Source organism: Bactrocera oleae, chromosome 5 (assembly GCF_042242935.1).
Source record: "Bactrocera oleae isolate idBacOlea1 chromosome 5, idBacOlea1, whole genome shotgun sequence".
In the NCBI taxonomy this organism is placed as follows: domain Eukaryota; kingdom Metazoa; phylum Arthropoda; class Insecta; order Diptera; family Tephritidae; genus Bactrocera; species Bactrocera oleae.
The window spans coordinates 58,868,649-59,148,720 of NC_091539.1; the positions used below are offsets into that span (position 1 = coordinate 58,868,649).

General features: G+C 33.0%; 5 protein-coding genes and 1 long non-coding RNA gene across 10 annotated transcripts; 2 read left to right on the forward strand and 4 right to left on the reverse strand.

Annotated features, from left to right (window-relative positions):
* Nucleotides 1-27,506: 27,506 nt before the first annotated feature.
* Nucleotides 27,507-31,090, reverse strand: LOC106625384 (allatostatin A receptor 1). Of its 2 annotated transcripts, none has more exons than XM_070109677.1 (7): nucleotides 30,483-31,090; nucleotides 29,804-30,089; nucleotides 29,429-29,579; nucleotides 29,103-29,221; nucleotides 28,112-28,187; nucleotides 27,824-27,979; nucleotides 27,507-27,744 (listed from the first exon to the last, which is right to left on the reverse strand). In XM_070109677.1, exons 1-7 carry the CDS (start codon nucleotides 30,763-30,765, stop codon nucleotides 27,628-27,630), a joined length of 1,188 nt encoding a protein of 395 aa, XP_069965778.1. In that variant the 5' UTR covers nucleotides 30,766-31,090; the 3' UTR covers nucleotides 27,507-27,627. The 2 variants fall into 2 exon arrangements, with proteins under 2 accessions (XP_069965778.1, XP_069965779.1); XM_070109678.1 differs by having other exon boundaries at nucleotides 27,507-27,729; nucleotides 30,483-31,089.
* Nucleotides 31,091-68,458: 37,368 nt separating this feature from the next.
* Crag (DENN domain-containing protein Crag) lies at nucleotides 68,459-78,753 on the forward strand. Of its 3 annotated transcripts, XR_004979273.2 has the most exons (17): nucleotides 68,459-68,782; nucleotides 69,313-69,617; nucleotides 69,677-70,223; nucleotides 70,286-70,436; nucleotides 70,536-70,637; nucleotides 70,695-70,864; nucleotides 70,924-71,137; nucleotides 71,217-71,372; nucleotides 71,525-71,927; nucleotides 71,989-73,291; nucleotides 73,357-73,653; nucleotides 74,234-74,314; nucleotides 76,349-76,718; nucleotides 77,243-77,659; nucleotides 77,727-77,905; nucleotides 77,976-78,522; nucleotides 78,595-78,753. XR_004979273.2 is itself a non-coding variant. In XM_014246279.3 (16 exons), exons 2-16 carry the CDS (start codon nucleotides 69,317-69,319, stop codon nucleotides 78,292-78,294), a joined length of 5,010 nt encoding a protein of 1,669 aa, XP_014101754.2. In that variant the 5' UTR covers nucleotides 68,459-68,782; nucleotides 69,313-69,316; the 3' UTR covers nucleotides 78,295-78,753. The 3 variants fall into 3 exon arrangements, 2 of the variants coding, with proteins under 2 accessions (XP_014101754.2, XP_036231974.2); XM_014246279.3 differs by having other exon boundaries at nucleotides 77,976-78,753; XM_036376081.2 differs by lacking the exon at nucleotides 74,234-74,314 and having other exon boundaries at nucleotides 77,976-78,753.
* A 3,453-nt stretch (nucleotides 78,754-82,206) lies between these two features.
* oc (ocelliless) lies at nucleotides 82,207-233,547 on the forward strand. The gene is given in 5 exon segments (XM_014246040.3): nucleotides 82,207-82,846; nucleotides 119,275-119,337; nucleotides 204,893-205,131; nucleotides 211,737-211,891; nucleotides 228,758-233,547. Coding segments are annotated over 4 exon segments (2,283 nt in total). The 5' UTR covers nucleotides 82,207-82,846; nucleotides 119,275-119,296; the 3' UTR covers nucleotides 230,606-233,547.
* On the reverse strand, nucleotides 83,732-94,163 carry LOC106626268 (putative ATP-dependent RNA helicase TDRD12). Its single transcript, XM_014246083.3, has 10 exons — nucleotides 92,655-94,163; nucleotides 92,454-92,597; nucleotides 92,010-92,222; nucleotides 91,762-91,947; nucleotides 91,203-91,268; nucleotides 90,760-91,127; nucleotides 88,619-90,056; nucleotides 88,037-88,540; nucleotides 87,025-87,972; nucleotides 83,732-85,563 (listed from the first exon to the last, which is right to left on the reverse strand). The coding sequence occupies exons 1-10, from the start codon at nucleotides 93,966-93,968 to the stop codon at nucleotides 83,851-83,853; spliced, it is 6,894 nt and encodes a 2,297-aa protein (XP_014101558.2). The 5' UTR covers nucleotides 93,969-94,163; the 3' UTR covers nucleotides 83,732-83,850.
* On the reverse strand, nucleotides 99,759-108,762 carry LOC106625812 (uncharacterized). 2 transcript variants are annotated; one of them, XM_014245638.3, is made up of 3 exons: nucleotides 107,884-108,760; nucleotides 101,213-101,407; nucleotides 99,759-100,722 (listed from the first exon to the last, which is right to left on the reverse strand). In XM_014245638.3, the coding sequence occupies exons 1-3, from the start codon at nucleotides 108,595-108,597 to the stop codon at nucleotides 100,393-100,395; spliced, it is 1,239 nt and encodes a 412-aa protein (XP_014101113.1). In that variant the 5' UTR covers nucleotides 108,598-108,760; the 3' UTR covers nucleotides 99,759-100,392. The 2 variants fall into 2 exon arrangements, with proteins under 2 accessions (XP_014101113.1, XP_069966143.1); XM_070110042.1 differs by having other exon boundaries at nucleotides 100,477-100,722; nucleotides 101,209-101,407; nucleotides 107,884-108,762.
* A 3,751-nt stretch (nucleotides 233,548-237,298) lies between the features above and the next one.
* On the reverse strand, nucleotides 237,299-237,970 carry LOC138857353 (uncharacterized). Its single transcript, XR_011396426.1, has 2 exons — nucleotides 237,811-237,970; nucleotides 237,299-237,743 (listed from the first exon to the last, which is right to left on the reverse strand). It is a non-coding gene; the product is annotated as an uncharacterized lncRNA (long non-coding RNA).
* Nucleotides 237,971-280,072: the final 42,102 nt, after the last annotated feature.

Here is a 280,072-nt window from a genome sequence, read left to right on the forward strand (position 1 = left end):
TAGATTAGAAAAACATGAGAAGATCCGAATATGGATAGTTCAACTTACCTTCTTTTCTTTAAAAATAATTCGACATAGTATTTCACAACTCTGTCTCTTCATTAGAACTTTTTTAAGACATCGACGTAAAGCAATGTGTTTGAATAACTGTTGAGTTAAATTATATGAGGGAATAAAGCGAGCATTATTAAACGAATTTTGAGACCCGAATTATAAGTTCTATACCACAATTCAATAAAATATACTTTTTTTGCACCCATTTAAACAAAGATAAAAATGTATGCCTCAATTTGTCTTCTAGTTCATTTCAAATATATCGAATGCATGTAAGTGCATTAACTGAACTACAAAACTGCTAATATTCGCGCCATTGTTTTCTATAAAGTCACATTGTTGTCAGGACTATCTCGCAGTACTATTTTTTTGGCTGTCCTTTTTCTTCTACTGTAACATTTTTTTGGCTCAGTTTGCTCCTACTGTAACATTTTTTAGCCGCCTACTACCTATCAAATACATACTGTAGAATAACAAAGGAATTAGTTTTGGTTATTCCTTGCCAAATATCAATTTTCGTACCGCTTACTATTTAAAAACGTGCTTCACTTCATACAAAACCATTTGCTATATGATTTGCATATATATCTATGTGAGTGCGCACACGCCTACATGGTTTCGGTTGCTACAGAGTGACATACTTTTATTTGCTCTGTTGCCTGCATAGTGAACATACTTAATGCTCGAACTAGGCAAGGATTTTTGTTCAAAATGTAAGCAGTGTTTGGATGTGACTAGAATACTTACTGTATAACTATAAAGAAAAATTTATAGCAAATATAATGTGAAATTTGTGGGACTGTAAAATGGTTACAAGAACAAAAATTATTTTCTTTAAGCATGTGATACATAGAAATTGATGGAGAGTGAATAAAAGAGCTTTGGATGACAGCCTTTCGATGATAGTCTCAAATATGCGTCCTGGTGCTATCCAAGTTATAATCTGACAGCAACAAATAGGAAATATTTGCTTAGTATTAATTAATAAAATTAAATTCAAAAGTCATTATCATAAAAGTGAGTCCTCAGCTAGCCTCGTTTAATTGCTTAGCGTTAAAACATGCACTTCTTCTACATTACTTGACTCTCTATCGCTTTAGTAAAAGTTCGATTCACATGTGCTAAAACTGCCAAGCAATTTTTGTTACCGAAATTTAAATTCTGCACCGAGTGAAAAGTACTCTAATTTTGAAGTTAAAAACATTAAAATGAGACTTATACAATTTGTATAGCGAAAATATGAGTACCATAGAATTTTTATTAACCATACTTTTTCTTACCTCGAATGTGTACATACATATGTATATCATGATTGTTTGTTTTGGAAAAAGATATGAAGATCAATTGCTTTTCTGCAGCACACCAAACGTTAACTATACACTATTATAGAAAGTAGACATAGCCGCCCATAAGCTTAGACCAAACTTTATCGCTCTTTGATGCATTGGCCTGCCTTAAAAAAACGAACGATGACAATAAGAGAATATCATCATTTTATATTTGTGTGTACTAAATTCAACTAAATAAACACAAAGTTACATGAATTCTTACACCGTGTAAATTTATTGTAGCGTAAAGTCTGTTATATTCTCCTTACTATATCCCTCTACTTTATTATTATTTGTATATTGTGACACCACCACAGCTGTCGAAATGGTGTGGCGGCTTTCGCTATAAATCGTTTTAATACTTTGCTTTTTCACATTAAACAGACAGCTTGAAGGGAGAACTTACTTGTGTAAATATAACCCCACTGTTTCATATTCGTACGTATGTATGTATAGTTTATTCAATATCTTGAAGAGTTTATAGCGTCCAACCATACATTTAAATCAATTTAAAAACCATTTGTCACAACTTTTATTGTGTAAAATGCTACACAGGACTTAACAAGGGTTGCTGGATGCTTAGCAAATACATTTACATAGACATCTTTTACAATTTATTGTTACAGTCGTTAAGCAAAGCTTTAGTGTACATACATTTATTTAAAAAAAAATTATTTTTTATTTTCAGTTAGCAGTTAAATTTGTAGTATATCAGTGAAATGTAACCAATGGCAAAATTTATAGCTTTTTAGAAAATCAATTTTCGTTTTAGAAAAACTGCAAAATATACATTTCTGAAATAGGAAAACGAAACCAAAATTATTATTCTACATATGTTTGTAAAAAATGTGTATGTCTGTTACCAAGAAGGGCTTGGAAAAAGTATTAAGTATTTCAATTTAAATTTTCCCAATTCAACAAATTTAAATACATTCTTTTTCGCTTTTTCTCCAACAAATTTTTATGATGGTTATACCCAAAATTTTTGTTGTTACAATAAAAATTAAAACGCATTTCGACCATATAAAGAAGTGAACAGAAACTAAAAAGAATTAAATTGACCTGAAAATCCAATAGTTCAAAAAGAACGCGCAAAATCACAATTGCATTAAATTGGAAATAAAAACAAAAGGTAGGACATACATCAAACGAACATATCGAAGACTGAAAATAACCGTTTTCTGGCAAAATGGAAGAGAGTTTTAAATATACTTGTATGAATCACGATTGCAAACGAAAATGAAATAACTGTCAAAGCAACGAAAATTGCATGAAAAGCCACAAGTTGAAAGCAAAAAATAAACCAAGCACTTCAAAATAAAAGCGAGTAGCAACTTAATTTTCTATATTTCCTTAATCTTCGAGTATTTTTTCTTATTAAAAATAGAAAAATATAAAGTGTAACGGTCGCTTAGATACATAATCCAAATTGAAAAGGTTTCATTGTTTTTGCTCGCCTAACATAACATTTTATTTATCATTTTACATTTACCGACTAATACACGTTTTTAAGCCATGTCTCGCCAAGATGATAACTAAATAAAACTAGTGATAACTGACTGGACGGGTGCACAAAATGAAAAAAAAAAAAATGTGAGTAAAATAAAAAGAAACTTCATTAATCTGATTAGAGGTAATATTTATTAAGCTAGATTACAAACACTTCTCAATTGCTACTTCAATTTATCTAAAATAGATGAAAGAGAGTCTCCTTTTATTTTTATTACAGACTCATTTCAGTTAATAAAGTTATATCAATTTTTCTTTCCATAGAGCACTTACTTCGGCTTCAAAATTGCAAAGATACTGCATTTGATCTTGCCGTACCATTTAATTTAATTTAACAAAGTCATTGTTTCCATTGTGCTTAATTTGCTATGGTGTTCTTACTTTTGCTTTTGTTGTATACATCCATTTCACACATTTTTGCTCGTCAACTGCTTTATTACTTATCCGGTTTTCCTCTTATGCCGAAAGCTCATATTTCACTTTTGCTATAATATAAAAGTATGCTGCTATGTACTTTTCTGTGTACATTAATTTATTCGCATTTCTCTTTGCTTTGCGGTGCTCTACGAGTATACTTGTATCTTTGTCAGCTCCTTCGCTTTGGTGAATGAAATAGTGTTACGTATACGCCCAGTGTCCGCGGCGCTTGCCGTTTATTGTTAGTTGTGGTACGAGGCGAAGAGTGGACAGTAGTTAAATGAATTGGTATGAAAGCAAAAGCCAATGAAAATGAACATAAACTTAGAAGCAAAGTGAAACGTGAACAGAACAGCAGGTGGTGAAACCGAGCTAGAACCATAAAATCTGTTTATGAAGTACTAAAGAGCTTGCAAAAAAACCAAAACATTAATTTTGATAACAAGCAATATTATACGGAGTATATATGTTTTGTTCTGAAAATATGCAGAGCTCTAAAAGGTATTTTTTTTTCAACAAAACAAACTCGCTTTGAAATTGGCAGAAGCTAACTTCAATTTATCTGAAATGTATGAAGAACTCGAGTAGGATCTTGATTCATAGTGTGACGTGACAGAAAATTTTTTTGGATATAATTGATTTTGTAGTAAACTTATGTTTTTCTATTCGGAAAAGACCAAAACTGATCTATGCCTGGCTCAGTAGCCTACCAGACTAACTTTTGCTAACCTATGTTCTTCTATCATTAAAAAATGCGTTCTATACTCATATGGGCAACAGAAACGAAAAAATTTTATTTTTGATACAATCTTTAATCTAGATTTAGTTTTTTCTGCTAAAATTATTATGAAAATTTATAATCATTAACAAATATTCTCCCATTTCCAGATTACAAGAACTCTGACTCATTAAGCAGAAATTTAACAGGAGGCACTATTAGTCACAAATAAGGAAAATAAGTAAACTGAAAGCCACAGAGAAATAAGCAGAGCCGTTGAGTACCAGCTCAAGGACTTCAGAAGCGGGAGTAGAAAGCTGTCAACTTGCGTCCTCGTCTTTTCTGCTAGTATGACATTTACACCAAGAGATTCGTTCAGCCTGAAACTTCAAGGTATACTCGCGACAGCAATAGTGAAAAAGAAATTATGTACCAAATTTAACTCAAAAAGCTCCTCATATTTCCTTTTGTAATTGTTTTGAAATAACTGAAAATATATAAATAAAGTAAAACAAATTATCAAAGTAAAAGAATATTTTTTCATTTAATTGTTCTTGATCGGCACGTGAGTAAAACAATTTATTTCGCAAGCGAATTTCATTAAGTAGCTTTTTAGATTTCTCAAATTTTACGATACCTCCACCCACAACCCTGTTCATTTAACTCTAAGAAAATCAAAATCGGTTTAGATTTGCATAAATTAGTAAAAAAAAATAACTACTGGTTACTCTACCCAAGTTTTCTCGATTTTTTGTTAAACTCACAAAACTCAGTTTCCAACAGGCCACCATAAATGCCACTAGGTTACTGCTATGAAAATAAACAATTTTCTGTTGCATACCCTCAAGGCGCACACAGAACTCCTTAATAAGTTGGTATAGCAGTTCAGATTATTTATTGGGTATAACTTTAGAAACACTCAATAAATTTTTACGATTTTGAAGAGATAAGTGCCACGAAATGATACTGATGCGCTGCGCTTACTTTAGACTAATATGTCAACTTGGTAGTTTTGGTTAAAGTAAATAGTTCAAGTAAGAGAAATTTAAACTGATATAAGAAAATTTATAACACTACTTAGCAAGAGCGAGCATACGCCGAGAGTATTTCGACAGAAAAGTAAAACGAATGTCCTTTAATCTTTCTTTAAAATAATTAATATATATTAATGCATTAGTTTTTTCGCCAGCAAGTTAAGATATCATATTTTCCTTTATAATATTTCCTTCATTTGCAGTTTGTTAATTATTATTTGTGTCTTAGTTTATTACTGCACAGTTGCTTTTTCATACGGTGGCTGCAAGTACAAAATCGGCTGTCAATTATAGAAGCTATACTTGTCAACAGCGCCGCAGTTTTAACTTCCGGCATACCTGAAGCTATCGATAAAGCAGCCTGCAGTTGCGCCTTTGAGATATGCAACATTAAGAATTTTGATTGCAGCTACCAACTGAGCAATTTGCGCGCCAGGTAGAAATCGTCAATTTGCACTACAGCAAAACAATATAAGGAGCCACCGCTTGACTGGGGTGACCAGATTATAATTTTTACATATATGAAATGCAAAATAGGACGTTGTGGTTTTTTAGTGAAATTTCAGTGCAGAAAATCTTTAGGTGTGAATTTACATAAAATTGTATTTAAAGTATGCATAAAACGAATTATACTAAATTTCTATTCAAAAGACAGAGTGTATTTTTTCTCACCAGCAATAATGATGAATACTTCAGAAATAAGCTAAGTTCTATTGCAGTAGTAAGACGATTAAAAATAAAAAGCAAACAAACACGTGTATAATCAAAATATTGCCAAGGAAATTCCCCAAAAGCGTGTGTCTGTTTATAAAAGTTAGTGTAATGTAGTGTATTTGTTCTAGCTAAATTATGCCAGATTATAGGTGCCCAACGGTTACCTTACACACGTGTATTTAAACAAATTAAAATATTCCAAATCAGAATAAAACTTGAGCAACAAATAGCAGCTGGTGCGAAAATATGCGAAAAGAAATTTATATTCACGAGTGACAAGCAAATAAATAAAAACTGCTGTTGCCAAAATATTGCGTATACGCAGCGTGTGTCAGACACCATTGAAAACGTGTTAGACTGCGAATGTGAATTCAATCATGTTTTATGAGCGAATGCTACAGTTTGGAAGTGTGAATTGAATAACTTTTAGCTTAAATTACATAATATTGCATTTATATGACTGAGACATGATTGTCATAAATCGCTAAATTTTATTTCCATTTTGCAATGTTGACATGACCGAGAAATTCACTGAGGGTGGCATAAAAAAGAAGTCTACATAAATGTATGAAAATTAAATCGCTTTTAAATGTATATGTTAGTATGTATGTATACATGTATATGTTTCTTTGAACTTAAAAATAAATTTTGTGTGAATTTTGTTGTTAAAAATATCAAAGTCCAGTCACTTAAAATTTTTATTATATTATATAATGTTAGTATAGTTTCATAGTAATACAACAGCTGCTAAGTTCATTATTTATGCATGTTATGTGCCAGAATATATACAATGTGAACTATATAATTTTAATTTCTTCAAATGTAAAAGAAATCCAATTTTTTTTATCTTGAGAAACACAGCCTTAAACTTAGAAAGCATGATTAATGTTTTAAAATCCTTAAAATGATTTTATTTTAAACATCGCTCTATATGAAACATATGCCTACCAGCAAGATGAAGTAATCTTACACATTTACACAGCTATATCAGACACACTTTAATAAAAGGTTGCTATGCCCCAAAGCGCCACTTAATTAAGTTACAATTTCAACTTGCGTCATGAAAAGCGGCGCACAATATTAATTTCAGCTAAAGACAAGCGAATGCAACTCCTTGGAAGACTTCGGTGTAGTGCACCAGGTGATGTTTGACTGCAAACAGGCTGATTTTTATACCCTGAGCAGGGTATATAAAGTTTGCCACGAAGTTTATGTCACACAGAATAAAGTGTCGGGAACTATATAAAAAATATATATAAATGATCATCGTGATCGGCGGAGTCGATTTAGCCATCCCTCAGCTTTGAAGATATCGTTCTGAAATTTTGCGCACTTTCTTTTCTTCTCAAAAGTTGCTTATTTGTCGGAAACTCCGATAGCGGACCATATCATATAGCTACATATACTGAACGATCTGAATCAGGTCTTTGTATGGAAAACTTTTGTATTCTTCACTTCAACACTACAATCTCCGAACATATAGCTAGTATATAGCTCTCATATAAATAGATCAATCAAAATCAAAATAAAGATATTTCTATAAGATTTTATGCTATAATAAATGTATCTATGCCAAAGTTAACGTTTTTTTTTTTGTTTCGTTTGCTATCACAACACAAAAGCCATACGACGTAGTAGCAAGAAATGATTATGTACGTACATATATGCTTATGGAGTATAGGGTATAAGTTGAACTTTTACCGCGTACAGCTGTTTCTTAGAAAGTGGCATGAAATCCATATGGTTATACTAAGTAAGATATTTGTGCTCCTGTATGTGTTAGCGAGTATCATGAAGTGGTTGTATGAAGAGCTACTGCCTCAAATTCGCGAAATTTTATCGTCACTTCACTCGATTAAGTATTCCTCATTGAACAAATTCATGAAACATTTTGGGAGAAATTTAAACCGAACCTCACTTTGTTATTTGTTGGTTAGTATTACGATGAAGGCTTTGAAATTTCTAGCGATTTCTGCTAAACTTTTTTTGTGTTTTAATTTAGCGTGTACTTCATGACATAACCCAAAAAATTTCACCGTGTTGCGGTGCTACCAGCAGTTGCACGCTTGCTGTTGTTGCGGTTAAGGTACAAATTTCACCTAAAATGCAATAAAAGCAAATACTGCAACCATACAAAACAATGTACGAAAATATTGGCAGCTGAAGCCTTGATAAGTGACTAACAGGAATTACTCGGCTAGTTGGCTGAGTTGTGGCAATCACATGTCCTTGCAACCCATTAAAGTGGTGAGGTTATATTTCATTCAAAATACTATGTGTAAATATAGTCTAAACGTATATGTATATCTTAATTCTACGTTGGACAGAAGTTATATTTCAGTTGAAATCGTTTTCTGCAGACTTTTCGAATATGCTCAATAAACTTAAGTATTTAATAAATATTCATATTACTCGCGTTTTTAAACTGACACAAATGCAATAAGACTTATTTAACTTCAGATAAGAGTAATCTTAACAGAACTCTACTAAGTTCACACAATGATAATAAAAATATATATTTAATGTTTATACGCCTTACTTTACTTTATAAAGTCTTCCTTTATTTCATTATGCGAATCTCTCCTACTTACATAGTGACGTAATGAATCTGTGGTAAATTGATTAATAATTAAGCATCTTTGCATAAGCGGATATTTTCTCGGTAGCTCATTAAAAGTTCAAAGCGTAGGTACACATTGTTCTATAAAGTTCAATATCTTTTAAACTATGCTTACAGCTAAAAACTATAATTAAAGCGTTGTAAGTTGAGAGCCAAGTAAAACATGGAAAAATAAGTGACGTGGGCACTAATTTACTAACAAGCAGCGCTTCGATTTGAGTAAGTTGCAGTGTGTCGGCAATCTGTAGCAGAATTACAAAATTTTCTGTGTTGATATTTTTAGTATTACACAAACAGATATATAGATACAGTATAGCTGTTGTTCTACACATTGCGTATACGACGTGGTGCACTGGAAATAGCCACCAGTTTATTAATGTTTAAATGAGGAACAATCACGAGGGAAATTATTTATTATTACTTACGAAAGTAACAGATATTGTGTATATGATAATTTTTGCTAAATACAAAATGAAATCAGCAATATTTGCAGTACGTTTTAAGTTGAATAAACACCTACACAAAATTATGATCATAAGCTCGCGTGTTTTTATACCATATATGTTCTTATATATTATATGTAGAAACAAAAAATTGCAACAGTATATAGAAACATGTGTTAAGTTATTGTTTATAGCTTGTGATATATCAACGGCTCGTTTGTGATTGTTATTCTACTTTCGTCGTCATTTGTTTTTTTCTGTCTAGCCGGCGCATAAATTTCATTGTCAGATTTTTGACAGCTCAAATCATATTTATTACCGGTTGGTTGCCACAGAAAATGTTGTTATTACACATAAATTCAGTGGGTATTATAAGTTTTAAGACAACCCAAATTTTCGTTTCATTAGACTTTGCATATAAGATATAACCTTTTTTTTACATCCTTGGAAGTTAAACAAAGATTGCAAGCTTCGGCAAACCCGAGTACATTAAGTTGTCTATTTCAGATTTTAAATATGCGATAGTTTCCCTTTTTACAACAGAAGTTTCTCAATCTAGCACTGCTTAAAAAAAAAACCTCTTTGAATTCAATTGCTTTAAACGATAACAAAAATATATAATATATAACAAATCCATAGTCTTCTTGACGTCTTATTTGCACTGTAAAAATCACTAAAACAGTAAAAGCATCTGTTGGCGTAAACGCTTCCCAGGGGTTGTATTGAGAACAATAAATATAAAATGCTGCGACTTATCACATTATTATCGCCGCCTTTGCTTGCTTTTCTTGAACATTTGTCGACATTTGCCATACACTGTGACTATATGCATTACATTGTGTGCTACAGTATGCAGTGTATGAATATTCGTTTTCGTATCTATATTATGTAATGTATTCACATTTAAGGCATACAGTTCGTAAAATGGAGTGACAGAATAAGCGATATTATCAGCACAAGGCCAATAAAATTTTACTACTCATGCAAGTTGAAGCATAAGCCTTTATATATATACATATGTGTATGTGCATGCATATACTTATGTGTATGCTGTACTTAAATTGCTTTAAGAGGATTGGTTATGTAAACACGGTAAAACTGCTATTTATACACTTAATTAAAACGGTATGTGAGTTAATTTTTAACGTTTCTTTAACGGTTGTACCTGCTGGCTTCAATAAAACAAATCCTCAATAATTGGAAACTACAAAAATGTTATTTAAACTTTTCGACGACCAGAATTCACATACCTATACTATGTTATGAAATTTAAAATGCGAAGGATAAAATTTTTATTTGAGAAAAAATATTTATAAATCGTTTAAATGGCGCTGCTGAATTGCTTATTTACAGTTATAGCTAACAATAGGTGTGCACACAATCGGATAATTTGTTATGCAATTTAAGTAATTATACATATTTCTTGCATTTAAGGTTTGCTAAAATTTTTTAACCATGTCTTTTAGGCATTATATTAGCACTTTTTGGGATCAAATGATGTGGGCATCATAAAGGTATACAAATTTGCTACACATGATATCTAGTATATTTAAAATACTTTGGCATATCATATTAGCAATTCCTAACTAGAAATAATACTAAATTTTTTTACTAAGTATCACCATAAATATTCGCTAAGCCGAAGTAGAATTTACCGTAATATTTTATAATTAATTATAGTTAATTGGGCGAACAGGGCGATACTATACTCAGGGTAGCAGTAATGTGTGGGAGTAAGGAAGATTTAACATTTTTATCCGTGACCGCAACCGCTGACTTTCCTAATGCCATAAATAATCGCATAGTTAACCTTAATAAATGAAAGCAAGTGGAAAAAGCAAGTAGCAGTATAAAATAGTCCACATTTTCTTTATCCTGATGATAATCCAAAATAACTAAAGCATTATGAAAGTAATGAAAATAATTTCAAAATTAGTGATTGTTGTAGTAAATATAAAGAGGTAAGCATATAATACACATATATATATTTTATATATCTACATATGCTATATTTTATAGGCATAATTTCTATGCATAATAATAATGTTTCACTGCTATATGCACATAATAAATATTAAACAGTACTCCACTCGAAAAGTCTACCGAGAAATGCTACTCGTCATGCTTCCATTTTGTGACTTTATATTAATGTTTTGCTGAACACGGTTAAATTTTATGCAATTTAGGTTTCCCAGTCACGGCACAGCGCTCCTTCGTCAACTAATGCTCATCTCCCATTTATCAAGTTGCTAATTTAATTATGTGATGTCTGCTAATAAGCTCAATATTGTGGTTAGTTAATGCTATGCGCTTGTGCTATTAATCTCTATGACAACACTTGTTAAAAAATATAGCATTTGCAATTTCTTAAGAGGGTATTCTAGTCTAGAAACATATATATTAGGTATTTTTTAAAGTTTCATTAAAAAAAAGGCAATCAAATATGTTTACTAACGATTTTTTTATGAGCTATTTATTAGCGTTACACGAGTAAAGTAATATATTATTAAAAAAAGATTCAAAATTCGAAAAACTGGCAGCGAAAAAAATTAAGGGGTCTCACAAAATTGGCATATGAGCATACTCACGATTTCAACACTCCTAGTCATCTGAAATGAAAAAAAAAGATTATCAATCTGCAATGATGTCGCAATTGTATGAACCAGCGACATGTAAATTTCTTTTTACAAAATGGCGACTGTTTGAAAAAAAATTTTTTTTTTAAACTTTGTTTATTTTCTCATATTTTTAAAAAATAGTAAAAACTTAAAAAAAATTTAAAAATTTGGAGATAAGGCTAGTTCATACTGGAAAGAGGTTCATATAGAAGAATCTCTGAAGCTTTCAACTAAATCGGTCCGGTAGAATTCGAAAAAGTCTGATCTGAGAAAAGAGTAAAGTACTTTTTTCGATTAGACCTAGCTCGAACTGGTTATCGAAGGCCGAATCCAAAATGTCTATGTCTCCAAAAATAATTTAAATTTCCAAAAATCCTCTCATAGACATATTCTTAAATAGTGAAACTTTGGACATATGAAAAAAAGATTTTTTTTTTAATTCTACACTAGAATATCCCCTTAATTAATTTTCAATAGAAACAATTTATTTAAACTAAATGTAGCAGTTATTCACAATATATTGAATATGAACATATTAAATTGAAATGCATATAATTTTGTAAACTCTCATTGGAAAGTAATGAACAGATCGTTAATTCAGCATTATAACTGTAAAGCACGCGCGCAATCATCACTTTTATACAAATTCTTCTTATTTCGCAATTTGCGTTTATTGCACAGCATGTGCTCTGTTTTATAAGACTTAATTTTTTCCCTAGTCTATAAAATGCAAATCAAATGAAATCATTTGCCACAATTTGTCTGTGCGTGTGATTAGTATGTATGCGTGTATATGCATGCACAAGAATATGTTGAATATAATTTTTCACTTCTACTGATTCTTCTTTTATCAGGAGACTAATTCTTACCTGTCCCCTAAGACTTTTGCACATTTGTAAGTTTGTGGCATTTTAGTGGTGTCTGGCTGCCGCAGCGTATACGCAACATTCGTAATCGGATTGACTTCTTGCGGCAGGCAAATGTTGTTCATTGTGTTTCGAGAAAAGCTTCTCTTTTGCAAACATGCCTTTTTAATATTTTTCTCTAATGAAATTATAATTTAAAATAATTTCGTTTTATTTGTTGTTTTATCAAGTGAACGCCTTGTAATTCCGATATTTTCATAAAAATTGTGACATACATCTAAAATGTAAATTTTCTCTTTTCAAAGATTTTCTTTACTAGACAAAAAGTCCAAACACATTCACCTACACTTCTAGACATGTACGAGTATGTGCTTTTAAATGCCTGAAGTGAGTTGTGACAAGCTATTTGCTGCTTTTTCACCAAATCTAAATCTTTGACTGATGGTGTGAAGAAAGTCTGACAGCTCGACGAAAAAGTGCAAAACGCAGTGAGAGTGATAACTGAGTTAGTGGCAAAATGTTAACGTTTTTTGTTATTGTTTTGTTGACGGTTTTGTTTTGTGGTATTTGTAATGTTTACATAAGTCACGTAATCAAATAGAAAATTGCTTCTTTGTAATACTTTTTATTGTTTTGAGAAATGCTGTCAGTAAACTGCTGGTGTGTTGTATAAGAAAGAGTTTGGTAATGAATAGTTATAGAAAGAATTTTAAAATTTTAGTTCTAGATAAGATAGTAAATACTTAAAAACAGAGTTAGCACTTTATATAATAACTTTTACTGACTAACTGACTATTACTTTTTCATAATAAATATTCTTAATATTTTCAAAAAGTAACCAATTTCTTTTTCGCCAAATTTAATACTTTACTAAAGCCAATTTTATTTTGTAAATGTATTAAGCATCTTATACCTCTGAAGGAATCGGTTAATTATATTTCATAATTATGTGCAAATTGGATTTGTATTAAGTTATTCTCCAAGTAAGAGGTTTGGACGTATTTTCTTGCAAACTTACTGTTTGCAAATTGCCTAAGGTATTGCGGTGACACAAAATGCTAAGATTATAACTAATATCAACTTTGTATGAAATTTTCCTTTGGGACTTGTTTCCGGTGCCGCAAAATAATAGTTCTTTAGCAACATTACATAATACAATTTGTAAATAGAAAAGCGTATCACAGCTTTGTATATTATTGTTAGCCAGAGTGATCCACTGTGTATTTGTATTAAGTTCATTTTTGGTAATAATTAAATTAAGACTGAAGAAACTATTTACTATTATTACTGAAAATGAGTTATTTACATTTAAATAAAATTTCGACTGCTTTTTAATTACATTTAATTCACTTATTTGCACAAAAGTGTTATGCACGGCGTATGAGCAATTTTTTTCACTGCGGGCGTTGCTGAAAAAATACATTTTTTTTTCTATTATTTTGTATAAACGCTATTAGGACTACAATTTAACGAAATAAAAAGTACGTCAAATTCATTTAAACTTTCATCTGCCTATTTTTAATGCAAGCTTGTATTAAATTAATTGCGAAATAAGAAACTAAAGATGTCAATATTGTATTTCCATTAATTTGAAAATCAAATTAAAGTTTTTTTACATAAAAACCTTTTGCATACATTTTTTACATTATGGTATTTTATAACAAATGCATATATTTTAAATAACTCAAAATCAAGAATTTTGTATAGATATCATAAACACTGGAATTTTATTACTGAATTACATATGAGGTATGTTAAGCGGGAATTTTCGTCTTTTGAAAAAAATACTTATTCATTTCTTTATATTACTTTTTTTGTCTTCAAAATAGTACCTCTTCAATATTATGCATTTATGCCACGGCTTCTTTCAATCGTCGAAACACTTCTCAAACTTAATTTTCGGACAAGCCTCGTACTTGTATATGTATGTATGTAGAATTTCTTTTAACTCTGGTTGAAGCTTAGTGCCAATTATATATAATATATTCATACTTGTATTTCATGCAACCAATAATAAATGCAGAGCAGCTTTTGTTAAACATACCTACACCACAACCAAATATATCGCTGGTTATTGATATGCCTAAGCGTGTTGGCGCATGGCAACATTTGTTATTTATTTTTACTTTTATGCTGCCTCTGTATATTATAACCTTTTGTGACATTTGACGCTTTTTCTGAATTTTGCTCATTTCTGTTTGTTATTTTCGCACACGTAGCAAATGTTAATTTTTGTTTTTATTGTGTGCCGGTTACTGCCTGCAAACATTTGCTCCATTGTGTATTTTCTGACAGCTTTTGTGTGTCTATAACCAAACAATGGCAAAACTCCTTACATTAACATCAGCAGAAATATAATTAAATTGGAATTATTCCATGCTTAATATTATTTTGATTGGCGTCGAGTTCACTTAGATCCGTGCAAATATTTGATTTATAATATTCACAAACGAAATTGGTCGCACAATATCAGATTTCTAACACCCAACAATATTCAATAGAATGTGAAATGTATTGGGGAATAGAGAAGAGAATAACCTATGGCTACTTAACCACAAGGCACAATTACACACATCACATCAAAATTAGGATCACTGGGCTCTATTGAAATATACGATTTCTCTGACTGGTTTTTTAAATTAACTTGAAATTTATCTGCATACCATTAAATATAATAGGCATTCTTGTATCTTTAAACAATGACTAGAGTTAAATGGGTTTATTTTTTTCACTTTAATATATAATTTGCTGATGACTTCATTTCTCTACTTACTTATGTTAATTCCGGAAACTGTCTTTGATATATGTCATTTGCATTACATGAAACAAAACAACCACAACTTTCAAAAAATACATGTAAAATGAAACCGTTGAATCAAAGCTTTTAGCTAAGCTTAAAATTATTCATATGAATTGAATTTAAATTATTGTATTTATTCATATGAAAACATCTCAATTAACTAACTTTGCTAAACTTTGACGAAAATAAATTGTATACAAATAAAGAATTGAATTTTCACTTTAATTGAAAACAATTGCATTATTTATAGAGTCAAAATGTCACAATTCTTACTGGAAACTCAACATGTGCTTTATTTTCCAATTTTAAAAACAATATTCTATTTGCATAATTCCAAAAAAATCAAATCAACTTCGAAGAACTTAAATTCAATCAAAACAATCACATAAAAAGTATAAATTTTAGCAATAAAACGCAATTTCTGGTAGTCAAACACACATTTTTATATGGGTTTCACGGCTCCAAAAAAAATTTTTTTTATTGTCTTATTTAATTCTATAACGTCTCTACAATATTGTCCCAAATTCTCGAGTTAATCCATGTAATAGTTTTGGCGATACAGCTTTGAAAATTTGGGTGCTCGAGGTCAGCTATATATTCACTTAAAACGCGTTTTTCTTGAAACTGTGTTTTCAAAGTCGGTTGTCAAGTTTCTCGCGCACTACTCAAGCGATCTTAATGAAATTTTACACAGGTCTTCAAGATATCCTTTACAAGGTCTTGAATTCAATTGCAACAACATATTGACCGAGTTTTGAATATTTTCTTTTGAAAATTTCACAACATCTTTATCACATAAGCATCTTCGGAATAATAAAAAGTATATAACAAAAAAAAAATTATTGAAAGTAGTGCGGTTTTTGCTCGAGGAAACCTATGTAACCCCTTAAGGCACATAAATAATAAAAATAGCATAGTAAAACTTTTATTTCAAATACTTTTAGAGTTATGTCTGCATTTTAAATGAAAACGCTCAGTACAATCAGCTCCACCAGCTTGTCTTTTAACGCCTTTTTGTCAAAACTAACTTCTTTAAATTTTTTTGAGTGTTTTTTTGGAGACGGAGCACTAACAAATTTTTCGAATCTCATGAATATAATTATAGATACAGACTAGTTGTTTGCGCTATGAGTCTTTTGAACTGATGAAAAATCGCATTTTGCCAGGCAAAACTACCAAAATTTTGGGTAAAATTTAACTTTTTTTAAAAAACATTCATTTTGTTAATATTTAATTTTTTTTCGATCACAAATCATTGTATAAACAATATCTCCTAAAAACAAATATTTTGTTTTTAGATTTCATCCAGGAAGAAGCAGTAGAGGAAGGTTTTTTTACCGCTGTCGCAACTCAAAAAATATTAAAAACTTTCCTCAAACATTTTAATGTGTATTTTTTAAATATATTATATAACTAAAAATATATTATATATTATATAAATATTTGATGTATAATTTTTAAGCAACTGATACAGCATTTTTTTAATTCCCAGAATTCACTGTCTTTTATGCTACCACAATGGGTACGCACTCTTGATGACAAATGACTGACATGTTGACAAAATATAAGACAAGTGAAGTTAAAAATATATATTTAATTGATAACAATTAAAAGATTATAAAAAGTATTATAAAGCCATATTAAACGAATGCTTAATTCTCAGGCGAACATACTACTGCAAAAAAACTATAAGTTTGGTTAAAAATAAATCAAGATCTCACTCCACCACACACTGAAATTTCCTACTCCTTTTAAAAGAAGCACTGCGAACTGATGAGTTACCTCTTTGAGAATTTATGAAATTCATATTTGCCTTCATACAAGTATAAAGTCTTAAAGGCGAGGAAGGCACTCTGGTATACACAATAGCATAAGAGAACCTGCTTATAAAAAGCTAACGTAATGTGCAGCCAGGAAGCTAGCAAACAAGGATATTAAGACCATTTAACATGCACTTTGCCACCGAAAACGACTTGCACTTGTGCGAGTTGATCTTCTAGAGTTTTACGCTGCAGGCAACAAAATAAGTAAATTCAGAACTAAGGCAAAGGAGAAAATGGATAGCTTACCTGCATCTTTTGTAAAAAATGTTATGTATAAGTGTACTCTTATGCGAACACTTGTGGACTCATAAGCAAATGACGCTTCCGCCTTCTTTATGCAGTAACTTGAAGCAGACGGTATAAGGTAGCGCTGTCTATATCATATGTGTTATAGTAAAGAGCATGCAACTGACTATATATTATGAAAGCCAGCGCTGTTAAAATTTACATGAGTATATTTACAAAAGCGCACACGTGTTTCAATTCATATGCATGGATACTTGCAGCTGAGTTTGAACACGTGTTTATGCACACTTATCAGTTTCAGTATGAGACATAATATGATGGCAGCTTCGTCATTTATGTGTTAACGCAAACAAACGCAAACACTTATAGTATGTGCTTTACACATGGTAAAGACAATACATATATTGGTTGCATTCCCTCATTTCTACAAAATATCTTATTTATAGCCTGAATAGGTTATATTAAGTTTGCCACGAAGTTTGTAACACCCAGAGTGGAAACGTCTGACACTTGATAAAGCATATACTATATATAAATTATCAGCGTGACGAGCTGAGTTGATTTAGCAATGTCCGTGTGTCTGCCTAACTGTATAAACACGAACTAGTCGCTCCGGTTTTAAGATATCGATCTGAAATTTTGCACACGTTATTTTCTTCCCATGAAGCTGCTAATTTGTCGGAGTCGCCGATATTGGATCACTATAGCATATAGCTGCCTTACAAATTGAATGATCGAAATCAACTGTTCGTATAAAAAACTTTTTCATTTTACGAGATATCTTAATGAAATTTATCATAAGTTATTATCTAAGGTAATAGTGCAATATTCGAAGAAATTCTCCTGATCAGATCACTATAGCATATATCTGCCATACAAACTGAACGATCAGAAGAAAGAAAATTATTTTTGGAAAATAGTTAGTGTTGTTTTCTTGATAGTTCATAAAATATTATCATTTAATTTTTTATTTTATTTTTTTAATTAATAAAAAAGATCGTGTAAAGTAACTTACTTCTACGACTATAGAAAACAGTTTATGGTTATAGGTAAAAGAGCTCCACAAAAATCCAGACACTGAGAAATAACATCTCAACTATCACTTGGTAGGCGATAGCAAATTTTATTGATTAAAAACTACTTCTCATTTTCAGCGTATTACAAATCTATTTCAAAACTTTTATATTTTTAGCGCTTATTTTAATTTTATTTGAATCCTTTTACACAGAGTCAAGCTCTATTTAAATTGTTCAAAACTTTAGTAATATATACAGCTACTCCAACAACCGCATTGACCGCAACCAAGTTTCATAATATCCGATATGAATATCCACACCCACGGCTTATGCTCACGTTCACCGCAAGTCAGCAAGCTTCCCTGCTGTGATACTTCAATTTGCATTGAAAGTGGCGCAAACTTCGTACAAAAAACAATAAATCTTTTTTAGATTTTTGCCACTTAACCATTAATCAGTTTATCACCATGCATTTGCGAATAATAAAAGTGGGTTAGAAACCATATGTTCGCTTGTAGAGCAAATTGAAGGCACTATTAAAGAATCGGCAACTGTAAACGTTCAACAGTGTTAAATTACTCATTACTCATACGCCATTGGGTATCGATTACAAGGCTTTACGGAGATAAGAATTTTGTAGCTTTGTAGTTGTGGTGTTGTACATTTTTTTTAAATTATAAAATGTAGATTCAGAATTTACTGTAAAATTATTCTCATTGTAATGCAACCCACTCTTAAGGCAACCAAATCTTATTGAAAACTGCCATTATTATCAGATACTTACACTGACTAAGAACATATTTCACAAAACTAATAATTCAGTTAAATTTAAAAATCTGAAAGCTATCATTACATTTCTTTGATCAATCCATTACCATATTTTAAATTTTCCACTTCATTAATGTAATCAAGAGTATCATAGCGCTTACGTGTTTAAGCATCCAAAAAATGTTTAAATTAAATTAAATTTGTTGTATTATTTTTAATAAGTAAATAATTTAAACACATAATCGCAAATAGGTATATTTATAAGAGGCACATTTAGTGCAGAATTTTGAAGAAAAAAACTGTTTTTTAGTCTATACGTAGTCTACACACACCAAAATTTTAAATAAAAAGTGCAAATAGTATATAATTAACAGCTTTCTAAAGTGTCAATCAATTCAATCGGTTTTTCCTAAAACTACTTTTTTTCAAATTAGCTACAACTGTAACTTAAAGGCAAATCATTCGATTGTTTTGATTTTGATCTGTTAATTTTGTATATGTTGCTCTGTGCAATAACACACCCACTTTGTATAAAAAATATTAGGGTATAGGTAAATATTTTATAAAAATATTATTTGATATTATTTTTTCCAAAGTCTGCAATTTTCTTAAATTTCGTTTTTTTTAACAATAGTAGGTTATTGTACGTATTGTCTGTTAACTCGCTAAAAATTATTATTTTTTAAAATACTTTTTATGCATTCATCAATTGTAAAAATATATAATACAGCCAAGATTTTAATAAGATTTAAAAAATCATTTCGTTAGTCGGTCACACTAGGCGCACTCCTGCATAAAAGATATGAAATTATACCCAGCAATTTGGTGCGAATACCAACATAAAGAACAGAATAACAGTTTTATACGTCCATATGTGTAATGACATTAGGGTATCGGTTATTTCCCAAGTCATTTTCCATTTAAGCTAACCTGTGTATTTTTGTGTTCAAACAGTACACCATGTCGTATGAGCAACACTGAATATACAAATCACTTTTATATATGTTCTGTACATTTGAAATTAATTTATTTATAAAACAACATTAAACCTGTTTATGTAGAGCGTTAATTTTGTTTCGAATATACTGTCTTTCAAGCTGTATGTTTATTTGCTTAATTAAAAAAACCAAAAAATGTCCTGTTATATGGTGTACTCGTACATGGCAAAAGTATAATGATTTTGACAAAGTTTAAATTGCAAATAAAGAGCTTGTTTTTAAGGTGTATAACTTTTCAAGGGCAAAAACTCAAACTTTAGAGGGCAATAATAAAAAAAATCAGCTTAGGCAATAACCGCACCCTAATGTACGTACATATAAGCAACAATCTTCATGCAACGCACGTAAACACTTCAATTCTCAACTGCACTAAAAATATAATCTTAGTAACGCAACGCTGCATGGAGACCGATTGCACTTCGTAGTCAACATCCTGCAATCCAAATGAAAGCAAAGATAAGCTATGACAAAGTTAAGAACGTATATAGCATGTTTGCCAAATTGACTTTTAACTCTGTTTGCTGTGATTCGCAGTCTGCTTTTATGATCATATTGAAGCAAAGAACTGCTAACAGATTTAATCATTCACTAAGAAAAGGCGAAGAACTTTTGTTTTTTAAGGCAAGTTTTATATTAAGAAAAATTATTTTAACGGCCTTATGTTATATAATATATTATAATATAAAATTAATATATTTATTACTTACTTATTACTATATTCTCTCTGAGATATTTAACTTACATTTTATAGGAACTCTTATTATCACTTAAAAAGTACGTCGCTCCTCTGAGTGTATATTATAAATGTGAAATGCTCGTATGCTTGCAGCATTGGTGGTCTATTTTCAATTTATTACATTGCTCTGTTTCGATCCCCCTTGCTAATTCCAAATAAATGGAAACATAAAATTTTTGGCGCAAACTTTAGTTTCTTCCATTTCTGTACTAGCTTTGGCTTTCAAATCTATTACGTTGATTATTTCTATACTGACTCACTAGCGACCAATTAAAGTGGCATTACCGGCTACGAAAGTAAAGGTGCAAAAGCACATATGTACATAGATATGTACGAACGAGAGTCTATAAATCTTTTCTCGATAATATCTTCAATTTTGGGTTTTGTTTGTCCAGCTGCTTAATTTGTGTAAGGTACTTTGTTAAAGTTCAAAGTTAACTTGCTCTGAACGGCAAATATATTGCTTTACTCATACATATATATAATATATTTTTTGGTCACTATTACAGAACGCACCATCAACTGCTACTCCCAGTGTGGAATTTTTAATACTATTAAAATTTTTTCACATTTGTTGTTACTTAATTTTTGCTTAGCATATCACACTTACGCAATATTGAGTTGTTTCAAATTAAACTACTAGTTACTGTAATTCCGTAAAGTGTTGCCTTCCAAGCAATGTGAATTTGCACAGGATTCTCAGCCCAAGTGTAAGCCAACACTAATTGGTTTTAACACAGGTGTAAAAATTTGTTTTATGCCTGCAGCAATATTGTAGAAATTCGTAGTAAATTTTATTACTTGATTAATTTTTAGAATTAGTTACATGAAGGACAGCAACTCAACTGCAAAAATCGACTGTAAAATTCTAGAAATATATGTAAGCATATATTATCACACATATTTCAATGCAAGTATTCACACACTAACGTATACGATGTCTACCTTATTTCCTCACAAATTACCACAATACTCTTTAGTTACGTATACGCAGTGGCATACCAAAAATATTTGCAAATTATCAAGTATCAATTTTTTAATAATTGCATTAAGCCTAAGACAATCTTAAATACATCTGTGTTTATTTTTTGGTCTTGCGCCGTCTTAAATATAAGCTGCAGATTCCAAAAGCATAAGGTATCTCAATAACCTATTCTTCCCAACTAATGCAAATATAAGTAATTCTCATATGTATGTCGCGGCAGTAAGAGAAACGATATATGGTATATCTGACCATTTAATAGGAATTCACTATCTACACAACTATAACTCCACTCACTACTATGTTTTTTCAGATCGATAGGAGTACTGCCACCGTGGGCTCTATTAGCGCTAGATGCGTCATTTTGATGCACTGTCGTAGTACTTTATAAGCTCGCTATCCCGTTTTACCGCGCTTAAAGCCTTACTGCAATGGTTGGCTACGCTGGAGTTAATCTGCGACGTCGACTGGGCCAGCAATGCCGCCTGGCTATTCGTGTATTTCGTTCCTTTATTTATCATACCGTAGTTATTCAATAGAACCCCACAGATCTATACCTGGTACTTCTGCTTGGAGGATGTTGCTTATTATAAACTGTATATGCATTTAATTTCAGAACAAACATTTTTCACTTCCCAGAGTACAATATACAACTTTCTGTATAGCCGTGATAAAGGAAAATATATATGAAAACAATAATGTATAAGTTTAAAGTGAAATATTAGCCCGCAAGATCAATAAAAGTCAGCAATTTATGTCAATTTCGAAGTGCGAATATATTAAAAGCTTCAGCTGCAATCAACCACACAGCTTGTGGTAAATGCTTAACCAGAATGAGTGGTTTTGTATATGCAGAGCTTTTTTAATGGCCTTACAGCTCCTGTTTACTCCACTTGCATTTGTACTGTATGCAAATAAAAGTAATAAAATTGAGTTAATACGAAAAGTTGATAAGATGAAATTTCATACCACAAGGAGAGGTGTTTGTGAGCTATTTGAATTGTTTTCGGCTTTTCTGTAATTTTTACTTGAAATATTCAAAACAGTTATATAATCACGACTCTGCACTTATGCCACTTCGTATGTGAAGCGTTTTCGCTCCATTCCATCGAAACAAAATCGAAAGTATCTACGGAGAACGTCAAATAAAACAAACGACAAAAATTGAATTATTGAGTGGTGATAAATTACGGCAGCTTACGTACATGCGTATGCTCTCAACTGCAGGAGCTTCAAACCGCCAACGGAAGTACTTCATACGCACATATAAGTATGCAAGTATAAGTGTGCCAACATAGGTACACATATGCTAGCACAGTCATTTCATTGTGAAAGTGAACGATGACTCAGAATTTTGCTTTCTCATTTTTCTTTTTCATTTATCTCCTTTTTGTTGACGGTTGTTGTCAATGTTATGATTGATAGCCGTGAAAAATGTTGACAACGCAGCGAGACCCTCTTTGCCAAAAACGTTGCAGATAAAATCTTGGCGTCTTAAATTATTAGCGGCATGTCAATTGTTGTTTTCATTTACGTTGTTCGCTATTTGGTTTTTGCTATTCACAGCTTGCTATGACAATAAAATATTTCATGACTTATCCAAGTCACGTGAACAAAACGAAATTGGCGTTTTTATGTCATTTTGCTGATAAATTTTCTGCGTGTTCGTGTGCACTGACTATTGAATATTAAACAAATACATTTTAATATACAATTTATTGTATTTTTTTTTTTTTGAGACAATTGCTTTTCTGGTACATCTATATGTTTACAAAGAAACATGCATGTGCTTGCATTTCATTCAAATATATGAATACATTTTGATACTTATTATGTATGCTAAAAAAATCAATTAAATATCTTAAATGTGTAAAGAAGACAAATCAAAGCGTAACAAAAATCAAAGAATATTTGAACAATGAAATATTTAAACATTTATGTATTTACCTTACATGTTTCTTTTTAAATGTGCTTCGCTAAACCAAATAATATATAGTATTTTTTAATTTTCACATCATTTCGTACGACCAACGATTGCCGTTGTCTCAAAAATTTTATTTTTTAAAAAATCTATTAGCTATCTGATCAGATTTTGATTATTAAACAATACACTATCTATCACTTCCTCCTCTACACTATGCCTCACTTAAAAAAGTGTGCATTAGCCTGTTTGAAAAAGTAGGGAGATACTTAAACACAAAATATTTGTCACATCAGAGTGAGTCTCATCCATAATAAAAAAAAAATTAGAAAAAAGAAATTAAGATAAGAGTAATTGTATAGTTTAGATGCATTAATTACTATTTTGAGCAAAATCTGTTAAAGGATGTTTTTTTAAGATATGTGACTTTCAACCAGAAGTAAAATGCTTAAAATTTAGAGTTATGGCCCAGAACTATAAGGATTTCCTATTATGTCTGAACAAGCGTCTTCACTTCTCACGACAAAAAATAGTCCAGTAGTGTTAAATCGCGACGATCACAACCTTAGAGGTCACACCACATGGAAGATAATGTGCTCCCAAAAAGTTTCCATCAATAAATAGATTATTTCATTGGCTGTAAGGCATTCAGCCAAAGATCGTTTACATCAATTCGTGCACGAGTTGGATTTTGTAAACTCGCAAACCAAAATCTTTCCGCAAAATCTTCCATAAAGCTCCATTTGTTGACCGCGATGGCAGTTGAACTAAATCGAGTCTTTTTAGATACTCTGCTCGTGGTGCGAAACCGATCTATGATTGCTCAAAGTACCAACTCTGCTGGGCGATTATTTCGACCAAATATATGTCGCAGCGCACGATGCATCGGACGAACCGAACCATTTTTTCGATAATAAATTTGCAAGATTTGGAAACGTTGTTCCGGAGTATCAAACCAAACTTATTTTAAACCAAGTAACAGCTGTCAAAAATACCAACTCCGAAAAATGTGTTGGCTCACCCGTATTAGTGTGACAGCGCCAAAAACGGTCGATTTATCAGAATTTGAAAAAAATAATGTATCAATTGTATTAAATTAAGGGTATACACAGTAAAATTTTTGAAAAAATACAAATTAAATATTTATCGCGTTACACGCAATCTTTGACGGCGCTAAAACAAAGGTCCTCCACTGCTGCAACGTTTCCGGCCTTCTCCGTGGGTGAAACCTAACAAAAACGTTCGACTAGTAGTTATTGGTGCTACAGCGACCTACGGTCAGAAAAAACTATCATAAATTTACAAAAAAGCGGTATTTCAAAATAAAAGAAAAAGTTCATTTTAACCAAATTTTTGATAGTTTTTGGTCTGCCAAAAATCGATTTTTGATCGGATCAATAAGATCACTGCAACAAATTTGAAAAATTTAGTATCAAGAAAAACGCGTTTAAAGATAAATTAATCATAAATTAACTGTTGGCGGCTACACTTTAAAAGGCTGTAAGTCAAAAATACTTCAAATATTCATTTAAAATTTGATGATGTTATTTCTAAAGGTATAAACTATCGATATATGCAAGAATAAATTTTTTTTGTATTTAACGTATATATATTACTTATCGTATATTTTATTATTAAATCGCTATTTTAAGGAAAACCTGACTTTTTTCTTTTCAGATATGCATAACAAATCGGCTTGGCATTACATTTCACCGCCTAATGATGTACTTTGAATATAAAACCAATAAACTACAACCATGCCCACTATTATTTAAGAGTATATACAATTTTCTTTTAATATTAATATTACCGTACTCTACCGTATTAGTTGCCACGACAACGAAAGATATGATAAAACGGTACTCATAAACTCGTGCTCATGGACTGGAGAACGAGTAGAAGTAGAAAAAACAAAACAAGAAAGAAACACAAAAAAAATTTTTAAACTTTCCGCAAGAAAGTTAGTGACAGTGAAAAGTTTCTGAGTTTTTAATGCAACCAGTTGATAGAAAATTGTGAATATTTCTTACAAAAACTTTTGCTCGCTTTTATATTATATGAATACAAGTAAAGAGTTGTTTTAATATGCCACAATAAAATGGTTTATACATATACATATACAGTGCGTTCAAATATTAACGTTTTCTTTTTACAAAGTGTAAGTAGCGTTTATTGGGAAAAAATTTTTAATTATAGAGAATATATTATGAAGTTATAGCTGATATTTATTCAATATTGCTGCAAATACCGCGTTGTCTATTAAAGACTAACATCTAAATAGAGCTAGAGTATAGACTGACATCTTTGATTTCAACTTGAAACTACATTCTCCGCATATCCAGGTACATATTATATATTCGGGTAGCTGATTGAAAACTTTTATTGACGTTTAAAGTATTCCTGATATTTTTCCTTCAATTAAAGCCCAAAATGTCTCTATTGGATTGGCGTGTGGAGACTGTGATGGCCAATCTAAAGTAACTCTATGGTTATATTGCTTCCATTGTGTACAGAGTCTGCTCCTATGTTTCGGATTGTATCTTCTTAAGGTACCCAATCATGATTATTTTTGACATAAAGCATTTCAGCTGACTTCAGTTAACCCTTTCTATACAATTTTGTCATTCTAACGGCATTCAGGTATTCTGTGAAACAGCTCAAAACACCAAATCAATGAGCAGAGAAGCACCTGTAAACATGCAACTCTTCTTTAAATTACTGTTTGTCTTTTGTCTTAGCCAAACACATGTCAAGGGGTTGAACAATAGAAAAGTTGACTCACCTGTCAATATAACATTGCTTCCATCACGGTTGATGTTTTCCTTTGCCAAATACAATCTCTTTTCAATATGTGTCTTTGAAAGTAAAGGTTGGTTAAGTACAGTACTGCTGCGGTTGATGTCAGAGCTCTGAAGTTTGCCCGTATTGTATTTAGATATATATCTAATTCCTTTTAAAACAAAAAAGTCTCTTAAACCGAGCAGTGGTTTCATCTCAAAAAGGAGAACTATAACTTTGTCTTCACTTTTACATGTCACATGATTTCTCCCTCTTCCTGGCTTGTCATCTACGATTCACCATAATGCCACCCCTTCCCAAATGCACATATATAAAAGGGTGGAGCGAAAAAAAAAATGTATTTGCTTAGCCTGAGGGTAAAATCTGTAGATTAAAAAAAAAAAAATTTTTGGACAAAAAAAAAATATTTTGACAAAAAAAAAACAAAAAAAAAAATTTTTTTTTAACATCTAAAGGATCAGTTTAAAAGTAAATTTCGAGTTAAAATTTTTTTGGACCAGAAAAAATTATTTTTGGTTTAAACTCTTTACATTTATATAAAAAATACCGAATGTGACGGTTTTTGACTCAAAATTTATTTTAACGCTTAGGAAAAGCATGTAGTCGTTTAAGACTTTTCGTTAAAACTCCATTAATGAGCACAAAAAATTTTTTTAAGTTGATAACTGATAATTGACTAGAGAAATGACTCTTCACAGCTTCTAGAACACCTATCAAAAGTTTTTTAGGAAATAAAAATTTTAACTAGAAAATTTACTTTAAAACTGAGCCTCTAGATGTAAAAAAAAAAAATGTGTCCAAAATTTTGCCCAAAAATTTTCCTTTTTTTATAATCTACAGATTTTACCCACAGGCTAAGCAAAAAAAAATTTTTTCCGCTCCACCCTAATATATAAGTACATATTTTCAAAAAGATAAACTTTACGTGGCACAACATGTGCATTGTTCTTCCTTGTTTAGCGATATACTAACATAAAGTAATTTTTTTGTCCTCTTCATAAATGTTTTCTTATTTAAACTCTAAAATAAGCCACAGCAACACAGTACGAGTATATTGCTTAACTGAGCATATATTCTTCAAAGCATAACCAAACAAAACACCCACAATGCCAGCAAATTAAATCGTAATGTAATTTAATTATAATTATGTTGCTCAAATATTTTACATTTTTAATGATGTAATATGGTAGAAGAAACGACGTATGTATTTATGTGGCTTACAGCATTTCAGCATTTGATGTGACATTGCCGGTGGTGCGTGTTGTTTTTGTGGCTTGATGTGACATAGGGAAGAGCGGTTGATTGCCACAGCCTACGACCTGGAATCCAGAGAACTTGTGCATTAAAATTTTTTTAATTTTTTCATAATTAGCAATTACCTTTGTATTATATTAAAATGAATAAGTAGCTTACCTTCCTAAAGGCCTTCCGGAAGTTATCAGAGAGGAAGGCATACAAAATCGGGTTGATGCAGGAGTTCGTGTATGCCAAAACATGTGAGATAATTTGCACAATGACTGAAGCATGTGTGCCGGGATACCAAGTCAGAGCTTTCATGACGAGTATTAGCTAGGGAGGGGTAGAGCGTATGCAAAGAGATTAAAATATTTTCTTTTTTGTTTCAAGGTTTAAAATTTATAGTCAATTAAAATATTTTCAAGGCTAATATTATATTTTTTTTTATTTCGAACTTTAACTTACATGTATTGGCAGCCAACATATAGCGAAAGCCAATACCACTACAACGACCATTCTGGTAACGCGTCGTTTACCTTTCCTGTTAAAAGAAGATGTTAAATGAGTAAGTACTAAATAATATCGAATATTTAAAAAAGCTTTATTGTACAATATCTTCAATAACTTTTTTATACCCTGAACAAAGTATAATATAAAGTTTGCCACCAGGTTTCTAACACCCAGGAGGAAACGTCGGAGGCCCTATAAAATATATATATAAATCATCTGCGTGACGAACTGAGTCGAATGAGCCATGACCGTCTGTCCGTCCAACTGTTTGTATATACGCAAATTAGTCCCTCAGTTTTTGAGATATCGTTCTGAAAATTTTCACACGTCTTTTTTTCCCCAAGTATCTGCTCATTTGCCGGAACCGCTGATATGCGATCGCTATAGCATATAGCTGCCATACAAATGAACAATCGAAATCAAGTGCTTGTATGGAAAACTTTTCCACCTGACGAGATATCTTCAAGAAATTTGGCATGGATTACTGTCTGCAGCAATGATGCAATATCAAAAAAAATTGTTCAGAACGGATCACTATAGCATATAGCAAATAATACATTAAAAAAATATTTTATTTAAAATTTTATAAATTTTTTATTTATTTTGTAATCCCAAATACGGGATTACGAAACAAAACAAAAATTTTAATACCGCAGACCGGATTAAAAAAAAATTTAATAATTAATTTAAAAAAATTGTTTAATCCCAACTACCGGATTAAAAAATGAAAAAGAAAAATTTTAATCTTAAGCAAATTTCTTACTTGATTTAAAAAATCAATTTGTTTAGAATTAAAATTTTTTCGATGTATCCCAAACAGTCAAGGAGATAACAAAAGCTTATGGCTAATGTTAACCCTAGTACAGTAGCCTTTTAGTAAAATGGTTTTTATGCAAAATACAATCGATTAAGGTATTGTCATTTTGTAGTCAAAAGAATATTTTACCTGGACTCTTCTGATGGCTTACAACCTGGTGCGGCTCTCCAAAGACGGGCTAACATGCCCATATATAAGAAGGATATCAAAGTCAGCGGTGCCACATAAGAAGATATGAAGAAAGAGATCTAAAAATGAGAACAGTAACCAAAAGAATAAATGCGCATTCTGGAAATTTTGTAATACCGACAAACGGCTGGATTTCAATACTTATGAGTTTAGAACTTGGAGAATTAAATTTGCATATAGTATAATTAAACAATGGCCTAATATAGATATACTAAACAAAAATGTCATTGCAGTACAACTCACCAATTCTTGTGAGACATGATTACCTGGAATCCAATTAAACTCCAACCCTCCTCTTCGGTGGAGAAAACGCAAGCTGTGTAACTACGTCCTTTGAAGTAATACAGACGGACCGAATGAGCCAAAGCTACAGGTGTGGCTGAAGAGAGGATGAGTATCCAAGCACAGAAGATGGCGCTGGAGTTACGAGATGCCAACGTGATTGTGCATTTGGAAGTGAAGTACCAGGGTTGCCATTTGTATGTTAATTGCGTGAATGATAAGAAATTTTATGGAAAAGAAATTGAAAAAAAGAAATTTTTTTTTGAAAAAAAAAATTTTTTGGAATATTTTTTATATTTTTTAAAAATTTAAACAACATTGTATTTTATTTTTTATGGTATATAAATCTTTGTACTTACAGCATCGCATTGCGTTCGGTACGCAAAGACATACTCGTCACCGGATGCACGACAGCCAGAAAGCGATCGAATGACATCAACACCAGCGTATAGACGCTGCAATGGCAGGTGACCACAATCATATACTGAACAAACTTGCACCACAGATTTCCAAATGGCCAGGTGGGCAGCACATAATCCGCAGCAGTAAAGGGTACACAAAAGACGACAAACAGAATATCGGAGACGGCGAGATTGATGATGAGTAAGTTGGTGGTGGAGCGCATTTGTTGATTAGCGACAACAACTATACGAAGTCAAAGAGATAGTAGACAGTTTAAGCTATATAAAAATTTGTCGAAATGAGAATTGTTATAAAAGCAAAGGAGAACATTGAAGCCGTAACTAAAACCACATCCGTTCTAAGTAATGTCACAGCAAGAAAAAAAAATGTTTTTTGAAAGAAAACTGCGCATTTCCGTTTGTAGGAAAAATGTCAGCAAAACAAAGACATGGCGGCCAGAAAATTCATTTCCGCTCAAGAAAATAATAGAATATAGAAGCATGGTGAGATAGAGTATTATTAATAGCTTAAACTTTTTTATATTTTTGTGAAGTTTAGTTACGACGTGAAAAGTTTGTCTGGCGACTTTTACTATGGAAACAATATAAAAATTCAAAATTTCAATTCAGTACTCACCGAATATGACTAAAACATTGCCCAACAAGCCTGCAACACCGATAACGCCGAAAAAGGCTGGCACAATGGCGGATACAACACGCTCGAGTGGGTCAAATTCGAAATCCAACAAATTGTCCGGCGGAAGAGTGAAATTTGCATCGGCACCGGCACCAGACATTGCAATCAAACTCGCGGTCGTACCAATAACACTCAAACCTTCTAAGCTGCAGTCTGAACCACTATCGTTGCTACCGTTGTCGGTTAGCGCTTCGGATAAGCAAAGCGTCGGCAGTACATCCATAGATGATTGTGCCGCTGGGTTCGTTCTTATTTTGAATGAAAAGCTATGATTTTGTTGTGTATTATTGTTGTAAGTTGTATTTCTTTTTCGAAAGCCTTGACTATGCGCTTACTAATGGTTTTTTGAAACTCAGATATTTACAAGTTTACGTCGAGGCTGCTTGAGGCAAATTCTTTTGTTCTTTTATTTCCTTTCCAGGTAACTATTTGATGTAAACAAAGTTCTCATTGCTAATTTTAGGTTAAATCAGTTCGGTGTTATTTTTGTTTACAATAGATATACAAAGACAAATAAAAAGACTTCGGCTAATACTAGAGCTTTTCTTTGAAACCTACAGCCACATAATATTTTCTACTTAGCACTTGTTGATAAAATGACCCACGGACTAAATTCCAAGACTGTATTTATGATACTTACGCCCAATAAAAGGCGAAACTTATATTTTGAAAAAGAGCACACTCTTCAGTCAAACTGAAAATTATCAATCAATGTTACCATCGAGGCCGATTATAACCATCTTTCATCTTATTGTTTAAAATTTTTGTATTAAACTAGACTTTTTGCTCGAAAAAAGGTTTTCTTGAATGTCGTCAAAGTTCCTTACAGCGGGCATTTTCTGCAGATTTCAGTGCAGAAAAGTGTTGCTGCGAACCAGATCCGAAAAAAGCAATTTGAAGCCCAATTCATACAAGTTTGTTATCGCTTTCATTGATTTGTGATATGATGAAACGGTGGAATGTGAACATGCGTCGCGCCCGCTTTCCACAGAGCTTTCGCATGCTAATCTGAATATTACCAACTAACTATTAATTGCTATAAAATGCTACTTATAATTAGCTCTGAATTATTTTTACATTCTCATATATAGAAGTATGTAGATACATATATACCAAATAATTCTGTATGTGAGGCACATATTTAATGTCTTATTTGAATTAAACTTCATGAAATGCCGAAATAGGATTAAATGTTGCCCAATACAAATAATTATTTTTGCATTCTAAATTATAATCCATACCATTTTATATTTGTAAGCGTTGCTTGCATTACAGAATTTGTAATTATTATAAAAGCTGTCATTTTCGCTATAAATATTTATTCCTGTAAATTTTAGTATGGATTGGCTAAGTGACATACTGCAGCATTTGTAGTAAATCGAAAATATATACTTTTTAACAATGATTGCAGTCATTTTTATATTTTTAACTTCATAAAATACAATAACTACTTCAAAAAGTCAAAATTAAAAATTATTCGAGACGAGATATAGTTTTTTAATCTTTCACAAATTTTAAAGAAAAACTTTCCCAAACTATGATCGCGAGTACCCGAACACTCAAACTGAAGTATGTGACAGTTTGAAATTGAGCTCAAACACCACACAGTTACAATAGCCTTCAAGTTAACTACAGAGCTATTCAAAGTGTTGGCGAACACTTGATAAGTGCAGGATCAATTGTCGGTGATAATACGAGTTAGATCTGCGCACTCAGTAACTGATAAGGCTTTTGAGACCTTGAACAAACCTCGATACTGATTCAAGATGCGGATATATCTGTCGATGGTAAAATGACACTAAGTCATCCTAAAAAATTGAGAATGTTCTCTAAAATAGCTGAATAAATTTAAAGAGGTCTATCTTGATGCATAGGAAAATTTGTACTACAAAAATTATTATATGAGTAGCATCGCCTTCGCTAAAATAATAAATTCACTTTTTTCCTCAAAAAAAGGGCTCTCCCAGTCTAGCATTTCAAAGCACGAATGCGGATTGCAAATACAACTATTATTATTCATTTATGCCAGACGCAGAAAGCTTTTTCAGCTTTATTACTATGCTCTAACACTAAGTGAGGTGAAACAAAAAACAAATACAACAAACTCAATCAGACTTTTCGACGACCAAAATAGATGGAAAACAAAAGCAACTGAACTATGTAATTCTAAAATGCAATGCGGTCTCTTCATACGAATTTGAATTAAAAATTTACATGTAAATTGAATGAGATTCGTACTTTTTCGGGCAATCTATGGGTTTTCCTATAAATAATTCAGTGTTTACAAAATCACAACAGGTCTCTGTCACCTAAGGTCTCTAATGCTTCTGTAGAATTGCATAGTCAAACGAAAATTTCGTTAGTTGAGTTAAACGTAATTTTAAATTTTCTATAGTTATTATATTTGTTTTTATACACAAACATAGTCATTTGGTATGAAGTGCTTTGTTTTGCTTACAAGAAATATGTAAAAAGGGTTAAATTTAACATTTCAGGCTAATAGAGGTTTATAGTTATATTTACCAGCCACAATATTTTCAAAATAATTTTTCGACATAAATTTTAGTTAGATTTTATTTTTATACTGTTTCTATGGAGTGTAATAGCTTCTTTTAACACCTCAAACCAATTGATATATTGTAGATATAGAGTTATATTTATAGGTATATGAATATTCGTCTGTGCAAGTGATAACTCCAGATATCTGGATTAAACTTGATACACGCTTGGTACTATAAAGACGATAAGTATTGTAGATGGACGGACGACTTTCACTTCCACAAAATGCCATTTATCGAAATCATATAAAATACTATAACTAAGCCGCAAATGGCAATACAAAATTAGACATGGGCATCTGTGGTATAAAAGTGTTTAAAAAGCGGGCATGGCTCCTAGAGGGTGTTCAATGTACATACCTTTCCTAGTAGGTATACCTGAGCAAAATCAAAACTTAATGCAATTAGGCCAAGCCTTTCTCTGACCCCAATATACTCTTTATAGTGATTTCCGAAATCCTAGCAGACATTAAACCATTTATATCAGACACTATCTGTGATATATATTTTAATCTCTTAAAAATTTTATTCCGTTGTAATAAAGTCTGAAAGAGAGAATTTGGAGTCCTTTTTCCCAACACGCAGATTGAATTACATCAGTAAAATCTTTTTATGGTTCTAAGCTGGGCTAACCCTTTAGAAGTAGTGGCTGTTACTGGTATACAATTACAACTGCCAGTTCTTAGCATTTTTATTTCGTTTAAAGTAGTTTCAGTTGAAGTAGTTTATATGGTGTCACTTTTTTATACTCTGAACAGAGTACCACATATTATATTAAGTTTGGCACAAGCTTTTAACACCCAGAAGAAAATGAAATATAAATGATCAGCATAAAAAGCTGAGTCGATTTAGTCAAGTCCGTATGTCCGTCTTTCTACAATATAAATATGCGAATTTGTCCCCTAGTTTTTGAGATATCGATTGAAATTTTTCCCATATCCTTTTCTACCGAAGAAGCTGCCAATTGATCGAAATCGCTGATATCGGTTCACTATACGTTATAGCATGCATTATTTTCCAAGACAATGCTACAATCTTCGAACATATTATTAAGATCGGATCACTAGAGCATATATCTGCCATTAAAACTCTATTGTCGATATCAAAATAAAGATCATTTTTCAGTATTAAGTTACCTTAAATCAACTTGAAGGTTTTTATTAACAAACAACTAATGAAACGTTTTCCATTGAATGCAAGCCGTTGGCCGAATACGTTTTTAGATTACGCTATACATATTCGTTTTACTTGTTTTATCATTTACTTATTTTCATGTTGTCTATTTGTACTTTATTATTGTTTTTTAATATATATTTTTGTCACTTTATTTTATTATATAATGAATACACTTTTTTGTTTTTTAAATTTTTATTTTAAACCTGTGCCATCATTGTATTTTAGGGTTTGAAATAAAGAATTGAATTGTTAAATATTTAACTATTTATTGTCATGTTCTAGTTTCAATATAGATTCAATAAGATTTATTTTATTCAAAACATTTTTACCGCGAGCAATACAAGGCTGAACCACTCACTGTAACAATCATACGCGAATTGAGAAGCCACAAGTGTTTGGAAGTATAAAATACCTGCATCAATGGACATGATTGTGCACCTAAGTATAGTGCATTTCCAATAATACAAATAGCTATCCCCTGACGTTAAACAGGATGTTTTACCGACTCATCTACGTACGCTCTAAACAGTTACAGTGGGGCTTCATTAAGCAAGACAAGTGTGGCGAGTAAGTACTTATAAAAGTATTAAATTTTCCTTACTTTGCTCAACAATTGATATAAATGGGAAAATAGTTATGAGAAAACATTAACGAAGTGCTTAAAATATTTGTTTACATAAAAAAGTAAAGATTTCACATAGTAGGGATGGTTGCAGCGGTCCTACTGTACTTAAAAACAATCGATACTCACTGCATTAACGGAACGAGTGCTGTGACACTCATCAACAATGCGGAAATTAAAATGGAAACTTGGAACATTTCATAGTAAGAGCAAGGAAAACAATTTTTTTAGGAAACTAGTTTTTAATTACAAGATATATGTACAGAACGTTTCAATAGGAAACTTCGTGAACCCGGGAGAAATTAGAAGCAAAGCTGAACGTAAGCGAAAAAGAGAGCACTATTTTTCTATTTAATTTGAGCTCATCCCAAACTTTGTTTTGAACTTTTTTCAAAAAAGCTTTCTTAAAATAAACTTTCAACATTATATTATTCTAAAAGCTATAAACTATAAATTATTTCATCGTCTAAATTATTTTTACTCTCTTTTTGTTATAATATTGATGTATCTTGATTGATGACAATTAAAATTGTTAATAATGCACTTATGCAATGACGCAAGTATGCAATCAATAATAAAGAAATTCTTGAAACAAAAATATAAAAATAAATAGTAAACATGTCAGTCTGAGTGAAAAGAAAGCATATTCAATTTGCCGGCTGTTGTGGTTAATAGAATATACATACGAGGACGGTCAGACAAGTACCCAAAAACGAACATTTTTGAAATTTATTGCTCAACAATTATCTCCTTTAAGATCGATACAAGTTTAAACTTTTTAAAACTGCCTGGACGTCTAAAGAATACATTTTTCTGGAGATGTGTAAAGTACAAATGATTCTTTCAGTTTTTATGAAACAAAAATAATTCACCTAAATCTGGAGAATACAATGGTTAGACCAGCGAATTCTAAAATCCACGCACATGCTAACATCCACATGTAGTAGCATTCTAGTAGAATATACTTGTACTAACTGACAGTCGATATCGCTGTTGGTAGTGGCGACATCGGGCTGTGGTACTAAGTACTTATCGGACCGTGTATCTGCATAGTATGCATATTAGTATGCGATTTCACCGTGCCAAAGAGACAGGTAGTGCTAGTGCACATAATATTGTAATTGAATTACCTATGGAAATACTCCACTACTTCAGCTCGAAATATACATATTACACAAACACATGAAGCATATAGTAATATATAGATAGTTGCAATTCATATTACAATGCCTTTTACTGAGTCGCCAAAGAAATGTTGTTTGCCCATTCCTTTCATAGGGAGTCCTATACGAAATATCGGTACAGATTGCCTTCTTTTTCAATAGACAGCTTAGTTAATAGGGAAGATAACACATAAGATATGTTAGGTTAGGTCGAAAAACTGATACTCGAACCAAAGGGAAGACAGGATTCCCCTTCGACAGCTGTGAACGCTGGGTGTTTGTAATTCCCAAAACTCCTTGACAAGGATCACCAGTCCCTTATAGATCAACGAAGCGTTTTGAGTCCACTCCAAAAATTTATGTGTCTACCAAGATGCTTCAACCTTGATCTTGCAAAAGCTGGATAGTTGAGAAGAAAATAGCTAGAAGCTTCCACCTCAGACAAGATATGAAGCCTGACATTTGAGCCTATTGAACAGCCAGAAGCCTACCATTGCGGCGAGATGAAACTAGCTAAGAGCAAATATTCAGAAAACCTTTTGTGTTCCACTCTAAACTAGAAAGATCTCCTAGCTCCACAAGTTTTTTTCTATGCCTACAAGAGGGACATAAATCCAATTATAGAGCGCAAGACGACAGCGTAGTATCGACTCGTTTGCAGTCTGAGAAAATTGGAGTAAGGGTGCCTTCTCTAACCAGCTCAGCCATTCCAATGTAACCAGGCAGCCAAACAAATCAGATAACAAAGTAGCTTGATACTACTGATTAAAACGTCAAACACTAATTGACTAATTTTTAAGGCACCGCCAGTACTGTCTCTGCCAAATAAGTGAATACACACCTCTATGAACGAACCTGTACTGCGAGGCAGTACATCTTTTGCTACTTTAATGGCAACCACCTCCGCTTGAAAGGCATTGCAGTGGTCTGGTAGCCTGAAGTTATAGTTAATGAAAAACTTACTCATAATAATATATAAATTTCGACAACCGCTTTTAACTATCTCAACACAAAAGCATGCATAGCTATATTCTTATGAAAAATTAGAACAAAATACAAATAAATTTATGGTATTTAACATCTTACAGCAGGCGTGGGTTAATAGACGACAGGTGTAATGCACTATTACTCATATTTGCGAAATTTCATCAACCAGCCTGTGGTCAAACACGTGTGCTGCTATAATATTATATACCTACATATGAATTGTTATTATGTCTAACAAATTGATCATATATTCCAAACATGTTATGTTATATTAATAAACATTTATATGTTAATGAACTCGATGTCACCGAATACTTTACGATTTATTTATGTATATCGACATGGATTTGTCTGCGCTTTCTTTTGTGGTTATTTGTCTAGTCTAACCACGAAATGTTGGAAAATGAAGTCGGCATTTATTATTATTAAAAGTTAAGGTGATTGCAATCTGACACTTGCATATTTAAGATTAAATTATTACATAACAGAAGTGTCATATGGAGAAATAAAAATAAAAAAGCAAAAGAATTTTGATATCTATATTCAGTGAGTGGTTTTGAAGCAATTCTGCTATTAATAAGTTCTAATAATAATAAATAATAATAAATTTGTAAATTTTTAACTATCTCGCTATTTTTTGAATTGTTTTATCACAATCCTTTTAATAGTAGCTATCTTAATAATTGCGCTTTGTAAATAAAAAAGAAATGTTTTTGAATTTTTTCCGAATTAAAGCGTTCGAAAGCTTCTTATATCCAATCCACTCTTAGTTGCCACAAAACCTCATATATGGTATATCAATTAAACAATGTATTCTCTTGAGTTAACATGGCAGTTCAGTGAATATTTTATCCAAAATTTAGGTATGAGGGTACCTGTGTATATGAATAATTTTTAGCATTTTTATTAGAACTGCCTAAAATTGATATTTATTAAACTAAAAACAAGTGGTTATTGACAAAGACATTAAAATATTAGTGATTAAAACTTACTTAGGAATTTAATTAAGGGGTTCTATTCACTTGCCAGTTCGAAAAAATGCGGTTTTTGTAATTGTTTTGTTTGAAGAGTCATTTTTATTTATAGAATAAAATAAAACAGTAATATACTTTAATATTCGGAAAATTATTTTGAAAAGTTTTGGATTGCCTTAACCTCGTAGCCAATCTCCAGGAGGACCTCCGAAAACAGGTGTCTGGCGTTAAGGAATTTTTGTCGGCTTAAAATTATCTCAAATCTAAAAACCAAAAAGCTGTATTGTTAATATATTGTAGTTGAATACAACGTATGACTGAAGGACTAGTCAAAATTTTTTACTTTTGACAAAATGGCGGCATCTCATAAAAAGTATACGTGTTTTTTAAATGTACACTTAAGAAGAGCTTAAAATATCGAAATTGTTAAAAAGTCGTATACCTTCGATCATTACCTCACAAATACAATATATCTAAGAAGATCGTGTGAAAATTTCAAGCCGATCTGTTCGCCGTATCGGAGAAGTTTTCTTCGCCAACTCTAGAAACAACGTTTCGAGAAAAATGCGTTTACAGTTTCGGAAGCCGATTACACTAAATTAAAAATTCATGCAAATACGCTCATACTTCCAAAAATGTAAAGTAATTATTCGGAGAATAACTTCAAATATATCTACATTCGATATATATGCAAACCAAAAATTTTCTTGCATTACCTTGCAAATATTCTCTGAAAATTTCAAGTTGATCCGATAATTACTTTTTACCTCGAAATCTGCTCAGTAGATTTTAATGATATTTATACAACTTTTAGAATATATAATGAACTCGGGCCTGATCGACTTTTTTCAAATATAATATTTCGATTTTTTAAGACCAACTGTTGATTTTTTCCCAAAAAACTAAATGAAAATTTCCTGAGCCGCCATTTTGTTAATTTTTGAAAAAAAAAGCTTCGATCAGGCCCAGGATTATCTATTTTTTATGAAATTTTCGTGATTTCAATTCTAATTTTTTCGTGCCTCTGACTACACCTAACTTCTTAAAACTTAGTTGAGCATAATACTTTTGCAAAATATTTCATTTATTATTTCATCAACTTTTATTATTTAATAGTGTGACTAAATATAGACAAAGTTCTGCAATTCGGACTTTTAAAAAAACAGTTTTTTTCGGTTTTGGAAATAAATTAGTATTTTCCAAAATCTGACAAATTTTTCAAATCAAATGCGAGGCCCAACTTATATTCATATTCATTTAAGTTTAAATTGCATATTTTTGTAAAATAACTAGTAATAACAAATATGTCCATATACATCAATCTCGACACCATAACTACTTAAACAGTTTGCTGTCACTGGGAACAACCAGGTTAATAGGCCATATATCGGTCCTTCAATCGTAATCAAGCTACAAAAATGTCAATTATAACCGAACCTCTGTCATCGTAATACCTAAACAGACTGCACAGCTGCTACTAAAATTTGCAATCCAATTTCATTAGAAACCATAAAATTTTCTGAAAAGGGACCTCAATAAATAACAACAAATTTTGTTGTATCTATCAGTGTGAGCTTCTGAGAATATGAGTAGGCGTGTAAATATTTTGCGCAACTGTACTTGTGGGCGCTTTGACCTACTTTCTGCGAGGCATTATATTCCGTGTGCAATACCACACTCGTCACCGGATTTACAGCGCTTAAATAGTGATCAAAGAGCAGTGCAATGAATGACAAGAGATTTGAAAATCCAAACAGCAATCACTACTATGATGTCGGCGTTTCAGTTAGTAGTGCCATATTTGTTGGTGGATTATGAGTATAAAGCAGTTGCCATTTCAAAATCGCAATGAGGGTGAGGTAATTATGTTCAGAATTGACTTTTGTGGCTTTACTTGGAAATTGCGTTTTATGGAGGTGATGCTTCAATGTACGAGCATAGTAGTTTTTAGTGTTAAAGTTATGAAAAGCATGTAGGGCTGTGTAATTGGTGTGAAATAGGTTCCACTAAACTATACTGAGTTGTGTGTGTTATGTCTAAAATTGTAATACATTTTACATATTCATTTTAATTTATGCTTTTATCAACAGCTAAATTGATGTACTTAAACCTTTTGTTCTACTCTTAGTGAAGAGTAATCTACAATATTTCAACAAAATCTATATTATCAAATATAACATTCTGCAAAAATATTCGTTTATCCATAAAACTTTATTTTTCAGATTATCAAATAATGAACCCTATTGGTGCAACAGAGCGTATGAGTGACATTTATTATATTATATAATGTATATCAGTATGCTGCAGCTGAACTGTTTAATATTGTAGCAAAATATTAAAATTAGCATTATCTATCATTTATAGAAAAGGAAAAAGGATAATGTACACAATGTAGGATGTAAAGGGTGTGGTCGATGCCTTAACACTTTTTATTATATTGTTTTTGTTTTGTTTGTTCGCATGGTACTCGCTACCTTCTTGCTTGCGTAGCCGATAATTGATAATAATTATGAATATTAATATTGAGCCTTTTTAAGCTGAAATTTACTTGGCAGTTTTTGCTTTTAATCCAACACATTTTTACACTCATATTAATGCCACTTTTGTGTGTACTTACTTTAAATACTCGACCTTTTTGCCGTTTCCATAAATTACTTCTGCCTGTTCGCAAAGGATGGACATCCCCGAATAATGAAAAATATTTTTTAATCTGTAGAAAAGATAAAATTAGGAAATGTATGTAATTTTTAATTGACTAAGCGGGATGTGGAACCAAAAAGCATTCCGCCAATTTACTTCATAAATGTTTTCTGCCGCTACAACAACAACAAAAATAGTAAACGCAAAATTGAAAGCGTTAATTCTAATTATTTTCTAATAATTAAGTTTAATATATGCAAGGCTTAAATAACCTGGTTTACTTAAAGATGTAAAATGAGTACATATTGCAAAATGTGACCTTTGAATGCTATAAGGTTCTCTTGTCTCAATTTGTAAGTAACAGTCCAGCTGTAAATTAAGTCAGATTAGACTTACCTTCTAAGTGAGGAACTTGAGCTGCTAAGGCAGGTCCTTTGTGAAGCAAAGAAACTTTCAACAGCTAATTTATTTGCCAAATGAAAAATTACCTCTCTACCATTAGCTAATAATCAAAACTTCAAATATTGCAATTATAATTCTATGTACCGTTATTTACATTTCTCGTTCTATACTCCAACATTAAATATACTACATACTCGTATGTAGATTTGTGCACTCTCTGCTCTCTTCCTAACACTTCTGAATCAGTCATGCTTTCTATCCAGCCCTACTTCATTTACTACAACAATATACCCATACATATGTAAATATGTTTATGAATATAACTCACGTCCCATGCAAACTGCGCTCGTTGAGTATTTATTTTGTATGTGTGGGAATCTTCGTACGGCCGTCCGACGGGTACACAGAACACTCACTAATTTAATTAAAACATCCTTCGCATTGCGCATTCCACATCAAGTAAGCATGGCTATAATGGAAATTTGTTGCATTCTAATTTAGGCTGGAATGCATTATTACAATGCTATGCAAATTTAGATATAGAGTATAGATCGTATAAAATCTCGTATGTTGGTTGTGTTTAGCAGCAGCCGCATAGGTAATTTATACATACTAGGGCCGCCAGTGGACGAAATTCGACCAATAGAAAATACAATAGTATTTAAATTTGAACAAAATCAAACAAAAGTTGTAAAAAATAATTTACAAATTATTGTTTTTATTGATATTGTCGATTCAACCAACAACATAAAATTGGTCTTGAAACAAATTTTTCAAAACCAAAACAGAACTAATGCTTTCAAAGACTATTTTAACTTCAATGTGTTTTTTTCCACTTACAATATTTCACATTTTATATGCGTTAAAAATGTAATTGTAACAGAATTCAGTGTTGTTACACGCAAAGTCCAAACACAATTAAAAGTGGAAAAAAATTGCAACCACAAATCCGCTGTAAACGATACACAATTATCCGATATAGGTATTTGCAACTTATATAGAACAGCGACGAACTGTACTTCTGTATACGACTGTGTTAATTGTGACGCGGAAAGGAGAAATAACATCGGCCAGTGAAAACGCGCCACCGCGCTTTTAGTTGTTGTAGTCGCTAAGTTTGCACCAACGTATTTTTACCTGTAATCACGTTGACGTACATGCGAAAAAATAACGTTGTGCACTTTTGTACGTCTTCTTCGTTCCAAAGATATAAATTTTTTCCATATATGTCTTTGACAACACAGTCAAAAAGGGAACACAAACTTTTAGCGTAATTATATGTTAGATAAGATTTATCTTTTAATGTGATTTTGGTACGATTTAGAATTAAACGTGTTTATGCTAGAAGGAGGAATTATTGGTAAAAAAGCTTTTTCATAAATTTTAACAAAAACTTAGTAAATAATAGCTAATGAGACAAAAACAAAGACATCATAAGTAATGTTTGTGCATAGAATAAAATGCTGGAGCCACTAGCTTAGTAAATTTATCAAGAGCAGAGCTTAGAACAATAACTATAATGTGTTTTTGATGCAACTAATTTAAGTTTTCCACGTCAAGAACAGACAGCGCTATATAATCACTTACTTGGCTTAATGTTTCTATAACAAATTAGACAAACTGATAGGCTATTAAGGAGTTTTATCCACTTGCAAATCATGAAAAAACCTCGTTTTTTGTGAATAATTTCCGAGCAGGAATTTAACATTCTTTAATAATTTTCAATTCAATTTGAAAAATTTTAGATTCCTATTATTTCTTAGCCAATCTCCAAGAAGACTTTTGATAAAAGGTGTCTGGTATTCAGGAAGATTTTTTTGCTTAAAATTATCTCAAAACCAAAACGTAACAAAATTTATTATTGTATAAGAATATATAAATACAGGTAATGGCTGTCATTAAGTTAAAAACATTCTTACAAATACGCTGCTAAATTATTTGTCGGATCCAAAATTTTTGTATAATGTTTTCAAATACAGGTTTATTCGATATATAAGCAAAAAATGCAAGTTGGCAGGTTTTCCTCAACAGCTCCATTGTAAATGAGTTTACTAGAATCAGCTAGAGAATATTGATATGGTTGATCTGAAATATTATTTCAAGATACTCACTGATGCATTTTCGTAGTCTTATGCTTCACTTATCTTTGAGAAATATAGCATTTACATTTACATTAGTTAGTATCACTATTATTCTCACATATGTATATTACCCCACTTACACATATTTCTTATTCTTCCAATATTAGAGTATTAAAATCCCTTAACTATCAAATGAGCACACTAGCTTCAACAGAAACAGAAGATGTTCTACGAAAATCGGCAACCAAGCATGTAGAGCATGTACTAAACAATTTACATCTTGAATAAAGACAACAAATTTCCTCCGATACCTTTTAAGCTTATATAATACAATGCACTTACAGTAGCCTGCTAAAAGCCTAGGTGTATCGAAAGACAGCCACTCTACCTACAATAGCAAATAATTGTTCGTTGCTCAACTATATTTCTATAATAAACCTCACTAATACTAGAGAGCATACTGTTAAAGTATAAATACTTTTACTATGTATATACTGCTAAAATACTTGAATGTATGTGAACTACGCGCATTACGGTGTGCCATTTTCCTCATCAGTGAGAGATTTTTCTCAAATAATTTGCAGCTGTCTTCAATTCACCAAGCGTTGAAGAGCAGTAAATCGAATAGACTACACAAAGTTGTTCAAACACAGTGGCAGCACTTGCGTTGCAATCCTAAGCTGGCATGTTTTCTGACCCAAGTGCAATTGTGTTGCACTTTACTCTTTGGTAGAGAAGTTTTTCTTTCTGTAACTACACGCATTTAAGTAAATTATTGTTGGTAACACTGATAGTACACTCTTGAATCAATTCAACTCAAAATAAGGGAAAAGACGAATCGAACTGACCTTCTGTTACTTAAGCGGATGAGCTTTCATCAAAATTACTCTACAAAGCTACCGCATTCTTATTATAAAGGTTATCTGAACATTATATACCGAAGGTAAAACGATAACACGCTAATTTTGCCTTCATAATCTTTAGAAAAGAAGATTTCAAAATAAATGTGCTCCCTAATGTTATGTTTTTTTTTAAACTACTTACTTAAATCGCAAACGCCTAAACCAATACTATTCTTCCGACTTATCTAAATCAAGTTTCTTCTCAAAGTCAGTGATCACGTAATGCCTAGCAACTTTTGTAGAACAAGTTAATTAAACACTTATCTGATTTATTAGGTCAGTATATGTGCGTATGTAATTGATTTAAGTGAGTCGCAATAGCAACAACAATACTCGAATACAAAGTCAAAATAATAGAAGAAGCACAGCAATATAATCACAAAACCATTGAGGTAGTAACTTAATGACGCTGGGGAAAATGTAATTCAATGGGAAAGAAAAGCCATTATTTTTGAATGTCTAAACTTTTTGGGAAATGTCTTAATGATAGTGAAAGGAAAAGCAATTGTGTAATATCTTTGGAATCCACAAAGACTGCTTATTTTAAATCAAGAATAAGAAAGATTAGCAGATAGTAATCGAAATTGGAAAGCAAAGTTCCATTTGCATTGAATTTACCCATCTTTGTAGCAAGTGCACGCTTCATACCCAAAATAATAATCGAAATGTGTTGAGTCGATCCATAAGAGATGTTGAGGTCCTCTGCTATTTCTCTTATACCAACACGACGATTTTCAAGCATTGGTTCTTTAACTTTTCGATATTATCGTCAGTAACAGAGGTGGATGAACGACTTGCTTGCGGCTGGGTTTTTGACGATGTCACGTTCTTCACTGCATGTTTTGTGCCACTTAAATTCTTATGTTCGTGTTAAAGTCGGGAGTCTACTTCTGCAACATTGCCAACGATTCCGTAGCCGTGATTCAATTGGAATCACAAAATTTCAAGCAAACTAGTTATTCCACTTTTTTTCTTTGTAAAAGTCGCCAGACAAACTTTTCGCGTCGTAAACAAACAGCTGTCAAGCACATACTTTTTCAGAAGTTGAGTGTTTTGAAAACGAACATACCATACAATTATACATAATTCGATACAAAAACCTGGAGAGGTCTACATGGAGGATAATGGAAAAAAAATAACAACAACTTGGGAAAAAGAAATTAAGTACGATTTATAGTAGAGCTCAAGAAGCTAAATGGGCAAACTCGTTATATCTGTGAAAGCAATTTATCTCCATTACTAAGAATAACTTTGAAATACCAAATATTTTAATTCCACCGAGCTGGTAAAAAAAATCTAAGTTTTTCTAAAAAAGCGATTTCTGTTAACTGTTTCCTAGAAGTTACCAGATAAGAACCGAAAACGGGTATTGTGATTAAATTAAAATTTCAGAGCAACGGGTCGCTCTGACAACATTAGCAAAGTATGGATCAAAGCATTCTGTTGCACAAGAGCTGCCACAGCCATCTGAATTTAGAGCGTATAACATGTAATTTGAACTTTTTAACTTAAGCAACAACAGCGCATACATTCACATACACATGCATATATGAATGCATATGTATGTATGTATAAGAGAGCATGTAATTTTATATGCATGTGTATATCCAGAAAAAAGTGTACAAAACAACTTGCATGCGTGTAAACATGTGCTCACTTGTATTTGTTCTTTGTTCGTGGAATTGCGCATCGCGTATGTAAACAACATAAAATAGCAGCTTCATGACCCCGTTGTTGGCAAATAATAGCAAAAATGCTGCACATTCACTCACTGTGCCGTTAGATACACTGGCGCCAACAAAGCTTACAACCCCGCAAAGCTCAAGTGTACGTGCGGAGGTCGTGACTTTATTTGTTGTAGTTCAGTGGCCTTTTGGCACGTGATAATGACCATTAAATGGTTTTTCTCCACTCTCTCTCTCTCTCTTTCTTTGTTCTTCTATTCATATTTTGCAGACAATATTTTGCTGCCAGTGTTTAAATAAGCGAAAAATGTTGACTAAGATCAAGTTGATGGGTAAGTGGTAAGTTGTCTTCTTACTATAATTTCAATGTGTGGGATTTAAAGCTTGTTATAATAGTTAGTCACATTACAATAATTTAGAACAGTAGTATGAGTTAGGTTTAAGTTCGATGAAAATGTATTGTTAATTTTCCAAATGGAAAATAGTCGAAGGTAAGGATCTTCTAGATAGGATCCTTCAACGTGCTTTCTATTAAGGAACGCGAATGATGATTTAAGGTATTTTTGTATTCTTGAAAATACACTTGAATATACATTTTTTCGCAGCATCAATAAATGATTTCCGCTTTAAAACAAATTTGCCGCCTTTGATTGTAAAGACCTTACCGCAATGGGGAATGGCCTCATTGCCATCTAGTTAATATTATATGTAAATGGAATTCTGCGGTCGAGCGAAATTTAAATGGCGCGTATAAAATGTTTTGCATTGCAAATGAAGAGGCAAACGGCAATTCAGGGTAGAAAAAATAAAATAGATAGGAAGTAAAAAAAAAATACATCTGTGGTATTAAGAAAGTGTGAAGTATTTACAATATCACAGTCTAGGCGGAAAATTTGAAATTCAATTCTGGTTGGCCTGGGCCTATTACGACACCATGTATTGCTGCTATTTTATCCAAGAGCAACAAAAAATTCAATCAAAGTCCACCAATTTTTAACAGTATAATTTTCTTACGCTGCCTTCTCAGCCGAAATGATTTTGTGTGTATATGTGTAAATATTAGCAGGAGGAGCGACCGCGGATTTCTCTTTTTTAATTTATAAATATTTGTATGCATAGATAAGTAAATTGGAATAAATTGATTTCAGGTGGAAGGAAATATGTAAACAAAAGTGGTGGAGAAGCCATTTAGCTTATTCTAAAAATTGTTTTCTGAACTGAAAGGTTTTTGAAGATATGTTTTTATATGTGCTTGATTTAATATTCGAAAGACTCAATTGTAGCGTATTTATGCTTTTGACACTTTTCCAATTTGAATTAAGTTTTTATTATGGCACGAAAAATAGTTTATATTTACAACACTTTTTAGCTTTAATTTAGTTAAAAGTTTGTATGTTTTGATAGTGAATGAAAGATATTTGGTTTTAACAATCCCAATACTATCTTATGCATTTTCTTGTTTGAAGAGATATGCATATTAAGGATTTTATTTGACAGCTTCTTAAAAGGCTTAAGTACTCTAGTGCAATACCAGCATTGAGATCGTATGCCAATATGTGCACAAAATAGTGTAAAACTTTTAGAAGATTTATTCTCAGTATAAAATTCCGTTTTGTTTATTTAAGTTGAAATTTATAAATAGTAGCTATACACATATGTCACAAAATTCTGCTGCATGCAACACTATAGGCTGTCCATAAAATCTCTAGTGTGTAAAATTTTTTTTTAAATATTTATCTATTCAATTGCTTGCTAAATAATTTTTAGTACGTACATGGGCAACTATTTTTTCAAAATGTATCGACATTTATTTTGTGCCTAGCACTTTGGTAGGCCTTGGTATGGTGTAATGCTATTATATATTTTATTATAATAATATTATATATTAATACAACTACAAACATTATATGCGGATGATTTTTTTAGTAAAATGTTAAAATTTTTATAGCAATAAGTAAAACCAATTTATTTTAGTTGAATCGGAAATGCATTGAGCTGGAGGCCATATGACAAAATCAGGCCATCAGTACGAACTGGTATAAAATGTAAGCCTCATTTGTTATTCAAGTATAATAAAAACCATGGTTTTCGATGGCAACCTAGTAATATGCCCAATTTGCGTTTTCTTAACATTTCTATGTAAAAGATGAAGACTAACAGATCACTCCCTGAGTTTAGTAAAATCTTGCCAGCAATTTACTTCGAATCACGCGAATAGCTACCCGAACCCGAGCTACAAGTAGTTCGTTCACATCTGAAAAATGTATTTAATTAGAATCTTGTTTTACTTTATCTAATAGCTAACAAATCACTTCATTTGCATACCACTTGAGGTAGGATGACGTCATATAGACGATGAGATGTGAACATCGAACTTTTAGTATTATTTTGGGTTCAATTGGGTGAGTGAGCCACACTACACTTTATTTCATGACATTGACTCCCATTCCATGGCCCAATGACGCCTACAACAATTATTATGTTGCAGCCTAGCCAATAACAGTTAGATATAAGATGTCCGGACATATTTTGTAGATATATATATGTTCTGCAAATTCATAGCACATTATTTTGTTTTATAATCAATAGTATTCGCAGCGCACGCTATGTAGCTTTAGCTCATTTTTGCACACCTTGAATTACATTATTGGCGTTTTAGTAGGAATACCAAATTTTTTTGAAAACATAATATAGCTTATGTTCACCGGGAAGAATGTGATTTCCCAATGGTGAAATAATTTTCCAAATCCCTCAAGCTGTTCGAAGTCTATTCAATTCAAACAATCAAAAGCGTTCCGCTTTATATTATGAGTGTAGATCTAGGTAGATATAGGTATAAGCACGAAACCATTAAAATATAGGGTCGATTTAAGAGGTGAGCGTAAGGTGTTCACATTTTTTATTTTGTAATTTTCTTTTGACTTTTGAATTGAATGCATAATATTTCAAGAATACTGCGTCAAAATTTCAAATCGATTGGAAAAATTACGCAGTTACGAGTATTTTTATGCCTATCATATAACGTCCGTACATAGTTCACGAGGTAACGCCGAAAAGTTATTTTCAATTTTGATAATAATTTTTATTTTACAATAACAAATTAGTCGATTTTTTCGCTAAAAATATGTTCTTTCAAAATGTTCTAAAAATTAAATATTACAATATTATTTCAAAAATCTCTCTTGGCTTTATCTGAGGTAACAGTAATCTTAAGAATGAACCTTGTCTTCCGAGACAGTCGCGGATAATTGCTGCCATTACCGTATTTTTTATTATTTCTTGGTAGGAATATTAAATAACATTCTTCGAATGTCATGCTTTGAAGGGTTACATGGGTTTCACGGCTTCAAAAAAATAAAATTTTTATTGCCTTGTTGAATTCTATAACATCTATAGAATATTGTACTAATTCTCGAGTTGATACCAGTAATAGTTTTGGGTTTTGGAGGTACAGCTATGAAAAGTTGCACGCTCAAGGTCAGCTACATACATATATGTTTATAGTGTCTTAAAACTTTAAGCGCGCTTTTCTCGAAACTGTGTTTTCAAAGTTGGTTGTCAAGATTAATCGCGAACTACTCAACCGAACTTAATGAAATTTTACACAGGTCTTCAAGATATCCTCTACAAGGTCTTGCCGTGGAGTTTTATTTTTTCTTTTTGTTCAATTACAACTATTTAGTTTAGTTTAGTTTTGCTCAACAAAACCCATGTAACCCCTTAATGTACAATACCATTGGTTTTAATAAAGAGATTTTAACTATGTCAGAACAACAAATTCACAAAAATATTCGTGTTTTTTGTATAAATTAATTCTACCCCGCGCTTAAGACATTGATTAAGCTTACATATATTAATATATAAACTTACTGCCATCATTTAGTATATTTTCAAACAAAGTATACACATATGTACGAGTATATATAAAAATATGCTTATGTGTGACAGCTTACATTATGCATTGGTGTTGTGACAGCTGCTTGTTCCTCGTTTCACTACATGTCCTATCAATTCAATCAGCTTTCACATGACTGACGTTGTCAGCTTGCCTGATTGCGCTTAATTTCTTCATGCTTTTACTTAACCTTTTAAAAGGTAATATGTATAACGGTGGTTGTGACATAATTCCCAACGCTGCAACAGCTTAAAACAGAATGCAAAATATGTATATTATTAATGCACGGAGACGTATACGGTATATACAAGTATGTACATAATAAAGTAAAGGAAGTTGCAGTAATGCTGCTTTCCCGCTCGTTTTGCTGAAATATTCTTGCAAGTGTCGTAGGTGACACCAATATTGAAATTTTCATTATGCGCTTTCGCGAGCTTTAATGCAATTAAAATACATCAAAAGATGACATCAGTTGATGCAAGATGCACAAATGTGTGTATAAGAGTAGTTAATGGCGAAGTCAAAAGGCCAACTGCAGCGAAGCCTTAAGCTTATTTAAAATTTAAGTTTCATTTTTGAGATATTGAGCTGAAAGTTTGCAAAAGTTCTTTTCTGCCCAAGAAGATGGTAATTTGTCGGAACCGCCAATATCGGACCACTATAGCATATAGCTGCCATGCAAACTGAACGATCTGAATCAAGTACTTGTATGGGCAACTTTTTTATTTAACGTAATATATTCTCGAAATTTGGCATGAGTTATTTTCTAAGGCAACAATGTAATCTGCGAAAAAATTGTTCAGATCAGATCACTATAGCATATAGCTGCCATACAAACTCAACGATCGGAGTCAAGTTCTTGTAAGGAGCCTTTGTATTTGTGAAGGGTATCATAGCTTCTATTAACGTTAGCTAACCGAAGTTAACGTTTTTTCTTGTTTAAACACCATTTTGAGGTTACAATGGCACACGAGTGATTGAAGATGAATTTGTTCTAAAACCACAATTGAGCAACCGCAAACTCGGATTTTCCAGACAAATATACAAACTAAACAAAATTGGTGATGTAGGTAGAGAGAAGCAGCGGGATTTGATTATGCATATTTGGTGAAATAATAGTCGTAATTGTCTATAACTAAATGAACAATGTTATTGTGTAGACTTTCATTTACAATTTTTAGTTAGACCATAGTCACCAGTATATGCGTTATGATCAATGTTAAATACGTATTTAAATGGTTAATTAATAATATTTCTAATATTACTTCAACAAAAGTCATATAATCTACTCGACCTAGCAGTATTATCAAGGCCGGGCCGAGTTGATTTTCGCTCTTTACATGTTTATATACTTTTTCACACTTCAAACACTCTCCAACTTTGTTCAAAAGTGTGCTTGACATGTACTCACTGCAACACATACACATTCTTTTATAAAACTTTATGCTTTATGTAGCGCAGCTATTCATTCATTTGCGGTAGAGTGAAGACGTGAGCACAAACGATTTTTGACTCTCCATTTTTTGCATCTGCAATTGACTGCAAAAGTTAAGAAAAGTTTCGAAATGGTGACAGGTATGAAGTTTACGAAATTTCCATACTTTTATACATAGAGAATAAAACACTTCGAAATATATTATGTTGTGTTATGACGCTGAAAAATAATCAACGTTTATTTTCATAAATATTGCAAGGACTAAAATAGCATAACTTAATTTGTATAACAAAACAACTGCTATAATTTATGCAAATCCTATTTCGTCTATGACGTTTAGATATTGATATGTTTGTTTGGTTTAAAAAACGCTGAGGCTAACGCACATATATTAGTAGACCAGCGATAGGATGATAAAAACTTAATCTCAAATTTTTTCTTGTGTCATATACATATATTTAATATTAAATTTTTTCAGTGTGTGTTTTTGAATGTAGGCCGGAATATATTTAGAGACATCTATAATCCCTTTTTAAATAAAATTTTTTTAATTTCTCTTAGACAGAGCAGTGGATTCTTCTCAAAAAAGATAACAATAGCTTTTTCCTCACTTTTAGATATCACATGATTGCTCCCTCTTCTTGGCGTGTTATCTACGTTTCCAGATTCTCAATAATGGTAAGACCACTTTTACACAAACTACACTTCGCATTAAAATATTTTACAGTTTTTTTAATAGTCCATTTGGAATCTTTAGGATGCTTCGTTAGAAAATCGGCTTCAAAATGATTCCGATACTGACCACTCATTTTTCTGATATTACGGCACAACGTCGCACATTAAGAAAATCGAAAAAAACTAACCGAATTGTATACGTCAGTGATCGCAATTGAGCATATCTTAATTTTACAAAAAAAAAACCATAAAAATAATTTTCTTCCAATTAATCACGCAAAGGAAAAACGCTATTTTTTGAAAGCATTGCATATCTGATTATTTTCATTTTCTCTTACCAGTATTAATCTTAATTTCTTTTTGAAAACTGACTGGTTACAATCAGAATACTGTGGTGTATATTTTAGAGCGCCTAATATTTTTAATATTCCTACTGGGTATGTAAATGAAATAAAATCAACTTAACGTCCTACTCATTGCCGCAGTACAGTATGAATGAAGTGAAAATCTCGGTTGCTTGTAAAAAGGATACTTTCAAAGATCTCATATGAGAATACAATCCCGATGGGTATTTGTAGATTCGTGCTTATGTATATCGCTACTAACACAGAAAAAAATAAAGACAGTAGATAGGTAAGTACAAAACTCAAGGCTATTATAGCGTTAGTACGAAGAAACATTTATCATTTATTTGATAAACAGGTTGCCTTTTTGCGCACATTGGGTATCATTGCTTTCATAACTTATTCAATCAGTTTCAGATTTCAAATAAGATTATTGTAAGTGAGTGAAAAAATTCTATGGGTTTATTCAAATATACAAATTGACAGATTTTAAAATTGTAGTAAGTGCTATTGAATGAGACGGCACAATGTCTTTTTGAATAAAATATTTTTAAACTTAAAAAGAAATGTGTGCTTCTTGTCGATGTTTGCTGATAGCTAAGAAACCCAATACTCCTATTAAAACTTAATATTATATTATAAATCAGTGTTTAAATATACTATAGTTACAATTTTATATGAGAATATTTGGATATTCTTCTTCCGTATAATAATGGATAATTGATTTTTGTACTATATTATTTTACAAAGCGCATAACGTATACGCAGTGCTGACTAATTTATCACACGGCGTTGACACTAAATAGTAAAATATAAAAATTAAAAACTCATAAGCAAACTAGCAGAAATAGAGAGAGCAATTAATTTCAAGTCAAATTCGTATGCTTCTTCTTCTTGACTGCCACATTTCATAGTTCGAACTTTTGCCTTTGAAATTAATTATGTTGTTCGTATAGATATTATATATCAGTCAGAAAAGCGCCGGCTACCACTCACTTAATTTTATGTAATCAATCTTATTCAAATTGTGGTCGTCTTGAAAGTTCTTTTTTTCTCTATTTTTCAGTTACTGTTTTGAAAAATATTCATCAAAGTGAAAAATTAAATTAATTTCCACGAGGAAATGAAGTAAAAGAATGGATGCTTATGAAAGTTGACTGGCAAAAACCCACTACTATGACCACCAAAGTAAATCTGAAATGCACTTTATTATAAAAAGTTTGAAAACATGTAGAAAACCGTATTTGAAATTCAATTAAGCCGGTAATTGCATGAGAAAATATGCAGGAGTTTTTGGATTTTTCTTTGGTTTGGTTATACTTTGCTGTACTTTTAATGCTTTTTTAATATGCAGCAGAATCTTGTGCATAAAAATAAGGAAAAAAATAGAAAAATAATTAACTGCGTTGTGTGCCATGACTTTATATAAAAGGGTTCTGCAATTTTCTAAGGCATAAAAGGATATCGAATATCTATGTTATTCATTTTTCGTTATATATTAGCGGATTTGATGATTGGACAATTTCATTAATTTGAAAGTTTAAATAAAAAGTGAAAAAGATGATTAAAATATTATATGGAATCATTTACTAGAAATTTACACTAGCGGTCTTCGTATAGTGAGCGTATAACCAACAAAGATTTTCTTTCTAAAAATTTTATATAATTATGAATATTCTGTATATGAATTACCCTCAAATGGCTGGAAAACTTGGTAGAAATATATTTCTTCATTCATTCTTTCGGTCAAGAACAATGCTCAGCAGATGAATGTCAGAAATTAAGTTATATAAACAAATAAGGACGGGCTAATTTCGGGTGTAATATTTTATACTCTCGCAAGAATTAAAGCCGGAGAAATAACTTTATATTAAAAGGTTATTGGTCTTAATCTCACGCAGTTTTGTTATTATATTTTATATTGTTAGCGATAATTATATTTAAATCATCTTCTAATGAGATATATGTGATATATGAGTAAACTCATCCGAATAGGTTAGTTTAATATGACACAAAATTAAAAAATGGCCCATATATTATATACGGAGTATAGTTTTAAATCCTTATATCGGATATATGGGGACTCGGAGTAACATTGACCCGATTTTATCCACTTTAGATGTGAGGACACACTGTTAGTAGATAGAGGTGTTATTTTAATTTCCTTGAGATATCTCACATATTGGACGGTACATGCGGTATAAAGTCAATCGGAAGTTCGAAAACCTTTGATACTTGTATAGGTATATTGGGGCTCTCTCTGAATTACAATTATAATTTTTGACACAATAATCGACATTTTTGGTAAAAAGTCAACAATAGCCACTGGAGTACACATCTTCAGTACATGGGGGCTTGAACAGTTATGGTCTGACTTAAACAATTTTGGAAATGGCATACCCTAAAACACTATACCGATATACTATTCATTTATATACAGAAAATTGAATGAGTCAAATGGAATTTAAAGTTTTTCTTTATAAGAAGTAGGCGTGGTTGTGGTTCTATTTCGCAAAATTTTTACAACGTAATATAGAAATGTGAATATAATGTTAAGTACCGAATTTGGTTGAGATTGGTGGAGCTGGTCTTCAGATATGGCATTTAATCTGCAGATGGACACTGACACGCCCAATCTCCAATTTTGATACCGGTTTCTATTACTTTAGCTTTTTTAACTTAATGCCTCTGACACAGTTTATTGTTGAGTAATCGCACTTTTAATAGTATTCAACATAACCGTTATATGCGGAGTGGACAGGGTTATAATCTGATTTCTCCCGTTTTCACACTGCTGGAGGAGATACCAACAAGAATTGTCCTGAGCAGTTTTGATTGATTCTACTTAAGTGGCTTAAAACTATTAGCGGGTGGCACCACGCACATTTTTTAAAAACTTTTAAGACCACAGATGCTCCCCCTTAATGCTATTCGTTGTACCAAAAATTTTGATAATTACCAAGCAAAAAAAATTGTTCTGAGAAGTCTCATCATATAATTTCAGAAAAGGATGTAAAATTTAAAACTACTCAAGTAGGTCAATAACCTTAACAGTTGGTGTTAAATCTGTGGTTAAAGTGAATACCAAACAAACTTCACAGGCGACTGATAAATTACACGCACAGACTTAGTTCTCAGTACAACAAAGCTGACAGTTTTCGGCGAAGTAATATTCAATATGCACCACTTGTTCCAGACACCAGGACGAACCACCACTACAACAATAACAACAGCAACAAACCACACTCATGACTTTTATGAGCAACTAACACAGCAGGCAAAAGGTATAAAATCTCTTGCTTCTACAAAGATGACGGAGTGTAGAAAGCGTTAAGCAGCCACTTTGTTGTATTACAACGGAATATTAATGGGCATACCACAGCTTGAGGTAAACAAATTTGTTGGCTTCGCTAAACGATGTGTGCCAACAGAAGCTATTTGCTTCTGGGTGCAAAACGTCTTTTGTAATGACATTTAGAGCGAGGAAATAGAAGGAAAATGTGTGGGAAATAGCATAACACAATTTTGTTTTATGAGATACAGTATACAATGAAGCTTATGAAACCTTTTTAAACTTAAATAAATTCTAATTCTTTTACTAGAAATTTGTCATAATTTTAAAATATTTAAAATATTAAAGTTAGAAATACAGACGTATACAAAAACAAATATAATTTCAAAAATTTAAAGTTACTAATTTTGCCAATATTTTTTTGAGAAATTTAAGATTGATATTATTTAAAATTGTTACAAAAAATATATTTAGGTATATATATTATATTTAAATCAATAAAAATTACTTTTGTAATATAATCAATTGCTAACAAAATTGAAAATATATGGCATATCAACCAAAATTTTTTTAATAAACTCGTTTATTCATATTCACACGCTTTAAAAGCACAAAAAAAAAACGAACACGCATATAACTTCAGTTAGCCTGCACGAAACAAAATGCACCAAATTTCCTGCATCAAATAGGTGTTTAAGCCACCATGTAGACTGGCACATGTGCGCTCGAGTTGGCATGTTTGTTGGCCATATTTCATTTTTTTAAATTAAAAAACGTGGCCAATTTCTAACACACTAGAAGGAAAATAAACATATTGTGAGGTTCTCGTTGTAAACTATTAATTCGTTTGACATGCCGTATACGTAACCTTGTATATTATGCATGATAGTCATGCATGAGGCTTAAATAATCTAATGTATTTTAATTTATACGTTTAAACTGCCAAATGAATGCACGCCAATATGAAATTAGAAGCTTATAGCACATATTATTGCATAATTATATATACATCCAGTAGGTTATTAGTTAACACATTACGGGGAAAATAGCGTTATAAGGTGCAAAAATTAGGACTACTGAAAAATATGTTTTTTAAGAAATTTTTTAATTAAAAATCTAAAGTGAGTGGGATTTTATAAGCCATTAAAAAGTGTAGCTTTCTCTTAGCCCCGATTCAGAGATTTTTTCAAGCGCGGTCTTCTCAAAACGGCTTTTTTCGAATAGTTTTCATTCAATCCTTTGGAAAATTGAGAATAAATTTCTTCATAATATTTGTTTTATATGAACTTGAAATCGGAATATTGTCACTATATATTTCTGCTAGTTGCTGCCCTGTTCAGCATATAAAAATGATAAAAAATCATAATTTTTTGTTTTAGTCTCTGTATGAAATTACATTTTCTATACCCTGAACAGTTAAGTTTGCCACGATGTATGTAGCACACAAAAGGAAACGTCGGAAACCTTATAAAGTAACGTGTGATGAGCTAAGTCAATTTAGCCATTTCCGTCGGCCTGTCCGTCTCTATGTATATACGGGAGCGAGTCTCTCAGTTTTTGAGCTATTGGTCTGAAATTTTGCACACTTCCTTTTTTCCCCGAGAAGCTCATTTGTCAAAACCGGCGATATCGGACCTCTATAGAATATTGCTACCATAAAACCGACCGATTCAAATGAAGATAAATATATTTTTATACCTTTCTATATATAATATATATATTTATATATAACTGCCATACAAACTGAACCATCAAACTGAAGTTCTTGTATGGAATTTTTTTTTATTTGACGATATATCTTCACGAAATTTGGCTTAGTTTTTTGGCCAAGGTAAGACTACAATCTTCTTATATTTTGTTCAGATCGATAGTACTTTTATACCTTTAAAAATAACATACTAAAATAACCAATCGATATCTCTAATCGTTTATGAATTACAGCCATTTCAAAGGTAGCCGCTCAGTTCAATCCGGTTTATTTTTAAACGCATTTTGTTCCAACCAAATATTTTCGAACTTGCAGTGATAACTCGTGGACAAATGATCCGATTAAAGTTGGGGTAAAATTCAACTTTTATTTAAGTTTCCGCAATTTTGTACGGAGAATATCTTCCAGTTTAACAAGCATAAGGTTTAGGTTTCATTCACGGAGAAGGCCGGAATCACTTCAGCAGTGGAGGATCGTTTTGGCTTAGCGCCGTCGGAGATTTCGTATAACTCAAAAAAGATTTAATTTTTTTGTCAAAAATTTCACTGTGGTTTATGGAAATATGAATAAATATACCCTGAAAATTTCAAAACAAAAGATACAGTAGTTTTTGTTTTTAATTCCAAAAATTGACGTTTTTTTAGGCTGTCACACAAGTTTGCCTCTTAATGTTTTTTTCTTGTTTTGATACCATTTGGATTCATATAGATGAGAGGTGCATAATAAAAGTTAATTGCAACTTCATTTATAATGGAAAATCTTGAATCTGCGTGTAACCTATTTATTTGATATTTTTCAATGAAATTCAACGAATTTTTTTTGTATATTTCTAAATAAAATATAATAAATATATAAATAAATAAATTAATTAAATTATATGCGTATTTATTTTTTTTATATTTTAAAAAGATTTATGAAAACATTGAAAAAATCTAAACATAAGCCTATTGCTCTCCTTAAAATGCACAATCTTTTGCTAATCATGTCAAATTATAAATTAGTTTATTTAGGTGTTAGTATGAGATAAACAATATTTCTTCTGTATTGTATTAAAAGCAATCTGTATTAGCAAATAGTTTTTGTTGTTGTTGGTTTTTTCATTTAAAAAATAAAATATTTTTTATCTTTTTTTTTATAATCTTTTCTATTTTATCGTTTATATTAGTTCAGCTATGGTATTTTCCAAAATTATGATCATTTATCACCTCATCCTATCGCAAAGAAAAGCTAATCAAATCATTTTTAAATTTTTATGGAATTTATATAAATAATCAATACTCTAAACTTACTTCCATCAATACATCACTATAAACCCTGCTTATTAATTTTCCTTGTTTTCCCTCTTAATCAACGTCAATATACCATAGAAATATACTTGTATATCAAAGATACCTTTTCGCTAACTTAACAAACAAAATTTACAGAGGATTAAGGCGGTTAAACTTTAAACACCGTTACTGTAAAAGCATACCGTTACATAATTATGTTTGTAATCTAATAGTTGACGACATTCGCCAAGTGACAATAGCCACGCACGCAGTGCAAGATGAGCTAAATTAATTGTAACCTGAGACAACCGGTGAGGAAATCACAAATTATACGCCACCGCAGAAGTCTCATTGCGGCAAAGACCGTTGAACCAGCTGTATAGCCCATCTAGTTGCTTTGACGACCAAAGTTAAGAAACTATCAGGTACACGTACTGTGCGCGTATACAACGGTACTCACACCTGTGTGTCGTTCTTGCTGTCATTATGTTTGCCTACCATTTGCTGGTGTGATTTAAACTTTAACGATGCGCTGCTGTTATGTTCTTGATTGTTGGCATTTTGTCAGCGAACTTTGGAATTTTTCGGCGCTCAAAACTTTGGTGGCTCGTAACTTTAGCCTTTCAATTTGACGGCAGCTCATTTTTGGAATAGGTATGATATTTTTTGGGTTTAACGAGAATGCCTTTGCTGACATTTTCTTCAAATTTGCTGTTTGCTTTTTCCTTTGTAAATATTAGCTGTTTGCGAAAGTGGTGATATTCTCTAATTACTCGCAATTTTTACTATGAGACTTTGTGAAATTGAAGAGCAGCAAATTACTGGAATAATTTTGCACTTTACTTATAATTTTTTTAGTATTGTAGAATAGTAAAAATGTGAGCATACAAGATTTTGTGGAACCTTGCATTTATCCTCAAGGTTAATGACATTCAGTAGTTTGACTGTTTCATAATTTTATCTGGTATAAATGGAAGGATCCTTTAACATTTCATCGATAAAAATGTTTTTCTTTGTTTTTTTTTTCCATATGTCAATTACATAACATCTAAATTAAAATAACAGCGCTGGAAAACCGTCATGTTGGCATCAGAGTGACAGCAGAGGATCACAACATCTCTTATGGCTCGACTCAACACATTTCGGTTAAAGTTTTGGATATGAAGTGTGTCAATGCTAAACTCGAACCAAAAGACGACGCGGAGTAGAGATCGCAAAAGATATGCTTGACAAAGTAGCTGAAGACCCTACATTCATCAAACCCATCATTACTGTTGACACAACGTGGATTTATGAATATAACGTTAAACCTATCCAACAATCTAGCGCATGGCGCCCCAAAAAAGAGCCGAAATCGAAAAAACGAAATTTTGCTGAAGCTACTGAAGGCCATCTCAGCCGAGGCTTGTATAAAGAAAATTTGATTATTTAAAGGCGATAACAAAAATTTGTTTAAAATACGTGAACATTTTGTTTATTTTTTGTCAGTCCGTGTCAAACTTGATCAGATGGTACTTTTATTATTAGTTCCTCATCTTCCGCATAAGAAGTAATGTTCACATTGAGAACATTCTTTATGCAATTTAACCTTATTTCTTCATCCTATTGTAACTCGGTCTGGCTTTAAAAGCTTCTTTCATTCATCCAGCTGTAGGCATATTAAGCGGTCCTCCCCAAATATCTCAAGCTTCGCACAGTTCATTTTAACCTTACTTTTTTCGTACGAAATTGGTATTATTATGTACATAAATTCTCATATGAGCCTAAGTAAATGTTAGCATTCAAAAGTTGGCAGCCTAAGGTTATATTTGTTTTTTCATTAACACTGGTTTCTGTGGTGCTGAGTAATTAATTTTCTTGAAAATGGGATTAAATACACTTAAGTACGGGGATTGTCGAGAGAAGTTGGCCTTCTCATAAGCTTCTTTTATAAAAAATTAATTTTGTTTTTGTTGAAAATTGATATAAAGTTATATGAAAACTTTTGAGATACAGTGCTCAGTAAAGTGCGGTGCAACATGTTTTCTTTAAAAATTTACTGTCTATTCTTAAAACATGTATACATATAACCTTAAAATTTTAAAGCAATTTTTTTTTTAAATTTCCAAAAATCGCCTTTTTAGGCTGTCACAGTAGCGTTGCCGGTTAACAGTTAATTATGTAAACTTATTTGACTTTCAGCTTTGAAATCCAAAATTTTTTTTAAACAAAATCTTTTTTTTTAGTTTTAACAATTTTAATTTAGTATAGTTTTTACATGTGCAAATACCGCAATCAATTTTCAATAGCGCAAATTGACAATGTGTTTCATTGATCATTAGAATTCATTGCAAAAAGACCGAAGCCCAAAACTGTCAACACAATACAAAACACTCAACCTAAACTAAATAAAAGATTGCAAATATTTTCGAATGCACCAAAAAATTTATTTGTTGACATCGGCGTCTGGAGATTTCGTTTAAGAGCAGCTTTTTGGGTCACATAAAAGCGCAAATGAATTGAACTTAAATCCCACTTTTTTAATCATTTACTGGCGTCTTTAGCTTTCTTTTGATTTGTTTCTACCAAAAACCTTTTCAATTTTCTCCATTTGTGCTTCTTGCAGTTGCTTTCTCGCCCGCTTTACAAACTTTACCTACGCTTGTTCATTTCAGCAAAAGCTTAATTTTTAATTTTGTCGCCTTTGGCTGGCCAACTTTGTGGTTATCACTTCTTTTCTTTCATTCATTTTATGCAACTCACGACCACAAAATTAATGAGTCGAAATAAGTAAGATTGCCTATAAAAAGTATTGTTGAAAAATTGGTCAGAAGGTGGAAGACTTGTTGGCGACGCAAGGCATTTAAGCATACAAAGTAGGATTTTGTGTGAATTACAATGATGTTGTAGAAAAATTGGTTTTCAGCTGCTCTGAGTTAATATAAATTATTTGCAGTTTTAATGATGATAGGTCGATAAAAATATTTTTTTTCTTTTGATAGTCTTAATTTTGATAGTCAAAATATTTCTTTACCCTATTCTCAACAGCCATAAAAATATTCTATGCATTTTTAATGCTACTAAAATTTCGTTGTTCAAATATATATTTATTTATTCCGTACATCTAAATTTTTACAATAATCTTGCTGCGTTCATAACCACAGTTGCTGTATTTTCGCGTGCTAGCAGTCTAATATTATTTCTTATTTATTATTATCCTGCACACATATTTTATGGCACTGCGTATATACAACGCTTAGTTTATATTTCTACTCTCATTCGCTTTTTACTTATTTTTTCAGCGTTTTATTACAATGATCCTTTGTGTTTAAGTTTTATGATATTCGCTTAACTTACTTGTAATGTTGCGTATACGCCTGGTCGCCTTACGTTGACTATAACATCTAGCAAGGCATGTATAGTGAAAAGAACTAACAAAAGGTGCAGAAACAATGCAAAGTGTGTGTAAACAAGGGAAAGTAGCTTCACAAAAGGGCAGGTAATAAGAATTGCTAGTCGTAAAAGTAAAGCAGTGTGAAGCAGAGACATTTTCACCCAAGAAAAATTTCGACTTTAAGTGCAAAAATAATAAGGTAAATCATTGTTACGATCGGTGAGTATATCTAAAAAAAATTTAAAGAAGAGAATTCGCTTATTTCTATCATAGCTTTAAAACATACGATAATTTTGCTCAACTCATGCGCGTCTTTCATTCAAGGCAAAGAATTTTAATGCTAAGTAAAGCAAACGCTAATAACAAAGCTTAGCATATATATACAATAATTTAAAAAATATATTTGTTATTATTATACCTTGAATAGGGTAAGACTGATAAAGTTTATAAGATCAATTTGACCAGCTAAGTCGATTTAGCCATGTCAGTTTGTCTGCCCGTCTTTAGTCACACATTATTTTGAGATATCGTTCTGAAATTTTGCAGATAATCTTTTTTCTTCAAGATGCTGCTCATTTGTCGAAACCGCCAATATCGGACTACCCAAGCATATAGCTGCCATATAAACTTAACGATCGGATTTAAGTGCTTGTATTGAAAACTTTTTCATTTGACGAGATATCTTCAAGAAATTTGGCATGGATTACTATCCAAGACAACGCTACAATCTCCAGATATATTGATTAGATCGAATCACTAAAGCACTACGAGCCTAAAAAATTACTACTACTAAAATTCACACTGAAAGATCAAAATCAAGTATTGTAGGAAAAACTTTTTTATTTGACTAACGGTACACTATAGCATATAGCGGTCATACGATTAAAAATTAAAATAAATATCTTCATCAAAAATTCTTGCTAGCAAAACGTTTTCCTTTGCGTACAAAACGTTGGCCGGTTACGTTTTCAGAATTAGCTATGCATACAGTTGATATAAGAAATTAACTTGTGAAGGGTATTTTAGCTTCAGTGTAGCCGAAGTTTATTTTTTTTTTATTTGTGTCTTTTGTTTTAATACATCGCTTATCAGGTCAAAGTCAAGCTAAATTTAGCAGAAATATAAGATAAAAATTTTAACAGAAAGACTCTTGTTCCAAGCTCTTTTTTTATTGGCTTTTCACATTTCTCAAAAAATGTTTAAAGTCAGTCTTTGAATTTTCTTATGGCAACCTATAATATATTAACTTTTTAACTTCAAAAAAATAAAAAATTCCTTTATAAAACTCAAGCACCACTTTAAGCTATGGCACTCTGACTGGAGGCAATAAAAATTGTATTAAATACCTTTCACACGTCACTTAAGTATGTTATTAAGTATTATATATGTATGTATGTGTGTGTGTGCAGCACCTCCCATCCTTTTATCGCGGTGCAAACGCTATTAGATAAATTTGGAGCACGTCAAATTAGATTTATTGCCAAGTGAACGCGCATATACACATATTAACGCAGAAATGCACATGAGCACACCCACACATGTGTATGTAAGTGTGTGTGTTGCCTAGTAACTCAAGCAGCATGCAGTCACACCCCGACGCTCAAGTTGTCGCCAATTGTTGAGCTAATATGAACCGGGTTAGCTCAGTCATCTGGCTTTGAAGCTCTTTTGAGCGTAACCTAAGCGTGAAAGAATGTATGTATGTGTGTGTGAGTGTGTGTGTGTGCGTGTGTATGTAGGCTTCTGTTGATTTCTTCCACATTTGTTGTTTATCAGTTTATTGCCAGCAGGTCTTTCTGTCTTTGTGTTCTTCTATCCCACCGCTATCCCTCCCTCCTTCACCATATCTTCTATAACGGTAGTAAATATTTTCTATACTTTTATTATTATTCTCTTTTTGTCTTTAGCTATCTTATTGTTCTTTTTATTTTTGTTATTGTTTTAGAAGCTTCTGTTGCTTTGGCTACTAAAAGATAATAATATGCAAATCTGTATATTACTTCAAGGACGCGTTGCCAGCAACAAAGCCAACTTTCGCAAAGTTTGATTTCCATTTTATATATTGTATAAATCATTATTTGAATAGAACGAGTTTTTGTTTTGTTTTTTTGAAATTTTTTCTTTCTTTTCGCCATGCAATATCTGCGTATACACACACATCTTGTTTGTATCTCTTAAATTTGCTAAGTGCTTGTTTTCCTATTGTTTATGCTGTTGCGTTGTTGTTGTTGTTCTTTTAGCACACAACCGGCTGCTTTGGTTGCCCTCTGGGTATTGGTCGGATGATGAATGATGCGGTTCCGGTTGCGATAGATTTGCTCCCAGCTGCGGGAAAACAACAGTCATAATGGAACAAAAGATTTGCCAACAACATCGTTAGTGCAAATACATATATCGTATATATTCTGAGATGCATACTTCTATATGTATGTACAAGTAGATATGTATTATTCCTCTAAAGTATTTATCTACTATTTTCTTATCTTTTTATTTCCTCGTGTCTTTGAAAGAAAATCAATAATACAGGTTGGTTGTGAAGTGTCTGCTTTCACCAAGAAATAGCACCACAAGCTGCAAATTTTTTTTTTCAAGTTGGTACATCTGTCGTGAGAACACATGCAAAGTTACAAGTCATTCTGTCAATTAATTCCTTGTTTAGAAGTCATTTGAAGTTGTCGTTTTTTAATATGAAAAAAATTAAATATCGCGCAGTGATTAAATTCTTTGTTTTGAAACGTTTAAAAGCAAAGGAAGTTTATGAAAAATTGTTAGAAGTGTATAACTAGTCCTCACCTTCAAAACGCACCGTTGAATTTTGGGCTGGTGAGTTTAAACGTGGTCGTACTAGGCTTGAAGATGAACCACGCGAAGGACGACCAAAAACAGCGACCACAACAGAAATCATTACGCAAGTTCATAATATTGTTAGTGAAGATCTCAGTTTGACTAAGCGTGAAATTGCTAATGCCATAGGCATCTCAGATGAACGAGTACTTCATAATTTACATGGAGAATTACATATGAAAAAGCTGTTTGTAAAGTTAGTTGGAATAAGTGTATTAAAGTTAAGGGAGATTATATTGAATAAAGAAATATTATATATATATATATGTATATTTTATAGGGTCTCCAATCTTTGCTTTTGGGTGTTACAAACTTCTTGGCAAACTTAATATACCCTATTCAGAGTATAAAAATATATATAATCTAATTGCTTAGATAATTTTTGAAGGAATAAGATTTTTGATAATACCATAATTTGGATTTTTTAAACCACTCTGAAGTGTAAATTTTTTCACAAAAAAAACACTATTTTTGTATTAAAAATCTATTTAATTATTACATCTATTGTAATATTTTTTTTTTCTTTGCACTTTTTTTCGATATTTTTTTTTTTTGTTTTGTTCCTCAACGCCAGACACCTTTTAGCGGAAGTCTGCCTGGAGATCGGCTACGGTATCAAAGAAATCCAAAATTGTTTCTAAATTAATCGCAGATTGTTAAAGTACATTAATTTCTGTAAATGTATATTATTTCAATTATTTATTAAATAAAATGCCTTAATTGCTCTTTAAAAAAAAATCCACAAAAAATGCGTTTTTTCTGACTTGCAAGTGGGTATAACCCTTAAGAAACGGCTATAGAAAAGATGCATAAGTTGCGGAAGTCATAAACAATTGAGAAGAATACTTTCAAACCACCTCATCAGCATTCTCAAATCCCTACTTTTGCATTAATAAAGTCTATTTTCTTCCAAGAAACTCGCTTCACTATGAAACTTAGTTTTATTCAAAGCAAACAAAAACCAAAGACCAAACTCAATTTTGTTGTTGTGAGGGCATAAACAAATTTTTCAAATATTTTTTAGGAATACTGTTTAGTCTCACAGATCTTGCTACGTTCCGATTATGTAGACCGAATTGTCGTGAGAATGGCATGAGTAGTTACCAGATAAGAAACCAGTAGTTACCAGATAAAAATATGGTTACAATTTATTTTTCAGCTAAAAAGCTTTAATTTAACAAAACATCAACTAATTAAATGGAATATACAATTTCATAATCCAGCTTAACCTAAATTCAATCCAATCTCATTGAATCTAACCTAACCTTAAAATAAAACAATATACTTACATGTAATTCATGAATTTTGCTACATAAATGTCTTTAAAAACTGCCATCCTACCTTAAAAGCTTTAATATTAAATATTTTAAATACTCTTTCATTAAAACTCAGATCGCTTGCAGTCAAAACAAAGGCAAAAATCCACCACGTGTGTTTTCGTTTTCAGACGCATATGTTGGTAGAAGTCATAATTGTTTTCTCCCCTTTTTGTGGGTGTTTCCTGAAACTGACAAGCAGCCTTCGCCTACAATTTATTGTTTGCCTTTCATTATCCATGCTCAAGTGTAGCATAGCTCTAGGCGCAGCTCTTTACTTACTGCTACGTCCATCAAACTAGCTGCCGCTATAGCAAAAATAAAAATATTGCAACACTAATGTATTGCACACACATTGTCCATTAACGTAAATAATTTAGAGCCTTTCTGTCTCGCCAACTGTTTTAGAACCTTAGCCATTTGCCTTGGGCTAATAGAGCATAATTTTCGCCGGCAACACCAAAGAAAGGGTTGGATCATGTGTTATGTGCGAATTTATTATACCAAAATATGTATATAGGTATGTGCACAGTAATACCGTAGGCAGTTGGGTCCATCAATTTGTCGACCTTTTTCGGCAATTTTATGAGACAACTTAAAAAGTTTTCATTTTATTGCTTAAGAATCCTTTTAATTTTTGCACTTACCACTTAGTGCATTTATTTGGTTTCCTCTTTCAATATTTATGCGACCCAAAGGTATCCTTTTCCGATAACTCTACTTTCAAATACTTGTTGTTGCAATAAAGTAAAGGATTATCGCCATTTTAATGCTTTTCATTATGCTATACTTTCGCTTGCCTTTAAACTTTGCACCAAGATTAAATGTAAACTCGTATGGCGGTGGTTACGTCTCATACATACATACATACAAGTACATATCGAAATGAAATCCAATGCCAGACCTGCGCTCAAAGGACGCGAAATGCAACTAAAGGGAATCGCACGAAAGTTGTTTTGATAACAGCTCTTACTTTTCGTATTTTGGGACAGCTGTGTGTGGGTGTTGTAATGGTTGCTTCGTAAACGCCACGAGCCGAATTTCCTTTATACTCAACAATTGAGCAATTTCATTCCGCTCATACAATATTTCTACTCACTGAGTGTTTTTTACAGTTAGTAAAGGTCCTAGACTCACACTCTTCTCAAGATTGACCCTTCTTCTCAACTACTTACTCATTTGTTTTTATTTTTGTACCTTTGTGTGACCACCAAACACTTTTTGCTGAAATTTGCATCTGCTCTTTATTTCTTTATCTTTTTTGAGCCACTGTCAGGAGAGCGTGTTGTGGTTATCTTAAGAAAACACGTGCGCTTGACTTCACACCATATTTCTACATGAATTTGTATTTCACAGAGGAAATTTAAAAACTATACAATGATACCCTGCACACTAGCATTTCTCATAGCATAAAAGGGTATAAAAAGGTATTTATCTTGATTTTTATCGATCAGTTGGTATGGCAGCTATATGCTATAGTCGTCCGATATCGGCGGTTCCGACAAATGAGTAGCTCCATGGAGAGAAAAGGACTTGTGTAAAATTTCCGATCGATATTTCCAAAACTAAAGGGCTAGTTCACGTACATGAAGACCGTCAGACGGACATTCCTGCTGGGTGTTAAAAACTTCATGGCAAATTTAATATATGTATTATGTTCAGGATATAAAAAGCCATAAACCGGAAGAAAAAAATTCAATTTTGTCAAATTTTTGATAAAATTTGTCTGGTAGACTTAGACGATAAAGGAATAAACTTATTGAACCTCAACCATCATAAGAAAAACGAATTGTTTATTTTCGTAGTTACTGTAGGAAAATCCTTCCCCTTCTTTCGTCCATGACATCACAAATTTATATAGTTTTCTGTTAAACGCACAGCAATAAAAGTAACGGGACTGAACTGTTGCAATTATATTTCTCAAAAAACGGAAATCGTTTAAGGATAGTTACACTCGCGAAAATATCCATCAGCTCTCAAAGAGAGAGATATCGCCAATATTAGAAAAGAAGAAGAATTTGAGAATTAAATAGTTAGGCCAGTCTTGACAAAAATTCAATATATTTTGCATATAATACAATATAAACATTCAATTGGTGGATCGAACCCAGAAGCAGCCATTTTTTATCAAAATATCATTAAATTTTTTTCCCCTTTTTAATATACTGAAATATATATTTATTGTATGCTTAAAAAGAAAAATTCGATTTCGTTTTCCATACTTCCACAATAAGTTATGAATGTAAGATCTTTTTTAGCAGACCACTACCACTTAGAAAAAATCTGTTAGAATTCTATAAGTTCCATTGCATTTAGAACAGTTTAGGCCAGTTTCTTGTTGTACCAACACTGGTATAAACACAGCTGCTCGTTTGTTTTGTTTTTAGTTGCAGAGTTGCAACAATTAGCATAACTATTTTATATTTTATTGTGTCAATGAACTGCCATTTCGATGATGTGTTCTTTTATTATTGAATGCGTACACTTTTTATAACAAAAAGTTTCTAGTAAATTTATTCCTTAAAACGTCAAACATTTTATTTGACATAATCGAATTTCCACAGCTGGCAGCTCTCAACTCACTTGGCAGTCACCGAACCAATGGATTTTGCAAAGAAAAATAAATTCCTATAGTGAAGCATTTCTGAATTTTATTCTTCGCTAGAATACTTATATATTCATTATTTAATCATTTATTTATCATTGGTGATTAATTGTAACAGTATTTAACAGAGCAATGATGATGTAAAAGGCAAAGACATTTTTTACGCAGTGCTGTGAAAAATTTTCAATTAGAAGCACACGACGAAGAAAGGAGTACAAGGCAAAAGTAGAAGGCAGCAGGCTGGTTAATGAGCAAATTGAATCATAAATTGCAAAAGCTAGCAAAATCAATTAAAGTGAGTTGTGTTTTTAAACAATACATAAACAAATTGTTTGTTAATAAAAGTAAATTGAGCCACAAAGTAAAATTCGCATTGCCAACGAGTAGTCTACGATGAGATTAATAGCAATTTGACCCCGACAGTAAGTGTAGAAATACTAGAAGAGGAAGTGGCGGAGTGGTGATTCATATGACAGTGCAAAGCTGCAAAGGCGAACTTGTTTGAACCAGCTCCTTGTATAAAACTAGTAATAAGGAAGGCGTTAACAAATATATATTGTTCAATGTAATCGAAGGATTTCTTTAAGTGGGTAGAACAGGTTGTTGTGCTGAAAAATTGCATGTGAATGCATTTTGTGTGAACTATTGTGAACGGCATAGCCATATCTGATTGGATTGTGGTTGCTGTGTGTTCGTTAGTGACCAAAACAAAGGCGATGAAAACGTCAAATGAAAACAAAGTGCAAATGTTATAGATATAGAATCGTTATATTGTTACTTAGTCCCATATCAGTTTTGTTATTCTTATTAATTTTTTTTCTACAGCGCAATGGAAGAGAAACGGATTGCTGACTATTTCGTAGTCGCTGGCATGCCAGAACAACCACAATTGCTGCAAGAGAATATATTTAGCGAATCTGGTCATTTACGTGCGGCCAATACAATCGAACCTATAACAGATATTGGTGTATATTTTCCGTTACTCGATGAAGAAGTACCCGACGGTTATGAGGTGTTGGAAACAACACCCTCTGGACTGCCTGCGAATCTCAATCATGGCTCTATGCGTTCAACTGAGTGTTATATTTACTATAAACGTGGTAAAGATCGACCGCCTCTGGTGGATATAGGTAAATATAACATTTTTCAACTAATTTACCTCTTTCTAATATTACAAAAATATTAATAGGTGTGCTGTACGAGGGACATGAACGCATAATGCCTGACGCCGAAATCGTCGCTGAAACACCGGGTGGACGCATAGCCAATGTGAATAATTCTTCATCAAAAATTTATCTCACCTATCGACGTGCACGACCCGACATGCCATGCAACGAGCTAGTCGTCACAGATTTATGTGTGATCGTGCATAGTAAAGGTGAACGGCCACCGCATGCATTCTGTCTCATATATAAAACACTCAATAGAGGTTATATGGGCAGTGATGTGTATTTATGTTACAAAAAATCGATGTACCGTCCGAAATTAATCAGTTACCAGCCAGAAATTTTACTACGTTATCCGACTGTCGATCATAATGACTTTCCATTAAATCTCTGCCCAAGTGTGCCGTTATTTTGTCTGCCAATGGGTGCATCGCTAGAGGCTTGGCCGCATGTACAGGAAGGAGAAAAGCGTAAACCCACAAGTGCTGTGTTTAGTACCTTTGTGCTGACAGTTAATGATGGCACATATAAGGTGTATGGTTCTGCATTGACATTTTATGAGGATTTCGAGTAAGTGCCAATACTGTGTGCTAACTTTGACAATAAGAAATATATAAAATTATTATTTTTAGGGAATCCGCATTAAATGAGAAACAGCGTGAACTATTGGGCTGGGATGAAGTGTTTGCGAGGCAGCATTCATTGCATATAATCAAATCTATTTGCCTTTTATCACACTATCCATTTGGTGACACTTTTGACAGATGGCTGCGTTACTTACATGTAAGTAAATATAAATTAGGGTTTTAGGATAATAATTTATATATGAATAAAATTTTAATATTTTAATTAAATTTTAATAATTTAATTTAAAATTTATAGCGCTTGGCGGTGCACGGTGTAGATTTACCAATATCAATTGAACGTTACGTAACGCAATTGTTGGATGAAGTACAATTCCCAGCGCCCAGCATACATTTGCAAGTAAGTGTGTATGAATATTTACTCTAACATTAAACCACATTTTTTATATAACAACAGCTTTCCAGCGAGCCGAAAGATCGCATATTGCTCACGCAACCGGAAGACTCGCCCTTGCCACGCAGCGGTGCTGGCTTTCACATGTTGCTACAGAATTTGGGTACTGACAATTGCTTGCATGTTATGCTGTTGGCGTTGACGGAGCAAAAAATCTTAATACACTCTTTGCGGTATGCTTCTAAAGTATTATTTTTTTTTTAAATATATTAAAATTATATATTTATTTTAGACCCGCCACATTAACTGCCGTTGGTGAGGCCATTGTTTCGCTGCTATTTCCCTTCAAATGGCAGTGTCCGTACATACCATTGTGCCCACTTGGCTTGGCGGAGGTCTTACATGCACCATTACCTTATTTGATCGGTGTCGATTCACGTTTTTTCGATTTATATGAGCCGCCACAAGATGTGACTTGTATCGATTTGGATACAAACACGATCAGCGTAAGTTGAACTATATGTGTGCCACGTACATAGATATATTCATTTCTTATCTACCCCATATATTTGTTTTGGCTTACAGTTGTGTGAATCACAAAAGCATTTGACGATAAAATTATTGCCTAAACGTGCTGCGCGTATTTTGCGACAAACACTCAACGAATTGGAAGTTCTAAAAGCCACACACATCGAATCAACAAATAGCCTTGATAGGGATCTAAGAAAACGAAAGCGTGAGGTATCTTATCTGTCGCATTTAAAATAAATACTGCCAAGCTTTTTTTTTTTTGATATATATATATTTGTAACTGATAACATTAAATGCAACCATTTTAGAAAAGGAATAGTCGATATTAATATTAATTATTTTGTCGCCCTTTTTATATCCAGCATGATCTCGAACAACGAATACAGGAGGCCTTTCTACTCTTTATGGCATCGATTTTGCGCGGCTATCGTGACTACTTAACGCCCATATCGAAGGCGCCCTCTGTCGGCGCCACTGATCCAAGTGCCTTATTTCAGTTGAAGGCGTTCTTGCGATCGCGCGATAAGGCGCATCAGAAATTCTTTGAACTACTCATGAAAACACAAATGTTTATACGTTTCATTGAGGAACGTTCTTTCGTCTCCGATGGCGATCATGGTCTTACATTTTTCGACGAATGTGCCGAAAAAGTGGGCGCATACGATGACACACCATCCGATTTGCGCTTGGTTGACTGGGAGTCGGGGCAGAATAGCGAGCGCACGAAGTACATATTCCCACCCGATAGCGTGGGACCCAAACAAGGTTAGAGCTACTAATTTATGCGCAAAAATACGTTTCTAAAATTAATTTCGCTTACAAACAGATACTTCCGGTGCGGTTTACAACTATGCCAACTTCACACTGAACCCCAGCCTTTTGAAATCATCGAAAAAGACTGCGCTAAATCACTTTCTACAACAGCAGCTGAATGGCTCGCTGGCGCCCGGTTCACCAATAGCGCGCCGCACAAAGCACGAGATTAAACTCTCGCAAAAAATGGCGCGTCGCTGTCAGATGCACCCGGAGGCATGGTCGAAATATTTGCTAGCCACATGCTACTCGATTTACTTTCTCATACTGCCGTCCATGGTGAATGAGACGCGTCAGGCGAATAAGGAGCATGATACATTGCGCGCCGCCTACGATATGTTAGTGCGCGCATCCAAACTGAAAATCACCTGTGATGAGTTCTGCTACCGCATCATGATGCAATTGTGCGGCATACACAATCTACCCGTACTAGCTGTGCGCCTGCACTATTTAATGAAGCGCTCGGGCGTGCAACCGAACGCGCTTACCTACGGCTTCTACAATCGCTGCGTGCTCGAATCGGATTGGCCCAGCGACAGCACGACGCTCAGCCAGTTGCGTTGGAATCGTATTAAAAACGTAGTGCTTGGCGCAGCGCATTTTCGACGCGCCGGCAAGCGGCACGCCGCCAAGAAACCACTATCAGCGTCATGCGAAAATAATCTAAGCACGCTAGAAACGGTGGATGGCACCTCGCGTACCAGCTTAGATTCATCGACATCGTCGCATATGGAGCGCGGCGCTGGCGACGCGCATGCATACAGCGCGACACTGCTCGACTTCTCGGCATTCGACAAGCTACGCGGCAAACTGGGCAGTATTGTGCGCCAATCAGCCATGGCAATGGGCGCGCAAGACCCAGCAGGCGATGTGATCAGCTCAACTGCCGGTCTGTTGATATCGGGTGAGAGTAAAGCGAGTGGTGAAAAATTGGCCAGCGATAAGAGCGCGGCGGCGACGAGCACATCCGCGCCACACACACCGAGCAGTCCACACAGTCCCGGCTGTGATTTGGGCGTTGTGGGCGCTGGCGGCAAGCTGCAATTGACTAAAACCGAGAGTTTCGGTGGCGATGCGCAGCTACTCGACAAATTGCAGCGCAAGCAATCGCTGCCGAGCGAAGCAAGCGGGCCGCGCTATAAGATAATGAATATAGGTGATGGCGAAGACTATGTAGCGGACGATACAACGGCACTGAAAGATAATGAAATAGAGCATGAAATCGCGAGTTCGCAAGAGGAGCTCGACTTTGTGGCGCGCAGCGCAGACATGAGTGCAGAGCACGAGCAAATCGACAACTTGCAGAGTCCAACGAAGTAAGCGCGCGTAAACTGATATATTATCAAACAATATTTTTATTTAATTACTTTTCGTTCTACAGAATATCGCCGCGTACGCCGGTCACGCAAAACGATCCGCTCGGCGCCTTGAATGAAGAACTGCAAGATCAGACCACGCCCACAAACACCAAAGAGCCAGCTGGTGAACAAGCCAACGCTGGCGCAAATAACAGCTCTATGTATACCGATAAGCCGATCTTATTCAAGGGTCAACGCAGCGCGACCTTTGACGAATCGACGCATTTGAGCAAAAGCATGCAGCGTTCGGAGACAATGCCCGGCTCAAGTGTCGCATCGAGCTTAGCCAATTTCGGTTCATCCATTAAATTCAATATCGGGTAACTATTATTTGCACAACACAAACATACCTACAATACATACAAACTTGAGTAGCTTGATTTCCAAGTAGCCAAGCGCTAATTAGCTGAGCCTTAGCAATTTAGCAATATGCTAGTATATCAATGAAATATTATGGAAAATTTGTTTGCCGTGCCAAAACTGTTGACACAATGAAAATACATACAGAGAAATCAGTATAAATTCATTTAATTTTTTTTTTTGTTTTTTGAGTACAAAAAAAAATCGTCGCTATCGCAAACTTAATGCATGCAACTATAATTTTTTTTTTTTTTTGAAATTGTTATTAATTTTTTTTTTTTGTTTTTTTAAATTGTTATTAATTTTTTTTTTTTTTTTTTGAAATTGTTATTAATTTTTTTTTTATCTTTTCAAAAAAAAATTGGTTTTAAAATTTTTTTTGCAAGTTTTTCTTTTGTAAGCTGTTAGCGCGCGCTCTCTGATTTGATTACCTCTATGTTTTAAAAGTATACTTTTTTTGCTATATTGTTTTTTCTTTATTATTTAATTGTCACTTCCCCCAATTTTTTAATGAAACAAATTTGTACCATGTTTTCGTAGACGTTATTCACCTGCACGATTCTCATTTAAGAAAGACAGTTTCAAGCCCAACATTATTATAGAAAATATTTCGAATATAAGGTAAGTGCCACCGTCTCAAAGTCACAGTTATGTGTGTACATACATACATATGTACATATATACTGTGCGGTGTGTGGGCGTCCAGTTGTTTCTGTTCCAATATTATCTTATGTTTTGTTCTTTTGTTTCGTTCGGTTACGGCGCCACACACTACCCTACTTTAGCTGCTTTGTTATGAAAAATTCCACTCTTTTTATAATTTTCTACACAAACATACATACATACATACAAATGTATTTTCGGTGATGGTTTTTTCTCTAAGTTTGGCTTCTTTTCGACCCAATACAAAAGTGCAAAAGTTCTATTTTGATTTCAAATTAGACGCCATAGTTTTAGTTGTGTTTGTTGTTTAACTAATTATTTGTGAAAAAAGGTGATGGTTACTTTTAAATTATGAAATATTTTTGTTTGTTTATTCATAAAAATACGCTTCTTTTGATTGTGGCAGCTTTAAGATAAGCGACAAGTCGACATTTTTGATACAAAAAGATTTGTTTTAAAACTTTTTCAATATTCTTGATTTTTTTTTTCAAAATGTTTATTTTTTAAATTTTTTCTTTTAATTTTTTTTTTCAATTTTTACATTTTTTAACCTTTTTTTTATTTCAAAATTTTTTTTCTTCTTTGTTAATTTTTATATTTTCAAAATTCTTATTTTTTTACAAATTTGATTTCCTTCATATTTTTTTTTATATTTTTTTTTTTTTTTTTTAATATTTACTTTTTTAAAATATTTATTATATCAAAATTTTTTTTTTTAAGATTTTTGTTTTTCTTATTAAGTTTTAAACTTTTATTTCTTTTCCAAATGTTTATTATTTTTCAAAGTTTCAAAATTTTTATATTTTCAAAGTTTCAAAATTTTTATATGTTCAAACTATTAATTTTTTTTACTTCCAAAATTTTTAATTTTTTTTTTTTCAAAATATTTCAAAACTTTTTACTTACTTATTATTTCAAAACCTTTTCATACCCAATATTATTTTTTAAATGTTTATATATTGTATTTTCAGAATGTTTTTTTTTCAATTTTTTCTTTTAATTTTTTTTCAAAATATCTATTTTTTTATTTATTTTTAAAATTCTTATTTTGTTTCCAAATTTTAATACCTTAAATTTTTTTTTTTAATTTGTTTTTATATTTTTTTTTCAAATTTTTTTTATTTAATGTTTGATATTTCAAATTTTTTTTAGTTGTTTTTTCAAATATTTTTTTAATTTTTATTTTTTCAAAATATTTATTATTTAAAAACTTTTTCCTACAATATTATTTATTCATAAATTTTGTTTATCTTATGAAATTCAAAATTTTTATATATTTTCAAAATATATATTAGTTTTCAAAATTTAAAATTTTTTATATCTTCAAAATTTTTTATATTTTTTTACTTTCAAAATTTTTAATGTTTATTAATATTTTTTTTATTCGAAATTTTTATTTTTAAAATATTTTTTTTTTCCCCAAATTCTTATTTTTTTGAAAATACTTTCTAAATTTTTCTATTTTTATTATATTTATATTTTATCAAAACGTTCATATCTTCAAACTTTTAATCTGTTTAGTTATTTTTCATAATTTAAATTTTTTCAAAGTGTTTTTTTTATGTATATGCCTCTTACGAACAAACCTTTTGTAAATTGTTACTTAACGAAAAAAATAAAAAAAAATTGTCTAATATCACATTTAAATACATTTTGTATACATATAATACTATTGCACTAAAAATACGAAACAAAATTTCAAAAAACATATTTTAAAAGTTCCCCACAAGCTTTATAAATTATTTTTATTTATAGTTTTTGAGTTATTTGATTTAATTATTATATATTTTCTAATTACATTTAGTTGATTGCTTTTTTAACCAACAAATGACCTTTGACCCAATACACACAATGCCTTGCACTAATTTACTAAAACAAATTCACACCTTTTAACAAAATTTGCTTAGAAATTTACATTTCTGCTTTAAAGTAGTTTTTTTACGCATGTAAGCGAATATATTTAATATTTTACCGCTTGCTAAATTCTTTCAGTCCAAGTTTAACCAGTAAAAAATCGAATGAGATCATTCAAGGTAGTCTGAGTAGCATAAAGTACGCAGCCAATTCGTTAACACGAAAATTCGATGAGATTAAAGGGGCGTTCTCGACCCAAACAACGCCGGTGAAAACGCCAGGCAGCATTGGACACACCGAGGGCGCGACCGATGAGGACATGATCGCACATGAGGATGGTACATTGAAGATGCGACGCGTCTCCAGTGACTTGGACCCATGGGGTAGGCTGAGTGAGTCGCGCAAGTCGAGCTACAATAATTTGGTGCCGTTGGGTGAAAACTCTTCAGCGTTGAATTTGAGCGCATTTCCAGTGCTGCCAGAAAATTTATATACACCTGTGGCGGATGTAAGTTGAGAATTTAAAATTTATTATACTAATACATTTTTTATTATTTGTTTTTTCTTTGATTACATTTATTTATAATTTTTTTTTTTGATTTAAAGTTTTTTTTTTTAATTTTAGTTTTGCTTTGAAGTTTTGTTTATTTTCATTTTTTATTATTTGTTTTTTCTTTGATTACATTTATTTATAATTTTTTTAACTTATTTTTGATTTAAAGTTTTTTTAAAATTTTTTTTTTTGATTTAAAGTTTTTTTTTTTTAATTTTAGTTTTGATTTGAAGTTTTTTTTTAATTTTTTTTTTAATTTTTTTTTATTTACAAGTTTTGTTTATTTTTTTTTATTTAAATAAAACTTGTAAATTTTTATTTTAAAAAAATTTGTTAATATTTTTTTAATTTTTTTTTGTTTTTTTTTTATTTTATTTTTTAAAGTTAATTATGTTTTACATTTCGTTTTGTGTTTATTTAATTTATCTTAATCAAAATTTAAAATTCTTCCTCCATCTATAATATTGCTCAAATCTCAGGTAGTGGAGCGTCCCGAGTGTGATGTACTCATTCAAATCACTTCGTGTTCGCAATGCCACAACTGTTCGGTATTACTCTACGATGAGGAGATTATGTCCGGTTGGTCAGCCGAGGATTCCAACTTGAATACAACCTGCCATGCATGTAATAAATTAACCGTGCCATTCCTGAGCGTGCAAATTGTGGTTGACGACTCCTTGAAGGCGCTTAAACAATCAGACAGCTTAACAATTCCATATCTTAATCCGCTAGTGTTGCGTAAAGAGCTCGAAAATATACTTACACAGGAGGGTGATATTGCGCTGGTGAAGCCAAGCTTCGTGGAAGAGCATCCAATCATATATTGGAATCTATTGTGGATCATGGAACGTATCGAGAGTAAAACGCACTTGCCGGAGCTTTGTCTGCCCGTAGCGGTGAGTGTTTTATAATTGTTGCTGTTTATTGTTTTCACAAATTTACTTTTTCTTTCTTCATATTCAGTCTGATGAAGAGTGCGATCCGCTCAGCAAAGTGAAGACTGTCAGCATTCAATGCCTGTGGGACAATTTAAGACTACACAGCGAAGCCGGTCCGCCCATGTATATACTGCATAAACAAAATCAGCCAGCCAGTCCGCTACTGAAAGCGCTACTCACCGATCAGGCGCATTTGAATAAGAAGTAACTCGCTCTTTATTCATTTTTATACTCACATTTATTTATTGATATTGATTTTTTCTTTTCACTTTAGTGTCATTCAACAAATAATTTCAGCCATACGCTGCAATGATCTTTTAACGCCCGTCAAGCGCTTGGCTAACGAACGCCACAAGTTGCAGAATAACGGTGTCAATCGTACACACTCCATCTATCGTGATATACTCTTTTTGGCGCTCACCGCCATCGGGCGCTCCAATGTCGACTTGGCCACATTCCATCGCGAATACGCTTCGATCTTCGACAAGTTAACCGAAAAGGAATGTAAAATGTTCTACCGCAATCAAGATCTGCCACCATCGGCGGCAACTATCTTTTGTCGCGCCTACTTTAAACCGTTATTGCTTCCTTGACGTGAAATCAATTATATACAGCACGATTTCCACAACAACAACAACAACGCGAAGACAGCAAATACAAATGCACACGAAGATGACATGACGGAAGCGCTAAGTGTTGTTGCAGTGGATTACTAAAACGGTAAACTTTACAACCTGCATACCGAGAGCAAGCGCGCAAGTGCTGTTGTGTAATATGAAAATGTAAATTGAATTATGATATGATAATAACGTGGAAAGCAAGTAAGATATACGATGATGCTGTGGTTTTGAACGGAAATGGCAATGTTGAGACGGTACTTATTAACATTTCAGGCTTGTGTTTAATAAATGTGTGAGTTTTTGGGGACGTATGTGTGTGTGTATGAATGCCGAGAAATCACGATTACACTTCGAAAGTTTAAAAAATAGTTTATTGAATGAAATTATGCCACATAAATACATATTTATAACGGAGCTTTTCTGTCCACCTTATGGCCTTGAAATTAGTTATGTTTAACGTTTTATTTTATGCAGCGCTGGCTTTTTTTATGTTACACATAAAGCTGAATGTTAGAAAAGACAATATTGATATAGAAATTGTATAAAATGAATTAAGAAAACTTTTTTTCATTTCACTAAAAATCAAAACAATATAAAATATTGTTTTTTTAAGATTTCTGTTTATTAACAAAGGTTTATTATCATTAACTAATTTTATTTTATTCACAAAAAATTGTTAAGAATACTTTTATTAAAAAAATGTATTGTTAACAGTTCATTTTTTATTAAACATATTTTGTTTTTATTAACCCTTTTCTTTTCTTATAAAAAAATTGTTTTTTTATCATTTCTTTCATTAAATTTTTGCTATTAAATTAGTTTTTTTATTAATTTTTATTAAATTTTTTTTCTATTAATTCTTTTCTATGTTTTTTTAATTAAACTTTTTTTTTGCTATTAAATTCTTTTTTTTCTATTAAACTTTTTTTAATTTAATTTTTATTTTTTTTTTTATATTTTTAATTTTTTTTTTTAATTTTTAATTTTTTTTAATTTTTTTTATTTTTTTTATTTTTTTTTTATTTTGTTTTATATTTTTTTTTTTTTTTATAAAATTTTGTTTTTAACAATTTTTTTATTTAAAATATAACGCAGCAATCTTTAGTTTGCTGTCTCGAAACCTCTAAATTAGAATATTACAAATTTATTTCCAGTAATTTTTTTTTAACGCAATGGCATACACATAGTTAACTTAACATAGCTTTTTTCTTTATCTTCTTTAATTCGTTCCAAATATTTTAAATGGTGAAATATTTTTATATAAATACAGAATTTATTTTTTAAATTACTACTTAGTTTGTTAACTAAATTTTGCTACTTAAAAAATTTAATTTTACCACTTAAATATATACACTGTTATTCTTGGTATGGAATTTAATAGAAATTTCGAATTTCTTCAGTTCTTTTTTTTACTCTTTTTTTTTACAAAAAATGTTGATGCTTTAATACATTTTTTATTGCTCAATGCTCGAAATTTTAATATTTCCCAACGCTCATCTTTACTAAATTTAATTTAGCATGATTACTCCATAATTTACGCATTCTTTTAATGATAATAATAAATATTATATAAGCGAACGAGTTTCGTTTTCAATAATTAGGTGAAGTGTGTGAAAACGTGTTTGAATGAGTGTTAATAATAGTAAATGAAATAAAAATGAAATGAATAGTAAATGAATCGAAAAACAAACAAAAAATTAATAAAAAAAAAAGATAAAAGCTGGTATTGGTACGATTTCCGGTAATGGTACTTAAAAAGCATGAAAAAAACGAAAAAAGAAATTCCTTTACGTAACTTAGCTTTAAAGCGCACTCTGTACTTCGTCATTTCCTACACAACTAGCGATAATACTGCAGATTGACTGCCCTAATCAGCACTTACCACTGATGGCTATAACAACAATAAGTCGACGTCAGCAGCATCCACGCAACCACGCATCATTTTAGGCTAGTTTTTAGAGACAATACACTTTCGTGCTCATTTTGGTATTTTGTACTTTTTCGTAAACCTACTCGTAAATATGTAGCATGTATGTATGTAGGTATAATTATGTAAACTAAGTGTAATTTTTGTTTCTGAAATGCACTGATATCACTCTCAGTCACTCGCTAAATACCCGTAATCCGTTCATTCGTAATTTGCCTTATTATGGGACGCACCAAACACTAATCAGCAGCCGAAACGAACGCACTCACACAGAACTTACTACTTAATTTAGCAACTTCAACTTGTGAGCGCTGAGTAGCCTAAAATTTAATAATACATAAATAAATGTGTGAAATCAATCAACCAAATGAACAATATTAATAATAACAAACTAAAATTCAGTTATTGTTACTTATTGTAAGCATAATTATGTATTTTAATATCATATACAGACAAAGATAACGGCGAACTTACTTGCATACATATATATAATCAACTACGTTTGGTCGGTTAAAAACTATACCTATGTATACTATACAAAATAAATTTAATTATGATAGACATATATATGTATCTCCAAGTTAGCGTTTATGAGCAGAAAACAAAACAAAACAAAAAATCAAGAAGTTCATACTTATATTACAACATTAACAGAAAGAATATCCTTTAGAAATGTTTTACAACTAAATATGTTTACATAAAATAAATAAAAATTATCACTATACAAAAATTTAAAAGGATTCTTATTATTAAATAGTAAGTAAAATGGTTTCTCTACTACACAAACACTTTCTAACTCGTTAAATCGTGGTGTGGATTCAAAACACAAGTCTGATTTTTTAATAATTGCACCCTGAACACAGTGTATTAAGCTTGCCACGAAATTTGTGACACACAGAAGTAAATGTCGGAAGCCCTATAATATATATGTGCATACATATATAATCAGCATAACGAGCTGAGTCCATTTAAATATATGCGTCTGTCTGTATATACGCGAACTATTTCATCAGTTTTTGGAGATATCGATCTGAAAATTTGCGCTTATTCTTTGCGATGGAACGATTAAACTTAAGTCCACGTATAGAAAACTTGTTTTTTTGGACAAGGCATCCACGAAATTTGCCAATAATTATTGTTCAAGGTAACGCTTCAATTTCCGAATATATTGCTCAGATCGAACTAAGTCAAGTTCTTGTAATAAACGCTTGAATCTGTGAAGGGTATTATCGCTTTAGTTAACGTTTTTTTTTGTTTATTTATAGTGATGTATACAATATTTGAAATTACATCGTACCAGTGAAAATTCAATCATATAATCTTTTATGCAGGAATGCAAACTTTAAGACATACATATATACATACTCGTAAATAAATGTCAGCTATGCTAACCGTGGTTTAAGCGCCCAGCAACTGCACAAACCTCAATTTGTTCATAATTTATTTCTAAGTGTTTTATTAATTTTAAACTAAATAATAAACATCAGCACAAGGTTGCATTTTAATGTCGTAAAGCCTAAAGCACAATTCAGATTTCTTTTAATGTTCAAATGCGATTTAAAAAGCTTTTTTAAACTTTACTTGGTGCCAAGCGTAAGTCACGCCGTTTGGCATTTGTGACTCGATTTGAATTCAAACCTTTTACGCACAAAAAGGAAATTTGGCACAGGGTGTTACCGGATAAAACAAAATACATATCCGCCTTGTGAAGCTTTACAAACATAAGTACTTTTATTTCATGTTTAATGCTTTTATAACAAAACAATTAGCAATATAATGAAATTAATATTTACCAATTCCAAATTAAAACTACTTATAAATCACAACCATCATTAAATTATCAAATTAAACGAATGAATAACCAAAACAAAGAAAACATCGAAATACTTGGAAATGCAGCAATTGGAAAGTTAAAATAACGGAAGTTAACATCTGACATTTTGTTTCCATTATTTCGCTAAAAAATTCAACAGTTGGCCGGCCAAAACGATAAATTACGAATGCTAAAATTTGATTGCGCTGTGCCTAAATATTTTTGGGGGGCAGTGATGGGTTTAAACTTTTGGCATCAATAATAATAAAAAAAATTATTGCAAAGCCATAACTGTACAAAAAATGCTATACTAATAAGTGTAAATGGTTACTTAATAGTTTACTTTAAACACTTGTATTAATACATAAGTAAAGTGTTGGAATCCTTTTTTTTTCTTCGCGAAAAAAATGAAGGACTTCTATAAAATGCATAACTAAAATGCCAATCGCAAAACTAAGTACTTCAAGAATAGGGAAATATATTTAAAACTTAATATATGTATGTGCATATATTTATTGTTTATTAATGGTATTTGTACTGCTTTTTTGTTTGGTGGATAATTTAAGAAAAATATCTTACCAAAAGACATTACCAAAAAACGACGACTGCAAAATAAAATGTTACACCTAGTTAGCGCTTCGCAAAAAAGCCGGTTGCTATAAAAGTGTTTTGTGATTATTTTTTTTTATGAATGACAAAAGTGTGATTGTGATTTGTGTGTATGGAATAAGTTCGCAAAACGTGAACGCAAGCGCATCTTAAATCTAAAAACCACCCGCTCATTGGTAAGTTCAAGAAATTCAAAAATTTCTCTGTTGTTAACTGAACTATTTATCTAATTCTACCAACTACAAGTAGTCTAAAACATTTTCCTAAAAACTTAAAGAAAAACATCGGAGACAATATAAAGTATATATAATATATAAATGATCAGTGTGTTGTGCTGAGTCAATTTAGCCAAGTCCGTCTGTCAATTAATCCCTCAGTTTTTCAGATGCCGATGTGAATTTTAACACACGTCCTTTCTCCCCAAGAAGCTGTTTCTTTGTCAGAACGGCCGATATAGAACCGCTATAAGATATATGCAGCTGCCGTACAAACTGATCGACCAAACTCAAGTCCTTGCATGGAAAAAAAATTTTTTGTCACGAAATTTGGCACAGATCATTGCTCAAAACAACGGCACAAACTCCGAACAAATTTTTCAGAACGGACAATTATAGCATCTACCTGTCATACAAACTGAGCGATCAAATTCAAGATACAAGCTATTTTTGTACCCTTTATGCTATAAAAATGCACATGTGGCAATATTCTACGTTATTCTTATAAAAGAAAACTTAAAAAGCTTTGGCTGCTATTAGCATACAATCTAGTATAAATAATTGAAACGTACGAAAGTAATTGATATAAAAATAATCGCTTTCAAAGCATTTATTTGTAGTAGTATTACAGTTTTTGGTAATTCAAAAGCACTTAAATTCTATATACTAAGATTCTGTATGGCATATAAACGTTTATTTGCTTTAAAACTTAGCAGCAATATTTATTATAAACTATTTATAATATTCGATTGTTTATATGTGTTTTAAAATTAAATGTTTTCGAAAATTCAAATAAAAAATTTAATATTCTTGAGTGAGTAATAATGAAATTATAAATAATGCATGTTAAATGTTCAAAATTTAGGAAGATGCACTGTGTGCCATTTGAGTGCGATTAACGTCACTCCTAAGCCAACAAACAAACAAGCCAATTTATATGGCTTGAAATTCACAGACACCCGCTCTCAAAACAGCTCCACAGTCGGATCGCATAAGTCCTCACTATTAACTATCGGCGTATATGTTTGAAATAAATTGCGTTCATCATCAGATTCGTCATCGCTGCTATAACCGTCATTGTGATTTAATGCTGCTGTCTTTTGTAATATCATTTCCAATTGCTGTTGTGGCAGCAACTTCTCCACTTCTGCCAAATCGATCGCATTCAAGTTATACGTGAGCCAAGTATAACGCAACGTTTGTTGCAACAAACGTGGCCATTTCATAAAAACACCCTTAACCAAGCGCACAAGCACATTTAGACCGCGTATTTCATGCGAAACTAGCGAAGGCTCAACCAAACCAAGCAAATTTAACACTAACGCATGTGGCACATCTTGTATATTAGCTGAGAATATCAATGTATCTGATGTAACTTCGAGATAATAGTCAACAACATCGGGCGCATGTATGACAAGGTAAATGAAACAGTCTGTATCGTACCAGGAGAGCTGCGGACGTTTGTGATTCGCCTTTAAAGCTGGTGGTGGCGTTAAAGAGTTTGTAGACGAAGATGTGGTGTCCAAAGCGGTCGATGTGGAGTTGAGTGTAGCACTACAGTTGTCGCTAATGCTTGATGTTTTGTTGGACGATAGTGGTGGTTCTTCTTCATTGCCGCTTGAATTCGGTGTGAATTTTGATTTTAATGGTTTATAAGCCAGCGGTTTGTTAGTGCGCTCTGGCAACTTTTCAATACTTTCCGTCGCCGCTTGTATAGGCGGTTCAATTGCTAGTAGCGGTGATTTAGTGCTCGTATCAGCAAACTCACACAACTCTAACTCAAAGGAACGTTGTATGCATTGTAGCAGCTCATCGAAATTACATAAATCTTTAGGCGCTTTAGGCGCTGCTATACGCTTTTGAAAAACCTCTTTGGCTGACTCATTCGCAGTGGCAACGCCATTTTCTATTAATTTATTATTGAACAATTCAATGGTTTGCAAATTGTCTTCCGTTTCATTCTCATACAATAGTATTTCATAGGAATTTATATTGAAATCGGCGATAGTTGAGGTTAATGCACAACCGCTCGCTTTCACAGCATATGCAAAGAGATAATCTTTGGTGATTTTATAGCATTTTGCAAACTTATTGAAATTTATGCCAGCTAACCGGCAGTGTATGGCTTGATAAGGCGTGAATTCCAGAATTTCTTTTGTGGTGGGATATAGGAAATCCTTGTACAACTCATCCGATTTAGCCATTACGAAGCATGCATAATCACAAAGAAAGAAGCGGTAAATTGTGCTAGGTGCGGCATTAGCTGGCGCCTTATTGCTGAAGATGCCATACAATTTGGCGCGTAAATAACGGTTATCATGATGTATTATACAATTCTGCATTGGTTTGAACCACGAGGCGGGGAATGGCATTGCCGGCTTGCGTTTCAATTTGGCAATGTGTTTATTAATTAGCAATAGTAGTTCATCAAATTTATCCAATTGTTCGCTGTCGATGTGTTGCAAGTAAATATCGCTCCAATTACCATTTTCGTCCTCACTGCCGATTTCCACTTTTACCATTTGCTCTAAAGGCAATTCCAGCCACGCTTCCTTGCCGTTTATAGAGGTTAGGATATCTGTTGAAATAAGTTTGTCATTCGCTGTTGTCGGCAGTGTTGTTATTGTGGAGGCTTCGTCTTCTTCGATCTTAATAGTTGTTTGTAGTGGTAAGTAAATCTGGAAAATGTAGCGTATTAGTGCCTTAGTCGAGTGTGCTTCAAATGTATGGTGTTATGGTTAAAGGCTTCACAGTCGAAAGTCGAATCGAATGGGCAGTATTTTGTTGAAAGTTATAGCAAAAATCTTTACGTGCAAAAATATTTATGAATAATGTTGTTGAAGAAACAGTTTGCTAAATTAATTTATGCATTACTTTACACTTTTAATTTATATTTAATAACTTTCAGTTATTTGATATAATTATTTTTATGTCACACTAACACGTTAATATAATATAATATTTATTATGTATTACCCGAGTTGCGTTTCTTTTATTTAAAAAATTGTAGATTATAATTTGAAAATTTAATTATTTAATGCTTCGTAGTTAAAAATTAAATTCTCGTTTTTTTGTTGCTCCAATTTAAAAAAAAAAATATTTTTATTAATTTTTTATTCTGATTTTCGACTCAAACATTAAATTTCATTCTTTTTTTGTTTTTGGTTACATCAATTTTTGTATAAAAAAATATTTGAGTAATTTTTAATTCTGTTATTGGAATTAAAAATAAATTTTAAAAAGTTTTTTGTTTTTTTTTTTTTTTGTTTTGATAGTTTAATTAAAAACAGAAAATTTAATTTAATTTATAATATTTTGATAATTGATAAAATATTTTTAATACAAAAATTGGTACAACAATAAAATGGAAATTTAATTTTTGGATTGTTTTTTTAATACAAAAATTGGATTAACAAATAAAATTAAAAATATTTTTCATATCGAAAGCTAGAATGAAAACGATTAAGAAGAAAGATTTACTGAAAAACTCTTAGTTATAGTGAAGAAATTAAATGTAAATAAGACAAAAGAAAGTGCTAAACTATGTTGATATTTTATTCAAAATAAGCTTTCCTTTTCAAAATGCTAGAACAAAAACTACGCAAACGCGAAAAAATGTTATTTGTAAAACAATTTATTTTTTTTATTATTCTAAATTATAAGCTTGGGGTTAAAATCGATTTAATTATTTTTTATGGCATTAATTGCAATTCTGCTTTCTAAAATGGAATTTAATTATTTTTTATTTGCAATTCTGCATGAGATTAAGATTTTTTTCAAACTGGTTTTTATGATAAAAATTTAAATTTTTTTTTACTTTTAATCCGATTTTTGGAAATAAAATATATTTTTAATTTTTCATACCGATATTTGGGATTAGAAATTTTAAAATAAATTTTAATTAAGATTTTGCGTTAAATATAAAATAATTTATATTAATTTAAAAGCATTATTTGCAACCCTGTATACTACATATCTATGCTAAATATGTTGTTATTTCGACTGTGTTTCTACATTGTTGCTATATTGTGTTGTTCTTAGAAAATAATATGTTAAGTACATCACATGTGATTTAGTAAACTCCTACGTTGCCGATGCCGCAGCACACGTTTGCTAAATTTCAATTGTTGCACACTAACCTCTTTAGCGTTATTAGCATTATCATTCAACTGCGCATCCCAATCTTCCACATCATCATGCACATTCTCGTCACCGATTTGTATTAGCGAATTTGATTCCGCCACTTCTTGCGTTTTTGCTGCTTGCCTCTGCACTTGTTGCAACTTCTCACTTTCGGCGGTGTCGTCGTTCGAGGAGAATTTCATAAGATTACTTGTATCATTCTCACTGAAGCTTTTGAATTCACTCTCAGAGTCACTGAGCGTGTCTGCTTCGTCGCTATAAGCAAGCAATCCCAACTCCTCAGCTATTTCGCGTATACCCTGTCTTTTGCTATCACCCACATCGGCTATATTTTTCTCCATCAATGAGCGTTTCAAGTTCACACGATACACATATTGTCCCACTTGTTCCAGTTGTTCCATCACAATGACATTGTTCACCCAAATTGTATCGATTAGCGTGAAGTTAATGCTCACATGCACGCATTCATTCTTTTTTATATCGCTCATTATCCATTTCTGTACAGTTTTAGTGGCCTTCGTGTCCCAGGTGCGTTCGTTGTCGAACGGCACAACTCCCGTTAGGCGTATATTTATGGCTTGTGCAGGAAAATCTTTGAATTTATCAGCACACACGTAGAGTTCATCCGATTTAACGCTCGATATAATGCTGCCCTCATCGATTAGTTTGAGCGTAAGCTTTATCGCTTTAATAACAGCGGTATTAGATACGTCAGGCAGCTCAAGTATACGCGCGCGTTGATATGTGTCAGCGTATTTGTAGACACACAAATCGCCGATGTGTAGCGGCCAAAGCAGATTCCAATTTTTCTGTTTCAAATAATGCAAATTTAATTGCATGCTGAAATTGCAGACCTCCGGCGAGCGTCGAACATCCTGCCAATTATTAGAGTTGGCTGTACGTTGTTGTAGTAGACGTGCAGCATAGTGCGTGGGTGAAAAGACCTGAAAAAAAATTTATTTATTTTTTTTTGAATATATCATCGCGCATCATAATATCGAGATATACCTTTAATATGAGTATGCGCATATCGCCGTTGGTCGGTATTCTATCCTTTTTAGCGACCGCATCGAAACGTGTGAGGTTATGTCGAAATTCACAACGCGCTTCATCGCATTCGCCGAACTCCAGAACAAATGGACACATGCGTGCGCCATGTAGTATGCGCGCCTCTTCGCGCTCGACCAAAACGCGCTTGGACACGGCCAAAATGTCGGCGTGTATAAATTTCAATTGATCATGCTTCTTCATAAAATCCATTAAACGCGGCAATTGTATGCTATTCTCCTCATCAAGCAGTATTAGTGAGCGCGCTGTAGGGCGATCCACGCCAGTGGGAATTTCGAAATTCTTACTCACATAGTTATCATAAGTTTGCGCTAAAGCAGAGAAACGTGCTGTAAACTTAGTCCAAGATGTGGGCATTGAATAGTGTATGACATGTGAGACATTCTGTATTTGCAGCTCGGGAAATGAGGAATCGGCGCACACTAGTATGCGTGATGACATAACCTAAAAAAAAATTTAAAAAAAAAAATTATTTCATAAAAATTTTTTCTCTTCAAAACATTTTAAAGTTACATTTAATACCTTCTTCTTGCGCCACTCCTCGATTATTGTGCGCACATCGGCTGAAGCATGATTGTCATAGGCAATGCAGACATGCGCCGAAGTGGTGAGGCCATCCACGACCTCATAGACATCGTCATCGCTGTTGCACAGCACCAGTATGCGTTCGTTTTCGAGCGAATTCTGTTCGATGAATTCCAGAATTGTGGTTATCTTGCGCTCGCTGGGACAGAGCTTGATGGATATCATAACTCTGCCATACACGGCGGCTTCAAGGAAATCCCCAATCAAAAGCAACGGTTGATTGGATTTACGCATAAGCGCCACAAGCAGGGAATCCCAATCGCGTGATGTCACCACTAATTGCCAAGCCATTGCAGAGTCCTTACCCCGTTTGGATAGTTTAAATAAGGTCTTCAATACCAATTCGATATCGTTCTGCGAACGCGAGAGCATTAAATCCAAATCATCGATGACCAAATGCTTTAAACGCTCCATATCAATTAAAGGTTCCTTCTCATTATCACGCAACAAACGCAGCAAACTAGCCGGCGTTGCCACCAATATGCCACAACTATTGAGCAATTGTATTTTAGCATCATTCGCATTTCGTACACCATACGAAGCAACCGTGGTCACTGCCGGACGTACGCCTAACAGTAAACGCTTACAATAATTATGCACAGTTTCGACGTGTGCCGAAGTCGGTAGCAGTATAATGGCGACTGGACCATAAGTCTCGGCAATGCGACAACTTTGTATGCGATAAGCAACGAGACTGCAAATAGCCGGCAAATAACTCCATGTTTTGCCCGACTTGTGTGGATTTACGACAAACATTGAATTACCACGTAGCAGGTGTGGCCAGGCGTAAGCTTGTATGCGATACAATTTTGTCACGCGCATATTTTCCATTTCGTCGTGTATTTCCTTTAGAAAGAATGCCTCTGAAATTCTTGTGAGCGCCGTTAGCGGTACATTCGAATGCGCCAATACCAAGTGATCAATAAATTTGGTTTTCAACTTGTGTTCACCCTCCACAGCACGCAGCTCTTTAACTTCTGGCAAGTGTATACGAAAGATTTCGGGTTTTGTTGTATTCAATTCGTTGGTTAATTTGTCTTCGATTTGTTTCAAATGTTCCTGTTGTGCTGCTAACTTTTTCAGCAGCCGATTTCTGATGAGTGAACGTTTATTAGATGTAGAATTATGTTCCAAATCCATATCGTCATTATCGGTTGTAGTGGTGCCGTTTGTACCATCATCAGCCGAATATAGCTCCGTGTTGTCCGAATCATCCTTGCAAGCGCTAGCATTGACATTGTCCAGGTCTAGTATCTCGCTATTACCGCCTGCTTTTTCATTATAGGCAGAACGTAGTATTTCATCGATTTTATTCATTTGTGTAGCGGGCGATTTTAACGAACGATAGCGTCCATACTTTTTTGGTGCAGGTGAGCTTAAAATGACAGTGATTTGTTAAAAAAAAATAAGAAAAAATGTTAACTTCGGTAGCACCGAAGCTATAATACACTTCACAAATACAAAAAATTGCATACAAGAATTTGATCGGTCAGTTTGTATGGCAGCTATATGCTAATGTGGTCCGATTTGAGCAATTTGTTCGAAGATAGTAGCATGGCCTTGAACAATATTACACGCAAAATTTCAGAAAGATATCTTATCAAATAAAAAAAAATTTCCATACAAGGACTTAACTTTAATCAGTCAGTTGTATGGCGGCTATATGCAATAGTAATTCGATCTAAACAATTTCTTCGAAAATTGTAGCGTTGCTTTGAACAATAATCTCTGCCAAATTTCGTGCAGATAACTCGGCAAATAAAAAAGTGGTCCATACAAAAACTTGATTATGATCGTTCGGTTTATATGGCAGCTATATGCTATAGTAGTCCGATATCAGCGGCTTCGGCAAATGAGCTGCATCTTAGGGAAACAAGGACGTGTGGAAAATTTCAGATCGTTATCTCGAAAACTATAGGCAGAATACACTCAGATTGGCTAAATCGACGCCGGTTGTCAGCCTGATCATTAATATATATATTTTATAGGGTCTCTAACCTTTCCTTCTGTGTATTACAAATTTAATATATCCTGTTGAGGGTATAGATATTGAAATTAAAATGATTTTTGCCACTTACCTGCTGCTACTGTAAGGTGACAGCTCCTCTGGCGTGGTAGACTCTTTGCTTTTGGCCTCCGAAGTTATGCTAAAATCTATGGGGTCTTCGCTTAACTCTGGCACTGTGGTATCTAATATATTATCCTGTTTTGTTGTGCTTGCTGCAGTTTCAACTGCTTTGGATCCAGCGCTATCAGGTAACTTGTATTCTCTAGTCATTTTCATTTCCATTGCCACCACATTCGCGTCGTGTGGCACGTGATCAAAACGCGTAGTCGCCTTGCGATGCCAATGATTTTTCTCGTCTTTATAGTGATTTAAATTGGTTATATCAAAACCGGCCGGTATCATGCGTAAACCATGGAAGGTGTTGCTTTCTTTTAAGGTCTTTAGCATGTGCATAGAAATAAAAATATTATTTAAGCTATACAGAAATATATTTTCGAAACATTTTATACGCACCTCAGTAGTCGGACGTGAACGGTTATTGGTTAATGCGAAATATGAGTCTGGCTTTACATCCTGAATCTGAAATAGATCGTTTCATTTCTTTTACCCTAGTGTTTTGTTAAGTTATAGGCTACTCCAGTATAAAATCAGTTACAGCCGATATTAAATTTTAAGAAATCCATAATCATTTACACATTTATATTTATGTTTATTTGAAATAAATCATATAAAAATTTTTTTTTTTACATGCGTGTTGTTAAATTATATGTTGTATTTCCAATATTATTTTGTTAACAGCTAAGAGTTATTAATAAAAATAAAAAAAATATTTTAAGGATAATGTATTCTACATATATAGGTGCAGCTCACAAAAAACGTGCTTATTAAAATTTACTGCTACCAAACGCTTTTAATTTACCTCTTTACTGTGTAAAAATGCGCGTTTAATAACTTGTTTTTGTTGCTTTGGCTCGCTATGCTGCACAAAATGCATTATTTATACATATATACTAATTTTTTAAAGTCATACAAGTTAGCTTTAGCTTGACTGTTGAACATTTTCGAGCATTACCTTTTTGCGCAAGTTTAACAAACGACCAATATGAGCGCTGGACTTAGCGGGAGCAGTGGGCGCTGCGCTCTTTTCAACCAACTTCTTTAATGGTGCCTGGTCTTGACTTTTGGAAGTAGGTTCTTCTGCAGAGCTTTCTTGTTTCGGATTTTCATTATTTTCCGCTTTAAGCTTTTCTAAACGTTGCTGTAAAAATGTATATATTTATGTATTACTGCATTATTTTGCTAAAAACAATGTTGTAATACCTTGCGTAGATATTCCATACGTTTGGATGAGACGCTTGTTGTTTGTGGTGTTAGTTCATTGGTAGATGTGCTGTCAGTGGTGCTTTCTTCCTGCTTCATTGATGCCCGTTGGCGATTGAGTAGATGTCGTTTTGCACGAGTATTGGTTACATTTGTTGAAACCACGCTGGCATTAATACTGCTGCTTTCGCTATTCTCTGTAATAGTTTCTCGCTTAAAAATAAAGGAAAATAAAATAATATTAAAAAAAAAAATCACAAAACGCAATGTTCTATCTGCTCATAAGAACCAGAGTTGCGAGTTTTTTAATTCAAACATTTTTAATTAAAAGTCTCCTATTGGGGTTTACAATGTACAAAATTTTTTAATCAAATGTTCGATGAAATTTTTTTTTTCAATGCATTATTTGCAACCCTGATAACAACTAAATTATTTTTCACATACCGTATGCTTTTTAATATCAGATTCCGCCGTAGTGCTTGCGTTGGATATTAACTCTATAAGGTTATTCTTGTTAATTTCTGGTTTTAAAGTTAACTCTTGCAGCTTGTCGGTTATAATTGATTCATCAGTTTGTTTGTTGTTTATCTGTGCAGAAATTATTTTGTATTCAACAATTTAGTTTTTATAACTAAAATATTTTACCTGTTTGCGTTTTTCCAACAACTTTTGCTTTCTAGAAACTCCGCTTCTTGTGGATGCTAACGATTCTACACCACTGAGCAATTTTTCTTTATCATGCGGTACATTTTCTTTGAATGCTTCCTTTTCGGCATCAGCGCACACGTCAAAATCAGTACTTTTTGGTTTTGGTGGTAGTTGCTGTTTACCATACTTTTCCTCTAGTGATTTCGACAATGCACCAGCTAAGCCCAGTTGCTGTTCAGTTATTTCACAATTACCTATAGAATTGTCGGATTCGTTGTCACTCGGTAATTTTTCAAATTCAATACATTTTTTGTTTTTTTTAGTAAGTTCAACAGTCTCAACATTGTTTAAAGTGCCTACTTCATAATCTTTATTTGATACTGAATCGTCGAATTTGACGCTGTCCAGTAATATGTCGTCTTCGAAATCTGCGATTTCTTGAAGAATAGCTATCTCATTTCTTGCACACCAATCTTCTACTTTTTTCTTTGCATAATCATCCAATTCGGTGCTAACTAATTGTTGCATCTTTTTATTATCACGTCCTAGACCTTCACACAAAAAGCCTTTATTTGCACTAAATTTACTGTTACCACTATTTGTCATCCATGGCAAAATTTTGGTGGCTTTCAAATTAACACACGCCTCACGAAAATTCGGACCAACATCTAGCGCCAGACTTATGCCAATTAAATAATCACGCACATTACATTTATAGCCCACATGCGTGGTTACTATTAGATCACCCCAAAAATGTACGTCGTGCCGAAATTTCTCAACAAATACAACCGATTCTGATTCGTTCAATAGTTTGTCCACCAATTCACATGCACGTTGACTCCAATTCTCTTTGGCATTTGTTACCGCAGAATTCATGCGAAAATCAAAATCCTTCTCGGCTGGTGTTAAATATGCCAATCCTCCACGTTGTATATGTGCCACTGGACGTGATAATTTATCGGGCAAACGAAATATTTGTTCAGACTTTGTTTGAAATGGAAATCCGTAATCAATGGCCCACATAATATATTCACCACCTTGCGTATTTTTACTGAAATTTGCAATATGTTCAACACGTGCTCTTATCATTTTATGCCAAGATAGGAATTTTACAGCCACCAGCATGTCAACTGCCGGCTTATGTATCGCTTGCGTCCATGGTTGATGTGTTTGATAATATTGTTCAAGCTGCTCTTCCAGCTCCTTAATTTCGTGATAAGCTGGATTTGGCACACTAATTGAATGAAACCAAAACAGTTGCGGATTAATGAAGTGCGTCACAGAAACATGTTTATCCTTTTCCGAAGACATCTTTTATGTCACACAAAGTACTCTATACTTTTATAAACTTCATCAGAGAACTAAATATTTTCAGTAAACGATAGCAATACACCTGGTTGTAAAAACGTATCCTTCAAATACCGTTAAGATAAAAACAAAGAGAAGATTTATTGCATTGCTTCCGAAAAGTACAATAACGCAGGCTAGGTATGCCGCTCACAAATCGATTATTTGAAAATTTTCGATAATTATCGATACTTAGTACATTTAGTATGCGTTGACACTTCAAAAGTATTGGTTTAGAAAAAGTTAGAACTGGATATATAATTAATTATAAAATATTTTTAAAAAATGCTCATTTAAAAATACAATAAACGAATGAATGTAGAGAAAAATATTTTGAATTCCCAAATAACTGTATAATTACAAATACTCAATGTAATGTTTGCCTACCACGATAATATTCGTAAAATTTACCGCCACAGACACCCGAGTTACAAATATCTGTGAATTACAATATATAGTGAATGAGTTTAATATTGGGCTCAGGTGTTGAATGATTGATGATCCGCAAGAGCAAATGGCTTAAAGAACTAAACATATTGAATTGAATACATAAAGAGAAATATGGAATAAGAATGTGATAAGATCAGCTGTTTTGCATTAGAATGACTCAACACCATTTCTTTCCGTTTTGTCACTCTCACTATTTCAACGTCTGAAACTACTCTCAATACAGTGCTTCAATTGAACGCTGAATCTGGATAAATTGCTTAATGAGTGTTGGCAACACTATTTCCAAATCCAAAAATAAAAACTAGACCTTCACATTTCACATTACTGATGATGTCTAAACTAACACATTCCATACAAATGGAAATAATAATATTCCCCGCGATTGTTCGTAATTGGTGGTGTAAAATCTCAGATGTTTAAAGGCGTCATAAATGCAATACATGTACGAGTATGTATGTACACAAATATGTCGAGTATGTGTTTATGGCAATGTGCTCTTGATCTATTTTATTTGTTTCAGTTTTACATTTTTCGAGCAAGAAATTAAAAAATAAACAATTTTGCACTATAGTATGTACATATGTATTTATATATATTTTCACATTTTAACTTGGAATTCGCATTAAAACTACAAATACATACATATATAATAGAGGCAAAACATATATGTATGTACATATGTTTTTACAGATATCACAAACAAGTCTTAAACCTAATAATATTTTTTATATTGAGAGGGTGCCAATCGAATTAAATCGATTTTTTTTTGTTGTAAGGCCTAATCTTCAAAAAGCACGTGTATAATTTTCACTACAGAGGGAGGTCTTTGCAATAAAGAATCGGTTCGAGATTATTTTGAGGATAATTTAATAACAATTTTTTTTTGCACTTGATTGGGTAAAAATATAGATAAAAATGAGTTTTGTTGGATTTCCAATAGCAGCTATATGCTATAGTGGTACAATCTGAACAATATGTTGGTAAATTGTAGAGTTGCCTTGGAAAATAATCTATGTCAAATTTCGTAAAGATAATTAATCAAATAAAAAAATATTCAAATGAGTAACTTCCGTTCCCACGACAGTCGGGTCTAAGTAACCGGAACAGACACCGTGAAACATTTATCGTCATTGCAGCATTTTAAAGACAAAATCCCTAAAAAAAAATTTCCCATTTGAAGAAAAATAAAGAACTGCAACTCAAATCAATGAAAACGATACAAAATTACCTCAAATTGTTTTAGTATTCACCGAATCATCCGGATCTGTTCGTCAAGGACTTTTTTCTGTTCTCGAACGACCATAGATTGTTCGTCGGATAGAAATTTACCCGTAATGAAGTAAAAACCCCGAGATACAAGTCGTAATATGCGCCATCATCTATAACGTACCCGGTGAAATACCTCGAATATTATTACTTTTTAGTAATTTTTTTGAATTTTTTACATTATAACAAAATAAAATGTATTTTTTAATATAATATAATTTTTTTTAGAATATTTTTTTTTTTTACTCTGTAACTTTTCTTGTGTGTAATAAAATTAAATGTATATTTTAATATAATTAAATTTTTGTGGAATAGTTTTTTTTACTCTATTTCTTTTTTTTTTTTCTAAATATGAAAACAATTTTGACGAAAATGAGTTCTCTTATATTGCTTTGTGAGGGAAAATCCATGACTTGTTTATTTAACGGACAGCCGGGCGTATGAGTAACATTAATTTCATATTTATGTCTGCATATTTATTTCATGAATAAAGGCCTATTTTTAAAGCGTACTGACCTCTAATATATTTTATTTACACAGATACATATGTACATATCTATTTAGTTGTGCTGACTTGCATTGTGAATGAAATATGCTAACTGCTGCGTTGCGATATGATATAATGAATGAATGAAATTTTGAATGAAAATTCTTCAATGTAATGTGTATTATGTTTACAAGAGCAATCGCCAATTTTACTTATGAGAATATCATATTGCCAAATATATTACTTAGACTATACTCATATGAATGTATGTACGTGCATATTATATGCAAATATTATTAAATATTTAAAATTAATCGCGCGTTATTGGACATTAAAGTAAATTTTAAGCAGTGTGCATAAACGGTATTTAATCATATGTACTTCTGTGCTATTTTCCGAATTATGAGATTACGGGACTCCGAAAAATTTCGGGATTATTTAGTAAAAACAGCATGAATGTCTATAATTGAAAATTAAAAAATATTTGAAGCATAGTGCATAAAAAATTTTCAAAACTGTGCTGATTTTCAAACTGTGGTACTTTAAAGATAGAAAACAGAATCCTGAAAAATTTATGAAACTTCAGTAATTTTAATGCAGTGTGCATAAAAGCTATACAAAACGGCTTTGCCTTCCGAATTTTGAGATTTCAGGATTTGAACAAGGGATCCCTATATATTTCGGGATAAATAGTTTTAAATTACAAAATTTTTTAGATTTTTGGATTGTTAGTAAAATTAATATGATTGCTATTAAATAGTAATAAAATATAAAAAAATTGTAGATTTCGGTATTTGAAAACGGGGTCCCGAAAATTTCTGAACTGCTAATTAACTCTATATCAATGCTATTAAATAGTAATAAAATACAATTTTTAGATTTCGGTTTTTGAAAACGGAGTCCCGAAGAATTTCGGTATCTTTAGTAAAATCGATATGAATGCTGTTAAATATTATTAAAATCCAAAATATAATTTTTTCGAAATACTTATGTATTATCCATGGTCAGGATGCTGGTATTTGCTCACAATTTTTCATTGGCGCAATATTAGATTAACAAAAAATATTTATTTATATTACATTATTTAATGCATTGAGAAATAATAAAATTTTTATATATTGTAATTATCGCTACTTTCAGCCTTCTATCCATATAACGATGGTTATATCTGCATTTTTATCGTTTGCTTTCATGTTTATATTCACATTGTTGTTGCTGTTTTTTTTTGTTGTATTAAAGTATTTTTATAAGGCGCGGAAAACATAGTGCCTACAATGTTGAAAGAAAAATCTGCGTGACTTGCATAAGGAAATATTTACATTTGTATATGGTATACATATATACATATGTATGTATTTACATACATAAAAACATTCTAATTGTATATTGTTTTAAGCAGAGCAACGGAACCGTTTAATGGGTGCTTCCATTTTTTAGTTTTGCAGGCGCAAATAGAATCCTAAAATATAAATCTTTGTTTAAAAAAGGATGCACATACATATGTACATATGTATATACTAGGGTGGATAAAAGAACGATACTTTTTTGGCATAGCATCAATTTCCTACCTATGAAACGAGATATTTTTTCAAGTAGTTGGGAAAGAGTTATGAATTTTTCTGTCTGATAATGAGAATAGAATAGAAAGGTGTAAGGCGGGTGACATTCCCGTTGCAATTAAGAGCTCATACTTGGAGAGATATGGTAGAGGTGTTTAAGAAGCTAGTTTTCAAAGTACCCCAATATATATATGGTATATGTATGTATATGTATACGTATTATACACATTTATAAATTAAATTAAGTTAATTTAAAAATGTTGCTGTATGCGCACTTGTTGATATAACATGTTTTCATTGTAGATAAACAAAAATTGGACGAAAATAAGAAATAATTTTTTTCGGCTCCTAAAACCAATTTCAAGTATAAATGCTGCCATGTGATCAAAATTACCCCGGACTGTCACAAAAAACTATATTTTCACATAATAAAACTTATTAAAAAAATTTCACTTTTATCGCCTTTTACAGGCTTCTGAGCTAATACATGCATGCATCCAGGCCCTAAGTGCCTTCAGCGAAGTTTTTTTTTCGGCTCATTTTTGAAGCTCGATTCGTTCGATTGTTGGACAGTTTCGCCGTTATATTTTTAAACCCACGTCTCGCCATTAGTTATGGTGCGTTAGATGAATGTAGGGTCCTCAGTCACGATGTCAAGCTTCTCTTTTGCATTGCAGTCTAGCATTGACACACTTCATATCCAATACTTTAACCAAAATGCTTAAGTCGATCTATATGAGTTGTTGAGATATTATCTCTCTGATACCAACACTACGATTTTCAAGCCCTGCCCTTTCCAATTTAACCATCATTATCAGAGATAGATGGCGAACTCGCATGAGACAAGTTTTTGATGACTTCACGACTTTCACTGAATGCTTTGTACCACTAAAATACTTGTGTTTGTGATAAAGTAGACTCCCTAAAACACTTCTGCAATATTTTCAACGATTCCATAGCCGTCGTTCAATATTTTTTCATGGTAAAAATCGTAAACTTCATACGAACGTGAAACAAAGTTTGTAGCGATCTAAGCGAAATTTGTTTTAACGATTCGATGGACCAGTCCGGGTCAATTTCGATCAGATGCCTCTTTGTCAAATAAATGGTTACCATGTGATGGATTAACTTCAATACGATGCCTACCTAAACCATAACAAAATAAGAGATCAACTTTTATTTTTGAAAAGAAATATGAAAATTCAGGTTAATATCAGTTTACACTGGTAAAACAAAATTTTAAATTTTTTTGTCACATGAAAACTGATATTATATTATGAATGTACTAGGGCCACTAAATAATAATATGTGAATGAAAATGAAAAAATTGACACGTCAGATTTTCTTGTGATAATGATAATGATAGAGCTGATAATTATCAACTCTTAATTGCCTTTATTTGTGCTTTTTTAGTGTATCGCCTTTGTGATTTCGTATTAGATAAGTTTCGAAAAATGTTCCTTGTTGTTTTTATTGAAACGGCAGAAAATATTCGCCAAATAATTGTGAAAAATACAAATTAGCAAACATTAGCTGGATAATGATCTGGGTCCGTTCTGGTTACATAGACCCGATCGGGATACAATTTCAAATACTTGTGTGACACTATTTCTTCCTTAAGCATGGTGAAAAGAAATAATAATATTTTCGTTTTCAGCTCTGATTCTCGTCAAATACAGGCCTGCCTCAAAGTCTATTCGAGAAACTGTTTCAGATCTACTCTCGTATATTTGTCATGATCGACCGAGAAGCGAAGAATATTAGAATTTTTTTTTTATTGTAATATCTCAGATTCGGGTTCAAAACCAGAACTTCTGGGGATGTAGGATTCTGATATTTATATCATGTTTAGCAGATCATCTTCTGCTATTTTTAATGTACGTTTTGATATTATTCCTTGCATATATATAAACGTCTAGATGTTATTCCTGCCAATGTTTTAATACTTGCATGTTTTGAAAATTTCTTCAAAAAAAACTATAAAAAAACATATTTTGTGTAAAAAATCGTAATTTTATTTAAATAGTACTTTTTATTTAATATAGAGTTTGTAAACATTATAGTCTTAAATAGAACTACTAAATTATCATTACAACTAAAAAAAAAAAATTATTTATATTTATAAACTACATGTGAGCGTAGAAAAATAGCATAGAAGTATAGTGATTAAAAATTTTACACATGTGTGTGTGCTTGTAAGCAAAAGACAGTCATGAGAAGAGTCATAAAAAGGACGGATTACGATAAAGTTCAAAGTAATGCAGATGTTTACTTAGAAGTGAGCACACTGTGCATGTTTAGATATTTATATGTTTAATTTTTTTTTTTTAATTCTTATTTATATACAATTTTTTTGGTGTTTATCAAAATAAAAAAGGCATATTTATGGAGCAATTTATGAAAGCGATACATATGTATATACTACGACGGCGAATCGAAACGTAAACACATTACTTTTGAAACATATCGAAAATGCTTTAAATACCCTCATTTCCGGTCGTGCAAACCTTTCGCATGTTTCCTGTTTATCTTAAGTTTCTTTCTTTTGCCTTGTGTATTTGTGTGTTTGTGTTCGCATATGCGCTTATGTGTGCTGTAATTGTAGTGCCGTTATGTTTTACGTACACTACGGCGCTGAGCCGGTGCGTATCGGCGGGTGCGGCAACACCAATGCATCCATACGCTCCAGCCGTTTCTTCTTCGACTCTACAACAATTTGTGATGGCGCCGCTGCAGTGACGGCGATGGTTAGCAGATTTGCCGAGGGCTGCAAGGCCGGCGTACGCGTACCGAATAGTTTCTCTCGAAAACTGGGACGATGACCCAAACGATTTAGTTTGGCAGTTTTCTCTTTTTCCTTACGTTTTGTCTCCTCCAACTTTTTCTTTCTCAGCAATCTCGCCTTTTCGGCCAATTCGATTTTGTTGCGTTCCATCACTTCTTCCACATGTTTGTCCTTAAATGAGACGAGAGTAATATTATTATTTTTTTATTAAAATAAAAATTAAAAATTTAATTTCAAATTAAACAAAACTTGCTAGATCATAAATTTGCAGAATATTGTTATATTTTAGTAATTTAGAAAAATAAAATTTAATAATATTTTAAATTAATGGGATTTGAAATTCTTTGAATCACAATTATTATACTCTGAACAGGAAATATTAAATTTGGCCTGAAGCCTGAAGAAACGTCGGGAACCGCATATCCTATATAAATGATTTTTATATGTAGACATTTTGGTCTTCAAGAATAAATAAAACGCATATAGTTTAATTTAAGAGCCAAGAATTTTGCTTTGACTGGCTTGAATAAATTCCAGCCGAGTTGTCTAATTTTCGACCACTTTTTGTTTGTGTAGTCCTACAATAATGACATGCCTAGAGACAGTCACCTGAATTTATCCTATCCATACTCAATAATATTATATTATAGTACTTACTTACATACAATACTTGACGCTGCTTATCGCGTTTAGCGAGCAACACCACCCAACCGCCATAAGACACCATAATTATCACCGGCACCAGAATGCCCGCCAGGCCATTGGCTTTCTTTAGCCACATATTATAGAGTCCCACAAATATAACTAGAAATGCTACAATGGCTGCAATGAGACGTCCATTCGCTTTTCGCTCTTCCTGAAATAAAAATACAGATTTTTGAAGTACTCTTTACTATTTTTAAGTTTAAATTTTGTTTTTTTTTTGTATATTAGAAACAGAAATATTATTGATAAGTTAGAAGGATTAAAAAGAGAGTTTTTGAGTCTCTCAAAAATTAAATTTTAAATTTGGTGAGTTTCAAGTAGGCATATGAAGAGGATATCGACAGCTGGCACCGAACAAACTTTGCTCCTATAAGAGTTGACATTTTTGATAACAGTTTGGTCTTTTGATTACTGTGCCTGGATTAGCCTACTCTCTGCTCGCTAAATTTTATATTTTCTCTCTTCTCAAAGAACTTATATGAGAAAAAGCATCAAAGGTATCCAGTCGAATTTTTTTCAAAATAATATGTGTACCAATACCTCGTTATAGCGGTATTACTTTTCAATTAACATATGTTTACCCAATCTATTTGATTTATACCAGTTGCTCGTTCGATTCGACACTCCCCATTGTTTGATTTTTTGAGCTAAACCTATTATATACATACATACGTATAAACTGTTATATATCCATTCTACAAACAATGCACACGAATTTGAGACCAGGAAGTTAAAAAAACCATAGGCGAAATGAAAACCCATTAAATTGTAATTAATTTCAGTTGTTATATGCCACATGCGGTCATTGATTTTCTTTTTAGTTGTTGTATGCGCATAAACAAATATAAAGTATAATTTTAAAATCATCGAAAACCTACTAAATGGTGACTAACCAGCCACATCAATTGCACACGTGTCTCAATGAGTAGGACGAGTAGGTGTACAACATTTTTATAAGATTACGATGGGATGTACAAATTATTTAGTCTATATAGTGTTTGGAAATGTGTGCTTGGTGATTGAAAAGTTAGCAATAGGCCTTAGTTCTTCTAGCTACTGCGCGTGGCTTCCGTGTACCATTAATGAATCATATACTTGTATATCTATGCTTCATACACTCGCGGTTGCAAACGTTTTACTTTACTTGCAATATTTTATCGTTGTTGTTTTAATGATTAAATAAAAAAATTAAAATTTATAAATACTTTTAAAAATTACTTAGGCCTGATGACTCAGAAATTATTAAATGGACTTGTGTAGATTAGCTCGTATGCTAGAAGTAAATATAAAGTATGTTATCTGTTATTGTTTGAAAAAGAATCCGTCTCTATTTCGTATTTTCATAGTTTAGAGATAGATTGTGCTTCATTGTAGATTTCGAATTTATGATTAGTTTGTGAAAGATTAAGTTTCATGTACTCGAAGGAAAAAAGGTTTTTGTCTAATAAGCTATATTTCCAAAAACCAGCCGCTACTTTTTGCAAAACTCCGAACTTGTAGTGTTGAAAACTGGATTTAATCAAAAAGTCTCTGAATATAAATAATATTTAAGTCAAAATTTACATTACGGTACATGTAGAGTACTTTAAAAGTTTTCAAACTTAAATTGGAATAGGGTCCCCGCTTATATTATATTTTTAATTTATTTTCAATAAATTTTAATTTTAATAGGTAAAAATCCATAAAATTTAGCAAAGAAATATGAGCATATAATGTTGTTGCTACCTATTTTTAAATATAATATAAAGAACTAGTTATTAATACAATATATGTGGAGGGTATTTTTCTTATCAATATAGCTAAATATATATAATATATATATTATTTTTTAGCTACACCATTATAATATAAACTAAATACAACTTTAGTTTTCTCTGGTCGCCTCATCGCTGTTTAGAAATTTTATATTTAGTCTAACAAACATTGGATCTATTTTTCATTCAAGTTTCCATAGAATTTTCAAACTACAAATATCCCAGAGATTGTAGATGGCCCAGAGAACTACTGGATGTCCCTTAGTGAAATATACCACTCTAAATTTTAACAATTCTCTTGTAATTATGTTTCCCGAAATTTTTTGTTTATGTTGACTCGTTTGATTGACGCATTTTGATAAACTCTGCTGAGTTGATATTTTTAAGTGCTACAATTGATTACTACAACGTCCAAACATGGCCCAAACAGTATGGTTGACTTTCAGTTTAGAATAAAATGAAATTATCTCTTAATTCTTTTGTGAAGACTCTGTATAGTTTTTGGTCGGATACCAAAAAAACGAGAGAGATCTTGTAATCCTCTACTACCGCAGAGGTGTTTTCTAATATATTACAAGTATATATACAATATAATATAGGAATTATGTATTGAGATCAGAACTGCGAATTTTTTAAGTAAAAAATTTGTGATTAAAAATTAAATATTTTTTTTTATCACGATGTTGGGATTAAAAATTAAATTCAAGTTTTTTAATCCAAGATGAAGAAGAATGAACTCGAGAAAATATTAATTCTAAACCAAATTCTTTTTTTAAATCTTAACTATATGCTTAAGATTGAAAATTTTTTTATTTTTTATTTTTTATTTTTCAATGAGGGATTTGGGATTAATAATTAAAAATAAATTTTGAATCCGATTTTTGGGATACAATTTTTTTTTATTAATTTTTCAATCCAGTATGCGGAATCAAAATTTTTTTTATATATTTTTTAATCCCGTTTTAGGGCTACAAAAAAAAATTAATTCAAATGTTAATTAAATTAATTTTTAATGCATTATTTGCAACCCTAATTGAGATATGGTGAATTTATGTGTGCTGGGCTTTCTAGCTCTTTATATGCCTTCTCTTCAATATCAGCTTTATTTATACATATATATCCTGCTGTTATAATTTGTCTAATAGAAAGCAAATCAAAAATTAAAAGAACATTCTAAGCAAATATGACATTTTTTAAAAACGATTGCGATCATAACTTTTAAGCTAATTTTTTATTGTATTTATATTTTTAAATTAATCAATTTTTAATTTACAGCTGGAATTTTTCAAAATAGTTAAATAAAAAGTAATAGAATTCATAATTATTTTAGAATTTTTGTTTTAGAGAAAATTATTATTGTATTTTACAACTATAAGAACGGAATTCCTAAAATATCTCATATCGACTTCTGATGTGTGTATAAAAGTCAATACGATAATTTCTATAGAATCTTTCGAGCAGCGCGTGCGAGTTTTGTATTATAAAATGTTGCTTTATTGCGAAATTTTCCCACCAAATTATTTCATGTGATAGTTCAAGGAATCGCGTTGCATATAGCATATACTATATGCATGTTCATCTACATATGCATATATGTACTTGTATGTGTGCATATATAGAGAAAAAGCAATTAAAAATCGATTTACAAACGAAAGCCGCAAGGAAACGTAGATAGTATTGAGCACTTGTTTGATTGAAGGTCATATTTAAATCGTCTCCAGCAACAATGTCAAAAGCACATCTAAAACAATATTGCATATATATATAGAAGGAATTTTAAATATGAAAATATGCATACATATATACATATATACACATACATGTACGACACATATACAAAATGATACTTAAATCTTTCCGAGGCGTTTTTAAGCAGAATTTTGGAAATTGCACTAATTTAATTATCTGCACACGGAGCTAAATACATAAAACGGTGAAATGATGAAAGCCTCGAAAGCTATTTCGCTTCAGCGCAATAAAGTTACATATATTAAGATGTACTTTTGTCGATTTTCATGGTTCATCGTTTCGCTTTCATTATCATAAAACAATGATTTATTTGTTAAATCGCCTTCTTTATAATATACCGTTGTTGATGCGCTCATTCGAGATTTATGTCTTACAAAAATACAATTCTATTCGGTATATTCCAGTTGCCGACAACAGATGTGTTTGTATGTTGTTGTTGGAAAAAACATCACCGAAAACAAAACAATTGTGTTTTCAATAACTGACAGCCTGCATATCTTAATCTCAGCAATTTTGACTGGTCCATCAATTTGAAATCCTCCAGACATGTGAGTGCTATTTATTTACTGTACGAAATGATACAGTATGTGTGCAAAGTGTAGCGCACATGCATATATAATATCTATATATATATGCCATAAATAAGTATTAAGTATAATATTTAGTCGTTTTCATACATACGTAGTATTCAGTATATCGAATATAGTATTTCTTGTACCGAATGAGTTGACGTAGTGCTTTGAATATTAAATTTAGCACAATGTTTTAATAGTTGAAAAAAAACAACACTTTTAATTACATGTGTTTACATAGAAAGATATGTAATATATTTATACTCGTGCATCCGCACATTCTTATACCGGATGAGCACTGATTTCCATAATTAACACCTTTGATCTATAAATTGTGGAATCTGCGTGGCTGCTATCGAAAAAAACTTTATTAGGCGTTATTAAAGCGTTTTTGTAGTGAATGATCAATACAAAAAAAAAAAAAAAATAAGCATTGAAAAATAGACTGGAAGTCCTAAGTCCAAACAGGTGGTATACGACGAAAAAGATGCGCTTCTTTTTTAGGAAACAAGCTTTACAAATAAACTTCCGTGAGCTGTCGGGTCTATGTATAGTTTTTTTTTTGCTTAGCCTTAGAGTAAAATCTGTAGATTAGACAAAAAAAAAATTTTTTAACATCTAGAGTAAATTTTCGAGTAAAAATTATTATTTTGTAAAAAAGTTTTGTTAAGTGTTCTAGGAGCTGTGGAGAGTCCTCTTTCTGGCCAATTAAAAGTTACCAACTTAAAAAAAATGTTTGTGGCCATTATTGGAGTTTTAAAAAAAGTCTTAAACGACAGCATGCTTTCCTTAAGCGTTAAAATAAATTTTGAATCAAAAACCGTCGCATTTGGTAATTTTTATATAAATGTAAAGAGTTTAAACTAAAAATAATTTTTTTGTGTTCAAAAAAAATGTTAACTCGAAATTTACTTTAAAAGTGTTAGATGTTAAAAAAAAAAATTGTTTTTTTCCAAAAATTTAAATTTTTTATACTCTACAAATTTTACCCTCAGGTTAAGCAAAAAAAAATTTTTTTTTTCGCTCCACCCTAATGTATAGGAAACAGACGAGATATTATATTCAGCCAAGGGCTGTCAACTCGGCAGTATTTCCCATAACTAGTTATAAATATTTCATGAGGCAACAACAACAATAACCGCGTTTCCCAAAAACACTGTTGTTTCGAAGTTTTATAAAAAAGTTCGCCAATAATACTTGTAGTTTGTAGGGAGGGAGCTATTTATATTATCAAAGAGTGAAGCCTATAATATTACTAATATTTAAAAAGGTAAGGTAAAGCGATCTCAACGCTGTTAGTTATTCTCAATTAATTTAGCGGATATCTCTAAGTGCTCTAGCTGCCGGACCAATGTTGTATAATTCAAGCAGTGGTTATTGCCTAACCTCTAAATGATCTTAAGAAATACTCGTAATTTTTAATAGATGGTTTCCCAGCTACCAGTCCAGGAAAAATCAATCGATAATTTTACAACAATTTGTTTAAGGCTTCAACACTAAGCGTATTTATTTAGCTGAAGATATAACTTATAAGGCCTAATCGGGCAGGAATACACAAGAATGATAGAAAAAAGATTGCGCCATTGAACTAGCGGTGGCGTCATAGACTATAGAATAAAAAAAGGCAATGTAAAAAAGCTGTCACACAGCTGTGAACAAACACGTAAGCACTTCTATATACGTCAACAATGTAAATTTGGTTTTGTAATGCCTGGTCACATCTGTCAAAGCAAAAAAAAAAGTTTCAGTAAAACTTGGTGTAGTCTTTATCTCTATCATTCTTGAAGAATATGCATTAAAACTTTAAAAATATTATCCCTCAGAATTATTATATAAGTCAATGTTTGTTAATCTCACTCAACAAAAAGGAACATACTCGAGACCAACAGTATTTCAGCATATGTTTCATGATCCTACTTCGGCACCATTATTAAGTCAGTTTGATAAGAGTTTAATTTCTATACAATTTTCATTGGTGCTGGAGATTTGATTGAGATCTGGGCAGACTAGTTGGTTACATCCTTAACAAAGGTTTCTTGTACAGGTTAAATGTTTGCAACCCTCCTGTAGTCCCCGCTAAACCTTTTAGCAGAGAAATATAGTTTGTGACAAATTGAGAATAAACTTCAGTATTTATACGAGACTTTTTTAAAATACTTGTACTAGATAAGCTAGTCATTAGGTATCTTCCCATACCATAACTTCGAACCAAAACGAATTTGCTCCAGTCGGATGTTAGTCAGTTGATATTTAAGAACTACACACCCTATTGGCCAAAGTAGATACTAGCATACTTTACTCAATGTAGGGTGCACGAAATTACATCGCCTTCTCTACGAACTATGGTCGACTTTCGATTATTTTTACAAAGTTAAGCTGAGCTTTTTATTTTTATGGAAACCTCTTATACAGAAAATGCTTTAAAACTGAGAAAGTTAATGCAATGCACTTTCTAATGACTTTTATACTTCACCGTTCTACGACAAATACACCAATAATATCTCAAATATATACATATATCCTAACACTCTTAAATCTTATTAAAAACTTACTCGATTCTTATTTTCGAGTAACTCCTTTAAATTCTCCTCGATGATCTCCTCATCGGTCATCGATTCCAGACTTTTCTTCACATGCGTGCTGCTGCCGCTTGAAACATCTGTAATTGAGATCGCTTCACTCTTCAAAGTCGCCTTGGAGTCTGACTTATGCAACGGTCTACCCAAACTGTTACTTTTTAATGTGCTGTTCGATGCGTGACGCGGCAAAGTGGCGGAAAGCGATTTCAAATCATTTTTTGATTCACCGCTGCGTAATGTCGATTTCGAATCGGTTTTAATTAAAACTCGGTGATCGCTTCTCAGTGAGGTCTTCGATTCCGCCTTCGAAAGCGTTGAATGTGTGGGTGCTGTGAGTTTTGTATCTGATTTTCTTCTTGGTTTTGTGTCGTTTTTAATTTGTATAATGAAATCATTATTTGTGTCGTTAACGGTTAGGATTTTTGAAATATGTTTGGAATCAGTTTTGTGAAGATTTTCATTGAAATGTTTTACACCATTTTTTGGCATAGTTTTGGGTAGAGTTCTGCTATGTGATTGATGTGTTGGCACTATAACTGTGTGTATGTTATTTTTAAAACGAACGCGTTCATTTTTGAAGTTGTCACGTTTTTCAAAAAGTATATCGTGTTTTGCATTATTATATGGTTTTGCGGAGTTACAGTTATTTTGTTCATTTTTCACTTCTAACTTTATGTGATCAGACATTGTTTTTTTTTTTTTTGTAATAAAAAGTAAAAATTTGTAAATAATATTTTTTTGGAATTTCTTAAAAAAATATTTAATTACAAACTAAAAAATATATTTGAGTTAAAAATTTTAAAATCAATTCACAATCCGTTTTCTATAAAATTTGTATTGTATGCACCGCTTACTGAATTGCTACTGAAAACTTTTAAGATTTCAAGAAGCGAAAAGTGCCGATCTCGCGATAATTTGCACACTTTCTCGGCAATCGTCGGCAATTTTTTCTATTTTTCGCTCTTCTTCAACACTTTGCGAATTTCGTGCACAGACAAGTGCTCACTATTGCCATTCGCACAGAAAAAAATCATGTAAACAAAATTGGAAAAAACAAAAAAAAAATTGTAAATCTGAAAAAAAAGTTTGAAAATATTAAGTAAACATTGCAAGCGCTCCCAAGCATATCACATTCGGCCAAATTAAACGAAGTCCATGAAGTTCGATTGTTTGTTTATCTTATATTAAATTAACCATAGAGGGATCGGCTGCGATCGTCGTCGAACAGTACACTTACATGTAGCGTGGTGCGCGAGCATTGTCCAAGTAAGTGTTTACTTGGCTTGTTGTTGCTACTAATTGGCATTCAACGGCCATTCGCGAAGCAGCGGGTGTCGTTTATGCTCCTAAGTGCTCGTTGCTTACTGCCAGATGCATTTGTATGTCGGAAAGTATGCGTGTATTTATTTACAAATAACCATGAAACATGCTTGACAGCGTGTGCACAAGTGCGTATACGCAACCAAAACAGTTGTAATAGAAAAAGTTCAAATAAGCGGATAGACTACGTTACGATTACCTTTTTCGTATCATTACTATTTATTATTAGGCTGTTTAATGAATAAAATATTGTCTACAGCTGATCATATACATATACAGGTGTTGAAGTAAAAATATATATATGCATACAGTGGCGGTCAGTAAATTGTTTCAGTGTAATTGTATGATATTTTATTATGAGGTGAGACCAACGGCTGTTAAAAAGGCTTAATTTTTACAATTTATGCTGGGAGTAAGGAAAAATTAATCGCGTTTCTTTTTTTCATGATTAATTAAACATATATTTGAGTGCCGAAAATATTATTATTCTATATATTTTTTATAAAAAATGTTTCGCGAAAATCCGTTTAAAGTTATATAGCGGATTATACAGAGAAACTTTGCAATTATATTAGATAACATGGTTCAATTAATGATTTAAGCCCTCTTAAGTGTATTTTATTCCAAAAAATAATAGACTTTTTGAAAATTGTACACTGACTTAGTCCTTTAAAGCAAATTTATTTAATAAAATTCTGTACCAATTTATAAAAATTATTTTTATGGATTATCAAACTTTTTTAAAATGATATATATTTACTGATTTTAAAATTTATTTGAAAATTTTTGTATATATAAATTATATCGATTTCTTCCATATTATGTATTAATTTTCTTTATACTCATAGTATACTAATAGTTTTTTTTTTTTTTGAATTATGAAGTTGTTAATAAAACAATTGACCTTAAAAAGAAAAACATGCTCAACAATTTTATTTTAAATACATATTCAACTGTTTGAAATTTTGAAACCCATACATATAGTTATAAAATCGTGATTTAACTGAAGTATAATTCAAAAGTTAAACCTATCCATTTTAAAATTCATATATTTGGATTGTTCACTTCGTTAAAGGCATACAGAAGAGTCATTGACCTCGGGTTGTTGACTCTGCTAAAGGTAAGCAAAAACGGGATTTACTTTGGGTTGTTGACATTACTAAATGGAAACAAAAAGGTCATTGACCATGGGATCGTATGTAAACAAAAGAGTCATGCCTCAGATCTTTGACTTTGCTAAGTGTTAACTAAAGGGTCATTGACCTCATTAAACGTGGGTTGTTGATTTCATTAAATGTAAACAAAAGTTTCTTGAGCTCGAAAAAGGTTATTGATTGAAGGAACGGTTGTTGATTTTGTTAAAAGTAAACAAAACCTCCTTGACTTCGGACCTTCTTGACTACGCTAAAACGTGTAAATTTTCATCAAAAACCGGTCTACACATTTGCAAGATGCTAATATGCTCGTTATGGTCTAAGGGCTTTAGTGACTATGGGATACTCAATAGCATAAATATCGGTGAATTTATAAGATATGTTACTGAAATTAAAGTTCCAGTTTACTAAAAATGTAGAATTCTCATTCATGTATTTAACTTACATGCCTTAGCTCGGCAGCGGTATTTTTAAACCAATAACCTTATACTTATAATATATTTTAACCAAAAAAACTCAGACCGATAAAAATACCTAAAATATGTATTAACCAGAGACAACAACGGTCGAAGAAAGATCTAACACTATTTTTAACCTATAAACATTAAACTCGTAATTTACTCTTAAAAAAATAATTTCTCTCAACAATTGTACCACCTTATTAGAATCATCCATATATATAAATATACATATATACATGCTCGTATATATATGTAATTATATGCAGTAATTTAATGTATTTTAATTGCTGCCTTACTTAATGTTTACAAATGAATATTTGCTTGAAATGTTGAAAGGTGTTTTGGTGGAAGATTCCGTTATATTGGCACACCAAAGTCTGCAACACGCCTTTGTTTTCATATTTGTGTGTAATTTACGATGTAAACAAAAAAGGGCCATAAAATAGGCAAACATGAAATACGATTTTTGCAAATTTTCCTCTTATTGCCGTTATTCGCACGAAAATCAAAACAAAATTTAAATGCGTAAGTTATATCCATTCACATATGTATGTATGTATATGTATGGCATATGTGTATATACATACATACATTTTGGTATATACATTTGGATTTGTATACAGATGCTATTGCATATTTAACTAACGTTTGTTTATAGCAATATCAAATGTATGTGCATGTGTATGTGTTCGCAGAGAAATGTAAATATTTAATTAATTTTTGGTACTAAATTGAATCTGAATCTGAAAAATTAAAACATGCTTTTGCACACTTTACGGAAGTTCTACTCGCCAGAATTAGTATTTAGCTTCTAATTAATAAAAAAATGCACATTTACAAGGACCAAAACTAATGTGCGATATCTTCGACTATAACAGTATCCGATACTGACGTTTAAGTTTATAAATATATCTTAAAAATGTCCTTACTACATTTAAGGACTAACATAATGCTTCTATATATATACTTTTGATTTAAAGTTATAACTTTTTTTGATAAATATATGAAAATGAACAAAGAACACACGATAATACTATAATAGAATTCTGAATGTGATATCAAAAATATTTATAATTTTTTGAGGCCTTTTTAAAAAAAATATGAGTATTGTTTTACAAGCGTAAATCTGAATCTTTGATATCTTCGACTAAATTATGGTGAATACAAGGCCTCAAATTTTTGAGCATATTTTAAAAATTCTTTGCCTACACCTTAGAACGACTCTACTGTTTGTATAGACAAAAGGAGCTGCGTAATCTTTGCATTTAATAAAAGTTAAGGTCAGACAAATATCACTTTTTAACGATTCTGCTCGAGAAATATAATTTTTACGAAAAAGAAGAGTTTAAACACCTTCATTAAGGAGCTATCAAATGATATCAACTCTGTCACTGCATTATTCATCAGGCGTTGCAACTGTTAACGAGGTTAGAAACATTAATTTCATATTGCCTTTACGTTATTTTATGGTAAAATTAAATATATTTTAATTTCTTAATCACAAAAGAATTTCAACCGCTACAATTTTTGGTTAATAGAGGAAATGTAGGCGTGATTTTTCTTTATTAAAATTTGATTAAAAATTTATTTTTGGAAACATTTTCTTATTCCTTATAAACTAAATTCACACAAATAAAAGCGAATCGCCATTTTCAGCTTATTTAACCGTAATATACACGTATACACGCTTTTATATAGTCAATTTAAAAGTAACTCCCCAATAAGTGCGTTCAGTGTCTTGCATCGACTTCCGTTTTGTGTGGAATCTAAGATTATGTTCCATACGAAATTTCGTTCCACTCTCGCAATGCTATAAGCAATTTACAGATGTCGCTGGAGGGAGCAGCAAGTTATTCATATGCACGTAAAGATAGATAATATGAGCCTAAAAGTATGCTATGTCAGATTGCTAATTGATTTAGAAATAAACTTTCCAATATTAAATAATAACTATATTATAAATAAAATTTAATAATTTCAGTTATTTGTAAATAAAATCATTAAACATATATTTATTATTTATACATGTATGGCATTTAGCCTAACAGTTAGATGGAAAACATTATAGTGAGTATTTAGAGTGATGTAGGCGAAGATGATCAAGTCGGAAGAGGGGAAGAAGTTGAAGGCGTGTCTACGGTGTCAAATTTGACAAATTTATGCGTCAAATGCCGTCTTTTTGGCGATGTAAACCTGTTTAGAACGAGTTTAGTTATCCGGTTCAACAATAACGAATATTTACATATATTAAAAAAAATTACAATCAGCACAATATGTCCATTTAAGTCCACCAGGTAACAAAAATTATTAAGTTCAGAAAAATAAGGTCAGAAAATTTATGGACCGATGTCATCAATTCATGGCATCATACCAGAGAACATTCAATTTGCACCTTCTCATTGCTACAAATGCTCTGGTTTGACACTCTCGTCTAATTGTAATGATATCCCGCACTCTGGCTGAAATGCTTGATATAAAGGTTACTAGAGGGATATAAATCATTATATAGGGTATAAGGAGAGAAAGTTTAAGCCTTTCGGATATCATAAATATTCACTGATATATTGTAAGCATGTGCATATGTATATAACACAAAGTCAGGCAGAAGGAAGGGTATGGCCAAATTCGATTTATTAGGACTAAATAAGGTAGATCTGAATATTTTTGTATTAAGCTAGTCATACATTAAGAGCACTATCTGTACCAAGTTTGGTTTTAATATCCTCAATTATATTTCAGCTATTTTTTTTTTAAGTAAGATGATGATACAAAAGAGTTCTATATTTTTATTTGTATATATTTATTTATATTCTTTTCTCAAAGGCATTTCATTTAAAGAATAAATAAAAAATTTATATTTACAGAATTGAATTAAGAATTTATTTTATATGTAATTAAGTTTATTAAGGAAAAATTTTGGATTCCGTTGATTCCGTATCCAATCTCCAAGGAAATCTCCGAAAAAAAGTGTCTGTCTGGCGATGAGCTAGATTTTTCTGCTTAAAATTATCACAAATCCAAAAACTAAAACAATTTATTATTACTATAGATGAACGCAGATAATGAACGAAGGATTAGTAAAAATATTGATTTGTGACGAAATGGCGTCTTATCGAAAAAACGTCGTGTTTTTCTGTAAAAAAATATGCAATCTAGAGTGGCTTAAAAATCGAAATTATTAACAAAAATTTTATTACTTCGATTATTATATTTCAAATATATCTAAAAAGATCGCGTGAAAATTTCAAGTCAAGATCCATTTCGTCGAGAAATTGTCTTCAACGGCTGCGTTTCGAGAAAAACGTGTTTACAGTTTCGGGAGCCGACTATTCTAAATTAGAATACTCTAACAGATACGCTCATATTTACGAAACCATTTGACAAATCAGCTTAAAATTTTTGGGGAATATTTTCGGACGGAAAGAAAACAGTACATATATGAAAGGAAAATTTATTTACGGGCGATTTGAGATCAGGAAGAGCAAGGGGAGGGGCGTGGTTGAACTTTTAAGGGTTAAAAACGGTTTATCGCGTGTTTCGGCAAAACTACGCGTCCTATAGAAAATAGTTATATGGCACAGTTGTAGGTAATGAAGAGATCCACAACTTTTGTATTAACACCTGTGTACATATATATGTATATCATATTACCTCAAAATTTATGTAAAAAATGCAAATAATTAAGTTTTTTGGTTCTTTATTTTTATTTCGTACCAAAACTTTTTTTCACGAAATAAAACATTTTGCCTAATTTATATAAGAAAAACATTTCATTTTCTCATGGAAATTTCATTATCTTAAACATTAGGTTACTAAATAGCCAAATAAAGCATATGTTTTAGTAATGGTTTGAGCAAAAGCTACTTTCTTAATTGTTTTTGTTTGGTTAACACCTCTTTCAATTTCTATTATTATTTCAATATGTACAATACAATTCAAATAAATACCTTTGTACTTACTCGTTTGTATACAAACATTCAAAATAAGGACATGCAGGCGAATTATGGATAATAACTGAATTTATAAATACCAAGCTATGTAACTACACATAATTTAGTTATTTGTGTGTAGATGCGTTACAGTCTCAATATACCATAAATTTATTAATCGAACCGCACAGAAGTAAATAACATTTACGAGATTTGCAAATGCAGGCAGTGATACATATTTATTTGTAATATTTGCATATATAAGTATATATATATATATATATATATTGTTTACATAACTGCATATATGTATATACATATGCATATACAAGTAAACGCCACTGTATATAAATAAATTCTAACTGAAAAGGTGTTAGTGATTATGACCGTCAAAATTAATAGCTAGTATATACAAACATGTGTTTACAATATTTCCAACAAAAAATATTCCAAATAAAATTACACTGAAAATTTGGAAATAAATGAGGGGCAATGCAGTGGCCAATTTTCACTGGAAATTCCGACTATATAACACAGCATCCACGTATTTGGGGGTGGATTTCATTACAAAAAAAAAAACACTTTTGGCAGCTAACAAATATATAATCAATATGTATATGTACATACACATGCTGGTAAATGCATACAAACGCAAATTTACCTCCAACGGGGTCAATGGATGCTCACAGCGTAGACACCATATTGTCATGCTCATTGAATATGTTCCACAGCGCTTATTGGATAAGCAGCGCAGCGGTGCGAAAGAGCAGACAGAACAACTGCGACGCTTGGCCAGGCAGCAGCAAACACGCCCACACTAATGCGCACTCACTCTCACTGATGGGGGCGGCATTGCATATACGAAGGCAGCAAAAGCAGGTATACGAGAAAGGTTTATAAGTGCTTATACATAAATGATGCCACACCGCATGTATGTATGTACATATATGTATATATAGTTATATATTTATGATGTAGCTACAAACATATGTAGCTCTATATCACATACGCATCTATGCATATATTTCTATGTTTGTATGTATGAATATGTATATGCAATCAGGTAACTATAAACGTAAGATAGAATATATGCACATATGTACATGCATATTGAAATATATCTACGTCTTGAAAGTTACTGAACCAACTGGGACTGGGATTAATGATGAGTCAATTAACTCTACATTCTTGGAAGCCATAGTTACTGTCTTCCGAACTCTTTCTCCTCATTTGCCCGCAGCGTTCGCAGCTCATCTGCTTTAACTGTTTATTTGCTGCTTTTATTTTGCTTTTTAATTAAATTGAAAAAAAAAAATAGACGTTGCACTAATAGAAATTGTCAGCGTCATGTAGAAACGAAGCACGCCCGAACAGGTGTTTGACAGCGCTGCTCGGCGGCGGTGGCTCCCACTGTTGACCTGAAGAAGATCTGTCAGTTGACAAATAGCTACGAACTTTGAATTTTTCAAATGAAACTTGACAACTCCACCTTTTTGACAGAGCACTTGGTCGGTACAACCTTGGCAGCTACATATACATATATAATATATATTTTTAAATATATATGTACATACATACATATATGTATAATATAGATTTAATGTTTGAAACTTTGCGTTTGTAAAGCGTGACCAAAAAGTGCACACACAAACACATGTTCTCCGATACACATACACATATACATTTATGCATCTATGTATGTTCACATAACCATTTGATTTGCTAATTCTACCAGTTTTTTTTAAAGTAATTTTAATTACAATATTTACGTCTGCCCGCTTAGTTGAAAGCAGAAGAGTTCAGCATTGAGTTTGAGTGACGCGTTGACGTTTGAAGGTGAGCTGTAATATGCGTCTACATAATACATACCTATACTGGCATATATACATTGATATGCTGATATGTGAACTTCGTTCGGTTGTGTGCATGTTCGTGCGTGTGTGTGTGTGTTGATAAATTCATATCTGAACATTTATCACTCAATACAAATAAGTTTGTTTTCAATTTCATGTGGTTTTCATAATGGACGCCTCAGTGACTTCAAACAATTAATGAGTAAGGTTTCAAGCTAAATTTTTCACAAAACTTGTCAAACATTTAATTAACTATTTTTATTTTAAATTGTTTATTAAATTCATGTTCTAAGCTTGATCAACAAAATTTATAAAAATATAATTATAATTTTTTTTTTAATGGCGCTTGTCCTCGACTTACCGTGCTACGCTTCAAAGGTTTGCAACAAACTTTACATAAAATCATGAAGCCTTCTAAGAAATCTTAAAACTATAAGTTTCTTAAATTTAATTAATAAGCTCGACTCAACATTTAACTAATATTTGTTTATGGAATGATGTAGTTTTGACTCAACGCAAAAAAAATTAAATATATAAAAAAAATTTTGCTTATAATAAAAGCTGTAAAATTAAATTAAACAGCTAGCGACAGCAGCAAAATAATTGTTGTTCGGTTTATGCCAATATCCCACAAAATTAAAAAGCTTTTGCAATTTTTCATTCACTCGAATTTAAGATGGACCTCTCTGAGCAGCTATATACAATACTTAACGAGGCTTCAGATAGTGCGTAAAACTTTCTTAATCTGATGTTGAAAAATTCTAATATACTGTTGACAGATAATGCTTCTTAAGCGTGTACAACTTCCGGCGTGTGCCGGTAACCATTGATGAACAATCGGGCTGTTAGTTCCATTAAAAATTTGATAAGAGTGCCATGGAATCTAATGGATCTAAAGTAAATTGTGGACAAAAAGCAATAGCATCACTAGCAGGCTTCTATAACATATATATATAATTATAATTTTGAAATGTTCACCAATCTGGAATGAGAGACAACTGAGAAGGAAAATTTTTTTTTTTACGAAGTACATACGAGTGTTCAAAGAAATACAGAAATTTAAACATTTCGCGGGTTTTGAGACTCCAATTGTCAAAATTTTTTTTATTTTTATTATGTTGATATATGTATGTACATGTGCTCTACCTTTTTTAGTAGAGCATATGTGTATGTACTAATAAAAGACTTCTTCAATGTATTTTAAAATAAGTCTCTACATTTTTTTTTCAAATTAGAAAATCAATCAGTTTTATAAAAACAGTGTTTAGCACACTTAAAATTATGATGAACCCAATTCTCAGCATTTCAAAGTCCGTTTATTGAACCAAAATGGATTGTAGATAAAAACTTAACGACTCAAAATGAAAAAAGATTCGAGTTCTTTTCACTTTTTTTTTCAACAAACATCAACTGTAATTTCTATGCATCTTAATAGTCGTCTTATAAAATATAAGTTTAACAACACCAAGGTCAGAATCGAACTTTTAGAATATATCGGGTTTGCAATAGGGGTAGATGATTTAAGTATCGTTTCGGCCATTTTTAATACATATGTCATGGTCTGTATTTTTTTGTTCATTGTGTTCAATAATGTTTACAGCTTCATCATGGAAAGACATACGTAAGAACAACATTTATTATTCAATTTTATTATCAAAATAATAGTTCGCCAATTGCAATTTTTCAAATAAAATCATCCTTTCAAATGCGGCTCACTTTAATCTGAGTGGTTCGGTAAATAAACAAAACTGTCGATTCCGGAAAAAAACTCCACAAATTATTCATGAACAACCATTTCATTTACCAAAATTGACAGTTTGGTCTGGTGGAATCATCGGTCCGTACTTCTTTCGAAATAGTATAGAGCGATGATAACCAACTTTTTATGGCTGCAACTGAAAAAAGTGGATCTTGACAACATCTGGTTCCAACAAGACGGGGCTATGTGCCACACAGCACGTGCAACGACCGAACTATTGCGAGAAAAGTTTGGAGATTCGATAATTTTCAGAAATTATGACATTGAATGGCATCCAAGAAGTTGTGATTTAACACCATTAGACTACTTCTGATGGGGTAATTTGAAGTCGTTGGTCTTTAGCAATAAACCAGACTCTCTTAAAGCTTTAGAAGTCAATGTCGAACGTGCTATTCATGACATACGACTTGATTTAGTGGAAAAAGTACTCGAAAATTCTATTCATCGAATTCGCTCCGGCAAAAGATGTCATGAAGGTTATTTAAATGATGTTATATTTATTATCATTCATTTTCATTCTTATTATTATTCATATTCATTAAATAAAAAATATTTGAATTTTCTAATATAACTTTTTTTTTTAAATCATAACACTCTTATTGGCAAACCCGTTATCTGACAACTTTTTTTCAATAATACCACATCATTTGGTATGATTTTTTATACACTTTAGTCTTGTGAGATTTTATAAAAACACTAGTTAATATTATATAATATGTCAATAATATGATCGTGCTGATTGCTTGAGTTGCATAAAATGAAATCAACTAAAGCTAGCAGTTTATTTCAATAAGAAATTCTTTCTAACAAAATTAAAACACAAACTAAATAATTTTTATAAGTAAATCTAGTACTCAGTTTAAAATATCGTTCTAATATCTCTTTCAGGTTTATTGAGAACTAATACGAAATGTCATGGATTGAGGAGAGAAAAGAACGGAATTCGTTGTTGTGAGTACGAAATTGATAATAAATTTTATTACATATTTACTTTTCAATCCAACATTATTGCGACTAGCAAAATTTTGCTATTTCATACTAATACTCGTATAGCTAAAACAGTCTTATATATATATATCATACAGAGGTATAAAAATGTAGTTCAAACTTATATTCCAAATTAGAACTTAAATTTGGGCTTTGATAAGTCACTTCGGGCATTTAGTCAAAAAAATTGCTGATGTATCCATGCCTTCTTTCTGAACGAATTCTCCAAAAAAATCGGTATGATACTGAGGTTTTTGTGAATTTTCTGTTTTTAATCAGGAAATTCTAGTGAAGTAACTATGATAGATATGGAAGTTTTAATAAGAAGAAGAAGAATATATTACTAATATATTGGTATACCTTCTGATCAAACTTGACCCGGACTGGTCCAAATATTATTGTATATAAATATAATAAATATTTTATTTCTAGATTGCTACAACGTTATTTTTTATGTTTGTATAAAGTTTGATCTCCTTATATTAATTAGTGTGTGTTTGGCAGCTGTTTGTTTACGACACGAAAAAATTCTCTTGATTTTTTGTGTTTCCGATAGAGTCACAGCTATGGAATCGTTGAAAATGTTGCAGAATTGTTTTGAGGACTCCACTTATGCATGAACACAAGTATTTGAGTAGCACAAAGCATGCAGTGAAGGTCGTGAAGTCATCGACACCTTGCCTCATCTACCTTTTAATGGCGATAACATCGAAAAAGTTAAAGAAATAGTGCTTCAAAAACGTCGCATAGGCATCAGAGAGACAGCAGAGTATTTCAACATCTATTATGAATCTACCATTTTGGTTATTGTTTTGGGTATGAAGCGTGTCAATGCTAGACTCGTATCCAATGTTGTGAATGTTTTGCAAAAATGACGCTAGTTGGAGGACACAAAAGGGATGCTTGACAAGACGTTTATGAATATAACGTAGAAATTGTAAAACAATCTAGCGCATGGCGCTCCAAAAATAAGACGAAACCAAAAAAACCAAAATTCGCTGAAGGCATAAACGCCTAGCTGAGGCTTATAACAAGTAGATGAAAACTTGCATAAAGCGTTGCAACGCTTGTATTGGCTCAGATGCCTATTTTGCAGGCGATAACAAAAGTTTTATTTTTCTCAATCCGGTTCACATTTGATCAGATGGTATATTTTTATACCGATTTATCTACACGAATTTTTAGTTGATAAAGCGATAAATACAGTTTTCTGCTGGCTAGCTACATAGATCTATTTATACATATATGTATATTTTTATTCGCTTACGCACACATATGCAAGTTCACTTCATAAGTGTATGGTTGTCGAAAATCACTTTAAGGATTTCCACTTGATTGCAGATGAACAAGAAATCACAACAAATTGACAGGCAACAACGAATTACAAAAACAAACAGAGCATAAAAAAAATGTTTGTATGTTTTTATGTATGTATTTACATACTTGTTTTCCTACCTACAAATAAATAAATATTGTAAATGCAAAATAAGAATAAGCTGTTGAAAAACAAAAGACAGCAATGTTTTTCAATTGCATGCCAAATTATGTCCAGAGTGGACAAACGGCAAAGAGGATGCACGCAGGCGAGCGTATGTGAACATATACACACACACGCACATGCATATAGAACATATGTACATATGCGATGATGGGCAGCACAATTGTCTGCGAAAGGTAATGTCCTGTTGGCAAGTAATTAAGACCGCATGTATTCAACATTTCGATATACATGTGTGTATGTGTGTTTGCTCTGAATGGCAAGCCATCGAACAATGAAAATAAGAGAAAAATCGCAAAAATGAAAATTCGCCAATGCCCAGCACAAATAAGTGGCCTTATTGGCATTCAAGTGAAATTTACCATGGCAAACAATGCGCTGCAAATAAATTTCATAAAACAACAAAACGCGCACACACACACATGCATGGAATTTTGAGCAAACGGAAAATGCTGAAATTGAAAAATTATGGATAACACTCAAATGGTTTGCTGATTTAAGAAAATGGAATACGAAAAATATATAGAACAAAAATTTAAGAAAAATTAAAAAAAAAACAAAAACAAGAAGAAACGTTAAATTAGAGTGTATCGGGGCTGCATTTCTTACATCATAAAAGGTTATACATTTTTTTCTTGATTTTGAACGGTCGGTTTGTAGGACAGCTATATGCTATGAAGGTTCGATATCGGCGATTCCAACAAATGAGCCGCTTCTTGGGGAGCAAGGGGCGTGTGCGAAATTTCAGAACGATATCTCTAAAACTGAGGGATTAGTTCGCGTTTCCTTCTGGGTATCACCAACTACGTGGCAAGCTTAGGTAATAAGTATACCCTGTTCAGGGTATAATTAAAAAACTAGGTAATACATACAAACATATTAATATGTATATATGCACTCTTGTGCATTTCTTTCGATCACTAAAATCAAAAACACTATGCATCACAATGCCGCCGCCAAACAGAAGCGAATTTCCAAACGTTAGACAATGAGACGCGACGTCGGCCGAGGGATCGGCTGGCAATAGCATTTGGATACGTGATGGTGCTGGCGATAGTGATGGCGGCAAACACTCCCAAAATGAGTCTAATTGAAAGCGATGATCTGGAAATGTCGAAATAGGGTGCAGTGCAGCGGTGCTGCTCCAAATGTGAAAAGGTTCCACGCTACCACGAGCAATCACATATACATAAATGAATATACACATACATACATATATGTATATGTGTGTTTACGTGGCGGTTTCTGTTGTGAAATGCTGTGTGCAACAAATTATCGGCATTTGGTTTTTGATAATTCAAGCTGAAGAAAATTTCAAATTTCTACCTTTAAATTTGTATGCTTGCCACCACTGCTTTGCTATAGCTATGCATGCAGTATGTGTGTGCGTATGTGTGTTTTAAGTATATGGCTTTGATTGTGCTCGGCTGCCGCTGCTCCGTTGGAAATTAGAAATCAAGCTGATGGAGGCAATTTCATTTATTACATAACTTTATTATATTTGTGCTCCTTTTGATGTCAGTTAAGCAATCGAAAATCACTTTTCATTTTTCACCGCCTTAAACGGTAGTAGGAGGAAATTTCTAATTAATCGATTTATCCTTAATGAATGGCTTTCCAATAGGGTTGCTACAAGGGTGCGTAAATATGTTTCAGTATATATTTATGGAACTATTTGTTAGTAATATTTTAAGAAATTATCTGGAAGGACTCTATTAGAAGTGTTGGAAAATAATATTTGGTAAATTCAGAATTTTAAACTTAAAATTAAAAATGATTTAAAGTCTCCACTTTTTCTGTTATCATCGCTAAATTAGCGTTTTTAGCTTCAGCATGCGATTTTTAACCAAAAACGTAAAAATAAATCAATAAAAAATGTAATAAAATAATATAAAATACTTAACAATATTATAATTTATTTATATTCAAATATATATACTTTTTAGTTTTGTTAATATTTTATTGAAAATTTTATCAATGAATTAGTATGTTGTATTATTTTAAAAAAGTAGTTATTTACACAAAATATAAAAAGTTTCTTTTTAGAAATTTTTAATTTTTGAACAAGTTTAGATTGCGCTTGCCTCAGAACGAAGTTTTTTTTCTGTAGCATTTAGCCAAGTAAAACGTTTTCTGAAAGGGGTATTCTGATTTAAAAATTTAAAAAAATCTATTTCGCATATTATTGTAGTATTACTCTTTAAGAATATGATTCTAAAAAGATTTTTTGAAATTTCAATTATTTTGGAGTTACAGTTCATTTTGTGATGCGCCAACAAAGTCAACTGGCAGCTCAGTACGAGCTTTAAACTCGTTTTTCTCTTAACTACTTCCTTAACTACTTTTTTGACAATCTCAAGTTCTACTGAATCGATTTACTTGAAAATCCTACGAGAGGTTTTTTTTTTGTTTTTTTTTTTTAATTTCGAACGCAAAATTTTTTTTTCCAAAATTCTTTTATAGTTCTATAACTACCTTCCTTCCTCTTTAAGGATCATTCAATAAAAAATTTCTATTTCGGGTTACTGGAAGTCCTGATATCCTGCACACCAGGACACGCCAGTTTTTCATCAGTCCCCACTTTGCTAGCATTGAGTTAAAAATTTTTTTTTTTATATTATAATTGATCCTTAATCTTTTCATATCAATAAACAACATATAAAAAAATGTATGGTAAATATTTTTCTTGTTTTTTGTTAACGAGCCCGAAAAAGAGCCTAAAATTCAGACTTCTAGACCAGAATACCCCCTTAAGATCCTCAGATACGAAAGAATACTCTCATTTCAATGGCGTCCCCAAAAATTGCTTACAATAAAGACACTTCTTAACTATAAACATAAACAATTTTCGTAGAAAGCTAAAGGTAAAGAATTTATTGCTTGAATGAGTGAATATTGTCTGTATATATTGCAGGTAACTTGAACTTCTTGGAGGCACGCTATGACTGTATTTGTCTGCATTTTTAGCGATCACGTCAGTGTGCCCAAATATTTTGGAAGTATTGGCTCTATATATTATATATATTTCTATGTCATAACTTGTATATTATTCCATTGTTTCAATATTACGTAAACAGCAATACTTTTTTTCACTCAAATATGTTCAACTTTTCGCGGGTAAAATTGTTTTTGCGGTGAGCGAACGTGCCAAAAGTGGTTTGCGCGATTTAAAAGTGATGATATTGTTTTGAAAAACGAAAAACGTCCTAGTCGTATAAAAAATTCGTAGATGAAGAACTAAAAGCATTATTCGCTGAATATTGTTGCCAAACACAAGAAGGGCTCGCAAAATCTTTGGGAGTCACTGAAGCAGTAATTTCAAAACTTTTAAAAAGCAGGCAGCTACATTCAAAAGTAAAGACATTGCGTGCCATATAAATTGAAGCCAAGAGACGTTTGAAAGACGATTTTGTATCTCATAAATGCTGTTTGAACGCTACAAAAAGAAATCGTTTTGCACCGGATTCTGACTGATAAAGAAAAATGGAATCATTACGACAAACCGAATTGCAAAAAATCATATGTGAAACCTGTCCAACACAGTCAAATCAACGGCAAAGCCGAATATCCATGACGCCAAAGTATTGCTCTGTACTTGGTGGGATTAGAAGGGCCTGCTGTATTATGAGCTTCTACAACTGGTTGAAACCAGTAAAGTGATATGCTACCAACAACAGCTCATCAAATTGAAGCGAGCTATTGCCGAAAAATGCCCGAAATTTGCAACTAAACGCCTGGCAATAATTTTTCATCTTGATAATGGTTAATCTCATGTTGCAAAAGCGGTTCAAAACTATTTGGAAAACAACGGCTGGAAAGTTTAGCCTCAACCGCATTATAGCGCAGACTTTGCCCTTTGAAAAAAAAATCGCACAAATATAACGAATATAGTTATGTACCCAATAGTATACCTATAATGCATAAAGGGTTGTGCTTGGCATAATGTGTGAGTAGCGCACCGCAGCTTTAATTCTTTCCGATTTTGGCGATCAATGTTGGAAAAATGTTTTTTTCTGTTTACGTGAATATTCCCCACAATTTTAGTTTTCAATTTCACCAAAGAAGAATGAATTTAAATTTATATTAAATAAGTCTTCCACCTAGCATTTATAAAATTCATTTCAAAATATTATAGTTTAGTGGGCCAAAGTCGCAATAGTAATTACTAATCGGAAAAATCGGCAAGGCTGACAATTTGGTAGTGCAGCTTAATATGCGAATATCAGGTTTATGTAAATTAAAAGTATATTTAATATAAAAGTCTAAGCCTAAAGCTGCACGATGGCTGTTCTCTAGATACAGTGTAGAAAATTTAATCTGCACTCTGTAGAGTAGGTTAGATTTTAATTCCATAATTATAAAGGTGTATATACTATATAATATACTTTAAAGCCAAAAAATAGCTTTTTGTAAATCTGTGAAGAAAGTCCTTACTTTGAAAACTCCTAATGCCATATTCTTGTATAATAAAAAATTGTAGCTGTTTGTTTGACATTTTAGCATTTACTGCGACCACTTACATAAGACAAAAACTTAAACAAACAATAGGAGCTATTGGTCAAATAGAGATAATCAGCTTTCAAATCATCAATAAAATGTAAACTAATATTCTATTATTTTCGAGTTTAAGTCGGCGTTTCGTTGATACAAGTTGTGTCATAGTGAAATTTTTTGCATTAGATCACAAGCTGTGCACTAGTGTTGCCAACTATGCTGGTGAGATAATTAATTTTTTCGTAAAATTCAGCGGATGCTTAGATATTTTATATGACAGATGCAGTGACAGAAAGAAATGTTAACTGAGGTATATATAGTCTTGAACCAAAAACTTCCAAGTTTATAGTTTTATTTTTACAGGCAAGAATGTCGTTATTAATGTAGATGACTTTTAGTGTAAAAGTTTAGCAGACATTTGTAGTCCTTGATGAAAGTATGGCAATCTCAAATTTCTTTGCTTAGTAAGCTTGGCCGAATCAACGTGCTTTACAAAAATCTATGTTATAGTCACTCGGCAGATCATTTTAAATCTCCGAATGTATTACCGAAATAAAAAAGCTTATATTGCCCGACTTCAGTTCCTTTGTATAACGGTAAACGACATCGTTTTTTATTGCATGAAGAGTGTAATTCAGCTTTGGGGAGTTTGTAAGAGCTGTTGTTAGAGCTTTCTTCAAAAAAGTGAATCTCTTCGACACCTCTATTGTTTTAGTACTTTTCGTGCTATTAAATTTTAACTAGAAAAAATTATGCTGATTGTGAACCATAAATACTTTTTTTAAATTTTTCATGGTGAAAAAAATAAGTATCAGAAGCTCACTTATGTTTCAAAAAAGTTTATTTAATATTTTTTATTATTTTTTATTAATTTTTTTATTATTTAAATAAATTAAATTAGCCTTTGCCAGCAAATATATATAAACCCATCATTACAGCATGCTCTCAGCGCTCACGCGTACACCGGAAGCTATCATTACAACAACAAAATACAGTAATAATAGCAGAACCTTTGTTTAGTGTGCGTATGTCCTCTTCTTGCATTCATTTATTGTATTTGTTTGCTTTGTTTGGAATATATTTTTCTACAGTAAGTTTCCGAATTGCGGCCATAAAACTATATTAGCTTCAGTGCAATAAAAAATGTATATTAAAGACGGCTAACGATTGCCGTCTACTGCATAGCATTGCCTAATAAATGATGCATTAAAGAGAAATTGAATTTATTCACAGCCGCCGCGAAGGTGAGCTGAGAGGAAAAATGGGAAAAATTGGGAAAAAAAGACACAGGCACAAAAATTAATTTATATAAAAGTCCCGCGACATTGTTTACTGGCTGTCGGCTGGTCAGTCGAAAAGCGGTGGGGCATACGGTAAAATTACATGCTAATTCATTTTTCTAGTTTTTAAAAGATTACAATTATGTAACGCATGCGCAGCGGTAAGCGAAAAATTGATACAAACAAAATTTTCAAAATGAAAAAAAAACGTTAACTTCGGCTACACTGAAGTTAAAATACCCTTCACAGGTGAATTTCTTATAGCATACAAGGATTCAAAAGTCTTTATCTAAATTTTGATCGGTACGGTTGTATGGCAGCTATATGCTATAGTGGTCCGATATCGACGTTTCCAACAAATGAGCGGCTTCTTGCGAATAAAAGTACGAGTGAAAAATTTCACACTGATATCTCGAAAACTATGGGACAAGTTAGCGTATATACAAACAGACGAACGTAGCTAAATCGATTTAGCCCGTCACGTGATTCTCTATATATGTATATCTTTTATAGAGTCTCCGACGTTGCCTTCTGGATGTTACAAACTTCGTGGCAAACTTTATATCACCTGTGCAGGGTATAAAAATATGAAAAACAAATGGAAATTGATATGGAAATTGAAATAAAAATGGTAATAGAAAACGCATGAAGCTGAGAAAAGTGCCGAGCAGTTATGTAGATATTCACATATATAGATAGATACGTTGGACAAACCTAAATTCATTTAGAAAATAATTTATTGACGCTGTCAAATGTAACAATAAGACGCTGCAACTGGTGTTCAACGCACAACAACAACAACAACTACGCTTTGCAACAACAACAGCAGCAAGTGAACTCAAGACCTGCCAGAGGTCACTCACATCTCTCATATCAAACGTTAGACGGCAATGCATGCATGCGCATGCGCAGTGCACGGCGGGGAGTATCTACGTGTATTATGCGCACTACTTCGGAGGCGATCCCCACTTTGCGGGTTCTAGCGCTACACTTTCATTCATATTCTAGCACAACATTCATTCAATAATGTTTCCCTATACACAGTTTTTTTTTGTTTTTCTTTTTTGATTACAATTTGAACTTATTGTCTCGTTGCTGCATGCAATCAGGTGCAATTACGCAGCCGTCAAGGTATTTTCCACCAAGTTGGGAAACGATTTTTCTTTGATGGCAAACAATGAGTATGGAATTTCATTTGTTTAGGAGCGGGTTCTTTGCTTTCTACGACGGCTAATATTGTTGTTGTTTTTGTTGTTGTTGTTATTATTATTTGTTGTTGCTTTTATTATTATTGCTGCTGCAGTTAGTGTTTTTGTTGCTGTTGTTATTGTTGTTGTCTTTCTTATTGTTGTTGTTGTTTTTGCTATTTCGTGTTGCTAGCTGTCTCGGCTAGTATGCGCTGGTCAGCATTTTCGTAGCCACTAAGTCTGCTGCTGCACTTGCGCACACATGCATACACATACATGAGCATGCAACAATAACAACAGCAACATTATAAATTATAATGCCAATTGATTTCAGTTTAAGCATCGTTTTTTTGACAGTTAGTTGTATGCGCAAGAAAGCTGGCTGGTGAGCGTTTTCGACCACACAGTCACTTCCTTTATGGAGGAAGCAAGCGGGAGCTAGCAGCAGCAGTTACACTTAAATAACACATTTTACTTTCCGTTAGCCGAAATGTTCTCTCTGCCACGCTTTGTGTGACCTAACGCGCGTCCAGCGTTTGTCAACGTCCGTCCGGCCGTTCTGCTTTCCTTTGTTCAACACCAACAACTACTCTCTAAGCAGCGCTTCCGTGTACTGTGTCTTTTTGTTTTCATGCCTTCTTCTCCCCACAATTTGCTCGCCCATGCGGTTTGATGTGAAATTGCGTATTTGTAAGGGCCCTAAATCACCTTCGCTTGTTTCCAACAACTACTTTGCTACAGATAATGAGTAACAAATGAGCGTATGCGCGCATCCTGGCGACAGCAGCGAAAAAACAAAAAACTGTCCCCGCCGCACAGCGGATGTGTGTGCCAATTTTTATTTATTTTTCTTCACTTCGTTCTTTATCTATTTTTTACTTAATCTTCAACGCTTTGATTTGGTAGCTTCCTGTATTGGTGGTCCGTCGGATCTATAAATCTTCGCCTTATTAATTAAGTAATTTTATAAGCTTCACACACACACACACACAAATACTCGTTAAATTTACAATACGAACTCGTGTCTGTTCGTTTTTTGATTTAGACTCGGATTAGTGACAGACAAATACATATGTATGTATTCAATTACTAAGTCAGCTGCAATTTTTATATTTATTCAACACTCATTTGATGCAAAGTCTGATTTACACCTGGCACGAGCTGTTTAATGCCGAGGGTCGACTGGTATTATTTTCTTTAACAAAAAGAAATAAATAATAATAATGAGTTGAGAGTTAAAAAATATCATTATTATATATATATATGTGTGTGTCCATACATATATACTCATACAATAAATAATTAAATAAGTCGATACTGCAGTTATGGAGTTTAATTAAGTGTCAGAACTCACATGATTCTCCAGCAGTTTTACTTGACCGTATTTGTAGAATCAAAGAATACTTTATATGTCAGCTAACAAGACACGGAATGTTGATGATTATATATTTTCGATGATGATATTATTATTTTAATTTTATTATTATCAAATCACTCAATACTAAGCTAAAAATTATTTTCTAGTTTTATTACGGACTCACATGATCAATTCTCTAATCTAAAGTTAGCTGACCACTCGTCCCGGTTTGGCCAGGATAGTCCGCATTCTGAGTTAGGCGTCCCGGCCGTTCCGGGATTAGAAATTAATAAAAAAGAATGAATTAAATAAAATTGTGTTGCTCTCTCACCTTTTATATGTCGCGATTTTCAGTGAATTATTATATGGAAAAAATCGTTGTCGAGTCAACTAAGTCTAAACCAAAGGAGGATGAGCGGTCTTTACATCAAGTATGTGAGACTGAGAGGGAATTAAGTAGGGCCAATTTTGAAGGTTTTTGAAAATTTAATTGGAGTTAAATGAATTCAGCTATTTTTCTATATAAATAGATATTTTTTAATTAATGTAATATAAGGTCTAGTAAAGGAAAATCCATTATTTTCGCATTGAATTGAAGGTTTTATCTAGCATAGTTAGAATGCCCCGATTTGGTTCATTTTATATGTAATATGTCTGGTTCGGACTATAAGGTAGATTCATAACAGACTCTCAACAAACCTCTCGGAGCTTCTGGCGTGCCAACATTGATGTCTGTGTCCTAGCTTTGCGCTGATGAAACACAATTATTCTCTTACTAGCCAAAGCAGACCGCTTTTGGGCAATTGATCTCTTTAGAAGCTCCAATTGTTGATAGTATAGGTCCGCACTAAGCGTTTGGTAGTAGGGAGCAGCTCATAGTAAATAATTCTCTGGCAGTCGCACCAAACGCATAGCAAAACTTACTTGACCGGCTATAATAACTTGATTACGGCTTGTGCCGGCTCAGCGCGATTGCGTCATGACTATTTTCGCTTGACGTTGTCGTAAGTGACCCAATTTACATCAACAGCAACTATGCGCTTCAGAAATGGATCGATTTTTATTACGATTCGCAGTTGGAATTTCGATCCATAAGATTTTAGTCTTCGTGTGGCACCCATACTTCTTTTTCTACCCAGTCTCGTTTAAATGGTTTCATACGGTTTATTGTGCAATGTTTAGCTACTGAACAATCCAAATAATATCTAAATGATAATCGACTCGACGATTTCCGTTATTTTATCGATACTGCAATTCTTTGACAAAAGCTCGCTATACTCAAATCTAATCCCTTAATTTTATGTAATTTTAGTTATTCACTTATATTTCTAGGCTCAGAAGAACAGCAATAAAAAAATATTGTTAAAGACATTTACGAGCTTTCTACAAATTTTATGAGCATCGGAATTTGCATAAAAACAGAAGCTACTAATTTTCATCTGAATTAAGAAATAAATACATATATACATGCATACATACTCATACTCATATATATACATATGCATATATACATAGTAGATATATTTATAGTCATAATGGCGACCGCTATAAACTCTACAATAACGAAGAGTAAAAAGCGAAAACAAAAAATGCTGATTACTGATGTAGAAAAATATAGGGTGATCCTTTTGGAGGTGTCCTACTTTTAAAAGAAAAAAAAGCACAGAAAATTTAAAATTCATGGGACACGCGTGAGCATAGACTTGCAACTATACAAAGTCTAACGCTGATATCACATGATCTTGGTGGCCAATCGTCCGGCTCAAAACGTGAAATTATCTGCTCACCGAAGTGTTCTCTCAATAAAACCATTGATTGATGCGATGTGCGGGTAGTGGCGCCGTCTTGTTGAAACAAAATGTTGCCGAGATCACGAGCTTCAATTTCAGGCAGCAAATAGTCGGTTATCATGGCGTGATAACGCTCGTCAATGACGGTTACGTTCTGACCGACAAACCACACCAAACCGTTCTTTTTTTTGGATGAAATGGCAGCTCTTGAATCTCTTCAGGTTGCTCTTCGTACAAATGCAGCAATTTTGCTTGTTTACTCAGACATACCTTGACATTGAGCCAAAAATGGGCCTCATCGCTGAACCAAAATTTGGCTCGAAAACGTCGGATCTTCTTGGAACTATTCAAGAGCCCATAGAGCTAAGCGATGTCGCTTGGGAAGGTTGAGCGGCTTCAGTTCTTGCACAAGCTTTATTTTGTATGCTTTTAATCTAAGATCTCGACGTAAAATGCGCCAAGTCGTTCCATTCGTCACGGCCGTAAACTAAGTATACTTTTTTATATCTCTTATGCCACGAATATTGTAACAATCAGAAGGAAACCTTGGAGACCCTTTGAAGTATATATGTACATATCTAAATGATTAACGTGTTGAACTGATTTATCCGTTTCCTTTGTATGTACACAAACTAGTCCCTCAGTTTCTCAGATATCGAACCGAAATTTTGTATACATCCGTTTCTCCTTTATCGGTACCGCTGATATCGCTCATACTATAGCTCCCATACAGAATCTTCACGAAGCTTAGCACATATAATATTATTATCCAAGGACATGCTACAATGTTTGAAGAAACTGTTTAGATGGGATCACTATAGCATATACATAACTGTCATACGAACTGATCAAACAAAATCTCTCGTGAAGGGTATTATTGCTTCGGTGCCGACGAAGTTAAACTTTTTTCACATTTTTTATAAAATTAAGTGCAACTGCGGCAACGAATTCGATCAAAAAACGTAGAAGGTGGTAATGGAAAATGTCATTGTTATCACTCGCTTCTGTGCGGCTGACATGTTTGTCTGTATGTATGTACTACATGCATTTGTGGCACCGCAGCAATCAAAGTAACTGCTTTCCGATGTACAAACAAGCGCTACTGTATGCTTGCTGTCCATCTATCTGTCACTTTATTGATGCGCAACGATTTTATATCATTCACCGAACGCACTTACAATGCAATCAACGTAAACAACAACAACAACAAGACTAACAAAGTTACAGTGGCAAAGTAAATGTGGCACCACAAAAAAAATTCAAAAACATGAAAAAATCACTCTTGACCATTTATAAAATAAAAAATAAAAAAAAAACATTTTTATTTGTTGTTGTTGTTGTTTACTCCTTTGTAGCCACTGAGCGTAGACTGACAACACAAACTACAGTTCTTAACGCATTATGCCACCGACAACCGGCCGAAGCTGCAATGCAGCACACCGTCACCGCCTCGCCTCGCCTCGCCACACCAAAGCCACAGGCCGTTGAAGACACCAACAACACTGCCACAGCGCGTTGCACAGAAGCGCATTAAGCCACATTTCAATGTTCGTCGATAATTTATTATGCGAGAAATCTGTGCTCGTGACTTATTTGCTTTTTAATATTGTTATTATATGCACACACATGCACACGCACTTACACACACACACACATACAAATTTGTATGAAAATTTTTGGCTTCGAACTACCTAACGCAACAATAATTCTTAGTTAGTACACAAATACCAGTCATCCAAAGTGATACCATCGCCACCACCACCGCTCTCGCGCACTGAAAGTGCTCATCACTACACCGCCTCGCCGCTTCACCCCTTCACAACCCATTGCGCCCTTCGCTGATGTCAAACAAACAAGAGGTAACAGATGTTAAACTGCTGCTGCAGCAGGCGGTCGTTGTAGCGCAGCCAGCGGTCGCGGCATGCACGCTGTTTTGCTCACCGCTGCTGGTTAACTGCCTCCACCGCGCGCTGCCAAAGCTAACCGCGCCAACAGCGCTCGCCACAAATCGAATGGCAACGAATTAATACCGAGATTTCTTGGACTTGCCTCGCTATGTAGTGTTGCACACATATTTGTACAAACAGGTCAGCCAACAAGCACGGCAATCAGCCTGTCCGTCCGTCAATGAGTCAGTGTTGATGTGGGTCCATGCTGTGTTGCTCAAATTAAAGTCGGCCAACCACACCTTTTCTACTTCTGTTTGTTGTGCGACAGACACTTTAAGCGACTTCTGCTGCTGCCGCCACATTGCCAAGTGTTGTTTGTTGTTGTTACTGTTGTTGGTTTCTTCATTTTTTCGATCATATTTAATGGTCGCAATATAATTTGAATATATACACAGCGCATATAGCGCTGCAACGCTAGTTAGTCCATAGCAAAACTATTTATGCTGGGCTCTCTTTTGGCAATCAGCGCTTTTGGAGCCAAAAGTGAAACTTATTAGAGCGTAGATCAATTTTTACAATATTTTTGTAATAAAAAAAAGCATGGTAGTTCGACTTGAGAGCCCTCAATTATTGTTGCAGTTATTGTAGTGGTAGAAAATATTCTTCATATAACTTTGCGGAATGCTGCGGGTTTGACAATCACTGGCTGCATAAAATCCGAGTTTGTTTGAGAGACGAGTTTGTCGTGCATCTTCTAGTACTGGCAAATTTGGAACTCCATCTAATAGTTGGAGTGTTCTTTATTTGTGGGTATTTTTGCAAATAAATTGTAAAAAAAACACGATAACAGAGAAGAAGAAGAGAAGTTTACAGGTCGTTCCCCAAGCGAAATGAAAAAATACTATATTCGTACAAAAAAATGAGCGATTATTAGCCATTGCATAAACAGGTTTGCCGACTGTCTCTTACTCTCAATAACGCCTAGTTAGACTATACCCGACCGCTGCCTCGCTTTCATACATACATATAAATCATTACATGCCTAGAAATGACATGGGATCAATCGTTCAAGTAGCCTCGATTTGCAGAAAATCAAAAATAATATTGGGAATATCGTTTTCTACTTCGACAAGAATTTCAATTCATCTCTCTTCTGGTAGGTTTTACTACCTTGGCAAGTTTATAAAATAAAGCTCAGGGTTTTCAGGTTTCTGCTGCAGATAAAATAGCTTCAAAGGGATATATTACTAGAGTATTGTTATTATAATATTAAAATTTTAAATAAATCACACTAAAATGAACTATCATGACTACTAGCTGTCAAGACTAGGTAAATCCAAATGTGATCCCCATAGATACTATAACAATATTTTTCCCGATTATTCCTATGAACCGAATAATCGAATTGCAAAATATGTAAAGAATATTTTAATTATTGAAACACAAATATGGAGATGTGAAGAATTTTCTGTTATGGGTTTAGAAAGTGCTGAGAAATTACAATACTCACCAGCTACACTTTAAAAACTTTTTAATCTTTGTATTTATTGGTGTTTTTTTTCTATGTTTATTTTCCCCAACTTTTGTTCTACTTTTGGTAATAAATAATAATCGTGCGGTGTATAGCCAGAACTGTAAGTGAATGGCTGATTCTGAAGGTGGGAACCAACCTAGTCATTTAACGTATGCGCCTTAGACTCTGCGTCATCAAACTTTTCTTGTAAAAAAATACGTGGTTATTAAAGCAATCCGTTCAGTCGACCAAATCACCGTGCGAAAAACTATCTCACTGTTAGTGAGGAACTCGGGAAACATCGTTAAAGACCACGCTCATAAAGGGTGCGGAAAAAATAGACAAGTTGGCACAATTAGGCGCTCTGATGAGCATGCAGTCCCCGTAAACTATTCAAAACCTAACAGTACAGACAGAAATATTTTGAAATTATTATACATATATTCATTTATGCGTATATCTTTATACCTAGAATAAGATGTATATAGGTGTGTACATTATGCAAAGGGAAGTAAGTCGATTTGTATAACTGAGCTATAAAGCTAGTAAGGCTATTGAAGGATTTCAACAAAATACGGTAGATATCATATTTATAAATATATATGTATGTATACTTTTAAATTATGATAATTTCAAAATTTTTTTCTTCCCTTTTTTTTTTAAAAAGCTTATGTAACTTTACTTAACAAACTGTTATTATATTACTATTATTATCATGGATTAGTAAAACGCCTTTTCAACTACATCTAAAGTCATTTTTTATATGTATGTAAATTCACGCTACTCATATTTCCATTTCCAGCTGAAATGTTGAAATTTGTTGAAAAACCAATAACAATAACAACACGCGACAGTTATGCACCGCATTAGCGTTTGCACGGCAATCTATTGGGCAATGAATTTTTCACATTTAATTGCTGAGTAACAAATATAAACTATGCGAACATTTGTTGTTGTTGTTTACTGCCATTGGTTGGCTGCATGTTTAGTGCTAATTTTGCGGCATCGCCTGCCAACCACACCCCCTGTCAACATAAAAAAGCATGCATCATGGCTAACGAACAGACACGTAGTGAGGTGTGGAAGACACACGCACACATGCATATGTATGTATAAAGCAAACACATACACGCATATGATAGATACGCATGCATACATATTACCATATATATACACAACTACATACATGTATTAATATTGCACGCTTGTGGTCGGTGGTCTCCGACACCGAGGTCCGACTAAGGGCTTCATTTCATTACTATCACTTGCTGAAATTTATGCGCATTCCTGCCGAGACACACAAACACACACGCGGTCGCAAGCAGAAATCGTTGCTGTGTCCCGCGCGCCGCCACCCGCTCCTATCAATAATCGGCAAGCAGATGGTGAAGGATGCGCCGCGCTGCGTCGTAAAGCTACAGTGGCCAGTTTGGGCATTAATAAAAAGTCAAAAAGTCGATACACCACAGTGTGCATATATATGTATGTGTGTGTGTGTGTTGGTGCTGCGGTATGTGTATTTAATATTGTTAATTTTTTGCCGCTGCTCCTTGTTGATTGTTGGCTGCTGGTATTCCTTTCATTGTTATTGTTATTGTTGCCGCATTGCCGCTCATGTCGGTGGTGGCCGTTGCCGCAAGGGTTATATTTGCTGGCAAGCAAAAAAGCAAATGCCTGCCGCCTGCCAGTCATAGCACTAAAAAGGCACCGCCACACCGTTGGAGCTCTTAACAAATTTGTTAAGCAACACGCCCGCCTCTACTTAAATGCGCAGCGCGGCAAGGCCCTAATTACGAGCGTGCGCGTGTATATCACAAATCAATGTGTATTATTGTTGCTGCTTTTATTGTTCTTGTAATACATGATATTATTGCATTTGCGCGCAACATATGAGTTGTGTATTATGGTCGCTGCTTTGACGCTGATGGTGACACAGTGGCAATGCGCCTTTGGCATACGATGCGCATGCGCAGTCCATCGTCCATAGCTTGCATCCACAGCAGTCAAATCGCCGCCGCGCTGCTTCACACAATCAGCTCCACCAGTGCGCCGTTGTGTATGCGCGTCGGCGCAGCTGTGAAATTCATAAAATATTCGCAGTCATGTTCGTGCCTTTCGCTGTCGTTCGTTGTACGTGTGTTTATGACTTCGATCTGTTTTGTTACGCTTCTGGTTTTTTCATGCCACATTCCCATTATACTACGCATTCCCATTTGCTTTTATTCATCTTTGTTGCTTTTTCTGGTTTGCTCTTTTTTTTAGACTGAATGTGTGGACACACTGAACCCACGATCGTTTGCACGTTGGCCCCATTGGCTTGATCAGACTGCCTGACTAGCTGCTAGTCATTATTTGTTAAACACGCTTTTATACTCTCTTTACAGTCATTTCGGGATCTTTTTATATCGATCGTTTTCGGTTGCATCGATCGCTCTGAAAGCGACAAAACGATCACCCGATACGAGTGGAACACAATTCACAACATTTTTATTATTATTGCATTGAAAGACATAAAATGATGAACAATCGCATGGCATTCGTACAGAAGTACGCTTTCGGTTCATCTTTTATTCGTTTCCCAAAAAATCGCAAAATAAACAAAAAAAAAGTGAATTAAGTATAAAACGAAATGTTTTGCAAATTCGCCGAATCGTTATGGTAGCACTGGCTTAATGATGCAATTTGTTGCAAGCCATATTTGGTAAGCGTGGAATTTGGGGAATGTTGGGTTCATGTCAATGTGAGCATTTTTGGGATTAACATCAATATTAGCTTGTGGTTGCGATATCATACAAAATATGGTATATTTCTAATCGATTTTCATTTTTAACTGTATATGAACTCAAGGTTTCTAGGAATAAATCACACGCCGACAAAGCAAGTAGCGCAGCAATTAATTTTATGTTTGCCTAAATATTACACAATTTTAATAGTGGAACTGGAAGTTTCCGGTTTACGTCGAGTTCGCAAAAAATTTAAAAAAATTAAATGTTCTTGAAGTACTATAACCTTAATGTTATGTAGCAGCTCTGAATGGTAGTTCAATTCTTGTTTTTGTACTATGTCAAATTATTCGGAAATAAGAAAAAACGTTAACTTCGGCTGCACCAAAGCTAAAATACCCTTCACAGGTGATGTGTTTATAACACAAAAGGGTTGAAAAATATCTTTATTCTGATTTTAATCGGTTAATTTAGAAGGCAGCTACATATAAGCTACAGTGGTTCGATCTAAACAATATGTTCGGAAACTATAGCAAAGTTTTGAATAATAACTTCTGCCAAATTACTTGACGATACTTCGTCAAATGCAAACGTTTTCCATACAAGAAGTTTTTATCGATCGTTAGTCTGTTTGGCAGCTACATAAATGGACGTGTTCAAAATTTTAGACCGAAAGCTCAATAACTGAGAGATTAGCTCCCCTATATAAAGACGCTCAGACAGACGGTTATGGCTAAATCGTCTCAGCTCGTTACGTTGATCATTTATACCATATATATATATATATATATATATATATACTTTGTAGAGTCTACGACGTTTTTTTCTGGGTTTTCAAACATCGTGGCAAACTTAATTGGTCTGTTCAGGTTATAAAACAAACTCTACCACCATGATAACGTACAAGCATACACTTCCGCCATTACCACGGCCAAACAGGTCAAATTAAGCTACGCACCGCTGCAGCATCTACTGATGGATCAAGATTTAGCTTCGTGCCACTCGCCGGAAAAATCATCATAAAGTCGAAACATACTCTAATTTCATTTCGTAAATTTTCGTTTTTTATTTATGCTAAGAACCCCATGCCAGCATATCTTTGGATGGATTCAGAGTATCAGCTGAAAAAATTGTCTTAATACAAGTATGTATAGGCAGGATTCTTTTTTTTCAAGAAAATCGAAATCTGAGCATGAAATGAGCTTCATTTCACCCATTCAATTAAGTATACTACATCGAATTGATTTTTTAGAAATATAAAATTCTTGACGTAAAGATGTGAACTTTTGCTTCAAAGCTCAAACGAGCCGATTTCGGTGCGATGGGCATTAAAGATATACTTCAGTGATTAAAATTTCTTTAATTTTATTTTCAGTGCGATAAAAAATTCTTCGATGTCACCCAAATTTGAAAGCTTCCTCACATCCAGCAATGCATGGCAGAATACATGGTTGTATTTTTAGGGTTAACTTCTCCAACTAATTTAAACAATACTGATAAGAGTTAAAGAGTTGACAGCTGTTAACTAGATATAAATCCGGATCCGTTCCGGTGAACCAATGCTTTATAATAAACTTCTTTTCAAGTAAATGGCATAACTGGTCTCCAGGGCAAGCTTTCGCGCTTGATTCTAAGAACAATTTTCCAAGTGATAATTCAATTCATATTGAAATGTTGAGCCTTTGTGTTTTATAGAATGTGCATAGTAAGGTAAAGGAGTTTTTTTTTCTTATACCCTAGGTTCCAGCCAGGATGCTTGTAGCACCCAAAAGGAAACGTTGGAAACCCTATAAAGTATATATATATATATCTATAAATGATAAGTGTGACGAGATTAGTCGATTTAGCCATATCCCTCTGTATATGTATACTTAAACAAGTCCCTCAGCTTATGAGATATTATTCTGAAATTTGGCACATGTTCTTTTTTCCCGAAAAAAATGCTCTGTTGTTGGAATCGACGCTATCGGACAACTATAGTATATAGCTGTCTTACAAACTGCTCGAACAAACTCAAGTCCCTGTAGAGAAAACTTTTTTATTTGTTCATATATCTTCAAGAAGTTTGGCGTAGATAATTATTCTAGGTATTCCTACAAACTCCGAGTAAATTGTTCAGATCGGACAAAAATAGCATATAGCTAACAAACAAACTGATAGACCAAAACTAAGTCCCTGTAGAGAAAACTTTTTTATTTGACAAGTGATCATCACAAGATTTTATACAGATTATTCACCGAGGCTGCGCCACAACCTCCGAGCATATTGCTCAGATCGGACTGCTATGGCATATAGCTGTCATACAAACATACCGATCAAAATCATATAAAGATCTTTCTACTTTTATATGCTATAAAAAAATCACCTATGAAGGGTATTATTGCTTCGATGCAGCCGAAGTTAACGTTTTCACTTGTTTTTAATTTGCAATAATTTTACTTTTCAAGTATGAAAACGGCGATTGTGGTAGGTTAGTCACGTCTGTCTAAATCTCAGACTGTGTGCATGGAAACTAAAAAAGAATACCCAATAAGAAGCTCTTTTTATTGATAAATTAACCTTGCTACCCACGATACTTAATCCAACCTAACTTTTACTTTTTGTAGAAAAAAAGATTTACAGTGATTTATTTAAAAAAAGATCTGAGTATATAGTTTTCGCAAAGCAAATATTGCAGACTTCTACACAAATTGCTCATTTTTCCTTGCTTCGTGCAAATTGTGGGAAAGTTGACGAAGCCCTCAACTATCACGTTATTGGCTTAGGAAATCAAAACAACAAATAACCGCTAGCTATAGCTATCGCATAGCATACGAAAGCAGCGCGTCTTTGAAAATCCGGTGAGAAACTCTGATTAAATACATTTAGAAACACTTTAACGCTAGACTGAATAAGGTAAATAGCAGTCAGTGCTCAGCGCTCCCGATGATTTGCGCAGTTGCAACGCCAATATAAACAATTAACATTTTTAATAGGAAAATTGAAATGTGTTTGAAATGTGAGGGTTATTCTTTTCTTGTACGCTCGAGTAGTGCAGGACTCTAATACGTCTTATAATCATATGTGTACACCTTCCTGGAACAAACAAACCGACCCATTGTTGTGTAACCTTTTGATTGACACAGTGTTTAGCCATAAAAGATGAAAAGTGAAGAGGAAGCGCAAAAGTAGATTGCTTCTGTTTTCTCAGTGGTTCGTCAAAATATGAAAATATTGTATATTTCTGTTTAATAAGCTACCAAGAAATTGGTTTTTTATAGCAAACACTACACACATACGCACAAATGTACATAGAAGTAAGTAGAGAGTGTTTGTGTATGTGTGCCGTTTATTGATACCGTTTTGCGTCTTCGGTTGAGTTTTGAAGTATTGACGTGCGCATCTTGACAGCAAATAGATTTTTAGGCCACACCGTGTTCAATGATGGCAAATAAATGTAGCGTTGGCTTTCCCATAAAAAAATATTAGCAGCGCATACACACATAAATGCATACATACATACATACATACAAACGTTTGCCAGTATATGTGTGTGAGTGTGAGCCAACTGCTCTTCACCAATATGTCTGTTGATGTGTTTTCATTCTTTTGGTCTTGATTATTGCTAGGATAATCCTTCTTTTCAAATACTCGCACACAGATACACACATACTCAAGAAACGCTGTAGCAATAAACAAGCACAACGAGTGTTGGCCAAGCCAAAAGGCAGACTGTAGGACAGGGAAAGGACAGGAATTTGTAGAACGCATAGTCCAACCGGCTGCAGGAACTAGTGAGGAACTCACAAACGATCGCAGACTTAAGCTGTCGCACACACACACACACACTTGGAAATGTTGTAGAAATTATCGCTAGAACTGTTGGAAATATGTCTGAGAACACTGTGCGACGATTGAAAGTATACACTTAAATTTACTGATGAACATTATATAAGCCTAAAAAGATTTGAGATGTGAATGGAAAAAAAAATTTTTTTTTTGTAAAGAAGAAAGCTACAAAGCATAATACCTCTGATAGGATAAATAAAATTATCCCTCAAAGAAATTGAAAATAATCTAAAATCGAATTTTAATAATTTTGGAATTTTTTTTTTGCAAGAACAGCTATGAGATGATACTGTGGTCGTCATTCTAGCAAATAACCGAAGCTTAAATTCAAAATAAATAATGTCCATAGCTTCTAAAATAACAAGTCTATCAACTTTTTACTACAATGAAGAACCCTTAAACCGATGAAACCGTTTGTCCTACCTCAACTAGGACTTTTTGAAGGAAAGCTTCTGTGGCCTATTAAGTAAAAAAGTATCGATGTGAAGAAGCTGAAGAAAATCTGAAAGAGGCAGTAGCTAACATCGCGAATAACTATTAAAATAGATAACGACATTATCAGGGGATCTTGAGAAATATATAAAGCCTTAAAATAATCAATGCTTTTATTCCACAATACAAAAGGGTGATAATGAGTCATCGATGAACTAAGTCATTATTGAATATAAGACGACATGAATTTTTAAAATCAGTTATGTTCTCCTAGAATGACATTGATCACCATAGGTTGTAATAACAGATCAAATTTGACCCGGACTGACAAGAAAATAGAACGTATTTCACGTATTGTATACAAATCTTTACTATCGCTTTCAAAATAGACTTCTGAGTCAAGTATGTCAGCCGGCTCGAAATCGCTAGATTGTTGGAGAGTTTCGACCTCATATTCGTAAACCCACGTCTCGTCGCCAGTAATGATGCTTTGTACTATTCAAGTATTTAGCTTTTTGATAAAGAATACTCACCAAAATACTTCTGCAACATTTTCATTGATTCCGATCGATTCGGTTTGCGCGCGCAGTTCAATTGAACCAGTCCGGGACATATTTTACCATAAAGTATATGACGCTGTCAGAGTGAGTTTAAAGCGCCGTCAAGCCCTAAAAATACGTTTTTGCTCTTAGTAGTTAAAAAGGAAGACAACAAAAAACTATGGCTAGGTATGTATTGTAAGTATTGCTGTACTTCGTTGCGGCTAAAGACAGCAATTAACACGAAGAAGAATCCATACTTCTACAATTTGCCAACAAGACCACTTTCCAAATGTTTTGTGGTTGTAAGCGTAAACTTTCACACGACGCGAAGTGTACGCATGCGCACAATACACATACGAGTATGTAGGATATGTATGTATGTATGCATTTCTGTTGTTTAAATAAGTACAACATTGCTGCGTCGGCGGGTAACGGAGCTATGGAAGATGTCTACTTAGAAAATTTTTTAAAACTTTGATGGCAATACAATGTCCTGTTGAAAGGATCATTGGCATATTGAGACAAATGCATTGATTTGTTATTTCCATTGTGTCACAAACACGCATATGCGTATATGTAAGTATGTACATATGTATGTATATATGTATGCTTGTATGTACTCGAAGTATTCGGTTTTATTTAGCTATTTCGAATTGTTAAGTCTTACTGTTGTTTGTTGTTGCAGCAGTGTTTAACAACAATGCGCAAAGCATACCAAACGGTAGCAACACTTCAACAACAAATATGAAAAATGGAAATTTGTAGTAAAATGGAAAAGTGCAAAAACAATGCAACTAAAATAAAAGTGGGAATCGTCGAACATCGAGCTAATAGAAACTAGTAAAAACAACAACAACACAAGAACATTGCGGATTTGAGTGAAATTGTATTTTTTCAATGTATAGTTTTATGCGCCAACCAACGAATCTGTGTATGTATGTATGTATGTGCATTCTACAAGCTGCATGCCTTCGCTTGTTTATGGCGATTCAATTGAATGTAGTGCAATGGCATGGAATCGTATTACTATCAACAAACTACAACAACAACAACAACAGCAATACATGTGTCAAAAATTACAACAACAACAACAGCAATAGAAATACGTTGAAATTGTTTTGCAATCTTAACCTTTTCATTGCATTCAGTCTTCACTACCCCTCACACACTTTCACTTATTTATATCTACGCCTATTCGTTACTTTTTTATGTTGCCATTCTCCGCTACTCCATTGACCTTTTCTACTTCCATATTTCAATTCATTGCAATCTGCAGCCGCCTGCATGCTTTTGTTATTTTGGCAAATTAGGCTACGTCAATTGCCAATTGATGATCGTCGGCTTCGGCAATGTGAAAGATCAACGGCAGCAACAACAATAACAATAAAGTATTAGTGTTGCAATTAAGTGAGGCATTTGATAGGCATCGAAATTGAGCTCAATCGACTTTTACGCCCCAAATGCAAATATAATTAGGCATTTCATTCAAATTTCTTACTCCCTCTTCGCACCTTTTCGGCAATTTGAGTGTCTTAAGCGGGGTATGCGTTAGCTTATTGTGCGATTTTCGCCTTAGTTGGTGGATTGGCGCTAATCATTTAATGATAAAGTGTAAATGAAAAGCGCAAGTGACTTATGGCTTGTGGATTCTTATCGCGGCGACAGTGAATTAGTAGTTAAGGTAAATCTAGTTGAATAATGAGACTTAAATTTTCGGTTAGAAGATTACTGAGTGACATTTGCTAGAGGTCTGGGAGCTGGAAATATTTGTTGGCGGTTAGATCCAGAGAATATTATAGAACCTGGAAGAAATTCGATGGGTATGGAGGTGCCACACCCTATTATGGCTAAAATGCTTGTTTACTTAATGCAATCAAAATTTCTTAAAGCATAAAACATATTAATGGTATAAAGTATCATTATAATGACAATCATTATATTATATATATTATATCTACATTAGAGTGGCGCAAAAAAAACGAATAATTTTTTTTTTAAGTCTTACGTGAAAATATAATAGTTTATCATGTTTTAAGAGCCTTGTCCAAAAACCAGCTCGAAAAAAAATGTTTAAGAGGTCGCTCAAAATAGTTTAAGATTTCAAAAATCACCAAAAACCGAAATCTTTTTTAATCAATTTTTTTTTCTCGTTACAGTATAATTTTATAGACCAAAAAATAATAAATAATATTAATATGAATATTAAAAGGTCGCTCGAAAAAATCTAAAGTAATGCACTGATAAATTGAATAAAATTTATTATTACCAGAAAATTATGCTGACTCAGTATCATTCAAATAACTCACATATTCACCGTTATACATATATAGTGTAAAGTCAATAAGAAGTTTGTAAATTATTATATTAGGTAGTGGAGTATTGCACCACCCACCAGACTACATTGTTATCACAAAAAATACGCCCTCGCAATTTATTGAAAATATATCATAAATTTACCGATATTTAGTTTATATGTACATATATTATATTATACTCGATATCTCGGGCTTAAAAACGTGTTGTCTGATTTCGATCACTTATATTATAGTTAAGAGTTGGCATGATTGTAGCCCAGTCTCACACAAACAGTTACATAAGAATATTAAGTAGTCTTACATGCCGAATTTGATTAATATTGGTTTAGTAGTTGTTAAGAAAATTCATGTTAAAGTGATATCGCACGTCCTTTTCACGCTAAATCACGAAGAGAAATATTTCCAATTTTCATTTAAAAAAAAATAAAAATTTATTATATTATATTATACTGGAAGACCGCGGCCACGCCTGGCTGTGGCTAATGTATACCTATTTAAATTATATTGAGAAAGCTGTTTAATTTAGTAAAATTTATTATCATAAATAATTTCGGCATTTTTGCTATTTATATAACTCGATTACCGAGTTAGTTATGATTTAAGTATTTTATGCGTCTAGGAAAATACGGCCAATCAATGAATTTTGTCTGTGTACAATAGTGTTGAAATTGTCTGGCAGTTTATGGCATTTCGTATTTGGTTGCAGTTAGTAAATGCTCAAAAATGCTCAAAAATGTCATAAATATTAAAAAAAATTTTTAATTTTCCGATTGCCACCTAACTTTACAGAATCGCTTGCTGGGCCATCTTGAAGATCGTGCGAAAATTTCATTGAAATCGGTTGGGAGATTTGGAGTTTATAATATATTGGAATACTTATATATATTATTAAATATTTTATTATATCAATATTACTATACTTAGGAAGCGTTTCACTTATGTTCATAAATCCACTAAGACCTCATAAGTCAACATCAAGTTTTAGGTGGCGAGTTGCGTCAATGCGTATAGCATAAAAACCTTCTCCTTAAAAAATACATATACATTCCAATTTTCATAATGATCGGTCAAATAGTTTCTGAATCTATCGATTTCATATTATACACATCCTTCTTTATATATATAGATTATGTACTTGTGCCAGCGCTTTTTCCAATCGTCGAAACACTTCTCAAACACGATTTTTGGTATAGCTTTTAGCTTTTTCAGCGATTTTTATCTATCTTGTAAAACGACGGCTCTTTCAGGTTTTCTTTAACTTTGGATTTAGGAAAAGTCACACGTAGCCATGTCTGGTGAATATGGAAGCTGGTGCATCGTTGCGATATTGTTTTCGACCAAGAATTCATGAACAAGCAACGATTATTTTAATATAACACAATGTCTATCACGAACTAAACTTCTATACTCTGTGGCAACATGTTGCAAGAGTATAAAAATAAATTTTATTATTACTCCTAGTATATTACAAAATATAAATATTATAAATGTTGTATTTAAATTGATGTTTATCTGGAACTCGCACCCAGCGAGTAATCGATCGTTTTAATTGCAATAAATGTTTACGAGTGCTACTAAAAGTTCACATGGAGAATATTTATGCAGAAACAAGCATATGTGAGCGCCTGCCAACATAGATTCATTTACGCTTCGTTTGCTGCGAAAAGAAAGTATGTGCGTCAATCAACCGTTCAACCGCACGGCCAAACGACCGACCAATTACGCCGACAATTCACCAAAGCTCACATAAAATATAAATGTATGCTATATGTGTGCATATATGTGCATAAGTAAGTGTGTATAGAGGTCGTTATCTCTGGTCCAAACAGGTCATTCGACAGTGAATTGGTATTACGTGAGCAAATGCAGAAAATCCGCAAATCACCAACAAACAAACAGACATTACAACGGCGTAAATTGCACGAGTATCAATTACAGTGGCTCATAAATGTTTATTTAAGTAACTTAATAGTTAGTTATATATTATTATTAATGGTAAAATTAGTAAATTTCAAAATCTAGAAATTAAAAGATACAAGTATACAAGTATATAATTTGCCCAATGGAAAAACGTCACATTTAGTGACGACATGATTCCTTGTAGAACCTACATATATATGTTCGTACTAAATTCGATCACAAGCTGATATAAAACATAATTCATGAAAAAATTCTGCTATTGATCATACATAATATTTCTATATCTCTCCAGTGCTATTAGCTTGATTTAACAAAAATAGTTTTTGTGGATTCCTAATCACTTAAAAAGCCTTATAAAGAACCCCACCCTAGTTGGTAATACATACAAACTGTATTAGGCCTTGATTGAAGCTCAATTCTAATTACACTTTTCGGGATAATTTCAGCAGGACTAAATTGCAAAGAAGTTGAACATCACATACTCTTGAAAACTTGTGGAATTTAGTGGGTGTGATATAAAACTGGGAAATTAATTTACTACAATAGATATATGACAGTTGGGGAGATATATGAAGCGCTGTCATACATTTCGGTTACAAAAATAGATAGCGTTTAGAGTAAGGTGGCAGCCCAATTTTATGAGGATATATACTACCTACTTTAACTGATTTATATGGCATGAAATGACGTAGGCATAAAATAATAATATTCTGTTGTAGGTGGCTAGAAGAAAGACAATATGTACACGTCATAATTCTGTATAAGGTATTTCGCTCATTATAGGAACAGAGTTGTCACATTCTAAGTGTAATATATAATATAAAACCACCCTAGTTACATGAAGTTTGTAACGCTCAGAAGGAAACGTCGGAGACCCTATAAAGTCCGTCTCTATATACAGAAACTGAGGTGCTAGGAATTTGCGATATCGATTTGAAATTTAGCATACGATCTTTTCTCTCCCAAAAAGCTGCTCTTTTGTCGGAATCACCGATACTGAAACACTATGAGATATAGCTGTCATACAAACTACACGATCAATATAAAGTTTTTGCACAGAAAATTTTTTTTATTTGACAAGTTATCTTCACGAAATCTAGTGCAGTTGCAGTTAATATTTTCTTCTTCTTATTTTTAAATAGAAAAAACACCGTTCACCACTTTCATGATCATCACTGTGATTCACTGTATCCTCACTGCTATTTAGTCATGTGTTAGATGGCTTTTAATTAACTTGTTTTCTGGCCACTTAACGTCGTTACTGCCTACTTGTTGGAGTAGTATTTAGTAAGTACTCAAAGTTGTTTGCACATTTGTCTATTTGCGCATGCGTACACACACACATATACATTTGCACATATTTGTGAAAAAACCAGAAAAGGCAAACAATGACGAGTTTATACAATGGTCGAAAAAATTGTTGATGCGAAAAAAAAAATCAACTGCTTTTTGAAGGAGAATAGCAAAATAATAACGCTAACGCCAAGACCAGTAGCCACTTAGGCTACCATAGGCGCAGCAGCAGTGTTAGTAGTGTCCACCATGCCACCATATAAACAAACCGTAACCATAACCTCTTCTACGCCATAACAAACAACCAGTCAACAACAAGTTAGCTGCTGATTGACTGCTTTTTTTTATATTTTTTTATTTCTACTTGTTTTTTTTTGTTTCCACATTGAGGAAGTGGGCTTGCATAAGTTGGTTGGTATGAAGGAGTATGTGTATAAGTATAGGTATGTTTGTGTTTTGCAGGCGCCTTGCCTAATTGGAAAACTCTAGTGGCTACTTTATAAATTTTTTTATGTATTTATGTATGTATATATGTATATGTATGTATATATGTATATGTATGTATGTAATTGTGCTCATATTCTCACCTATTGGCTTGAGCAATCTTCATAAATATTTTTATAAAACTTAAAACAATCAAAATGAATTAATTATTAGAAATAATAAACTTTACTATAATATCGACTGTCAAATAAACTTGTCAAAATTAGTGAAGCCCACAAAAAATAAGCAATTCATTATTTTCGTTTTTGTTCTACTACTTTTTTATACTTTTTGAATATATTTTAAAATTTTTGTTTATTGTTTTTTATTTAATTTTTTTGCTTTTTGGAATTTTTAGTTATTTTTTAACAAAAAAATTTATTAGTGGAATTTCGAGTCTTCAAGTCAGGGTCGCACAGGCTTATAAATAACCAAACATATTTCTGTATTAATTTTACATATGTATATGCTTGCATATGTATCCACAATATAAATAATATGTTTCTTTAGACATACATATATACACACACCTAAAAATGTTTTTTAAGCCGACTAGTCTCGCTTTATCAAACAGCTACTGATTTGTTTTAAACACATGCCTGTATCTATTAATAATTTGTCTATTCAGTCTTCTTTCGCCGCGGGTGCCCGCCACACTACCGCCCTTTACTATTTAAATACACATGCACACACACACACACACCTATATATAGATGCACATAAGACGCGCCAAACAGTAGCTGTTTCTGTCGCTATAGCTGTTATAAAACCAATGAAAAATTAGAAAAAACCCTTTTGTATTAATTTCGAAACAAAAAGCGCATCACATTTATTAGTTAAACTATTTGAATTCAAATTGTTATTGCTCTTCTTACTGATTGGAACATATGCATGCATATATTTACGAGTATATGAAAGCTTTAATCTTCATACATAAATCACATGTGTTTTGCGGTGTATCAAATCTATTTAGTTCCAAGTCAATCACAGCAGGTGAATAAGGCCGAAGAGAAAATGTTGGCGAATATGCAAATGCAACTCATCTCTCGTGGTCGTGCGTTGGAGAAAAAGACAAATAATTTTAAATTTTGTGCTGGAACCCGTAAATACTTGTACATAGCAATAAACTCATATTGTCCTACACGTGTAGATTGTATTATAGCAAAACGTTTATAAATAGATATGTATAGAAAATTTTAAAATCGCTAGAAGCTGAATTTCACTCCGACGGTTTCATACTGATATAGACAGGACAGGTGGTAATCACTTGAAACCAGGTAAGGACTATACGTTGTTTGCATAAGAACCTTCAAACCAAGCTCCTGGAGCCTTTGGTGAGCCTGTGTGGGGCTCGGGCGTTGCCCTGATAGAACACAATTTTTCTCTGGCTTCTTGGCCAAAGCTGATCGCTTCTGGTCGATTGATGCCTTCAGAAGCTTCAATTGTTGACAGTAAAGGTTCGAACTAAGAGTTTGGCAGTAGAAGAGCAGCTCATAGTAAATGATTCCCCTCGAGTTCCACCAAATAAAGTAAACTCTTCCTAAACGTCAATCCTGGTTTGGCCACCATTTGCGATTCGACCACGCCCGTTTTCGCTTGACGCTATCATAAATAACCTAGCTTTCATCACCAGTAACCATTCGCTTCAGAAATGTATCGATTTTGTTTCGATTCAACAGCGATTTGCTTTTGGAAATTCGGTATATGAGGTAATCCGGTCGGTCTTATAATTTGCAATTTATATTGACAGTTATTATATATGCGTTATAAAGTCAATCCTTCTAATACATGGCAGGGGAAAATATGGGTCGATTGCGACCATCTAACATTTAAAATGGCGGTGTTTATGAAATGCCACTGGTACGGTAGAAATAATCTAAATGTAAGATTACATATATGTATTATTCTCTTCAAGTAATTTTAATTTTTTTGGTATTGTGCGTTTGGATTTTTTGCAGAGAATTTTTGTTGAGATAGCCACTGTAGTTTCTTAGACAAATTGATTTATTGAAGTGTGCGACTATTAAAATTTTAAGTACAATTCAATTCATTAAGTACTTTCAAAATGAGCGGGAGTATAGAAATAAAGACTTGAGATAATTTTAAGAATTAATGGTTCCATCCGGCATTATAGGAAAACAATTTTATTGATTTCTTATGGAGGAATTGTAACACAATAACCAGAATTTGAAAAATATGTATTATATATAATTATGATCGTTATTTCACATCGCCTTTGAATTTTACTACGTCACACACCTGCTGTGAAATTTAAATAATTTCGATTTTTTTCATGCTTCGATAACTTATACCTTTACAAATAACATACTGCAATTTTAAATCGAGATCTCGCCTAGTTCTTAAGTTACAGTCTTCTAAAGTGTAGCCGCTCAGTTCAGTCAGCTCTATCAGTAGAACCACATTTCTCAGATTTGCTTGGGAGATTACTCGGAGCAAAATGATCCGATCACTATCAAAAATTTTCTGAATGTTGTGTATATAATTCTCTATATAATGGCCTGCCAGTTTTTGAGCTGAACAAAAATCGAATTTTGGCAGTACAAAACGTCCAAAGTTATGAGTAAAACTCAACTTTTTTTTTCATTTGGCAAATTTTTTATTTAAGTTTTTTTGACCGTAAGTTATTGTACGAACGATATATTCTAGTTAATAATTTAGTTTAGATTTTATTTACGGAGAAGGTCGGAATCACTGCAGCAGCGGAGAATCCATTTATAGTGCTGTCGGAGGTTGCGTATGACACGAAAAATATTTAACCTTTTTTTCATAAAAAATTTGACTGTGTATTCTAAAAAAATATGTAAAATATGTGTATGTATATGTATATGTAAAAATCGCCTTTTTTAAACTATCACACTAGGTGTACCCCTTAAACAAATCTAAATACTTTTGTAAAGGATTACTCAATAATTAAATTGGCTATGAGCTACAGACACAACAGACTGCAACTTGCAAATATTTACTTCCCTTGACTTCTACATAAATAATAAAACTGCTGCACACACAACTTTTAAAAATCTGGCAATAACCCAAATGTACGTAAGAATCTTTGTATTTGAAATCCCATATGATATTTTATGTCTCACCGTTTAACCATTTAGAAAGCAATTAGAAAGCTCTTTCTAACTTTACCAGACATCTTAGAAAGGAAGAGCTGTGAAAAAACTGTTAGCCACTAATTATATACAGGGCAATAAAAAGTGTTCGACATCCATAAAAATTGTTGACAAACGTTTGACCACTAAAACAGCTACCGTATTGCAAACGAACCTAAACATTTTTTATTTGTTTATATATATATATATATAGTGTACGTATGTAGATATCATTTACATATCGAAACACAACTTAATTGTAAATCAATTCAAACCAAAATGTTTATTTGACGCTTTTTTGTGTTTATTACACGGTGCAATATCACGGAAAATACAAACGAATAAAATTAACAATAGAAACTATATGCATATGTATGGGTTATAGCTGTAAATATACGCATATGCATATATGTAAAGTATTTTAGTAGCAACTATGCTAGAATATTTAATTTTATAAGCGAGCCTCGTTGGTAATTGAGAGGAGTTGGAGTCATTAGATAAATATGTGCACACACATATATACATACATACATATATTGCAGCTGTGTAATGCACAGATTTTATTAACAAACTTTGGACAACCATCAGGTGCATAGACATGCATGCATATAACTGTGTCCACAAATATGCTCACTGGTGTTTGCCACGCATCTTCCTTGCCTGGCTTGTACTCGCCCATACATACATACATATATTCACATGTAGCTACATACATAATTCAATGTGCATTATTATGGAGCGTAATTAATTTTACTATGGTAGCCGGCTCAGGCCAATAAAATCGCCTACCGTTCGCTAACGCACACAAACAAACACACTCACATACATAGCCACACAAAATGCTCATATGCATTTAATAAATGGTTAAACGCTTCGAGCAGCCGCTGTCGAGAATAAAAAAATTTAAATGACAAAACAACGACAACATCAACAGTAGCTACTGGAACAACCAACAGTCCACCGGCTGCAGAGGAAGCAGCAATAACAACAATAACAAAAACGAAAAAGAGCATATTGAACAAACAAACACACATTTGTCGGTATTTATACCTGCATAGATGTATGCATACCAAAAAATATGAAAATTTTAAATAATGAGACGACATTTCGAACGCATAAAATCGTCATAATAATTTTTGATATATGAAGCAGCACAGCAATTCGAGCGAGCGCTAAATTTCAAACGAATTCTTTATAAGATAACCGCTGACGTACGCGGCTGGACAAAGGTTTACGCTGGGACGTAGGCTAAAGATTTTCTAGAGGGTTACTGTGGTGATTTTTCTTAGTTCATAGCATGAATATACAGGAAGACGAGGTAAAATGTTTAGGTTTGTTTCACTCAAAACTTTTAGATAGAAAAATTATAAAAATTTATATGTAAATATATATTTTGGACTCTAATTAGCTCTATGAATCCTTCAAAGTTCTCTAAAGCCTACATTTTGGCGCGAAGCTCTAAAAACGTATATAATAGAAGGGACCTATTATTTATAAAACCCTCAAACTTTTTTGTAGAATATATGGCTGCAATTAGACCTATGTAGTTTATTAAAAAAATTATTTGAAAAAATTATATAGTTTTGGAAGACTTGTAATACTTTTTAAGGGTTATTGAAATCTTACCTCAAAGCAGGCTAATTACGGTGTAATCTAATTCTGCGTAATCAATGATAAATTATCTATAAAAAAACAAGTAAATAAATAACGTTGCCTACATTTTAGCGCGAAGCTATAAAAATGAATATAATATGAAGAATCTAATATCTAAAAATTCTCAAATTATCTGGCAGCATATTTGGCGGTGACTGTAGTAAGAAAGTTCTAATATCTATAATATTCTCAAACTTTTTTGTAGCATACATATGTGGTGCAACTAAGCCGAGTATTGAATAAGAATATACTTTTGGATCACTTAAAATACTTTTTGAGGTTTTTTAAGTTCTCAATCAATTCCACCAGCTTTCGTTAGACTCTAATTCTGAGTAATCAAGTATATATATTCTATAGAAGATTTAATTTTCTAACTACTATCTACTCAGTTCCAATGAGATGACTTTTTCTTTATAATTTCTACAGAGATTAGCGGACTTACTTGCAGCAAGAAACATTAACGATTTTTTCTCATCGAATATTATTATGGATCTTAACAGAAGCCCTAGCTAGATTATTTATAGCTTTGTAGCATAGTTTGTTTTAGTTATGATTTTCAACATTTCAAACATAACTACCTTAAAGAGAACTAATATTTTCAAATAGAAACGAGGCTAAAGTGACGTCAGGAGGTTGACAATTGAAAAAATGCTCCGGAAAGACTCAATTGAAATCATATAACCCTCTCTGGGGTGAATTATGAACCTTAAACACTCAAGTTTTGCGTAGGAATCGTCTCAATTAATCAACTTGTAAAAATGAGCGCTAACATGACGTCAGCAAAACAGCTGATATTGTAATAGTCACTGAATACACAAGTTCAACAAAAATTGTTTGAGGATATTATAATTGGCTTTGACCAAATCTAGAATCAAACCTTGAGAAGCTCACAAAAGCCTTACACTATTTAAATATCTACCCTCATCCCCTATTAAATTTCCTGGCTATGCCCGTGTTCTCTTAGTCCAGGAAGGTGGACGCTGTATGTAGCTAAAACTGAAAATTTACTTTTGTACTTTTGTTAGTTAGTCAACCTACGAGACTCGTTGCCGCCGCCTCCTACTTCTTCGACTCCGCAGCAAATAATCAGCCAACACACACACGCACACACACAAACAACGAAACTTTCGAGTCGAAAAATATTGAAAGCGTCAGCAAAAGGGAATAGCTGCACACTTTACATAGGTATGGCCAATATGTAAATATATATCTACATGACTAAACAAATGTAAATTTGTATCTGTGTGTGTGTGTGTGTATGTGCGCTTCGATTGCTGGTAGCTGACCACAGATGTTACTTCTGGCTTAGTTGTTGTTACTTTTTTTTTATACTTTTTCCACACTTTATGCAGATTTGTTGGTCGACTGGACGCTTAGTGGATCTGTTGGCTGTCCGAATCCGCTGCTGCCGCACAAACTCCGCAACGCCGAGCGCATCTTCGCCAGCGCAGAAGACTGCAAGTGATTTTCCGCTTCGGCTTGTTCTTGTTTATAAAGAGCAAAAGTAAAAGAATGAAAAAAAAAAATAATAATAATAAGCAACAGCAATGCTAACAATAAGCATAAGCAACAACAACAACAACACAAAAACGAGACAAAGTAAAGCTCTTCGCACATAACGTGGAACATAGTTGTACATCTGTGAGGCTTTTACATACATACATATGCATGCATGCATGTTGCTTGTTTTTATTGTTGTTGTGCAGCATACAGCGATGCATACAATAAAAAAATTAATCGTAACAATGTTATTAGTCGTACAACAGGGGATTAGGCTACTGGCGATTTTCGTTTTGGGCGACTTTATGGGCTCCATCGGTTGGCAATATATACCTTGCTTCCAATATACTTGTATGCATATAGACACACATATGTATATGTAGTTATGTACATACATGCCACCGGTAGCTTCACAATCGACATCTGGTCGCGTTGTCCGTTGCGCTGCGGCATATTGTAAATCAAGCATCGAAAGCTAGTCTTCAATTTCGAACTTGAAGCGCAAAGAACAGCAAGCACCAAGACCGTCCATTTGAAGACCAAAAAGCAGACGTTGCAGCAACAATAAGAACAAGTGACAAGGGCGGTGTATTCTAGGGCGTTTTAGTGTTAGCTTGGCTACGCTTAGACTGTCATGGATATACACAAGACAACACATACACACACATAAATACGTATGCATGTAATATGTAGCTTTTCGAATCACATTACAGCACAGCAGTTTTGACCACAAAATTTCTTTAAGTCGAATTTTATACGTATGTGTTTTCTTTTTTTTTTTTTTTTTTTTGTCTAGTTTCTTCGTGGTTCGGTGCGCTGTTGGTCACCCGTCATAAGTTAGCGTGACGAAAGTCAACTTTGTAGACATAAATACCTAAGTACATACATTAGTAATGACTGTCTGATTTAGTTACAAATTTTGCAATTTTTTTTTTTTAACTTTTTGCATTATTAATTTGGTTCAACTGAGCTGGTCTCAATAGCAATTAGGAGTGCGGAATGTTGTCTAGCGCTTAATAAGGTATACTAAAAAAAGCTTGAGCATGCTTACTCTGATGTTGAGTGATATCTCTTTAATTTAGCTGTAAATTGTATTAAGAAGTAAATAGAAGAAAGAGTTCAATTATATCAAAGCATCAATGAAAATTATCTATATTTTTTAACCACATCTAAATCATAGTCGTTAAGATCGTCTCTAAAAGTGTATATTTCTGCGTAGAAACAAGAACCTTGAAAAATACTAGTAGAATTCCATACACTTCTTACAGACCTTACATACTACAGTCTTCAAAATCTAAGATGAATTTGTTTATAAAATGTATATTCTTTAATTATTCTTTCAAATCATGCCCTTCAAAGTAAACCGCGCTCGATAAAACGCACTTTTGCCAACAGTCGGAAGGGTCTTTTTCCGGTATAGCCTTCAGATCTTCTTTTTATCTTCTCAATCGTGTCATAACGGCATTCCTGCATTGGCCTTTTAAGTTTGTTGAATAGTCAGAAATTACACGGAGTAAAATCAGGCGAATACGACTCGAAATTAATTGTCTTAAGGGGCTGTATCCACTTGCAAGTAAAAAATGCGTATTTTTTAAAGATATATTTTATTTAATAAATAAATGAAAAACAAGAAGAAACGTCAACTTTGGTTGCAGCAAAGCTTTAATACTCTTCACAGATACAAATGATTTTTTACAAGAACTTTGACCGGTCAGTTTGTATGGCAGCTATATGCTATAGTGATTCGTTGTCTTGAACAATTTCTTCGGAGATTACATCATTGCCTTAGGCAATACCCCGTATCAAATTTCTGGAAATATCTCATTAAATGAAAAAGCTTTCTATACAAGCACTTTATCTGATCGTTCAGTTTGTATGACAGCTATATGCTATAATGGTGCGACAAATGAGCAGCTTCTGTGACAAAAGAACGGGTGCAAGATTTCAGATTGATAACTCAAAAACTAAGGGACAAACGGAGAGGCAGACAGACATGGCTAAATCGACTCAGCTCGTCACGCTGATCATTATTAAAATATATACACTTTATAGAGGCTCCAACGTTTCCTTTTGGGGTGTTACAAACTTATTGTCTTATTTAATTCTATACAGTTTATAGAATATTGTCCTAAATTCTCAAGTTGATACCAGTAATAGTTTTGGAGATACAGCTTTAAAAAGTGGCGCGCTCGTGGTCAGGAATATAGTCACTTAAAACTTTAAACGCGCTTTTCTCGAAACTGTGTTTTCAAAGTTGGTTGCCAAGATTTCTCGGGAGCTGCTCAACCGATCTTAATGAAATTATACACAGGTCTTTAAGATACAATTGACAAGAATGTTATTTTTTTGTTCAATTAACACTATTTAAAAAAACAAAAAACGTCGAGAAATTTTCTCCAAAATTCGCATTTATTTTAAACGTCTGCCAAAACTACAATTTTCACTTTATTTCTTTTTTCTCGGTCCAATACCTAGTTAATGGTTTTAATTCAAACACGTTTTTTTTTTCTTTTTACTTCTGCACATTTTTTCCGAGCGCCTGTCGGAAATGATGTCGTAATGACCGAATTTTGAATATTTTCCTTTGAAAAAATCACAAAACTTTTTATCAAATCTGTATCTACGGAATAATAAAATGTTTGAATGAAATATTTTATTTTTATATGAAAAAAAATAGGATTGAAATTAAGGCGTTTTTTGCTCGACGAAACCCATGTAACCTCATAATAATCACCGATTTATTTTGAACAATTTTGGATGTCCCACATACCGAAGCCGATCTCCAAGGGAAACTGCCGAAAAAGGCGTTTCGCGATGAGCAAGATTAATCTGCTTAAAATTATCTCAAACATACAAGTCATCTACCAAATAATAAGCGAATGACTAGTCAAAATTGTGGTTTTTGACCAAATGACGTATTTCCAAAAAAAATCGTTTTTTGCGAAAAAAATTTACACTTCATAGTATAAAATCGAAATTATTATCAAAAATCTCATTTCCCCAATGAAAAATATATCTAAGCAGACTGTGAAAATTTCAAGTCGATCAATTTTAGGAACAATTACCTTACCAATTCGGAAAAAAGCATTTCGAGAAGTTTTGTGAGCTGATTACACTAAGTTACAAATTAAAAATAAAAAGTTACAAATGCTCTCATGTCTCCGAAACTATTTGCCATATCAACGCAAAATTTTCTGAAAATATATTCTCAATATTTACATTCGATATATGTATGTATATAAAAAAGTTTGAAAAAAAATCTGAAAAATTTGCTATGAAGAGAATATAAGTTAGAGGTATTTACAAAAGTCTGTATATTTTGTGGAATTATATCAGCTAAATTACATAAAGATAGCATTGTATTTACATATGTACTGACCTAATACTCGCTTTTTTAACTCTGAATGAGTATATACAAACAATATAGTTTAAAATGCTATTTAAAGGAAGAATCTGACTAATCCATAGTAGATCTCACTTAACTATTATTATTACTATTTACTTATATAATATTAATTTATTATTCAAATTACCAGGAAAATAACACATTCTCATATTTTTCCAACTCAATTAAAACGTATCTCCTTAAAAATAAAAATAATAACCTATTTATATTTGCCTATAAAACTATTGAATTTTTGCAATTTCTTTCATATACTCGCCTGTACATGTGTATGTATGAGCATTTTCGATTAAATTCATAGATTAGAATTACTGTTGTCACCTAATTAAAATATTGATTTAACGTCTGTCAATAATAAAGAGATGCTTGGCAGCGATTATACTAATGTACGAGCACAATATCGACATATCTATACAAGTTAATGCAAATCAATTGAATTCGCTGATTTATTTTATACGAATGCCATAAAAAAGTTGCAAAAAACAACAGCAAATGCAAGTTATTATGTTTCCGTAAATGGCGATTGAAGTATTAGATATATGTTTATACATATACATATGTACATATGTTTATATGTGTGTGTTTGTGTGGTTGTTTTTATACGCGTTTGATCTCACACAAATCCAATTATTGACTTTTTAATGCCAAACTTTATATATTATATATGCGCTTATATACATGCTTATATTCATAAGAAACATTTGAAATATTACTAATAAATTTATATTTGCTCAAATGATGATTTTATGTGGATACACAATGCAAATGAATAGTAATAAGTAAATTTAAAGCCGTAAAACCAAATAGGCAACCAATTAATATGTATAAAATATTTATTTCATAATTATTAATATGTTGTTGTTCTTTTTCTGTTTTTAAAAGCAAATATTCAAGGTGGTTCAGGTGAAGCAGAAATATTGCTGGCAATCAAGCAAAAATAGTTGAATCGTATACATATGTACATGTAAACTCGTAAATATATATACATATGGTATTAGGCCAAGAAAAAATATTTTTTTTCTCATATAAAATCAGTAAGAAAAGTTATTAATTTTATAACATATTCTTTAATAATGCTGAATAAAAACAAATTTTCTTTGATTTTATGGAATAAAAATAACAAACAAAATAAATTAAGTAAATAAAATGTAAAAAAATAATAAAGGCATGGCTAAATGGAATCAGCTGTCATTTATATATAATACATATATATATTATAGTTTATATATTACCGACGTTTCCTTTTGGTTGTTACAAGCATCGTGGCACACTGAATAAACCCTGTGCAGGGTATAAATACATAAAAACTTGATTCTGACAAGTTGAAAGAGTATGCAATGTTTGGTTTCATCCAAATTGAGCCCTTCCTTACTTGTTTTAATTAATTTGGACGATGTTTCTATAGTAACTGTGGAAAAAAAATTAAAAGGTTGTTTTTACCCACCCTAATATATATATATACATATAAATATGTATACATATGTATATCTAAATATATAGAAGCTAAGTAAGCTGGTAGACGTTAACGTTATTAGCGTTAGCAAATTATTTTAATACACATATACATACATATGTATGTACATATATAATTAAGTATATAAGTATGTATATGCAATTTCCAAATGTGCACTGATCCATCAACTAATATTTTCGCAATTTATTCTCAATTATAATTGGATATGTCGCTGACTTAAACAATATATGATATATTAATTATAGTGAAGACTGATTTTTTCTCGAGTAATTACTTAATTGTAGAATAATAAAAGTATTTATTTCATTAGTGTTATAGCTGGCCGCAACAGTAGTTTCAGGAAATATATTCAATTAAATATAATTATTTATAAGTGAACAATATGGATTTTTTCTTTGTTCGTGCTGCTGAGAGGTGGATTGTTCTAAGCTAGAATACTGCAAATATTTTGCTATTCCAGCCGACCGCCACATGTTTGAACAGTGGCTTGTTAATCTTATTTTAATTAATTTAATAAAATTTTAATATGCTGAAACACCAAGTTCCTTAAGTTTGAAACACTTTAACTCAATCGTGGGAATATTATCTACAACATATACCGATATCAACTTTTAAAAGCTTTAAATTGCACTACTCAAAAAAAAAATCTATCATTTGTTTTAAAATGTTAAGGGTATAATTAGACAAATTTTGAGAATATACAGGAAAATTTTTGAAGATAAAAATTAAATATTTTTCGAGTCACACACGATTTTCGTTGGCGCTAAAAACAAAGATCCTCCACTGCTGCATTAATTCCGTCCTTCTCCTTGGATGAAACCTAAAGCAAAATTTTCGACAAAAAGACATTGTCGTTGTATGGACTTACGGTCGAAAAGCGTTTTAAGAAAATCTTAATTTTACCCAAAATTTTAATCGTTTTCAGCATGCCAAAACTTGATTTTTGATCAGATCAAAAAACTGGTAGATCATCCTATGAAGAACTGTAACAGAACATGCAGAATATGATTTGATAGCGATCGGACCATTTATTAAACCAATTTACATAACTCTGAGTAATCACTGTAACTCAAAACATAATTGAGATCTCAATTAAGAATTTTAGTAGATTATATATAATCATGTAACCCCCAAAATCATGCTAGTTGATCCCCCTTGAATATAAAGAACAAATATTATTATATTAATTAAAAATATACCAAAAATTCAAATTCAGGTTTCAACTAATTTCCTAGTCTGACTCTGACAGACAGCATAAGCCTCCACGACAACTAAAAAATCAAGTGTACAAGGTACAATTCAAAAGTTCCAGGACTTTTTAAACAACGCGGCTTCTAGTGGCGCCATCTGTCTGAAATTGTTATCCCTCAAATCGCTATACCGATAAATTTCCTAAAAAAGTCATTCGATAACCTTCTTAAACGTGCAAAACGTTGTATTCAGGCGGAAGGAGACTACTTTGAAGGCGACCAATAAATAAAAAAATAAAAAAATCTTCTTTTTTTAATAAAAGACCTGAAACTTTTGAATTGCAGCTTGTAATAACATCAGAATACAGCTCTAGAGACCAATTGTGTTACCAAACCACCGAAAAACATCAAATCCATGAAATCAAATGTGGTGAGAGCTCAGTGGCATCTTGCCGAAACTGAAAATCCAAGTAGTCACTATAAAATATATAAAAGTAGCATATGCATTGATGGAAAAAGTGTTTTCAGCTATATTTGCATAGGAAAATTAGCTTACAAGTATGATGGCCCTCATAGAAATATCCTTACGAAGCTGTCGATCGATATACTTCTATTAGATAAAATGTTTATTGCAATATTTTCGGAAAATATAAATAAATTGCCAAAAATTTATAAATTAACATTATATTTATTCTGTTTAAACGGCGAATGTTGAAACCACTTGTTTATATGAGTAAGAGACCCCACATATAACCGAAGCCAAATTTGTCTTTATCCCAACATTGATTAACCTTGTAGTTCGATACTATGCTTGAAAACTGAGAAAAAGCTGAAAAAAACTTTAATTTCTTTATCTAACATTAACGCTTTTCTTTTTGCTTTTGACTCATCTGATCAAAATAGACTTGTAAATACAAGTTTGGGAACTTACGGTCTTTAAAACAAGAAAGGTAAGTCCCCTCTGCTCTTGACGATATATCAAGAGATCAAAGCAAGCAACCTAGAAAATTGTTTCTAAAAATTTCTCAATTTTTTATTCTCGTTTCAAAATTATATTCTGACCATTTGAAACCAACCACTGATTTGCTATTAATTCCATGCGTACGTCGCATTGTCACAACTGATCTACGCTATCAGCTCATATCTATATTTTTAACATTTTCCACACATCCTTTCCTCCGAGTAGTATCAGCAAAATCACAAATGGAAATAGCTGATATTAAAGTGCCAGAAAGTACCACAAGCAAACCGGCACGTGCACTTGTTGCCGCAACGGCAATCAAACCTGGTATACAGTCGGTGGCAAGATCAGATGCAAAGATAACGCCAAAAGCATACGAGATGACAGATCAGGCAAAATAACTGCAAGTCAGAGGCCAACGGTCAACACAAGTCGACAATGATCGAATAATGGTAAAGAAAAACATACAATAACAAAAACAAATATAACGATGAGTCGACTGACGAACCAAGAGTAAAACCGAAAGGCCAAAGCGTATTATGATGGCAAATAAAAATAACAAAAACAACAGCAATACTTCTGAACCGCTTTGACAGTGGCACTGGCACTGACTGCCTCCGACTCAGCGACTGACATGACTGGTGATGACTACGAAAAATAGCCGCTACATTGCGTTGCGCACTCAAGCAGAAGTCCATGTGGTGTCCAAAGTGATCTTTGGCGATTTGGTTGCTCCACTTATTGTTGCTACATGTCGTCTGTTGTTCAACGAGGATATGCAAAGGCTAAAATCGGCAACAGCAACAACAGCAAAATCACAAATGCATTAGTTTATCTAAGTTACGCATTGCGCATTTAGACAGTGATCACTGTGGCACCCTTGTATATACAGTCATATATTTCTATTTATATTTATTTTTATGTGCGCATAACTTTTCTGCTTCTGCTTCTGCGTCAGCGAAAGCGGCGTGGAAATAAATCATGGCCGCATGACGTACGGTGAGCGCATAAAAAAATTAGTTTCATCAAGGCAGGATTAGTGTCAGAAACGTGTTAAATGGACTGAAGGGTATATGATGGACGGCTCTCCAGCGAAACACACACACACAGGTGTATGTATGCGCGCTGTCAGTTGCATTGTCATGCGCAGGCGCACATATATATTTGTACGTAAATGCAGAAGCTACAATTTTCGGCTAAAATGCTCGGAGCCCAATGAAGTTTGATCGCATTTCAGAGTGTCTCAAAGCACGCTTCCACTGCTATATATACATATACTCACATATATATTTTTAGTCGCTATCTGCTCGTGCATCAATCCGTGGAGAAATGACTTCGCAAGTGTTTGTGCAACTTGCCGCCACCAGTGATATTTCTTGGTTACAACGCTTAGCGCTTTAAGATAGTGATGCCACAGCAATATTCCGAACTGTTGTTCAGGGTATTATAACTTTGTTGTGGGGATTTTTAGAGTTATGATTGTGTGGTATTTAAAGGTATATTGAAGTTTTTGCGATATCGCTCTGAAATTTTGCACACGCCCTTTCTCTTCATAGAACTGCTCAATTGTCGACATTGCGGATATTGGACCACTGCCATACAAACTGATCGCTCAAAATCAAGTTCTTGTATGGAAAACTCTTTTATTTGAATAGATATCTTCACGAAATTTAACACGGATTATTGTTTAAAGCAACGGTACAATCTCCGCAGAAATTTCCATACAAACTAATCGATCATATTATCTTCATAAAATATCCTTTTTCCTTATTGAGTAAACTTTATTCGACTTGAATGTTATTTATATCAAACAATGTGGCTAGAAGGAAAGAAAATAAAAAAAAAAACAGATAAAACTACGTAAATTTCTCTAAAAGAGAAAAAAAGTAAATTTCTCTAAAAATTTTATGGAAAATATGTGAGTGTTACAAACTACTTCAAAAATCTACACCAAACTTGCTGCAGAATTCCTTCAACTGAAAGTAACCCAAATCAAATGAAAACCGCGCCTAGTTTTTACAAATTATGAACAACTCATTTCTTTTTTAATTAAAAAATCGAATAACCCGAACAAATTCGGCTAGAAAACGAGTAAGAAACTGTATTAGCTTATAGCCACGCCCTCCTACAGTATAACGATACATTTTATTAAACGCTTAAATCGTTATAAAGCTTATAAAAATAAGTAATATGCCAGAAATCTAAAATATTAAAAATCTCTAAATTTTTGTACGGCGTCGTTCGCATTTTACTCCACCTTACTTGCATAATTTGAAAATTTTGTTTTCTTTATTTTCATTGCTACTGATTTATTTACTTTTGTAATTCCGTCATTTTTATAAATGAATATCTTTTGTTTACTTTAACCCGACAGTTAGCCACTTAGGAGTTGACGGATTGCCAGATTGCACAAAAGGTAGCAAGTGGTTGTCAGATCGCGGCATTTGGTTAATTAGAACTGAAATATATGTGCTTGCCCTTATTAATACTAATTACACGTTACTTTACAACACAATGCCGCTGATATGTATGTATCTGTATGTATATATACAGTATTCCCTTTAATATCGCAACACAGCACAAATACTTTTAAAAATTTCAAAGTTGTAAGCTTATCATTACCCTAAAAACCCATAATTTGATTAAAAGTTGTGCAGAAAAAAAAAGGTCAACATTTAAAAGGCGTCTCATATAAAGTAATATCTTTGCATAGAATTTTTCGAATCTCACCTCTTTCTATATAGGAGACAGTAAAAAATCATGAATATATTATATTAATTGGTGCTTGTGATTACGAGCAGAGAACTTGTGATCTTCTTGTATGTAGTCTGCATATAGCAAATAACCTCTTGTAGTCCGTATATCTTCCTGTTTAATATGAAAGCGTTCTATATAATAAGGTCTCTTCTAGCTTTTATATTGTTCTTTAGTGGAGGTGTATATGACTACCTGGGAGGAAATTGATATTGATAATGAAGTATTAGTTAAGTGAGTATATATTTACAAAAATAAATAATGTTAAAAATTGCAAAAATTAATAGCTGATGAAGTGGGAGGAATCAAAAAATTGGCATATTAATTTTCCCATGAAGTTTTTAACACCATAAGGAAAGTATAAATGGTGAACATGATGAGCTGAGTCGGTTTAGCCATCTCCATCTGTATGTCCGTGCGTCCGTCTCTCTGTATATACTCGAACTAGTCTCTCAGTCTTTGAGCTTTCGCTCTGAAATTATGCAAACATCTTTTTCTCCCCAACAAGCTGCTCATTGATCAGAGCCGCCGATATCAGATCACTATAGCATATAGCTATCATACAAACTGAATGATCGAAATGAAGTTCTTGTAAGGTATATTTTATATTTGTGAAGAGCATTCTAGCTGCGACGCAACCGAAGTTAATATTTTCTCTTGTTTTTATTGAAATAAAACGTTTAACTGAATATATATTCGTATATGATGTCTGAAAAAGCGTGGAATACTGTACTATACATACCACTACATACAACATATTTTTACGCACCGTCAAACATAAATTAGCGTTGTGTGTTTATACATACATACAAACATACGACACAGCAATGGAACTTCTTTAAATCTGCTTAGCCAAAAATGAAGTGTGAAATCTATAAATTAAGTGCTTAGGCATTTTTATTTCGTTATTTATTAGTGTAAATAATATAATTAAATGAAATCCGCGGAAAATGTAATAATTTAATTAAGAATTTAAGCAATTTAAGTAAACAATATTTGAATTTGAAATTTTGTGTTGTGCAAATGCATGCATACACATATATTCATATTTGTATTTAAGCAATAATATAAATATATACATGAGTATTTAAAATACGCATTCATAAATAATTTATTATTAATAAATATTATTCGTTGCATTGACTAGCTTTTCAACCACTTAAGTGGTTTTCACAATTAAAATATTAATGCAGTGTATATAGTATAAAGTTAATTAGTTCCTCAGATTTCTATTATTTATGAGCCAACTTTTATATACATATATATATATATATATATATATGTGCATATATATGAGCTACTGCTTTGTGAACAGTTATATGCAATACTAATTAGTGAAATAAAAAGAAAAAAGTTTGTGCTATTAAAGGAAGAAGGAAGACTTTTTTCGCCAATGCTTTAATTACTTGGTTTTGCAATAGCAAAAACGCTCATATTTACTTAAGCAACCTATATATAGAGTTCGTTGCTGTCAACATCTGTATATTTATATACCATTATAGATTTCTACTTATATACTTCTAATCAACTTTATTCTAATATTATTACCAATGTCTTTCGTGATGAGCAAAAAAGGTATGACAGAGTTGCCGGTATTAAAAGGATATTTCAAGCTATCATCTCTGAGTGTATATTTGCAACCCGGTAAAAGTGAGAATTTTATTAGCGAATGCTTATATTATAAATAATTAGATTATATTGAATTAATCTTTAGCATGAATATATACCAGTTGGCAGAAAATATTAAACAGTTTAATGATCCATGAAATCAACCTGTTCCCCTTAATTAGCGTATTTTCTAAATAAACGTGTTTAATATATGTTTTTATAACTACCTTTAATCGGAAGCAATCACAGCTACAATTTTAATTGTAGCAAAACTATTTTTATATAATATTAATTGCTTTTGCGTCTACACGTCTACAATTGTGAACCCTGGACGGTTCATTGACACTTGCGAGAGATGTGGCAACCAAGAAGTGCGAAGCTTTGTGCGGAATACAAGAGAGCAGCAACTTCGACTTATTCAATTTAAAATTCAGAGCAGTATTGTGGGGTATTCTGGTTTAGAAGCCCGAATTTTAGGCTCTTTTTCGGACGCGATAACAAAATACAAGAACTATTTTTACCATATATATATTTTTATGTGTTTTTTAATGATATTTAAAAAGTACAAATCAAATATAATATTAAAAAAAAAATTCCAAAAATTCCCGGCCGTCAAACTGGGGACTGATGAAAAAATGGCGTATCCTGGTGTGCAGGATATCAGGACTCCCAGTACCACACCACTGGTGGTACTACCCCAACCAAAAATTGTTGAGTGATTCCTAAAGCGGAAGGATGTAGTTATAGCACTACGAGAGGATTTAGGAAAATTTTTTTTTCACAAATGGCTGTTTTGCCTTTCGGAATTTTTTAAAAATATAAAAAAAACTATCCAAAAATCCTCTGGTAGTATAATGTATATGTAGTATAATAAAAGATAGTATAATGTAATAAGAAGCTCTACAAATAATATCATATAAATCGATTAAGTCAAACTTGAAATATCAGGCACACCGTTTCTAAAAAGTAGTTAAGTTAGAGAAAAACGACTTTAAAGCTCGCGCCGAAAATAATTTAAATTTCAAAAAATATTTTTACGGACATATTCTTAAAGGGTTATACTACAATAATATGCAAAAAAAAATCTAAACCAGAATACCCCCTTAAGTGATCATAGTCTGCTTACCTACAGGCGCCAGTTTTATGTCTTTTTATGTCTGTATCACTAGTAATTCAAGTCCTCGAGCCATATAAATGATAGCATGACGCATAAAACATTTCCTAAACAATTTTACGAAGTTGACAGTACTTAGTCGACTAAAAATCAACGGCCGTTCAAGTAACGTGGAACCGAACTTAGGACTGGAAAAGTAAATTCACCATTTTTTCATTCGCACAAATTAACGTCTTCACAATTGAAAACAACTCTATAATTTGCGCCCCAATGATAACAAAGCTGACTTAAGCACACGTTTTAGGTTATGTTATCTAATGCTCTTTCTCCCTCTCTATCTCTGTTTCACTACAGAACACAGTATTTGACTCCAGTGACACGGCAAACCTATTTGTACGACGACTGAGAAACTTTTTTCTTTGTTACTTAACGATCGAAGTGAAAAGCAAGTAGATGCGTATAAGCTGATCGAAAAATTGCCGAAATGTGCGTTAATTAAGAGTTTACGATTCTGCCGTGAGAAGTATGTACAAGAAGACACAGTTACTTTTAGAATTTAGCTTTTCCCAACTCTTAACATTGCTTAATACCAGCATCATAGTTAGCATTAAGAGGAACCTCTCTGAGTAACCCTTGAGAGCAGTGTGATGGCATATGGAATTACAGAGTCTCTATGACAAAAAAAAACCACAGCTGACATCAACAACTAAGTGACTTTTTCTAAATTCAGTAAAGAAGAATAATAAATGGGTCTGAAGATGAACTAGAACTAGACGAAATAACTTTTTACTTAGCAAGTTGAAGACAATTTTGTCCATCTGAGAACCAAAAAGACTGTGTCAGCTTTGAAATTTAATGGAGAATTAACCTTTCTAGCAAATATTGCTTTGGACTAGGTGGGGGAATGAAAAAAAAACTAATAATTTATAGATCTGTCGCCTTCGTAACATAAGTATAGTACAGCGCCTTAGACGACATTAAAGTCCAAAAAGTCCAGATAGTTTGAAGAAAATATTTGGCGTTCAATTTATGAACCTGCATACATCGTTAGCTTGTGGGTTTAAGTGGGTGGAACAGACCCGACTTATATCTCGTCAACAACTACCGACTCAAAGGCGATCTCTAAAACTATTTGGAAACTGTTTTAAACCCTTGCCACAATAAAAAGAGCAACTAGTTCGAAACTAAAATTTCTCGACTAGAATTTACTCTTGGCTCGACTGACTATATTTTTAATACCCATCACATATTAATCTACAACATTAAAAATATTGTTAGGTCCATAGTTATATTCTCCTGAACGAAGTTAGCGTTTTTTCCTTTATAAATAAAAATTTGGACAAAAAGTAACTGTAGATATTGGAATAACCACTTTGAGAGCATAATTGACTGTAGGTCATTCGAGTAGTTATTGAAAAGATAACCATTTCTTTGCAAAAGTTATGACAAATCTGTATTCTTTCAAATACTGTTACTGCCACCACAGTTAATTAGAAGATTAGACAATTCAAAATTTCCAGAAAAAATATTCAAGTGAATTGTATAGATATGTAAGTACACTACAAAGTACACAAAGGCGCGCGGGCAAACTCATAATTACATCAGTTTAAAAGCTATTTACAATAAAATTACTTTACTTGGAACTGCATGAATGCGCACGAGGATAACACAGGATCACGCAGGACTCGACTGTCGACTGCATTGAGATTAAGTGGGTATTTGCAGCAGCTAAATCATTATATTGTAATCCGTTAAATGTAAATGATGCGCACTGCCATTCTTCAAGCAGATAAACAAACACATACAGCCAGTGCAAGTGGCTTTGAGCAGTTAACCCTTTAACTCAATATAATGGAGATGCTTCGGCGATGCGCGCGTGTTTTCGCAAAAATGCCATGAAGCCGCAACGAGCACCTTAGCGGCAACACCCACTTTGTATTCGGGCCAGCACACATAGAACGCTCGCTGCCAAATACCGTTGCACTACAAGGGTATTCATATTCGTTCATATTTAAGCGCCATTGTTTCGCGTTGCTTTTGCAATAGCCTCGAGGCACCAGCGGCAACCGGCGAAGGTTAGCTCGCTGACGGATGGCAACGGTAGCGGAAAACGAGCAACTTAATCTGGGGCAAGCGACTAAATGCTACGATTTTCCATTTAATTTTATTATCTTCTGTTTTCGAAAGGCAAATTTTCAATATGTATGTATGTATATATTTTCAAATTTATGTGTGTGTATATAAATTGTTGTCTTTTGATGATTTTGTTGGCAGCTGCTCAGATGTTCAATAATAAAATCATAATCGCTAAAATCTTATCTACTCTATCTAAGTGAAGTTTGTAAATCGCTTAGACGCTGTACCCAATAAACAAAAATTTAGCGTAGCTTTTTCGAAAATAAATATTTTCGAGCATCAGCGATTTTTGTAACTCTGGAGGATTTAATCTGGAAACATATTTTTAAATATTCGAGCTTTTAAAAATATGCGAGATTCTTAAATATCTGATTTCGAAAAAATTCGAATATTATATATTTTACACATATGTATTAATTTTTATGATTACAGCTCTGATACGTTGATGTTATCTCAGAAGTGTGGAATCGAACATGTTTCAATCGGTGCTTAACGGTTGAAATTGACATTTGTGGAATACTCGAAGATTCTACATAAATTTGAAAATATATCTTTTGATTACACAATATGATGTGTGGCGTTCGGTTTTTCATAAATATTCATATTCTATTGATTATCCGAAGCCATATTTTTTCAAAAATTTCATATTCCTAGGTATTTACTTTTGGTCTCTTGATATTATATCAGAAATGTGAGATTCAAAGGCTTTTAATTGATTCAAAATGGTTCGAATTGAGTAACCGTCGTTAAGTCAATTGTGGAACATATGTAACGTCCACATTCTTCCAAAAAATTGTGTATATAATATTTATATATTTCATAAAGATCGCTATAATCTCCGATCAGTATAAATGCTCGATCTTAGTTTTTACAACTACTGCGGACATGTTTGATAATTCTTTCTGTTTTTATTGTTCGTCTTGATCCGTTAGTTTTTCAACTTATTCGCATGTGCTGTTGCTAGTAATTCGAATTTAAATGTAGATACTTATTTTCTTCCGTTGTATGGAGGAGGGTGGTATGGTAACATCCAAGCACTTTCTCCACCATTGTCCAGCTTTTGCAAGACTGAGTTTGAAACATCTCTACAGTCTTACCTTCGGCGAATCAGAAGACATTGCCAAAACTGATATTAGCCGTCTCAACAAATTTGTGATAACTCAAAGCGCTCTGTCGATTTGTAAGGGTCTTATGATCTATTTTATAGGAGTTTTAGGTACCACAATGGACCGGCGTTCTAAGCTGTTCAAGTGAGATCCTTGTTGGGATCGGCTTTTTAACCTAACCTACTTTCTTTCTTTGTATCCACCATTACTTTTTTTCTATAAGAACTGAACTCAAAAGCTTTATTTCAGAAGATTATCCAACCCTTTTGGTTAATCAACGTGCCCTCTGACAACTTTCATAAAATCAATTTATTAACGAAGAACAAAGATAGACGTTAGTTAGATTATTTTTACTTTGGAAATCGGACATAAACCTCAAAAAGCCGTTGACAAAGATCCAACTTAGTTTGATTGATCTCGTCGGAAGTTGAGGTGGAACTCTGTTATGGCAAATACGCCGAATACCCTTCATTTTGATTTTCCGAGTACTAGAGCACTTCGGAGGGTAATGAAACAAACTGAAAATCTGATGAGCCAGAGTCCAAGAAAGCATGTGTTCCTCGAAACTGAGTTAACTAGTGAAGCTAAAGGATTCTTTTGAGGGTTTAGCAAGGGTCTATTGAGCTTACTTTGAACCCGAGATATATAAAAAATGTTTTAGATACTATCGTTACTTATGTAAAAATAAATTCGAACTAGAAATAACTAAAATAAACTAAAACAATATAACTAAACTAGAGATAACGCCAACACCTATTGAAAAGAGTAATACTCTAAGGGAACCTTTCTACGCCATTAAAATGTCTTCTTTGAGTACTTTTGACTGAAATCAAGAACAAAAAAGAAGGACAGTAAAAAAAATTTGTTCAATCTATGATATTTGTTTGAAAAATAGCATGCCTATCTTTTACTAGAACTCGCTCAGCCAAAATTATTATACCGCGCTCTTCTTAAATTTGGATTTTTTTATATTAACAATCACTTCTCATCTTCTCTAGTCGCGAACTTTGCTATGAAATTTAACAATTATGTAAAAAACAATAATTTTGGTTAACTGGGTTAATATGCAAAACAGTTCAAAATTTGCATGGCTAGTAATATAACCCTAAGCATAGCTATAAATACTATTTATTGCAATATATGTCGACAACTACAAGTTGAGCAAAATTTTCGGCTGGAAATTAGGTTCTCAGCTTGGAGGCATCTTTTGTAAGCTGAAGTAAATGCATGTCGTTGAATAAGTGATAAACACATACACACACACACACACAAATTCACTTATTGGTGCATAACTCACGGGCGTTCGATCCTGGCGACCTGTGTTCACTTGTTGTCAACTTGTTGGTGGCCATCATCGCGCACCAGCCAGAGCAGGGCATAGCTTGGCATGGCTACGACGTCCCAGATTAATGCCGCCCAGGTACTGATGTTCCGTTGCTACTGTTTTTATTTTCCACACGCCGAAACAATGCCGGCGATTAAGGCGGCAATTCCGTAAACCGCAATGCACACACAGCCACACACACACACACTCCACCATATACACAAGCATAAAGGTTAAGAAAGGAGCTGCAACAAAGGCAAGCGAAGCGGCGATAACGGCAATGGTAACGGCGGCTGAATGCGGTTAATCCCTTTGCTGCTAATTCGGCTGTGCATATTTGCATTGCGTTGTACGTTTGCTTTCGTGTGCGTGCATGTACGTGCAGTTTGCTTTTGTTTGGCTTTTCATTGGCGAGCATGCAACGTTATGTACGCGTACCTACTGACTCTGGACCCAAGCCGCCGACAACCGACTCAACTCAACTTCATTGTCTTTGGCCATTGTCTTTCACCTGCTCAGCGGATCCGCCCGCCAGCAGCGAGTATGGAAATTTAGGTGGCATATTGACTGAAATTAGTATGCACAGTGGGTTATTTCTGAAATTTATTTGGAAAAATGTTTTGGACAGGTTTCGACTCAACTATTACAGATTCTTTACGAGAACTTGATTTTGATCAGTCAGTTTGCAGGGTAGCTATACGCTATTGTGGTCCGATCTGAACAATTTCTTTAGAGATAGTACCATTGACCTTTGACAATAATTTATACCAAATTACTAGTATTACTAAAATTTAATTAATGTCGTTAAAGGGTTCATACTCGTCATAGGTTTGAAACTCTGCTTCATATGCTATTTATTATTAGAATCGCTGTCTTAGTCTTGTTTCATAGGAGAGTAAGTGACTTTCGCTAAGTTGAATGTGAGTGCACGAACGAAAGTGGACTTCAAAATTACTAAAGAAAATATTTTCTTTTCTAAATTTTTATCAATCTCTCGGCTATATTACTTACAACCAATTGCAAATGGTATCCCGAACTTACCCACAAAAAATGTAAAATATTTATTTATTATTAATATAAATTGTGCCACTGTACCGCGCACTCCTTAACCGAGCGATGTGTTAGAAGGGATTAGTCGCAGAAAATAGGTCGTTTGGAAGAACTACTATGCACCAACTATTCACTAACTCGGTTTTTTCCAAACACAATACTGAACTTAATCAGTCATACATACGAGTGAGCGACTGACCGACAGTGACAACGACAGCCAACTTGCATACTACAAGTATGAGCGGCAGAGTGGTAGGCAGTCAGTTAAACTGTCAACCTGCCTGTCGGTTAGTCGGTGCAATATGCAGTCAATGCAAAAATAACAAGTTACTGCCTGTCTACCGGCTTTCCGTCAACCAGTCAGTCAGCCAGCCAACTAGTAGTATGAGTAAGATTTGCCTTGATGACTATCAGCAGGTGGTTGATGAGTACGGCCTTTTGCATGCCGGCACTTGCTTTTCGCAGCTAAGTTATTGTGTGTTGGCATAGTACAAAAAAAAATAAAATAAAAACAAAAACAAAGAATATCATCGATTGATGGGCATTGCGAACTGCGAACTGTGCACAGCGAAAAGGTATTGCACATTCAGTCGACGCTTGGCGGCGAAAGGTAAAAAGCGTTGAGTGCACGTCCAACCGGTCAGCACGTGACTCAAATCTTCCAGAAGTAGTATTTTGCGGTTTTGCGCGTTTAACCACCAACAAGGCAGTCTCAGTCAGCGTGCTGGGCAGTCGACCACAACCTGTGCGCCAGCACAACGCATCCGACTAAATAAAAACAGCATGCAACGAATCAAGAAACCATACAAATTCATCATTATTCACCTATTCGTTATGCATCGCACTAGCTTTCCTTCATCATTACTACTATTGCGCTCATAAGCATTAGTGCGGAGAAACTCCCAAAAAACGCCTAGATCGCGGTTGTCTTCGTTGCACTGACTGATCGTCTCTTAATTTAGCAAGGAAGAGCTGAGTCGTTTTAGCTATGTTCGGCTGTATGTTCGTTTTTTTGTCTATACTTATGCGAACTAATCTCCCTTAATTTTTGAGCTATCGATCTGAAATTTTGCGCACGCTCTTTTTTTTCAGGCAGCTGCTTTTTTTTGTCGAAATCGACAATATCGGACTATAGCTGGCATACAAACTGGCCAATCCAAATGAAGTCCTTGTATGGAAAACTTATTTGTTTGAAGATATATTTTCTCAATATTTGACACAGATTATTATCCAAGGCCGCGGTAAAAGCTCCACCCAAATTTATCAGATCAGATCAGTATAGTTTATAGCAGCCATACAAACTGATCGATCCAAATCAAGTCCTTGTATGGAAAACTTTTTTATTTGAAGAGATATCTGCACGAAATGTGGCATAGATTATTTTCCAAAGCTACGCTACAAACACCGCATATATTTTTCGGATCGAACAACTATTGCATATAGCTGCCATACAAACTAACCGATACAAATCAAGCTAAAAACATTTTTTTATCTTTTTATGCTATAAGAAATGCTGTGATGAGTGTTGTACTTGTAGTTCGGTGCAGCCGAAGTTAGCGTTTTTCTTATTCGCTTTTCAAAATACGTATATAATATGTGTCTTATATATATCGCCCAGCAATTCCTTTACATGTAGAGCAAATAATTATTTGCTTTCATTAATAAATTCTAATTATTTTCAATAGATTTACTGTATCGCGATTTGATTGTCACTTCAGACATTCTATCGTGCAAATATAATATATGTATGTATATATACATAAGTCCGTCTATGTGCTTCCATCTGTCAATTATCTGCCCTTGTGCCCATCTTCATGTACAAACAAAGCAAATTATCAAATTGTGAGGATTAAATTTTTCTAATCCTTGGCGAAATATCTTAATCTTCTCTTACATAAATATTTACTTCCTCACATTGTGTGAGAAAGTACGACATAAAGTTTCTAGAAGCGATGGTTAGGAAAAAATTATATGTCTTTGATGTTTCGTAGTTTACAGTTTCAAATTTCAATTGCAGGGTCCAAAGATTATGAGTTGCAAAGAAAACAAATAGAATTACAAAAAAATTACATTTACAAATAGTAATGACACAGAAAATTATCTGTGAGTAACTTGGTTTTTGGTTATATGCTGGGTTGATTAGCAATATTGTTTGATTAAATACATTCAAATTGCAAGAAAAAGTAAGGTTAGATAGGAAAAATACCTTGAAGTCAATATCTTCAGTGGAGCTGCATAATTACATATTCAGTATTTATTCTGCAATTTTTATGCAGAAATTAAGGAAAAGAAATGCAGAAAATAGGGTGGTAGGAATGCATTAGAAGATTTCTATTATTTTAAAATGAGGATATTATAATCAGATTATCAAAAATTTGCTACATATTTCGTATACTTAATAATCTCTGTACAGATTTAAATTTGTACCTTTATCTTAGTACTATATGACTGATCTCAGTAAGATGCTCTGGGTAAAAATGTCAATAAAATAATATAAACAGTATAGGTATATTAAGTTATTTATATTTGCTATGAATTTGTTTATTTGAGAGGATCTGACTCTCAAAACAATTTTTTTTTTTCAATTTTTTCGCTGTCTGGAAGAAGAGTGAAATATCGCGGAAAAGCAAAAATACCGTTGACGATAACTTATCATTTTATAATCTTGGCGTCCATGGATGGTGGGAGCACTGATCCAGAATCTTATCAAATTTGACCCGGACTGACAAAAAACCGACATTTTAACATATATATATGTATATGCATGTATTTAATAAAAATCTTATAATTTTATTTTTTTCGGTCTCAGCTTATTGTGGGAGCGCCATTTGCTAGTTTGTTGCACAGTTTTGACGTCATATTCATAAAATCACGTTTCGTCACTAGTAATGATGTGTTTAATGAATGTGTGAGCTTTAGCTACGTTAACAAGCAACACTTTTGCGACCTCTACTCTATCCATAAGAGAAATTGAGACCCCTTACTATGGTATATCTCAGATGCCAACACGACGATTTTCAAGTACCGTTTAACTTTTCGATATTATCGTCACAGATCACAAATGGATGGCCGACTCGCATGAGGCAAGTTTTTGTTGCCTTCACGACCGTCACTGAATGCTTTGTGCCACTCAAAAACTTGTGTTTGTGATAAAGTAGTATCCTTAAAACACTGCTACAATTTGCAATGATTCCGCAGCTTTCCGTGGTAAAAATCATCAGACCAATTTTTCGCTTCGCAAACAAACAGCTGTTAAGCACACACTAATGGACATACAGAAATTAAACTTCACACGAACATCAAAAAGCTTGTACTAATTGAAAGAAAGAATTTTATCAATTAGCTTTGCACACGCAGTTTATATGGATGAGTCCGGTTCAATTTTGCTAGGTGGTAATTTATGTTTGCAAACTTAAATAAAAAAACAAAAAACAAATCAGATTAGAAATAAAAGAAATTGAAAGTAAATAATTTTTGAAATTTTATTTCTGTGCATTTGAAATTCACATGAAAACTTAAATGAAGTACTTTTAACAATATTAGGATCTGCCAGACGTACTAATAAAAGAAGTAGCTTCGTATCAAACAAATTTGTTACACTCGAATTATATTCTATATTCTTGGATTATAATAATGTATGTTCATTGATACTCGCCTTCAGCGTTGGACGCCTCGCTCTGTGGTTACGGCGAAGACTGCTACGAGAATTTTCCGCGCATCGGCTTTAACTTGGAACTTAGCCAATCTAATATTATATTCTAAAGAAAAATTAAATTATTGGTGCTATAAGGAAAAACGAAGCAAAGCTCTTTCTAGGAAAGCGTTCTTACTCTTGTCATATTTTATAAAGCAAATATCAAATTTAATTACATTTATATATTTGTGTTTGTGCTATTGTGTTTGTGTGTCCAGGCATATGAAAAATATCTTGTATATACATACTTAATACCTACAACAATAACAAACACATGCATACAGATGTTTTTGCAACAATGCGAAACGTATAAATAATGCTGCGACAACAATCCAATAAAAAGTAGCTTCAACAATAACAACAACAGCAACAAACAAAAGCTGGACTTACTTTTGCGTTGGAAGCTTGCATTTTCGTTGCCATATTTGTAGCAGTTTCGTTTGTTGTGCGTTATTGTTGTTTGCTATTTATATTTTCACTCGCTGATTATATATTTTTATATATGTGTATGTGTGTGTAAGTGTCTTATAAGTTGTTACTACATGCTCGCATGTTGTTTTTGTTGCTTTTATAGTATGCATTATTTATGCTGATGTTGGCGACAACGTCTGATTGCCAGCCACTGTGGGAGTTGAGTGAGTGCTAGAGGCAGCAACAACAAAGAAAGTGATAAAAGCCTATGATATTCACTAGAAAACAAAAAAACACACACACAGACATATACATACATAAATACATAAATATGCATATATATATATACTGTAGTGGTAATAAAAGTTGCAACTCAAAGGACTTCTACTTTGTTATTGTGGCGGCAGTGTTATTGTAATTTTCCATTTCGTGCTTTGTTTGTCTGTCTGTTGGTTGGTTGGTCGATTGGTCGATGTGTTTGCTATTTCGCTCGCGACTTTTGCTACTTTTTGGTTCGCTGCTTTTTATAGTTCGTTTATTCCTTTGTCCTGTTTTTATACACACACATTTGTTGCTGTTTTTTTTTGTTTTTTTGCGACATTTTAAACTTATAAAAGCAATGCGAAAAAAGCGTAAAAATGCAAACAAAATGTCTTCTCAGCTTCTTTGTGCGGCTGTATCGTCTTAGCTTTTGCTGTTGTTGCAGCTGGTTGTGTCCGAAGGTGGTTCGCGCTGTGCCGCCATGCTGGCAAATATTTACAATCGCTCACTTTTTATGTGCGCGTGCATCTTCCTCACTCATTTCCGCCCCTTTAACGAGCACTTAGTCGCAAATGAGCGTTTTTTAGTTTATTTTTGCGAATTTTCATTTTGACTTTAAATTACGTACTTCAAGTCTTAATGAAATTATATGCTGGAAATATTAATTTATGCTTATTATATTGCATCAGCGTGACTTCATGTCAAGTTGTAAGGAAAGTGAAATGGATATAAAAAATAATTAGCATATTCTTTTTATTATGCTTTGAGATGAAAGTGACTCTAAATTTTTATTTTTAATTAAATTCGTACTACTGAAGAAAAAATTAATAAATTATATATTTTATGTTTTAAATTCTTTATAAGTTTAATATATTCGTAAAATAGTCAAATATGCCACTTTTTCAGAAACTATGAGAAATGTCCAAACCAGTAGCGGTTCCCGAATTTTTTACACCCAAAGTCTTCCGTGTATCCGGCACTGGTCAAAACTACATACAAAATATTAAAAGAAATATTTTTTTTATAATTTTTTTTTTTTTAATTTTCTCTAAATACTTTTTTTTATTATTGCAAAAACAAATAGATAATCGCTGGCATTATTTATTCTTAGTTAAGTAGTTTTTTGTGAATTATGAGCGAAAAAATGCAGCCATAAATTGTTTATAAAATTTAAATTTTAAATGGCTATCTGTAGTCTCCAGTTCATCGCAGACAGCTTCCGAGTTCCATCTTCTGCTGATTTGAAAAATGTGGTTTTGAGAAAAAGCCGATCAAAGTTCCAAGCGTTGAAGCTGACTGATCCCAATGCATCGACAATACAGTGGATTGGAGAGAGAAAACATTTTTAATTCATTAGTGTACTAATTGAATAAAGTTTTTCAGACCACGAAGCAAGTTTTAAGTCAAAAGAAATCTAATCGAATTTGGTACAAAAAGAAAGAGGAAAGAAAAACGGTTCTTAACACATACTACTTGTATATATTGGTGTAGTAAAAAAAATCCATTTTTTCCATTTTTCATTAGATGGCGTTATTTATTTGCATCCCGTGTTGTATAAGTCCGATGTGGTTCGGCTAGATGGCGTTCGAATGATGACATTTCGTATTAAAAACCTTTTCTGACAGTTTTGTGATTGGTTGATTCAGTTTTGTTTGAGCACTTATGATCCTGTTACTGTAACAGCCAATCATACAGGTTTCGTCGATTCCGTTACGGTAATTTCGATGTCAAATAATAGAAATCGCCAAGTCCAAACATCGATTACGATTGTCCAGGACCTCAGCTTTGCTCAAAAAACCGTTTGAAATCATTTTAATAAGGCTGGATAGGAAAAGTAATAATTAAAGCATTCAATTTCATGCAGAAATAATGTATTTACTCTTACTACACCAATATTTTTATCTTCGAAACAAAAAATAAACTCAACTATAAGTCGCCAGAAAAAAAGTTTTAAGAGCCTGTTGTAACAAAGAATAAAAAAAATAGTTTTTACACTTCTATGCAAGTCTCCTAAAAGCAATTGCGCTTTTTATTACGTACCTCACAGTTTACCTGTCGTTCAGACCTCAGCAAGCGCAATTAGTGACTCTTCAATGATTCTGAAAAATCCTTGATTCTGCAAAATCAAGGCTATGCTAAAGACACGTGGCTGTAACCTCCCTCTATACTTTGACTAATTAAATGGAAAACAGTAGTTAACTTATCCTTGACTTTGAATCCATTTTTATTGTTGTTCAGTTCATTCAGTTAAACTTTTGTTAAGCTATTTTGTACTTAACAATGGTAAAGTCTTCGCTTCTGCTTCAGGTATTTTTGGTCGTAATTAACTGCACAACGACTACAACAACAAAGGCGTTACAAAACGTGCAACATCACTTGTGAAATACACGCAAATTTACATCATGTGAGGTTGCACCGAAAATACTAATGAATATAAAGCAAAGAATTAATTTCAGGCATATACATCTTAAAAAGTTAAAACCTAAATTTTAAGGATTTTTTCACAAGTTTACAACCCTCACAGGAGAAGCAAAAGCCGGAATATATGTACATACATATATATGAGTTTGTAATTACATAAGTATTTATCACACCCTGTATAGAGTATACGAAGTTTAAAACGAATTTTGTAACGAATAAAAAGTCAAAGCCCCTATATCTAAAATATATATATAAATGATAAGCCTGAAGAGCTGAGTTGATTTAGCCTTGTCCGTCTATCTGTAATTCTCTCCGTTTGTATACAGGCAAACTAGTCCCTCGGTATGAAGTTATTCACACATTCCTTTTTCCCCAAGATGCTGCTGCAGCATATAGCTGCCATATAAGGGGGTATTCTAAACTAAAGACATGAATTTTAGGTAATTTTTAAAGTGTCTTAAAAAAAGGCGATCAATATTTTTACTATCGATTTTTTTTATTAGTTATTTATTAAAAACCTAAAAAAGCAGTTAAAAATTCAAAAATCAAAAGATTATCAATCTGCATTGATGTTGCAATTGCATGAACTAGCGATAAGTAAAAAAGCTTTTTTGACAAAATGGCGACTGGTTGAAAAACAAAAGATTTTTTTTACCATTTTTTTTATTTTCTGTTATTTTTTAAAAATAGTAAAAATTGAAATTTGGAGATGAGGCTAGCTCATACTTGAGAGAGGTCTATAAAAAAGATTCTCTAAAAATTTCAAGTAAAACGGTCTAGTAGAACTCTGGTCTGAGAAAAACGCATTTATAGTTTCGGGTAAAGTCTTTTGTTCGATTAGACCCAGTCGAACCGGCTTGGAGGCCGTGTCAGTAAAATGTCTATATCTCCGAAAATAATTTAAATTTTCAAAAAAAACACTCGTAGACATATTCTTAATAAGAGATATTTTTTTATTAAGTAACCATAATTCGACTTCAAGGTTGCTTATAACAAATAAGAAAAACGTTTTCTGTTGGTAGAAATCAATTATTTCTCTGAAATTTATATTTGAACCTTTTGTGTATTTTATTAAAAAGTTTATGGAGAATTTTAAAATTACTTTTTTTAGTAAATAAAGAGACATTTTGCAATTTTTTTGAATATAAATATTTTTTTAACCTTTTTAACATAGGTGTATCATATATATTTCTACACCTTCTTTAAACTCAAATGATTGTTGTTATTGGTAATTATATTTTGTTCACTTAATGTTTTTTTACGAAAACCAAAATCAAACGAAGAATATAGAGTTAATTTAACGTGATCCGTTTGTGGGTACGACTTGCGTAAAATTTTTTGAATATTTATTTTTTTTTTTAAATTCGTGAAAGAAAATTTGTTTTGTACAAAAAAAAAACTTATAATTAAAAACTCAAAAATTTAGATATTTAAATTTTTCACATAAAATTTGAGGTTATGTGAAAAAAGGCTTCATGAAAAAGTTATAGATCTTTTCATTACCAACAACATTACCATACAAATTTTTTCTATAGAATTCGTAGTTTTGCCGGATATCGAGATAAACCGTTTAACACTTAAAAACTTAATCACGTCTCTGCCCTTCCTTTCCCGACTTCTGATCGCCAGTAAATTATTTTTCTTTTAATGTCTGTTATTTTATCTTTCGTTTCCAATGGGTTTTAACCTACTATCAGTTTCTTACTTTTTATATCATTTTCAATTGCTTCTGCACTAGTCTACCATATAAGGGGAAACATCAGTAACAAGAAATCTGATATCGAAGTAAATTCTATTCGATAGTAAAATTGTAGGTTTTATAGTTGGACTTGTATACATTTACCCTTGCGGAATTAAACTCACATTCTCTCCAGCGTTCTGCTGAAAATTAACATTTTTTTTTAAATATATTTATATGTACATTGTGTGAACTTGCAAAGTCGTCAAAGATTTACATTATTGTATTTTGAAAAAACAAAAGAAGGAAAGTAAAAACTGCTTCATTTAATTTTATAATGATTTTCAGTTACTACTACTTTCGTAATAAATTCAAAATCATTTTTGCAATTTTTCAAAATTTTAACGTTGCTACACTGTTCTGGTCTGAACCGTATTCCAGTGAGGGCGTTCTGCACCGAGCGGCACAAATGATAGTCAGAAGGAGTAAGGTCTAAACTATAAGAGAGCTGTGGCAAAAATTCCTAGCCGCTGTTCTCCAAACAGTACTTAAACGATCTTACAACATGTTGCTGAGCGTTGCTATGATGGAAAATTATTGACTCGCGTATATTCGCAGTTCAGGGCGCTTTTTGGCAATCGCTCGCTTCAATTTGATGAGTAGTTGTCGGTAGCGCTCCGCATTTATAGTTTCACCTGGCTTCAGAATCTCATAATACAACAGGCCCTTCTGATTCCACCAAATACAGAGACAAGGTAATAGTCGTCATGGCTATTCGGCTTTGCCGTTGATTTGACTGTGTTGGACAGGTTTCATATATGATTTTTTGCATTGGGGTTATCGTAATGAATCACCGGCTCTAATCGGGTGCAATAATTACTTCCTACTTCTTTTTGTAGCGCTCAAACAGCTTTTCTGTAGTACGAAGAGAGTTCGAAAAACTAGTTTCCCTTTGATCTCAAGCACGCTTTGCCTACATCCTTGCTACAATCACAATTTTATTAACTAATAAATTCGTCAAAATTATGCTCCTCTTAATATGACGAAATTTAGTAACTACAAACATGCATACCTATACAAATAAGGTGTTTAAATTACAATTGTAATCTCTTGATTTAATCAATCACATTCAGAACTTGTCACTATACATACATACATACATATTTACAATGCTCCACAAAAATGCAAAAAATCTGCGAAAACTTCCAAATTTATTAGCGCCAACTATTCGATTGCGCTGCAGCGTAATTCATGTGTATTTTAATCAAAGCTCCATTCAGCTTTTCACGGTAGCTTGAAGAGCCTGCGCGCATATTTTATTGCAATTTTTTCGCTTCCATCACATGCAAACATACATACATACATATTTCCTTATGTATTGTAGTATAAAATGTGCTAAATAGTTGTGTGTGGGCGCACTTGCTGGCAGACTTTGGCGAGGGATCCTTTGAAATTACAAAATTACACATATACATGCATATGAATATGAATGTGAATGTATGTATATTGATATTGTTATGTTTATACATATGTATATGTATATATATATGTGTATATGCATAAGTGTACATACAATGCATACTTGAAAAGCTTTATGTTTGTAGCTATGCATATTTGTAGGCTACTTGACGGCATGTCATTTGTATGTGCCTATGTTTATATGTTTATATGTATATATATATATACTTATGTATGTAAATAAAGCCAAAGCATCGCAAGATGGCGCGTGCTGAAATGCATAAAGTAAAAAACAAAAAAATTTCAGCCAACATTTCTGATGCTATAGGAAGCAGCACACTCACGCACATAAAAACACATATGACACATACATGCACAAGTATATACATATGTACATATATACAGCACATTTTGGCTGGGCTCCAATCCTGTGTGACAAACTGTATGGCACGACTTGAGCTTTTTCTAGCCCACAACAGCACATCGATCGACGTTGCGCAAAGCGAAGCCAAAGCGACAACGACAGCAACAACGATAGCAAAAAAAAAAAAGAATCAGCAACATAAAAACAGCGTTGCTGCTAGTGACGGGGTGTACCTACAATGACGCTGGTGAATAGTCACCTCGACAGCGCCACTCACAACCCACTCGCACTCTGTACTCTGGCGTACTTGTATCTATAAATTTATAGATGTTTGTATGTTTGTGTGTTTGTATAGGCAACCATTTGCTGCCAAACAGTGTAACTACAAAGTTTTCGGCAGCGAGTCGCGCTTTTTGGCTGCTGCTACTGCTGCTGATGATGAGGCAAATGTGCGGCTGTTGAACCGACACGTAGGGGGTGTGGTTATAGGTGCGCTGTTGAGCAAGCATGTGTATGTTTGTGTGTGTGTATGTACAGAAGTACTTGCGCTAGCTTTAAGGTTGTGCTTCGCTATTTGCTGCTCTGCTTATATCTATTTATATAGATATATATTTAGGTATCTGTGGTTGTGTAGGTGCTTGCTGCCATTTCTGGTGGGTGGAGCGGTGTGGGTGTGCGCGCATAAGAAATGTTGGTGGTTGGGGCAATAAATAGGCAAATAACCGCCAACTGGGCTTCCAAATGAATACATTCATGTGTATTTACAGCTGCAAAGCATATCGACGAGCTTATAAATATTATCTACAAACAGCGATAGCAACAACAACAACAACAACAGCATCACTCATATTGCTGGAGTGTAGCATGTTGGGTGTAGCGGTCGCGGTAGTTGCCTAAAACAACAACAATAAAAACCAAAATTAATTTCTGGCTGTGGCAGCCATCTACAGACGGCCATAGCATATATTTGTCCCGTTCTAACATATTTACAACGCGCTGCCGCTACATTGCCTTTTACTCTGCATATTTTGTCACACAAACACACACACTCGACGTTGCTTACAGTAGCGCTACTCTTCTCTTTCAGCTTTACAGTTGCGAGGCTTTCCTCATAAACCAACACTATCTATTGCTTTCGCACTCACTTACTCTGCATGCTTGTGCTCACACAACTATAGTATATAGTCAACCCCGCCGTTATGTATAGCTCCGCCACTAATCGTTCATTTCACTTACAGCTCACCTTCGCCGACGCACTTACGTTCGTTCCCTTGCCGCTGCGACACAACAATACAGTTGGCAAACTGCTGCTGCTGCTGTTGCTGCTACAGCCATAACGTCGTCAACACTCATGCACACGCATACACGCGGGTTTGAAAAGTCGAAATCGAGTTTTGCCGTCGTACACCATTCACACAGCCACCGACAGCAACCACCGCACACATAGGCGCAAAGGTGTTGCTTGTTTGTGAGCCGCACCACAGTCAGTCCAAAAGTTACGTTCATTCAGTTCACTCGGTCTTTGTGCAGCGTTGTCGTGTTGTGCGCTGCGCTTATCCACACACCGTCTTTCACGCCTGTTGCCCGTTATCATTCATAGTGCTAATAGTAAAATAATAATTAATTTTATATATTTTGAAACGTGTTCTGCGTGCGAGTTCGCAAATATTGTGCCGTTGCGAATTTGGCGTGTTATTTTCGCAAGCGAAATTATAAAGCGTGTTGAAATTTGCGTGTCAAATCGCAAGTAAAAAAGCGACTGTGTCGAGAAAAGTGTGTTCAAAAATAGCGTGGGTTTCGCAAAAACCCTACGTAAAAGTTAGAAAATATAAATATTGAAACAAAAACAGAAATTTTGAAGAAAATAAAAATGTGCAAACGGAAATGAAACAATAGCAAAGTTATAAAAAACAGCAACAAAGCTTAAATGCAAAGTGTGGCAGCTTAAGAGGCATAAAAGTGTTGATACGCATTCAATTGTGTTAAAAGCAGCAAAAAAACAGCAAAAAATTCATAAACAAATATTTTTGTGTGCGAATCAAACGTAGGACAGACCAATAAAACCATACTGGAATTTCAAAAAAGAAGCTATAAACTGTCAACTCTTTTAGTGAATGTCATACAACAACTAATAACAACATTGGATTACATACTTACATCTTTAAATCCATAAAATACTGCGCATACAACTTCGTTATTAAGTATCTCTGTGTCAAGTACTCATAATAGTTGTGCTATTTTACTACAAAACTAAATCAATTTGAAAACTTATAGCTTAGTTGTGTGGAAAGTGACATTTCAGTCATCAAATCAGTGCACCGATGCTACCACATTTGGAATACTCATAAGCTAATAGCCGTCGCAACTGTAAGCTACAAACGCGCCGTTAGCCAAGTGCAAGCAAAGCCGCTTTAACGCGAGAAATATAGTTTGGTAAGTCAAATTTGGGTGTAGATAAAGTATACAAACGGAAATAGAATGAAAAAGAAATGAAAAAGCAATATAATGTAAAATAAGAATAAAAATATAAAAAGCAAACATAATGCAAAAATTATACTAAAGAGATATATTGTGGCATACTTTTTAAATAGTATTTTGAGTAGCTAGAATTTTTACTTTGAGAATACTTATAAATATAGTAATAAGCGCATAGTCCTTTGCGTAAGCGCTATATTTTGTGATGCGCTGGTAGGATTATGCTATTTGGTTTTACTAATCCAATTCAAGATGTGCTAAAATAATTTTTGTTATGAAAGCAATATTAAACAACCCAAATAACAGTTCAAAAATGCGCACTACAATAATACTAATATTGCATCTACAATCCTTACAACTCATAATACAATATATGCAACTATTTTAACGAGTTTTTTCTAAATTAAACTAATTTGGTACTAAGCATATTAAAATCTTCTTACTACAATAAGCTATAAATTAGCTCCAAACACAAGACTTACCTAAAAAGTTTTTGAACGCAAATGTTTTCAAGTTTTCACATTAAACTTTAAAAATTATGCTCATATACATACATATAAGTCCAAACTCAGACCGAGCTGGTCATATGAAACCAAAGCGCACCTCAGCTGAATACAATTTGAAAGTTATTCAAACCTTTCCAAATAAAGTTCTTACTACAGTTGGTAGAAAATTTTTTATTTGAGAAACGATGCGCTCCATTGAGACCGAAAAGTGGCCACAGTAGAAGAAACTATGTATAACAGAATTTAGTAATCGTCATCTTACTACATTGAAGATACATGATAATATACTTTCGATCCAATTACTGTTGACAGTAGTCAACAATGTAGAAAACTAACTAGATACCACGCATTAGATCTACCCATTTCGATTTAATTGATCTCATCTTCATTTATGTAAAACTACTGTCATAATGCGTCAACATCATTGCTATTGTCAACAAATTTACTTATCATAATTTCCTTACTTGCGCTACGTGGCAGGAACACAACTAGATACGCATGTTTATAAGCAATGAAGGCCATAAAATGCAATTAGAAAGTACATAAGTGGCATTCCACTCCGCTTGTAGGAAATAGTTGTGTGCTTGCTGCTTATACTTCAAAAATACAAAGGTAAAACTGTATATTGTTAGCTCGAAGTCTTCAGAAACATATGGTAAATACTTATTGTTTTGTTATAGTTCAGGTGTCTTAAGCCTTTTAATGTGTTCTTGTTATATTTTAAATTTATTTTTATAAATCAGTGGCTTAAAAAAATGCTACAAAAGATCCAATTTTCTAGAAGTTTTGATATATAGTCTTCATTCGATTTTAATTTTCGATTTTCTTGATTGTTGCAACTGACTGCTGTGAATAGATGATTTGCTCAAAATGAGGTTTTAAGCAATTTTTCACAACAAAAACACATCTTCAAATATTGGGACCTATTCATAGGCAACTGCAACCCGCCTAAAATGAAATGGTAATCACATATATATATATATGTAGTAAAGCATGAAAAAAAATTTAAATTTCACTTATGATTTGCGATTTATACTCTGAGTTTATATCCATATACATACATACATTTATGTACAGAAATGATCGGCGTGACAACTAAGTTGATTTAGCCATGTCCATGTATAAACGCAAACTAGTCCCGCAGTTTTTGAGATATTGGTCTGAAATTTTGCTCATATCCTATTATCCTCAAAAAAGCTGCACATTTCTCGGCATCACTGAGATCGAACCACTATAGCATATAGCTGCCATACAAACTGAATGTAAAATCAAACACTTTTATGGTAAACATTTTTTATTTAACAAGATATCTTGGCGAAATTGGGCATGGATTATTGTTCAAAGCAACGGGACAACCTCTGAAGAAATTGTTCAGATCGAACTACTATAGGCTATAGCTGTCATGCAAACGTATCGATCAATATAAAATTCTTCTATAGAGGCTTCTTTATATGTGAAAGGTATTCTAGCTTGAAGTTAACGTTTTTTCTTGTATAGACTACAAGTATCATTATAGCAGTATAGATAGATGCCTGCTTCTATAACATTAATATAATTATATTTGTAATAATTTATTACAAATTTAAACAATTTTCATAGAACTGACTAACTGCAATCAAGTATATAAGGCTAATTATTTTTGACATTTTAATATTTTGTTGCCGATAACGTGTTTCCGAAATATTATATATATAGTATATATATTTACAAGTGCGATTCTCAGCGTCATTGCAGGCATACAAACATATTAACCGTAACACTTTCCAACATAAAGTCAACAATTAAGAAAAGTATAGTTTCGAATGCTAAAGTACTAAGTATATACTCTTCTTATTTGTTAAAATTTAAACCAAAAACAAAAAACCAACTCTAAACTTTTTAGTTTGCCAATAAAGTTGATATTTTTCAAAAAAAAAAGCATAAAATTGTAAAAATTTCGTTCATTTGAAAATATTTTTTCATATAATATGATATGCTCGATAATATAGATATGTATAATATCTATCGCTTATCGCAATATCAAAGAGAGTTTTTCATTGTGCAAATGAGATTTTCGCAAGAAATATATCTTAAAAGCAATCAAACTTCTTATTCGTATCTAAAAAATAAATTTAAAAATATACTCTCAATAAAGCGCATTTAGATGATTAAAAAATTTTCGAAGAATTTGTGTGGTCATTAAAATAATACGTAAAAAAAAAAAAATTGTTGCCTACTTCGCTAAGCTATAACGCTTATTAAAAGAGTCGAACAACCCAATACGTTCCCTTAAATTAACAATTTCTAAGCCAAACCTTGCTTAGTCTTCAATACATGTATACTCCACATTTTTTTCTCATTTCTCTGCACTAGATATACATATAATATTTATTTATAATTTTAACGTCTTGGGCTATAAATCAATTTTAAAACATTTGTCATTGTAAACCGCCAGCTATTTCGGCTTCGACTTAATTAGTAGATGCTTTTGGGCGAAAATTTGCAAATATTCACGCTGAGCAACCTTCAAATACATAATAAATAAATACAATATAATAAGAGGCGAAAAATATATTAAAACAAAAAGTAATATACAAAAATAGCAAAAAAAAAAAAATAAATTAATAAATGCTTACGCATGCTCACACGAGCGTGTAGACTCATAAAATAAAATTTGGACGCAAAATATGAGGCCGCATCTGCGTTTAGGGCACGGGCAATTAGTCATAAATATTTCCAAGATTTTCGTACAATTAAAACTGCGCTGATCTTCGACAAAATGACCAATGCAAACCAAAGGAAAATAATATTAACAGAGAAACTAACAGCAAATAACAAAAAAAAAATAAAAAATCGATATAAAAATAACAAGAAAAACAACAAAATGCAGAACAGCTAAAAAACCTATGTTTTATTAAATTTACTAACAACAAAAACAACGTAACGCAAACAAAACATCAAATCAGGAAAAGAACAACAAATACAGCAAAACAATACCGAGCGTTGATTTTCCGTCTGCTCTCTGCTTAGTGACCGCAGCGGCTGCGACGGCGGTGCAGCATTAAACAAAAATCCAATAATATTAAGCAACGCTTAACATATTAAAATGCCGACACATTATTCACACGTTTTTTGTAAGTAGCAACCGGCTATACCGCGCTGCCACCAACACCAGCAACGCTGCTGTTCGTCCACCGAACGCCGTGCGTCGCTTACGTGGAACCTCTTCTGCGCGCTTAACGTGTTTATTTCCACATGTGATTTTGTGCTTTTATATTAAATTTGTGTGTGTGTGCGTGTGTGTGTATTAGTGATGAGCGCGCGAGTGTTGGAGCGTTGAACACGCTGAATTCTTAATAGCCGCTATAAATTATTTCGTATATTTCTGCCAACGTTACAATATTAATGTCTTGTAGTATTTTGTTTAGCAGCCGCCGTGCGAGCCTCAGCCAAGCAGCCCGAGCGACTCAAGCAACCAACCAACCAGCGAAGCAAGCGCGCAAGTAAGCAGACAGCGCTCAAGCAGCCGACAAACACGATCAATATATTTTTTGCTTTATTAATTATTGAACATGAAAGCATAGCTGCTTCAACTGCTAACTGCTGCGTTTCCTTCGCCGCGCAACGCCGCTCCCCTCACACTGCTGCCTCACTTCTTGTGTTATTGCTTGTATTATTGCTCTAACTTCCACTTCTGCTGCTTCTTCTTCTTTCGCTGACCGCCGATTTGCATATTGTATAAATTAAATACAACAACTAATAACAACAGCAAATACGCGCATACTACACATGTTCGACGCGCCACAGCTTCAACGGCAGCCGCTACAAGCATACATATTAATATACATACAAACAGCCGCTTATAATGACTACATATGTACATGCATATAAAAACAAGCATCGTACAAATTACTCCCAGCCATTTGGAGATTCAGTGAGAAATGTTAATTTTCATAAGAAGGGGTTTCCTAATATCATTTCGGTATTCGAACGCTTCTGCTGTGTTATATGGCAGCACAATAAAACTGGTTGCACACACATACACACATATGCATAGTCTCACACGTTTGGCTGCTAAATACACATTAGTCTAATATTTTATTGTTTGTGCGGAGGCATTCTCGCTTCTATCTCTAATTTACTTGTATTGATAAGAACGAATTGTGTGCTGGGTAAAACCGCAAGTTGCTCGGCTTATGTTGTTCTAGGCTGCTCTTGGAAAGCTTGACTTTTCGATATCCATTTATGTGTTAAATATTTATGCGCTAAGCAGACCAATTTTGTTTAGTTTTGAGAAAGTTGTAGATTTGGTAATGTTAGTAGTATAATGCACACATAAAAAGTAAAATTATTCAGAGAGTGAGTCAGAGTTGAAGAAAATTTTAAAAAATTTATCTATCGTAACACATATTTAAAGTAAACAAGAAAAAACGTTAACTTCGGTCGCATCGAATCTATAATACCCCTCACAAATACAAAAAGTTCCTTATAAGAACTTAATTCCGATCATTCAGCTTGTATGACAATAATATGTTATAGTGATTTGTTCTGAACAATTTCTTCGGAGATTATATTATTGTTTAGACAATGATACGTTCCAAATTTCGTGAAGATATCTCATCAAATGAAAAAGTTTTCCATACAAGCACTTGATTCCGAGTGTTCAGTTTGTATGGCAGCTATATGAATATAGTGATCCCATATCGGTCATTTTGACAAATGAGCAGCTGCTTGGTGAGAAAAGGTTACCTGCTAAATTTATGATCGATATCCCAAAAACTGAGAAACTAGTTCGCGTATATACAACTCAGCTCATCATGCTGATCACTTATGTATATATTTTAAGGGGTCTCCGACGTTTCCTTCTTGGTGTTACAAACTTCGTGGCAAACTTAATATACCCTGTTCAGGTTACAAAAATGGATATAAAATAAACATATGTACTAAATTTCCGTAAAATTAAATCTTTAACAGATAGAAAGCAAATATAAAATTATAATAAGTAAAATTGTGTGAAAAACATGAAACAATATAAAAAATTAAATTATATTAAAAAAAAATAATAATAATAAAATAAATTTAAAAAAAATTATCAAACATTATATTAAATTAGAAAAAATAAATTTCTATACTATTATGAAACTTACTGCTTAATAACTGTTTCAGCCAGTATGAAGCGACGAAGTCGCGGCTGCAGTTGTATAAACCAAGCAATCTGTGTAATCAGGACTATCTGTCTCTTAGGACTCATAAGTTAAAACAGAAATAAATGCAGCAAAAGCAATTTTCAGCATTTTTTAATAATTAGAAAACACGCGTTTTTTGTAATTTTTTTTTTGAAGAGGCATTTCTTTAAAAAAATAAATATTATATAAACTCATTTACATTTACAAAAATCGATGTACCTTAATAATCGTCATTTCATTTTGAAACATTTTTGGCATCTCTTCATAACGTAGCTGATCTCCAGGAAGGCTTCGGGAAAAAGTGGGCGGTGAAGAAAAATTTTCTGCTTAAAATTAGCTTAAATCCAAAATTAAAACAACTTATTATTACTATAGATAATGATCGCTTAGTCAAAATTTAGATTTTTCACAAAAAAGTCGTCACGGTTTTCCAAAGAAATGTAGTTTTTGTGAATAAAATGACACTTCAAAAGGGCTCAAAAAGTCAAATTATTATATCTTCAACTTAATTAATTAAGTCTTATTCATAATAGTCTTTGATCATTGCTTGTCCATATTATAATTCACTGAAAATTGCGACACATAATAGGTGAAAGAGTAACACAATTTTATTCAATTCATTCTTTGTTTTTAATTTCTAAGCACGGAACGGTCGGGGCGCTTAACTCGGAATCCGGACTGTCCCGACCAAACCGGGACGAATGATCAGCTAAGGTTAGACTAGTCTGAAGCCATCAAAAAACTCCTAAATTTGACAAAGTATTCTAACGATAGGAAAAATTTGTCGAAATTCTTACTTTCAGTCTTTTATTATAATGTAATTGAGTATATAAAAAAATTTCATATTAATATTTACCAAATGATAATAATAAATACGAAATGATGATGATGATGGCACAATGGTCCAATCTTCGCAATCACATTTTTCAAGATGATCTCTACGGGCGACGGTGATTTTAGTACCGACTTGAAAAATGCAGTTTCGCGAAAAAGTGGCTCCAATTTTCACGTATTAAAGCTGACTAACCCAAACGCTACGAGACCACAGCGAATTGAATGAACATTTATTTTTAACTATTATACCAAATAATTACCTATTAAATTCTTTGAAAATCCCAGACAGATCCTAGCTCTTAAAGCAATTTGATTAGCTGTTCACTTCATTATAAACAATTTGAATTAATTTTTTCCAAGCTGAAAGCCTTAATATTACATTTCTATAGGTATACTATTATTCTGTATTACTATAAACCGTTAACAGTTTAACAGAAAACTATTGATTTTTAAAATATTTAATAGATATTTTATTACTTTTCATATACATACATACATATGCACACAACTTTGTACGGAATTTTTATTTAAATCTAAAAAATCTTATTTTTTTGCATTAGTTCTAAATAAAAAAATTCCCATTTCATTTGTGTCTACAACAAGCACACGAATTAAGATACCACTGAACTTTCTCAGCTACAAATCAATCAATCAGTGCACAAACCTATTGAACTGCAGCTCCTCAACAACACACACATATACGCTTACACATTTAAACCAGAACAAGAAACAAGCAATCGTTAAGGCAAGTAGAATTCCAGCGGCAACCAGTTTATTGGCTGTCAAAACCGCTACAAGCAGCCACCCACGCACCTAGCTAAGATCTCAGATTTATTGAATGGAAATTTAACAACAACAACAACATACAGCAATATAGAAATAATGTAAAGAAAACATTCATTCATCGCATAAATACGGCATATCCGGTACCACAAGCACATAATTTTTTTTCTTTTTTTTTAAAAAAAAAAAAAGCAAACAGATTTGATAAAAACGCGTGTTATTGAAAAAGCTGGCAATCTAAAATTAATACGAAAAAAATCGCATTATCTTGGGCTGGGCTTGAAAACGAAATTAAATTTGAATCAATGATTTCGAGCGCGCACTAAGCGCATAAACACTCACACGCAGCGCGCATAAGTGGCAACAACAACAACAACAATAATAAGTGAATTTTAAAATCATAAGTCAATCGAGTGATTGAAGGCTTGAAGTGAAGCTCGAGCTTTTTTTACCATTGTGCGTCGGTTTTATAAGTGTGTGTGTGTGTGTGTGTGTGTGTGCGTGCTTATAGCCTGTTGGTTGTTTTTACTGGTTTTCTTTATCAGCCAAATGGCCAGACGCGCGACGCGTCGCAACTTTAATTGAATTGATAATTATAATTATTATTTTTACTTAATATTTATTGTGGCATTGCGCTTTATAGCAGCACACCTTTGTGCTTTATGCACAATTTTTGTTGTTTTTTTATTACTTTTTTTGCTGTTTTCTATAATATTTTTTTGGTTTGTTGTTTTTTTTTTATCGCTCATAATTCTTTTGGCTCACAGCGCTTTTCTAACACACTATTGATGACAGTTGCTCGAGTTTGAATTCAATTTATTTATTTTTTTCTTAATTGTTGTTATTGCCTAATTCAATTTCTTTGCTTTTGCTCGATTTTTCGGCTGCCAAAGTCTTTCAAATAGAAATGATCATTCAAGTGTAAAGCGCAACTATCAAGATCGTGCAGCAAAAGCACACATATAAATAAGCATTGCTATAAAGATACAAGTAGAAGCTGTGGAACAACAACAACAACAACAATTAATTGAAAATGAATGGATATGACGCAACATTTACTGCTCAAGACCCACTCGGTTGTTGTCTTTTAACTGCGCACATATACAGATATGGCAGCACTGATATGAGTAACCACGAAGTTGTCTTGTGCTGGTGCACACCAGCAGTAATATGTAGCCTGTGCTCTAGTCAGCGCCTGCGCGGCGACTGTCACTCCGCGCCAGGCAGTTTATATGCTCTTTCTAGCCTTCAAAGCTGATGTCTTGGCGATATATATTTTTACCTTAATTATTTTCTAGCAATTTTGTCGTTGTTGTTCTTGTTTATTCCATGCACATATATATATATATTTTTGTTGGTTTAGTAAATTGTCAAGCAGCGCTTGGCGCGCACAAAAAAACTTACAAAGAACTGTTGGCGACACTGTCGTGTATGTTTTATTTGCTTGTTTGTCTTTAGTGTGCTTTTAGCAAAATAAATAATAAGAAAAAAAATGTTAATAAAAAATTTAATTGAAAAAAATTAACATAATCACGCTTATGAGTGCTGGCGCATATGATAGCTCGAAATTAATAACGTGAAATATCAACAGGAAATCAAAAATAGAACTTATTTGTATTTCTTTTAATCATTTTTTCACTTTTTTTTCAATATAATTTTTTTATTTTTCTTCTTAATTTTTTCCTTCTATTTTTTAATATTATTTGAAAGATTTTTATTCGCTGCTATCTTGTCTGCGCTCGCTATGGTGGCGAGATTTATCATATTTATGTGTAGTGTGGCCATAGTTTGGAAATTCTTGTTTGGCGTTGAAAACACTTGCCTAGCTGGAGGTGTAAGAGAATAAATAAATGAATAAGAAAAAAAATTAAAAAAGAAACATATCAAACTATAAAAAGTTAATAAGGCAATAAATATAGGAAGCTTTGCTATGAGTGGGCGTTTAAGAAATTTGATATGGAAGAAAATAATTGCTAGGCAACATCAAGCTTATTCTGAAATTAACACTACTTATAGCTACGCTGTGGTTATTAAAGAACAATAAAAAAAATTCGTGACTTTATTCTAGATCAAAATTTGTCAACTCAATTTTATATATGTATATATTTTTTAATTTAAAAAATTGATAGACATGTATACAAACATAATTTTTTATTGAAATTAAATAATAAAAACCTTCAACTTGACATAAGCTTTTAATAAAATTGTTGAAAAAAAAACTTAATAGATAAGCTTTAGCAAATAGTTTAGAGTTCTAAAACCAAATAATCAAAATATTTTGGGCATTAAAAAGTATTAAAAGGCATTACAAGCAAATGAAATTTGTGTTGCAAGAGTCTTCATACATACAAGTATATATAAAAAATTGTCACGTATTGGCGAGTAATATCATATGACGTCAGCTTAGCGAGGCATTAGAGAGAACTGTCATGCTTCTGAGAACAATTTCTTATGACGTCACCTAAACGTTACTTTAGAGATACCTTAACACATATGCAAAATACTTTGTTAAAAATTGTTGTCAGCTAACGAACCTGAAAACTAGCCGAAACTCACTAAAATGTGTTAAAAATCGCGCAATATTCTGAAACTATTCCGTAAAAATCAAATAAATTTAGAAACGTTACAGCAAACTTTAGAATTAAAATAATTCTGAAATAAGTCAAACATCGAAATATTCATATGATACCAGGAATGTCAATAGCATATATGAAAAATATGTATAATTCTTTTGGACACTTCAAAAATTTAACTAATGACATTGACGTTCCATAAACGATTTACGGAGCTTAACGAATGCCGTCTACGAATAATTTGTCAGCATGAAATCACTGTATCTAGTATAGTATAGTCTTTGTACTACACATTAAAAGTGAGTAAAACTCTTGATAAAAATATATTTATGGGGCATAGCTAATATGACAGCCCAAGCAAGACGATATTTGATATTTCAAAAAATTCTTAGGTGTTTTAAAATTATTATTAATTAAGGTTATATTTATACGTATTTTAAGAATACACAGTAAAATTTTTGAAGATAAAAATTAAATATTTTTCGAGTTACACGCGATCTTCGATGAGCCAAAAAAAAAGCTTCCCCACTGCTGCAGTGATTCCGACCTTCTCCATGGATGAAACCTAAAAAAAAAATTTCTCGACTAGAAGTTACGTGCAATGATCATATTTGGAAAAAATGGTGGATTTAAAAAAAAAAAATTTTTACCCAAAATTTTGGTCTTTTTTAGCCTGTTGAAATTCGATTTTTGATCAGATCAAAAAACACCTAGGTCGTGGTATGGAATATTATATGTGTTTTAAAAACATAACGGCAATTTCCGTTTTTTGAAAAAAATATTTATTCATTCGTCTGCATTAATGTTATCGACTTTAAAATAGTCCCCATTCGATATTATGCACTTATGCCAGCGCTTCTTCCAAACGTCGAAACTATCTTAAACTCAATTTTTGAAATAGCCTTCAGCTCTTTCTGCGATTTATGTAAATTTTTGGGATTAACTTTAGTTCTTTCGGCGATATAGTTTTGGGAAAAACGCGTTAAAAGATAAACTGATGGAACCGATTGAACTGAGCGGCTACTCTCTATAAGCCTATAACTAAAAAATATTTGAAATATTCACTTAAAATTTTAGTATGTTATTTTTTAAAGGCTATTTTTTCGAAATAGCACACTAGCTGTGCCCCGTAAATAATTTTTGTTGTTGCAAATTTTAATTTTGTGCTCAATATTTTTTCAGTTTTCAAGCTTGCCAAAAATATTTAGGCTAATAATAACGCCGCACCGCTGAACTCGGCACAGCGCATACCTTTCACTCATATTTCTGAAAGTTTTACTTGACTACGCACCGCTTCCCCCCCACATAACGGCAAATAGAAACCAACAATAAATAGAAATGAACTGTCCGTCCATTATTAATGAATGCACTTAAGCAGATATTAGAGTCTGACTGAGCGCTTGGCTACTGGTTTAATGCACAAATATTTTTCAACTTTCGTGGACGCGCTGCATTCTCCCGCCGTGTCCAACATGTATTGAGTTGGCGACTGACCGCGACACGCCACAATGCCACTGTTGTAGTAGTTGGTACGTTGTTGTTGTTTTTTTTGTTGGCGCATAATGAGCTGCTCCCACTGTTAGTTGGGGGAAAAAGTAATGCGGCTTAATAAACTTAGTAAAACAGCGGGTTATCACAGCGGCGGCTAACACAGACTCTAGATACAACGCCACAACAACAACAACAATAAGCATGTACTATTGGCTGCTACATACATATAGTTGTACATGTGACTGCATATTTATGCAAAGTTTGTTTGTTTTGTACACTTTGCGGCGCATGTGGCATGCAACATATGCGTCGTTCTGTGTTTGCTGCGCGTTTTGTTGAATAGTTGTTGACGTCGCGTTGGCCACGGGAAAATCATTGCAACTTGACCAAGTTGCGGTGCGATTTGCTGTGCTGGAAATTAGAAATGTTTCAATGTTTGCATGTATGTGCGTGTGTATGTATATGTATATATGTGCTTTAAACGCCTGTTAGCTGGCATTTCCACATTTCCTTTTCAGTTCGAATGCGTGCTGACATTTAATTCGAATTCGCATTTGCTATTTCCATTATTATTGTTTGTTGTTGTTGCTGTTGCACTGGCATTTGAACATTTCAATTGCAACAAGCGGCATAACGCCTGCTGACACTGACGATTGTATGCCGCATGTGGCAGCAACGCGCGCCTGCATAGCAATTTCTATTTATAAAGCGATTTTTCACAAATTTCACACTGAAGTGCAAAAAAAGTGCAACAAGCTAACAACCAAAAAAAAAAAAAATGCAAATGTGGCAGCTGAAGCCGCACAAGCGTGGCAAACGTTGACGTACCGCTTTTTGTGCAACGGAATTTGCAACCAAAACTGCGTGATGAATCTGTTAGAAACGCAATGTGAAGTTTAATTAAGAGTCAAGCCGAAAATGCGTAAAATATATGCAAAGATACATATTTAGTTGTATGTATGTATAAATGTGTGTGTATGTGTGTGACTGTGTTTTTTGACGATTTTGACAAGTTTAAGACTATTAACTGTACAAGGCATGCAGCAAATTCAAGGAAAAAGCAAGCAAAAAATTAAATGCATTCCACACATACACGCGCACACACACACGCATGTACACCTGCGCAGTAGATGAGTTGGCCTAGAAATATATATTAAAACAGGCTGCAGCTACTTAGTTACATACTACTTATAATCTACATACATACACACATACATCTGTAAATAATTGCTATTATAAATATGTATATAAATATATACAAGTGCATGTACTCTACATGCCGCTGCGCTGGATTGCTGTGCGAACAAGTTGTTTGGTTTTAATTAGTTTTTTGACATATGCAAATGCAAATGCAATTTTTCCACGCCGCTGCCTAACGGCTGTCTGTCAAATGCGTTCGCCTCAAACAGTTGCTGACGTTAGCGAATTTTCACGTTGCGCCGCTGTCTTGGCAAAAGCATTTACATACACACATACATGCATGTATTGTACATGTGTGTGTGCATGCGTTTGTTTATTGACACTCACTGCTGCATTTAAATAAGTCTTAAGTTTATAAATTAAAAACGCATTAAAAAACGGTACTGGCATTGAATGCGTCACTTCTTCGGAAAAGCTGCGCCAAAGCGAATTGATAAGCCGTTGCTTTTGTGGCAACAAATAATTACATATAAACATACATTTATATATATGTATGCACATATCTGGAAAAAAATGTGCGTAAATATGTGGTTAAACCAGCTTATGGCGCCATAATTGCCACTGATACGCCCAAAATTGAGTGCTATTTTTTGGCTAGTTGGAGCTTAGCTCAATAGAGAGACAAGTGAGGGTACTGGCATTAATATCTATAAAATGAAATTAATTAAAAAAAAAAAAAGTTAAGCCTATCGCAAATTATTTTTAAGTTATAAAAATTATTTTCGTTTAGCTTAAGAGATAAGGCCAATCTAGAGCTCACAAACAAGGTCGTATTTCGAGAATAGTTATCTGCGAGTTAAGAAAAGCGAATTGAATTTGCCTCTTTCAAGCTTTACAAAACATTTGTGAATAAAAAATTTTATTATTATATTTATGTGTATAAAAAAAAATGTATTAACGTTTTGATACAAAATGGCGACTACTGGGTAAACTTTTTTCAAGAGCGCCTGTACGAGCGGCGCTGATTTTAGAAACACGTACTAACTGAAATAAAATAAAAAACGAGATCTTAATGTATATAAAACTTGCTAATAAAGCTTTATAGCTTATATATAAGATATAGCTTTAACACTTTGGTTGCAAAATGGCGAACTTGTAGCAAAAAGTGTATAAAATTTTGAATGAAAAAATTCAGTGTAATTGGTTTATTTAATAAAAGTTGCAATAATTACAAAAATTCGCTTGTAGCATACTAAATAATGTTATAAAGTAGTTACAATAAAAACAAAAGTTCCAAATTTCAACGAGCGCTAGACGCCGAGTCAACAACCGTTTCGAAAAAAAAAAAAAACTTTCGCGAAAAATGCGTTTGAAGTTTTGTGTGTTGAGGCTGACTGACGCGAACGCTTCGATAATACAACGGATTGATCAAGGAAATAATTTTTTGCCACTCCTCTACCAATCGGGAAATGTTTCCAAGGGGCTTAGAGTACACTAAGCCAAAAAATTTGATTTTTTTTTTGAAAATCTTAGACTGCCTCAAGCGCTTGAGGTTATTTTTTGTTTATGGAATTATAATATACACATATATTATTTCTTCCTAGCATGGATATGTGCTGTGATAAAAAAGCTTGCATAAAAAATTCAAATTATATTAATAAAACCTTACAAATGCAATAAAGACAAAAATATGTTAACAAAACGTTAAAATTATAGAAACATCTACACAAAAGCCTTATAAACAAATAGTTATTTATAGTAAATATTATCAGCTAAATATATTTAACCAAGCTTAATAAGATATGAGCTACCTCACAAGCAAGTTATAACATTTTAGAAAAAGTTATTTCTAGCAGTAGCCAAACCTCGAGAGTTAATGTCAAACTTCTAAGAAAATGTCTAACTTGTTAAAAGTTATAGAAAGCTATTAGCTGTGGTTGTTTTTTTTAACAAATAAAACTGAAAAAATTTTAGCTTTGAAGCACGAGTTACTACAACAAATCTTATAATGTGATTTTTAAATAATCAAATATGATTTTTTGGAGATTTTTTAAAAGCTATTTTACATTTATTTCTGGCCTTCGCCGTGGATTCTCGCTAGAAACTAGTATCCGTATAATGCTCTAAAATAAAAAAATATAAATAAAAAAATAAAATAAAAATTAAAAAAAAAATTAAAAAATTAAATTTATTTTACGCAAAATGTTGTTAATTTTTGGCATGCGATCAGATAAAAAATTGGTAGGTCATTGTTTAGAGCACTATTGTATATACAGAACATGCCGACAAAATTTAATAGTACTCGGATTCTTTGTCTAAAAGTAATCTCTCAAGCAAGTTTGAAAAATATAATTTGAAAAAAACTTGTTTAAAGGTAAACTGATGAAGTTAACTAAACCCAGCGGCTACACTTTAGAAACCTGTGACTCCAAAAGTATTTGAAATATTCATATAAAATTTTAGTATGGTACTTTCACAGGTATAAATCGAAATGAGTAAAAAAAATATATAATTTCCAAAATTTCACATTAGTTATGTTTCCCGCCAATCTTCGAGTAAATGAATATTTGATTTTATTATTATTAGATATTTATATATAAATTTTTTTATTATTTATTTTTTGTTTTTAAACTTAATAAAAACTCAACATTATTTTTAATTAATTAACTTTTAATAGTGCTGATTTAACAAATATTTTTAAGCACTTTTAATATTTTGGTCACTTTTAATATATTTGGCCCTTAGGTTTCATGCCAATATTTTCTCATAACCTTCTATAATAAGTTTTAACTAAATGACATTTATATTAATTAATTATTCTGCTATATTTTTTTTGAATTCAATCACTCAATCAATATAACTAACTTAGTTCATTTGCACAGCAACTTACATATTATTCATTAATTTCTATTGCTCTTTACATTTTAATGATGCTGCTCTAATGACAGCAACTGTGACCAACAACAAACAACTCGTTGTGCTTAATGATGTCTAAAAATACAGCAAGCATATAGCGACTTCCCATATTGCTTCGTGTACACGCTTGCTGTTCATTTGCGCTGACTCAACTGCTTGGACGCGCACATATTTCCCAGGCGTGTTTGTTAGTATTTTTCTTAGACGCCAACACGAGAGCCACTCAAAACATTAACGCGTTTGACATACTCAACCGGCGGCGAAGCATCGCTGGGAGCATTGCTCCAGATGGCACATACAGCACAGCGCTGACTATTAGTTCGCACACACATTGAAGCCAGTGTAAATATGTAAGCAAGTATCTTCTTGCTTGGAGCATCGTTGACGAACTGATTGACTGTCGCGACTGCTCTTTTGCTCTGTTTATATTTTCTTTGGCATTTTTGTTGATATTATTATAATATTTACCAATAACGCTATTGCTACCGTAAATAAATACAAAATATTATTTTGACCGTAATTACGGAAAATATTCAAGTCAATAGGCGTGTGTGTGGGAGCGTATGAGTGTGTGAGGCAAATGATTTGGTAAAAATGTGCGGATGTTAGACCCTATGGTGGTATACTTAGTTGCTTTTGGCCCGCAAGTGGCGTGTGCAACATAAAGATTCCATATGATTTGGCGATTTATTGCATAGTTTGCGTAAATAGTTTCGTTAAAAAAAATAATATGCATGCGTTTAATCATTTGATGGCAGCAAAAGTCATGTCTTGGCTGTTATTTTTTGTTATATTATATAAATAACAAAAAATGATTTTCTAAATTTATTTTTCGTTTGCCGCATAATACAATTACAGTGCCTGCCGCAAATAAAAGCAAGCATAAGTGAACACCTACATTTTAACAACTCGTTATGGTTTATTTGTAGAAGCCAACAACAATGGGCGTCATGTACCGTGGTGATTTTTCTCTACTTTTTTTCGGAGTTGTCTCTTAACGATTTACTTGGCAGTTTTTGATTGCTGCACGCTGCCGGAAACTGAAAGTGAAAACTTACACACAAGCATATACACAATTTATTTGTTGTTGTTTTTTTTTTGCGTTTTTCGCTTACAACATAATGTAATGCGCATGCGTACGTGATATAGTTGCAGTAAAACGATTTAGACGCAAACAAAAAGACAAAAATAAAAATTACCGAAAGGCATTTCTCTTTTTATTAAAATTTTTTGCTCGAAAAAAAGACAAATGTAATACGTACGGTGATTAGTTATATCTGCGTCTCTATATAGATATGTATATACAATATTTTATGCCTTTAATTGCTGTCACTGATGTTCGGCTGTTGGGTTGGTTTGTGAGGCGCAACAAACTTAGCTCAAAATGGTGCCAGTTGTTTTTTATCAAATTATAAACATACATATCTACATACATGCATATGTATGTACAATATATGATTTTTCCGCCAATTTCCAGAAAAGTCACGTACATGCACTATTGTGCACAAATGTTCACTTTTTCATACATGTATATTTATGTATATACAATAGTATGTACTTATAGGACACTAATGATCTGTATCATTGTGGTAGAGAGAAGAAAAAAAAAGAAATCGCGGTAATTTGTGGTTGTTGTCATGCTTCGACTTATGTAATGTGATATGTGGAGGTACATATATATACTTATACATGTATATAAGAGTATAGTTTTTGCTGCCAGTGTAGAATAGTACATTGCATATAAGTACTGGGACATATGAGTACTAGACTGCTCAATTTTCTGAAGTATGACGCACGAGTTTTGAGAAAATTAAAGATTTTAAATCGCGAAATTATCTCCTTTTTGTATTTTTCACAATTTTGTATATCCTGCACAGAGTCAAACATCGAAGCCACTGTAATATATATATGTAAATGATCAACGTGATGAGCTGTGCTGATTTTGTCAAGTCCGTTTGTTTGTATATACGTGAACTAGTCCCTCAGTTTTTGAGATACCACTCTGAAATTTCGCACACTTTCATTTTCCCCCAAGAATTTGTTTACCTGACGAAACCGTCGAAATCGAATCACTATAGCACATAGATGCTATACTAACTGTACGATCAAATTCAAGTCAGTGTATGGAAAACTTTTTTATTTGGCAATTATTTGTTTATATTGTCAAATTTCGCCTTGCACTTTTAACATTTTTTTAATTTTGTGGTTTTTGCTTTTTAATTTTGATAACATATTCTTTAAAATTTGGCTGTTTTTATAGCAGAAAACTTCCGAAATCGAGCTAAGTTCGGTTATTCATATATCTATTGTGATAAAATTCTGCACCTTAATGTTTTTAAATGCCGTTTTTAATTTTTTTCATTAATACAGCTTCTGTCGCAAGTAATTTTGATTAATATTTTTTAAAAATATTCGGTTAAGCATATATTATATTTATTATAATAAAATGAGCCACCTTAATGATTATAGCATACATTTTTTTCATATAATATTGAAATATTTTTGTTTACCATAACTAATTTCACTAATATTTCATAATAATAATTTTTTTTTTTTACGTTTTTGCCCTTTGATTTTTCATTGCTTTCGGTTCTTTCTTCAAACAATAGCATCATGCATTTGCGGCGCAAGAGCATCTTGAAATTTTCATCAACACTTTGTCGCCTCATTTGCGGTGGCCTTTTTGATCTTACGCTCATCATAATTTCTTTCCTTTGTTTGCATTCAAAAATCAACCAAATAGATTAGGCATTTTACTCACACTAGACAAATAGCGCATACAATAGGCATTTATGTATACATACATACATATATAGTAAATATGTAGTAACAATAATCGTCCTACATAATCTTGCGACCTGGATTAATTTTCAAGTCTGTTTGTACCTGTAAATTGCAAAATGCACAATAACAGAAAAATTTTGCACATGCAGCATGCTACTTAAATACAAATTCGCATATTTTAAAATAGCAATGGAGTATACACATGCATACATATGTATATATTGAAGCACCGAATGTCCTGGCATCCTTTCCCGCATACATTGTCTGCAGCACGGCTTTGCGATTTTCCATTAACTTAAAATACGTTCCTCTGTGCCACACACAATTGCCGGCTTAGGACGTTCGTGCAAATTACTTATGTCCTGCGCTCGTGCACAAACAAATATCTATGCTTTTCGCAATTCCATATACATATACATATGTATATATGTTTGTTTATGGGAAATTTTATTTCCATCAGGTATGCAAAAAAAACTTCATATATGTGCATGGAGAACTGCGAACAATTGCACTTCACATATCCACACCTTCGTTTCGCATATGCGTTCACCATTTGACACAAAATGCAGTCTCCGACCGTCCGTCCGTGCGTTTATCCTTTCGCCCATTGTTTGGTATGGCTGTCAGTTGGTTGATCCTTTGCTCTGATTTGGTCTACCGCATGCCTTGCTTTTAACATGTTTCGTACCCTCAATAGGTCCGCCTCTAGCAGCAGCTATAAGCCAAAGCAATTCCCTACATAAACTACACACATATTATACATGTATGTAAGTTTTTCTCATTTCATATTTTCCTTATTTTTCCGATGAAATTTGCGCTTTGTTTTGTCAGATCGTTTTCACGTTTCATTGCATTCAAATGCATCGGTTACACGTTCATACATATGTATATATGTATGTATGCGTATACTTACACTGCAGTCGAAATTGCACTCGAACAACTTTCGTCACCCGAAATCAGTCAGTCAGCAGCCTCATCACCATCTTCATCATCATTAACCATTATCAGCCGTGAACGTTGGCCATTAGAGGTAACCATATACTCGACCCCAAATTACATGCTCACGCGCACACGTAAATTAATAACACATCTGTCTCAAATTTAAATTTATGAATACCCTTAAACAACAACAACAGCAATTAATGCATATACCAATTGCTTGCAATATAGCGAAACACACGTACGCACACATATGCATGCACACATAGATATGTGAATACAGTGTTAGTAAATGCAAGCATTCGTGGCGAGCGACCACCCCTCGTGTCGCTGTCTCTTGTATAGAGAATTCGTGCGCAAAATACTTGGCATTTATTCGTTCACGCAATTCCCGACGGGTGCCGCATTGTTTGGCGATTGTTGCAATTCGTCGTATGTTACTATTTGTCGGTAGCCAATGCCAAGCGCGCTAGACAATTGGCGTGTGTATTCGTAATTAGTGTGGGTGCATTAAATTCTGGATATTATTCACTTTTTTATTTATTCAATTTATTTACATATTTTAATTTATAATTTGTAATTATTATTTATTTATTTATATTGTTTAGTTATTTTAATTAATCATATTTTTTTCACACTACCTCTTCCGCTTACTAGCAATATATTTAACACACTTACTCTTCCACTCTATAGATTCCCGACCGTTAACCGCACAGTTATCACAGTGGCGCTGCACTCGACAGAAGCCTTAATGGCTGCGGGTTTTCTAAAATCCGGCGATTTGGGCCATCATCCGCACAGCTATGGCGGCCCGCATCCACATCATTCGGTGCCGCACGGGCCGCTGCCACCAGGAATGCCGATGCCGTCGCTTGGACCCTTTGGATTACCTCACGGTTTAGAAGCTGTTGGGTTCTCCCAAGGTATGTGGGGTAAATATCGAACCGATTTTGGTAGAAAAACTTAGCTTGATTTACAAAAAAAAAAAATAATAATAATAATGAGCGTTTTGAAATGTGTAGTGGTGCGCAAAGTGTTCTTCAAATATTATTGTAAAAAAATATTGAATTTAAATTACCAAAAGATAATAAAAAACAGTTTATTTTGAAGTTTACTAAACAAAAATATTCGAAAGATATTATTGTAGGAAAATATTGAATTAAAAAATGATAACAAAAAATTGTTTTTTAAAAATAAAAATCATAAAAATTATTTTTTTTAATCCTAAAATTACAAAAAAAAATAGAAAAAAAAATTTTAATTTAAAAATAAATTATGCAAATTATTACTACTACAAAAAAAATTAAGTTAAATTTTATAATAATATTTAGAACACTTTGCACACGAAAAGGAATGCTTAAAATTATTTGTTGCTAGTACTTGTAGAATTTGTTGCATACATGTACAATACACATATTTGTGGTAACTATATCTTGAAACTTAAATATTGTTCAGATGGGACTGCTATCATACAAACTGATCATTAAAAATCAATTCCTTGTATGGAACACGTTTTTATTTGACGAGCTATCTTGACGAAATTCGGCACGGATTATTGCCCAAAGCAAGGCTACCATTTTCCAATGTATTGTTTCGATCGGACCACTATAGCATATAGCTGTCATACAAACTGGTCGATGAAAATCAAGAAAGATATTTTTGTATACACTTTTATGCTATAAAAATGCACCCGTGAAGGGTATTATAGCATCCGTGAAGCCGAGGTTAACGTGTTTTCTTGTTTTTTTTTATGCAACTGACACAAAACTCTCTCAATAAATGTTTTGATAACAGTCTATTTGATTTCAAAACAAACAATAAGTCTTAATTTCGACAAATATTTCAAAAAATGTAGACATTCTTCCTACAACTATTCAAGTACTTTTCGGGGCAACACACACATTACTCTTTCCCTCTCTCGCACTTTCTAAAATCAATGAGAAATGCATATCATTGAGGTGAGATAAAATAATTTAGACATATTGACGATCAGGTGCATTAACCCGTAAAATTATAAACAAATTGGCTGCATTTGACACGAAACGAATTTACAAAACACCGCTACAATAAACCGTAACCGAGGAATTCTATTGAAAGAGCGACACATTAACACAAATATTGTTACAAAACTGATTTGACAATGAGAAAGATACAGCAGATACCAAAACAATCACGACTATAGCCACATCTAAGCAACAACAAATTGAAAAAAATATTCACAAACCAAAAGCAATACCAAAAAAAAACAAAAAAAAAACGAAAGCAATAACGTTAATAATGACAACAAGAACAAACCTCACCCTACTACAGAATTTTATTGAGTTGCATTGCAGTGAAAGAAAACGAAAACTTAAAAATCATGCTCGCCGCATTGTAATGCATTTCTGTGGAAGCGTGAATCTCAGAAGAAGCGATAAAAATAAAATAAAATTAAAATAATAATATGCAATGGCAGATACTACTGAGAATTTTAGTAGAGACTGTGCGATATATAAGAAAATTTATGTAACAAAAACAACAACAACAACAACAACAACAAGACATAGCAGGCAGACAGTTGGTCGTCCACGTTGACTGGCAATCGCACATCCGTTTAGCGAGCAAGTCAAGTGTAGTGAAACTGATTCGCAATGAAATTGAGACGCGTACCAGAATGCCTCAATGAATGGGTTGCGCTTGCCCTCGCCCTTATATACACACATGTGTGCATATTTGCCAGCTTGCAAGCAATGACAAATGAGCCGAAGTTTGCCAGTTGCCAGCTGCAGTCAAAGCCCTCCAGTTGAAGCGTGCATGGAGTTGTTGGCAAACTGAGTGAATTTTGTGCTACTGATATGCCACTGATAACTTAATTTTAATAAAAATGACAAGGTGATTTCAACTGGAAAGCAACACCAACATGCCGCTTGAACGCCGCATGGCCGTTAAAGCAGAAGAGTGCCGCTGCCGACTGGTGTAGTAAGCGGCTGAAAATGATGTCAAAATTATAAATATAAATGTTGCTTGCTTATACATTGTATGTCTGTATACACCTATGTTTGTATGTACCTACGTTGTTTCATATTTTGTCATCACATACTGCATATCATTGTGGCAAACCAACCAAAACAAAGTAGTAGAAAGTAAAAAAGAAACAAATAGTGAACGCAACAATAAATGATTTCAATATTTTACTCACGCCATTCACCGATCGACATCATTATCAATAATATTGTCAAAATGAATAATGAGCAGCAGCAATCTGTGGCAACTAACCAAGCCTACGAGTGCATATACCTATGCATACATACTCTTATATGTACATTTGAGTGGTGGTTTATTTTGAAAGGGGCATAAGTCGGTTTTTAGTTTTTTTTTAAGAAAGAAGATATTTATGACAAATTTTAAAAATACTGCACAATGTTTTTTTTGGAATTGCAAATATTTTTTTAAGAAAAAACATATTTATGACAAATTTTTAAAATATTGCACAATTTATTTTTTTGGAATTGCACAATATTTTTTTTTGCAAAAATACTTTGTCTTTATTTTGATTAAAATTTAAAAAAAATATTGTTTTTTTTAATATTGTGCAATTTCAAAAAAATATTGTGCAATATTTTTAAAATTTAAAAAACAATATTTTTTTAAATTGCAAAATATTTGTTTTTCGTAAAAATACAGAAATTAAATTACTTGCTAGTTGTACATATATGAAAATGACTTGAAATCAACGGATAGAAGGTGTCAATTTTACAAAGAGCTTTTAAAGTATGGCTTGCTAATTTTTGAATGGAGAGCTAAAAAATTAGAGAAAATGCTTTAGATAATATGTTAAACCGGCTTAAAAGTTTAAGAAATGTGCTATTTACTTCAAAAATATCACCAAAGTCTTAATTATTGACTTAAACGGTTTTAGAAGTTAGCATCTTATATGCACTACATGCACTCAAACGTGTCCAGAATATATGTATATGAAGCAAGCAATAAATGTATTACAACGAAAGAGTGCAGCAGACGACTAATAATGATAAGAGAAAAACTTTTTGAACGCTCAAGATAATGTACGACAAATTGCTGAGCAAAGTGGAGAAGACTTACAGAAAAAGATATACATATGTATATATTAAAAAGGTTTAGCTTTCATTGAATATAAATTGATAAATGTTTAGTGGTTAAGCAACACGTGAGCAATAAATATGTGAATATACAATGTACAACAGTAGGAGGATAGAAAATGGATATTCAAGTTTTCAAAGACAGGTTAAAAATTAGTGATATTGGTGTTAAAGAAAATGTTTCAAAGAACATCGGAGAAATAGCAACTGTTTTCTGAACAGTTAGTTATAGACAGTATAAATTAAAACTCACAGGTGAATTTTTTATGGCATAAAGGGGTATAAATATATATTTTTCTTGATTTTGATCGTTCAGTTTGTATAGCAGTTATATGCTGTAGTAGTCCTATCAGAACAATATGTTCGGAGATTGTAGCGCTGCAATTCAAAATAATACATGTCAAATTTCGTGAAGATATCTCGTCAAATAAAAAAGTTTTCCATACAAGAACTTCATTTTGATCGTTCAGTTTGTATGTCAGCTATATGGTATAGTGATCCGATATCGGCGATATCGAGATATTAGCAGTTTCTCTGAAAGAAAATAATTTGTGCAAAATTTCATATCGACATCTCAAAAACTGAAGTACTAGTTTGTATATACATATACAAAGAGACAGCAGTTTCCATAACAATATATTTAATACTGACTCCATATGCTAAAAAAGTCAATTTCTAAATCATTTTCTCAAAAGCGCATAATATCACATACATATGTACTACTTTTCACGGCCTACTTAATTAAGGCCCTATAAGTTATCTTAAATGACTATTGCTGCCTTGCATAACCACCCTTTAAGCGACGGCCATTTTTCGCGGCAGCTGCAACTGCAACTGCAATTGAATTAATAAATTCAACATCTAACAATCGGGATTATACGGAGTGATCTTACGGCATATATGTATAAACATACATACATACACATGTATGGCTGTATGCCACCACATATAAAAGCAATGACTTTCACATTAACTGTATTATAGCGCTGGATCCTCCATTACGAATTTGAAAAGAGCGCACCCTCTCCCGCCAGCAATAACATTTGTTAATTTTGTTTTTCTTTGTTGCTGTAACATAGACACTAACATAGCGCAATCAAACTATAAAAAATTTATAAAAAAAATTAATTTGAAATTAAACCAGCTGTGAAGGTAAACGGGCGAAAAGGGTGTGCAGTCGCAAATAAAAAATTAAAAAAAAAAAAATAACTAAAAAAGTTATACGAACAAAAAATGTCGTATAACTAAGTATTAAATATGTAACGCATATTTCCCTCAGAAAGTAAGCGCACAAACAACAGCCAGCCAGAGCAAAGGACACAAAAGGACACGCACACAAATGCAAGAAAGCATTCATACAAACTTATCTTTAATGTTGGCGAACAATAGCCGAACGGCTTAGGACATACATACATACGTTGTAACTGCACAATAGAGATTGGGCGCAACATAGACAGCCACACTCACATATATATACATACATATACATAAATAATGCAGTATATAACAATAGCGCGACTGCTTTAGCCAACGAACCACTCAGCCAACCATTTAGCTTGTTTCGGCGGCGCTCGTGTGCCCACCACCCGATCGATGTGCGTGCTTGCGTGTTAGAGGGCAACCCAATTGAGAATTTCAAAAGCATACATATATACAGAGATGCAAAGAGTGAATTTTCTAATGTCGCGTTAATAAGGGTTGCAGCATTATACTTTCACTGGCAATTGAGGGTTGCAAATGGAAGAGACAGCTTTCTAATGCTAGTATATATGAATGTATATAGTATATACATGAGATTTATATAAAAAGTTACAAAGGCATATACAGATATATTTTATGTGAGTGTCGCCTTATGTGCCTATTTCGATTTGGAAAGTCACGTACATATGCAAATATAAATCTTATAATGTATATAAATGTTTATGATGAGCTTTTTTTAAGGTATATTAAGTTTGCCACGATTAATTTCTAACATCCAGAAGGAAATATTGAGACTTTATAAAATATATATAAATGATCAGCCTGACGAGCTGAGTCGATTTAGTTATGTTCATCTCTCCATCTATCTGCCTGCATATACGCGATCTAGTGCCCTAGTTTTTTAAATATCGATCTAAAATTTTGCATACGTACTTTTCTCCCCTTGAAGCTGCACATTTGTCGAAACCGGCGTTATCAAACCACTATAGCATGTAGCTGTCATACAAACTGGCCGACCAAAACCAAGTTCTTGTATGACAATTTTTTTTATTTGACAAGATATCATCAAGAAAATTTGCATAGATTATTATACAAAGCAATGCTTAAATAACCAGATAATATATATTGTTCAGATATAACTACTAAAGCATATAGTTTTCATACAAACGGACCGATCTTTTCTTCTTATTAAGTAAAATTAATATAAGAAATGCACTTGTGAAGGCTATAAAAGCTTCGATACACCCGAAGGTAGATTTTTTCTTATTTTTTTTTTTCTTTGCACTTGTGAAGGCTATAAAAGCTTCGTTACAGCCCAAGTAAATTACCGTTTTTCATGAAAAAAATAAAGAAAATCAACCTATTAAAAAATTTTTTTTTTCTTAATTTATTGATAATTTAATAAAATAAAATTTTTATATTAATTAATAATTAATAAAACATAAATAATAAAAAAAATATAAATAATAATTGAAATAATTATTAAATAAGATAATAAATAAAAATATAAATAATAATTATTTCAATTAGGTAGCTTTTTCCTTATTTTTTTTTTTTAATTCGACTTTATTTTTGTTCTTTTTTCGGTTTTTTGTTTTACTTTACATACAAGTAACTTGAGTTATTTATACATACACATATTATATATGTCTAAATAGAAGGCTAATCTCTATCATTTCTAACTTTTGCAATTATTTATTTTTGTGAATATTCTATTCATCTATTATCTATGACTAAATTTCATTAACTAAATTTTCCGCCGCCTTTAATTATAATTTTTTTTCTGTAGGTTGCTTAATTTTGTCTTAGTTTTGGTTTACTTTTGCAAACAAAAAAATTTCTTGTTGATAAATTTACTTTTGTTACCCGAAAAACAAATAGGTACAGCAATTTAAAGCCATACAATGGGCTACTAATTTTCTTAATTGAGTGAATTATAATTCTGAAACTAATTTTCATAAAATCAAAACTTGTTTAAAATTCATCTCCACCCAGGCAGCAATAAATTAAGCGTAAAAAAAGAGTATTTTCCTACTCTAAATGCAGCTTGATTTTATAATTTTTTTTTCAACTTGAGTTCTTTTTAAATTTTTTTTAACTAAAATTTTCAACCAAATACTGGTTACACAAAAAGAGGTAGAAAAATATATGTATGTAACTGCATTCCTTGACACATTTCAACGCAAGTTTAGGCAAATTGTTTGCACTTGAGCAGGATTATTAATCGTACTCGTCCACAGGTGTGAACACAAGAAAGCAGCGACGCGAAAGAACCACTTTTACACGCGCCCAATTGGACGTATTGGAGGCGCTATTTGGTAAAACACGCTATCCGGACATATTTATGCGTGAGGAAGTGGCGCTGAAGATCAATCTACCCGAATCCAGAGTACAGGTAAGCAAACACATATGCTTACATATATATATATATAAATAAATGTATATTTATTTACTTAAATGTAAGCTTACAGTAAGTTAAGCGTAAAAATCATTTAACTGTAGCGCTGACAAACCAACAAAAGCAACTATACCAGCAAATATATTTATGCACACACGTAAGCATGTGAAAGCAAATACTGCCGACAAGTAGTGCATACAATCTCAAAGATTTGAAGCATAAAAACATATGTGTCATTAATGTCTAACTACATATTAGCTTTTAGCGGGTGTTATACGACTTAACACTGGTATGCGCCTAAAAGCAGACAACGTCAGCCGGCAAGCAGTTAATGTCATAATCTAACGACTTTATGCGTATTTATAGCGCTATATATTTGCGTAATTCAAAGGCGTGCATGGTAATTATTCATTTGTAAAGCATTTTGCCTTATGCGTACCGAAGAGCAAATAATTTCCGACAATTACGTTAATGTCAAAAATCCGGAAAATCCATTGGGTAAACAAGACAGACCGGGAAACTTACGCACATCTTTGTGCTAGCAAATGCTGACTGCCTTCAGGCGGTTAACTGTAGATACATGCATATACATATACATATATACCATACATATACATATACACATACATACATATATATATCTATACGGAATCGGAATTGTGACGCATTTTGCAATTCAACTTCAACTCTTCACTCGCCGCCCTTCAGCCGTCTGCTGACTAGTTGTGGTGCAACAGCAGCTAAATGTCGCTGCATATCCTGCTGTGCAAACACTGCTTGCACACACACATACACGCATACAACAGTGTGGCTGTCGGCTTGTTTGCGGGGTAAATGCGATTTATGCCGCTGCCTTTTTTGGTATTCGGTAGCCGAAAGCTACAAATTGACTGACAGCAAAGGAAAATCTGCGCTAGCATCGGTAATCGGTAATAGCGGCTTGAAATCAATTTTTTTCCAGTTTTTGCATTTTATTTGTATGATGACATATTTTTCTGCCTTCTTTTATGTGACAGCCAACCAACCCTCTCGGTCCATTTGCGTGCGTACATACATATGTTTTTATATGCGTGTGAGGGGCTCTGAGCATTGAGTTGCTGCAGACGTGTTGTTCGGTTTGCTTGTTTTCATTTCATTTTTGGGCTTGTTTGTTTAGTTGTTTAGACGGGAGCGTTGACAAATTTTCGCCAACAATAATATCAATGGTACACAGAGCGGAAAATTCGAGCGGTCGTTGTTGTTGTTGTTGTTCACTGTTTGCATTGATGAGTTATGAGCAAAAATACTTAAGCACGTGTACTGACTATGTTTATTTGTTTTTTGAGTTTTGGTTTAGTCTAGTTAGCTGTTTTTGGAATTATTAGAACAAATTTAATTCTATACTAGATCCATGCAATCATATTTGAACTAATTTTTTATAGTAAAATAAATAAACTTAGAATCTGCATTTAGGTCACCAGATAAAATAACAGCTTTTCGCAAATATATTCTTCGAGAAGGGAAAATTTGTGTCGAAGCCTCTAAAAAAGTGCCAAGTTCTAACTTACGATATTTTATACAATTTTACGAAATTTTTGCAAATATTTTAAAACTTCACAAACCTTAAATCGAAATATCTCCAGCAGTATTGGAGTTAGCGTTTTAGCTCTAGAGATTTTTTTTAATTAAATTTTTTCCATAACTATTGTTATTTAAGAAATAAATGCAAAACATTTTATGAAAAAATCAGATTTAGTGGCCCGTACTTCCTCGCCCGTAAGAGTTACAACTTGGCCACAGTGAGCACTTTTGTAGAGCTTACAATTCTGAAAAAAATCCGACTTTGGTCAAAGTGATGCCTTGTAATGCCGCTAAGCTGTAGAGATTTAAAAATAAAAAATTAGAGTTTTCGTGTATTTTCAGCGGGAAATATTTACACGCGCTGATCTAGTACTTAAAATTATTATTAGGAGCTCAAAGTTGCAGGGACTTGTTTTTTTTAAGGTATTTCCAACAAAATGTTACGATGGGACCGAAAATAAATAGTTCAAAAAAACACCCTAATGTAAATATAGAGCGCTGTAATGCGGATGCAGATGAAAAAAATGTTGGATATACGTCTTTAAAAAGCTTATAATAAAAATATATTTATTTTATTTATACACTAGATTTGAAATTAGGGGACTAGACCAGTACAGAGCCCACGACAATGGCCTAATTTCGAAAATTTATTCTGAGATTAAGAAAACGAAACGAATTTGGCTCTATCAAGATTAATTAATTACATTTTTAATTTTATAAAAAATAAATATATTGAGTTTTTATAATAACATGGCGGCTATTGGAACTATCCTCGGAATCAGCTTTTTCAAGCGAGCCTCTATAGGCTACGGTGATTCAAGGAACTCGTACTAACTGAAACAAAATAAAAATATTAAAGTAAAAATATTAAAGTATAAATTATAAAGTAAAATCGCATAAACTTTTAGCAAAATAGTGAACTTGTGAAAAAATTTAAACTTTTTATCGAAAAAGTGAACAGTAAATTGCTTTAAAAAAACATTCAACAATAGATAAAAATCCTACTTAGTATAATAGATAATTATAATGTGAACTTATAGTCCAAATTTTGAAAAATCGTTTTCGAGGAAACGGAACCTAACACTTCGACACCTAAGCGAATTGAACAGGGAAACCTTTTTTCACTATTTTTCAAATTGAAAAATATTTGTAAGGGCTCTAAAGTGTACTTGAAGCATTTCAAGCAAATTGAGTTTTTCAAAATCCTGTATCCAACCTCTTAAGGAAGGCATTTATATTATTTTAAACTATGAAAAAAAAGTAGTCTTATTAAAGCTCGCACTTTAGCTAGAATTTGCTTTTATTTGCTTATTTTTAATAGTTTCCAACAAAACAGTGCAAGCTTTAAGATCTTTTCATTTAGTAAATTTAAGCACCCTATTTCGCCCAGTGTAATGCTCCATAAATGAATTAATTTTGCTACAAATTGTCACACAACCACTGTCTCTATTGTCTCTATGGCCTCTGCACCGCTCTGCACTCCCTTTGAATGCATAAACCTTGTGTCATGTCAGTTTTACGATTTCTCTACGCAAACAACGCCACAAAATTATGTTGTTACTTCCGCCATTTCCGGCTGCTCGTCTATTTATTTAGGCGTGTTTGCTATGATTTCGGCAACAATTTGCCTTTGTTTTCTACGTTGGATACACATACAAACGAATATTTCCTATTGTGTACCTTTACATAATTTATATGTTTACTATTGAAGTAATTGTCACCGATATATATATAAGTTTGTATATACATATATCTCTATTATTGATATATCACATTATGGTGTAAGGTATACTTAAATGGGTGCTGGCAAATTTTCGCCTTTGGCTCCAACCAAACAAGCGGAAAAAATGCAGAAAGTAAACAGAAAATTATGCAACCGAAAAAGAGCAAATTTTTGGGCGTCTCACAACAAGCATCTCTTCAAAGTTGAATATGTATGTATGTATATATGTAGCCATTGTTTGCTGAAGAAATAAAATTGATTATCAACACAACGGCAGGCTGTCACAAAAACCGAATCTTAGAATTTGCACGCTTCCCAACTCATGTTGCATGCAACCTTAGAACGCTAGCAGTTAGCAGCCTGGGGCCAATCATATCATTATATGTGAAATTTTGTGATTGTGTGCGTGTGCTGGCGCTGTAATTGAATGCTATTTTTGATGCAACAATTTCTATTGAAATTTTGTTGTTGTTGTTATTGTATATTTTGTGAAATAATGAAATATCATTAACTGAAAATTGAGATGTCAACTGAGCTCTGTTGGTAGATTGGTAAATTGTTGTTGCTTTTGGTGTTATTTGAACTGCGTTTGCTTGCGGCCAGTTGCATGACATGCAAAATATTGCCATTATTGTGAGCAAGCTTCAGCAAACAAACGATCGGTAAGCGTGCAACAAGAAGTTGACACCGAGTGACTTGCAATAACGGTTAGATGGACGGACAGATAATAAGTTTGTTGATTTTGTTAGCGTGATTTACTGCCTAACTGACAAATGTTTTATGTCAATACAGCCGGCAATGAAAAACGGAAAATTATTTTCGTAATGAAAATTTTTTTGCGGAAAAATTAAAAATATTTATTAAATAAAAATCAAAATAAAATAATAAAACAGTAGAAAGTTAAAAAGAAAAAAATTAAAAAATAAATTTAAAAAATTTAAAAAACAAAAAATTAATACAATATTAATACAAAATTTTGAAAATAATAATAAAAATTAGAAAAATAATACAAAATTTTTTAAAATAATAATAAAAAAAACATTATGAAATAGTGACTGATATGAAAATGCCAAGAATATAATATACTAATTTAAAGAAGAATACAAAGTTATATTTCAGTAGAAAAAACTTGAAATTAATCCATGACAATGTTGGCAACTTTTTTACAATAATATAAACATAAAAATTTTGAAGTTTTTTAAATATATTTTTTTACGAATTTTAAATTTATAAAATGTGATTGTTAAAATAATAAAAAATAATAATAAAAAAATTAGAAAAAAAATTAATAATAATAATTATAAAATTAGAATTAAAATAAAATTAGAAGTAAAAAATTAAAAAATAAATAATAAAATTAATAATAATAATAATAAAATTAAATTAAAAAAAAAATTTAAAAAGAAATTAAATTTATAAAATAATAATAAAATTAGAAATAAAAAATCTTCTTAATTATAATAATACAAAATTTAATAATAAATATATAAAAAATTTCACGAACTAATGGCTGAGATGGAAATGATAAGAAAATAATTTAAAAACAATATCAAATAGTAAAAATTATATTGAATAAAAAAACTGCTGCAGATATTATTAATCTGAATTTGTTTTGTGCGATAAAAAAAAATACAAAAATTTCTAAAATTTTTTTTTTGAATATTGAATTTTTTCCAGATGCAAATCTTAACAAAAATATATCTAGCAAGCAAAAATATTGTAAAACAATTTGTTTTTACATGCAAAAATCGCTGGCAATGCAACAACAACAACAACAAAATTGCACATATTGATTTTGTGTAATTTAAGGACGTGACATTGAATACAAGCAAAAAAGCAGCGAACAATCAGAAAGACAAACAAATGCATGCATTTACAATAACAACAACAACTGACAAAAACTGCATACGAATGCTACATATTGGCCACTAATGACAATTGCAATTGCACATTTCCACAACACTGCTGCTGCTGCTTTTGTAGCTTCTTCTTCTTTCTTTTCTTGCGCTTTTACTTGTACGTCTGCAGCACGTTGCGCCTCAAAAGGAAGCCTTCTAAGGCGCTTGACTTGCTGCCTTGGGCACGTACGCGCGACGGGGTGGTGTGAGCGGCTCATTCACTCCACCAGTAATTGTATATATCACTAAACACATGTGTGCGTATGTGCGCGGCGGGAACGTGGCAGGAACAAGTGAAAAATGACACGACATGTGGAGGTGGACAGCAGACAGACGCCCCCCTATTGTTGTTGATTTTGTTTTTCCACTTTTAAGGCATTTCTTCAAATTACACACACTTGTGTGTGTGTGTGCTTGTATGTATATGTTTATTTATGCAACATGCATACCAACGTGCGTCGACAATTATCGGTTACAACAGCAACTTTTTTTTTTTTCATTTTTGCCTTCTGCATTCCTACACTACAAATCAATACGTTTGCGCTGGTTTTTTCTAAGGTATCCACTGCTTGCGTTTTGGCTACAATTTCTCATTTTTCCCTTCACACACATACCCACGCACACTTTTCCTTAAACGCATTGACTGCAAGTGACTTTGGCTGTGCTATACTTTTCTTCATTTGTTTTTTTTTTTCTGTTTTTGCTTTCCTCTTGCTTCATTTGTCGCAGTTTCTGTGCACATTTTGCGTGCACATTGCTAGAAAAATATTGAATTACCACGCAGTCAAATGCATATATCAGTTACTGTCTGCATTCAGCGCACCTTTGTACCTGTACTCGCCGGCACGAAAGCAATTTGGTTGGCAGGCACGCGGCTGACGTGAGACATTGGCCTTGACGCGCCGTCAAACGACGACGGCGCACAAAAGCACCTTCAACCGCAAAGCGCTAGTCCAGTGTTTGAGGGACAAAAGTACTCTTTACACTGAAATTCTATGAATGCCTGAAATTTGTGTGCTACACCCGTTAATTTTATCCTTTACGCCAAAGAGTTGTCGTCCCTGAACTAGAAATATATGATAAATAGCCATTTAGTAAACTATTGTATATTGCAGCACCCGCATTATTCCCTTATTGTTTGTCTATTCATTATGACAGCTTTTCGGGTGAAGTTAATAATTTTTTGACAATTTCTTAACTGCAGAAGTCAAAAAGATAATTATTATGCTTAGATTTTCGCACAAAGCGATTTCAAGGTCAAATTGGTTCAAAAAGGTTAGTAGTAATGAAGTAGGTAAATTCGAAGTCTATAAATTTTTTAATTAAATATATTATACATTTCTGAAATCTTTTTTAATATTTCTTATTTATGCAATTTAAGAAGAAGAGAAAACCATTAACTTAGTATTAATATTTTTCTCGAAAAAGCCATGAAATGTAAAATAATATTTTTTGACTTAAATTAATTAATTTCAAAAAAACAGACGTTTAAGTAAGCTATTAAATAGTATTAGCTGTCTTCGATTCGCCAAGCGTTACTCCCCAGCGAATCGAACAAACTATAGCAGAGGCTCAAACTAAATTTTTTACAAGCGGGCAGAGTGACCAATCGAAGACAGCTATTTTTTTATGAAAGCTTATTAAGAGAAAGTATGTAAAAGTAGATTTTAACCAAAAAATATACTAGAATAAAAAGTTTTGTAGACGGTATATTATACATATATACATATGGTAAATCTGAAAATCATACTTATCGAACTTTTTATTATATTCGGAATATATAGGTATGTATATCATACATACTGAATATTTCAGATACGCTACCATATGCGAAATATTATAATATTTCATTCAATATATAAAAATACATAATTTTGCACATTACTTAGACTTCGACAAAATTAATTATCAAGTTACTAATTGAGTGAGAAAATTGTTTAGAAATCATTTGTACAGACTCATATGTTTCTTATAGTAACCACATATTACTAACTAGCTGATCGCTAATTCTCGATTATTTACTTCCGAACTCAGTCCATCTCTTTCTACCATGAGGCAAAGCCTGCAACTACAACTACTTATAACTCCTCCCAATGGTTAGTAATAGAAGAGGCTAAACGTATGTTGAAGAGAATGAGAGCTGAAGGAGAATGATACAATTCGCAGATGTAAAGTTGTGGAAAATATATATAATAACGGTAAAAATATGTATGTATAGCCCAGGATAATTCAAAAAATTTTGTGAAAAATATATATAATAACGGTGTAGAAATATATAGTGAAGGATTAAGACGACATTTTCTTAATGATCTAAAAATTAATTCGGGCTCAAGGGAAACATTTAAAAATTTACCGTTCTTTAAAAAAGTTTATTGTCAGCTATTTGTGAGTCACCTAAAGAGTTAGTTATGTTGTTATAATAATTTTTATGCGCAATAAATATTTATATATTTTTTTAAAATTGGAAATATGCTCTTTTTCACATAAATATTTAAGATATAAATTCTAATTTTTTTCTATTAAAAGTCTTAAAAAAAATTGTAAAAATAAAATTTCAAAATATTTTTGTAGACTTTTTATAAATAATTATATTTTTTTTTTAATTGGGAATATACTCTTTTTCATATAAATATTTAAAATATAAATTCAGATTTTTTTCAATTAAAAGTCTTTAAAAAAAATTGTAAAAATAAAATTTCCAATTATATATATTTTTCTTTGTCAGTTGTAGCATTGTCATATGATGATACATATATAAAAATATATAAAGTAGGATAACTCGAAAACATTTTTGAAAAATATATATATTATTTATTAACGATGTAAAACTATATGGCGAAGGATAACATTAAACTTGTTTAAAGGTGTGAAAACTAAATTACGCTCAAAGGGATGATATACATATTTACCGCTATTTTCATACAAAATACATTGTCACTTAATTGTGAAAATAACCACTGAGTTGCTGTTAGACTCTATTAATTTTAATTTAATTTATTAATTTTTAATTTTTTTTAAATTAAAAAACATTTTATATAAGGTATAGTAAAAAGAAAGCCATGATTTTTGCACTAAATTGTAGATATGATTTAGCATAGTTAAAATGAATGCTCCGATTTAGGGTAAATATGCACCGTTTTGTGCGACAATTTATTGCCGTTTTGAAGGTAATTGCATAGTGTCACTCTCATCGAAAGCCTTCTCCTATTGGCAAATACCTAGGATGTCGATTTTCACAAGCTTCTCTTGAGGCGACCAGAAAAATTGTTCGCCATGGGCGAAAACAGGTGGTGTAAGTTCCGGTCTATAAGATGGATGCCTTAAAACCTTTTAATCAAACTTCCGGAGCTTCTGGCGAGTCACTATGGGTGTTTGTAGCCTATATTTGCATATAATCGGTTTGCTTTTTTTTATTTGCATATAATATATCGGAATTTATTTTATGTATCGATACATAAAAAATATACAATTTTGAATTTAAATTAAATACTTTACAGACTTTTAATTTTTGTTTTTGTAAATTATATATCTTGCATATTTCACAGCACAGATACCTTTCCTATTAAACTGCTACACGCATACGAAATTGAAACATTATTTATGCCATTCATGAATATTTATGGGGCATGTCTGCGCCTGCATTTATTTTATTTTCCAAAATCATATTCATAAATGCTATTCCCATAATCGAAAACTACCCCTCGAGGAATGTTTAGGGCTAACTCGCACTTACATACATACATACAGCTGCGTGTGCTTATGTGCATGCATACATATATGTATGTATACGACTCTATCAGACCGCAGCCGCCAAGCCGAGCACACACCAATAAATAATAACACAAATCGTTACTGTAATATTAATTGAATGATATTCATCTTGCTAACCAAAAGGCGGCACACAACCACCGAAACACACACACAAACACACACATTTGGTAACATTTGCCTCCGCATTGCGCATAAAATCCGCAAATCAAAGTAAACTTTTATTCCTTTCATTGCACAGCACACCTACATATACACACATACCATATACTGTTGTTGCTGGCTGCCACAATTGTTAGGGCGGGCAGAACATTTTCGGCAAAGTTAGAAAGGTGGAAAAAAAAGCAACTGACATGAGCGTGATATTTATTGTACGCAATGAAATCTGAACGCACGAACGACGGTATTCAAAATGCAGCGGCTCTTGTTGCTATTGTTGTCAGCATATAAATGTGTCGTGCGACTCTGGCGACCAATACAAATAATGTAATAATTTTCCACAGCTTATCTGCACCAGAGCAGCGCAAACATTTACGCCCTGCCCAACGATATACACATGTGTATATATGTCTATACATACACATATATATATATATATATATATATTCTAGTGCGGTAAATTTTTTGTTTTTATATTTCTATTTGACTATACGGCCGCTTGCTGCCTAATGGCGGTATAAATATGAATATTTTTAGAGGGTTTACGCGTGCTAGGGGTGGCACACATCGAGGCCTGCTGTATACTGTGACGCTTGGTCATAAATCAAAATTAACCGTTAGGCGCTGATAAAACCGACACACCGAACGAGCGAGCGATCAACCAACCAAGCAACGGTGGCACGAATGGCGTTTTATACACAAATTTACTATATATGTATATATACATATCTAATGTGAGCGTGTATGTGTCCAGAGCATGGTAGGCACCATTTTGAGTTTGCTTTAATTTTTATACCCTCCACAGCTTCTGTCCAGCTGTCTGCATATATGCGAACTAGTAGCTTAGTTTTTGAGATATCGAGCTGAAATTTTGCACACATCAGTTTCTCCTCCAGTAGTTGCGCATTTGTACGAACCATCGTTATCGGCTTACTATAGCATATAGCTGCCATATAAGCTGGTCGCTCAAAATCTAGTTCTTATATGGAAAACTGATTTATTTGACAAGATATTTCACGAAATTTAGTCTGAAATTATTTCTAAAGCAACGCTATAGTATCCGAAGATATTGTACAAATCGAACGACTATAGCATATAGCTGTCATGCAAACTGAACGATTAAAACCAAGTCCTTGTATGGAAACATTTTTATTTGTGTGTTTTACTTGTATAGCTTCAGTGCGACCAAACTTAACGTTTTTCTTGTTGTTGTTTTGTAAAATTGTTCGCTTCAACGGTGTGTCAACAATTTTCAATTTACAACTGCATTGCAGCATTTTTTGTGTGTGCGTATGTATACTGGCGCCATTAACTCAACTCTTTTGTTTGTTGCGCCTGTATTGCTGCTACATATTTACTCACTGCACACGCACATTGTCAACGCAATGTTATTTACACAGACACACACATATGTACGTATACGGTATATATTTATATAAATAACGGTGTATATTTTGTCAGCATTGCAGCTGTTTCCCGTTTTAATTTTCTCACTGCGGATTAAACATTTTCGCTCACTGACTCCGTTCATTGCGTTGCACGTTCGAAAATTTCCAACACCTTTAAATTTTGTTATTTCTGATTTTTTCATTTTAAATATATATAGAGTCTTGTGGCGTAAATATACAGTTATATAATGTAATAGTTGTTGTTACGGCCACAATTTGTAAATTATTTCCATCACTTTGCGTCGCGTTGTCACAAATTTGGTGCGTCGTCAGCGTAATTAATTGGCTTAGCGTTTATTATTATTAATTGTGTACGGTTTTGATCGTCTTACTTCCTTCCGCTATTTTTCTTTATAATCTTTTTTTTTTGTTTTGCTGCAACTTTTCAATTTATGCTCATTTATTGCCTGTTTATTTTTTTTTTAATTCTTTTGCCTTCGTGTTTTTTCGATTTCCTTGTGAAATTATTGCCTTTTGCTTTCTCAGCGCTTTGTACTTTTACAAAAAGAAAATTCGTGGTTTTTAGTTCTTTTTTCCAATTCACTTCACCACATATTACATAAAATTGCAATTTATTGCCGTTTTGCAACATTTCTTGTTTTCTTACGCATCTCGCGCTTTGCCCACAAAGCATTCGAAAGCTTTTCTTTGTTTTCTTCTGTTTGTGAAAATTGTCTGTTGAACATTATGGCATACCATAAAGTCGCTATTCATTTATTTTGCGCTTTCTTGTTGTTTTTGTTACTTAGCAACACAACACAATATGTATGTATGTATGTGTTTTTGTTTGCACAACATGAGTGCGTAATGCGATAATTATGAAATGCTTTGTTGCAAGAATACAAATATGTACATACAACACATGCGTATATATGTTTGTATGTATGTCTATGTATGACCCGCTGTGTGGCCAGCTTCGACTTGCTTCACAAAGACCTAGTGCTTTTAATTGTAAGCTTTTGTGATAATTGTTAGAAAATTATTTCTTCTATTTTCGCAATTAAATTTATTTTGTTGTATTGTGCGCATTGTTGTGGTTGTAATTAGCAGTTGCATAACACCCTAAATTCAATAATTTTGAATTGACTTCTGAAAGAGTATCACAGACAAATATCACGAGCATTACATAATTATAATTCATTTCAAATTTTGTCGATTGCTGTTTACAAAAAAAAACTTTTTCCTTTAAAATTTAAATAAAAATATATTTATGAAAATCAAAACTACATTTAAAACTTTAAAATATGAAAAGGAAAACCATGTTTAAAATTTTCTTATTAGTAATTTATTCAACTGTAATTCTTTTAATTATTAAATTTAAAATTTTTTTAATTATCTAATAATTTAATTTTTTTTACAAATGAAAAAATTTGTTCACTATTAAAAAAACAATAAAAAATAATTGATTAAAAATTTTACAATTAAAAGAATTATTAATTAAAAAATTTTCAATAAAAATTTTTTATTAAAGTAAACTCAACAATTAAAAAACTGGAAATATGATAAGGAAAATCATGTTTAAAATTTTCTTATTAGTAATTTATTTAACTGTAATTTTTTAAATTATTAAATTTATAATTAAAATTTTTTTTAATTATCTAATAATTTACATTTTTTTACAATGAAAAAAATATTATTTAAATTTGTTCACCATAGAAAAAAAACGAATGAAAAATAATTTTATTATTAAGAGTTATTATTGATTACAAAAATTACAATTAAAAAAATTGTTAATTAAAAAAAAAAATTTTACATTTAAAAAATAAATAAATATTATTTTTATAAAAAAAAACATTGCTATTGATTTAAAAATTTACAGTTCTAATAACTATTGATTAAAATAAATTATAATTAACAAAAAGAAAATTTTATGATTGAAAGAAATAAAATAAACCTATTATTTATTTGAAAAATTTTTTTTAAAAGGTTCTACATAGTGATAAACAAAAATTATTATTTTACAAAGTTTACCTAAAAAAAATTTTTTTCTACTGAAATTGCTTTAAAACATATGAATATTTATACAATATTAAATTTCAGAAAATTATGAACATTTTAGTTTTTCTTTAAAAACATAAAGTTTATAAAATATTTCAAGACCAAAAAATCTAATTTATTTGCGGAAACAATGCTTTAACTAAATATACTGTTAAAAAAAAAATAATGATATACACATGTATATGTATGTACATAGTCTTTTGCAAAATAATAATTTAAAAATTTTTGAGTAAAAATAAATTAAATATAATAAATATTTTTTTCTTTAAAAAAAAATATAAAAAATGATGGGTTATAAAATATTCTAAAATTTTTAAAATTTTAATATATAACATTAATAATATAATAATTAAGAGTCAGTATATCGGCGACTTGATTAGGAAACCAGAAACATTACTGAGAGCTAATTCCAAAAGAACGCCCTCTATACCCTTGTCAGCACTAGCAAAGGCTTGTTTCTAGATACTAACAGCAAAAAATGTACAATAACTTCATTTTAGAAGTAATTTTCTTCAAGTTACTACAATAAAAACATTATTTTATTTAAAATTGAAGATACATTTTCTTTAATTAAATTAAAACTTTCGAGAAACAAGGAAAAAAAATTTGTTTACATAAAATCCATCAACAGCTCATCATTTTGTCATTTTCCCACACCAATTAACATTTCCACACTCCCAACAATGTATCAAAATGCAGTAGCAGTTTGCACTGCTTATCACTTGTGTACACACACACTAATGCACAGCCATATACTCGTCCATTAGCCACCGCAGAATGTCGAAAATGTGGAGTGTGCACATTTTGTTGCCACTGTGTTTATTTATTTAGTGCGAGTGGCATTGTTGTTAGTGTTAACGCAACTATAATACAAAAAAAGGGCGAAAAGCCAACAACAGCAACAGCAACACAACAATGTGGGCACTCTCCGCGTCAAGTGTTAAGCGGCAAACAGCAGAGACCGCCAACCAAACGGAAATGGCATTAATGAATAAATTATAACGGCACTCTAGCGAAGAAAGCATAAAAAGTGTTTTGATTGCAACGCCGGCGCCGCTGGCAGCAGCAGTGGCAACAGCAAGTGCAAAAAGTCACGCGCGTGTGTACGCCAAGTCGCAACACAAACAAATAAACAAGCCGACAAACGTCAAACACCAACTTGTTCGCAGCCCATTGATGAAGTTATTCAATCAGCTCACGGCTAAAGGATAAAAATGTGCCCACCAACGCATGTGTGTGTGTATTTCTGTTTGTGTGTGTGTGTTTGGTTGAGCGCGTGCTTAAGAAAATTGACTCGATTATATTGTTGAGTGCGCACTCCCCACCCACACACACACATTGGCACCCTCTCGACTTGCTGCCTCAACATCCCATTAACTTCGGTAACAGTCGGCAGGCGGCGGCATTCACTTATCCTTATTTGTTATGCTAAAGGGGAGCTGCCGCAGAAGCTTAAAAAAAAACTCCGTACAGAGAAAAAACAAGAAAATACCCTTCACAGTCGCATTTTTTATAGCATTAAAGTGTATAAAATACTCTTTATCTAATTTTGATCGGTCAGTGTATTTGGCAGATATATGCTATGGTGGTTTGATTTGTAAAATTTCTTCGGAGACTATCGCGTTGCTTTAAAACTAATTTCAGACTAAATTTCGTGAAATAAACAAGTTGTCTATATAAGAACTAGATTTTGAGCGACCAGCTTATATGGCAGCTATATGATATAAATGTCCGTTCTTAAAAATTTATTTAGAAATTGTAGTGTTCCCTCAGACATAAATCCATGCTTGATTTCGTGAAAATATCTTGTCGAATAAAAAAGTTGTTCATACAACGACTTTATTTTAAGCGAACTATCTGTATGGCAGCTATATGCTATAGTGATCCGATATCGGTGATTCCGACAAATGAGCAGCTTTTTGAGGAGAAAAATATGTGTGTAAAATTTCATGACAATATCTTAAAAACTGCTGGACTAGTTCGCAGATAGGTATACAAATCGTAGAGAAAAGTGCTGCACTAGTGTCTTTGTGACTGATTTGAATGCTGTCACTGTCGTCGCATGACCACACGCTTGGTTCTCAAGCATTCATCACCCAACACACTTATATAAGTACATATATATATATATATATATATATATATCATGAATAAATGAGCGCTTAAACAGAGCCAGTGCGTGAAATCCCCTTAGTGAGGCGCACAGCTGTGCTTTCAGTTCGCTTGCTTGTATGTATGTATGTGTGTAAGGACGACCATATTCGTTTGACAATATTATTTCAGTGATTTTGGTATACTTTACATCGCCAACGCACACACTTCCTAACAAATATTCACATCCACACACACACACACGAAAAAGTAGTCACACACACACATACACATTTATTGGCGCCTGCTAATGGTTAGCATTGGTAAACAACCGAATTTATTACGTACCCCCATCCAACAACCACTACTTGAGGAAGGCAACGAGTGCACCACTTACTCTAGCCAACACTCAGCATTCTACAAGGTATATGTATGTACATACACATATAAACACACACACAAACACATCTATGTACATTATCAACCGGCCTTGTGAAGTTAACACTTGCTGGCAGTGCGCTTATTTGCTTGCCACAGAATCGCCGCGCCGTTTCGCCGTTACCTTAATTCAACTCACCTCACAGCACAACCCACCACCACCCACCACAGTTCACCTCCCAAATCGAGATTTTTTAGCAGAGAGTCGTGTGCACTCGAGCATTTCATTGAAATCGGTAAAATAATTGAGGGCGTTTTATTTGACATAGTGTGTCTGTCTGTCCGCCGCAAGATTACCGTTGTATGTGCGGAGGGGAGGAGGGAAAACGCATTAAACAAGGCGTATCAAATTTCATTACCCTCTTAACGCCCCACCACAGCACATTTTCATGTATTGTTGCCGCATAAAATTTGTTTAAAGAATAACAACAACAACAACGAGAGTAGCAGAAGCAACAACAAAAACAGCAACGGCAACAAAAATAACTCCTATATTCACTAAAAAGGCTGGCAAATTGCTCGCATCTCATCAACATGGTTATCACTACTCACTATCCACCCACTCCCCCTCCCGTTGAGCGGCGCTGACAAAGGCGAAACGGTAAAATGCGAATTATATTACCGTTTTCTTTGAGTTGGCATTCCATTGTCAAGTGTAATGCATTGATTTTGATTTCACTTTTTATGAAGGGCTTCGGATTCACTACTCTCAATGTGTGTGTGTCTGTATATATGTGTGAGGGTGGCACCCTCCTGTGTTCGGCGTTGCTCTCAGCCATATTTCCGAAGTTAAATTTGCGTTTAGCTTCGTTTACTTGAAAGTAGTCACTTTTGAAATCATTTAATGAACATTGAAATTGAATTTTAGAATTGCTAACTGTAATTTGCTTTCAAGTTTTGATTTTTTTTGCGTTAATGTTCTTTGCTTTTGTCAGCGAAATGCGGCAATGGAAATCGTTAAATTGACATTTTGCCGATTTTAATTATTTTAGCTGCGTGTGAACGAACATTAAGCGAAGCGGAATGTGAAAAAACTAAATTGTTGAAATTTTATTTTATTATTTTAAAATAAATCAATCAAAACTTGCAGAAAATATTGAAAACTATTTTCAAAATTCAACAATAATTAAATTTTATTTTTATTTTTATTTTAAATCAAAAGCAAGAAAAGTATTTAAAAAATATTTGAAAACTATTTTCGAAACTCAGCTCCACCAAAAATTTAAAATAGTTTAAAAAATTTTAAGTTATAATTAATTAAGACTTGCAGAAAAAATACGTTGTTTTCGAAATTTAGCAATAACACAATTTTTTTAAACACAAAAAATTTTAAAAAAATTATTTTAAAATTAATTAATCAATACTTGTAGCAAATATTGAAAACTAATTTCGAAATTCAGCTTCAACATTATTTACAAATATAATAATAATTATAAAAAAATTGAAATTTTATTTCTAAAAATTTACAGAAAATATTCAAAACTGTTTTCGAAATTTATCAACAGTAATTTCTTCTATATTTAAAATTGTATTTCAAAATTTTTTAGAAAATATTATAAACTGAACTGTTTTCGAAATTTATTATTAACACATATTTTTTTTTAATAATACCTATTGTAAAAACATTATTTTAAAATAAAACAAATTAGAACTTACAGAAAATTATTTTCGAAATTTAACTATAACAAAAATAATATTTAGCTATAACACCGTTATATTTCGGAATAAAATAATTGCAAACTAATTTTTCATAATTTTACTTTGCTTTTATTTCTTACAGGTTTGGTTTAAAAATCGGCGCGCCAAATGTCGCCAACAACTACAGCAGCAACAGCAATCCAATAGCCTTAACAGTTCGAAGAATGTCAGCTCCGGCTCTAGCTCCTGCTCTACATCGCGCAATACATCGAATAGCGGCAATAGCAACAACAACAATTCCAGCTCATCCAACGCCAACAAATCGAATTCACATTCATCACATTCCACGTCCGGCGGAAGCGGCGGTAATAAATCTGGCAACTCTTCGGGCGCTGGCGGCAATGCGAATAACCCAAACAATGCCGGCGGTTCATCAGCAGCAGCGGCCGCTGCCGCCGCCGCCGTCGCACAGTCTATAAAATCCCATCACAGTTCCTTCCTAAATGCATCCTCCTCGGGCTCAGCGGTAACGCCCACCTCCGGATCGGCCATTTCGTCACACGCACATTCAACACATCCGCATCACATGTCCGCTGGCGGTGGCATCAATTCGCTGGCGTCCGGCCCATCGGTGGCCACAGTGAATTCACTGAACGCCTCAGTGGCTGCGCATCAAAACTCCTCACCACTGTTGCCCACACCTGCCACCTCCGTGAGTCCCGTTAGCATTGTCTGCAAGAAGGAACATATCAGCGCCGGCTACCCTGGCGGTCCGGTCGGCAATGACGGCTCTTTGCGTTCCACCTACGACACATTGAAAGACGGCGGCGGCGACATCAGCAGCAGCGCCATACATCATCACAGCATCTATGGCACTGCGGCAGCGACGAATCCACGTCTGGTGCAACCCGGTGGCAATATAACACCAATGGATTCGAGCTCCAGCATCACAACACCATCACCGCCCATCACACCCATGTCACCACAATCGGCCGCCGCTGCAGCACATGCCGCACAAAGTGCACAATCGGCGCATCACTCGGCCGCCCATTCGGCGTACATGCCCAATCATGACTCGTACAATTTCTGGCATAATCAATATCAACAATATCCCAACAACTATGCCCAGGCGCCGAGCTACTATTCGCAAATGGAGTATTTCAGCAACCAGAATCAGGTCAACTATAATATGGGCCACACCGGTTACAGCGCCTCGAATTTCGGCCTCTCACCTAGTCCCTCGTTTACCGGCACCGTTTCGGCGCAGGCCTTCTCGCAGAACAGTCTGGACTACATGTCGCCACAAGATAAGTACGTGAACATGGTGTAGAATCTGCTGATGCAATATTGCAACAGCAATAGCAACACCAGTGCTGCCAGCGGCAGTGGCAGTGGCAGCGGCAGCGGTAGTGTGGGGGGAAACATCAGCGCTTCGTTAATGGGCAGTGGGAGTGGCAGTAGTAATTGTGGTGGTAGCGGTGCAAGTGGTGGTGGCATACACGGTGAAGGCATCAAGCATTTCAACGGCGGCGGCAATAACTATATTGGCGTAGGTGGGCGTGGCACTTATGGCCTGCACGATGGCAACGAAGATTACGCTATGATGCCACACTATGCTGCTGGTGGCAGCAGCAGCGGTGGCGGTAACAGCAATGTCAACAGTCGCGCCAACTTGCAACATCAGTATGCGACCACACAGCAGTCGCATCAGCAACACCAACAGCAACAACAACAACTAAACAACCAATACCAACAACAGTATCAGCATCATCATCACCAGCAGCCACATCAGTTGGCCATCAAGCTGTCGCCAGGCAGCACGCCGCCACCGGCAACAACTCCACTAACAGCAACAACAACAATGACAAGTGCAGCGCCGCCACTGCCGCTTTTGCATTTGCCGTCGGCATCCGGTGCGGCAGGCGCACACTTGCTGCCGCCGCCAGCACCGCCGTCGCATTTCTACGAAGCAACGGATGAGTATGCGTGAGCTGCATTGTGTGCGGGCGGAAGTTGGGAACACTCGAGAGACATATCCGTTAATGAAATTGTTGGAAAACAGTATGAAAATGCTCAATGCGCGGGGTGAGAGCGATAAATAGAGCGTATGAGAGAGTGAGAGGGAGTGAAAGAGAGAGTGTAGAGGGGAATTGCTGCTGTCAGTGTGCAGCTAACATAAGTATGTGGTAGAAGAAGAAAGCAAGGAGTGAAGGCAAAAGCAGTTGCAGCCAGTATCAACGAAATAATGAGTGATAAATTAGGAACAAAAATTTCAAAAATCTCTTTATATATAGTTAATGTGTGTACGTGTGTGTGTGTTTGTACAGAACTTCAACAAAACGTTTAAACGAAAAATGTAATGTAAGTAAAATACACAAATATACCGTCAGGCGCTTGAGTGTTGCCCCCTTTTCTTTATTGAAATTCTTAGCAACAATATTTAATCCATAACTAGCGATGTGGAAATTTAATTTTTTTTATTTGAAAAAAAAAAAATTTTTTTTAATCTTTTGTTTTCGAACTGCACTTCAAAAAATTATTTAAAAATCGTTTGTTTTCAAATTTTGTTAAATGGAGCTATGAGTTTATTGTGAAAATTTAACGGTTTATTTTCACGAACTGTTTCGGCAACTACAGTAAACCAGTTTTAACTGTTTTATTAACTTAAAAAACACTCTCTAAAAATTATAGCGGTTAATTATTCACATTATTATTTATTAATTTAAATCACTACAATATTCGTTTGTTTATATAAAGGTGTAAATTATTAAAAATCAAATAACATAAAATTAAAAGAAGCTGAAAATAAATTAATTAAAAGTCGTATCCATATTTGATTAATAACACATTATTTTATATATATATTTATTTTGTAAAGCATTTTTTTATTGTTTTTAATATTTTTTCGAACAATATAAAAAATGATTCGTAAACTGAAAATAATGAAAAAAAAAATTGTATCAAAATAAAATTTAAAAAAAAATTATAGAAACGAATCTGAACAAATTTTTTTCTTTATAATATTTTAACTTTTTAAATTTCAGAATACCTAAATATCAAAATAATTGAAATTCTGCTTTCAATAATAATAATACATAATAATATAATTTTTCCATAATAAAAAGTCAGTACGAAATACTTCTGCAAAGATGTTTTTTAAAAATGTGTTTTTGAAAACTAGTATTGGTTATATTAGTAATTTTAAAGCTATTTCACTAATTTTTGTACTAAAATGCGAATTTTGGATCTACTTTACTCATTTTTGGAATATTTTTGAGAAAAAATTGCCACATAGCTGTACCTTACATATGCGAATTTTCCAGTTGCTTTGCTACGTATTTCTAATATTTTGAGTATATATTTTAAATTAAATTCTTCAGATTTTGAAACAGTGTTAAATTGTATTAGAATTCGTCAAGTGCTGGTGGATTGGTGAGATAGAAATAAAAGCTCATCTAATGGAAGAAGGTGTAATGCCCGAAGCACAATTATTGAATTTATGAGTCTTTTGAGGCCTTAAACATGTATGGCATGTCTTACTGTCCGTCGCGTATTAATTCGCTTCATCACTTTGATAATTTATTTATCCATCTTAATTATTTTAAACTGCTACAAACAAACGTTAGATGAACGAAATCATTAGGAGCAAAATGCTGCATTAGTGGACTTAAATAACTAAAATAAAAATATTTATTAAAAAATTTATTTTAAAAAAACTTAGCTGAAGAAAAAAATTTTTTTAAACTTTTTTATGAAGACCTTTAACATATACATACATCGGTTTGAATTTTTTTACACTCTTTAAACATTACACTACATTTTTTTTATATTTCATTTGGTTGCTTGCTACAATTAATTTTAGTTATTTTTTTTTTAATGTTATCTTAGCATAGACACACACCTAACAACTTTTTTTATTCATATTTTTTTCTGTAAAAATGCGCGAATTTTTTTTTTAACATTTTCATTTGTTGTAACCTCTTCAAATTTCTTTGAAAAAAAAGTTTTGTTTTGCACGCTGCCACCACATAAAACACCATGCCACTGAAATTAATTCAAACAATTAATTCTGATTTTAATATAAAACCATTATTTGCTGCATTTTAGTTTAAATTAGCATAATTTAGTCGGTAAGTTGCAAACACAAACTGTATATTTAAGTCAGCACACCGAAACCCCCCTCTACCCGTCCCACAATTACTACGCATTGTAAAATAATAATATAAGCGAAAACAAAAATTTAAAAAAAATATGATTAAAACAACAACAACAATATTGTATAAAGTCTAACTAATATCGAAAATATTTCATATCAAAAATTCAGATTTTGCATATTTAACGAATAAAGAAATGAAAAACGAACTATTTTATAAGAGAACTTCTTTAACAGTGTGTGTAAATGATATATAACGAAATATAAAAATGGAGCAGAATGTAAATTATTAAAAATAAATTACAAAAGCAAGAAGAAAAAAAATCAATTTAGGTTAGTAAAAGCGATGCAAATACATTTATGGCGCTCGCTTGGTTTGCTGGCATGAACTACTAGCAACCGTTATATCAGAAAGCAAAGTTGAAGAGTTAGCCGCTAGTTAATTTTATTTAGACAGCTAAGTTATTAAATTAATTGTTGCAAATAAGCAAAACTGCAAAATTAAATTAATTTGTAAATATCACAAAATATATATATATATAAAATTAAATTAAATTAAATAGCTTAAAATAAATAATAATAATAAAAAATAAATATTAATAATAATAATAAAAATATGAAATAATAAAGAAAAATAAATAAAAATAATTAAATAAGTTGAAAATATATAAAAAATAAAATTAATTAGCGCATTAAGTTGTAAAGCGTTTGCATAATTAAAGCTGTAATTAACAGTAAATGTAATTGAAGTAAACAAAAAAAAACAAAAACGAAAACAACCTATACATATATAACTATCTAACTAATAAGTTGTTTAATCTGTGTACAAATAATTAAAACCACTTGTAATTATTATTACTTTAACAATTAAATTAAAAGACAACAAAAAAAAATTATATATATATAATTGAAAGCAAATAAATAAATATAATGTAATGTGTATTGAAAACAACAACAAAAATGTGTTTATATTCATTTGTGTATATTTCTGTAAGGCAACTGCAAGCTACGAATAATAAAATAAAATTTTTATTTCCGCAAATTTTATGTTTTTGCTTTGTGTTGTATTGTTGTATGGCTGTGCTGTGTTGTTGTGCTTTAATGCGCTTAAGTTTTTCGCAAGTTTGCGTTCTTTAAAGCAATATTTTTTGCATTTTTTTTCAGTTAATACATTTTTGTGCGCGAAATAAAAATTTATCATGAAACAACAAGTAAAAAAAACAAAATCATTATTGATTTGTATTATCCTTTGCTAGCAAAATGCGCGCAGTTCGCAATTTATCATCATTAAAACATGGCCTTTTTGTTTTATAGCAAAAATCATTGTGTTTTTGTTGTTGGCGCAGAAAGAAATATTTATTTTTGATGCAAATGGCAGCTACCAGAGAGAGATTTATTACTGCTTTTTTATAATAAATTTTTTATCGTTTTGGTTTTGTTTTTGGCGGTCATATTTTATTTATAGCGTATTACTTTATTTTCGGAGTATATTAAGTAATAAGCAAATTGGTTTTCAATTGTAGAGCTTGTCGAAAATGGTCGAAGATTAATATTATTTTGGTTTAAATAAATTATTATATTTTTTAATTTTAATTATAAAATTATTTTATTTATAATTAATTTTTTTATTCATTTAATTTAATTTGTAATATAATTTTTTTTTTAATTTAATAATTAATTTAATTATTATTTACTCTTTAACTTTTAGTTTATTTTACTATTAAGAAGAAGAATTGTTGTATGTAAAATTTAATATTATTTTAGTTTAAACTAAGTATTTTGATTTTTTAAATTCTAATTTTATAAATTATTTAAATTAAAATTTATTTTAATTTTAGTATATAATTTTTTTTAATTTTTTAATTAAATAACAAATTTAATTAATATTTACTCTTGCTTTCACTTTCTTTTACTTTTAGAAGGAAGAATGTGTTTAAAATTTAATATTATTTTAGTTTAAATTAATTATTTTAATATTTAATTTTGATTTTATAAATTATTTAGTTATAATTTTTAATTTCTTTTAATTTTAAAATTTAAATTTTTTATAACAAATTTAATTATCATTTACTCTTTCTTTTATTTTCTTTTACTTTTAAGAATACAAATTAAATTTGATATTATTTTAATTTAAATTAATTATTTTATTTATTTTTTATTTTGTATCTTTAAATTATTTTAATTATAATTTTTTATTTCTTTTAGTATTTAATTTTTTTATAACTTTTAATAAAATAATAAATTTAATTAATATTTACTCCGTTAATTAATTTAATTTAATTACTTTAATTTTGATTTTTTAAATTATTTTATTTATAATTTATAACTTATTTAAATTTTTATATTTAATTTTAATATTTATTATTTTTTTAATAAGTCTTTCTTTTTGTTTTCTTTTACTTTTATTGATATCTTTTTCGTAATTCGATGTTATTATTTTAATGAATAGTTTTTTGAAACTTACGTATTTGCATTAAAAATTAATTATTTTATTCAAAAATTTCTGTCTGCCGTTTCGTTCCTTTGTACGTGCTAACTTCCCATATGCTGTCATTATAAAGCCACGTAGCATAATTAGTTCCTCTATTAGATGGCAACTGCCTTCTAAGAATGGATGAATGTTATATAATTCTTAGATATGGCCCCTACAAACTGAATAACCTATTTCCATTGGATTGGTATTTAAGGACATGTAATTCAGTAGATCTCCTGCGTTCTAATCTAGGCCGAAACGATCTCGCAGTCGCACAGAAGATGGTCGCCGACCAAAGCTTGCTAAGCGCACGCGAAGTTCATAGGTCTAGTGCTGGAACGCAAGTTGGAAATAGAAAAAAAATTGAATTTAATTCTCTCGTAAAAATATTTTTTTTACTCACAATTTGTTAGCATATATACTTTTTTTGTATTATTATTATTAATACCCTGAACAAGGTACATATTGTATAGTTTGCGACGAAGTTTGAACCACCCAGAAGAAAACGCCCCTATAATATATATACATAATGGTCAGCATGACGAGCTGAGTTGATTTAGCCATATCCATCTGTCTGCAGACGAACTTCCTCAATTTTTTAGACATCGATTTAAAGTTTTGCACACGTCCTTTTCTCCCTAAGAAACTGAACGATCGGATTCAAGTGCTTGAATGGACAATTTTTTCATTTGACTAGAGAAAAAATGCATTTGTAAGGAATATTTTATATTTGTGAAGGGTATTATTGAATGAATGTAGGAAATAAGAAAAAAAAAAATATATAACAACAATTTTTTAGTTTACATTTTTAGTATTTATATTATTACTGACTCAATTATGTTTTTTTTTACATTATTGACTACCTCAGCTAGTATTTGAATTATTTTATAGCGCTCGGTTTAAAACAAGTTTTATTTTTAGTTCCTATTTTTTATGTTTTTGTTTTGGTGTTTAAATAAGATCAAAAATTTAATTTTATGAATATTGTTTGATAACTTGTTCTTTCGCATTGCCATTCCATCGGTGGTGAAAATACCTAGTTTGCATCTTTCGATAGCCAGCTAAGAATTTTTACATTTTCTTTATATATTTCAGTAAACCAACCAGTTATGTCTCTTGTCATTAAAGCTTCACGAAAATATGAAAAAAATTACTTTTACTGCTCTAATTTGTATGAATACAAAAAAGCCAATATATACCGATTTCTGCCGAAATTAGTGATAATGTCTTTAAAAAAAATTTTTTTTTTTTAAATAAATCTCTATCTAAAATAATAATGTATATACTATTAGTTATATAGTGTATAAATAAATTAAAAACTTTTTTTAGCAGATATTATCGAGTCATCTTTAATTAATTAATTTTTTTTGATGTTTTTTCTAACACTTATGAATAATTGTTAAAAAAATTAACTTGGCGCTGATGTCAGTATTACGCTCTTCTAGATATTCTGCGCTTAACATAATTTGCTTTGCCTGCCACTCGCCGTCGCACCCCGCCCACACTTCAAACATCTGCCTGCGCTACCGCCCGCCAACAAGTCGGCACAACTGCCATCATCATCATCATCATCATTGTTGTTACTGTTGTTATATTTTGACTTTGTCGGCATGCCTGCCTGCCTGCCGACTTTACGTCACATTCTTCACGCATTCTTCCGAATTTCTTTTTTCGGCAAATATCAAAAAAAAACACAACAGAAGAGTATAATAACAACAACAACAAAGATTTGTTGGCGAAATTCGCAAAAAAGTAATTAATGTCCAAATTATGTGACTGTTCACATTTTTGGCATAAAATCGTTGGAAAGGAAATGCCATGCCGACGTGCCTTCGCTGCGGTAGCAATCGCTGTGGGCCAGTCTTGTTGTTCAGCCACCTGAAATGCCGCCGCAACTTCATGGTAGCTGCCGACGCTAAGAGCTTTAACGCTGACACCTTCGGCGCACGACGCACTGTGGCGGCTTCGCTGACTCCGAATGATTGGCTGGTTCAATGTTCTCTCGGTTACCTGTTAACTAAATAAATAAATATGTGCCATGCATATGTGTGTGTATGTTTGTTTTGTAATTGCAGTGGCGAGGCCACCCTGTATGGCTGACTGCCGCAGCGTAGCGAAAGGTTTCGCCACTAGTAGCAGCCGTATATCATATGTTGTTGTCGTTGTTTTTGCCTCGCGCTTTCGCGGGGTGATCGTCGCTTCCCAATCTTCATGTGTATTAATTCTGTGTTTTTTTTTCTGATCGTCTAAGACCGGTTTGGTTGTCATTCAACTGATGCGTTGTTTTTTGTTTATGCTGTTGTCGTTTTTGTTGTTGTTCACACAAGCGAGCAGCTGCCGCGAATTCAGTTTGACTGTTATGCCATTTTGTTTTGGTGATTCGCTGAGGTTTAAAAAGAAATATTAACGCTGTAAAAAATTACCGAAACTATGGCGGTAAGTCTGCGGCACAGTGGGACAGGTGTTGAGGTCTTCTATACAAAATTAAATTGTTGTGAAAAACTGTCGAAAGTTTAAGGTAAGTTTGTGATTCGGAAAATGCTGTTAAACTTTGTAAAAAATACTATACCCTTCACTGGTTCCGTTGGCCGTTATTATATTATTCCGGAAAATCTCAGAAATCTCTCTCAAATGATCTCAAATATGATTTCCACACTTTCCTTTCGAAAATAGTTAGTCTCCTATAACCGAGTACTATTTTTCGCCCGTATTGATATCCAGTAATTATTGTAAGTGTGTGCAAGAACAATCTTTCTCAGCCAACCAACTCAATTTTTTTTTTTGTCTAAGCGAATCAACTGTTAACAGAACTCCGCTAACCGTGTTTCCTATGATAAAAATGAATCAAGAACTAAAAAGTCTAGTCTACTTTTAAGTCAATGCATCTGATAGAATGGCAACGCGAAAGAACAAGTTATCAAACAATATTCATAAAATTAAATTTTTGATCTTATTTGAACACCAAAACAAAAACATAAAAAATAGGAACTAAAAATAAAACTTGTTTTAAAGCGAGCGCTATAAAATAATTCAAATACTAGCTGAGATAGTAAATTATGTAAAAAAAAACATAATAGAGCCAGTAAAAATATAAATACTAAAAATGTAAACTAAAAAATTGTTGTTATTAATTTTTTTTTTCTTATTTCCTACATTCATTCAATAATACCCTTCACAAATATAAAATATTCCTTACAAATGCATTTTTTCTCTAGTCAAATGAAAAAATTGTCCATTCAAGCACTTGAATCCGATCTTTCAGTTTCTTAGGGAGAAAAGGACGTGTGCAAAACTTTAAATCGATGTCTAAAAAATTGAGGAAGTTCGTCTGCAGACAGATGGATATGGCATATGTAAAAACGATAATTTTAAGGTCCATTGTCAGTTAGGTTTTTTTGGCGAGCATAAAAATCTATACTCAGGCCAGTTGTATAGTCCTGTATGACATTCGGAGATTATGGATATTAAATAATATTCGAAAGGAAAATTACCTATACTTGAGGAGTAAATTAATTCTACCAGAATTATTAACTGTAAATGTCATTATCAATCTACGCAACTGTTCAGTATACGTTCCATATCTTGGATAAACAGCCAATAGTAAGACAAAATTGTGCATGTTGTCGAATGAGTACCCAAGCAGCAGGACTCCAGCCTCGACAGTAATAGCTTAAAAAAAATCGATCTAACCTAAATGTGATAGTAACTTAATATGTGAGATAAACTCCCGGCTCATGACTGATCTTCGGAGCATCGATAATTCAAAGATGCTCTCGATGCGCTGGCATAGCAATACCAACTATAGAAGGTGGGGTATAGCGTTTTGGCAAATCTTTTCGGCCATAAGAACATAAAATTTGTTTATTCTCTCCATATTTTTTCCTACATTTTTTTTTTTTTGTTTTCAAAATATGTATAAACCATATTATCTCGCATTGTGGATGATCTCGTGGTTTCAAAGACTGAGCTCTTCAACTACTAAGTAAGTTTTTTTTAAACATTTCAATAAATGGAAACTATAAGCGGTTTTGCAACACCAGTAACACAGAGGTACTACAAAAGTACTTTGGGATAGTGTTGATACTGGACAAGCCAAAAGGCTTATACTTTTCGGAAAAACTAAACTGAATAGCATTCTAAGGTCCAAATACAGTACACCTTTAACCAAGAACTCCCCTTCAGTACTTGGTAAAGTGGAACCGGCCAAATGCAAAGCATGCGTGAAGGATGGTGACCACTAGAACATTAACTATTTGACTGTATCGCTCTAAGTCGGTTGAGACGGAAGATCTTCCACGGTGTCCAATGTTCCACTTAAAAAAAAAGTTGGGCTGCTAGTGTGGAAAAAAACTCAGAAACTTCATCAAATGTACTAAGTTGCTAAATGTTGCTTAATTGAATCCAATTGATACCCAAGGAAGAACTATTTCGGTCTTGCTTGCTATCTGGCGCCCTTTGGCCTCCCTTCTCAACCAAGCAACCATAAAAGATTTTTGTCATTTCGTTAACAAAATGAAAATATCTAACAGCCCTCTATTACTATTGTATATAAATGTATTATATATAATATATATTATTTGTGATTAGCTGATGGTAGGCTCACGCATTAAGGCTGATCAATGACTGCATACTCGCATGGCGAGATCTCTGGTGAAAGCTCGAAATACCCATACATATAAACTTCTTCGCCATCAATTGAGTCAACAGTCATCTCGAAAAATCTTAACTAAAACTTAGTAAAGTTTTATTATTTAAATTAATTACTAATTATTCACTAGACTTAAGGTAAGCGATTGGTGATGCGAGTTATTGTATATACTTGTACAGGTTGGTTGAAAAGTTGGTTGATCTCACAAAAAATAGCACTACTAGCACCAAGTTTTTTTCTTCTCAAGTATATACATCTGTCGTGAGAACACATCCAAAGTTACAAGTCATTCTGTCACTTAACTCTTTGTTTACAAGCTATTTGAAGTTGATGTGTCAGAGTATTTTTTTAATACGAAAAAAATTTAATATCGCGCAGTGATTAGATTCTTTGTTTTGAAAGGTTTAAAAGTAAAGGAAGTTTAACAGTTCAACAAAAACTGGATCGAAAACAAATTTCTCAGCATAATTTAGAGCGTTTTAAGCAGAATTAAACCGATTCCTTGAGCCGTTTTATAACTATGGATGAGACTTGGATCTATCACCATGATCCTAAATTGAAACAAGAACGTTTACAGTGGACTGAAGCTGGTTGTTCAGCTCCAAAGCAGGCGAAGTCACAACGATCAGCAAAGAAGGTAATGGCATCAGTTTTTTGGGATGCAAAAGGAATTTTGTTGATTCATTATCTGCAGAAAGGTAAAACAATCAACTCTGAATATTATTTCAGCTTTTTTGATCAACTGGATGAAAAAATTTATGCATTCATTGCAACACAAAAAAATCATTTTTGATCAAGACAATGCACCAGTTCACAAAGGTTTTTTGGAAATGACAAAATTCAACGAATTAAAGTACGAATTGCTTGAGCTGCCACCGTATTCACCAGATTTGGCTCCCAGCGACTACCACCGCTTCAAAAACCTGAAAAAATTCCTTCGTGGAAAGCGTTTTTCGTCGAATGAAGAAGCTATTACAGCCGTAGACGGGTATTTTGCAGAGATTCCGGAAAGTCATTATAGGGATGGCATAAAATTATTGGAGGATCATTGGAATAAGTGTATTGAAGTTAAGGGCGATTATAATGAATAAAAAAATATATTTCGCACCAAAAACAGTATTTTATTCATTTCGAGCGCAGAAACTTTTCAACCAACCTAGTATATACTGCAAAAGACACATTTTTACTATTTAAATATAAAAGTTTAAAACTTTTAAATCACGAAAGCACAATCCTTTAATACTAAACACATTTAAAGTGGCAAAACTACCCACGCGTGTGTACTAATGCACTTGTGTACGTATGTATGTGCGTGTATAGATGTGTGTGAGTGAACCTTTCAATTCGCCTGAAAGGATAATCAACAGCAATAATCAAACGGAATGAAAATAGCAGCAAGCGCACACCAACAACAACAACAAACCAAATGGCAAGCCGCGTAATTCACTTGGGGGCAACAGCAACAACAATAGCAGCAGCAACAACAGTGCCGACGCAGGGGCGTACAATTGGCGCGTGTTGCTTATAGAATTACGTACTAATTTCGTATTTATGAGGCTTCCATTTGCTGTCAGTTTCTTTACAGGTTTTGTTTTTTTTTTTGCTTTTTCTCTTGCTTCTTGCTCTTTTATGCGCTTACGCTCGCCTTTTTACGAGCGACTGATGGCAATTTTGCCATGCTGCATGCAACATGCTGCTTGCTACAAACTTCTTTTACTACGAGGTACATTTATATTTTATGCCACTTTGCAAATGCACGTAAAAAAAGGCAATGAAATAATAATAGCAATAACAACAACAAAAACGCTGGCGATGTTGACGATGATGATGATGCAGCACTCATGCGGCAAGCAAGTGAATAAAACGAGTACTTATCTATGTGAACGCGAAAGTAAGAGTGCCTACATACATACATACATGCATACATTTGTATATGTGTGAGTGCCAGAGTGTGTGTGTGTGTGTGCGTGCAGATAAATATGTGAGCAGCGGAAAGTGCTGAAATGTGTCCGCCTGCTTGGCTACTGATTAAGAAGCCTCAAAATGCTGCCTTCCACTATTATTGTTGCTGTTGTTGTTGTTGCTCCATACGCGCGCCCTCCTGTTGTTGATTGCATGTCGCCGTTGCTTGCCACTATCGCTAATAGCTTTCAGCTACTGCATGCAACCAACTCTCAACCTTTTTATCTTTTGCCTTCTTCGTCGTATTTTAGCTGTTGTTGTTGTTGCCGGCCCATAGTAAACAATTTATTTGTCGGTCGTAAGCATACGCGTATGCCATTAATTTGCTATTTATTCATAAGCGCAGCACGCTGCTGGCGTTGCGGCCTATGAGAACTCGCTTGGTTGGCGGCGACTAACTGCCAATTTGACGCTGCGTCGCTGTGGCACGTGTCGGCACGACGTTCGCACGCAGCACCGTGCGACCGCACCCGCACACACCAGCCACATACATGTGTATTTATCTCGGCGCTGAACAAAGGCGCAACGACGGCTGCGATTGCGAGCGTCCGACCAGCCGACCGACCAACCAACCGATCGCTGGCTAATCGGCAAGCGGCAATCGCCTGCGAATACCCACACACACCACGGCTAATAATCACACTGTCAGTATTCAAGGAATTTGAGGATTTCGTTGTTTTGTGGTTTCATCTTCGCCTTGCATATCCCATTCGCTGCCTCGGCTACCCTTTACAGTGTTGCGCGCTTATCGCTTATCGCCCATCTTACAGCTACCGTCGTCATCGCACATTCCATTCTATTTCAATCAGTTCGCTATTCCACTTATCTTTTCATTTGTTTGCTGGCTTTGCTTTTTATTCTCGTCCTTTTTGTTTTTTTGGTTCGCTCAACATTTTTGGTGAATTAGTTGAATTAATTTGTTTTGGGGAATGATGATGTGAGATTTGTTGCTGTTGTTGTTGTGCGTAGAGCCTTCAATTCTATTAATTGGCTGCATCATAGTGATTTGTTTTTTTTTTGTTTTGTTTCTCGCTCGTAATGAGCATGAAAAATGTCGGCTAATGAATTTGTGTACACACCCCTGACACACATACATACACGCACAGAAGCGCACGCATACTCACGCACGTTCTTTAACACCCTCATTCTCTTCGGCACTTTAGCGTTTGGCTATGAAAAAGTATCGGATTTCCTAAGTACCATTTGACGGTTTCGGTACGACTGACATTTGACAGATTCTTGACTCGAAAAGCCACTTGTGAAACGAGATTAAGGCGCAATGAAAATTATATATGCTATTAGAGCGCAAAATAATGATTCAGCGCTGGTTTATTAAGGATAATTTAATTGCTTTGTTAGCATTTATATTTGCGCAAGTGTTAAAGTATCGTGTAAATACTTGTAGGTGCGTGGCGAAGGTGAAAAGTTAGCAAGGAAATACTTACTATATATATTTTTTTTACCGCGGCTTATTTTTCAAACTTCACGCTATCGTATAATCTAACAAAACTAAAAACTTTTAATATTTTTAAAAAATTATAATATTTAAAAAAAAAATTTAATATTTTTAAAAAATTTTAATATTTATAAAAAATTTTAAGATTTTTAAAAAATTGTAATATTTTTAAAAAATTTTAATATTTTAAAAAAATTGTAATATTTTTAAAAAATTGTGATATTAATTTGAAAAAAATTAAAAAAATGAAATGAGTGAAAAAATCTACCTTTATTTTGTTCGTTCATAATATAACGTAAAAGTAATTTGTTAAAGTCAAGAAATCATCAATTTGTCAGATGTCCGAAAGGTAGAAATTATGACGTTCAGAACGCAGCTTGTTTTTTTTTTCTCTACTTCAAGAGCATATAACTTCCGTTTTAGATTTTTCTTTATAAATTTTTTGTAGTCTTGAAATAGGAATAAAAAATAAAAATGAACCTCGGCTGCACAGAAGCTTTAATACCCTTCATATGTGCATTTCTTAAAGCATAAAAGGGTATAAAATGAGATTATATTGAGTTTGTAGCGCTGTCTTAGAAAATAAACTATGCGAAATTTCGTGAAGATACCATGTCAAACAAAAAAGTTTTACATACAGTTACTTGAGTTGGATCGCTCTGCTTGTATGGCAGCTATATACTATAGTGGTCCAATCTGGACAATATATTTGGAGATTGTAGCGCCTTCATGGAGAATAATCCATGCAGAATTCCGTAAAGATATCTTGTCAAATCAAAAAGTTGTCCAAACAAGAAATTGAGTTTGATCGGTATAGTGGTCCGATAACGGCGGTTCCGGCAAATATGCAGCTTTTTGCGGAGAAAGAGGCTATAAAAATACATTTTACTTCTAGTAATCTACCGTTTGATGGATTTTTAAAATAATATCTGCTGAATGAAGTGCTAGTTTCACACTTTACTGCCACCTTATTTAAAACCACCCACCTCAAAATTTCGATAAAGGTTCGATATTGTGAAGCTTCGAGAACTTCATAATACATGGCCATTTATTTTCAAACTGAAGAAATAGTCGCTAAACTAAAATTAAAAATCATATACTTTTTATATATTCTACTTATATTATATTTTATATTTTAATTAATTTATATTTGTTTTAGTTCTAATACGTCTACGGATCAAGTTATTATCCCATCTTATTTTCAAGCTATTTACACAATGGTTTTGATTTTATTTTCAAATTTTTATGCAATGCAGTGTCCAGTTAAATAAATATTTGTTTTAAAAATATCAAAAAGGTTTTGTAAAGTACAAACGAACCCTTTTTGTTATGTTTGTGATGAATTAATAATATGTAAAAAAGGATATCCTAGAATCACTCAAATATCTATATTTTGTTATATAAAAATTTCGGTTTCTAACCAGGACATGGCTATTTTTGATATATTTATGTATTACAAAAGACAAAGACGCAGTAAAATATGGTAGAAGAAAAAATTTAAGAAAATTTATTTTTAAAGTTTTCTTTGACATTCTTAAATTCATTACTTCTGGTTAATAAAAATATAAAAAATAATAAATATATTGGAGACATGACGTATTACATTTTTTATGATTATTTTTAAGCTCAGTACACCTCAATTGTTGAAAAAATAATTTTCAGTTAAAGAACAAAAATTTTGTAAACTAGTGTAATTCATAACCCATGGCTGAAGAATGGAACGAAACCAATTGCATAATTTTTAAAGCATCTGTATTTCTTTAACGTACAGTAAGAAGTATGTAACCCGGTTTTTTTTAACAATGTATTTGTATTGAAAAATTGCCAAAAAAAATGTCTTGTTTATACTTGGAAGAATTACAATTAATCATAAAAATATTGGTAGCGCTACCTGAAAAGGTTTGAAGGAATATACCATTTTCGGTGTTTGTTGATGAAAATGTTTACAGGAAAAATGTGCTGTATGCACATATATGTATATATATAAAAATAAATATATGTCACGTTCTTTGTCCGGGTTAAACTCCTAAACAACTGAACGGATTTTAACATCAAAAAATCACCGGAAATTTTCATGAAGCAACCATTTTGACTGAGAAGTTTCATGCATAAATGGTGCCATTGCCGCAGACCAGTCTTCAGAAGTCTACAATTTCCCCATATTCTCCAAAAATTGGTTTAACTTGCAGCATGTCTATAGGTATAAGTCGCAATGCTATAAATATAAATTTCTAGACTTTGAAAACTTATTATATTTTCTATTGACAAATATTGCTATCAAATAATTTTCAAAATTAAACCTCAAGTACAATCGTTTGGATTCCTGTACCGCTAATAACGTAAACGTCTTTATTCTTATGTAATATTTTCACTGTATTCAATAGTTTATAATGATAGTGTTTAATAAATGTCATAGCCACAACAACGAGAGGCCGGCTCTACTAGTAATTATATATAAAGACACATATAAAGACGATATCATATTGCGAACAAAGCATTGCATATTGGTTTTCAATATGAGATCGGATTATACTTTATATGTACTTATATATTTCAACAAAAAATTGTCTTTCTGAGTTAAATCACATGACCTCGGTAAACAGTTTACATCACTTTACCAGATATGATTCGGCCAGCACAAGTTCGCTTCAATGAACAGATGGCTTAAATGGCTTGTGGCCTGTTGCTAAATTCTAGTACCATATATCACTTGGAGGATCAATATTATGATAATATTATTATCGTGATATAACAGAAAATACGGAATTAGCTGCCTGTAGCTCTCATTATTGAAGCAAACGTTGTACTCATCTTCAGTTTTAAAAAAGTAAGGTCCTTACCGCATCAGTGAATAACTCTACGAAAGCGAGCGCGAAAAGACTCTTCGAGATAATCTGCACTCTATATTTATATATCCATTAAGCCAGATATATGTCACATAGCTAATGCTTACTAAGTTTTCTTTAAAGTACTCTAAACTTTCATAGAAGTTTTGCCAAGCTACATACATGTGCAGAAAATACATAAGAAAATGTGAAATGGAATAATGGATATTTATTTTGACTGATGCATTGCTAACCTAGGGCACTTGGAGCATATGGAATATACATACATTTACAGAAAACCACTTTTTTTAAGCATTTGCTGATGACCAACTTTTATCTTTAACTTCAAAGTTTTCAATTTACTTTAGAACCTTTAAAATTATCTCATACAGATGAGTTCGCATACACAGATATATAGTTGTATATGTTATATATTTTACATATGTTATATATTTTACAACTACACACACACACATACTCATCGCACACTTGCAATATGTAGAGCAATCATGACAAGCTGTTTTCCCACTACAAAAACGCTCATCAAAAATCAAATAAAGATTTCGTAATTAAAATACCATGTTAGCAAGTCGCTACAATGTCGAAATATCTACTAGGTGTAGTCGATACTCTTATGAGTAAGTAAACATGAGCGTTTTTCGGCAATTCGAAACAAATGAATTGAAAGCAAAACACGAAAATACGATGGCATCGAGCAGGTTCTCACCAGCAGCCAATTGTAAAGATGGTATCGTTGATATAGATGGTGCAGATGGCAAGCACACACGCTGAAAGTGATTTGCTATGCAGCCCAACGAAGCTACGTGCACTTCCGCTACCACACAACACACAGCCGTTTCAACGCGCCACAAAGTTACGTTCCAATTCCAAATCAAAAGGGGAAACGACTTCTTGGTCGCTGACTTCCAGTGCAGAGCAGCACGGCAGCTGCTCACCGCGCATTGTCAACTAGCTTGCGCCCTTTTTCACCACTCAAATGCGTCGCTTCGAAGTTCAGACGCTGAGCGCTAAGGCGGAGCCAAAGTCGCTGCAAAGCAAACTTGGCGCCATTGCCCGCATACGACTCCCGGCCTGCGTGTAAATGAAATGGATGAATGTTGTGCTGCTGGTTATCGCTTTCTCACAATCAAGTTGTGCCAAAGTATGCTCGGTACATTGTGTTAACTGTAGTGTTTGGCATATGTACGAAGGCGCGTTCGTGTGTGTGTGTGTGTTTGCATGCAGCTGCTTTCCGGTGGGTTTGTTTGTTGGTTTAGCGTTTGTGTTTTTTGTTGCAATTGTTTTCGCCTCCCTTTCATGTCCACATCGGTGTTGCGGCGCTGGAGCTGAGCGTATAAGAAAATGTCCGCTTTAAAGTCAAAACTTCGCGTTTCTTAGGCAACGTTAACGGCAGCGAGTCAAATTGGAGTCTTTAAAAGCAAGCAGAACAGTGACACTGTTGTTGTTGTTGTTTTTGTAGTTGATGGCATGCTGCTATAGTACCTTTTCAATTACAGGGAAGCATACATATGGTACATACATATATACATACATATATGTTTGTATATATTTTAAGGTATGTAAGCACTTATAGTTATATAGATATGTGTGCATGTGTGATCACAATCAAATGAGGCTCCAACTTGTATAAAATTACAAGGCTTGTCGCAGTGTCGTAGCGTAGTTACCTGCAGGATATGAGCAGGCACGTACATATGTATCTACACACGCATGTGGATATGTACATATGTATATGTGTGTACCAGCTAACTAATTTTATGCCTCCATGAACCAATATTACATTTATATTGTAATGCAATTTTGTTGGCAAATCATGCAATGCTACTAATTTCCTAATGGAATGGAGGGTACATTATACGGAATTGCTTGGGGTATAGATGCAAGCAGTCAGATGAGAAATATATGTTTAAGGAGTAGGCAACGTAAATTATTTTTCATAATAAATACATATATGCACTTAGTACATACAAATTTTCGAAAAAATTCAAATAATTAGTTTGTAGAATAACAAAAAATAGCTTTTTTATTATATTATATGTGAGAATATTCTACAAAAATTTTGAAAGTAATCCGGCAATTAGCTTCAGCGATATCAGCCTATTTGTAAGAAAATTTTATTATAGTGTAATCGGTTGCCAAAATGTTTAACGTGTTTTTCTTGAAACGCTGTTTTCAACGTCGATAAGTGAAATTTCTTTGAAACGGCCGATCTACTTGAAATTTGCAGTTTCTTAGATATATTTCTCAAGTTATGATCAAAATTATTTGTATGGCAAGCCAATATTTTGTCAAAAATAAGAACTTTGACCAGACCTTCGGTCATTACCTGCAAGGTCGTAGAGAAAAATCCGGGGAGGGTGATTTTAGTGAATTGTTGAAGAAAATAATGGTTTTAGAGCACCGGGTCGCATTGAGAATCCTGTTCAGAAAGGAATTGTTTCCAAACTCTCCCTCTCTCTTCTTCATTGATTACCTGTATTCATCTATAATAATAATTGTTTTTTTTTGCTTTTTGGATTTAAAAAATTTTTAAGCAGAAAAATTTTCCTCAACGCCAAACACTTTTTTTCAAAGTGCCAAGTGGAGATTATTTACGAGAAATAAAGAATCCAAAATTTTTCATAATAAATCACCGTTTGCTTAGACACCACTTTAAATTCTGCCTCTTCGAAAAAAATTCACAGTGAAGGCCTTTTTTCTAACTTGCAAGTGGATATAAGATATCATATTTTTTCTTTTTTTTTTTTTTGGAAAAAAGTTAATACACAATTTTTTCCAATTTTCGAAAAAATAGTTGTAGCGATAGCAAAATGATTTGTGTGTATTTTCGTAATGATTTCTCGTAATTTCTGGGGCCAACGATAATCGGTTGATCAGCGAAGAAAAAAACAGAATCTACTACGTAAATGGCTACAATAAACTTGAAAACGGCAACACTCGAAATTCGAAACCTATACTCCTATGGTTAGGAGAAATTCAAGAGAAAGTTGACTTCTATTGTTATTTAATCAGGAACGTTAAGAATTCAGTGAGCAAAACGTATTCTTGGATCTTAGGAATGCAAACTGGGGTCACACATGCCGAGTAATGCATGTTCTCTAAGAGTGGAAATTATATATTGGGAGTACTCGTAGAATATTTCTTCTCTACCAAAAATTAAAAGAGAAAAGAGAGAGAAAAAAGAAGAAAATGCGACTTCAATGCAATCGACTTGCTTTAATCGAAAGTTTGCTGAAGTAGTAACCAAAAAATTGTTTTTTGAAGGTATGTAAAAAAAAAAATTTCTCCGTTTACTTAATAATGTCAAAAAAATAAATATTTCGATGAGCCTAAAAATTATACAAATTAATTCATACGGTTATTGGAAGGCATTTTAAGTATAAACCAAGTTGTATAATTTGTTTCGACTTCATTTTAGTTACGAAAGAGACGTTCTACGGGGTTCCGTTGATGTTTTCATAGTATCAAAAACGCTGTGAGCGTTATTAGGAATTATTTTCAGGATTTTGAGAGGATCTGTAAATGTATTATTGCGATATACACTAACGAGCTTCATTCTACGTTCTTACTTCTAGTTGTAGTCTCTAAGATGGTAAGACTAGTTTACAGGCATTTTGCGATTGTAATGTTAGACGCTGTTTCTTGCTAATTTCGGGTTGCTAAAACCGAAATAGATAGTAAAAATTTTTAACATGTAGGATCGTTTGTGTTGTAGTCAAGAGGTGTAGGGTTTAAACCACCACCATTTACCAAAATGACAAAAATAGCTGTACGTGATGGACAAATTTTAAACTCAAATTCGTAATCAGCACACCTCAAATACCCGCACAGACCTCTAAGCCCATCAGTCGCGAATTTTTCGTGCAAATTTGTTGAGTAGTGTAATCAGCTGATATAAGCTTGAATAAGGTGTTGGTTTTTCGTTAGAATTCAGTGTTAACCACACACTTAGGTATTAATAATTTAATGCATATTAAATTGAATTTATAGATAAACAAGTAAGGAAGTTGTAATTCGGGTGTAACCGAACATTTTATACTCTCGCAAGTGTGGGCGATGCCACGCCCACTGTCTAATTTTGAACGCGGGTCTTCTAAAGTCAGTTCATACCATCCCAGAAATACAATTTAATGTCTCTGGCGTGTTTAGTGCTTGATTAATCGCGCTTTTAGAGAAAAAAAAAGAAAATTAAACTGCAGATGCCCTCCCTAATGTAATCTTATATACCAAAAAACGGTCTTGTATCTTATTGTGGAGCTTAGTTATGGCAAGTTATTTGTTTTTGATTGATGGCGTTTTGTGGGTGTGGCTGTGGTCCGATTACTGCAATACCAACCGTCTTACGGTACCAAGAAACATGTGTACCAAGTTTTATAAAGATATCACAAATTTTTACTTAAGTTACAGCTTGCACAGACGGACGGACAGACAGTCAGCCGGATTTCAACTCGTCTCTTCATCATGATCATTATATATCCCAATATCTAACTCGATTAGTTTAAGGTGATACAAACAACCGTTAGGTGAACAAAACTATTATACTGATTAACAACATGTGGCGAGAGTATAAAAATATTACTTAATGGTGATTAAATTATGATTTACAGTAATAGATTGTAACACTAGATTTCAATGTATGCATATATATATATGTATGTTTATTTATCGAAAATTGTGCACATTTGCAATATTTTCTCCTGTTTTGTCGAGAGAATTCTTGAACGAATTTTGATTACACCCCACAAACACAACGATATGTAATTATGTATGTATGTATGTATGTATATATATATTTATGTATGTACAATATTTATGTATGTATATTGCATGATATACAAAGTTGTGCTGACGTAGCGGTTGTTTGGCTGAGTGCTTATCAAATTGTACACACGCACACAACCGAAATTCGGAAACAGCCAAAACGCTGCCATTTTCCTTGTGCAATTGTAGAAATGTATGTATGTGAGTGTGTACTTATTTTATGTTGGAGCAAGTAGATATCATAATATACCTACATATATAGCTATATACATACATATTTATGGGCAAACCTTTGTAGCAGTTGCATAATGTTACCGAAGTTGGCAACGCAAACAACACGCAGCAAGTTTACCAACTGCGCACTAAGCACACAGCTTCAACTTGTGTACCGTTGTATTCACATGCATATACATACCGCGCTACCTATATACATACATATATATGTATTTACAAAATGTATGTATGTGTATGTTTATGAATTTATATTTTCGGTTTGAAATACATATTTGTTTGGAGCCATTTTTGGAACACATTTTGCGCACTGTTTTTTTTTTTTGTGTACATTTGTGTATGTATGTATGTTGGTCTTATTTAGCCTAACTCGTGGATACATTCAATTTTATATAAATATTTATGTACTTACTTGTACCGAAATTGTTATATCGCCACAACATTGCAGCAAAGCTTAGCCGAGCAGGGGCATATTGAATCGCGGAGGTGGTGCTCTACAAGTATGATTTAGAATTTATGATCATATTAAATTAAACTTCAACGTTTGTGCACCTGTACGCGTTCTACTTCTGCATACACATTTATATACATACATACATACATACGAATGTTTCACTATTTCAATTTATGTTTGTATACATATACATATATAAGTACATAAGTACCTAGATATCCCCAATATTTGCGATATGTGCAGATTTCAGATTGTATTCTAAGTCCTTTATAATACCTTGAACAGGGTATATTAAGTTTAAAATAGAAGAAAATATCGGAGACCCCATAAAGTATATAGTAGAGCCTTTATATTAGTGACGGGTATTATTCCGTCATACAATAGTGTTTTAAGATCTCGCATCGTCTAATTACTATAAAGCTCTTGTTTTCAAGAACATGTAGAAACTTTGGAGCGCGTAATGGTGGAGCTATTTCCTTCCAAACCATTCGCGGAAACATGAAATTTGTGCTGTTCTATTCCGATTGCTTGAATACCTATTACATTCTCTTGAACTTTACGAATGTTTAATTTAAGAATGAGGCAGTAGGATCATGTTAAAATTAACATTCCTCGAAGCATTGGATTTCCAAACTGTCTATACATCGACAATGGACTAATAAGACCTTACCAGTGTTGCTTGTTTGGAAGGTCCGCAATTGACCATGTGCTTAAACTTGAAAAGCCCTAGCGATAAGCCGATCAAACAAAAGATGTAGCTGTCAGCGAACTGTCACCTATGCACACATATGTATTACTGCTGACAGTCAAAGTTATCGACAATTTCGTTTATCTCAGAACCAACTTAAACACCGAAAACATTAAATCCCACTGTAAATATTTTTTGGTAATCAGTGGTTTGATTAGATAATTACGAACGTCGATGAGACATATCTTACATATACATAAGAAGTAATGATGACTGTAGAAGCTTTATGTCCAGATCTGAAAGTAATCATTGTAGTACCGGCTAGTGGTGACAGACTAAGTGGGTAAACTTCTCTGTAATTATAAGAAGTGATGAAGGACCTAGCTTCATTAAAATTCCAAAAGAAAGATGTCTACTTTCTTAACGTTACGGATCCATATTTTAATCCATATAATCTAGCATTATTAAATAATCCTTAAAGACCGCCTCAAATTTGTAGCAACATTTTTTTAAGCTGTCTTTCTGTTTAGTTTACCTCTTAGGTAAGAAATTTTAGAAAACCAGCTTTTTAAGAGTGTCTCTTAGTCTCTTCTTTTCTTTAGTAGCCATAATAACCAAACCTAAATAAAGCTTATTCTGGTACAATTCTGGTAGGGAGGCTTTGAAAAATTGTTCAAATCGGACTTTTCGATCTGAATTAAAAATCAGAAAAACCGCTTACTTTGGCTGCGCCGAAGCTAATTCTCTTCACAGGTGCAATTTTTATAGGATTATTCTATCCAAAATTTACACTCAAATATATGTTTTTGTGCAAAAGATGTTTTTGTTGTGTTCTTTGATACAAAATATTGGACAAGTATTTTTAATTTCAACTCAACATAAAAAAATTTTGAGTTTTAAATTTTCAAAATTTCAACGATCAAAAAAAAAAAAATTTAAACATTTACGTATACGAAGATAAATATTTCATTACAAAGATAACAAGCTGGTCTAAAGTTGACGATTTTTTTTCAGCTTTCCCATGAGAAATATGTTGAATTTATTAAGACGAAGATTTACGAACAATTAATTATAATATAAATTATTAATTTTTTTTTTTTTTTAATAAAAAATGTACATCAGTAGTACTCTTTAGTTACTAATTTATAAATTTTTTAGGTAAATTTTGAGTGAAATGACTCTGTTGCATAAAAGAATATAAAAAAGAATTTATCTTGATTTGCTTGGTCAGTTTGTATGGCAGTTGTATGCTACGGTGGTCCGGTAAAGGCAATTTCGACAAATGAGCCGTGTTTTGGGAAGAAAAGAACTTCGATATCTCAAAAATATGAGGGACTAGTTCGCGTATATAAAGACCGCAGGCGGACAGATAAACTGATATGGCTAAATCGATTCAACTCGTCACATTGATCATTTATATGTATATACAGGTTAGTTGTAAAGTTTCTGCTCTCACTAAGAGATAGCAATACTAGTTCCAATTTTCCTGGTGAATTTAAACGTGGTCGTACTAGGCTTGAAGACGATCCATGCGAAGGGTTACCAACAACCGTAACCACACCAGAAATCATTGAGTAAGTTCATAATATTGTTAGTGAAGATCCAAGTTTGACTAAGCATGAAATTTCTAATGCCATAGGCATTTCAGACGAACCAGTGCTTCATATTTTACATGGAGAATTGCATAGGAAAAATCTGTTTGGAATTTTAGTGCCGCACACGTTAACAATTCAACAAAAACTGGATCGAAAACAAATTTCTCAGCATAATTTGGAGCGTTTTAAGCAGAATTAAACCGATTTCTTGCGTCGTTTTATAACTATGGATTAGACTTGGTTCTACCACCATGATCCTAAACTGAAACAAGAACGGTTACAGTGGACTGAAGCTGGTTGTTCAGCTCCAAAGTAGGCGAAGTCACAACGATCAGCAAAGAAGGTTATGGCATCAGTTTTTTGGGATGCAAAATTAATTTTGTTGATTGATTATCTGCAGAAAGGTAAAACAATCAACTCTGAATATTATTTCAGCTTTTTTGATCAGCTGGATGAAAAAATTCATGCATTCATTGGAGCACAAAAAACTTATTTTTCATCAAGACAATGACTTGCTCACAAAGGTTTTTTGGAAATGACAAAATTCAACGAATTAAAGTACGAATTGCTTGAGCTGCCACCGTATTCACCAGATTTGGCTCTCAGCGACTACCACCTCTTCAAAAACCTGAAAAAATTCCTTCGTGGAAAGCGTTTTTCGTCGAATGAAGAAGCTATTACAGCCATAGACGGGTATTTTGCAGAGCTTCCGGAAAGGAAAGGGATGGCATAAAATTATGGGAGGATCATTGGAATAAGTGTATTGAAGTTAAGAGAGATTATATTGAATAAAAAATATATTTCGTACCAAAAACAGTATTCTTTCATTTCAAGCACAGAAACTTTTCAACCAACCTGTATATTTGTAGCGTCTCCAACATTTTGTTCTGGGTGTTTCAAACTTCGTGTCCTACTTAACATACCCTGTACGGGGTATAAATACTAATAAACGTTTAATATTAAGTTTTTATGATCAAAACCTTTTTTGTAAGTATACATACATATATATTTATATGCTATAGATTTATTTACTTATAGGTATATGTATAACAACGTTTCAGCAACATATCTATGTAGCTCTTACGCATACAACGCACATTTAAAACTATAGTTTTCGCGGAATTTCTTTGTTTGTGTTTTATGCCTCGTTTTTCTCTTTTAATTATTCAATATTAACATTAACATTTCATTTCATTTGACTTTTCATCACAAACGATAAGAATTATCCACACGCTTTTAAGTTAATTAAATAGAAGCATACGCAGTTACACATAAACAAACAAGCAAACATAAGTACACAGGCACACAGAGACCCGACAAATGATGCATGTCGAATGTTGCAAAAACAACAACACAAGCAGCATATAACACCAGCAACGCTAGTAATAACAAAAATTATAATAATAACGGCAATAACAACAACAACCATAATACCAACATTGTGGCTGGGCTAGGCAGACCGAGCAAAAGCAAGTAGCAGAATGGGGTAATGTATATGTATGTATGTATTTATGTATATATGTATTTATGTATATATGTACTAGTATGTATGTATGTATGTATGTATGTATGCTTGTTTGTATGTGTATTTATGTTTAGTATGTATGTTTGTGTATTTGCAGCACATGAACTTCAGCTTTGACAATCATTATCCACGCCGCAAGGGTAGTTTAAATCACAGCCTTTCAATGTGGCAAATTAAAAGTTGAACTCCAAAGCAGCCGCAACACGCTTGTACAGCTCGCTTTGTCGAACGCATCACCATTGACTGCGGCTGCGAAGAGCAGCGACTGCTGGCGCTACGCTCTTATGCTAATTGGCATATGCTCAATTAAATAAATTCATCAGCGCCAAAGACTAGATGAAAAGCATGCAACACTCACCTGCTGTCAGCCAATACGGGGCAGCTTGCGTTCATTCGCTCGCTCGCCCATCCATCGCGTCGCGCGTCCATGACGACAGCTAAAGCGCACTCGCTAACTGATTATGCGGTGCTTGCGAAATTCTTTTTCCGCTTTGTAAGCAAATGAATGGAAAAGAATGGAAAATATGAAAATACATTAAATAAAAACAACAAGCAGAGAGCGCGAAAGCCAAGGTAAATCCGTAACTGGCGGCTATTAACCAGCAACAGCACCAAACCACATACACACACACACACCCGCAATCAGGCATTTATAATCAGTCACAGGTTGGCACTTCAATCGTGCACGGAGGTCAAATCTAACTGTGCTTTACCGCCCCTGTGCGATTTGCAACCCTGCCACAACACGCTGATAGTCAGCAACTGATTAGATGGCAAAGCGTTCAGCGTTTGTTGTTGTTGCAACTTGCTTTATGCATCGCCGTTATGCTAGATTTGCTGATATTGCAGCTGTCGTTGGTGTTGTTGTTGTTGTTGTTATTATCAGTATTGTTGTTGCTGTTGTTGTTGTTATTATTATTATTGTTGTTGTTATTATTATTAGTATTGTTGTTGTTGCTGCTGCTTCTGTTATATCCAGCGACTGCTCCTAGGCCTTGCTCACCGCTTTGTGGCAGCAACCATTTAATTTAGCGCACAATATGCCACTTGCGGTTGCCATGGTGCAGCTTTACAAAACAAAAAAAAGCAACTCCCCACCGTTGATCCTTTGCAGCAAGCGATGAAATGTCTTGCGCTAATGATGCAATGCTTACAACAAACGCAACAACAACAACGCCAACAGCAACAGCGCAAAATAATGACGTTGAGCATCAAAGATGCCACGGCAACGCCAACAAAGGCATATGGCGTAATTCTTTTCGTAATGATAAGCATAATGAGTCGTCACAAAAGGCAATGCACAAATTAAATGGCCGATTTTGGAGCGACAACAAACATTGGATGCCGTGTTTGTGCTTACGGAAAATTTAAAGGTTATCTTTGTTTTGCAAAGTTTATCTAATGTACTTATAGGTATGAGTACTTATGAGTTCATCAAAATAATAATAATGAAATATTGTAGTTGGCAATTTACTTTCAAACATGCTTTGATAGAACTCAAGTTGATTCGTAAACTCTATTTAGACAGTGTAATTTCTTTTATTTGAAAAGAGAATTTATACTCTATACATTACACTCAGAAGAAAACTTTGAAAACCCAATAAAATATTAAGAAATGATCAGCGTAACGAGCTAAGTCAATTTAGCTATGTCCGTCAGTCTGTATATACGCAAACTACTCCCTCAGTTTTCGAGATATCGATCGTCCTTACCTCTCTAAGAAGATAATCATTTGTCGAAACCGCCGACATTGGACGATTATAGCATATATGTAGCTGTCACACAAACTGATCGATCAAAATCAAGTTTTTGTATGAAAAACTTGTTTATTTGACAAGATGTCTTTACGAAATTGGGCAGAGATTATAATCGAAGACAACGCTACAATATCCGAACAATTGTTCAAATCGGACCACTATATAATTTAGCTGTACGATCAAAATTAAGTACTTGTCAGAAATACTTTTTTATTTGACAAACAGGTATTTTGTAAGCGAAGTGACACAAATGGCACTGAATCCAAACTGCGTTAAATTTAGTACCAGAGCACAGCAATAACTATAACTATACTTAATAGTACCTATAACAAATCTTCAGCTTCCTTTATACCGTTAAATCTAGCTCGTTTTTTGCGCAAACCTTATAGCAAGGTGAAAATGATGATATTGAGCATCGCCAGCAGCTGCATCAGATTTAGGAGTACATTTGCCGTTATAGATTAAGAAACGGTTTAGAGCGAATTTTTGTCGACCAAATACAATATATTAGAACGAAGTACAACAAGCGACACTATATGCTAAGATTGGGCAAAACAACTCCACCGTTAGCTAATCCTTTTCGAGATTGTATAGCTAGTGAGGTAAACAAGTGTTTTCGTGAAGATGACATGAAATATCTACTGTCATCAAATTAAGAGTAAGCACCTCGCTACCGCTACGAAGCCACTTTAGCTTACTACTGCTAAAATTTCACCTATCTAGGATCCAGCCGCTACCTCGACAGGGATGTTAGCCTTAAAGTTATAAAATATCAGCTCATGTATCATATCAAGTAAAATAAGATTATAACCATACAAGTATAACCCTCTCGAGCATTTGGTAACCCTGCCTGAAAGCTAAAAACTGTTCAAATTACTTGAAAGATGGCGAGATAGAATAACCCTAGTCTAAGTTTGAAGCAGCTTTCTTCTCACGCCTTTGGTCATTCTGGGGCACTATATTGTATTCGTCTTAGCAGAATTATTATAGGCTTAAGATGTTTCGTCTGTATACGTTAATGACATCAACAGAAATTTTTGGCAACAACCAGAACTCTTAGGTATGAATTAAAAAGATCGTCGCATGTACCTACAGCCTACCACATATTTATTGAGGCGGCTAATATCAATTTCAGCCAATTTGACAGGTTCGTAGAAAGTAACCGTAACCGAGATAGTCTATTGAAAGCTGGACAGTGGAGGAGAAATTGTATAGATGATTCTACCCCATCTTCCTTCCACTAATTTTGACAAGTTGCATCCTCCAAAATCTTTAGCTTCACCGCGTAAGTGTCAAGAGGACAGTATCCAGTCCCCACAACTACTGATCGCTGACTAAAGCTTGCGGAGCTCGCACGAGACCCATAAAGCAATATATGTATATACTGCACATACATTTTGTTTTTAAAATAAAGGATCACTCGAATCTTGAATGCTATTAAACGGATCATTTTTAAGTAAAGGACTAAATAGAACAAAGATCCCCCATAAATATAGAGACAAAATATATAGGTTAGGAAATGTGTTACTTCGATGGTGGTTGTAGTTTCCTTTGACAATCGTGTGAAGTTTGAGGGAGTAATGCCAGATATGACAAGTAGTTTGTGTTTAACAGTTAGTTGTTTATAAAACTAACAAGGCTTATTGGCTATTCCGGATAAGTCCTTTATAAGGTTATGGAAGGTAAGTTCAATAAAACGTACACTTTTGTTGACTCAAAATAAGCAAATTAAAAAAACAAAAATTTGTCTAAAATTTCAGTGCTTAAAAATATGAGTTCCTTCATTCAATATAGAAAAGATGGAGAGATCTAAGAAAGTTTGTTTATCGATTCGGTTTTGCGCGCGCAGTTTATCTGCTCCAGGGTTCGAGGTCCGGTTCAAATTCGTCTTGAGTCTATGTACATACATGAAAGAGAACGAAAGTTGGCTCCTAGTTTCGAACAAATACAAAAAAGTAGTTATGTTGCATGAAAAAATTTGAATAAATTTTAGTGCTAGGACCTCTTACCTACCTCTTACCCTAATATTAATATAACCACAAATAAGTGGACTTGCTTGGTTAAGCATCTAGCAAATGTATTAAAGTCAGTTATACATACTGCTCAAACATATGTATGCATTTATATAGATATTAAAAATGTATTCGATTAAGTGTGGAAAATATACTTACATACAAGGCTCACACATTGTTGAATAGGCAATTTACACTCAATCGTATAATACATAAGCAATAAGGCAACAAAATTGTGTAATCGAAGATCCGCCTTCTTTGTTTAGGAGCAAATTTCTTAACCTCAAATTACAGCCTTTTGATGAAACTCTTTAAAGAAATCAAAAGCAGCTCAAAATACATTACTTAATCCAAAAATATTTGTGATCCTTTCGAGATAAGAATTCTACGAGAGACTCAAATAACTTGTGCTAGAGCAAAGAAGTCTTAAAAAATATCTGAAACAAAAGGTCAATGCAGCAGAAAAGCAAATCGGCAGGTATTCGAGTAATTTGTAGACAATTTGTCTGGTAGTCAAAAAAAAAAAAACCAGAACAACAATTAAACACGCTTTTTATAAGACACAGTTAAAAGTTATAGTAAACGGTTATACTTTTTTTTATCCTCGAATATATATATATATATAGCTGAGGAAACTTTTTTTGGAATTTTGAAAGAATAAAAAAAAATAGAGAACAAAAAATATATATATATACATATATATCTTATTATTAAAGGGACATTACACACACATTATCTAATTGAAGTGTTTTCAATGTCAACGCACATTGACCTGCGCTATTTTGTTCTCTATTTTTTTTTTTATTCTTTTAAAATTACACAAAAAATTTCCTTAGCGAAGAGAGGTCGGACTTGTCGTGTATGAAAGGCGCAAAGTAGATTGTGACAAAGCAAAGGATTATTAAAATATTTACGCATACGCTTGAACTTTTCATTTCCTTCGATGAATGTATCTTTAATTGAATACAATAAAATTGAAACAAAAGTCTAAATCGCATTTTCGTTGACAGAAGGTCGACAGGTCTTCGTATGAGACTGACGAGTCGACAGTTGTGTGATGGAATTAAAGGAGCGTGTGCATGTGCACCGCACGTAAATTTGTTGACACACATACATGTATAAAACTATAATTTTCTGATATTTACAGTAGTGGACCACATATAAATACATATATAAGCAACAAATAAAGTATTGCCACTATATATACAATATGTATATGTAGCATATGTATGTGTGAGTGTAAGTGCCGTAGGTGCCAGCAGCAAGTCAGTCACCGTAAGCAGCCAAAGTATTAATTTTAATCTCTTCCTTTATTGTCTACAGTTGCATGTCGTGGCCTCGACTCGAAACAGACAGACAGACAGAGTCGCAGCTCAACAGCACACATATTGCTCAACACCACAACATGTCCACCAATTTCTGTGCTGAAGTCCGACACCAAACTCGAAAACTCAAGCGAATAACCAAGGCAAACGTACAAACATATACATATGTGTGTGCATGTGTGACAGTTTAGAAAAGCTTCAAGTCTGAGTTGTAAATAGTTGAATGGCTGATAGACATATGGCAGTAGGCAACACATATTTACAAACGCATATGTGGACAGGCGAATTGTCATTCAGACAGACTCACACCTCGGGTGAAGACTTGCTTGGAAGAAAGCATGTTGAGTGGGTGTGGGTCTGAGCATGTAATTTAAAACCTTACGAGAAACGTAAATGTGCAAATGTGCATATCTAGAATGTGAGTATGTATATATACAGTGCCGGTCAAGCAAAAAGTTTAGGAAATTAACACTTGAATAACATTCAATACTTTTTTGATTTTTAATTCATCTACGAGTATACACATATGTTCATATGTATATGTAGAACAAGAAAAACGTTCACCGCGGCTGGACCGAAACGAGATAACCTCTACAGAAGCACTTCTTATGGCAACTACTAAATTAGAAAACGTATGCGACCAACGGTTTGCCTCCAACGAAAACGTTTTGCTAGTTCTTCATAGCTATGTTTTTTGATATAAACAACCTTCAAGTCGAATAAAATCTCGAATCTTGTAAGGTATGCGTGAGAGAGCTTGCCAAATTTGAAAGTCTACCATACAACGATTTGATTTTGATCGGTCAGCTATATGCTACAGCTATACCGCTATAACTGAATAATTTCTTTAATTGTAGTGTTGCCTTTGGCAATAATCTATGTTAAATTGCGTGTAGATATCTTTACAAATAAAAAAGTTTTCCATACAACAACTTTATTTGAATCGTTCAATTCAACGACCACATTTGAGTGGAAATCTGGCGATTTCGATAAATGAGCAACTTCTTGGAAAGAAAATGACGTGTACGAAGTTTCAGATCGATCGACTTAGCTCGTCACTGTGCATTTTAAATCCTATAGATGGCGCCAATGTAAGTTTTTTCTATTGTGATTTGACTTGTAGGCGATGCATTTATTGATTCGGATAAGAAACATATTGTACGTTTTCAAAATTTTTACCGTTGGCTACATATGGAGTTCATGTATTATAAAATAATATTGTATTTATAAACCGACAATCTTTTGAAAGCATACCCTAAAAATTGCTGCAAATCAACAGACTGCCTCAAAAGGTTTAGGTGGTGTATGACACTTAAAAAAATTGGCGATACTATAAATATGGACAATACTGTAAAATACATTAATACATTTTACCATACATATATAGGCATGTGATAAGAAATAAAAATGTGTCAATGAATTTTTAGTTTTGCATTCGTCTGGTTTCCAGAACTTTTGTGTACATGTCTAGCTGAACTGTAGTAGCGCTAGTTACTCTGTCAATAGACAATAACCCGAGGCAATGAAGGTGGTCAAAACATAACAATGGAAATAATGGTAAGCTTAGTGAAAGTCAGAGAAAACAGGTGGCAGCTGGTTTCAAATTTATTAAGTAATGATACATATAAAATATACTTAGATTGTTATCGATTAATTTAAGATTTTAATTTTTTGATCTAAGTGTTTCGACAAGCTCTTCAATAATTTGATAGATTTTAGTAAAAATTGTTTTTTTTAAACATTAAGGGTGTTTTCCACCGCCAAAAATAACAGTTTACACTTTAAATAGCCGTCAAATATTTTTAAATTAAAAAAAAAATTATCAGAGAACGTTTGGGGGGAAGATTTGATCATAATTTAACTAATTATTCTTGGTTTTTTTTCGGATAATTTCCAGCCGAGTTATGGTGAACACTGTAAATTGTTTTTTCAAGACGTTCTGGGGGAAGCTCTGTTACCGGCTAATGCTTCAATATACCTGTACGAAAAAATTACCCTATATTGTCGAAAGTATGCTCAATAATGTACAAAAGGTCCGAATAAAATTACCCAATCCATATTTACGAAAAAAATTCGCAAAAAAGTTTTTTTTTTATCTTGATATTTCTTGAAATTTCATAATTTCCTGCTTGTGGCACAGTACGTGCTTACATTCGAGTACATAAATATATAGTATGTACACACAATCCACGCACATAACTGAGAATATCCAATCAGGCTAATTTTTTTTTATAGCAGAAAGATTTTCACAATCATACCATACATTCCTACATATATGTATAGGTATGTATGTGCACACATGCACCGAAAAGGGGAATGTAATTGAAGCGGGTAACACACAAGAAATGCCCTAATTGACAGTTTTTAGATTTTAATCGCATACGTGAATTTGATTCCTCCCGATGTCAATACAAAACAAAGAAACGGAGAAAAGTACGAAAGAATCAATGCAGAAGTGAAATGAGTAGAAATATGAGGGAAACTGTAAGCCAGCGCCTTTTAATGCAATCTTAAGCCTATACAAGGTGCTCAGGAAAGGGAGCGTGAAAAAAAAATTATGAAGATTTCGAAAAAGTAAAAATGTACTCGTATAAGCAGTATTTTATTAACATTATTTCTGCGACATCTAACACTGCCCCTGAAAAATTAACAATATTCTAAGTAAGACTAATAGCTCATTGAAGACTTGATTTTCTGGACATTAGACATCTTTTAAGTATATTATCAGTGAAAGATATTACTAAAAATAGATTCGCGAGATGGATAAAATTTTGTATAATGATTTCTGGTCTATAGAGATAATTTTTTTTTCTAAACAATTACCAGGCAAATGCTTTAAAAGGTTTCAGAAAAAACGAACAAATATTCAACTTCAGTAAAGTGTTAGATTAGGTTGGGTTAAGAGGTCGATCCTAACAGGGATCTCACTGGGACAACTTAGAAAACCGCTAAAATTTAAGTGATATACATACTCGTATATTATTTATTTTTCTTTAAATTTGCCTCAAACCAAGCGAAAATTTCTGTTCTGGAAAAGTTTCAGAATATCAAATAAGATAACTTAGTAAATTTATTTTTATATTTTATGCTTACATATATCATAAACATGTACAATTTATTCTTTCTTACATATGCCTTTTCCTATTGACATCCTGATATATAAGCTGTTTTCTCGAGTACCCTTAGAGTTGATTTTTCTGTTTTTACGGAATTTGTTTCTAAGCGCTAAGGTCATTTAAATCAAGATTTTTTGAGAGCCTTTTAGATTTTTTGAGAGCCTTTTACTTTCTAAGCCAGCTAGATGGCGATACTTCAACTTTCCTTGAGTATATTCCCAAATCATTTATGGCGATCGGCACAAAACAGTGTTATTCGGTTGTCTTCAAGATTCTGGGGTCTACGCAATCATACTGGTATACACACACCGTAGATTTTTTCGAAACTAATTACAAATCGATTTGCGGTAGATTACGCATTTTCGAAATTACGTCCTAAAAATTTGTTTTGTGGCTGTTAAAATTACAGTTAAAAGGCCACTGCTACCTTTTGGTATGAAAATGAATCCATTTTCTTTTTAGTTAGCAAAATACAGTTTATTTTGATCCACTCCGCATGAACCATTTTAGTTGTTTCTTTGTCTTCGAAAAGCTTCGAAAATTTAATACAACGAGTGAGATAAACTTTTTACCTTTCAAAGAAACCTAGACCACTCTCATTCGCTACCTACATGGACCGGGTCATAAGTTACAGCTCTTAAATGTTCTATATGAGGATATCACTATAAAAAGGGATTTTTTCGATTTTTGCAGATATCGACATAATAAAATGTTCCATATAACCTCTTAAAGAGACTCTACATTCGATATAAAACATAACGACGGATTGGCCTTTCGGTTCATAGCAAACGCTTCAACCTCAATGAAATCTCAATTTGAACTTCCTTACTTATTCATAAACGAAAAGATACACCCTGTAAGCAAAAATTATTTCCGCCAGCATTGCTTACTCGATGTCTGCCTAATTCCGGCGAGGCGTGGAGCGCAGCATATCCGCATCATGCCGATTAGAGAGTGACATCTTGGGCTTTTACTGCCAATAGCTTTTAATATTTCGGTTGATGTCGATTTGACTTCAGCGCAATGGTGGCGTAGTCAACGTCTAGCGCTGCAATATGCTGACAGCACTGCACCTCACGTTTCCGCTGCCGCCCTACAGTTGCAGCTGGTCGAGGCCGAGACTGAGACTATGGCTGCGGCTGAAGTTATGAGTGAGGCTGCGACTGTGGCTTTAGAAAGAGTTAAAGTGCTGCTGTCAACCAGCCGCCAAATTCCAATCACACATGGGTGGCATGGATTTGAAATTCGAGTTGTGCCTTAAGACGTTGTCAATCGGTTGGTTGGCCCTGGTGTTGCATTCTGCGCACTCTGCTGTGTGTGTTGTGGACCTTGCCCACCAACGGCGTGTGAAATGGCATTTATCATATGCTTTTCGTCATCGCGCCATAATGTGTAATCAACAGGAAGCTGCCTATCATAAATCGATCTGTTAAAATCCGCTCAGCCTACGTGAACTCGCTGGGTCTACGCCATGCGCCCACGGTGCAATAAAGGCAAACAAGGAGGGGAAGCGAACACTTGACCAAGTAAAGGGTCGCGCGAAATTAAATGCCAACTGCGGTGAGTGCAAACTCATAAGCGGAAAAAATTTTAGACAAATGTGTTATATAAATGAAAAAAAGTCAAAATTTTAATAATAAGGACCTCATGCGGTGATTATTAGCGTGTTAAAGAATGAAACAGTAGTAAAAAAAAAATTTCAAAAAAAAACGCACACAAACATACAAAAAACATTAGTTGAAAGGACGATCCCATTGAGAAACCCTACCAAACACACCCACTAAATTGCAGTAGCGCCTCATCCATTGTATCTCGACCACACAAAGGTGTGTAAACACTAATTGTTCGCATTTCGAGCATTTGAAGAGGACCGACATGCACTCAACAGCCTGGCCCTGTTGGCTGTTGAATTCAGCATTGCATTCATTCCAACCCACTTATGGATTCATAAAAAGCGAGTAGAAGAAGAAGCAGAAGTGGAAGAGCAGGAAAAAAAGTCGAGCATTACCCAATGCACTGCGGCAACGCAATAATAAAAGTCTTACTAAGTTCATAATGAAAAATGGTAAAGGTAATAAAAAAGGCAACACACACACCAATACACAGGGGCATACACAGCATGGTTAGAAATGCGTGTACGAGTATGTGTGCTGGTGGTAGTTCGTAGCAAAATACAAATTGAATAGCTTGACAAGAAAGTCGCTCACAAGGGGTTGCATTTCTTTATGAGTACCGTTATAGACGCACAAACACACACACACTCACACATGCTGCCGTTGCTGCCTCTGAATTGCTCATTTAGAAAGGCACACTTCAGCGTTAAGGAGCACAACAACAACAACAGCGAAAACAACTTTACCATCAACGCAGCTTTGTTGCAGCGCACTACAAGGAGCGTAGGTAAATAGACGAGCGCCGCAATAAAAAAGGCAAAAATATATAATATAATGCGAAAAAATGTCAGGAGTGGCTCCACTTAAGTGTCGACTTATGCTTTGCCTTGGGAGTCAAATGCGTCGTTTTTTCTTAAAACAAAAAATAAAAAAACATAATAAAATAAAACTCAAACTAAATACTCACAAGAAATGTAAAGAAACTTTAATCCTTGTACTTCTGACTGAATGGAACAGAACAAATATCAAACACACCTTCACTATATATAATATTTCTAAAAGAAATCTTGGGAAACACTACAACTGGAGAGCGCTGAGATTTTCAAAAAATTTTAGAGAAATCTACGACTTTTTTGGTACCTTGTACCTTAAAAACTCATGCTTAACTATGATGGTAGCAAATAACCTCTAAATAGCAATTTTCAAAATATTTGAAGAAAGTCTTTAGCCAAATATGCTATTCAATGGTTGAGGAGAAATCATTAGTTGCTCCACTGGAATTTTTGTTTTTTATTTCTGCCAGAATTAAAGTGACAAATCCTTAGTATTTATCTTCAAGATATGAACTAGTTCGTATACCAAGTTCAAGAAGTTTAGACTAAGGTAATACCGACTTGTGTGCAAAGCACTAAGTTTGCAAACTATTTTAAAGCAAGCAAGTAGAGCCCACACTGCGCTCTTAATTTATCAGCATCTCGAACTAAATAATTAATTTAATGAAGAAAAGCCAGGCAATCTAAAAATTCGCTTAGTAAATAGATAGAGATTAGATTCTCAAGCCACATTTGCTAGTTTGTCCGAGCAAAGTGCTGATTTTATTTTATTAGCTGTTTTCCACAGTAGTATGGCAGTCAAATATGACATTTGTCAATCTCCATTCCCTTTTCCCTTTAAACATCGTCTATGGTCCACCTTCTCAAGTTTCCATATCTACATATATATGTATGCCCACATTATCCGTACAGTCCTCTGAGTACTTTTATATTTCAAGAAAATAAATACAGGATGTATTATCATTTTTGTCAAAAAAATTTACAACAAAACTATCAATGGAAATCGCTCAAGGACAGGACAAACATTCTGAAATAACGGCTATAGTGCTCGAATAAAATTAAAACGCACCATAATACAAGAAATAATGTTAACTTTGGCTGCAGCGATGCCAAATTAAATAAAAGCAATTAAATTATAAAATCCGATTGATTTTCGTATATTGTAGTTAATGATAAATGATAGCGCACCCTTTATTTATTTGGCTCAATTGCTTTTTTCGGAATCTGGTACTAGAAACTTGCAATGAAACACAGTGTTTTGGCTTCTGCATTATTATAGTGTTTTATCAGACAAATCCTAAAGAGGACTACAAGGGGTAAGTCGTTGCGCTCTACCGAGATGTTTAGAATAAGGCAAATATGATGACTGCTACCAAAATTTCCCTGAGATAGGGGAAGAATCGAATAGTTATTAATTTCGTCCATTGTGTTCAGGTACCAACCTTTGGGCAAAGAGGTAGCGAGTGAGTGAATAAGTGAGAAGAAGATCCTAATAAAAGTGGATAGAAAGGCAACCTAAAAAATAGGTTTACAGCAATGTAGTTGTTACATGACTTTGACCTCGGAAAGAAAACGACTACCAGACATAAAGAAGATCTATGGAGCTGTATTGAATAACATAACCATATACATGGATAACCAGGCGGCCATTGCTGGCCTTGTCGACACCAAAGATTAATTCCAGCGTAGTAAACAGTTGCAGGAATGCTTTAAGCTCACTTGCAGTTCAACTCCACTAGTCCAGTTCCTGGTCACAGAACATTTTCGGCAACGCAAAAACAGATGAGTTGGCCAAGTTAGGAGCCTCACAAGACGAAGCCGAAGCAGAACTAATACCATGCCCGCTATGAACGATCAAGAGAGAACTTTGTAGACAAATTGGACAAATAGCTCAGAACAGATGGAAATCAATATACAAATGCAAGATGACAAAGTAAATATGGACTAAGTAAGACAAGACAAGAGCTAACCACTTATTAGATAGGTACAGGAAGAGTATATACGGGCTTACAGCTACACACTGCAATAAAATGGGATAGCAAGTACATAAAGGTCTTACGATAGCGCATCAAAATGGCGTAAATAGCTAATTAAGCCCAGAGAGGTTGCACTTTTACCGACCTCAACCTTATTAATAATTATATGGTGATATTTAAGCTTATTTGGAGTTCTACAAATATTTCGATTGATGATGTACATAGTAATCATTTTTATTTTACTGCACTTACAAATAAATTCGGATTTTGAGAGTCATATTTTATGTTGCAAGAATAATAAAAGTTTCAGTATCAGTAAAAATTTAAATTTATAGTTTTATGGTTGAAAAAGGATATAAACAATAAAGCATAATTACATATTATTTTGTAAAGATTTTACTTAAAAATATGCTAACAATATTGCATTCGATTTCGCACGAATTTTTAGTTTCGCCTGGACACTTATCGCTAGAAATCAGTAAATACGACAAAAGTAATATTTTTACTAGAAAATCAAGAATGCACTGAATGAATTTTTCATGTTTTCGTTTCCTAGCAATTACATGCCGGCATATCCATAAGCAACAAGCAGTAATACTACTGAAAGCAACAACAAAAAGCATAGACAAATCAAATGAAATTGTTAGACAAATGAAACAGAATTGTAGAATAATTCTTAAGTATTTATTTACATATAAAACCTGTTAGCAACTCGGCGCTGGGATGCGCAGGCTTGAGGTGGAAGCATGCAGCACCTTTGTTGACTTAGTTAAATGTGGCGTTGCTACTTACTGCTGACATACCAAAAATTCTGAGTAAATTCATGGTTGGACGGTGTTAATGCGCTGCCTAGACAACACGGCTCGAGAAAAAAAAATTCAAATTGTTGTTATAGCATCACAACAATACAACAACAATAGCAATTACAATAACTGCAACAAGAAGCTGGGCGAAGCGTTAGTTCAGTTGTGGCTGGCTGAGCCGATTACCAAATTAAGCTGCGTGTTGACATGGATTCGTTTTCATTGATTACCCATTTAAGAGTGGAAAGGGGTTAATATAAATAATTCTATGATATCTAAAACATTTTTTCCACTTTCTTGCACTACCCACTTGCAGTGCTTTACACGCAGCTGTAACAAGTGCAAGCATGAATGCATACATGCAAACATTTGCGAAAACAAAAAGAAAGCGACTAATAAATATTACTTTCTACACACGCAAAAAGGGGAGGGAGTTTGACGGAGAATAATTTCATCAAATGTATATATGTAATCAACACAAGCCACTTACTTGTCACGCCTTCCGCGCCCTTGAGTCCTTTCGTTATCGGCAAATCTCAACATACGCATTTAACTTCTAAAATTTAATAACGACATTTGTTACAAAATATCCAAATATATACATATATATTATATTAGGGTGGAGCGGAACAAAAAAAATTTTTTTGCTTAGCCTGAGAGTCAAATTTGTAGATTATAAAAAAAGAAAATGTTTGCAAAAAAAAAAATTTTTTTTAACATCTAAACGGCGGCCCACTCACTTTTAAATTAAATTTTCGAGTTAGAATTTTTACTTCGTAAAAATTTTTTGATAAGTGTTCTAAAAGCTGTGGAGAATTCTCTTTCTGGCCAATTAAAAGTTATCAACTTAAAACAATTTTTTGCGGTCATTATTGGAATTAAAAAAAAAGTCTTAAACGATACCATGGAAGGCATGTTAGCAGCGTTAAAATAAATTTTTAGTCAAAAACCGCCAAAATGTGTAATTTTTATATAAATGTGAAGAGTTTAAACCAAAAAAAATGTTAACTCGAAATTTACTTTAACGCTTAAGGAAGGCATGTTATCGTTTAAGACTTTTTTTAAAATTCCAATAATGACCGCAATTTTGTTTTTCCCAAAAATATTCTTTTTTTATAATCTCTCTCAACCCTCAGGCTAAACAAAAAAAATTTTTGTTTCGCTCCTCCCTAATATATATATGTATATACTATGTGAGTGGGGCAGCGAGCAAAAGCGCGTTCATTAAGGTGACACTTTTTTCGACGGGGAAATTTTTCTTTGATTTTGACAGAAATTCAATACTTTAACAACTATTTATAAAGGTTTTAGACTTAAATCGGGAAAAATACAAAAAGATTTAGAAAGTTGGTAAATATCAACGAAAACCATTTTGATTATAACTTAGTTATGAAACAGAATAGAAAACCCTTGATAAATTGACAATCTTTACAAATTAGCAAGATGTTGAAGTAAAGAATTAACACTATAACTAAATTTAAGGGTTACTTTTAAATAGATCTTTTTTGCAATAAATTGAAACTAATTTCAAATGCTCAACATGAATTTTATTATATTAAAGTTCTCACTTTTTACACGATATTCGATCTTATGTCGATAGCAACTTTTAGAAGCTATATTCGTTTTTACCGGGAAGAGAAGTATGCGGAACTAGGGCCGCAGTAGTTTTAGGTTGGGGTTGGTAAAGTAACAATACCATCAGATAAAATTTAACGCGAAGCATTGCTCCCTACAAACTGCGCGCGCAACTGAAGATAGATCGGTACAATATTTTTCCTTTGTTAGTGTGAAGTTTGATCTCTCGTCGAGTGAACACATCGCAAAAGCGATTCTTGACAACGTAGCTGCGGACTATTAATCAAGCGCATCATTACTGGGGACTAGACATAGGCTTAGAAGTATGATTACGAAACTGACCAACAATCTACGGAATGACGCTCCGAAAATGAGCCGAAACCGAAAAACCCAAGATTCGTTGAAGACATTGAAGGCCATCCGAGCCGAGGCTTATAACTAGTGTATGGAAAGTTGGATTAACCGTTGTCATGCTTGTATTGGCTCAGGAGCCTATTTTGAAGGCGCTAGAGATATTCTAATACAAATCTTTATATGTTGTTTTTTTTTCAGTACGGCTTATATTTGATCAGATGGTAGACTGTGGATTATGGTAGTATAAATAAAACTGGTGCATACATTTTCGTGAGGTTTTGACATTACAGGTCCTGCTAGTTTAATTTACCTATGAAAATTTATAGGACGATTTTCTAAGAAGGTAATACACTTAGAAGTCTTAACAATAGAATCCGAGGGGAAATTACTATTTCAAAATGTATTCGGTATAGGTATTTAAGAGCACTTCCTTTGTTACTACTGAAGCGATTTAAAAAAAAAATATTAGTTTTTCGTTGAGAAAAGTAAATTAAACTTAATATATAAAATAACATTTCTCTAAACCTATATTAAAAAATTTTTGAAAAAAGTAAGCCCAGTGCTCCCACCCTAAAGCTACATACACCATTATAAAGGAATTGAGCATGTGGTTAGTGTGGTTTAACCCACAGCGCGACGACAGTGGGTTGAAGTGGCAGTTTTGGCGCACTTCAACAACTGACAACCGCCAACTGACGACATTGTAGTCCGCCAAACATCGTGGCGGCTTACGCAGTAGTCATCGCTCGTTCAATTCCACTGAGACCGTGTATATGTAGGTCTATTAGGGTTAGCTGACTTAATCGAAAATGCGAAATTCGGCCAAGCGTGCGCATAGGTTATTGCTGTTGTTGTTTTTATTGTTGCTTGCTGTTAAATTTCTTTGTTTGGCTGTTGTTATTATTCAATGCTGACATGTCTTAATGCGAAATCTATTAGCGCCTTCTGTTGCATGCCATACACAAAGCGAACGCCCATCAAACGCGCCCTCTAACACACACAAACACTTGTATAGGTATATGTACATATATAGTTACATCTCCAAACTCTCAAGCGATTTTCCATCGAACGCTGGCACGAGTAGGTGTAATTCGAGTAACCTGTTGGGCCGGCCGGGCGCTGTTGCATACAGACACGCATACATACATATATATAAAATGGGCAAGCTGTGCACATCATTTGACCACCCCCATCAGGCAGTCGCATGCTCTATTTTAGTAACTGCAGTGGAAAATATGAATGTGCTTTCAATTTGTTTCATATTCGTACTCGGACAAGTACTTAGAGCAAAGATAGACACTCATGAGCGATTGTTACTGGTAATTGTGTTTTGGTTTTTTTTTTTGTTTTGCAGGCAAGTTTGTATGTGTGTGCCTGTTGTCTGCCGTCTGCTATTTGCCGCATGTCGCTGTCATACTTATTACTTTTTTATGTTGACGCAAAAGTATTGAATTACCATTAGAACTGCGCTCCGCAACAAAAGTGGCGAATGAGGCAGAGGGGTGGTTGCTGAGGAAAGCTGAGCAAGCTTTTATTTGGTATATTTGTGGCTTCGGCAGCAAAACACAAAGTGTAGTTGTTGTTGTTGTTTTTAGCATTTGTTGTTTTTGCGTTTATGTTGGTTGTTGGTATTTTCGCGTATTGTTGTTGTTTCTTGGTTTTTTTAGTTTTTGTATTTTATTTTCTTGTTGTAGATGGTTTTTACTTATCTTGTTATCATCTCCATATTTGTTGTTGTTGTTCTTTTTTCACCTTTGTTGTTGTTGTTTCTATATTTCTTGTTGTTGTTTCTGCATTTGTTCCGTTTTTTTACTTTTGCTGTTGTTTTTACATTTTGTTATTGTTGTTGTTGTTGTTGCTTTTGTCGGTTACGTCAGTGGCATGAGCAGGTGTCACGCTGGGCGGTGGTTGGCCCGAGTTAATATGCCATTTCCCACAGGACTTGTGAAAATTCATTAGTTTCGTTTCAAGATTTCAACGCGGTCTGTAACTCGTCTAATATTCTGCGCCTTCACTTTCATTTCTTTTAGGTATATGTATGTTTGTGTGTATTTAGAAGATAGCTACATTATCTCTGTTGTTGCTTCGTTTGAGAATTTTTTTTTTTGCTAATGACATAACAAAAACGACTTCACGGAACTTACACCATTGTAAGTTATTTTCTTCTTTCAAGTGCAACCCAGATGGAGTACTTTAACATAGCATCAGCTCTTAATGCCGGTGATTTTAATAATTTTTAACAATTAATATTTGCTGTGATTTTTGGTTTAAATTTGCATAATTTGGAAGGATTCGAGTAACTGAGTTACTTAGAACTCTGCAATATCATAGGTGAGAAAAATGTATCTAGATCTAAATAATGCTGTGGTTCTTCAACGTTAAACATAGCATAACCTTTGGGTTAATTTTAATGCAGAAATGTGGCGCATCCAAGACGGCGAGAATATGTAGGATTGTGAATTATTGTCAGTGCTTGTCTACAATTAGGTTTGACAAACTCTTGAAGGTATTTTTGACTTAAAGGACCCATCAACTGCAGTGAAGCGGCTTAAAATATCAAAGACCTTCCATTTTAGGATAAGAAGTTGAAGTGCATTTATTAATCGTTACTGATGATTTTATATCGGACAATTTTGAAAAAAGAAACTGTAAGAATATTTTTTGTCCATTTCGCTTTTCCCTTAATTTAAGACCAAAACTATGGTAATTCGGTAGTAAATACAAAAAATCTGCTGAATTACATATTCGTACATCATTCTATACTAGATTAGTATTTAGCGCATATTTCTGCTAACCTGGGTAATGAAACATTAAAATTATGTATATATACATATATTGCGGAATATAGAGATAAATTATTATGAAACTGGAAACTTTTTTTGTGAATTTTTTTCTTAAGTACCCTCTGAATTTCAACGTTTGTCTGTGTTATATACCTTTTTGGATTTAACCTTGCTTTTATAGGTTTTATGAAACCCCACAGTCTTGGTTCGAAAAAAAAAAATGTTGAAAAACCTTTATTCAAAATCTTCAGCGCCCTATTAAATAAAATCCAGATACTGAAGTTTTGTTTGCGCCAATTTCAAATGAATATGGATTTTATATTCATCCAAGAATTTTCAACTATTCTCAATAAAATTTTTCGGAGTTTTTAACCTGTTATACCCTGAACAGTTTACCACGAAAATCAGTCTGTATATATTCGAACTAGTCACACAGTTTGTGAGATATTGATCTGAAATTTTTCACACGTCGCAAAAACGGCTCATTTGTTGCAACCGCCGATATCGAACTATTATAGCATATATGTAGCTTCAATACAAACTGAGCGACCCACATCAAGTTCTTGTATGGAAAACTATTTCATTTGGGAAAATATCTTCAAGAAATTTGGTGTATATTATTTTCCCAGACAACGCTACAATCTATGTGAAACATCATTCAGATCGGAGCAGTATAGCATATAGCTGCCATATCAACTGATAATCCTTGCATAGAAAACTTTTTTATATGACAAGATATTTTTGAGAAATTTGGTGTAGATTATTGTAAAAGACAATGCTATAAACTTCGAATATTGTGTTCATATCGGATCACTATAGCGTTTAGCTGGCATAAAAATTGGCTGATCAAAATCAAGAAAAATTTCTTTTTATACGCTTTAACCTATAAGAAATGCATCAAAAATGGGCTGCAGTTATAGCAGCCGAAGTTTAAGTTTTTTCTTGTTTTATTTTGATATCAAAAAACTCGCAAAACTCAGTGATTAAAGATACCTATTGAACTATTGTTCAGAAACTATCTTTATGGGCTAACGTTTTACATAAGCAGTAAAGCTTGAACTAAGATTTGCATTCTTAAAAGCATAGTATTTTCTTTAACAATAGAATAAAAAAGTAATAAAGTTTAAAATTTAAAAGAAGGGTGTAGTTACTAAAAAGGTTGAAACCCACAAAACTTAAACCGTTTCATATTTATTTCTTCTAACAGCATTTGTTAAACATATATTTTTTAAATCTTAAACTCTATACTCTCCTTTTTTACTTCCTTTTCAAAAACTATAGCACTTGTTATCGAGATTCTCAATATTATTAGTAGTTGCTGTTGTTGTAGGGTTACCCAAACTCATTGCGGCATTTATTATTCCGTTTGACAGCATTTGTTGATCATTAAAATTGTAGCAGTTTCGCCGCAATATTCCAAGCACTACACATATACATAGATACACACTCACACATGCCTCGAATATACCCTTACCACGCTTCCCACCTCCGCGCGCATTCCTTCCATCTTAACGCCTGTGATGGCACAACCCGCACACATGTCTGTGGACTTACATACATACATATCTCTGTCGATAGTTGCTATTGGAAAACGCACAGCAAAATACGCTTGTGAATGACACGCAGCAATACAATAGTATTTTACGATACACCTACTAACACCGCTACGTCCATCCTCATCTCTTGGCTGACATCAAAGGACACAATGGTTGCTTTGTCAGTTCTTCCTGCCAGTTCATTCTCGTTTTTTGTTTTATTTTTTCTTCTATATTCCGAAACTATTACCACTTTTACGAAATCTTTGAAATTCTTTATAGACAACATATTAAATGTATGTTTGTTTGTATTATTTTGTGATTTTTATTCGTAGAACTGTAGTTTCCCACACTCTGGTTGCAGCAACAGCGACGACGTTGACGTTGCATGCAACAACATTACCTGTCAAATATTAAAGCGGCACAAAGGAAGTGTACTCCAGACGCTCGCCAGGCGTTCCAAACATTTCCTTTCACACTTCCTACGAGCAACTATACAAATACATACATACATATCTACGTATGTGTGTGTGTGTAAAAAAGTACCTGCAATGGTCGCGCTGATTTCAAATTGGCTTCTGAATTTCGTTGTTCATTCAACTCCACTAATTATTGTCACCGCCACTCTCCTCTTTGATCCACAAGCATACACACACACACACACATACATCTTTCGGCTGCAAATTAGCTCGGTGCATTAACGAACTGTTGCAATGTCTCGATGTCTCGCCTCATTTTTCGGCCAAAACTAATTTGACAATTGTCACCTCGACGAAAATCAAAGTCATCCCGACAAATTGGTAACAGCAATGTAAGGTCAACACGAACACACACATACATATACCTACTACATATAATTCCAATCAGCGCTCGCATTCAGAATTCTAGCTGTAGTTTTGTATGGAGAAATCGTAACCGATCTGCTTTTCCATTCATATTTCCATTCATATATTTCCTAACTGCCGCAGTGTGAAATTGCTGTTGACTCGGTTGATCATTTGCCGCCACTCCCGCTACCGCTGCCGCTGCCGCCCGTAAGTGTAACTGTGTAAATTGCTTCGCTATGCTGCGTTGCGCTGCGCTGCTCTGTCGCCTAAGGTCAGCATCGGTCGCACTCACATTTTGTTTTGATTTCTATTTTGATTTGTCCATTCTCATTCGGGGGTCCGCTTTCCATCAACTCAATTGCAGATCACTGATCTGTTTCGAATTTGTTTGGTAAATTTTCACTGCAGTCACCATTGTTCGCGCACAATTGGTGGCAGGAAATATTACAAAGGAAGATGTTCCACTGCAGGAAGGAAATTCGTTGGCTGCTCTCATTCTGCTTCACAACTTCCACTTTTCTTCAATGACATGCATGACCATCGGTGTAGCTTCGTCGGCGGTTGTACGCTATCAGTTGAATTTATTGCCTGTCAACGGTTTATTATTATGGCGGTGATTTGTTTACGTGAAGTCAGCGAAATGCATTGTCCATGCTCAATGGCGCAGCGTAAAAAAGGTGAAAAGTAAATAAACTAATAAATAAGCATAAAAAATATGTTTGGGTAATACCAGTGGATGGGGGATGGACTATTGATAAATAGAAACTAGACAAACAAAACAAAAAAAAAAAAACACAATTTTTTTTGCGAGTTTCTTCAAGGAGTTATTTATACCCTGAACAGGGTATATTAGATTTGTCACGAAGTTTGTAACACCCCGAGGGAAACGTCGGAGACTATATAAAATATATACATATTATATATAAATGATCAGCACGATGAACTGAGTCGTTTTTGCCATCAACCTCTGTTTGACCGTTCGCCTGAACGTTTTTCTGTATATACTCGAACTAGCCGATCAGTTTTTAGATATCATCTGAAATTTTCACACACTCTTTTCTCGCCAAGAAACTGCTCATTTGTCGACTATGGCATATAGCTGCCATACAAACTGACCGATCAAAATCCAGCACTTGTATGGAAAACGTATTTATTTGACGAGATATCTTCACTAAATTTTACATGCATTATTGGTTATGACAGCGCTACAATCTCGTAAAATAATGTTCAGATTGGATAACTATAGCATATAGCTGCCATACAAACTGACCCATCAAAATCAAGATAAAGATCTTTTCAAACTCTTTTATGCTACAAGAAGTACTTGTTTATGCACCTTGAAAATACTGCAAAACTTTTCTATAAGATCAACCTTATTAATACTGGATTATCCTTCAGGGAGTATCGTGAGGTCATCCAAAAATTTGCCTTTGCCAGTCGTTCCTCTTTTACGTAGAACAATAATAAATAATAAAGATAGCTGAGACTCATAATAGATTTATGTTAAGAACCGCGCCTCCGCCAGACTTGTATGAAAAGGCTTAGGAATGTGGAATGGAAAATACTGAACAGCACTTAACTGGTTTAAGTGGATTCGTCGAATGGTCTGATGGTACATAAGTTGATTGAGGTCAAAGTATTAATTTTGCTGTAGAAACGATGCATCGCCGAGAGCAGATCTATAGAAATGCAGATACTATATTAATATATTAATTATTATTAAAGCTCCAAAACTTTCTGAAAACGTAAAGCAAGTAAAAGCATCACTTTGTTGATTAACCACTCCAAAACGGCGTAGAATCTGACATTATTCACAATGATTTTTCTGAAAGTTCTTATATAAGGTCCGGTAGAAAGAAATCCATTACTTTTGCATTGAATTGTAGGTTTTATTTAGCATAGAATTATCCGGTGTAGATCAAATATGCACCGTTTTGTTCGATAACTTATTATCATTTTCAGTATGCCACTTTCATAGAAACCCTCGTCCATATTGACAAAAATCTTGAAAGCAGGTTTTCACAAGCTTCTATTGAGGCCAACTTCCCACCAGTAAAATCATTCGCCATAGACAGGAGCAGGTAATAACAGTTGCTGGCAGGTTCGGACTATATGAGAGATGCATAAGACCCTTCCAACCAACTCTCGGAGCCTCTGGTGAGTTACTACCGATATGTGGCCTGGTGTTTTTTTTTAAGGAACAGTAATTCAGTATTGTCCAAAACTGGGCGCCTCTGGGCGATTGCTTAAACGAAAACTTATTTTTCATAACTACATGCACATATGTATGTACATACATATGTATGTACACACCCAAAGACTTATTGTTATACCGTGCGACAGCGAGGCAATTATTCTTGATTACCCAATACTAACAGCGGGCCAATAAGCAAAAGGCAAAAAAACAAAAAGCACAATAAAATTTACCAATCAATATTTCTTTAGCGGACATAGTAATTAATTGATCGTACAACTATTGCAATGACTAGCAGTTGCCAGCTTAAAAGTCCACTGAAACAGTAATTTGACATAAAGGAAAATATGTGGCAACATTCAAACATATCGCCAGCATATGAGTATACATGTACATATACGTACATATATTTGTATTTTTGTATATGCTATTTATTTTTGTATTTGTTGTAACTAATTTAGTTGAATTAATTGTATTTTATTTTATTTTCGCTGTTCTATTGCAGGTCTAATCTTTAAAGTAAACATTTCTAATTTAGCGTCTGAGCACAAAAATCACTCGCTGCTTAATTCCAGTGCCTAATTATGGAGTGACAAGTATGTTATGTACCTTGTAAGTATTTCTGCCTAATTAACCAAAAACTCATGTCATCCAGTGGGACGTCAATTAGAGAAAAGCCACAAATTGATTTCTTGTTAAAGCGTAAATTTGGGTGTCTAGTTTTACTTTGTCGGTTAAAGATATGTTATATTGACTGTTATATATATTATATTATATATGTACACATACATATGTACATATATGTAAGTACAAAGTGTAAAACTGTATTTTTAACTCACGCTCATTCTTTATGCTACCTTGTTTTATAATGCTCAATTGCTAAGCCAATTTTTGACCGGCCCGGGTAGTAATTTTCAATGCAACACTGTGTCTCTCAACTACCAAACATTGAACAAATTAAAAACATTCTTTTCACACCAATCCTAGAAAGCATGAACTTAATACGCTCTACGAAAGAGATAAAAATTTGGTCGAGAAATCCATCAAAGGTGAAGAAGTCGTGGCTGGTATTGAAGACAGTTTATTTTTTACGGGAAATATGGTGGGACGAATCTGTAAGTAAGAAAAGAAATGTCTAACAGTTTATACTCATATTATAAGACTGAAAGAGATGTGGGCCTTTCAGTCATATTCTTGCATTAAATTCTCAGCATAACGCAATAGTTATTCTATATTATTTTAAGAATTAGTTACAACGGGGTATTATGAAAGCAGTTAGACTTTTGCAAACGCTTTTTCATAGACTTGACAGCTTTGGGAAGAGTTTAGTGGCAGAACTAGGGTAAAAGCTAAGCTGAAAAGGGCTGAGGTACCAAATTTACAACCTCTTTGCAGATGAATTGCAGATTGAAGAAGTTCACATATGCTCCGAGAAGCTACAGTACCTTTCTAGAACAGTGGAATCAGTAGCCAAATCTAATTTAAACAATAATATATTCATAGCTGGACGACGAGGACTAGCTCATATACATATGTCTCAGTGAAACCAGCATAGATGAAGTATACAAGCAAATTAGGCGGTATTTGGTGCATCAGATGAATTTTAATAAGGATAAACCTTTCCATATCTTGAAGCATAGTTTTGCGAACTGAATTCAAAGTTATATATAATTTGCGAAACTGTTGAGATTATTTTAAAATAAAAATATAATCACTGATTTCTTGAGCTTGCAGTAAACGGAGCACATAGACAGTATTTAGTTCAAGATTTTATATGTCTTTTTTGCAAGAGAGGCCTTTAAAACTTTATTTGAATTTAGCATGAAAAGTATTAGCATCTTTTTACCCATCAATTGATGCGATACTGAAACGTTCTTGAACTCTTGCGTTCCAATTCAGTTCTCAAGAATGTTTAATGTATATATTTAATCTTAACTTTTTTATATATTTAATGGTAATAAT

What these genes read in the sequence shown, in the direction of transcription:
- LOC106625384 (XM_070109677.1), bottom strand. Translation starts at nt 30,765, where the DNA reads ATGGATGTACTGCCGACGCTTTGCTTATCCGAAGCGCTAACCGACAAC. An exon ending in AAGCCATCAGAAGAGTCCAG is followed by an intron (nt 28,188 to 29,102) that starts GTAAAATATTCT and finishes TTCTTTTAACAG; the next exon opens with GAAAGGTAAACGACGCGTTA. An exon ending in TCCGGAAGGCCTTTAGGAAG is followed by an intron (nt 27,745 to 27,823) that starts GTAAGCTACTTA and finishes TTAATGCACAAG; the next exon opens with TTCTCTGGATTCCAGGTCGT.
- Crag (XM_014246279.3), top strand. Translation starts at nt 69,317, where the DNA reads ATGGAAGAGAAACGGATTGCTGACTATTTCGTAGTCGCTGGCATGCCA. An exon ending in ACATTTTATGAGGATTTCGA is followed by an intron (nt 70,224 to 70,285) that starts GTAAGTGCCAAT and finishes TATTATTTTTAG; the next exon opens with GGAATCCGCATTAAATGAGA. An exon ending in AGCTTTGTCTGCCCGTAGCG is followed by an intron (nt 77,660 to 77,726) that starts GTGAGTGTTTTA and finishes CTTCATATTCAG; the next exon opens with TCTGATGAAGAGTGCGATCC.
- LOC106625812 (XM_014245638.3), bottom strand. Translation starts at nt 108,597, where the DNA reads ATGTCTGATCACATAAAGTTAGAAGTGAAAAATGAACAAAATAACTGT. An exon ending in TACTCGAAAATAAGAATCGA is followed by an intron (nt 101,408 to 107,883) that starts GTAAGTTTTTAA and finishes TTTTTATTTCAG; the next exon opens with GAAGAGCGAAAAGCGAATGG. An exon ending in AGCAGCGTCAAGTATTGTAT is followed by an intron (nt 100,723 to 101,212) that starts GTAAGTAAGTAC and finishes GTCTCATTTAAG; the next exon opens with GACAAACATGTGGAAGAAGT.
- LOC106626268 (XM_014246083.3), bottom strand. Translation starts at nt 93,968, where the DNA reads ATGTCTTCGGAAAAGGATAAACATGTTTCTGTGACGCACTTCATTAAT. An exon ending in TGTTAAACTTGCGCAAAAAG is followed by an intron (nt 91,269 to 91,761) that starts GTAATGCTCGAA and finishes GATCTATTTCAG; the next exon opens with ATTCAGGATGTAAAGCCAGA. An exon ending in GTTCACGTCCGACTACTGAG is followed by an intron (nt 91,128 to 91,202) that starts GTGCGTATAAAA and finishes CACATGCTAAAG; the next exon opens with ACCTTAAAAGAAAGCAACAC.